Source organism: Eumetopias jubatus, unplaced genomic scaffold, assembly GCF_037043125.1.
Source record: "Eumetopias jubatus isolate StellerSeaLion01/CBP00866 unplaced genomic scaffold, mEumJub1_p1.0 scaffold_7, whole genome shotgun sequence".
Lineage (NCBI taxonomy): Eukaryota > Metazoa > Chordata > Mammalia > Carnivora > Otariidae > Eumetopias > Eumetopias jubatus.
The window spans coordinates 97361099-97614072 of record NW_028274813.1 but is presented as its reverse complement, the minus strand read 5'-3'; the positions used below and the strand labels follow the sequence as shown (position 1 = coordinate 97614072).

The window sequence follows — 252974 nt, the reverse complement described above, 5'->3', positions numbered from 1 at the left end:
CACATGTTTCTTTAAGTTCGTAATGGCCATTTGACACCCTGGGGGTGATGAATGATGTAGAATGACCACCACAAAGAAAAAGCTTCATCCACCTTTTCAGGCAGGAATGTACTAGAGAGGTTTGCTACAAAGATGCAAATCCAGGTCATTCTATAATTAAAAAAAAAAAAAATCAAACCTCAACAAATTGGGTACCAAACTGAGAAATATGGGACAAGACCCAGAAAGTGAATTGGAAAACAGAGCTTGAGTCCCTCACTGCTACGAACTCCAAGAATGAGAGATAGATAGATGTGGATAATACCACAAACTTAAGCAAAAAGGTGCTACATATACAGAAAACTGCCCCACTGAAAATTTTAGGAAAGCTTGCTACCAAAATACCACATAATGCCACCACCTTTGGCACAGTGCAGTCAACAATGATTTCTAAGACTCAGTGGTAACATGGGGCTGGAGCTGAGGATGGGTGTACTAACCTATAAATTCAGTTTCTCAACCACAGTGCGCATTATAGTCACAAGAGGAGATTAAAAAAAAAAAACAGTGGCTGAGGGGAGAGGGGGATGGGGAGTTATTGTTTAATGGGTACAAAGTTTCCGTTTGGGATGAGTTAAAGATTTATTTGTGGTCAGTGAGTATATGTACTTTAAAAGATAGTCAAGTAGCATATGGAAAGTGCTAAGGGAATTCAGAGGAAAGAATGATTACCAAAGGATGATGTATATAGTAAAACTTCAGAGCGGAGATAGCCTTTGAGCTGTGCTTTGAAGATAGTGTGGCATTTAGATAAAAGGTGAAGAAAGGAGAATACATTTTCAGTAGGAGAAATGACGTGACTGAGAGGGGAGGGAACATGTGTCATATATGGGAAATCTGAGCTTGAATAGAAGGCTCCTTTAAGGAGTAGTATTAGAAAATGTTGGACATGAGGTTGGTGAGAAGGCTGAGAGAGAATAGAATTTCAAGCTGAAAAGTTCGATCTTACTCTGAAATCAGAGCCATTAAAAAATATTGTAGAGTGCTGTTGGCAGGTATGTAAACAATGGTAGCTTTGAAAGATTTACTAGCATTGTTGGAGAATTGACTGAAAGGTGGAGGGACCCATATGGTAGAAAGAGCAATTGAAGAGCTATAACAATTGTGTGGTCATAAGGCAATGGGGCTCTTGACTAGGTGAGCAATGGCGACATTGAACATAAGAACAGATTGTAGACACATAAGACATCTGGGTAAGATGGTGTATGGTGATGGATGTGTATGGTTAAAAGGAATATATAACATATGCCTTACCAAAGGAAAGATCAAAGCAGGAAAATATCTTTAAAGACCTTATCCTCTTCATACATGCAGAAGGTTTTGGTTTTTATGACCCAGCATGCTCCTTTTAAAGGCTGTATAAAAGCAGATCTGTTAAATGCATACTGAGTCAGGAAATGGTGCTGGTGAAAGCTGGTTTTCCTTTCCCACCCCTGTACTCTCATCCTAGCCAGCTCTTTGCCCATTTGGGCAACCATGGCCAGTGGATGATTGTCATTAACTTATCTAAACCTCAGTTTCTTAACCAGTAAAATGAGTTCTGTTTCTCTTGCAAGGATATTATAAAAATGAAATTACTCTAGATTAAATTATATTCAAAAATATTTATTGATTATATAATGTGTGTAAGCACTGTGTAAGGTTCAACAGGAAGTAAAGATGAATGAGACCAAGTGCCTCTCTATGGAAGACTAAAACAAACACAAGACACAAGATGGTAAAACAAAAATATAAGATGGGATAAGGTAAGCATCTCAGAACACAAAATTCTTAAGGGTTCAATATAGGGGAGTGGATATCTGGAGGATGAACTCAAGAATGGCTTCATAAAAAAGGGATAATTTGAGGTAAGACATTAGTAGATGGAGAATGGAGGATAAGAGAGGAGTAATTCATCCATTCATTCACTCATCTATCTATCCATTCATCCATCCAACATTTTGGGGTGAATCCTCCTTTGTGGCAAATCACAGAGAAAAAGAATACTCTGTCCATATGTAGCTCATAATCTAGGAAGGAGCTTAGTCCAGAACACAGGGGTTTGAATGGAAAATAATTAATTCAGTTCTGAACCAGTTAAGACAATGGATGTAAACTGCATAAAATCTAAACTAGAAGAAGCCTAAGATGAATGCAATAGCAAAATATAGAGTGTTAAAAGGTAGGGATTGTCTAAATGACTAGAAGTTTCTTCCTGTTCAAGAGTAGGGGGGCTTCAGTTACATTTGGGGAGCAGAGACCAGATCTGGGAGAGAGAAAATATTTAAATGGTCAGTGAACAATATGAACTAAAGGAGGCTTATTTGCACATATATTCCATTGACTTTGGCTCTTCACTCTTGGTCATACCTCATACATCCTGCCCAGGGTTCTGAAGGATGGATCACCAGTGGAACTCCAGCCATAGCTATAGACTTCTAGCTTGCACAGTTCAACTTCTTTGCAGTTGTTTCCTGTCTATATTAGTGTGGCTTTGGTCTTTTATGGGGTCTTAAAATGTCTTTACTGTCTCCTTCCACTATACATCCTTGATGACTGATCCTCCTTTCATGAGGAAGATAGAGTTTATGAAAAAAATTACAGGACCAAGATCCACATTCTAGAGCATGCTTATAGGAGAGAGAGAGAGAGAGAGGCAGAGTCAGAGACAGAGAGAGAGAGAGGAAGGGAAAGAGAGGAAGAGAGGAAAAGAGGAGGAGGGGGAGAAAGGTGGAAAGGGAGAGATGGATTTGTAGAATTGATTAGTTTTTTATGTATAGGAAGGCTATGTAATGTGAACTGAGAACTATTGCTACTAATGTTCCCACAATGGACAAAGCAAAAATTATTTTTGCAAAAAAGAGGATATTTGGGATAAAAACCATGAAAATTAAACATTCTAAATCTTTAACAAGTCAGGAAAGTTGTATTATTCACCAGTATGATCAAGGAATTAAAGAAAAAATAAGAGACCTGTTCCTTCCTGATCCCGAGGATCTACTTAAGCCTCCTCTTTTCCATCCTTCCCCTGACTAAAGAACTTAGAGAAATGACACTAGTTCTTTTTTTTTTTCTTGAAATGACACCATTTCTACCTCTTCATTAAACTAATCTAATAGGTCCCCTTAGATCCGGAGGGGATTCTCCCCCATCCCAAACATCATCATATATCTAGAGGAATTAGTCATCCACTTCTATAACAACCCCCACCCCCATCCCATCCTCTCAGTATTCTTGAGTCATCTATGTGGTCTCCCCCACACAGGAACCTTAAAGTTATCTTTGACTTCTAACATGCCTACATCCCTGCTAACTCAGAATCCTTAATGATTCTCTTCCAAACTACAGGCATACATCATTTCATTGTGCTTTGCCTTATTGCATTCCCAAATACTGCATTTTTTACAAATTGAAGGTTTGTGGCAACCTTGCATTGAGCAAGTCTGTCAGCACCATTTTTCCATATGTATTTGCTCACTTGGTGTTTTTCTGTCACATTTTAGAAATTCTTGCAATATTTCAAATTTTTTCATTATTATTATATTTGTAATGGTGATCTTTAATGTTACTATTGTAATTATTTCGGAGTGCCATGAACTGCACTAAGACAGCAAACTTAACAATTGAGTGTGTTCTGACTGCTCCACAGAAATGCTGTCCATTCTCCCATCTCTCTCCCTCCCTTCAGGCCTTCCTGTTCCCTGAGACACAACAATATTGACATTATGCCACTGAATAACCCTACAATGGCCTGTAAGTATACAAGTGGGAGGAAGAGTTGCGCATCTCTCACTTTATTTCTTTTATTTTTTTAATTATTTTTTTATTATGTTATGTTAGTCACCATACAGTAACATCTCTCACTTTAAATCAAAAGCTAGAAATGAATAAACTTAGTGGGGAAGTTATAGCAAATGTGGAGATAGTCAAAAACCAGGCCTCTTACACCAAAAGTTAGCCAAATTATGAATGAAAGGAAAAGTTTTTAAAGGAAATTACAAGTGCTACTCCAGTGAATACACAAAGATAAGAAAGCGAAACAGCCTTATTGCTGATAGGAAGAGAGTTTTAATGATCTGGATAGAAGATCAAACCAGCCACAACATTCCTTTAAGTCAAAGCCTAAGCCAGAGCAAGGCCCTTACTCTCCTCAATTCTGTGAAGGCTGAGAGAGTTAAGGAGGCTGTGGAAGAAAAGCCTGAAGCCAGCAGAGACTGGTTCATGGGTTTAAGGAAAGAAGCTACCTCCACAGCGTAAAAGTGCAAGATGAAGCAGCAAGTACTGATGTAGAAGCTGCAGCAAGTTATCCAGAAGGATCTAGTAAGATAATGAAGAAAGGTGGCTAAATAAACAACAGATTTCCAATGTAGGCGAAACAGTCTCCTGTTGGAGGAAGATGCCATCTAGGACTTACATAGGTACAGAGAAGAAATCAATGCCTGACTTCAAATCTTTAAAGGACCGGCTGACTCATGTTAGGGGCTAATGCAGCTGGTGACTTTCAGTTGAAGCCAATGCCCATTTACCATTATGAAAATCCTAGGGCCCTTAAGAATCATGCTAAATCTACTCTGCCTGTGCTCTATAAATGGAACAACAAAGCCTGGATGACAGCTTATCTGTTTACAACATGGTTTACTGAATATTTTGAGCAGTTCAGACCTACTGCACAAGAAAAAAAGATTCCTTTCAAAATATTACCACTCATTGACAGTGTACCTGGTCACCCAAGAATTCTAATGGAAATGTACAATGAGAGTAATGTTTTCATGCCTGCTCACCACCACATCCATTCTGCAGCTATGGATCAAGGAATAATTTTGATTTTCACGTCTTATTATTGAAAAAATTCATTTTGTAAGGCTAGAGCTGTCGTAGATAATGATTCCTCTGATGGATCTGTGCAAAGTCAATTGAATATCTTCCACAAAGGATTCACCATTCTAGATACTATTAAGAACATGTCTAATTTACGGGAAGAGGTCAAAATATCAACACGAAGAGGGGTTTGCACTCAAATGCTCTAACACTGAGCTGTACCCCCAACATGAACAGGAGTTTGGAAGAAGTTGATTCCAACCCTCATGGATGACTCTGAGGGGTTTCAAGACTTCAGTGGAGGAAGTAACTGCAGATGTGGTGAGAATATAAGAGAACTGGAATTAGCAGTGGATCCTGCAGATGTGACTGAATTGCTGCAATCTTATGATAAAATTTTAATAGATGAGAAGTTGCTTCTAAGGGATGAACAAGGAAAGTGGTTTCTTGAGATGGAATCTACTTTTGGTGAAGATGCTGTGAAGATTGCTGAAATGACAACAAAGGAGTTAGAATATGATACAAACTTTGTGGATAAAGCAGTGGCCGGGTTTCAAAGGATTGACTCCAATTTTGAAAGGAGTCCTACTGTGGGTAAATGCTATCAAAAAGCATCACATGCTATGGAGAAATCATTAGTGAAATGAAGAGTCAATAAATGTGCAAATTTCATTGTCTTATTTTAAGAAATTGCTGCAGCCACCCCAACTTCAGCCACCACCTCTTGATCAGTCAGCAGCCATCAACGTTGAGACAAGACCCTCCACCAACAAAAATATTATGACTTGCTGAAAGCTCAGATGATGGTTTACATTTTTTAGCAATAACTTATTTTTTAGTTGAGATATGTACCTTTTTTTTTAGATACAATGATTGCACACTTAATAGATTACAGTATAGTGTAAACATAAGTTTCATGTGCACTGGAAAATGAAAAAATTCATTTGACTTGCTTTATTGTGGTATTAACTTTATTGTGGTGGTCTGGAACTGAACCTGCGGTGTCTCTGTGGTTTATCTATAAAGCCTAAGTGGGGCACTCTCTAAAAATGCCCGAAGCACTGCTCTAGGGCCTCAGGAATTCTCCCGGATGTTTTCTACCATTCCCAGCTTTGAGTATTCTTGTTCCGGTCTGAAGTATCCTAGCATCTGTCTTGCTGCCATAGACTTGAATTTTGTATTGGCTGGCTAGTAGCTTTAGAATGATATACCAGTTAGGTGGACTCCCTGGCATTCTATTTCATTTTTGTCTATCGCTTGTCTATTAAACAGCCCTGGGGTCCCTAAATATGAACTCCAATTCTCCCCTACACTGATGCTCTACCCTGGTGCCATCACCCCCTGCCCACTCTGCTTTTGATGGTCTCTGTCCAACCTCTTGTGTTTTTTCAGGAGCAGCAGTCTAATATTGAACTTGGAATCAGAAGGTAAAATTTTAACTCTAAATTCTGTTCTTTCCTAATCACCAAAACTCTGGAAATTCACTTAAGCTTTTTGGATTTTAGTTTCCTTATCTTTGTTTAAAAAGATTTATTTATTTATTTATTTTTAAAAGGTTACTTATTAAAGAGAGAGAGGGAGAATGAGCGGGGGAGGGCCAGAGCAGGGAGCCTGACTAGGGGCTCAATTCCAGGATTCTGGGATCATGACCTTAGTGGAAGGCAGATGCTTAACTGTCTGAGCCATCCAGGCACTGTAAAGATTTATTTATTTATTTTGAGAGAGAGAGAGAGTGTATGCGTGTACGTGAGTGGTGGTGAGAGGCAGGGACAGAGGGAGTCTGTGGAGCCCAGCATGGGGCTGTCTCACAACCCTGAGATAATGATCTGAGCTGAAATCAAGAGTTGGACACTTAACTGACTGAGCTGCCCAGGCCCCCCTGTTCTCTTATCTTTTATGCATATGATGCTAATGCCTACCAATTCATGTATAGTAGTGAGAATAAAATGAGATAATGTGTGTTAAAGTCCCTTATAAAGTACTTTTACCCTGGGAGATGTCTTTCAGGCTTTGAAGAGCTAGATTGACTATGGGGTGGTACAGAGGAGAAAATGCTGGAGCTGGTGGCTAACCTTTCTCTTTGTGCGCTGGATTCCATTCTCTCTGTGTTTCCTACATCATCAGTTTCTCCTTGTATATTTGGATAATTCTGATGAATATACAAACATGCTGGAATAGCTCCTATCTACACAACATCACAACAATAGCAACAAACCTAGACCTCGTGTTTCCCCACCAGGTGTAATTTTTCTGCTCCTGTGTATCATGTTTTTTTCTCCCTACTCTTTATTTAAACTATTCTGTGTTAGTTTGAGTACTCTGATAAATTGATACCCAGATGGGATGAGATGTGTAAGAGATTTATTGCAAGAAATGCTAATTAATGATAACAGGAGGGGGTGTGGAGCAGAAGCAGTTAGGAAGAGCCATTAGGCCATTATGTGGGGCTGATGCCTGTGAAAGGAGAGAGGGAAGGAAGAAGGATTAGGGATGAAGAATCTCAAACTATAGCACAATTCCGAGAAAGTTTTGGTGATGTTAATGGTAAGTCAAGCCAAAATATTGCCTATTAGAGGAGGCTTGCCTCCCACAAAGGTGGGCCTGTACTAATACCTCACAAGTTTCAATCACTGGTTGGGAGCAGTCTGGAGAAAGCTTGGTCTGAGCACAAATCCAGTGGTGGAGGTACAGGGGCTGCAGCTGGGGCTGTCAGTCAACTATGCTGCCTGTAGCAGATCTGAATCATGTATTTCCATGGCTACCAAATGCTGCAATTAGGCTTTTGTACCTACTCATCCGCTAAAACTGATCTTGTTAAAGTCACTACTTTCATCTTGCCAAATCTGTTGGCAATCTTTTTATTGTTCAACTTTTTATCAGCATTTGACACAGCTGGTTACTTTATTTTTCCTAAAATATTTTCCTCACTTAACTTCCAAAAAGCCATAAGCTCCCAGTTTTCCTCCTATTTTCACTGGTAGTAGTCTTTGCTGATTCATTCCTTGTTGAAATGCCCTAGGACTCATTTCTCATCCTGTTCTCTAGCTACACTCACTCCTTTGGTTATCTCTTCCAGCTCTATGATTTTAAGGACCAACTATATGATGATGTCTCCTAAGTTTATATCTCAAGTCAAAACCTCTCCCTGAGCTTCAGAATTGAAGACTCATCTATCTATTAGATAACTACTTCAAATCCTCTTGATCGTCTAACAGGTATTTCAAACTTGAAATGTATAGAACACAACTTTTGATTTTGCTGTAAGGATAATTATCTACAGTGGGCAAGAGTGTAACAGTGGAGGCCAGATAGAAGGCTAGTGCGGTAATCCAGGAGAGAAACAGGTGAGAGATGATGCTGGCTTGAACAAGTGGTATAGGGAATTTGCAGATATGATTAGGCTATAAACCTTGAGATAGGAACTATCCTGGATTATTAAGGTGGGCCCAATCTTATCACAAGTCCTTACAATTGGAGAACCTTTCCCAGCTGTGGTCAGAGAAAGAGATGTGATGAAGGAAAAATGGACAGTGAGATGTGATATTACTGGCTTTGAAGATGGGAGAAAGGGACCATATGCCAAGGGATGAAGATACCATCTAGAACCTGGAAAAAGCAAGGAAAGAGATTCTTCTATAGGGCATCCAGAAAGGAACATAGCCCTGCCACCCCTTGATTTTAGCCAGTTGAGACCTATGTTGGACTTCTGACCTATGGACCTGTAAGATAATAAGTTTGTGTTGTTTTAAGCCACTAAGTTGTGCTAATTTGTGATAGCAGCAACAGGAAACTAATAAACCATATGTGTAGTGGTCCTTCCATTAAAGGTAGGTATGGGCATTAAATGAAATTAAGAATTGTGATTATCTCAGAAGTGCCTGGGTGGCTCATTCAGTTAAGTGTCCGACTCTTGATTTCAGCTCAGGTCATGATCTCAGGGTTGTAAGATCAAGCTGGGCTCTGTGCTGGGTATGGAGCCTGCTTAAGATTCTCTCCTTCTTCCTCTGCCCCTCCCCTGGTCAAAAAAAAAAAAAAAAAGGAATTGTGATTATTTCTAAATATGGATATATGTGGTTGCCTCATTTTCCTCAGCTTGTCCCCTGAGTAAGGGGCTCCTTCTCCCCTCAGGATTTCCATTTTTTTTTTTGAATATAGCTGACACACAATGTTACATTAGTTCCAGTTGTACAACCTAGTGATTTAAGTTTATACATTATGTTATGTTCATCACAAGTATAGCTACCATCTGTCCCATTACATTGCTATTACAATATCATTGACTATATTCCTTATGCATAGCTTTTTAAAAAAATTTTTTATTGTTATGTTAATCACCATATATTACATCATTAGTTTTTGATGCAGTGTTCCATGATTCATTGTTTGTTCATAACACCCAGTGCTCCATGCAGAACGTGCCCTCCTCAATACCCATCACCAGGCTAACCCATCCCCCTACCCTCCTCCCCTCTAGAACCCTCAGTTTGTTTTTCAGAGTCCATCATCTCTCATGGTTCGTCTCCCCCTCTGACTTGCTCCCCTTCATCCTTCCTTTCCTGTTATCTTCTTCTTTTTCTTTTTTCTTAAAATATGTTGTGTTATTTGTTTCAGAAGTACGGATCTGTGATTCAACAGTCTTGCACAATTCACAGCGCTCACCGTATATGCATAGCTTTTTATTCCTGTGACTTACTCATTCCATATCTGAGGGCTTCCCATCTTTAAAAAAGTTTTTTAAGAGTTTATCTTAGCAAAAATCAATTGGAATTGGGCAGCACCAAACCAGAAGTGGCTAGGAGGGTTTCGCGGTCAGGAGCTCAGGGAGAGACTTTATAGACAGGAGGAAGCAAAATAAGGGAATTAATTGGCTCTAGGTAAAGCTTAGTTGGCTATTTGTGAATGATTGGCTGTCCTTTGTATTTTGATTTTGTAACTTTGAGGCATTTGCAGACTCAGACTTGGGTTTTCTTAGGTAGGCTTCATGGCATTAGAGCCACCTCAGTCTAATGGCCTCCTTGTTTAGCTTAACAATTTCCCCTATTAGTAATCCTCTCATATATGAGAGACTGACCAAAAGTATTAGTACCACTTTCTGTCACCATCAGTTAAGTTCCTCATTTCATTGTGAAACTCATAGGCTATGATGTCAGATTGTAGAAGAATTGGTTTTACTGTTCCTGTCATTGTTCATCTTGTGTCTGTTTCTCGAAGCCCAATGAGACCATGTGATGTACTGTTGATGGCTATGAACATATGTTTAAGACCCTGAGAGAACATACTGTACCAGGGAGACTACAATGCTAGCTATTAGGAAGATAATACCAAGAGACCGAAATATACTGCTTAGCCAGGGTCCCGATTACCAAACCAGTAAGTGTCAAATAAATCAAAGAATGTACCTGACAGGGTACCAATCTGTTCTAGCCAAGTGAGTTACTTGTTAATTTCTTGTATTTGCTACAATACCAGAGGCACTGATTCAGGTATAGCAGAAGGTATTTGCTATGGCACAGAGTCCTCCTTGTTCAGGCAATTAGTAATCTAAAGCAATTTTGTTATCTAAAACCACCTTAGCAAGAAAATCGAAGGACTTTTGTGGTGCAGCTATGGCCTTAGCAATAGATTCAGTGATACTTGCCAGAGTTAAGGAGCACTGTCTTCCCGTCCATTAATGGAGAAAAAGCAAGTAGTGAAAAGGCAAAAGGAATAAAGTTCATATTGGAGATGAAGATCTTGATACATGATCTTGGGAGAGCTGTCCACCTCAAGATGCTGTCCTGTTTTGAGGAAAAGCACTTATGCAGTTATTTGAGTTGTGAGCTGAAATTAGAGGGTGTTTTTTTTTTTTTTTTAATGGGACATCATTTTTACTTGAAAGAACAACTGATAAAGAGACAAATCATGATTAGTTAGACTTGCATTTTGGGTGATATTTTCTTTTTTTTCTTTTTTTTGGGGGGGTGATATTTTCTTAAAAATGAATGAAGTGTGTCTGTCATTTTAAGGAAAACAACTGAAAGTATTTGTAGCCAATAATAAAAGCTGAACTTTCAACCAAAAACTAGAAGTTTGGGAAATGTATCCACCACCATGAACTTGGCAACTTCCCAATATTTAAAGATTTTTCTAATGAGATAATGTGATGTTGGTAACTGATGTGGTTTTTTATATTATATAAAGAAAAATGTCAACATTTGGAAATCTGCATAACTCAGTGCTCTAACATTCTCCACATGATCAATGAATGATGTTTAGAATCATGAATGGGTTAAAGATACAGTGAGACTTCAAAATAAATGAATGGACTACAGTGTAACAGTATGAATGTTCATTTATATGGTTTCAAATTCCATTTTGTAACTAACATTTATGAAACTATTAAGTGTTGAGTTTTGGCATAGTATCAAAGAATATCCACAATTATTTGAAAAGGCTATTAAAATATTTCTTTTTCTAGCTTAAAAAAAGCAGGTGTGCATATTAAATGAAGTTAAGAATTGTGATTATTTATGAATATGAACATTCTAATTTCTGACCTGAGGTCACACATATATCTAAAATGACACCAATCTTTCTAGTACCTTAGAGTGGTCAGAAAAGTGATGAAGTTTTCCCAAGTGTTCATCCAGGGAAAAGATTGGGTGGGGGGATGGGGTAACTGGGTGATGGGCAGTGAAGAAGGCACTTGATGTAATGAGCCCTGGGTGTTATATGCAACTGCTGAATCACTAAATTTTACCCCTGAAACTAATAATACGGTATATGTTAACTAAATTGAATTTAAATTAAGAAAGAAAAAAAGAGGAACACCACACACTCTATCTCACCCCCACTGAATAAATTTTTGAGGCCCATAACAGGCAATAATGTTACACTTTTTCATAGGTAAATTGCAGGCATGGACATAGATGAACAAAGGCACTAAATCAAAGTGGCAAACAATATGACTCAAAGAACAGGCATTCCAATTGTAGAACATGAACACACTTCAAACTGTTTAATCACAAAACCCTCCATGGCTGCAGCAAAGTGGAATAGAGGGCACTTAATATTGTTACACAGGGTACAGCATGGATTCTGTTACTTCTTTACAGTGTTTAATCCTTTATCAAATTAAATTTGACCTGTAAGTTACTCTTTTAGCCAGAAGCTAAGATAAGAGGGGGAAAGTACCAACAGGGTAGCGGACATGGATTGTACAGAGCAGAAACTTGCTCAGAGGCAAAGAAACCATTCCACTGAAAGAGTTCGGAGTGGCATTTTAGAGAAAGGATACTGGAGAATGTTGAGAGGGAGTTATGCAAAAATCCCAATGAAATTCCTCTGGCAGCAGCCATGGAAAGGGGGATACTAATGTTATAACCATTGTTTTTAAGCATGGTAGGCCAAAGTTCACTGAGCAATGGCTGCATGTTTGCATGGAGGGAGAATGAATAATATATGCAAATTCCATGCTTAAAGTCCCCTTTTTTAGAAATCTGGCTTGCTTGATTTTGTCTCCCTAATCTACTTAGGCAGAGACCTTTCCTTTTGTTTTAATACCAAATAGGCTTTAGCATGGACAGGTCTAATGGGCCTTTGCCATTGGTGGAGGCTTAACAGGGTATCAGGAGATTTTAAGTAAATTTCATTAGAAGGCTACAATCTCTACCTCATGAAAGATTATACTTTTAAAAGTGTACAGGGTCAGGATATCCCTCCAATTTGCTAGAGCAATAACCTAGAAATATCCTGTGGGGATTACCTGTAGGCTTCTGATAACCCCCTCCGTAGTCCCCTTGCAGTCATGGGCAAGCCACGTAAACTCGGGGCTCAGGAGTGCTTGGACAATGAAAGTTTTCCCCCTTTAAGCAAACAACTGGAAAGAGTATGGCTAAATATAATTATTGTTTGGACATTGGATTTGACAGAAAATAAAAGGGTATGTTAATCACTTTTGACCAGTTTCTGGTTTTTTAAATCCTGAGTTTGTCTCATTGTTATAAAAGAAGTAAAATATGGCTTGTCCCAGTGCAGGGAAGTATTCCTAATTTGGCCGAGTCTACAACAAATAGAAAGAAACCTCTTTAAGTTCAATGGAATTAAAAATCAGGCATAGTTAGAGCTTTATAAAGACTTATGTTTAAAATACAAATTTTTGGTGTTTGCATGTGACTAAGTATGAGAATTACTTGAAATTTTTAAAGCCCTGATGCAAGGAGATACTCATCTGACTCAGACTATTATGGGAATATAAATAAAGTATGACTCAGAAGAAAGGTGGTTAATAACCCAACACTGGGTCAGTAAAGACACTTCCTTTAACCACTCCTGGCTAAGAGGATTCACAAAGTCCCCAGGAAGGGTAGACATAAACAGAATCACACATTTCCTCCCTTCTTTCCTTCATTCATTTGTTGGTTCTCCTTTCCTCTGTCCCTTCTTTCTTTCTTTGTAATGAGTTCACATTTCAAAATTCCCCAAGTACAAGAGTATGCAATAAGTTCTCTTAAACTCCTGTCCAGTCAACTAGTTCCCCCTTCTCAAAGGCAACTAATATTACCATTATCTTAAACATCCTTCAGTGCATATATGAGCAAATGTACATACAATTTTCACATAAATGATAACATTCTGTATACTTTGAAATTTTTTTTTTTTTTTCACTTTACATCTTGGAACTAATTCTGTATCGATAATAAATTTTACTCATTTTTCTTCAGCAGCATAATATTCCATTGAATGGATGCATCATCATTTATTCGACCAACTCCACTTGATGTACATTTAAGTTGTTTCCAGTCTTTTGCTGTTGCAAATGATACTGTAATGACTTATATTGTACGTAAGTCATTTTGTACATATGGAAAAAATCGATAGCATAAATTCCTAGAGGTAGAATTACTGACCCTAAGAGTATGTGTGCTTATAATTTTGATAAATGTTGCTAATTTACCCTACACAGAGGTTGTACTAATTTATGTTCCTATCAGTAATATATGAAAATGCCTCTAACATACTCTCACTAATGCAGAGTGTTACCAAGCTTTGTAATCTTTTCCAGTTTGATGGGTTACCCATGATTTGTCAGTTTAATTTTAATTTGCCTTTCTCATTATGAGACTGAATATTTTTCAGATATGTTTTAGATCCATTTATATTTCCTTTTATGTGAACTCTTCACATTCTTTGCCCGTTTATCTTCACAGTTACTGGTTTACCTATAGGTTTTTTAAATTTATTTTTTCTTATTTAATTCTCTTAACTTTAGGCCAGAATGAATCTGGAGTTGCTGTCCATGTGAGAGAATGTATTTAGTTGGCTGGTATTTGATTCGGACAAATGAGCTTCTGGCTTGTATTCCGATGAGTGGTTGAAGTTCCTTTTGAAGTTTGTTCAAGTACTTCAGTGAGGTTACTTTCTGTAATGCTGCTCCTAAAGGAAGAGATACTCACTTGTAGAAAGAGGCTTGAACTCCCTTTCTTTGTGCAGCTAGTTCAGCCACTAAACTTCATCCTGTATCCTAAAAATGATGGCTGATAATTGAGCCCGATTGGAAGTAAAGATGAGGACTGAGCTTTGAAAATATATGTAATATATACTGGAAATGGGGGAAAGTGGGATGTCTTTCCCTTTCCCAGAAACCAAAAAAAATCTAGAAGTGTAGTAGTACTTTCAACTCCCCCAAACTTTACAAATATCTCCTTTCCACTGCATTTCCTTATTTTCTATGTTGCAATTCATTTATTTCCATAAATGCCACCTGCATTTTATGCAATGAAGGAAGGTGTTCTTCCTTCTGGGCATAAGTGAGTAGTGGTTTATGATTGGTCTGACAGGGACAATCTGCCTCAAAGAACAGCCCTGGCACAGCAGCATGTGAATTGGTAAGTTGCCAGTTGTGCCTTTGAGAATAACAGCAGTTTTTGTTGATACACATATTCAAGGTATTGTTGTTAATTTTATTTTAAAAAATTTTTAAGGGGCACCTGGGTGGCTCAGTTGCTTGGAAAGCTGCCTTCGGCTCAGGTCGTGATCCTGCGGTCCTGGGATCGAGCCCCGTGTCGGGCTCCCTGCTCAGCAGGGGAGTCTGCTTCTCCCTCTCCCTCTGACCCTTCCCCAACTTGTGCTGTCTCTCACTCACTCTCTCTCTTTCAAATAAATAAATAAAATCTTAAAATAATAATAATTAAAAAATTTTAACAATTCTTATAGTTGTGTTTCTATTTACGTGTTCTCTGATAACATATTGACAGGTATTAGCCCTGACCTTTTCTCCTGACCATCAGAAAAATATATCCTTATAACTACCTGTATTACCTAACCTTATCTTTGTGGGAAGATTTTTTTTAACTTCCGATAATAATATATATTTAAGATAATAATATATATATGTGGGAAGATTTTTAACGACTGCTTCAATATATTTAAGAGTTGCAGGACTATCCAAGGTTTAGTTTCTTCTGCAGTCACATGTCTTTTGGTATATGTATGTTTTTAAGAAACATATACAATACATTGTTCATGTTGTCTAACTTTTCAAAATTGTTAGCATATGGCTGTTTTATTTATAGTTAAAAAATAAGATTCTTTATAGACAAAAAATTGGCACTTTGTGATATGAATTGCAAATATTCTTTCCAGTATTTCCACAGAGTTCATGAATGTTAAAAATTATTTGTTGCCTTTATCTTTGAATAAAAATTTGGATTATATAAACTTCTTGGGTCACACTTTCTTTCCTTAAGGCTTTTCGAGGCATTTCTCCAGTTTTCTAGAACTGTGTATTGTTGTAGAGAAGACTGATGTCAGCCTATTTTACTTTTCATCCTTCATAGATGACTCATTGTTTTTGCCTGATTGCCCAAAAGATTCAAAATTCAGCAATTGTATTAGGATATATCTGTGTTGACCATTATGTATCAGTTTTTCCTAAGACCTGAAATGCCCTTTCAAAATGAACATTTTCTTTAATCATATTTCAGATATTTGTTCTGATCCGTTGTATAGGGATTTCAGGTAACTGTATGTTAGACCTCCCTTGTCTGTCTTCCCCAGATATCATTTTACCTCTAATTATTTTAAATGCTATTTATTTTCATTTATTTTGTTTGCTTTTATCATACCTAACCTCTCTGTTCCTTTTTGCACTCTTGTCAGCATCTAGTCTCCCCTGGGCTACTTCCAGTTTTTACTCTATTTCTGTTATTTTTTAAACCACTATTCCCCCAAGAGATCTGCCAGTTTGTGTGTCACTCCTTTAGTTGTCTCTTATCTTCCTGAGCTTTATACCCCTGCCTTTTGCTCCTTGTTAACTAAAAAATATATATAGAAATAAAATATATATAATGCAAAATTTACCACTTTACTTTTAAGTGAATGTTTCTGTGGCGTTACATGCACAGGCGTTGTTGTGCTACATCAGCACCATTCAACCCCAGAACTTTTTTGTCTTTTCCAGCTATGTACCTATTAAATACTAACTCCTGATTCCTAACCTCCACCCCCAGGCCCTGGCAACCATCATTCTACTTTCTGTCTCTATGAATTTGACTACTCTAAATACCTTATATAAGTGGAATTATACAATATTTTTCTTTTGGTGACTGGCTTATTTTGCTTAGCATAATGTCTTTAAATTTCACCCATGTTGCAGCATGTGTCAGAATATCCTTTTTTTTTTAAATGATTTTTTTCTTTTTTAGATCAGTTTTAGGTTCACAGCAAAGTTAAGAGGAAGGTACAGAGCTTTCCCATAAACTCTCTGCCCCCACAGATGCATAGCCTCCCCCATTATCAACATTCTGCACCAGTGGTACATGTGTTACAATTGATACATCTACACTGACACATCATAATCACCAGTTTACATTTGGGTTCACTTTTGGTGTGGGTTTTCACTTTTCTGTGGGTTTGGACAAATCTATAATGACATGTATCTATCTTATAGTGTCATACATGGTGTTTTCGCTGCCCTAAAAATCCTCTGTGCTCCACCTGTTCATCTTCTTCCTGCCCAAACCCTTGGCAAACACTGATCTTTTTTACTGTCTCCACAGTTTTGGCTTTTTTAGAATGTCATATACTTGGAATCATATTATGTAGCCTTCTTAGATTGGTTTCTTGTACTTAGTAATATGCATTTATATTTCCTCCATGTCTTTTCATGGCTTGATAGAACATTTCTTTTTTAGCACTGAATAAAATTCCATTGTCTGGATGTACCACAATTTATTTAACCATTCACCTACTGGAAGACATCTTGGTTGCTTTCAAGTTTGGGCAATTATAAATAAAGGTGCTATAAACATCCATGTGCAGGTTTTTGTGTGGATGTAAGCTTTCAACTTGTTTGAGTAAATACCAAAGAATATGATTGCTGGATCATATGGTAAGAGTATGTTGAGTTTTGCAAGAAACTGCCAAACTGTCTTCCAAAGTAGGGGTACCATTTTGCATTCCTACTAGCAATAAATGAGATTTCCTGTTGTTCTCCTTTCTTGCTATCATTTGGTGTTGTCAGTGGTCAGGATTTTGGCCATTCTAATAGGTATGCAGTGGCATCTCATTGTTATTTTAATTTGCATTCTCTGCTGACAAGGTGTGGAGCCTCTTTTCATATGCTTATTTGCTGACTTTATATCTTTTTTTGGTGATGTGCCTGTTAAGGTCTTTAGCACATTTTAAATTCAGGTTGTTTGTTTTCTCATTGTTGAGTTTTAGGAGTCCTTTGTATATTTTGAATAGTTCTTTTTCAAATGTGTCTTTGGAAATATTTTTCTCTTAGTCTGTGGCTTGTCTTCTCATTCTCTCGACATTGTCTTTTGTGGAGCAGAAGTTTTAAATTTTAATGAAGTTCAGCTTATCAATTATTTCTTTCATATATTGTGCCTTTGGTGTTGTGTCTAAAGTCATCATCATACCCAAGGTCATCTAGGTTTTCTCGTATATTCTCTTCTACTTGTATATACATCTCATAGTTTTCCATTTTACATCTAGATATATGACCCATTTTGAGTTCATTTTTGCTAGTTTTTATGTCTAGATTCATGGCTTTGCATATGGATGTCCAGCTGTCTTAGCACCATTTGTTGAAAAGATGGTCTTTGCTCCACTTATTACCTTTGGTCCTTTATCAAAAATCAGTTGACTATATTTATGTGGGTGTACTTCTGGGCTGTCTATTGATTTTTTTTTTTTTTTTTGGTCTATTCTTTCACCAATAGCTTTATAGTAAGTACTGAAAGTCCTCCACTTTCTTCTTCTCTTTCAATATTGTGTTGACTATTCTGAGTCTGGTCTTTCCATATAAACTTAAGGATCGATTTGTCAATATCCAAAAAATAACTTGGTGGGATTTTGATTGAGATTGCATTGAATCTATAGGTCAAGTTGAGAAGAACTGACATCTTGACAACGTTGAGTTTTCCTCAGTATTGAACAGGTACTATTTCTCTATTTACTTACTTTTTCTTTGATTTTTTTTCATCAGAGTTTTATAGTTTTCCTTATATAGATCTTGTACACACTTTGTTAGATTTATACCTAAGTATTTCATTTTGGAGGTTGCTAAAGTAAATGGTACTGTGTTTTTAATTTCAAATTCCACTTATTCATTGCTGGTCTATAGGAAAGCAATTGACTTTTCTGTATTAATGTTGTATCCTGCAACTGTGCTATAATTGTTCACTAGTTCTAGGAGTTTTTGTTGATTCTTTCGGATTTTCTACATAGACAGTTATAGTCACCTGTAAACAAAGACAGTTTTATTTCTTCCTTCCCAATCTGTATGATCTTAATTTCCTTTTCTTGTCTTCAGCATTAACTAAGACTTCCAGTATAATACTGAAAAGGAGTGGTAAGAGGGGACTTCTTGCCTAGTTCCAGCTCTTAGTGGGAAAGCTTCTCATTTCTCACCATTAAGTATGATGTTATCTGTGGGTTTTTTGATAAACATTTTTTACCAAGTTGAGGAAGTTCCCCTCTATTCCTCTTTTACTGAGTTTTTATCACAAATAGGTGCTGGGTTTTGTCAAATGCTTTTTTCTGCATCTATTGATATAATCATGTGCTTTTTCTTTTTTAGCTTGTTGATGTGATGTATCACATTAATTGGCTTTCAAAATTTGAATCAACCTTGTATACCTGGAAAAAAATCCTACTTGGTTATAGTATATAATTCTTTTTATACAATGCCGGATTTTATTTGCTAATATTTTGTGGAGGATTTTTGCATCTATGTTCATCAGAGATATTGTTCTGTAGTTTTCTTGAGATGTCTGTGTCTTGTACTGCTGGCCTCATAGAATGAGTCAGGAAGTATTACTTCTGTTTTTTTTTTTAAGATTTTATTTATTTATTTGACAGAGAGAGAGAGAGAGAGAGTAAGAGAGCATGCACAAGCAGGGGGAGTGGGAGAGGGAGAAGCACACTCCCGGCTGACCAGAGAGCCCAATGTGGGACTCAATCCCAGGATGCTGGGATAATGACCTAAGCCAAAGGCAGATACTTAACCGTCTGAGCCACCCAGGCACCCTCCCTCTGTTTTTATCCCCTGAAAGAGATTGTCAAAAATTAGTATGATATCTTACTTAAACATTTGGTGGAATTCACCAGTGAACTGATTTGGGCCTCATGCTTTCTGTTTTGAAAGGTTATTAATTATTGATTCAATTTCTTTAATAGATATAGGCCTATTGAGGCAATCTAATTCTTCTTTTGTGAGTTTTTGCAGATTGTGTCTTTCAAGAAATTGGTCCATTTAATTTAGGTTAGCAAATTTGTGGGAATAGACTTGTTCTAGTCTTCCTTTATTACCTTCTTCATGTCTTTGGGATCTGTAGCAATGTTCCCTCTCTCATTTCTGATAGTAATTTTTATCAACTCTCTTTTTTTCTTAGTTAGACTGGCTAGGGATTTACACTTTTATTGATCTTTTCAAAGAACCAGTTTTTGGTTTCACTGATTTTCTCTCCTTTCTTTTTCAAGGCTTTTAAATACATTGCTTGTATGTATGCTCTTGTTTACTGATGAATTGTTTCATTAATTGTTTAAATCCATGACAAAACATTTGATCAACATTTTCATCTGTTTCATGGAAATACTGCTTTGATCAGTGTTCATCTGCATTTGTATTCTTATTCCTTTTCTCCTCTTTTCTTGTGATATTTTTATATAGATCCTGGATGATTTATTTTTGATTTTTCAAATTGACAACTGGGCTTCCTTGACCAGCTACTTGCTAATGGATCATATATTGGAGATGCTAAAGCTATGTCTAAGGCTAGCAGCATTCTCCCTAGAGTCCTTAGTTAAATGTGAGAGTCCATTTAACTGTTACCTCTCCCTGGCCAACAGAGAGAGGCAGCTTTAAGACTCATATCATTCAGAGACTTTTCAGTCCTCTACCTCACCAACAGCTGTTGCTTAAAAAAATGGCTTGTCAATCAGTTATATCCTTGTTCAGTCCTATTACCTCTTCTTCTCAGAATCAAACTAGTGTATGGATGCTTCTGTCGCCACCCCATGCTCCCTGTCCCTGTTAGGATACTTGAAGATTTTAGCTCTTTATCTTGGGCATGCTCCTCATCTTGGGGTATTGCCAGCTCTCTGAGGGATTTGCATTCACAGTTCTCCCCTCAGCTTCCTCCAACATCTTGTTTGATTGTCACTGCTTTTGGCAGCTCTTCTATCTATCTGTGGCTTAAGGTTTCACATGTATCGGGCAACCATCTCAGGTCCCCTCCCTCTTTGGGAGCTTTGTACTATTGCTTCACTATTGCTCAATAAACCTTGCTCTGCTGCCCACCAAAAACCCAAAAACAAAAACAAAAAACCAAACAAAGAACACACAAACAAAAACAAAAACATAAAGGTTTCATATGTATCATACCTTGCATTTCTCTTTCTCATTCTTCTTTTGGGTGATTTCCTAGAGGAGAAGGAGGAAAGGCCAATTTTACTCCAATACTATTGAACTGGAAATCTATATCAATTCTTCTTCCATAGTTTAGGATAAGTCATTCTCAAATAAATGTTTTATTGTTTTGCTTGTCTTTTGTTTTGTTTTGTGTTGTTTTATTGTTTTTGTAAACCTCCAAGTTAGAGAACCCTTTCAGGTAATATTGTGGCTATTTGAACCAAGGAGCCCCAACTGACAATTACAATCAAGAGCATTATGATAAGAAAGTAGAAAACAAAGGAGTATCAGTCAGAGAAGTAGGCCTGAAATGGGTCATTGATAGTTTTTTATGTTGCATGCAGTTATCTTCATGCCCTCTGATTCAATGATCAGAACCATCAGTGTCTTTCTATCACCCAACAATCCAACAATCTTCAGGTATGAATGAAAATAGCTGTTCTTGGCTGATATTGGGATTGTGATTTAAGAACTCCCCTTCCTTCAGCTAAATGCACTCATTATACAGTTCTGCAAGTCATTTTTTATATCTAGGGTATATAGCAGGGCTGCTTTACTGTGGGAAAAGAAAGTGTGGATTCAGGAAGCCCATGAAATATACCTCTCTGATATGCATGCATATGTGAAATTCCACTGGTAACAATTTATTCCTTTGTGTTGCTATGGGCTCTTTTCAAATGCCTATATTTCTTTGGAAATGATATCATCAGATGTCATCATATGTCATCATTGACATCTTTGTATAAATCACTTTTAAGAAATTGTTTCTAGAGGAAGGAACACTGAGAAAGGAAATAGAGGAAATAGAAATTAAGGAATATCCAAGATAAACACTGAACACCAAGATGAACACTGCCCATTTAACAATTTGATCTAGCTGGACTTGTGTAAAAAGAATGCAAGTCAAGGGGCACCTGGGTGGCTCAGTCAGTTGGGCGCCCAACTCTTGACTTTAGCTTGGGTCATAGTCTCAGGGTCATGGGATTGAGACCTGACTTGGCCTCCATGCTCAGCAGCAGTCTGCTTGGGATTCTCTCTCTTCCTCTGCCCCTCCCCCACTCTGCCCCTCTCAAGTAAATGAATAAATCTTTAAAAAAAAATGCAAGTCAAGTTGTTACTCACATGTTATTAATAGTTAAAATTATATAAACATACATATAGGCAAATAAAATCTAAAGTTTAGTATGTGAGCACATCTTGTGAGAAGGCAAACTCTTTTTAGATGCCTATAAGTAAATTCCTGCTTTCCTTCTCTACTCTATGGAATTTTTAAGCCTTGCATTCCACACTAAGTCCAGTTGACGTTATTGTTCTTTCTAGGGCATACCTCTCCTCTATGCAAGCTTAGCTACTGTTCTTTTTATATCCTGTGAAGCAATACTGGCCATAGCAGCTAGTTTAAGGGTAATTAAAGAGTACCACCTTGAGATTTTGCAACATCAAAGGCACTTATATTATATGAAGAGTGATGTTAGGATTAGATTTAAGCTTTCCTGTACCAGGTTGGCATGGATAGTTGTTGCTCAAAGTCAGAATTATTAGTCATTTCATTTTTGGAAATGGATTTTAAAAATTAAGTTGATGGGGAAAGGTAAACATTGAAGACCAACTTGGATTCTAATATTAAGAAAAAATTGTGAATTGGAAACTATCTCCTGATAGTAGTGCTGTTTTGACTGACACTCTCATAAGGGTATATATAATAAAATCGCCCATACATTATATATAAATTTACCATCATTTCCAAAGCCACAGAGAACACATTGTTACTCCTTCTCAAAAGTACTCTTAATCCCTTGGTTTATACAACTGGAGTTACACTGCCAAGACAGTCATTTCAATTTCTTGTCCCATAAACAGAAACACTTAGGCACAAATACTTTTAATAAGAAAATTTTTTAAAGGATATTTAATTAATAGTTATGGCTTTAGAAATGATTAGTTAATAGGAATCATGCATATACTGAATACAGTGCTCTGAGAACTCATTTATTCACTGATCATTCACCTAATTGAGAACTTTTCCAGAATTTAATATTTTTCTTCTTCTTACCTTTTAGTCATTTCACATTTTGGTACTAAGATCAAGAGAAAGACAAATGATAATATCCAAAAAGTGGAAACAGCCCAATGTCTATCAACTAGTGGAATGGATAAATAAAATGTGGTATAACCACACAATAGAATGTCATTTGGGAATAAAAATAAATGAAGCACTGGTACCTGCTATGCCGTGGGTGAACCTTGAAAGCATTATGCTAAGTGAAAGAAACCAGTCATAAGTGACCACATACAGTGTGCTTCCTTTCATATAGAATGTCAGAATAGGCAAATCCGTAGAGACAGAAGGTAGATTAATGTTTACCTAAGGCTGAGCACTGGGAAGCAGGATGGGAATGACTGCTAAAGGATATGAGATTTCCTTTTGGGGCAATGAAAATATTCTAAAATTGATTGTGGTGATGGCTGCACAACTCTGAATATGCTAAAAACAATTGAATTACATACTTAAAGTTTTGAAAAAATTTTTTATTAAGGCATAAATTGACATAACATTATATGAGTTTTGGGTGTACATTGTATATTGTAGTGATTCTGTACTTGTATGTATTGCAAAATGATCACCATGATAAATGCAGTTAATATCTGTCACCCTACATAATTACAAATTTTTTTCTTGTGATGAGAACTTTCAAGATCCACTCTCCTGGTTACTTCCAGATATGCAATACAGTATTATCAACTATAATCACCATGCTGTACATTACTTTCCCATGACTTATTCATTTTATAACTGGAAATTTGTATCTTTTTGAGCTCCTTTACCCGTTTTACCCACCCCTACTCCCTGCCTCAGACAACCGCCAATCCATTCTCTATATCCATGAGCTCAGTCTTTTGTTTGTTTTATTTTATTTTTATATTTTTTTAAAGATTTATTTATTTTATTTTAGAGAGAGAGTGTGGGGGGAGAAGGGGAGAAGAAGAGGGAGAGTCATAAGATTCGACGTTGAGTGTGGAGTTGAACTCGAGGCTCAATCTTAAGACCCTGAGATCATGACCTATGCCAAAACCAAGAGTCAGAAATTTAACTGACTGTGCCACCCAAGCACCCCTTGTTTTGTTTTTGGATTCCATATATAAGTGAGATCATACAGTATTTATATTTTTCTGTCTCACTTATCTCACTTAGCATAATGCTTTCAAGTTCCATCCATGTTATTGCAAATGGCAAGATTTGATTTTTTTAGTAGCTGAATAATATTCATATATATGAAATTTTATTTATTCATTAATGGACATTTAGATTGTTTGCATGTCTTGGCTATTATAAATAATGCTGCAATGAACTAATATCTTTTCTTTTTTTAAAATTTATTTATTTGAGAGAGAGAGAGTAAGCACAAGTGGGGTGAAGGGCAGAGGGAGAAGCAGACTCCCTGCTGAGCAGGGAGCCTGATATGGGACTTGATCCTGAGACCCCGGGATCATGACCTGAGCTGAAGGCAGATGCTTAACCAACTGAGCCACCCAGGTGCCCAACTAATATCTTTTCAAATTAGTTTTTTTATTTTTTTCTGTTTTCTTTGGATACATATCCAGAAGTGGAATTGCTGGATCATGTGGTAGTTTTTTTTGTAATTTTTTGAGGAAATTCTATATTGTTTTCCTTGGTGGTTATCCCAATTTATATTACATGAGGTTTCCCTTTTCTTCACATCCTCACCAACACTTGTTATTTCTTGTTTTTTTTTTTTTTTTTTTCCTGATCAGAGCCATTCTAACAGATGTGAGGTGAGATATTATGGTTTTGACTTGCATTTCCCTGATGATTAGTTATGTTGAGCATCTTTTCATGTGTCTGTTGGTCGTCTGTATGTCTTTGGAAAAATGTCTATTCAGATCTTCTGCCCATTTTTAAATCAGATTGTTTATTTTTTGGCTATTGAGTTGTATGAATTCTTTAATATTTTAGATATTAACCCCTTATCAGATATCAGATATTTACAAATATCCTCTCTCATTTGCTGGTTACCTTTTCATTCTGTTGGTGGTTTCCTTTGCTGTGCAGAAGATTTTTAGTTTTATGTAGTCCCACTTGTTTTGCTTTTGTTCACTTTTGCTTTTAGTGTCAAATCCAAAAAATCATCACCAAGACCAATGTCAAAGAGCTTACTGCCTATGTTATCCTTTAGTAATTTTATGGTTTCAGGTCTTATGTTTAAATCTTTAATCCATTTTGAGTTAATTTTTGTGTATGGTATAAGTCCAGCTTCATTTTTTGCATGCTGCTGTTCAGTTTTCCCAACACCATTTATTGAAGAGATTGTACTTTCCGCATTGTGTGTGGCTCTTTTGTCATAAATTAATTGACCTTATATCCATGGGTGAATTGTATACTAAATGAGTGATTTCTTTGGTAGTATATCCCAAGTAAGCCATTAGAAAGAGTAAAAGGAAAATGAGAAGATTTTCACATTAGTCCAATTTTTGAGATATAGTCCTTGTGGGGAAAAAAAATGTGTTATTTTGATATGGAATATCAAAGGCAAATTAATAATAAAATAAGAATCATTACAAGTTTTAAAAATCTTTTATCTGGTGAACATTATCTGTATCTGGAAAAATATTATCTTTTTGCTACTTTGATTCTTGGTTTAGTGTTTCCCACTCTATTAGTCAGGGTTTTCCAGAGAAACTGAACACATATATAATATATATAACATAATACAATGTAATATATACATATTGCTATCTATACAAACATACAAACACACACACACATATATATGTAGAGAGAGAGAAAGACAAAGAGAAAGAGATTGAGAGAGAGAGAGAGATTGAATTATTTTAAGGAATTATCACATATGACCATGGGGCTGGAAAGTCTGAAATCTGCAGGGCAGGACAGCAAGCTGGAGACCCAGAGAAGGAGAGATGTTGCTGCTGGAGTCTGAAAGCAGTCTGAGAAAGCATTCTGGAGGCAGAATTCCCTTCTTCTAGGGGAGCCTCAGTCTTTTTGTCGTAAGGTCTTCAGTTGGTTGGGTAAGAACTACCCATATTACAGAGGGTGGTCTGTCTTACTCCAAGTCCACTGACTTAAATGTTTATCTTATCTAAAAAAATCTCTTCAAAGTGATATCTAAACTGGAGTTTGACCAAGTATTTGAGTACTGTGGCTTGGCCAGTTTACATAAAAATTAACCATTATGCCCACTTACGTAGGGAAGTAACTCATTTTACTATTTTCATTTCATTTTAGCTATAAACAGAAAGAACTGGCCAGCTCTTGAGAGAATCCAGTAATCATACAAGCAACATGTTTGAGAAATTAATTGCTTTGTGGAAGAAAAATTAATGATTTCTTATTACTATAAATTTTTTAAATGTCAGAACATAGAATAAATAAAACAAAAGCACCCTGTCCTCATCATTTTGAGTTATCTTTTTCAATTGGTCTTTGTCTAGAATGTCTTCCTAATTTGGAGAATTAAAGTCTTTGTATAAGGAATATTTTAAAGTTAAATTTATGAAGTTTCTTAATAAAACTTATGATGCCAGTAAATGTGAGTTGTCCATAGCACACATTGCCACTTTTTTGTACAGTCCGGTAGGTCCAGAGAAATAAAACAATGGGTGTTCATGAGGGAGGAGTTTCTTATGAGACCATGGTCCTTACTTTGCAACTGCTAGTCTTGCATGTAACAGATAATAATAATGCTTACCTTTCTTCCCAAAACTTTTGCACCCTACTCCATTACCCACAGATGGTCTCTCTGAAAACAAGCTGGCAATGAATTTGGCAATGAAACATTTTATTTTATCTTAATTATGAATCAAACCATGGCATACATTTGATCTGGGGACCATATATGTAGCAGACCAATAGTCATTAACTTAGAGTATACTAAGTTACAGATAGTTATAGTTAATCTACTCTACAATGCTACCTGCGTGGGAGAAATGAAAGGGATGAGAATAAAAATGAATAAGAAGGGCTGCTATGTGCCATGTTCTAAGGCCTACCACATGATTTAATACAACAATCTTGCAGGGTAGGTAATGCTTTTCCTGTTTTTGACACATTAGCAAACTGAAGCTTAGAGAGGTTACCAACATTGTCCTAATTACACAGCTAATAAATAGAGAAGTCTTTCTCCATCCCAGAGATTGTGTTTATCCTCAGTAGTCTCAAATCAAGAGAAAATCGAGATGTTTTCTGAGCCCCAGCCCTTATAACCAGTGACTACTTTCCACTTGCCTAACATCTTCCAAGCGTGCTTTAGCTCCCGTGTTTCAGCCTATCTAAACCTGCTCTGGTCTCCCAACAGACACAGTAAAACCCTGGCTGCTGCACATCCTTACACTCCCCGAGGCTGTTCTGGCCATTGTCCAGGGGCCAGGCTGTCTAATCCAGATATAGTTTCTGGTTTATTTCTCAAAGGCTAGTCTTTGTGAAGTTCACTGGAATTTTTGAAATTAGCAATAATGTCTACATTAGGCTCTATTTCCAGTATAAGGTTTTTGATCAGGTATGATAAAATGTATATGGATACTTACAACTCCAGACAAGTCCCCACACTCCACAAAAGCTGGAGAAAAACTTTATGAAGGACTAGATGAAGAATCCAGTAAATAAAGGATGAGGCTGAGACTTTTGTTTTGAGACTGAGTAAATGATCGTGTTAGTTTTCTGAGAGTGGGAAGACTGAGAAGCAGTTTGGGGGGGAGGTTGCAGGGAAATGTTTTGTTTTGATCTTTAAACCCTTCCTTCATACCCCATATCCAATCTTTCACCAATCCTGTCATTTTTACTTAGAAATATGCCCTGATTCCAACACTTCTCAGTCACATACCACCTGTCCCTGTATCCGTCCAGGCTCACCCAGGAGAAGAGAAACCATTAAAAACAGAGAGGATTTAATGCAGGTTATACCAGTGACGTGAGAAGTGAGAAACCAAAAGAGTTGGTGAGACAACCCTGGAAGAGGCTGCCATGTCCAGGCTGGGAGGACAGAGGAGGAAGGGTCACGATCCCCCAGAAGAAGCTGGATCCATGGCGATACCATTTGGCAGAAGCCAGAGCCATTCCATCCCTGCCAGAGTTGCTGCCTGAGGTAGAGATTGAGAGAGAGAGAGAGAGAAATGACCTGTCTTCCCCCATTCCTGCCCTTCCATCTCCAGAGAGTGCCGAAAGCCAGCCAGAAGTCAGCTCCCAGGGATTCATTCTTCAGGGACCAGGCAGCAGAAGAACAGAAGAGAGAGGAGTGAGTCTGAGAGCAAATAGGCCCAACTGGCACATACCCTACTTCAAGCCATCGTCATCTCTTAACTGGCTATTACAGTAGTCTCCTGGGGCGCCTGGGTGGCTCAGTTGGTTGAGGTTGAACGTCTGCCTTCGTCTCAGGTCATGATCTCAGGGTCCTGGGATCCAGCCCTGTGTCGGGCTCTCTGCTCAGTGAGGAGTCTGCTTGTCCCTCTTCTCCCTCTGCCCTTCCCACTGCTGGTGCTCCCCTCCCCTAAAATAAATAAATAAAATCTCTAAAAACAAAATAGTAGTCTCCCAAGTTTTCCCCCTGCTTCTACTCTAACTTCTACTGTTAGGCTAAGATGAGAGGACTGTAACAGAGACCCAAAAATGCTATGGCTTATTGCTTAAAGAAAAAGTTTTTTTTTTTTTTAAGATTTTATTTATTTGACAGAGAGACACAGCAAGAGAGGGAACACAAGCAGGGGAAGTGGGAGAGGGAGAAGCAGGCTTCCTGCTGTGCAGGGAGCCTGATGTGGGGCTCGATCCCAGGACCCTGGGATCATGACCTGAGCTAAAGGCAGACGCTTAATGACCGAGCCACCCCAGCGCCCAAGAAAAACTTTTTTTTTTGGTCTCTCACAGGTTGATGGGGACCTTTGTTCTTGCAGTGATTCAGAGATCAGGGTTACTTCTAAGTCATTGCTTCTTCTCCATCTCTTTGGGTATTATCATCATTGGCATAGTCCAAACTGGGTCACTGCTATGTTTGGGTTGTGGCTTCCAGAAAGGGAAAAGGGTGGACATTTAGTAACGATTTCTTCTTTATCCAGTGGTTCAAAAATGTCACACATCATTTTACTCACATTCTATTGGCATATACTTAAGCACATACCCACCTGGAGCTGCAAGGAAGGCTGAGAAACGTAGCCTTTAGTTAAGCAGCTAATTACAGTAAAGAACAGATTGAATTTGGAGGGTACAACCATAGCCCCTCTAGTCTATACACCTATCAGCAGCCAGGATATTCCATTTAAAAAAACAAATCAGATCACATCTCTCCTTTGGTCACAACTCTTTAAAGGCTTCCCTTTGCCCTTATACTTAAATCCAAAATCCTTGTCATGGAGTACAAAACCTTTCAAGTTCTGACACCTGCCTACGTTTTTGACCTCAATGCTATCACACATAATGTATCCTTAATATGTTGCACTTGCCAGTTTCTGAGGTATAAATACTTCCACCCATGGCTATCAAGCTAATAATGGAACATCACTTAATATAAGGTTGGAAAGAGATGCACAATTTTGGCTTTTGTGAGCTAGTATAAGCTGAATTTGGCACACTATTGCCTACCATTCTCCCAATTACTCAAATTTCTCCAGCCACATTAGTTTCTTTGCTGTTCCCCTAACAGTGGTTCTTAAAGTGTGGTCCACAGGACAGCATCATCATCATCACTAGGGAACTTGCTAGATATGCAAATTCTTGGGCCCTTTCCCAGGCTTACTGAATAAGACAGTCTGTGTGTGGAGCCAGCAATCTGTTTTAATAAGATTTCCCAGTTGATTCCAGGGCATGCTTAAGTTGTAGAACCACTGCCCTGATATACTAATCTTCCTCCCAACTCAGGGCTTTTATTTCTGCATCCTCCACCTAATGCTCCTCCAGATTTTTTATGTTATCTAGATCTCTGTTCAAATATTACTTCCTTGAAGAGGCCATTCCCTCCTGCCACCCCCTCTCTATTCCCCTTACTAGAATGTAAGCTGACAGCAAGGAATTTGTCCTGTTCCCTGCATCTCCAACACCAAAAAAACAGTTGGAACTAATGTTGGAATTAGTTTCATATTCTAACCAGTGCATTGGGAAATACAAAAAGAAATACAAAAAAAAAAAAAGAAAAAAGAAAAAAGAAAAGACAATTACAATCAGACCTTTAGAGACCATCCATCCATTTTCTCTCACCTCTTTAACCTGAAATTCAACACATATAGTAGTTCAGTTCTACATTATATAAAAATATTTTAAGGTGAAAATCACCCAACATTTCAATTTATCATTTGTTTCTGGTTCTTTTTTGCAGGGGAGGGGAACAGCCTTATTAAGATATAATTCATATACCACACAATTCACCCACTTGAAGTATACAATTCAGTAGTTTTAAATATAGTCATAAAGTTGTGCATCCATCAACACAGTCAATTTTAGAATATTTTCAGTTTCCTCAACTCTCCCATTTCTAGGCAATCACTGTTCTTTCTGTTTCTATGAGTTTGCCTATTCTAGACATTTCATATAAATGAAATAATAAATTATGTGGTCTTTTGTGACTTGCTTCTTTCGCTTAGCATAATATTTTGTAGCATGCCTCAGAACTTCATTTCTTTTTATTGACAAATAATAGTTCAATATACCATATTTTATTTATCCATTGGGTTGCTTCTACTTTTTGGTTATAATAATGCTGCTAAACATTCATGGACAAGTATTTGTGCGGATATATGTTTTCATTTTTCTTGTTTTCAGTAGTGGAATCAATGAGCCGTATGGCCATATGGTAACTCTGTGTTTAAACTTTTGAAGAATGACCAGATTGTTTTCCAAAGAAGGCAAACCATTTTGCATTTCCACCAGTAGTGTATAAGGGTTCCAATGTATCCACATCCTTGCTAATACTTGCTATCATCTCTATTTTTTTATTATAACCATCCTAGTATTTTGGAGTGGTATCTCACTGTGGTTTGGATTTGCATTTCCCTGATATTGAGCACCTTTTCATGTGCTTATTGGCTATTTGTATATCTTCTTTGGAGAAATGTCTTTTTAGATATTTTGCCAATTTTTAAGATGGGTTATTTGTCTTTTTATTATTGAGTGTAATAGTTCTTTGAATATTTTAGTTAGAAATACCTCCTCAGAAATGTGATTTGCATATTTTTTCTTATTCTGTGTGTTGTCTTTTCACTTTCTTGATGATGTCCTTTTAAGCACAGAAGTTTTTTTTTTTTTTAAAGATTTTATTTATTTATTTGAGAGAGAGAGAAACAGAGAGCACAAGCAGGGGGAGGAGCAGAGGGAGCAGGCTCAGTGTGGAGCCCAACAGGAGGCTCGATCCCACGACCTGGAGATCACAACCTGAGCCGAAATCAAGAGTCTGACACTCAACCGACTGAGCCACCCAGGCACCCTAAGTGCAGAAGTTTTTAATATTGACGAAGTCCACTTTATTTTTTCTCTTTTGTTGCTTGTGCTTTCGGTGTCACATTTAAGAAACCATTGTTAAATCTAAGGTCATGCAGATTTATGCCTATGTTTTCTGCTAAGAATTTTAGTTTAGCTTTGATTAATTTGAGTTGGTCTTTGATCCATTTAGGTCTTTGATCTATTTTGAGTTAAACTTTGTATGTGGTATAAGGTAAGAGACCAACTTCATTCTTTTGCATTAAGATAACTAGTTCTCCCAGCATAATTTTTTGGAAAGACTGTTCCTTCCCCACTTGAATTGTCTTGGCACACTGGTTGAACATCAGTTGATTATAAATGTGAGGGCTTATCTCTGGACTCTCAATTCTATTCCATTTATATGTCTATCCTTCTGCCAGTGCTTCTGGTTCTTTTAATCAATGTCCATTTGTCCATACTGCACAAACATATGCTTTATTTTAAAGCAACTTTATCTGTATGTTTTTCATTCTACAATTAACAAAATGTAGTCAGTTTTGCCATCTTAGGGGAGAGGAGGACCACAAATTATAAAAGGCAATGAACTACTTCAAATGAGTGGAAACTCTTCTGAATACCCAAAGAAGGAATTGGGAATTGGATGGTTTCAAAAAGAATGGTAATATTAAAAATGTGATTGCCTCTTCTGGATCTTATATATGGTAGCCATCTCCTTCTTAGAAAAGAGAGAGGTAGTTATAGGCACAATATAAGTAAAATATTTAAAGACACTTATATTACTTGGCATTGTCAGTGAAAGGTTTTAATATCTTAATGAAAATTTAGCTGATTAGTTCTCCTTCCTTTCCAACAAAATAAATTATTCTTCTTGGGAAATTGGGATGTCACATTTCACCACATTCCTCCATTCACTGTCATCCCACTGTTCTTGTGTCTGAGGTCCTAGAATTGCTCCTCTGTGAATAATTTATGTTGATGAAAACAACTGCTTCCTCTTTTGTCCAAAAAGAAAATGATTTATTCTACCCACCATGAAAGTGGAAATACCCAGAAAGTCTCCTCCTACTTTGGACACTATCCTAAAGTAATTTTATGTCAACAAAATCAAACATGTAAGATACGCTGTGGTCAATATTTTCATTGTGGACAGAGAGTACTCTAGAATCTAAAAGGAACTGGCCTCAGTTTGGGGGGGACATTATTTTTCAAGAGCTTTAATTCAATAGTGCACAGGAATAATTTTTTCCAAGTACATTTTCAGTTTTCAAAACCATGTGTTATTTACAGAAAATAGAATTCATATGTTTTTGATTCCTTTACACTTAACTCATTAAAAAATTCTTGTTAAACCACTTGGTATTCAAGGACTTTTCAGCTTTCTACATAAGTTTCCAAAAGCCTTCTCAAAGATATGAAATGGTGTTAAATAAATATGTACATGAGTTTCCAAACCATGTTCATAATTTTTCTTTAGAATTTTGTGCCTTTAATTAGTAAAATGTGCTTTTCTACTATCCAGAAAGAGACTAATATGTGAAAATTTATCATTTGTCAATGCAAGAAAACCTAAATTCAAAAATAAGTTTTAAATATCATTAGACAATCAACAAATAATTTAATGATGCCCATATATGCTACAAATAAATGTCAGATGAACATCAGAAATTAAGGAGGAAGAAAGTGAATGAACAATTATTGAGCACTTTTTGGATGCTACATACTCAGTAATCACTCTATATACGAAGAATTTAATCCTTAGGAGATCGATATTATTATCACATTTTCAAAGATGAGAAAATTGAGGCTCAGATCAGCTAAATAATCTTCCTTAAGTCACATAGCTAATAAGACAGAGCCAGGATTCAAACAGAGGTCTGTGTAATTCCTAAGTCCATGTTATTTCTGCTCTCTATGAACCCACTAGATTTGAAGTTAAGAGATCTGGTTTCAAATTACTGTGTTTTTACTCTGTACTAGTATTGTGAGCATGAATAAACCTTAGCTTCCTTGACTTAGAATGGAAGCAGTAATACCCACCTTATAAATATGGTGCTGTTGGAGGGAATGAGATAATATACATGTGAACACACCTAGACTGAGTTGAGTTGGTTTTCTTGCTCCATTTCAATAAATTTCTCATAAAGCATAGCTTAAAACTTGAAAGTTGCAGATTTCATGTCTACTTCATCTTCCAAAATTTTTAATGATTCCCCCAAACCTTATACTATCACTAAAAGTTCATGCTGATCTTGTTCTAAATTAACATATTCAACTTCATTGCCTTTTATTCCTTCAATAAAACTTTAACTTCTGTCAGATTAATTTACTACCACACCCATAAATCAACATGTACACTATACCTTTTTAAAAATTGCAATAAAATACACATAACATAAAATTTACCATTTTATTTTTAAGTTTACAATTTAGTGGCATTAAGCAATTCACATTATTGTGCAACCATCATCACTTTCCCACACTATACTTTTCCAAGCAGCATTTCACCATACCCTTGATTGAAAGTTTCTTCCTACTTCTATTTATCCAACTCTTAGTCCTCTTTTAAGATTGGATTCAGGGGCACCTGGGTGTCTCAGTTGGTTAAACATCTGCCTTCAGCTCAGGTCATGATCTCGGGGTCCTGGGCTCGAGCTCCATCAGGCTCCCTGCTTAGTGGGGAGTCTGCTTCTCCCTCTCCCTTTCCCTCTTCCCCTCCTTCCTGCTCGTGTTCTCTCTCTCTCAAATAAATAAATAAAATCTTAAAAAAAAAGACTGGATTCAAACCCCATCATCCATGAATCTTCCCTTACTATGTTTGTCTGACTTGTATCACATGTTGAAAGGCAGTTTAAGGTAGCGGTTAAAGGTACAGACTCTGGATCAGTTTATTTGAGTTCAAATTCTAGCTGTGTTATTCCTTAACTATATGATCTTGGACAAGGGAATCAAACTCTTAGTGTCCTAGATGTTTATCCAAATGATTTCAAAATGTGTCCACACAAAAGCTGGAACATAAATGTTAATAGCAACTTTAATCATAGTTGCCAAAAACTAGAAGCAACCAAATGTCCTTAAATAGGTGAATGAATAAAAAAACTGTGGTTTATCAGGACAATGGAATATTATTCAGCAATAAAAAGAAATGAGCTATCAAGCCATTAAAAGTCATGGACAAACCTCACATGCATATTGCTACGCAAAACAGGCCAGTCTGAAAAGGCTACATACTCTATGATTCCAAATATATGACATTCTGGAAAAGGAAAATCTATAGAGACAATAACAAGATCAGTCATAGCTAATGATTTGGGGGGAGGGAGACATAGGTAGGTGGAGCACAGGGGATTTTTAGGATAATGAAGCTATTCTGTATGATACTGCAATGGTGGATACCTAACATTATGCATTTGTCAAAACTCGTAGAACAGTACAATGCAGAATGAACCCTAATGTAAACTCTAGACAGCTGCCACAAATGTACCCATTTAATGCAAGATGTTAATAATGTGGGAAATTGGGGTGGGGTGGGGCAGGAAGGAGAATGGGTAAATGGGAATTTTGTACTTCCTGCCCAATTTTTCTGAAAACCTAGAATTGTTGCAAAAATAAAGTCTATTAATGTAAAAAAAAAAAACAAAAAATTATAAATCAGTAACACAAAATATCTAGGAAGCCTTCAAATATTTGTAAATATCACGTTTCTAGATAACCTATGTGTCAAATAAGATATCAAGAGAGATTTGGATTGAAGCAAAGTATTTTGCTGAAATGAAATGAATGAAAATGAAAACACAACAAATCAAATTTGTTAGATACAGCTACATCTATACTTAGAAATTTATATATTTATAGCACTAAATGCCTATGTTACACAGTAAGAAAGGTCTCAATTCAGTGACCTCAGCTTTCACCATAAGGAACTGGAAAAAGAAGTGAAAGTCAAGCCCAAAATAAGCAGAGGAAAGGAAATACAATAGATCAGAGTAGAAAGCAATAAAACAGAAAACAGAAAAACAATAGAAGAAATCCACGAAAAGTTGGTCCTTTGGGAAAATGAAAAAAGAATTAATAAATTTCTAGCCAGATTGATTAGAAGAAGAAAAAGAGAGAGAAGACACAAATTAACAATATTTAGAATGAGACAGGAGACACATATATTCTTCAGATGTTGAAAGGTTAAAAAGAATATTGTGAGCAACTTTATGTCAATAATTCTGACAATTTAGATGACATGGATGGATTACCTGAAAGACAGACTGCCAAAGCTCATCCAAGAAGAAATAGATGACCTAAATATATGTATGTCTATTAAATAAATTGAATTTGTAATTAAAAACTTTCCTACAAAGAAAAATCCAGGCCCAGATGGCTTTCCTGGGGGATTCTACCAAACATTTAACAAAGAAAATAATACCACTCCAAAAAATTGAAGAGGAGGGATAATCACTTCCCAACTCTGGGAAGCCAGCATTACTCTAACACCAAAACCAGACACAGACATTGGAAGAAAAGAAAATCTCTCTTCTTTGTAGTTATATATTCTATTTTTAGACTCAATCTTCCTGACAAAGGAACCTAAAGATATTGGAAAAATTAAGTTTTTTTTTAAAGTGTTGTAAAGCCAAAATTATGACAAAAATCTAAGAAAACACTAGATTCTGGAGCGATAAGCAGAGCACTGCTACACTGAAGCTGCTTTTACTCTGAGGGAACTTGTTGATCTGGGCAGGTTTGGAGATTGGTTTTAGCAATCTTGCACATGGAGAAATCATAAATTGAAACCCAAGTCCTGCTCAAGGCGGGGAGCGTAGTAGACCACCCCTTCTCCACTAAAGTGGTGTCAACCTTCAGAGCAAAAGAAAACCTGAAATGTACCTACCCATACACCCAGAGGACCGAAGGGAATGTTGCCTTGACACTGAGAAAAACAGATATAAGAAGAAAAGGAGAAAAACTCCTCCCTGATAGGTTGTGGCTGTGGGCTTGCTCTTCCCAAGGAGTACAGACCTGGATTTGAATGGTCCCGGAAACAGGAAGCCATGAATTTGGATAATTTGGTCCTGAATGATAGAAGAAAATCCTTTCTGAGAGAAGGTACATTTATTCTAGACCTCAGAGAATCCTTTTGCATAATATTTTAGGGACATATAAGCAGTGCACAGTAAAACACAAACACACAGGCGCGCACGTGCGTGCACACACACACACACACAAGGAAAGCATCCCATGAGAAAAATTACAGAAATAAAATATAGCATATATCGGAATTATTAGACAGAGATTATTTTTAAAACATGACTTACTGGGGGTGCCTGGGTGGCTCAGTCCGTTAAGCATCCAGCTCTTGATTTCAGCTCAGGGTTGTGAGATCAAGCCCCACGTTGGCATCTGCACTGGATGTGCAGCCTGCTTAAGAGTCTTTCTCCCTTGCCCCTCCCCACTCCTCCTCTCTGACTTACTATACTTAAATAAAAAACAAATTGAGAATGTCTAAAAGGTTACTTATAAGATTTTTAAAAGAACTAGTGCTACTGTACATAAGTTAATGCAATATATAAAATTTAAAAATGAGCAGATAAATGTAAGAGCAAATTAGAAAATATTTTAGAAGAAATTATCCAGAATGCAGCACAGATAGACAAAAAAGATAGGAAATATAGAAGAAAAGTTAGGAGACATGGAAAGGAGATATGATATTCATTTAATTAGAGTTCCAAAAGGAGAGGAAGGAGAGAATGGAACAGAGGCAATGCTTGAAGAAATAATGACAAAGGATATTCTAAAAATTATGAAGAATCTCACTTCAAATGACTTGGCCATCTTACGATAGCTCTTAAATATTTATAACATGGGCTATTCCAATTTAAAAATACTGCTTCCTTGGGGTGCCTGATGGTTCAGTCGGTTCAGTGTCTGACTCTTGATCTCAGCTTAGGTCTTGAGTTCAAGTTCCATGCTGGGTGTAGAGCCTTCTTAAAAATACTGCTTCCAGGGGTGCCTGGGTGGCTCAGTCGGTTGAGCACCTGACTCTTGGTTTTGGCTCGGGTTGTGATCTCAGGGTCTTGAGATTGAGCCCTGTGTCAGGCTCTGACTCAGCCCAGCGTCTGCTTGAAATTCTCTCCCTCCCCATCTCCTTTTGCCCCCCACAAGTAAATAAATAAAATCTTTAAAAAGTAAACAAACTGCTTCCTTTGTGCAATGAAAATAAGAAGCTTCACTTATGTGCTGCTTACCAGATATTTAAACTGCCGCTTTCATACTTGATAAATTGCAACTTTAGCCATCTTGGACCAATATTATATTTAAAAAGCAGACAAGTTCCAGGTGGGCTATTCCATAATAACAAATTAATAGTACTTACATATTGATACTCTGTGGATATTTTAGTATAACAAATTTTAATGGCTAAGTGTGGTGGTGGTATTTAGTATTTTCCAGACCAAAATTATTGCTGCCATGCTTTATGGTATGGAACTCTATAATATCAGTTACTCATTTCTCTGTAATTTAGAGGGGACACAAATTACTTTCTCAAGACAATTTCATCCTTATTCCTAGTACTTTATTTTTTTGGCACAACTCCAAGTACCAGGTGGACTGACTTTTATACAGGCAGCTTTTTGCATGTTTTAATATTCACCAGAAAATGTCAAAGCTACCCCCCAGCTCTACTGATTATTAAAACATAAGGCTCTGTACTTAATTAGTGACAATGAATAGCTGTATTCTAGGTATTTCTCAGGTGGGTTAATTTCAAATTCAGAGCTGTTCACTATTTTTTTTAAAGCTTAGATGAAAGAAACACTAAGGAGGACTACTTACAGGATTTGTAATTCATCCATTTCTCTGGCTACACTGAAATCTAGTCCCAGATTAAGGCATACCATACATAGAATCTTGCCTATAATGACCCAATGGACAAATTATTCTCTGGTTTGAATTCAAGCATAGTTTTGCTCTCCTAAGAAATTGGTTTGCTTTCTGTATTAGGATGATATGAAACTTTCCTAACCTTTCTTCCCTTTTGACTTTCTTATTTTTAATTTATTTGATTTTCCATATTGTTTGTATCTTTTATATATTTTCTTCTTTGAAACAAAGCATTGTAAAGATATAATTAAAATAATAATTATACAAATATTTTTGCACCAAATATCAGACCACCTAAATATATAAAGCAAATACTAACAGAACTGGATGCAAATCAACAGCAATATAATAGTTGAGTTTCGTCGGCATTGGTTGTGATCTCTCCTCTTTCATTCATGATTTTATTTATTTGGGTCCTTTCTCTTTTCTTTTTGATAAGTCTGGCTAAGGGTTTATCATTCTTGTTAATTGTTTCAAAGAACCAGATCCTAGTTTCATTGATCTGTTCTACTGGGGTTTTTTTTTATTTCTATAGCATTGATTTCTGCTCTAATCTTTATTATTTCTCTTCTCCTGCTGGATTTAGGCTTTATTTGCTCTTCTTTTTCCAGCTACTTTAGGTGTAAGGTTAGTTTGTGTGTTTGAGACTTTTCCTGCTTCTTGAGGAAGGCTTGTATTGCTATATACTTCCCTCATAGGACTGCCTTAGTTGCATCCCAAAGGATTTGAACTGTTGAGTTTTCATTTTCATTTGCTTCCATCTATTTTTTTAAATTCTTCTTTAATTTCCCGGTTGACCCATTCATTATTTAGTAGGATTTTTTTTAAAGTTTTTTTTAATTTATTTGACAGAGAGAGACAAAGCGACAGAGGGAACACAAGCAGGGGGAGTGGGAAAGGGAGAAGCAGGCTTCCCGCTGGGCAGGGAGCCCGATGTGGGGCTCGATCCCAGGACCCTGGGATCATGACCTGAGCCGAAGGCAGACATTTAACAACTGAGCCACCCAGGCACTCAGTAGGATGTTCTTTAACCTCCATGTATTTGTGGTCCTTCCAAATTTTTTTCTTGTGGTTGACTTTAAGTTTCATAGCATTATGGTCTGAAAATATGCATGGTATGATCTCAATCTTCTTGTACTGGTTGAGTCCTGATTTTTGATAGAGTATGTGATCTATTCTGGAGAATGTTCCATGTACACTGGAAAAGAATGTGTATTCTGCTGCTTTAGGATGAAATGCTCTGTATATATCTGTTAAGTCCATCTGGTCCAGTGTGTCATTCAAAGTCTTTGTTTCCTTGTTGGTTTTCTGCTTAAATGATCTGTCCATTGCTGTGAGTGGGGAGTTAATGAAATACAAATCATTAGAATATTATGAGAAATTATATGCCAGCAAATTAGGCAATCTGGAAGAAATGGATAAATTCCTGGAAACATATAAACTACCAAAACTGAAAGAGGAAGAAACAGAAAACCTGATTAGACCCATAACCAGCCAAGAAATTGAATCAGTAATCAAAAATCTCCCAACAAACAAGAGTCTTGGGCCTGATGGCTTCCCAGGGGAATTCTACCAAACATTTAAAGAAGAATTACTACCTATTCTTCTGAAACTATTCCAAAAAATAGGAATGGAAGGGAAATTTCCAAACTCATTCTATGAGGCCAGCATTACCTTGATCCCAAAACCAGACAAAGACCCCATTAAATAGGAGAATTACAGACCAATATCCCTGATGAACATGGATGCAAAAACTCTCACCAAGATACTAGCTAATAGGATCGAACAGTACATTAAGAGGATTATTCACCACGACCCAGTGGGATTTATTCCTGGGCTGCAAGGTTGATTTAGCATCCACAAATCAATCAGTGTGATACACCATATTAATAAAAGAAAGGATAAGAACCATATGATCCTCTCAATAGATATGGAAAAGTATTTGACAAAATACAGCATTTTTCTTGAAAAAAACCCTCCACAATGTAGGGATAGAGGGAACATACCTCAATATCATAAAAGCCATATACAAAAGACCCACAGTGAATATCACTCTCAATGGGGAAAAACTTAGAGCTTTCCCACTAAGGTCAGGAATACGGCAGGGATGTCCATTATCACCACTGTTGTTCAACATAGTACTGGAAGTCCTAGCCTCAGCAATTAGACAACAACAAAAAAAAGAGGCATCCAAATCAGCAAAGAAGAAGTCAAACTTTCACTCTTTACAGATGATATGATGCTCTATGTAGAAAACCTGAAAGACTCCACCAAAAAATTGCTAGAACTGATACAGGAATTTAGCAAAGTGGCAGGATATAAAATCAATGTACAGAAGTCTGTTGCATTTCTATACACTAACAATGAAGCAGCAGAAAGAGAAATCAAGGAATTGATCCCATACACAATTGTACCAAAACCCATAAGACACCTAGGAATAAACCTAACCAAAGAGGTAAAAGATCTGTACTCTGAAACCTATAGAAAAAAATTGAGGAAGACACAAAGAAATGGAAAAACATTCCATGCTCATGGATTGAAAGAACAAATACTTTTAAAATATCTATACTACCCAAAACATTCTACACATTCAATGCAATCCCTATCAAAATGCCACCAGCATTTTTCACAGAGCTGGAACAAACAATTCTAAAATTTGTATGGAACTGCAAAATACCCCAAATAGCCAAGTAATGTTGAAAAAGAAAACCAAAGCTGATGGCATCACAATTCCAGACTTCAAGCTGTATTAAAAAATTGTAATCATCAAGACGGGATGGTACTGGTGGAAAAACAGACATATGGACCATTGGAACAGAATAGAGAACCCAGAAATGGACCCTCAACTCTATGGTCAACTAATCTTTGACAAAGCAGGAAAGAATACCCAATGGAAAAAAGACAGTCTCTTCAACAAATGGTGTTGGAAAAACTGGACAGCCACATGCAGAAGAATGAAACTGGACCACTTCCTTACACCATACACAAAAATAAATTCAAATTAGATGAAAGACCTAAATGTGAGGTAGGAATCCATCAAAATCCAAGAGGACAACACAGGCAGCAACCTCTTTGACCTTGTCCACAGCAACTTCTTGCTAGACACGTCTCTAAAGGCAAGGGAAACAAGAGCAAAAAATGAACTATTGGGATTTCATCAGGATAAAAAGCTTTTACACAACAATCAACAAAACTAAAAGACAACCTGCAGAATGGGAGAAGATATTCACAAATGACATATCAGATAAAGGGCTAGTATTCAAAATCTATAAAGAACTTATCAACCCCCCCCAAAAAAAACAGTTAAAAAATGGGCAAAAGACATGAACAGACATTTCTCCAAAGAAGACATACAAATGGCTAACAGACACATGAAAAAATGTTCATCACTCATCATCAGGGAAATACAAATCAAAAACAGAATGAGGCTAACACAATGGCTAATATGAACTACGCAGGAAACAATAGATGTTGGTGAGGCTGCGGAGAAAGGGAACCCTCTTAGACTGTTGGTGGGAATGTAAGCTGGTGCAGCCGCTCTTGAAAACAGTATGGAGGTTCCTCAAAAAGTTAAAAATAGAACTACCTTGGGGCGCCTGGGTGGCTCAGTCGTTAAGCGTCTGCCTTCCGCTCAGGTCATGATCCCAGGGTTCTGGGATCGAGCCCCGCATTGGGCTCCCTGCTCAGCGGGAAGCCTGCTCCTCCCTCTCCCACACCCCCTGCTTGTGTTCCCTCTCTCGCTGTGTCTCTCTCTGTCAAATAAATAAATAAAATCTTTAAAAAAAAAAAAAGAACTACCCTAAAACCAGCAATTGCACTACTAAGTATATCCAAAGGATACAAATATAGTGATTCAAAGGGGCACATGCACCCCAATGTTTATAGCAGCAATGTCCACAATAGCCAAAACATGGAAAGAGCCCACATGTCAATGGACACGGACAGGTAAATGGATATAGAAAGTGTGGTGTATATATATATGTATATATACATATATATGTATATATAAAATGGAATATTACTCAGCCATCAAAAGGAATGAAATCTTGCCATTTGCAATGATGTGGATGGAACTTAAGGGTATTATGCTGAGTGAAATAAGTCAGAGAAAGACAAATTTCATATGATTTCACTCATAGTAGAATTTAAGAAACAAACAAATGAACATAGAGGAAGAGATGGAAAAATAAGATAAAAACAGAGAGGGAGACAAACCATAAAAGACTCTTAACTACAGGAAACAAACTGAGGGTTGCTGGAGGGGAGGTGGGTGGGGGGATGGGGTAATTGGGTGATGGGCATTAAGGAGGGCACTTGATGTAATGAGCACTGGGTGTTATATGCAACTGATGAATTACTAAATTCTACCCCTAAAACTAATAATACACAATATGTTAACTAAATTGAATTTAAATAAAAATTAAAAAAAATAAAAAGGCATTAAAAAATAGTTGAGGATTTCAATACCCTACTCTCAACAATGGATAGATCAGACAGAGAATCAATAAGGAAACAGTGGATTTGAACAGTACTATAGACCAAATGGACCTAATAGACATATACAGAATATTCCATCCAATAGCAGCAGAATATACATTTTTCTCAAGTGCACACAAATCATTCTCCAGGATATATCATATGTTAGGTGACAAAAGGAGACTTACAAATTTAAGAAGATTGAAATAATACTAAGTATCCTTTATGACTACAATGGTATAAAACTAGAACAAGAGGCTATCTGGAAAATTCACAAATACATGAAAATTAAACAACACAGTCCTGAGCAACTAATGAACCAAAGAGGAAATCAAAAGAGAAATAAAAAAGTCTTGAGACAAATAAAAATGGAAATAAAAAACTTGTGGGATACAGTAAAAGCAATTCTAAGAGGAAAGAAGTTTATAGTGTTAAGTGTACTCATCAAGAATAAAGAAAAACCTCAGCGTGACTGGGTGGCTCAGTCGTTAAGCGTCTGCCTTCAGCTCAGGTCATGATCCTGGGGTCCTGGGATTGAGCCCCACATCCGGCTCCCTGCTCAGCGGGAGGCCTGCTTCTCCCTCTCCCTCTGCCTGCCACTCTGCTTACTTGTGCTCTCTCTCTATCTCTCTGTTAAATAAATAAATAAAATCTAAAAAAATAAAAAAATAAAGAAATGTTCTGTAAGTTTCCTATAATGGTACAATAGACAAAAAAAATGCAGTTTTTTAGAGTGTTTGTCATTCATTCATTTACTTGTCTATTAATTCATCAAACATTCACTGAGGCTTGGTATAGGTTTTGTGATAATCACCGAAAATGTAAAGACTAATAAGACACAGTCTCCACTTACAGTTTACAGTTTAGTAGAGAGAAATAGACAATAATTACAACACAGGCAGACTTCTAGTATAGTTATTAATACTAATTACATACTGTATTAGCTATAAATGCAATGTTACATAAGAATGTAGTCACTTAGAATAGGAGAAAATATTTGCAAATCATACATCTGATAAAGGGTTAATATCCAAAATATATAAAGAACTCATACAATTCAATAGCAAAAAACCAATCTGATTAAAAAATGGGCAGAGGATCTGAATAGACATTTTTCCAAAGAAGACATACAGATGGCCAATGTGTATATGAAAACATGTTCAACATCACTAATCATTAGGGAAATGCCAACCAAAACCACAATGAGATATCACATCACATCTTTTAGAAGGGCTATTATAAGAAAAAACAAGTGTTGGTGAAAATGTAGAGAAAAGGGAACCTTTGTGTACTGTTAGTAGGAATGCAAACTGGTGCAGCCATCGTGGAAAATAGTATGGAGATATCTAAAAAAATAAAAAATAGATGTATGTAAAAATGTATGTAATGTAATGAATGTAATTCAATCATAAAAAAGAATGAAATCTTGTCATTTTTTGACAACATGGATGGTGAGGTCAATATGCTGAGTGAAATAAGTCACGCAGAGAAAGACAAATACTGCACGATCTCACTGATATGCGAAATCTAAACAAACAGGCAAAGAATCAAATTCATAGATATAGAGAACAGATTGGTGGTGGCCAGAGGCAGAGATTGGGGGTTGAGCTAAATGGGTGAAAGGAGTCAAAATGTACAAACTTTCAGTTATAAAATAAATAAGTCATGCGGTTATAATGTATAGCATGGTGACTATAATTAACAATAATACATCATTAGTTGCTAAGAGAGTAAATTTTAAAAGTTCTCGTCACAAGAAAAAATATTTTGTGACTATGTATGATAACAGATATTAACTACAGTTATTGTGATCACTTTGCAATATATACAAGTATTGAATCATTATGTTGTATACCAGAAACTAATATAATGTTATGTCAGTTATACCTCAATTAAAAAAAATAAGAAATCAAAAAGAAAAAAAGAATGCAGTGACTTAAAACAGTAAACTTATTCTCTTGCTTATAGTCTGTGGGATGGCTAGCTAAGACTCCAGGCTTCAGGTTCTGAGCTCAACAATGCTGATAGGGTTCAGGGAGGCTCTCTGTGTACCCTATTTTTGGACCATTGGCTACTTGAGGTATGTGGTCTGTCCATGTGTCTCACTATGCAGCCCAGGCTGAATAATCACCAGCCACCTGGGACATGCTCGTCTCATCACTGGAGCACAGGAGGGAAAGCTCAAGCACATGAGTGTATTTTAAGCCCCTGTTTGAATTATAAATGCTGACATCTCCTTGGCCAAAGCAAAACATATGATCAAGCCCAACACCAACAGAGCAGGAAAGTATATCCGGAGTATACAGGAGGAAATATTTGCTGAGCAATAATTCAACTTACATATGAAGTGAAATAGGAGAGAGCAGGGAGGATATTATATAAATCAAAATTCTTGGTTTTAAGTCATACAGACAGACTCTGGCTTATTTAAGCATAAAAGGAATCTATTAAGGAGCTATTCATTAGTATATAGCCTCTTAGAAGCCTTAAAAATCAGTCTCAGAGTCCATGCAGCCAAGAACAACTTTTAAAATCCCACAGAACTAGGCTGGAGAAGACATTATTTTTCTTGCCAGTAGCGCAGACACTCCAGCTCAAGCTGCCCACACCTCTGTTGCTAGAACTACTGGCACTACGGCCTCTAGAAACTGGTTTTAGGTGCCTTCTCTCCTGCTACACATTGTCAGAGTTCTCAAGAAAACCATGCTATTAACTTCTGATTCATAATCTTGGGTAGTCATGTCTGACTGACAGATCCTAGATCATGTGCACATTCCCTAACTACAGGTGAAGTGGGAAAGCAAGGAGCTGGCATCTTCAATTTCTATAGAGATGGAAGCCTCTGCCCCATAAGAATGGGGACTGTCTCAGACATAGGTAGGGGCTCACATGCTAGGTGGCAAAGGAAAGAATGAGAAATTTATTATTACAAGCTGGCAGATGAGGGCAGAGATATCAGGGAAGGCTTCCCAGAGTAGGTAAAGTTCAAGTTGAATCTTAAAGAATCAATAGGAGTTAGAAAATTGAAGAGGAGTACCATGAACAAGGAAAACATGGTACTTTCGAGGATCAGGAGGTAGTTCAGCTCATCTACAATGGCTCAACTACAATGTGTGCGGATGAATATGTATGAAGTGGCAGCAGGAAAGAGCATTATGAGATTAGGATGGTGAGAGAAATCGGGGCTTGATCATGGAAAGGCTTGCATGTCATGTCAATTGGTCAGGTGGTGGTGCAGGAAATAGAAACCACTTTAGGTATTTCAGATAGAAAGCTATGAAATCCAGGGAACTGCCATATTAGCAAAAGGGCTAAAGGAATAGAAATCAGAGGCTGTATGGAGAATATAGTTGTTTTTTGGTCTTTTCTTTTAATTAGCTTCCTATCATCTCCAATTAGAAGGAGAGTGGAATGGAGATTGAAGTAGTTTATCCATAGTATCTAGCACACCATGTTAAGAAGCATGAGTTTTGTCTTAAGGACAATGCAAAAAATGGATATATTTGTAAAGCATAGATGTTACATACTTAGATTTGCTTTTTGGAAGGGTGTTTTATGATGTTGGAGGGAATTAATTGCAGGAGTATACAATAGAAGATTTTGTCACTCAAGTGACATAGAGAAACTAGAAATCAAGAGTAGGGTAATAAGGGTCGGAAAGTTGTGAAGAAGGTAGAACCTTCAGAAGTTGGTATAGGGTTGATGGGTTATGATGGACACTAGAGAAGGAGAAGCTGAGGGTTACTCCTAGGATTCAGGGTTGGACAGTTGGAGGGATGCCGATATGGCTGAACAAAACAAAATAGAGAAAAAGAGGGGAGCACAGTAGATTAAGTGTTAGAAATGTTGAGTTCTTAGGTCCTGTGGGATGTCCAAATGGGATTGTCAAGTATATGATGAGGTATATGGCTCTGAGGCTTTGGAGAGGGGTGTGCTTTGAAGATATAAATTCAGGAATCATGAAAATAGAGATAAAAGTCAATGTCATAGAAAAATTCAGTAACAATGTATTTGGATAACAAAATACTAGATACTCAAAAAAATAATCCCCAAATCCCAGAGACTTAACATATTAAATTTATTTTTCACCTTATAGTCTAGTGAATATGTATGTGTTTGTTGGGGGGGGTGTTTCTGTTCCATTAATCATTCAGAAACCCCAGGTTACTTCTACCTAGTACCTCCACTGTTTCCTAGAGCTTCAAGGACTCTGGTAGATCTCTGCACATGACCAACTGAAGAACAAAAAGTTCTGGGAAGAATGTAAAGAGGTGTTAGAGGCTGGGCTAGAAGTGTTGTTAGCACACATCTTCTCAAACTATCTGTAGCAAAGGACCACTTTTTAAAAACTTTCCAATCTGTTGCAGACTATTACTTTTGTAAAAGACAATAAAGATGCTGTGAGAATGTCTAATTTCTATAAAAGTTTCTAAATATTTTCATTTGCTGTACTTACCTTGTTATGGATGAGAAACAAATAAATCATGGAACAATACTGGTCTCTGAACCATACTTCGGTAGCATTGGCGTAAATTGCTTCTGATGACATTCCACTGGCCTGAACAAGTTACATGCTGCTAATTGAACGTAAAAGGGATGGGAAATGTTCAGAGGAGGAAAGTTAGTGATTATCTCCATCTTTATTTTTTTTTAAAGATTTTTTATTGATTTATTTGACAGAGAGAGAGACAGCAAGAGAGGGAACACAAGCAGGGGGAGTGGCAGAGGGAGAAGCAGGCTCTTCACTGAGCAGGGAGCCCAATGTGGGGCTCGATCCCAGGACCCTGGGATCATGACCTGAGCCGAAGGCAGCCGCTTAACTGACTGAGCCACCCAGGCGCCCTATCTCTGTCTTTAATCCACCTTTCTAGTCCCAAATATCCATTTATCTTTTCCTCCCTCACACTAACCTCTTTCCAAGGGAGATAACCCAAAGTTCCATCAAGTCATTGCATCTAGCTTAAAGTCCCAGATGGGGCACAGATTTCTTCATCAGATCTGGATGTGACTTTTCTTGGTCTCGTGACCTATGAACTAAAAAGGCAAACAATCTACTCCTCCCACCAGACTTACACCCAATATAGGATGGTAGAAGTGAAAGGATAGCTGCAAAAGACACTCTTGGTAGGAAAGTAGCAGAATGTGAGACATGGCAGTTACAGCTTCATAGCAATTCGAAATCCTGCCTACAAGACATTTTGAAGGCCCTTTACACCAGGGGTGAAGAAGTTTCCTTGGTTAGGTGTTAAACCTCTAATTCTTCTTTTGGTGAGATACTCTCTATATTAGGGTTTTCCAGAGAAACTACCAATAGGTGGTAAATAGATATAGATATGTATCTTCATTTTTTAAAAAAAATTATTTATTTATTTGGCAGAGAGAGAGAGAGCACACACAAGCAGGGGGAGTGGCAGAGGGAGAGGGAGAAGCAGACTCCCTGCTGAGCGGGAAGCACAATGTGGGGCTCAATCCCAGGACCCTGGGATCATGACCTGAGCTGAAGGCAGACACTTAACCGACTGAGCCACCCAGGCGCCCTCTTCATTTCTATATATCTGTATCTGTATCTATACCTAGCTGGAGAACCAAAAAGCCAGTGGTGTATTCGGTACAAATCTGAAGGCTGAGGATGAGGGGAGCTGATGGTGTAAGTCCTGATCTGAGTCCAAAGGCCCAAGAACCAAGAGTGCTGATATCCGAGGGTAGGAGAAGGTGGACATCCTAGCTCAAGCAGAGAGAGTAAATTCACTCTCCCTCTGTCTTTTTTGTTCCATTTAGGCCCTCAACAGGTTGTATGATGCCCACGCACATTGGTGAAGGCAATCTTCTTTACTGAGTCTACTGATTAAAATGCTTCTCTCTTTTGGAAACACTCTCATAGACAGAAATAATGTTTCACCAGCTCTCTGGACATCCCTTAGCCCAGTCAAGTCAACACGTCAAGTTAACCACGTTACTCTCTTTCTCCATTTCCTCTGGGTCTACCCTTGGGAAAGTTTTCCTTGTTTATAATCTTCTATGGCCATATCTGAATGAGACTTTACTCTCCTGGAGATTATAGAGGTTTCATACTTGGAGAGGCTGGGGCCAACCAGAGATGGTTTTACAACTTTAACAATTAAAAATGATTTTAGATTAGGTGCATGGTTACTTTGACAATACAGCTTCCTCAAAATTGTAGTAGGCTTCTGATCCATTTGTTTCCAGTCAGTTCAATATGCCATTAAGAACCCAAAGTTCTTTCTGAGACTGTTTTAGATTGAATTCCCCAGAAGCAGATCCTAAGAAGAGGATTTGTGAACAATGACTTATTAAAAAAATTGTGTGAGAGTGGGGAAAGCCAGACAAGGAAGAAGAGGAAGCCAAGTGTATCCCTCAGGATCCAGTTAGGAGACGGGAGCATACTAATTATTTTAACAAGGAGAATTGAAAATAAAGAATTGTTAATGGCAAAAAGATAACACTAAATATTATGGAGGTGGAGACTGCAGGAAGCAGCTACCACCTCTAGGGCTGAGGGAACAAAGAGGTTTGAATCACTAACAGTGTCTTAGTTCGAGCTGCTATAACAAAAATACCATAGACTGGGTGGCTTAAACAATAAACATTTCTTTCCCACAGTCTGGAGGCTGGGAAGTCCCAAGATCAAGTTGTGGCAGATTCAGTGTCTGGGGAGATTCTTGGCTTGTAGACAGGAGCCTTCTTGCTGTATCCTGGGGGAGGGGTGGGGGGTGGGAGCAGGGACAGAGGGGGAGGAAGAGGGAGAGAGAAAGAGAGAGAGAGAAGAAGAAAGAACGAGAATGAGAGAATGAATGAGAGAAAGAGATCTCAAGGTTACTTCTGAAAGGCCCTGTCTCCAGATACCATCACAATGGGGTAAAGGCTTCAACACATGAATTGGGCAGGGGTGGGGGGTGGGTTCGGGGGGGGGCACATATATGCAGTCCATAACAGACACTTAGAAGCTTGGAGGAATGGCCCCATGGAGCTGAAACTCAGACCTCTGAGAAAGGGGCACTGCTCACCTGGCGCTAGAGTCTCTGTGCTTGGAGCAGAGGTACCATAGAGCTGGGACCCAGACTACTGAGGAGTGGGTGATGGTAGCAGGTGTTGATATCTCTGTGGGGGTACAAGGAGACTAGTTCTGCAAGCGTTGGGAAAACTGTAAAGTAGATTCAGCCTTTGCTGCAGGAACCCGTTGTCACTGTTGCTGGATTCATAAAGACAGAAACATAAAGTAAAGTAAACAGGAAGGGGCAAGGCCCTTCTTCCTCCTTTAGCCTTGCAGGCTCCCTCTAGGGCCCTCTATTGGCGAAACGTAACCGGGAACAGCTGGCAAAGCCCAGAATGGCTCTGTAGAATCCTGGCCCCCAGCATCCCAAAAGATGAGGTAAGAAGGGTGGCTTTGGAGCTGGCAGAATAGCTTAACATGCACATCAGCAGGGGTACATTAGACAAAATCCTACAGAAGGTCGCTTCAGCCTGGTCCTACAGGGGAATTCTGGAGTGTAAGTCATGCCTCAAAGTTGTTCTCACCCAGGACAAGGAAGTTAGGGCTTCCACACTCCTGCATTTATCAGTCCTTGGTTAAGAGCTGGTCTTATGGGCATATAAATTCCCAGGTACTTTCAGTCTCTGTGAAGGCAGGCAAAGTGGCTCTAATAGCCTAAGGGTAGTCCCCTGAAAAAGAGCTGCAGATCCTGGCTATTGGAAGTAAAGGCATAGTGGACCTTGCGGCAAAGGGGAGCACCGAAAAAAGGTGGATAGATAACCAAAAGTAATGGTTGAAGCACCAACAATATCCGCCCCCCGCCCCGCCTGGGGGACATGGTTCTAAAAGCTGCCTTATTTCTCTACTTAATCAATTCTCTTTCTCAATTTAATAGCTGCTGCTTCAATTATAAGATATGTTCTGGGGATCTAATGTATAGCCTAATACTGTATTGTATACTTGATATTTGCTAAGAGAGTAGATTTTAAGCTGTCTCCCACACACATACAAAGTGACTGTAACTATTTGAGGGGATGGATGTGGTAATTAACCTTTGTGGTATTCATTTCACAATGGATATGTATATCAAATCATCATGTATACTTTTATACAATTTTGTCAGTTACACCTCAATAAAGCTGGGGAAAAAATAGTAGCTGCTTCTTTGAGGCTATCTGAAACAATACTATCTGAAACAACATGTGTAATCTGATTTTTTCCTAAAGGCTGAGTCATTCTGTTCAAATCCTACTGAGGCTTCCTTGCTCAAAGCCTTTTAAAATATAGCTCTTTCTCTTTGCAATCTAGAAGTCTTGTGTTTTCAAACTCTGCAAGGCCGCCCAAATGCTGGATTCTCTCTATTTTCTTTCATTTTTTTGGTAAACTGGTTAATTCTGTTCCATGCTAATCTCTTTCTGGTAGTATTTTACAAATCATATAAAAAAACCACCAACATCTACCATTAATATTTTCTGAACTCTTCCCTTAGAGCTAGAAAATATGTACTTGTACTGATCTGCCTTCTAAGGTATTGTAGACAACAGTTTAGCCACTGCCTAATATGGATCTTTGGTTATCTAGCCTACTACATGGTTCCTTAATTCCCACCTGACTGCTATGCTAAACTAATATATATTTTGGATTTTTTGTTACAGTAGGCCATTTCTATTAATCAGGGTTAATGATTTAGTGACAAACAACCCTCAAATCTCAGTCATAACTCAGTAAAGGTTTATGTTTTGCTCTAATCAGTACAATGAAGATCAGTGTAGTAGATGTGCTCTTGTGCAGTTATTAAGACCTGTGGTCCTTCCATCTGATGTTACTGCCATCCCCTGGCTCCTCAGAATTTTCCATATCCGACTGACTGAAATGTGAAAAACAGAAAGGAACTATAAATCACTGGAGGTTTTAAGGGTCAGGCTTAGATTGGGAAATCACCGCCTACCTTGCACTGGCCAAATACAGTCATATGGCCTGATATAGAAGTAAAGGAACTAGGAAATGTGGGTTTCCTGGGTCTGCAAGAGGAAAGTAAGATGGTGAGTATTTATCATTGTCTCCACCACAGTTAGGATGCTTTCACTTGTAAATAAACAGAAAACCCAACTTAAATTGGTTTTGTCAGGGAGGAGAACTTTTCTCTACCCTCTTAGATTTACTTTTGGGGGGCTTGTGAATTAAACTGACAAAAGGACAGGTTAGCAAGAGAAAAGACAGATTTTAATCATATACAAGGTAAAGGAGTTTACCAAGAAATGTGACTCAAAGGAGTGGTTAGAATTTGGGGCTTATATACCATTTTAATAGGTGAAGGGGAGGGGAGAGGGCACTTATATGAAAACAAATGACTTCTTGGAAGGGGGGGTGGGGGAAAGAGTGCACTTATGGGAAAACAATGACATTTAGGAAAGATAAATGGGACCTTTGGAGAATAGATGGGAGATATGATAGTTTTGTGACAATGACTCTTTAGGTGTGGTGACAATTCTCATTGTCTCTGGTGATAAGAGCCAATCTTCCGTGGTTGCTCCCTGGGAGAACATTTATGACAATTGAGCTCTTTTGGGAGGCTCTGCTTTTAGGTAGATAAGAGATTTCAGAAACTCAGATGCCTTCAGCCTAAAAATAATTTTTATGTCACAGAGGCTTATTCTGGACCCCTTCAGCTTAAACAGAAAAGGGAATTTATTCACTCATATAACAGAGACGTCTAGAGGTAGCACAGGGTTTAGAATGGGTTTCATTTGGAGGCTTATGATGCTCTCAGAGATTGTCTTCCTTTCCTTATGATTGATTGACCCAGCCCTTCCTCCTCCACCTGTTAGCTTTATTATCAGTTGGCTCTCCTTAGCAAAAAAAAAAAGTTGTAGCTCTTCCAGTATTCACATTCTAATGCCAGTGCCATATCATCCAGAGAAAGAACTTCTCTTTTTCCCACAAACAAAAATCCTGGGCTTCACTCTGATTGGTTTCTGAAACAAAAACTGGTTCAAAGGGAGGTATGGGTAATTCTAATGGGCAATCACCTATATTCATTACAGTCAGGGAAGGGTGTGGAGCATGATCTCACTTAAGGAGAATAAGTACTGTGAGGATACTTAAAAAGTAGGTACAGAATGTTAAGGGGCAGAAAATTGACAAGTCAGAGGAAGAGAAACTCTTAAAAAATGATAGGAAAGTGTGGATAGGAAGTCAAGAGAGCCAAGAGAGTTATATTCTACAAGCCATGGAAGGAGTTTTAAGGATGGAGTCATCAAAAAAGTCATCTAAATTACTTCATGTGTGTTGATTTCATACTCATTGGAAGTCTTTTATAATTTGGCTTCTCATGTAAATGTTTCCTTTGAGTGAAAATGTGTCAACCCGAGTTTTCTGGTCTTCGAGGCAGATGCTTTTCATGAAAGAAAGAAAAAAAAAGGAATAAATTTGAATTTCGGTTTGTACATCAGTCTCTAGTAAGTTTGGTTGGCATTAATTATCCCCTTGATTTAAATTAGCTCTACCGTCTAACGTAAGTTTCTGTCTCTACACCTGGGACCAAACTATAGAACACAGAGTGAAATCTTCAGTTCATTTTCATTACCATAACATGCTTTGCAAACCATTAGAACTATATCTTAACTATAATGACTTAAGAATACGGCAAGATTTTTGAACTTCTAGATTTCCAGTTTGTTATTTTGATTATTCTCTTTTCCTGTAAAGCTTACTTTCAGGGCCAGCAAGAAAGAGAAAGCTGGATAGACCATCTCTGGCACAGTTGGGGCGGAGCAGGTCATGGTTACTTGTAGCCATTCCAGGTCTAGGGATAATTTAAGTGGTCTTTTGGTAAGATCGACCTGGGGGTGGTAAACCAATAAGGAAGTGACTGTAATGCTAAACACCATAGAAAAGCTGGGGGCTGTCTGGATGAGAAAGAAGAAACTAATTCAAATAGGAATTAGTTCAATTCAGTGATGAGTTTGTGCAATGATTGGTGTGTGTGTTAAGGATCTAAGGAAGCAAGACTGATCTTGTGAGGACAACTGGGAGAGGAAACTTCCCTTACAGATCAGAATATAAGGTGTAGCAAGTTATTTATGCAAGCAGTATCTTGCTAAGTGTTCTCGTAAATGCATTTATTTTAACTTTTCTTTAAAGTTATTACAGGGATCCATATGTCAGAGTTAGGAATTAAAGGAGACACAAGCAACATCGAATGTTTGAAACAAATATGGGAAGATTAGCCAATTATTAAAAGAAACCGACTCTACTTGTCCTCTGGCTTATGTCTTCGCCCCTCACAGGCACAGTATTTCTTTGTAATGGCGCCTCTCTTCCTAGACCTTCTTACTCTCCAAGCCTGCGGAGAACTGTCTGTTACACACAGGGAGGACCCGGAACTCACGTTCCCACGCCTTCGGCTGAGGTGCAGCCCCGACTTCGGGATCGCTGCCCCGGACGGGCCTGGAAGCAGGTGGCCACCCACAGCCTCGCCAGGCCCGGGCCCTAGCCCTCGCCAGCAGCCTGCGCGTGGCGGGGCGCCGCGGCCTTCGAAGGCCTGTGACGCGACGCACATGCCCGCGCCCGCCTCCCGCGTCGGCGAGAAGAAAGGGAGCCCGGACGCGCGGAGGCTGACCCGGAGCCTACCCATGAGGCAGCGCGCCGGCTCCACGAAAACCACCCCCCCTTCCCACGGCTCAGCTGCTGCTCCGCAATGGGAGCCGCCGCCGTCGCCGCTGTGTAGTTTTTCGTGCTCCTCCTTTTCCTCCTCCTCTTTCTCCTCCTCCTCAGGGCCCCAGTCAGGCCGATCCGCTCCGCTCACGGTAAGCGCCCCCCGCCCCCGCCCGCCCCGCGCTGCAGCAGGCAGAGGCCCTCCCGCGCGGCCTGCGCCGCCTCACTCCGGGGGCGCTGGGCCGGGGGTGTCGAGGCCGGCGCGCTTTGCCGAGAGCGCCCAGGGCGCGGGGGAGTGGACCGGCTGCGCGGCGGCGGCCGGACCGCCATTTTGCGCCGGCCCCGGCGGGGGAGGGATCCCGGCGCGACGCGGCAGACGGCTCGGTGCGGCAGGCCGGAGCCGCGCAGGCCGCTGCCGCCTCTTCTTCCGTCTCCTCCTCCGCCGCCTCCGCCTCCTCCACCTCCTCCGCCTCCTCCACCTCCTCCGCCTCCTCCACCTCCTCCACCTCCTCCACCTTCTCCACCTTCTCCACCTTGCCTCCCAGGGCCTTGCGCCTGTTTGCCCCAGCCTGGGTTTGGCTTTTCTCTCTGCTACTCCCTTCGGTCCGCCGTACATTTTGTGCCGATATTTGGCAGGGACCCATGCTTCCAAACAACAGCGCTCCCCGGAGTGTCTTCATGGTAGCCGGAGACCGAAGGGGGTTCAGAACTTTCGGGCATCCCGGGCCCGAGGGCCCTTGTCTCCCCCTCCCACCCCCCGCCCAGGTGACGAGTCATCCCACGCTCACACCCTCATTCTTGTCAAAGGGACTTCCCTGCTCTGCCCTAGAAGTCCCGTTATTGTCTACAGAAGGGCCCTGAGGAGAAACGTGGAGTTGGATACACAATTTACTGACCGAGCTTTCAGGTTTTACTTACTGAGACGGAAAGAATGAGCTCACTCTGAGGTTTTATCCTGCTCTAGAGATGGAGGGAGTTCCTCCCAACTTAGCTCAAGTTTGAAGGCTTTTAAGGAGAAATCTGCTAGAGAGGAGAAACGTCAAAGTGAACCCGCTTCTGCAAGCACGGGAAGACCTTGGTCCAAGGGGTTTTCTTTGTTTGCAAAGATTTGTTTTTTTAAAATTCTGTGAACTTAAACTTTATTGTTTTCAGATTTGGACTGGGTCTTAAGAATTTGACGTCTTTTAGTGCCATTAGACATAAAATTGGAAACCTAGGAGGAGAGTTTTTAAAGTACAAAAGCCACCTCTTAGCATTTGTGCTAAGTCCTGCCTTGGGGGATTAGTGACAACTCAGGCTGTCTAAGAAGTGGAAACTAGCTGTGCCATTGAAGGCACTGGTTTGCTTAGAGAATTGTTAGGGCTGTATGCTCTTGACGTTTTAAAACATCAGTACAAATACCGTTATAATTGTATCTTGCCTTTGTATCTGTCATTGATATGCTTGATTTGTACCTCAAGACCCCTTTTGCGTTGGTGTGTGTTATGGAACTGTTTGAAAAGATGAGGAAAGAGCTTCAGGGAGACGTCTTTAATGAGGTTATGGCTAGGAAGTGATAGAACCATTTCTAGAAACTTAGGTCTTTTGATTCCTCATTCCGTGCTCAATTCTCTATATTTCATTTTTTTGTGTGTGTGCAAATAAGGTGACAGGAGAAGCAAGGAGGCTCACCTACAAATTTAAGAAATACTATTCAGCTGCTCCTTTTACATTTTTGTTTTTAAGAGTTTACTTTTAGCTTTTCAACTTTTTATTGCTGAAGTTTTCATGTTATTTTTTTTTCCCCGAACGTATTGAAAAGTTGAAGAATAGCCCATTTTGGACATTATATGTACCACCTAGTTTTTTAAAGTGTTGCCATTTTGCCACATTTCCTTTATCTGCCTATCTTCCATGATTTTTGGTGAACATTTTCAGAGCACATTGCAGATACGACAGTTCACATCTAAGTCCTATCGATGTGTCTATATGGATGTCATAAGAATAAGACCAATTTTCTGTATAATACTTTTACAATACTGTAATCATACTTAAGAATAATCTCTACAGTCTAATATAGGTATGTAGTATGTATTCACATTTTCCCCATTGTCCCGAAAATGTCCTTTTTAGTCACTTATTTTGGAACCAGTATCCAATCATGCATTACATTTGCTTCTGTTAGTTTCTTCTAATTTAGTGTAGTTCCCTCTCTCGCTCGCTCTCTTTTTTTGGGGGATGACATTGACCTTTTGTAGAGACCAGGCTACCAGTAGTCTTGTAGAATAACCCACATTCTGTATTTTACTAAGTTTCCTCTTCATTAGGTTTAAATTGTACCTTCTATCCCCTGTATTTTCTGTAAACTTGAAGTTAGATCTGAAGGCTTGTGTAGATCAGGCTGAATATTTTTGGCAAGAATACTTAAGTCATGCAGTGTACCTAACATTATACAGCATCAGAAGGAACATAAAGGAGGGTTATCTGTTATCCTATTAGTAATCCTAAATTTGATCTCGCCAATAAAATGGTGACAGACTATCTTTGCACGCTAAGCTTTTTCTTTTGCAATTAGCAAGTAATGTAGGGAGTGATATTTTGGCATTAGTATTGGTATGAATTTACCTGCAGTAATCTGATAATGAGATCGTTGGGAGCAGTCCTCTAGAAATGGGTGTTTGGGGGTGAAGGAAAGGAGCAGTTTTGGAGGATAGGACCAACTTAGTTTAGGGAACTTGGAGTTGCTGCTACCTGTTGGCATCAGAGCCTAGGCTGGTTAGGGGAGAGGAGGCTTAGAAGGTAGTTGTCAAAGACTGCCTTCTTTGAAAGTTTGCTTAGGGTCCTTGTAGTGGTAACGAGCTGTGATTAATAGGAAAGTTCTGAGGGAGTTAAATGTTGGAGAACTACAAATCTCAGCATCTCCACTTCAACCCATTCGTACCAGTTAAGCTGTCTATTCCAGTCTTGCTTCTTTAGTCCAGTGTTTTCCTATTCAGAATTGGCTTTTTTAGTAGGGGAGAGGAAGGCAAAGAAAAGGAATAGATAATTTTTGTACACTCCTCTCCCACACTTGCTTTATTTATTCAAGAGAACATTTAGAACCATACCAAGATTTTTTTTTGTCTGTACAAATTCAACAGGGGATGTATCTGAATGGAATCACAATTCTGGTAAATAGAAAGTAAACTATAGTTTTAGGTGACAGGAAGTTGGAGATTATTGACAACATTTCGTTACATTTCAAAAGTAACTTTTGAAAGTTGAGATATATTTATGACATGTTCACTAATTAAGTATATAATCCTGGGTAGTTTATCTTTTCCTGCTTCAAAAGACTCAAAAAATCTGATTTTTCAGTCAGGTTATTTTAAAGATATAAATAATGATTTACTTGGTAATTTGTATCAAACGTGTGTTTGGAATTTCTATTCATTTCTACAAAGCAATTTTCTTTTAAGGACTCTTAACTATCTTTATACCAGGAAAAATAGCTACTGCTATTCACCATCTGGATTTAAAGGAACTGTTTCATTTTTTTTTACATTTTAAATTATTTTATATAATTTTCATTATATAATTTATAGAAGAATAAAGGGATAATATAAAACAACTCATTAGAGCTTTTAATTAGAATTTAAACATAGTCTCTTTGTATGTATCTTGAGACATGAAAAACAAATACATATCATGCATCTAATTGCATACCACCCCTACAGTGAATATGCACACGTTTTTAGTTTTTATATGCACGCAAAGAACATCTTCCTTTAGTCTTCCCATTTTGAGAATCTGTGCAAAAAAACATTGTGGTTGAAGGGTTAGACAAAATTCTCTTCCTAGTTCCTGCAAGTTCTTTTCTTAGTTGCATGAGGAAGGTTCTTGGTAATTGAAGCTTTTCCCATACACTGAAAAGAGTTATCTGCACTATTATCAATCATAGTTCATCATTTTCAAGTCATTCCTTTGCAAGTATAGATTCTGACCCTCTTAATGAGTGTATCTACCTCTCCTGTAGTCTCATTTTATAATATGGCTCTCTTCATGTTAATTTATGCAAGGTTTTTTTTTTAAAGATTTATTTATTTTTAGAGGGAGAGTGCGTGAGTGGGGGGAGAGGGAGAGAAAGAATCCTCAAGCAGATTCCCTGCTAAGAACGGGGCTTGATCCCAGGACCCTGATCTCTTGACCTGAGCCGAAATCAAGAGCTGGTTGCTCAGCCGACTGAGCCACCCAGGTGCCCCTGCAGGGTTTTTGAAATTCATTTATGCTTGAGAATGCGTTGAGCTGAGAAGAAAAACTAGTTTTTCTTAGGACAGTAAGAATCATCAAATATGTATGAAGTCCAGATTATGTGCAATTGACTTTTCTTGCTTCCCATGTGTGAAAACCCATAGAAGTTCAACCCTATTCTTCCTGATATTGCCAAATCAAGAAAATTTCTTGCTGGGTAATACTAAGCCAGTTCTACACTTAAAAAATTTTGTCACAAGCTGTCTTTCTGACAGAAATTTTAAATTCTTTTGCCCATTCTTGTAATTTTTGTATTAATCTTGGTTCTGCTCCTATTCCTTTTCTGATGCTCTGTGTAGATTTACATCTTTCAAGCTTAGGATGTTTCACTGTCCCATGTTGCCCAGATTTTTATGTACATTTTCCAGGTTTTGAAGGTATATGTACCTGAAATGGGCAACACTGTCTGAATGCGACTACTTATCAGCTGTCATGTGAACCTGGAACCATCCATCTTGTAAATGCTGATTTGAGATTTAAAATACTTCTGATAAGTTCTAGCTTATCATTCCGGGGCTTTTTTGCATGTGCATCATTAGATGCATTACTTAAAGAATTTTTTGAAGCTTTGAGGGCTCTTAATTTTGTTGAAGGGAGGCTGGCCATCTTCTTTGCTTCATAATTGCAAGATATTTTCAGTTCTAGATTTGTAGATACCAATTAGCATAACCAATCCAATGAATTTTAAAAATTTCCACATCATCTATTTCCTTCTAGTCACCTTCGTATATTCCTGCATTCAACACTTGTCCATTTATGAACTGTATCAAGTTACTCTCCTCTGAAGATTCAGTCTGAGATTTCCCACATTTCATCATTAGAGTCTAAGGTGTTTGCTGTCTATCTTTGCATTCATTTTTAGATTCATCTGATAATTGTGAAATGTGACCTCTGCCAGTTTTCTTCTGTTCCATAATGGGCAGAAAATAAAAGTTCTGAGTTCTTAACTATATTCGGTGAAAACTGAAGACAGATGAAGTAGATCAGGATATTCTGCACTAGCATATGCCACTTTGACCTAAGGATTATTTTGAGTGGACTGCAATTTAGAATTAACAGAAACAAAAACTGTTTTCTGTCCTCCTGTTATCTGCCTGAAAGCCAGTCATAAATATCCCTTTGTGAAGATATTTTTTCCGCCTTGTGGTAGGAAAGGAAGAGTGATTCTTACTACTTGAGATGGAGAGTTAATACCAAGATGAGTTTGCATAAACAGACCTAATGAGAATAACCCTTATCTTCCATTAGTTCTCCCGTGTATTTTCTAGTTACTTCTCCATGATTTATTGTCTCTCAAAGCCCTAACCCCCTTTCCTTTGTTAAAATGGTATATAAGACCTTGAATCTGACCACTGCTTTGAGACTGACTTCTTTTTTGTGAATTCCCGTGTATATAAATATTAATAAAAATTATGTGCTTTTCCTCCTGTTAATCTGTTTTTTGTTAGTTTAATCCCCAGGTTGCCAGGTACTGCAACATAAAAGGGTAGAAGTAAAGTTTTTTCTTTTGCAGACTGCAAGGATGTCTTCAATCATATGTTTTTGAAAGTTGATGCAATATTTTGTGCAAAACAATAAGAAAACTGAAAGATAAGAAAAGTGAAAGATAATGCATAGTGATGATTTATTTCATTGTTGCATTATCCTTCTAGGCAATTAAATCATTCTTATGTTTTCTTATTATTTTGATTCTTTTTGGTAAGCATAGTTGGGAATATTTGTTTAGCAGTGGTGAAGTAATACCTAGGATGATGGAATTAGCAAAATATTTTAAGAGGTAGGAAAAACAAAATCACTGAAATCACATAATGCATCTTAGATTTATAAAAGGAATCTATAAGCTTACATAGTAATTGTAAAATACAATGAGTTTTATTCTATTTAAAAGTAATAAGATGTTTGAAGATTTCTAGGAAACAATAAAAGCCATAAAATGTCAATCTTTACAACTAGAACTACTCAAGAAAGAAAAAAACTAAAATTGTTTCTATGGATTCTGATAGTATATTGAAAGTTAATGGTTAATTTGGACCATTAGATAGAGTTCCACCCCTTTCCAACACACATATTAAGCCTCCCTGCCTCTCCATCTAGTAACATGATAGTTTTTTCAGCTGTTTCCACTCATCTCTAATGAATGTAGGTAGTACTTAGAAAGTTATCCCTTGAGGTTTCTGTTCCAAAATATTTTTGTTGTTACCATTTTTTCTTCCCTTCCCAACTTTACCTTCAGAGCTCATCTGCAGTAAAAAAATGATTAACTGAAACCCTGTAGGATCAAGGTGTAATATTTAGGCTTTTTGGTGAACTGGATTAAACAAAAAATATTTTTTATTGCAAACATTTCTGCTTTTTTGGTTTAGTACATCATGATGAGCACAGTGTGAGTTTTTGGAATGATACATGTTTTGCTTTACACTCTGCTTGATAAATGCTTTTTCTTAGAGTTGTACTAGTCACGTGAATACTCCCTGTTTAAAGTTACTATTTTAGGGCGCCTGGGTGGCTCAGTTGGTTAAGCGACTGCCTTCGGCTCAGGTCATGATCCTGGAGTCCCAGGATCGAGTCCCACATCGGGCTCCCTGCTCAGCAGGGAGTCTGTTTCTCCCTCTGACCCTCTTCCCTCTCGTGCTCTCTATCTCTCATTCTCTCTCTCTCAAATAAATAAATAAAATCTTAAAAAAAAAATAAAGTTACTATTTTACTCTTTGGATTGGTATATACAAAATTTTTGACCAGCCAGTATAGCCAGGATAGTAATTTAGCTCGCCTTTTTAAACAAAGGCTTTGAATTGATTTATGTAGTGTAGCGGTTCTCTGGCTGTGGTCTTGGGGACTTGAGGTGCTTTCAGGGGTTCTATAAGATCCTCCCTTTACTACCTACCTACCTTGTGAGGCTGGGTTTTCTTCATTTCAATAGAACAATGTAATGCAACAGATTAAATGTAGAAGCAGATAAGAGAATACAGCTGTCTTTATTAAGACAGCTATTAATGGGTTTTGCAATAATATAAAACAATGCCGCTCTAAATTTTTTGTTTTGGAAAATATTTTTCACACAACTATTTATTTTAATATATAATGGGTTTATAGTAATTTTTAAGTAAATTAATATATCTTAAATTTCTGAGGTTGGGGTTTGTGGACCTCTAAGATTTCATCATTAGACGTTAATCAAACACATAACTTTTTTTTCTTTTTTTGCTAGGTTTGGGATTTCTTCAGCATGACAACTGCTTGAATGACTTTCATTTGAGGGCTGTTAACCAAAGCAAAGATCATTAGTCTATGAAATAATCTTCTCCTTGCTTCTAGGCTCTACCCCTGTGTGTTCCTTATTTTGTGCGTAATTGTTCCTTTGGCAAGTTTGAGAAGCAAAACCTGAAGGGCTTGGGAGGGGTCTGAGTGTTTTAGATGTAGGTAATCTGTATCTCCTGCTTTGTTTACTCATTTTGCTTTTCCCAGTCAGCATTTAAGATTATCTGACTTTATACAAGGATTGCTGACTACTGATAGAAAGGCCCTAATCAACAAAATGGCTTTATTAAGGTCCATGGGTAAAAATAATAATAGACCTCTCAATTTTATTGAATAGAAAAAAAGTAAATAAGAAAATTGGCCCTACTTTTTTGACACTACATTGTTGGTATTTATGTTTGAGAAGTTGTAACACAAGAGATGTCTTTCTAATCTTTTATTCTAGTATTTGAGAGATTACAAAGTATATTCATAGATCATATTTCATCCTCAGAAAAATGCTACTTTGAGATGGGTGGTATTATCATCTGTCCTTTACAGATGAGGGAATTGAGTCTCAAAAAGTTCATTTCATTCATTGTAATACTTACTGGGTGCCAGATGCTGTATATTAATTTTGTAGGATATGATGCCTTGGTCTTCCCTCAGTCCATCCTCAGCCTTGTAATCTCAGGATTGCATGTTCTTTTCTTGGGCTAGATAGCATAGGAGTAGCCTGGCAGCACCAACCACTGGTGGAAGTGCCAGTTCCTAGAACATTTGGCCTGTTCTGTACCTCACTGCATTCTGGAAGCTTCTAGGATAACGCAGCTCTGCATGGATTGGTGGAGAGTTATAGGACATTATTAATTTGTTGGTTCTGTGTTAAATGGATGAAATCAGATCCGGATGCTCTGAGGCTGAGTATAAAGTGAATTTTACAAAGTAAATCTACTATGGGCATGAGGTTTTAAGGGCCTGAACAAATAAACAGTGAATGGAAAATGAAGGGTTGTTGTAGGAAATATTTTGAAGGAAGATGATAGGACTGGTAGGACTGGGGAATTGATTAGCTATAAGTAAAAGAGGGAAACACTGAAAAGAACTTTTAAGAGGGGGTGCTTTGGTGGCTTAGTTGGTTAAGCATCTGACTTAATCTTGGCTGAGATGTTGATCTCGGGGTTGTGAGTTCAAGCCCCATGTTGAACTCTGCACTGGGCTTGGATCCTACTTAAAAAAAAAAAAAAATTGTTAAAAAATTTTTAAGGACTCAAGATCAGAATGATGACAGTTTCATTGGTGGTAAAAGAGAAGTGCAAAGGTAGAACTAATTTTTATAAACTGAGGTAAGGTTAACGTAACATTAAGTTCACCATTTAAATTATCTTAAAGTGTACAATTCAGTGGCATTTAGTACACTCACGGTGTTAAACAAGCATCAACACTACTCTCATAATAGTAGTTTCAGCTTCTCAAAAGGAAACCCATTACCCATTATGTAGTCTCTCCCCATTCTCCCCACCCTACAGGCCTTAGCAACCACCGATGTGCTTTCTGTCTCTATGGATTTGCCTATTCTGGACACTTGACATTAATAGAGTTATACAATATGTGACTGACTTCTTTCACTTAGCATAATGTTCTTAAGGTTCATCCATTTAGCATGTATCAGTACTTCATTTTTTTACTGCTAAATAATATTCCATTGTATGGATATATCTTTTTGTTTATTCATTTATCAGTTGATGAACACTTGGCTTGTTTTCACTTCTTGGCTATTATGAATAATGCTCTAGGACTAATTTTTATGGAGAAGTTATGTTCAGTTCTGGAAATACTGAATTTGAGGTGAGTTTAAATTTCCAGATAGCAGTTTTCAACAGTTATGAGATGACAGGCTGGAACTTAGTTGAGGAGTCAGGGTTGGAGATTATTATTTGATGATTTTATAGGCTGCTATTGAGAACTGATAGCTAAGACTGTGGGATTTATTAGATATGTCATTTAGGGAACAATTTGTGTAGGGCTGAGGAGTAAACTCTATGAAAAACCTGATTTTACACTATTTAAGGAGCCAGAGAATATGGAGAATCTGTATAGAGTTAAATAGGAGGAGGTGGGTAGAGAACCAGTCTATTGTCATATAAAAAATTTTTGAGGAGGATGTTTCAAGAAATTGGGATAAAACAGATGGAAGATAAGGAAAATGTAAGTGAAGAAAGGGTAATTTGATTTGGGGGGGGTTATTGGGATCTTCAGTTGGATACCTTCAGCAGAATACTGTGCAGTAGAAAATGTAGTAGCTGCATTGCTGTGCTCAGCTTAGTTTTGACTGACAGAATGGGTGGGGATAACTAGAGCAAAAGGATTGCAGCCTGGATCAGGGTCAGCAGGGGTTTTACTTGGATGAAATGGACGTGGTGCAAAGAGAGATTCCCCATATCCTTATGAAGAAGGGTTCCTTTTACATAGAAGCTTTTAACAACTCCGCTGATTTAGATTCATTTGTAGACGTAAGCAGTCTACTGAAGTACAGGCCTTCTATTTATTGATATTACATTAAAAAATTTTGTGTTATCAAAAATGTTAAAATTTCAAAAAATGGGTTTATCATGATAATTTGAGATTTCCAATTTTGCTCTGAATCAGTGTCTGTGAGGTAGATCTTGATATTGGGAATTGACATCAAACAGGTTTATTAAAATGCAACTTAAATTGTTTAAAATTATCAACTATTCTTTTTTCTTCAGGAGTTTACTTGCTTTGAATAAACTCAAGAATTTTATCCTCAGTGTTGGACTTCAACCCAGTTGCTTCATTCATTACATTGAACTTGAAAGTTTCTAGAAAATATTTGGGTATGATAGGTTGATTACCAAAAGACTTTATTCATAATACCAAAATGGCATTTCATAATTCAACATTCTCAATTAGAACAGTTTTTTTTTTAACTGAAATAATAAATTCCGTTTGTCTCTCTGTCTAGGTAAAAATTTACAACCCCGTAACAGAAGGATATGTTTATAATATTAGGGTTGGAAGGGCCCTTGGAGATGTTGAAAGTGACCATTTTCAATTATATAATGCTTAAAATATTTCATATTTTTCTTTGGTGATATATCACATCTTGAGTTCATCTCATTTCCTGATATTTTAACTATTAATTGTTTTATTCTTATGTTGAGATGACATCTGCTTCCCTGTAGTTTTGGTCTTGTTTCTGATGGAGGCAAGTAATATATGGCTGAAATCTCCGGCCTTTTAAGTGCCTAGATTTGAATCCTTGCTCTGCTCTTAGATGTGCTACTTTGGGCAAGGTACTTAACCTCTATAAATCAGTTTCTGCAGCTGTAAAGTGAGGATGATAACAGTGTCTACATCATAGAGTTTTGGAGGATTAGACAAAGTAATATATGCATTTAATTAATGTTAGCCAATGGTAAAGTTATTATAAATAGCATAATTTGTAATTAGGATAACATAATAGTATATAATGAATTAAGTAGTTGTCTTGAAGCTCAACACGAGGAATGAAATTCTCTAGTTTACTCAAAACAAGTTAAATATTACTAATATTGTTATTGTTATTATCACTTGAACCACAAAGAATGTTATCCTCTTTTTTCTTTCTCATGACAAACTTAAAAATATTTGTAAATAGCTTTTACTTCTACCACTTCTACCCCACAGTCTCATGTTTCCTAGGTTAAATATCTTTAGTCTTTTGACCTAGACAGAGCTCTAAATCTAAGTCATTATAATAGACATCTGTTTTTGCTACACGGCATCTTCCCTCCTACTTTGGTAACAGATACTTTGATTTTCCTTTGGGAAAATCTTTATCTTACTGGGTTTTTTTGGTTGGTTGGTTGGCTGGTTGGTTGGGTCTCTATCTCTGGTACTAGGGGGAGCAAGTCCTTAGCAATAATGATTGGATTTGGGAAGCACATATGACTTAAGCCAACCCAGTCAACTCCAGTCAGAGCTTGTCCTCTTATTAGTGTCCAAAGTTGGAGCTGGCATAGTCATTCACAGTGGGGAGCCTCTTCTGAGGGTAGAAACAACATAGAGAAAGTAAAACCCAGGAATGGAGATAGAAAAACTAGATTTACATATCATAGTTTAAATTGTACCTGTATTTAGTTCTGTAAATGAGCCAAGGAGTTCTCTTTTGCTTAAGCCAGTTTGAATTGGGTTTTCTGTTACTTAACAGTTGAAAGAGTCATAGCCAATACACAGTATGCCAAGTGGGGATCGATTAAGACAGGATAGAATAAAACCACTGTCTCTTTGGTTTTAGACTCAAATTCTGTTATTTTTGACACCGTATCACAAATCTGATCATATCAGTTTTTTTATTCCTTTAAATTTTTTTATTGTTATGTTAATCACCATACATTACATCATTAGTTTTTGATGTAGTGTTCCATGATTCATTGTTTGTGCATAACACCCAGTGCTCCACGCAGAACGTGCCCTCTTTAATACCCATCACCAGGCTAACCCATCCCCCCACCCCCTCCCCTCTAGAACCCTCAGTTTGTTTTTCAGAGTCCATCGTCTCTCATGGTTCGTCTCCCCTTCCGATTTCCACTCCTTCATTCTTCCCCTCCTGCTATCTTCTTCTTTTTTTTTTCTTAACATATATTGCATTATTTGTTTCAGAGGTACAGATCTGTGATTCAGTCTTGCACAATTCACAGCGCTCACCATAGCACATACCCTCCCCAATGTCTATCACCTAGCCACCCGCTCCTTCCCCACCCCACCCCCACTCCAGCAACCCTCAGTTTGTTTCCTGAGATTAAGAATTCCTCGTATCAGTGAGGTCATATGATACATGTCTTTCTCTGATGGACTTATTTCACTCAGCATAACGCCCTCCAGTTCCATCCACGTCGTTGCAAATGGCAAGCTGATCATATCAGTTCTTGCTGAAAATCCCCTTATTGGCTTTCCATTGCTCTTAGGTTAAGGGAAAAATTCCTAACATGATCTCTGGGATGCTGTGTTGTTTGACTTCTGTCTTATCTCCTACCATATACCCCCTTGCTTTTCTTTTGCACTCACACTAGTTTTTTTTGTGTTTTTTTTTTCAGTTTCTCATATTTGCTGTGACATAGATCTTTTGCACATGCTGTTCTTTCTTCATGAAATGCTTCCTTTCTTTCCTTTCCTGTCCTGTCCTTTTCCCTTTTAACTCCAGTCAAGGCTGAGTTCCAGTCTGTTCCCTCTTTCTTTTGCCTGTTCACTGTTAAGATTCCTGCACGTATGATCTTTTTTTTAAAATGACATTTGAAATATTTGGTTTATTTAAAAAACAATACTGTATATCTATAGTCTCCTCTTTTGGGGACCTTTTCTCCTATTCTTGGGGTGACCATTTTCAGAACACAGTATTCTGCTTAAAATAAAAATTAGAATCTTTCAGAAATTGGTTAAGATTTGATGAGGTATCTTCTAAAGTTTCTATGATCCCCCAGTATTTTGCCTATAGTATTTAGCTGCTAAGTGATCAGATGTTTCTAATTGTACATTTTGTGTGGCTGAAATGTGCTGTCTTCAGGAATTAGTCTGTAGTTTTTAACAGTAACCAGTTAACTGGACTGATTCTAAAAAATAGGTACTGAGTTTTCTAACAATAAATCATTTTAAAAAATAAGAGGCATAAAAATGGGAAGTACTGATTTGAAATTTGGTTTCATCTGCTTAATGTTTGTAAATAAATTTAATAAGCTAATTTCTTTATAAAATTTCATGTTTAAACATCTGAATTTTCTGAAATAGTTGTGGGTCTTTTTCAGTTTTATGGGGTTTATTGCTTATGCTTTAAGATTTGTATTTGTGTGATTTATATGCCAGGGTGCACATCATCATTTTCTGTTTTTCTAACCCTGTTAGTTAATTTCCATGGTAGAATCAATAGGTGATGGATATTAAGGTGATATAAAAGTGGAATTTTTAAAATGACTCTCTGTCCTCAGAAGACTGTGTATGTTTTTAAGATAATGAACATTAAAATGAATTTTCTAGTATCACCTTGAGATCGTTGGAAATTCTTGAGAGATCACAGAACCAGGGTTGGAAATATTAAATTGTTACTCATAGTTAACAACCCACTTTGACTCCTTAAAGCTCTATTCATTTGGGATTAGAATTCTAAAATTGTAGACCTCCATTTTGGTATACCATTAGTCACAAAGACTGAAGAATTGTTTATAAAATGAAACAGAACATAAACCAAAGCTTTAAAGTCAGTGGAATGATTTGAATACCTGATTTCTTGTCAAATTTGTGAGAGGAAAAAAATGACAATGTTTTGATGACCCTGTGTCATCCAAATCATTCCACTGAAAAACTCTTCTAAGTATATAAGTAAAATTGTTAAAGGTTACAGCTCGCTTGTTAATCTTAGACAAAATTTATGAGTTAGTTGAACGTTATTTATGTATGCTATCCTTATTTTGAATAAAAAATTTCAGTATTTAAGTTGATTCTATTTTGGTTTTGTATTTTCCCTTTTATGTTAATCTGGTTTTTCGTGTTGCTAATTTCTTGGTTAGGAATGCAAGCCCCCAATTAAACATTTTTATGATGAGAAAAAAGCAAAGATTAACTTTTTAATAGTTTCTCAGATTATTTCATTGAATAACTTTTGGTGTCTGGGGAGATGGAGAATTTAACCATTCACCATATTCCTCAATTTTTTTTATTTTACTTGCTGCTTACTCATTTTTAAAAAGGATTTTTTTAGGGCAACCTGGGTGGCTCAGTTGGAAGTAGCTGCCTTCGGCTCAGGTTGTGATCCCAGGGTCCTGGGGTCGAGCCCCGCATCGGGCTCCCTGCTCAGCAGAGAGCCTGCTACTCCCCCTCCCTCTGCTTGCTGCTCTGCCTACTTGTGCTCTCTCTCTCTCTGTCAAATAAATAAAAACTTAAAAAAAACTTAAAAAATAAAAAGGATTTTTTTAGAAATTAAAATACACTGATGCATGTAAAATGAAAGTTTTCTTTTTTATGGAAATAGTATAAGGCACTTTATCCAAATGCTAATTTTTGTATGTTGGTATTTTTGAATTACTTGTTTTATTCTATGAGACGAGTAGTATATAATTTAACAGTATTGATAAATTGTAGGTATATGTGTTTATATGAAGGTTTAAAATTTTTTATGTGTTTTCACTAGTTTATAAATGCTTCTTAAAAAGATGAAAATATGGTAGGATAGATGTGACAGCTACATTCTGGAAGGTATACTTACAAAGCTAACATTTCATCATGTGAAATACTACTGTAATGAAGATCTTAAAAAACAAAATAATTTCTAAATGCTCAGCTGATAGCTTGTAAATTCTAGTATAGTAACAAAATTGTGAACTGTTCTTAGAGTTCTTGAAAATGGTATTAAGCACAGAGTTTAAAATTGTTAAGATTTATTGGATGATTTCTGTGTCTTAGGCACTGAGTTATGTGCTCTATGTTTGCTATCTAATTTAATCTTCACTATAACTTTATCAAATAAGTTGCATACATATAGTAAAGCAAGGCACAGAGATTAACTTTCCCAAGGTCATCCAGATAATAAATGGTTGAGTCAGAATTTGAATGTGGCATTCATTCTTCACCATGTTTTACTGTTTATTATTAATAAATGTTTAAAGTATACAGTATACAGTAAAGTATAGAGCTAAATTAAGTTGTAGAGATTATTAGTTGACCTAAGAGCTGAGACCCAGAATTGTAACTTGATTTGATTGAAAGTTGTAGCAGTGCTGGGGCTATGACTGGTTCTTCTGACTTCTAGCCTAATGCTCTTTTTTTTTATGTGCAGACTCTACAGTTGTGGTTTGTGAAATTGCTTAATCTTTATCAGAAAGTAAATAGAACTATATCTAGTACGTAGCACACCTGTGCCATACTGTGTGCTTATGTACCAGGTCAAATGCGTTACCTTTATTTAACACAATGATATTGTATCGGGTGATATCTCTCAATGGATAAAAGTAAATTTTTCAAGCAATTAAAAATTTAGACCTGCATTTCCATTGATTTTTAAAATTTCTGTAGAAAAATTATTTAAGATATTGTTTAATTTTAGATATATAAAAGCTGAAACAAAAAATAGTAAGATAGGAATTAAAATTATTTATATGAGTAGTCTCCAACAGTGAATGAATTATTTTCTAAAAAGTCTTTGATTAGTCAGTTAATTGGATTTCATGTTTTTCTTCATAGAAACAAGTGTATTAAATATTAAACATGGTCATGAAATGAGTCAGTAGCTGAAATTGAGTGTTCTCTTTTTCTGGCTATTTTGGGGCTCAGTGTGAGCTGTAGAAGCTATTAGAATGTTTTGGAACTTTGAGACCCTCACTGCATATCTTTGCTGGATATTCCACTTCGGTGGCAGCTGATTTAATCCTTCATAGAATTCCGTGCCTTACTACCAAAATTCTGAAGTGGTGACCTGAGAGGTTTTTATGGTGGTAATTTTGGCATGCTTCAGTGGCAGAGATGCCAAAGGAATCCATGAAAGTGTTTATTAACCAGAACAAAATATGGCAATGATTCTTTAGGGTAGTGTTGTCCAGTAGAAATGTTCTGTAGCTGTACTGTCCAATACAGTAGCCACCAGTCACATGTGGCTTTGAGCATTTGAAATGGGCTAGTAAAACTGAGGAACTGAATTTTAATTTTATTTAATTTTAATTAATTAAATGTAAATAGTCACATGTGGCTAATGGCTACTACATTACATAGTGCAGCTTTAGGCTGAAATTATGCTTCTAATTACATCTGAGGATTTCCAGCTTTATAGTGTGTTTGAGACTGTATCAGTTGAGGTTTCTAAGTAGCTTACTGTGGTCCTTAAGCTTTTGAAGTAGGTTATCTTAAAGTCATCTCTATCATAATAGGCAGTAGATGTCTGTTCATATAGATGAGTCATTCATTAATTGAATATTTGTAAATTGAATACTAATTTCAGAGTTTTGGTAAGAGAGATTTATATGATCACTTAGCAAAAAATATATATATGTCAACTATTTAATATTCAGTATAACCATTATTATAACCCAATAACTATTCAAATAAAAAAATATTACATATGAGTCTCTTAAGCTGTGTAATTGTGGCTCTTGAAAAATATTCTGTATTCTTGGTAACAAGTAGGTCCTTAACATGAGCAAAAATTGTCACGTATTTATCTCCTTGACATAGTCATAACACTGATACTAGTTTAGAGATAAGCTACAACTATTCAGATAATTGAGTTAATCAGACTTATTTATTTATTTATTACAGATTTATTTATTTATTTATTTATTTGACAGAGAGAGACACAGCGAGAGAGGGAACACAAGCAGAGAGGGTGGAAGAGGGAGAAGCAGGCCTCCCGCCGAGCAGGGAGCCTGATGTAGGGCTCAATCCCAGGACCCTGGGATCATGACCTGAGCGGAAGGCAGACGCTTAACAACTGAGCCACCCAGGCGCCCCGAGTTAATGAGATTTAAATAGACTTCAAAACTTGGTGAATTCAGTTAAACACAAGATTCAGTAGAGTCTTGGCGCATGGGTGGCTCAGTAGGTTAAGCATCCAACTTTTGATTTTGGCTCAGGTCCTCATCTGGGGTCATGGGATTGAGTCCCATGTGGGCCTCTGCGCTCAGCAGGGTGTCTGCTTGAGGATACTCTCTCCTTTTCTGCACTTTGCTCGTGTTCTCTCTCTCAAATAAATAAATAAATCTTTAAAAAAAAAAGATTCATTAGAGTCTCCTGTGATAGTAGTTAAAACATTTATAACAGTAAATTCTGAAGTTAAAATAATAGTTATTTTTCCCTGTGGATTAATGCAGTCCAAATAAATTGGGAACTAGAAAGCAAGAAAATTTGCTTGTGTCAGCCTGAGGATAAGGAGAAATATAAAGATTGAATTAGTGTGCATTTTAGTATTTTAGGTGTCTGCTCTCTAGTTTTTATCTTTTTTTGCTTTATAACTAAAAGTTATTTTAAAATTTGTAAATTTTATAAAATTTATGATGTTGTGTATGTGGGAATCCAGAATAATTCTTGTTTTAAATAAATGAATTAAAATTTCTTTTTGATAATTTTTATTCTAATAGCAATTGTTTTTCAATCCCAAAGAAATATACTAGATTATAAATTTCTGAAGGCAAGGACTATGACTTACTCATTTTTGTTTTTTCCCTAAAACCTCAGCACATCATCTTGCATTCAGAAGGCAATGAGTAGTTATTATTTTTATATTTTTTAGTAATCTCTACACCCAACCTGGGCCTCGAACCCACAACCCTGAGAACAAGAGTCATATGCTCTTCTGACTGAGCCAGCCAAGCACCCAAAGAGTAGTTATTTTTGAATGAATTAATCTGTGATGAAATATGTCCATTTACTTTTCTTTCCTTTTTAAGGTCTTTGATAAAAAAATCAGAAATATATAAACTAAAATTTGTTTTTATTTATTTATTTTTAAGATTTTATTTGTTTGACAGAGACAGTGAGAGAGGGGAACACAAGCAGGGGGAGTGGGAGAGGGAGAAGCAGGCTCCTCACTGAGCAGGGAGCCCAATGTGGGACTTGATCCTGGGACCCCGGGATCATGACGTGAGCCGAAGGCAGATGCTTAATGACTGAGCCACCCAGGCGCCCCTAAACTAAAATTTATTTAAAGTTATGTTTTTTTGGGATGCCTGGGTGGGTTAGCCAGGTAAGCGGCTGCCTGCGTCTCAGGTCATGATCCCGGGGTCCTGGGATCGAGTCCCACATCAGGATCCTTGCTCAGCGGGGAGCCTGCTTCTCCCTCTGCCTGCTACTCCCCCTGCTTGTGCTCACTCTCTCTCTCTGATTTAAAAATGAATGAATTGGGTGCCTGGGTGGCTTAGTCGGTTAAGCGACTGCCTTCGGCTCAGGTCATGATCCTGGAGTCCCGGGATCGAGTCCCGCATCGGGCTCCCTGCTCAGCAGGGAGTCTGCCTCTCCCTCTGACCTTCTTCCCTCTCATGCTCTCTCTCTACCATTCTCTCTCTCTCTCTCAATAAATAAATAAAAATCTTTAAAAAAATAAAAAAATGAATGAATGAAATATTTAATTAAAAAATAAAGTTATGTTTTCTTGTGGAAATAATTACATTTATATCTGAAATGTGAATAGGTTACAGTTAAAGATTAGTATATCCCTTTGTAGTTGAAAATTCAGACTTACTAAAACAATACATCATGAAATGATTACTCATTTTTATAAAAGGATACTTTAAAAAATTATTTGTAGGTTAATAATTCAGACTTCTTCAAGTAGTAAGTGCTTAATAGAATCACCATTTTATTTACTAAATTTAGGTTCATTCAGGAATGAACCAGTTATATAAAGTGAGTTGCAAGTGTATGTCAGACATATCAAACTTAAAAATTGAACTTTTCATAGGAAAAATTAAGTATGTGTACATTTAATTTAATGAGATCCACTCTAATACTAGGTATCTTTATTTTATAGGAAGGAAAACTGAGATATAAATTGCTCTCTTGTCTGGAGTCACATGGTGAGTTTCGAGATCAAAATTAGATCCAAGAATTTCCGAACCCCAAGTTTCATGTTTCAATATTTGGCATTCCTTAAAGTGACTCATAAAATTGACTGATATCATGTGTCAGTACTTAGGTGACAGTTTACAGAAAGTCAACTCTGCAACTTGATGGGCGACAACCCTTTTCAGCCAAAAAGTAAGTTTTGCTGCCACAACTGATACTGGTTTTCGTGGCTTTTGAACTGATAAATTTGCTTCAGTATAAAGGAGGAAAGGTAGGCACATTTTCTTGTAGACAAAAAATCTTAAAGTTAGAGTAACAAATGCTCACATAACAAGTAATATAAATTAAGTGAGTAAAGTAGAAATGAAGTTTTTTTTCTTCTTATGCCCAGTGATAACTTAGTTTGGTGTACATAATTACCTATGTTTCTTTTATGCATAGACAAAAAATAATTATTTCTAAAATACATAAAGCTGTTATGTGTCTTTAAATTTTTTTTTCTTAACAATTTTTCCTGGGTGTATTGACAATGGCAGTACCCTTTTAAGAAGAATGAGGAAGACCTTTGTCTTCTGTATTGTTTGCTACGGCTTCTATAACCGAGAACCGTAGACTGGATAGCTTAAACAACAGAAATTTATTTCAGAATTTCTCATGGTTCTGGGGGCTAGAAGTATGAGATCAAAGTGTTGGTCTCATAAGAATCAACTTAGGGGCACCTGGGTGGCTTAGTCGTTAAGCGTCTGCCTTCGGCTCGGGTCATGATCCCAGGGTCTTGGGATCGAGCCCCACGTCGGGCTCCCTGCTCCGCGGGAAGCCTGCTTCGCTTCTCCCTCTCCCACTCCTCCTGCTTGTGTTCCCTCTCTCACTGTGTCTCTCTCTGTCAAATAAATAAATAAAATCTTTAAAAAAAAAAAAAAAGAATCAACTCAAAGATTTGATTCCTTTTGAGGGCCATGAAGGAAGCATCTGTACCAGGCCTCTCTCCTTCGCTTATAGATAGATGCCCATATGCTTCCTATGTCTTTAGATGGTCTTAACCTCCAAGCACGTATCCATGTCCTGATCTCCTCTTTTAAGGACACCAGTCATTTTGAATTAGCGCCCACCCTAATAACTTCATTTTAACTTCATCACCTCTTTAAAGACCCTGTCTCCAAATATAGTAATATTGTGAGGTACTGATGGTGAGGACTTTAACATATGAATATTGGAAAAACACAGTTCAGCCCATAACACAAACTGATTTGAAACTTTTATTATCCATATACAATGAGTTTCGCTAATTTTTAAAAATTAGGCATTGCCTGACTGCTTAGTTTCCTAGTCCATAAATTATTATATACTGTGTGCCTACTGCCTATCTAGAGTGTAGAAGGAAATACAGTCAAAGAGCTCAGTTTGGTCTTGGGACATATATTTTTAATCATTCGACTTGAAGAATTCTATATAATTAATAAAACAGTATATAGTATAGAAAAGAAAGGGATCAGTTCATGATGTTCATGACATTTGGGAAAATGGGAAGGCCTTTTTTGTTTTGGTAGGTGGACTATTAACATTTAAATAATGTTAAGAGGAAATAATTTGTGACATACTTTTATAGAAAGGAAAAAATTTAAAAATTTATAAAAGAATGGTTCTTAATTTGATATGGTATTTCCATCCCCATACCATCCATGGTATGCCATCCCCAAAGCATTGTTTCAGTTAGTATCTTTTAAGAAGTGGTAGAACGTTGTCCTAATTTTGAGTCAAAAGTAGAAGTGGCATTACTCTAATATAATAAAAAATTACCCTTAGAAATGACTATATTTAAATGATAAATGAAGGATATTGTCAAAGCCAGAACCCTAGAGGGTTTTTTTTGTTTGTTTGTTTTTTGTTTGTTCGGGGTTTTTTTGGTAGACCACCCCCCATCTCATTCCATATATTTAGTTATATCCACTTATATCCATCTCCACTCTTACTACTTTAGTTTAGGTGCTCAGTACTGTTTCTCTTCCCCTTCTCCTTTTTCTCCATTTCTGCTTAAAGGAATATATGCACATAGTTTAAAGAGTCAGACCATCTGAAAAGACTTTAAATGGCTTAACCAGTTTCTTGAAGAATGCTTATGTGCATATGTGCATATATGTTGTGCTGTCTGTTGCATAATCAATTTTACCACTTTCTAATAATCTGACATGAGAATTTTTGCTTTCTTAGAGCTAGCCCTTCCCTCCAAGTATCTCCCAATATAATTATTATCTCAGTATTTGGTTTAATCCATAGTTGATGTTTCATTATGATGACTATAATAAATGCTCTTCACTGACGGGCATGGTAATATGCTTTTAATATGCTGTTATACATAGAATACATACATTTACCCTTCCTTCCCTCCCTCCCTCCCTCTTTCTTTCTTCCTTCCTTTTTCTTTCTTTCTTTCTTTCTTTCTTTCTTTTCTTTCTTTCTTTCTTTCTTTCTTTCTTTCTTTCTTTCTTTCTTCCTTTTTCTTTCTTTTCTTTTCTCTTTTCTTTCTTTTTCTTTCTCTCTCCCTCTTCCTCCCTCCTTCCCTCCCTCCCTTCCTTCTCTTTCTTTCTTTCTTTCTTTTTTTCTCATGTATCTAGCTATTAATGCTTTTCATGTATTTTCATTTGCTAAGTTGTATAAAAATCTATAGGCATGTCTTCCCATACTCTTCAGTAGCCTCTCAATTCAGTTTTCTACATAGTAGAACTTGTCAGGTAGTCTAAAAAGATGATTACATTTTAATCATCTTTTCTTTGGTGTCCCAGAGACATTTCCTCCTGAAGTACTGTTCCAATCTAGTCTGGACTGGTTGTTTTCTGGGTCTGCTGAAAACTATTGTCCTGGGACTTTGTATTGAACACTGTGTTTTCTACATGCTGTGTTTCTATCTTGGTTAAGTCTCATATTTTTATGGATTCTGTAGTAACTTCCTGAGAAGGGTTACGTGGGAAGTAAATCTTGTGTGGTGTTGCTCTTCTTTATTTTCACACTTGATGAAAAGTTTGGGTAAAGAATTCTAGATTGAAAAATAATTTTGGTTAGAAATTACTGAGGTATTATTTACTGTCTTCTACTAAAGTATTATAATATAGTTCTTACTCTTATTGACCTTTTGTATATGAACGGTTCTTTCCACCCCACCCCGCCCCATAGATCTTGGATATTCTCTTTATCTTTTTTGTTCTGAAATTTCATGATGATGTGTCTTGATGTAACTTTTTTCTTGATCATTGTGCTGTGTACCTGGTGGGGCCTTACAACCCAGAGATTTATGTTTTCCAATCTAGGAAATTTTCCTGTATTATTTCTCAGATAACCTACTCCCTGCTTTTTCTCTGTTCTCTTTCTGTAAATTTTATTAGGTGAATGTTGTACTTTGAAATTGATTTTCTCTGACAACCTTGTGTTCTCTTCACTATTTAGTGTGTGTGTGTGTGTGTGTGTGTGTGTGTGTGTGTGTGTGTGTGTGTATTTTTCTCTTTTTCTCTTTTTCTCTTAGCTCCCCCTCTGGGGATATTATGATTTTTTTAAAAAACTGAATTAAAAAATTTTGGCTTTCATATTTTTAATCTGATTTTTTCCTGAATATTTTTATAAAATTCTTATCTAGTATCTCTAAAGATGCTAATATATTGTCTTTAATATTTTGCTCTCTGCATTATCTCTTTTCCTTAGGATTCTTTATCTTTTTATTGATTTGGTCTAAAAGACTGGAGGTTTTCCTGAAATTTCTGGTACTTATTGATTGTCCATAAATATTTAAGAGTGAGGTACTAAAATTCTACCTAGGAGCTCTGTGCTTGGTCAGAACTTCTAGGGTGGTGTATGTTCATATTTACTCCACGTTCTTTGATCTGTTTCTTTAGGTAAGAAATGTCTAATTTGCCCTGAACAGAATAAGTCTCATTTTGTTCCCTTATTTTAGTCCAGTGCCTCATCCCTGCTTTGTGCCTGGAATTCCTGAATTTGGTTCAGTTTTTCTAGTATATCTCCTGTGAGTTACCTCTTCTTAGTTCATCTCCCCTTTGTTAATACTTTTTTCCCTGAGATAATGGTTAGGTGAAATCCTTTTTGTAGATAAAATTATACTCCAGGCATATGACTGGAACTCATTTTGACTGTTTCATGTAAATGACTACTGTCAACCATTATCTATTTATCTAAATTCATTAGTTTATGTCTTAGAGAATGAGCTCTGAGTTTCTCACTGTTGCTGCCATGAACTAACTACAAATATCAAGTCACGAATTGCTATTAGGGCTATTAAAGTAGATCTTAAATATACTGTGAATTTTAAAAAAATGTATTTCCTTTTTGAAAATAAGGTTTGCTTCTCTTCTTTTGAAAATTAGATAATTCAAAAATGGCAGAACTCTTTATGGAATGTGAAGAAGAAGAGTTAGAACCATGGCAGAAGAAAGTAAAAGAGGTTGAGGATGATGATGATGATGAACCAATCTTTGTTGGAGAGATAACAAGTTCAAAACCAGCAATTTCAAGTAAGCATTTACTTTTAGTGGAGCCAGCTTTTATGAAATACTGTTTCTAATGGAAAAACTTGTGAACTGCCTTATAAGGTACTCATGTCCTTGTTCCTCTGTAAGGAGTTAGAGATGAAAGATTTGGTGAGAGGTGAGTGAGAATTACAGAATCAGGGTGAGGACATGATTTGAGGACTTGAGGAGGGAGGTAAAAGGTTAAAATACCAGATATGAGGAAAATAATAGTCTAAGATTAGCTGGTAACATGGGAGGTCTTTTGAAATTGGAAATCATAATTTTTAGTGGAGCCAAGTAACCTGTTTATCTGTTTATTTTCCCCACTTAAACCCAGAATTAGAGAACTGGAAGAGGTTCAAATACTTTTCTTCAAATGTCATAGTATACTAAATAAGTTTTAGTCTCAGACAGGGGTCCTCACATTCAGGCAACTACAATGTCATCATACATTGCTACAAAATACATAGGCAGAGAATAATTGCAGTCTCTAACCTGTGTGCCAACAGGGGCTGCAGCTTCTGACCACATTCATCTTCTACCAGCTCTCATTTATATTTATCAGATAGAAGAACACTGTCTACAGCCATGTACTTGGATGATGTAGCAGTTAGTTAATACTTAAATCTTTTATGGCTTTCTAGCAGAATATTTTGGTACCTTTGTGGATTATTAGATTTTAGAGTAGTTGGATTTGATGTTGTTAGAATGCTAAAGCAAAGACCAATGACACTTACTAAAATGTCCACTCAAAAATATAAAAAAGTACAGAGAAATAACATACAAATGTTAGGGCAGAAAGAGAAAATAGATCATTTCCAGTTGCAGGTACATGTTTATTTGTTTGCTTGTTTAAGCCAGGTGAATTTACCAAAGAATATGACCAGCATAATAGAGTTTTCTTATCAAGGCAGTGCTTAAAGGTATGATTAAGACACTACTTTTAAGTCTTCTGAAAGCTTGATTCTTTCTTCTATTTCCTCTAAACTTGGAATGGCATTTTTATTCAGTTTTATCAGAGGGAGGATCACTTAAATTCTCAATACCATTTCCTGTGGCAGATTGGTAATCTCTTAGGTTCTAAGTGGAGTGCCACTTTGATTATAAATTGAACTAGGCATGATGGCATGCTTTTTAATGATAGTGGAACAGGATTATATATTCTCTTAATTACTATTTCTAGTCATTGTGATCATTTTATAATGGATATTACCATATTATAAAATAGTTATTCAGATTATCTTACTGAAAAAAATAACAGTTAAGATCAAATTGAATTATACCAAGTAGTAGATGTTAACAGTATTCAACTAGAACAGTGCATATTAGTTTTAAAATAATTCTATCAAAAAGGAGACTGACCCCAGTAAAAATTATTTTCTGGACTGTTATGCAGAATTTAAATGAATTTATTGTTGTTTTTGTGTAAGCCATAAAATATTTTAATGTATGGAATATGGGTTAAGTGTTTGTATAGAACTGCTAGAAAGGAGGGTAAAAACTTGTGTTTGTAGAATACAGCCACTAAAAAGTACTTTCACCAATAGTTCTTTGATGGTTTGAGTAATAATCTTGAATTTCTGAGTGAAAATGGTGTCAAGTTGTTTGAGCAGGTTTTTGTTCTGAGACATAGGTAGTGCTTAGGTATAGAGCACTGCATTGCCATTGTCAGAAAACAACCCTACTGTTGTGTGGCCCTGTACTTATAGAGTTATTTTATGGAATCTGGTTCTTTTTTACTATGAGAAAAAGGAAATTTTTATGAGGTTTTACTTGTTTTTGCTTTTACCTTTTTGTAACCAGCGATTTTTGGCAAATCCCCACTCTTCCCAATTTTAGTTTGACTAGGAAATAATCTAGAAGTTGCAGAAGTTCACGTGCATGCCAGAATCAGGAACTTTAAAGTGATCCTGAAAGTTCTATCAGGCTCAGATTGACTTCTGGTATACTGGTAGATTTGAAACCCCTTAAGTTATAAGGTACTCTGATAAACTGTTATTTTAGTTGGCAATCTCTGCTAGTTTTTCCTTTTCAGGACTCAAGATTAATGCTGCAGATAATCCAGTGAGATCCCTCATAAAGATACTTCCAAGGAAGGTGTGAATGGGATATGGAGGTTGGGTAGGGGTTTGGTTTTGAGTGATAGGAACCTGAGTGGATATAGCCCTGTCATCACTCAAAGAAAGATATATACGTTAATTATAGGTTATATATACATATATTTTTGGAAGATTTTTACTAATTATGTGAACTATTTCTTTGCCATAAAAGAAGCTTTGTAGAAAATTTGACTTATATGTAGTCACATTTATCAGTCTTTTACTTCTGACTTTTGCATTTTGAGTTACAGTTAGGTTGTTCTTATTCTATTAAAACAAGGCTAGTAATCTTGTTTCTTTAGTAGATAAAGATATGTATGTTTACAATTAACTGTATTTTAAGTGAGTGACAACTTACATACTCTTTTCAGGAATCTGTTTGATGGTTTTCAATTCATGATTTCTATTTTCTTAACATATATTTTATTCAAATAATGAATTTTAAAATAAATATAATTTTTTGTAGATATTTTGAATAGAGTAAACCCCAGCTCATATTCAAGGGGAATAAAGAATGGTGCACTCAGTCGAGGTACAGTATTACTTTACTATTTTACTTTTAAAGTGAAGTATTTTGACATCATTGGTTATATAAAAATATTTTAATGTATTATGTAATTTTAAATACAGGTATTACTGCTGCATTCAAGCCTACAAGTCAACACTACACGAACCCAACATCAAATCCAGTGGCTGCCTCGCCAGTAAATTTTCATCCTGAATCTAGATCTTCAGATAGTTCTGTTATTGTTCAGCCTTTGTCTAAACCTGTAAGTGTTTCTGAAACTACACAGCTCAGGGATACATTGGATATTACTTATCAGTGTAGACAATACCAATTAAAATTCTGGATTGTCATGGGTAGTCATCCAATAGAAGCATAATTAGCATCAGAAAATGTCACCATCTTTATGATAGCTTAGTCAGTACCCAGAGTAATAACTACAGGAACTACCCATGGAGCCGGTTCCTAAATCAGGTGACATGCTTAAATTAAATAGGTAAAGTATTGAAAATTGTGCTACAAAACATGAATAAAAGCATAATGTATATTGCATAGTGGAAAATTATTTATGATTGTAAATTGGGTCAGTTGTTCTTGGTTTTTAATTGGAAAAACTTTTGAGAGGACATTGTAGATTTTTATTCTGAAAATATATCTTCATAATTTAGTTTAAAAAACTCTAAACAAATAGTAATAGTTAATGGTAATAGTTAATATTTATTGAGTTGATATTTATGTGTAAGGCTTTGTTCTAAATGCTATACATAAATTAATCATTTAATTCTTAACCGTCCCTGTGAAGTATGCACTATTATTATTATTCCTGTTTTATAGTTGAGGAAATGGAGGCTCACAGAGGTTAAATTATTCACTCAAGGTCACACAGCTGGCAAAATGATATCTGGGATTTTGATCCAGACTAACCCCTAGTTTATATGTATTTACATACATATATACATATATGTTATATATAAATATATACTTAAAATGGAACCATTGCCTTAGTGCAGCAGTTTTCAGTGTGTAGTCTTCAGTCCCCTGGGGTTCCCCTGAGACTCTTTCATGGGTTTGGGAGTCAATACTATTGTCATAATAATACAAAGACACTATTTGCCTTTTCCGCCACGCTGACATGTGCATTGGTGATTCAAAAGTAATATTGGGTAAACTGCTGGTGCCTTAGTGTAAAATCAAGACAGTGGTACCAAGTATGAGTAGTTTTTGTATTCATTCCCACCATGCACTCCCAGTAAAATATATTCATACTTGGTTTCCTTGATGAAGTATTTACATGTTATTTTGTTAAATCTCTACCTTTGAATATGTGTCTTTTAAAAATATTTTGTGTGATGAAGTGGATAGTATGTGTCTGAAGTTTAATGGTTATCTTGAGGAAAAACACTTGTGTAATTGAAATGTGACCTAAACCACCCGCTTTTTAAAAATAGAAGACTACTTTTACTTGAAAGAATGACTGATAAACCATGGTATATTATTTTTGTGTATCAGTATTACCACAAACAGTGGTTTAAAACCACACACATTTATTATCTCATAGTTTCTATGGGTCAGGAGTCAGGTTATGGCTTAGCTGGATCCTCTGCTTCAGGGTGTCACAAGGCTACATTCAAGGTGTGGACTCTGAGGTTGCAGTCTCATCTGAAGCTTGACTGGAGAAGTATCTGCTTCCAAGTTCTCATGGTAATTGGCAACACTCAGTTTCTTAACGGTTGTCAGACTGAGAGTCTCTGGCTTTGCCAAGTGGGTCTTTCCCACATAGCTTATTTGCTCAAAGCCCACAGTAGAGAAAATCCTTAGCAGAATGGCATTATGATCTTATGTAATGAAGTCCCGTACACAAAGTCATGTATATCCTGTTACCTTTGCTGTATTCTGTTGGTTAGAAGTAAGTCACATGTCTTGCCTACACTAAAGGGAGGGAATCATGCAGGACATGAACACCAGGGAGTGGGAATCATTGAGACCACTTTAGAGTCTGTTTGCTACACATAGTGAGTGATTCAGTCTTGGTTATTTGGCAGGCATTTCTTCAAAACTGAACAAAGTGCACACTTAAAGGAAAACAGCTGATAGCATTTCTTGGGTAAAATTGAGCTTTCAAGCACAAATTAGAAATTTTGAAAACTTGTACCTGCCACTATGATCTTGACAGCTTCCCAGTACTTAAAGACTTTCCTCTCGGTGGTGCAATTAATAAATACGATTTTTTGATATTGTATAATGAATTCTGTGAACATTTGGAGGATCAGCATAATACAAAGAAACCAATATTTTTGAAATAACCAGTGCATGATGTTACAAAATGATACAGATAAAAGAGTGAGACTGACCAACAGATTTTAATGTAACAAAGTACAAAAAGTTTAATAGCTGGAAGTCAGATGCCACGTTACAGTAAACCCTTAAGAAAATACCAACTGTTGAATTTTGGTGTAGTATCAAAGAAGTATATCCATAGTTATCCTAAATTGCTATTAAAATACTCCCTTTTTCCACTATATATCTTTATGAAGCCAGCTTTTCTCTATATTTTTCAAGCAAAACAACATGTTCTAACAATTTGAAGGCAGAAGCAAATAGGAAACTATAACAGTTTTTGATTAAGCTAGATATTAAAGAGATTTTCAGAAATGTAAAACAGTACCACTCTTTTCACTTATTTTTTTGTGTTTGCAAGATAGTCACTTTTCATAAAAATGTTATTTATGTTAATCTGTAATGGATTTATTACTGTTACTTAAAATAAATAAATATTTTAAAAATTTCTCTCTTTTAATTTTTAATATGGTAAATATCAATAGGTATAACCCAAATAAATAAAAATTCTTTTGGGTCCTCCATAATTTTTAAATGTGTAAAGGGGTCCTGAAGCCAAGGAGTTAAGAGTACTCAAAGAAAAAGTTACCCCAAATGTAAAGATTCTTTGCTATTAGTTGGAATTGAATTAACTCAGTGGTTTTGTCATGCTTATTGTAAGCTATTTGGCACTGGCTTTAGAGAAATAATAAATTTTAATGAAAGTGTTTGTTCTTTTGACAGTAATTCCCTTATTATCTCCCAAAGCACCTGTAAATTTTCTTGTAAATACTCAAGTTCAAAACCAGAATTGAATCCAAATATTGTTGTAGGAATAATCCATTTTTCCTGTATTTCGTATCATATTACTATTAGGTAATCTGCACATCTGTTAGCACTAAAAACTGATATTTTGAGGTGTTATTTTTCATAGAAGAGTTATTTTAATTGTAATTTATTTAACAATGAAAAGGAAGCCTACAGATTTTTAAATCTATGGCTAAGTAAATTCAACTCCCACTTATATTTTGAAGATGTTATGTATCATAAAAGAATAGGTTTAGGCAAATGTTTCTCTCTCCCTGAGTTGTTATTACTTGAGATAATAACTATCTGAAATAATAACTAATAGTGATATAAGCCCTGGACCAGTAGTTTAAAAAACTTAGATTGAAGCAAGAGACTTGAATGCTGATTCAGCCTTGTTTAATAAGCATTGTTGAAACCTCTCTGAGCCTCATTTTCTTCATTTCTAAAATGAGATATTTTACCCAGACCACAGACTCGCAAGCTTGGATCCTAAGGTTCTGCAGGTTATTCCTAATATTTCAAAAGATGGAAAGCTACTTAAAATGTAAAGATCTTTTGCTCTTAGTTGGAATCAAATTAACTCAGTGTACTTTTCATAAGTTGTGGCTTTTGCAGGATAGAAAACTGGAAAAAGAAACTTTACTATTTAATTCAGTTTGATAAAAATCTTTCCAACATTGGACCCAGTGAGAAAAAAAAAACAAAAACAACAAAGGGAAGGTGTGTATATTTGGTGTTATAAAAGTTAGAAACTAGAACTATTTCTGAGATGTTTATTTCTCTGGGCATAGTTTTGTTTATTTATTTTTTATTATTATGTTCAGTTAGCCAATATATAGTACATCATTAGTTTTTTCTGATGTAGTGTTAAACAATTCATTAGTTGCGTATAGTTTTAAAATCAAAACACCTCAATTGGTGTTTCCCAATCTTGGTAAGTTTTTAAAAGGCGAGGTTGTGCCAGTTGGTCTGGGTGGGTCCTGGAAATGGTGTATTGTAAGAAAAAACTCTTCAAGTCATTCTAATGTGCAAAGTTAAGAATGACAGACATATTCTGGGATGAATTGAGACTCCTATTTAAGGGAATTTACTCAATTTTGGAAGCCACTGCTTTTAATAAATTATAATTACAGTTTTTCATTGTGTGTGTGTGTGTATGTATGTGTGTGTGTTTACTTTTTCATGGAATATCTCTATACTTCAACATCTATTTCAGAACTCTCACAGATAGCAGGGATATATTATTACTTACAGTAAAGTCAGTGTGATCTCGCTTAAGGGTATAGCTTTGGAATCAGTGATATATTATTATCACTTAGAGTAAAGTCAGTGTGATCTAGCTTAAGGGTATAGCTGGGTTCTCATTACAGCTCCATCAATAACAAGCAGGACTGTATTGGGAGCCTTATATAACTACACCTAACCTTAGTTTACCTGTTTATAAAATAGGGTAATATTAGTTTTTTATTAGTAATGTTGTGACAACTATTTGATTTAATACATACCTGAATCATGAAGTACAATTGCATTTAAAACACAATTGTGACTATTATTTCAGTTTGAAAGGTGAATAACTTGAAGCTCAGAAGTGACTTGCCCAAGGTATATAGTTAAATGTGCTGGTCTTCTGAATCCAAGTCTAGTGTCTATTCTACCCTTATTATTGTATTTGATATCTTTCTGAACTTTTTATATTTTCCCTGTTGGAGAATTATTTTAACCAGTTATTGTTGAACAATGTGTGCCTGCTCGCTGAAATTCTGGAGCTTAATTAACCAGAATTTCCTAATAAAGTGTTTGAGAGCATTTTTATACTTCTGTTAAAGAACTATTTTGGAAAATACGAGTGAATATTTTCCATTTTGTAAGTGCAAATATTTGGAGAAAATATTTATTATGAAATAAGATTGAGCTTGGTTATGCATTTTTTATATTACATGTTAAGGTTCAAATGCAGATTTTGGTTTGTTAGGCCTCAAATTGTAGAAGTGGTTTGAGTTGCTTTGATACCTATTTCCATAACTTCTTTTTTGTTTAAACAACTACTATTTATTTACTTATTTATTTGGTATTTTATTTATTCTGCAATTTATGCAGAGTGCGGTGAGGAAAGCTCATCTCTTTTTAAAATTTTAAAAATTTATTATTGAGGTATAATTGATATCCAACATTATGTTAATTTCAGGTGTATAACATAATGATTTGACATTTATTTATATTGCAAAATGTTCACCACAATCTAGTTAACATCTATCACCATATGTAGTTACAGAATTTTTTTTCTTGTGATGAGAAATTTCAAGATCTACACTCTTAGCAACTCTGAAGTATGCAATACGGTATTATTATCTATAGCCGTCATGCTGTACATTACATCCCCATGACTAATTTATTCCATAACTGAAAGTTTATACCTTTTGACTCCCTTCATTCATTTCCATAACTTAACAAACCGATGTCAATAGAAAAGTTAGTAGCAAACTAAAATTCTGAAAACTTAATTATCCCTTAGTTAATAAGCACAAACCAAATAAAACCTTTGTGTTTCTATCTTTAATATTTATTTTGGAGAGAAGTTTAGAAAGAAGGGTACACACTATATTTTGAATTCCCCTCCCCCCCCGCAGCATAGTATAGAGTATATAAAATCAGGACCATACTGTGTATATAAATATGTATTCCTCTTTTTTCTCTGAACATTCTACTGGGATTATGCTTTTGGATATTGCTCAAAAACATAGTATTAGTGTTTACATGATAGTCTATCCTAATTTATTTAACCATTCTTTTGTTGGACATACAGATTTTAATTTTTTGTTATTAAAAAGAATTCTCACTAAACATCTTCGTTTCCTTATCGTAAATTTTTAAAGTGGAATAATTGGACCAAATGATGTGAACTTAATAGAGCCTTTGATAGCTGCTGCCAACATATTCATGCAAAAATGTTGTACCAAAATATAACCTCTACTTTGCCAATAGTGAATGTTATCATTACTTTTTAATTTTTAAATTTTTATTTCAAGCTAATTTTAGACTTACAAGAAAAATAATAGAGTTCTCATATGTGCCTTATCTAGTTTCCCCTAATGCTAACATTTTATGTATCATGAGCAGGTAATTAACATTACACTTCAAACCTTAATTGAATTTTACCAGTTTTTCAATTAATGCCAGTTTCCATTCCCAGAATCCTATTCAGGATCACACTTTGCAGTTAGTTTTTTTTCTTAGTCTTATATTTTTCTGTACTCATTCTTTTTCTTTCATGACTTGAATACTTTTAAGAGGAGTATCCAGTTACTTTGTATTACATATTATTATCTTTAAAACAGAGCCAATTCAGTAGTTAAAAATTGCCACTGCCTTTATTTGCATTTCTTTGACTAGTAAGTTGGAAAAAAGTTTTTTTATGTATCGGTCATTTGTATTTTGCTTTTGAAGTGTCTCAGTTTATAGCCTTTGCCCATTTTTCTCTTAAGGTAAGATTTTATTTATTTATTTGACAGAGACACAGTGAGAGAGGGAACACTAGCAGGGGAATGGGAGAGGGAGAAGCAGGCTTCCTGCCTAGCAGGGACCCGGATGTGGGATCATGACCTTAGCCGAAGGCAGACGCTTAATGACTGAGCCACCCAGGCACCTCTCCCTTTTGATTTTTAAGCATTGTTAATCCTAAAACTTTTGCTTGTTGTATATTATGACATATAGAATGGTCCAGAATTCACTCTGAGCACTTACTCTACAACGATGGTCTTTTAAAAATAGAATTGGAATATATTTTGTGAGTGTGTCTGTCAGTATATTTAATATATAATAGTATTGGTGTATACATCCTTAAATTGATCACACTTTTCATAATTATACTAAACATCTATGTGTGCTAACACAAATTTATACTACCTAATTCTTGAGCACATTATCATTCATCTCATACTTTTCACTCTTCTTGAGATCATCTTTTCTGGGACTATCTTTTCTCCTGACGGAAAGGATAAAATTTCTCTTGAGCCCAAAGGCTTCCAGGAGCAGAGCAGCTGTCCCAGATTATTCCTATAAATAGCTTTCATTCTAACCCATTTGCCTGGCTTTCTTATTTGGGTTTACCCTGTTGACCAGGCAGCTTTCATATTTGCCCTTTGAGATGGGAGATTACCCCAATCTCGCATGGCTTTATGTGGAATAGCAGGAAGAGTGGTGGGGGACCCATTCTTTCTTTTCCTGACCCTTGCCTTATAAATTTTTCCAATAAATATGATTCTAAAACTCAAATCAGGTGCTATATTCATCCCTAATCCTGATGCACAATATTGCAGGTTGATTCCTAATTTGTTTGCCCTGATACTTTGTCTGGGGGGCTTACAGAGATACAGAAGCTTTTAAATTTGTACTTATGTCAGTATGTTTTCCTGTTTTTTTCCTTTTACACATAGATTTTGCGAAGTTTTACTGTTTGCTCTTTGATGGGAATACTGCATTTTTAGTAGCTCTCTAGAGTGTATCAATCCTGCTGATTTAAAATGGGTATATATGTTTCCTTTCTCTTGAAAAAAAAACAGACTAGAATTTGCCCTGTTTTAATTGGCTAGTTAGGAACAAACCAGCTATAAGTAAGAGCTTGCTTTCAGTTTTAGTAGATGATGATTTTGACAGATAGTAATAATTACCTCTGTGTTTTATAACTTACTAATTACTGAGTCATCAAAGTTATTCTTATTGACATACACTTAAATTTACCTTTATAAAAGCTTATGAAACAAAATAATTCTAACTATGGTAAGTGAATGTAACATTCTTCCTTTGAAATATTTTAACAGGGTTATATAACAAACTCATCACGAGTTGTGTCTAATAATTCTTCAGAGTTACTGTTTGACTTGACCCAGGATACAGGATCATCACATTACCAGGGGGGACCAACACTTTCTATACCAGGTTGGTTTTAGCGCTTTTAAAAAAAATTATAAGAAGAAAGTTGATGAATATGTATATGGAATTGACTTTCTGTTTTCAAGTTCATGCCTTCATGTTAAGTTTTTCATATATTGTTAAGTGGAGTGGTGCTAACAATTCTTGAATGACTTTCTTGGTGACTTTTTTTTTTCCCCCTTGGGTGATTTTAAATAAAATCTTATTTAGTAATAAGATGCACAGTAAGAAGGGCACATGATGTAATAAGCACTGGGTGTTACATAAGACTGATGAATCACTGAACTCTACCTCTGAAACTAATAATATTCTATATGTTAATTGAACTTAAATAAAAATATATTTTAAAAATAATAAGATGTTTTATTTTTTCCTGTTAATTAAGTAGGCTAACCAGCTTTGAATTTGTTCTCACTTGGCACTAAAAATGGGCTGAAAAATGAAAATAACTTCTGTAAGTTATAGAAGTCTTTGATATCCTAAATACTCTGTTAAAATAAGTATTAGTTTTTATGGTTATAGTGTGTAAAAGTATATGGTTACAAATAATTTCCTAATTAGATTAGTATCTTTCTATTCAGTAGAGGCTTTAGATAGTACAGTTACATATGATTATAGAGTGCTGTTACAAAGTGGCACAATAAATTTGTATATAGCCATTACTCAGTAAGTGCCCATTGGAGGAATATGAAATTTCCCTGTTAAGGTGGAATTAAAGTTCTTTGTATACTGAAACATAGTTCTTCATTAACCTAAAATAAATTAGTGTGCTATGAAAGAATTTCATCTAATTGAAAATTCCCTGTAATCAAGGCAATTACTCTTTGTATATTAGCAGTTTTGGTATATTTCCAATATTTGACAAAATAGAGATAAACAAGATTTGGGGGGAATTTTTAGATTATTTACTAACAAATCAGTGTGGAGAATCTACCAAACCCTCCCCCAATTTTTTTATTGTAATATTAGTGCCTAAAATGTTTTTCCATTTAAATAATATTTAGTTGATATTCACTCCTTTGGGTGTCACTTAAATACTTACAATATCTAGTTAGGAAAATAGGTAAGAACCAAAAGAAACAAGGAGAAAAATTGCTGTCTTAAGTTTGGTTTTACAAAACACAAGGACTTTATTAATAGAAAAAGTCTGAATTCTTAAAACTTCTTGGGAGTAAAGGCAATGACTCCTGCTCTACCTCTAAGTTTTCTGCTGTGGAGAGAGACATTAGCCTGAGCAGTAAGTAGGATGATGAAGAAGATGTAGATTTGAACTACTATTCTTAAGATTTTTGTAGTCTTCATTAAGTCTTTACAGTTCAGTCTTCTCATATTGTTAAAATGGAGATTTTATTTTTCTTATTTAATGCATTCATTCTCCAGGCCTGGAGTCAGCCATTGGGAGATAAAATTTTAATTCTCATTCTACTTTAGTCACGGCTTTTTGAGGCACAAATAAGATAAATAAAATGTGAAATGTATTATGAACTTTAAAGGACTTGACAACAGTTGGTGTGAATGATAATATGTGCTTCATGTTCAGTAGCATGATTAACTGACCACTGTCCAGTGATCACAGATATTTGCAGAAGACTGGATTTGAGCTTGTTTTTGAAAGGATTTTTACTGGCAGAGAGAGAGCCCTGTTTGGTGTAGAAAACAACACAAACCAAAGACGACAGGGATGATTAAGGGTCAGAATTTAAAACCCTTAAATGGAGGCACCTGAGTAGGCACCTGAGTGGCTAAGTCGGTTAAAAGGCTGCCTTGGCTCAGGTTGAGACCCCAGGGTCCTGGGATCCAGCCCAGCCAGGGCTGCCTGTGCTCAGCCAGGAGTCTGCTTCTCCTTCTGCCCCTCCACCCCCAAAACTCATGTGCTCTCTCTCTCTCTCTCTGCTTTCTCTCAAATAAATAAATAAGATCTTTATAAATAAATAAAATTCTTAAATGCAGAGTGATTTTATTTCTTATGTTAAAAAGTTCTTATAGTATAAAACTATATACTCTACTGTCTACTATCTACTGTCCAGCCTGTTATATAAGCAGATGCTTAATCAAAATATCAACATTCATTGGCTTTTCACGTAACCTAAGCATCTCACAAGACTGCTACTGTGAGGGGCACCTGGGTGGCCCAGTCAGTTAAGTGCCTTTGGCTCAGGTCATGATCCTGGGGTCCTGTGATCGAGTCCCCAGTTGGGCTCCCTGCTCAGCAGGGAGCCTGCTTCTCCCTCTCCCTCTCCCTCTCCCTGCTGCTCCCCCTGCTTGTGTTCTCTCTCTCTCTCTGTCAAATAAATGAATAAAATCTTTTAAAAAAAAAAGAATGCTATTATGATTACACAGATCTTTTCCAAGTACCCATATTATAGCTATCAATAATCACGTGCCTTGAAGATGGGAAAAAAATATATTTTTATGTTCACAGAATGAAACAGAGGAACCAACTAGTATAATACTCTTTTTTCTGGCATGTTTCCTCGTATTAAAAAGCTGACAGGTGAATCTATTAGAATTTTTTTCCTCTAAAGTAAGTTAAAATATAAAGTATTTCGTTAGTAATGATAATAGCTGTCATTTATTGTTGAATGCTTTCTATGTGCCAGATGTGTGGGTGCTTTTTAAAAGTAAGATACAAAATATTTTTTTAGTAACGATAATGTCATTTATTACTGAATTCTTTGTGTCAAATGTTGTGTTGAGTGCTTCAAATACATTATCTTATTTGATCTTAAAACAGTTCTGTAAAATAAGGCATTAAAACTTGTTTTACAAAAGAGGAAACTGAGGCTCAGAGAAGTTAAATAAACCAAGAATACATAGCTAGTCAGTGACAGAGCTTGAATTTCAACTTATACTGTGTATTTTAAAGGCCTGAAATATTTCTAATATGTTTACTGCTTCTAATTTTAGTGTACAGTTGAGAACATTAAAATATAGTGTGCAGTTTTAGAATCCTTATTACCAAGTAGTTGTGTGTTTTTTTCAAAAAAAATTTGCCTGACCTGGTTATAGCCTGAATATCCCTATTTCTCTTGCTAAGGCTTGAATAGGTCTAAAATCCTTTAGCCTTAAGGTGATGGTTTTCAAACTGAAAACTTTTTACGAATAAAATTCCTGTGCAAACAAAATTGTACTCAGAAGTCTAATAAAATATAAAAGAGTTCTTCTGTCAGACATAACCAATATATTCCCTAAAATGAGCCCTTTAGGCTCCAGGAACATAATTTGAAAACCATTGTATTAACTCCTTCCATTATGAGCCCTTTCATATGAGTGAATGAGGTATTATCATTCAAGATTAGTTTTTCCACTTTGTACTTTCCACTTTTGTAGTTTTTCCACTTTGAATAAATGGATAGTATAACCTAAAGCCATGAGTAGACCCCCTCTTTGTTAGGTGGAAAAAGAACTAACATTCCATTAGACATTTTAAATAAATAAAGTGGGTCTTTCTAGATTTTTAGAATAAAATTTTTCTTTTGTAAACTACAGTGTACTTAAAACATTGAAAAGTGATTCATTTGTAGAAACTTAGTTTGGAGTATTCTCTGCTTTAATTTTTTCTTTTCTTTTTGCTTGGGGTATTTTGGTCTGGCTTCTTTCATAATTGCTGTTTATATATTCCTTTATTTGAAGCCGTATTTAGTATTTTCTTGCATAGAGAGATTATTTCATGAATTATTTGAATATATATAGTCCATAATAGATGTTTGTATAATTTTTTATACCTCTGACTTTTAAAAAAATTATTTCTTAAAAATTAAATTAATTAAACCCCTGACTTTTAAAAAATTATTTCTTAAAAAATTAATTAAAAAATTAAATATTTCTTAAAAATTAAATTAAATCTTTAAAAATTAAATCAAGTTTTTATTTATTTATTTTTAAAAGATTTTATTTATTTATTTGACAGAAAGAGACACAGAGAGAGAGGGAACACAGGCAGGGGGGAGTGGGAGAGGAAGAAGCAGGCTTCCCGCTGAGCAGGGAGCCCGATACGGGGCTCGATCCTACGACCCTGGGATCATGACCTGAGCTGAAGGCAGATGCTTAACCGACTGAGCCACCCAGGTGCCTCTCAAGTTTTTGTTTAAATTCCAGTTAACGTACAGTGTAATATTAGTTTCAGGTGTAGAAATCAGTGATTCAGCACTTACATACAACACCTGGTGCTCATCACAACAACTGTCCTCCTTAATGCCCATCACCTAACCCATCCCTTCACCTACCTCCCCTCTAGTAATCATCAGTTTGTTCTCTTCCTTAAGAATCTGTTTCTTGGTTTGCCTCACTTTCTTTTTCTTTTTTCCTCTATGTTCATTTGTTTTGTTTCTTAAATTCCACATATGAGTGAAATCATGTGCTATTTGTCTTTGTCTGACAGACTTATTTCACTTAGCATAATACTCTTTAGCTCTATCCTTGTCATTGCAAACGGCAAGATTTCATTCTTTTTTATGTCCGAGTAAGATTCCATTGTGTGTGTGTGTGTGTGTGTGTGTGTGTGTGTATCACATCTTTATCCACTCATCAGTCGATGGACATTTGGGCTCTTTCCATAATTTGGCTATTGATAATGTTGCTATAAATATTGGGGTGCATGTATCCCTTCTAATTAGTATTTTTATATCCTTTGGGTAAATACCTAGTAGTGCAATTGCTGGATGGTGGATGGTAGGATAGTTCTAGTTTTAATTTTTGAGGAACCTCCATACTGTTTTCCAGAGTGGCTGCCCCATTTTGCATTCCCACCAACTGTGTAAGAGGGTTCCCCTTTCTCTGTATCCTTGCCAACATCTGTTGTTTCCTGTGTTGTTAATTTTAGCCATTCTGACTGGTATGAGGTGATATCTCATTGTAGTTTTGATTTGTATTTCCCTGATGATGAGTGATGTTGAGCATCTTCCATGTGTTTGTTGGTGATCTGTATGTCTTCTTTGGAAAATGTCTGTACATGTCTTCTTACCATTTTTGAAATGGATTATTTGTTCTTTGGGTGTTAAGTTTGATAAGTTCTTTATAAATTTGGGGTACTACCCCTTTAATAGATAGGTCATTTACAAATATCTTCTCCCATTCCGAAGATTGCCTTTTAGTTTTATGGATTGTTTCATTTGCTGTGCAGAAGAAGCCTTTTATTTTGATGGAGTCTTTTTTTTTTTAAGATTTTATTTATTTATTTGACAGAAAGAGATACAGCGAGAGAGGGAACACAAGCAGGGGGAGTGGAGAGGGAGAAGCAGGCCTCCCGCCGAACAGGGAGCCCGATGCAGGGCTCGATCCCAGGACCCTGGGATCATGACCTGAGCGGAAGGCAGACGCTTAACGACTGAGCCACCCAGGCGCTGCTTGATGGAGTGTTAATAGTTTGCTTTTGTTTTCCTTTCACAGGAGGCATATCTAGGAAGAAGTTGCTATGGCCAATGTCAGAGAGGTTACTGCCTGTATTCTCCTCTAGGATTTTGATGGTTTCCTGTATCACATTTAGGTCTTTCATCCAGTTTGAATTTATTTTTGTGTATGATGTAACAAAGTGGTCTAGTTTCATTCTTTGGATATAGCTGTCCAGTTTTCCCAACACCATTTGTTGAAGAGACTGTCTTTTTTTTTTATTTTTTAAAAATAATTTATTCATTTGACAGAGAGCGAGCACAAGCAGGGGGAGTGGCAGGCAGAAGGAGAGGGAGAAGCAGGCTCCTTGTTGGGTGGGGAGCCTGATGTGGGACTCGATCCCAGGACACTGGGATCATGACCTCAGCTGAAGGCAGACGCTTAACTGACTGAGCCACCCAGGCACCTCAGACTGTCTTTTTTCCATTGGGTATTCTTTCCTGCTTTGTTGGAGATGAATTGACGATATAACTGTGGGTTCGTTTCTGGGTTTTCTATTCTGTTCCATTGATCTATGTGTCTGTTTTTGTGCCAGTACCAGTCTTGATGACTACAGCTTTGTAATGTAGATTGAAATTCGAATTGTGATGCCTCCAGCTTTGATTTTCTTTTTCAAGACTGGTTTGGCTATTCAGGGTCTTTGTGGTTCCATACAAATTTTAGGATTGTTTGTTCTAGCTCTCTGAAAAATCCTGGTGGTGTTTGATAGGAATTGCATTAAATGTGTAGATTGCTTTGGGTAATATAGACATCTTAATAATATTTGTTCTTCCAATCCATGAGCATGGAACATTTTTCCATTTCTTTGTGTCCTCTTCAATTTCTTTCATCAGTGTTTTATAGTTTTCAGAGTACAGATCTTTTATTTCTTTGGTTAGGTTTATTCCTAAAGTATCTTATGGTTTTGGGTACAATTGTAAATGGGACTGATTCCTTGATTTCTCTTTCTGCTGCTTTATTATTGGTGTATAGAAATGCAACATATTTCTGTATGTTGATTTTGTATCCTGCAACTTTACTGAATTCATGTGTCAGCTCTAGCAATGTTTTGGTGGAGTCTTTTGGGTTTTCTGTATAAAGTATCTTGTCATCTGCAAATAATGAAAGTTTGGCTTCTTTAGGATGGCTCCTGTTTTTTTTTGTTGTCTGATTGCTGTGGCTAGGAGTTCCAATACTATGTCAAATAACAGTGGTAAGAGTGGACATCCTTGTCTTGTTCCTAACTGTAAAGGAAAGGCTTTCAGTTTTCCCCCATTGAGGATGATAATTAGCTGTGGGTTTTTCGTATATGGCCTTTATGATGTTGAGGTATGTTCCCTCTATCCCTACTTTGTTGAGAGTTTTTGTTATGATTGGGTGTTGTACTTTGTCAAATGCTTTTTTTGCATCTATTGAGAGAATCATATGGTTCTTACCCTTTCTTTTATTAATGTGGTGCATCACATTGATTTGTGAATATTGAATCACCCTTGCAGCCCAGGCATAAATCCCACTTGGTTGTGGTGTGTGATACTTTTAATTTACTGTGGGATTTGATTTGCTAGTATTTTATAGAGAATTTTTGCATCCATGTTCTTGAGGGATCTTGGCATATAGTTCTTCAGTAGTGGAGTCTATTTTTTGGAATAGTTTGAGAAGAATAAGTATTAACTCTTCTTTAAATGTTTGGTAGAATTCTTCTGTGAAGCCATCTGGCTCTGGACTTCTGTTTGTTGGGAATTTTTTTGATTACTGATTCAGTTTCTTTACTGGGTTATCGGTCTGTTCAAGTTTTCTATTTCTTCCTATTTCAGTCTTGGTAGTTTATATATTGTAGGAATTTATCCATTTCTTCCAGGTTGTCTGATTTGTTGGCATATAGTTTTTCATAATATTCTCTTATAATTGTTTGTATTTTTGAGGTGCTGATTGTAATTTCTCTTCTCTTGTTTGTGATTTTCTTTATTTGGGTCCTTTGTTTCTTTGATAAGTCTGGCTAGGAGCTTATCAATTTTACTGATTTTTTTTCAAAGAGCCAGCTCCTGGTTTCATTGATCTATTGTTGTTGTTGGTTTTTTTTTTAAGTAGTTTCTATATCATTTATTTCTGCTTTAATCTTTATTCTTTCCCTTCTTCTGCTGACTGTAAGCTTCATTTATTGTTCTTTTTCTAGCTTTTTTAGGTGTAACGTTAGGTTGTTTATTTGAGATTTTTCTTGCTTCTTAAGGTAGGCCTGTATTGTTATATACGTTCCTCTTATGACCGCTTTTGCTGCATCTCAAAGCTTTTTGACCACTGTGTTTTCATTTTCATTTGTTTCCATGTATTTTTTAATTTCTTCTTTGATTTCCTGGTTGACCATTCATTTTTTAGTAGCATTTTGTTTAATCTCCATGTGTTGTCTTTCCAAGTTTTTTCTTGTAGTTGACTTCAAGTTTCATAGCATTGTGATCAGAAAATTTGCATGGTGTGATCTCAGTCTTTTTGTGCTTGTTGAGGCCTGATTTGTGACCTAGTATGAGATCTATTCTGGAGAATGTCCCTAGCACATTTGAAAAGACTGTGTATTCTGCTGCTTGAGGGTGGAATGTTCTGAATATATCTGTTAAGTCCTATCTGTTCCAGTGTGTCATTCAGAGCCATGTTTCCTTGTTGGTTTTCTGGTGAGATGATCATTGTAGTGAGTGGGGTGTTAAAGTTCCCTATTATATTATTGTCCACGAGTTTCTTTAATTTTGTTATTAATTGCTTTATATATTTGGGTGCTCCCATGTTGGGGGCATAAATATTTACAGTTGTTAGATCTTGTTGTATAGACCCCTTTATTATGATATTGTGACCTTTTTCATCTCTTATTACAGTCTTTGGTTTGAAATCTAGTTTGTCTGATACAAGTATTGCTACTCCGACTTCCTTTTGATGTCCATTTGCACGATAAATGTTTTTCCATCCCCTCAACTTTCAATCTTCAGGTATCTTTGGGTCTAAAAAGAGTCTCTGGTAGGCAACATATAGTAGGGTCTTTTTTTTTTTTAATCCATTCTGACACCCATTGTCTTTTGATTGGAGCATTTAGTCCATGTACATTCAGAGTAATTATTGATAGACATGTCTTTAGGGCCATTTTATTACTTGTTTTGTTGTTGTTTGTGGAGATTTTCTCTGTTCCTTTCTTCTCTTTGTCACTTTTTGTCTTTCCATTCAAGAGTCCCTTTTAATATTTCTTGCAGGGCTGGTTTAGTGGTCATGAACTCCTTTAGTTTTTGTTTGTCAGGGAAACTCTTTATCTCTCCTTCTTTTCTGAATGATAGCCTTGCTGGATAGAAATTTTTGGCTACAGATTTTCCCCATTCAGCACTTCGAATATCTCATGCCACTCTCTTCTGGCTTGCCAGATTTCTGTGGTGAGATCTGCAGCTAGCTTTATGGGTCTTCCCTTGTAAGTTAGGGACTTTTTTGTTTTGCTGCTTTTAGAATATTTTTTATGACTGTATTTTGCAAATTTAATTACAATATGTCTTGGTGTTGGCCTGCTTTTGTTGATTTTGATAGGAATTCTCCATGCTTCCTGGATGTGGATGTCTGTTTCCTTCCCTGGATTAGGGAAGTTTTCAGCTGTTAGTTCCTTAAATAAGTTTTCTGCCCCCTTTTCTCTCTCCTTCTTGTGGGATTCCTATAATGTGAATGTTATTACATTTAATGGAGTCACTGAGTTCTCTATGTCTATTCTCATTATGCATAATTCTTCTTTTCTTTTGTTCAGCTTCATTATTTTCTATAGTTCTATCTTCTATATCACTTACTCATTCCTTTGCTTCTTCCATCCTTGTGTTTTCTGCATCCAGTCTGTTTCAGATCTCAGTTATTGCATTTTTCATTTCTGACTGATCATTTTTTAACTGTTTTATCTCTGTGGTAAGGGCCTCCCTGAAGTCTTCCAATTTTTTTCTCAAGCCCAGCGAGTATTCTACGATTGTTGCTTTAAATTCTCAATCAGGCATATTACTTGTGTCTATTTTGATTAGATCTCTGACTGGGACTTTTCTTGTTGTTTGATTTGGGATGAATTCTTCCATCATGGCATTTTGTCTAAGTCTCTATCTTCTGTGAGTTAGAAAAGCCTGTTAATTTCCTGCTCCTGAGACTAATGGCTTTATGAAGAAGAGGCCATATAGTGTCCAGAGCCTGGTGCTTCAGGGAGTATCTCTGGTGTGTGCTGCATGTACTCTGGTCCTGTGTGTTGGCTGCTCTATCATTCAGTCCAGTTGTATGTAGAGACTCTACTTGCCTGCAGTAGGCAGTGTTTGGGCCTTGGCCAGAGTGGGTGAGTTTTAACTAGGTGCACTCTGGTCTGCTTATTAAATGAGATCTGATGCTACTTCTACTAGAACTGAAGCCTTGCAGAACTTTCTGGTTGGGAGATGTGTGTGCAGGAGTTTCTGCACACCTACTCCTTTGTCCCCAGAGAGGGGGCTTCGTGCTTGTTGCTCTTAGGGAAGGACTCCAAGAAGAGCAAATGAATAATTTTCCTTTGTGTATCCCAGGCATTTTTCAGACTGCTGCTTTCATGCTGTCTGTCTTTGGGTTGCTTGCCTGCCAGGAGCGTTGCAGTACACTTTGGGCTCTATCCCAGTCAACCCTGCTGACTTTTAAAACTCCAAACTTTAGAGATGTGGTGTGGGTAGGGGCCTACATTGGTCTTCTCGTGGAAGGTCTTGCTGCATTGGGACTAATGCAGGTTTGACGGAGAAGGACAGTTGAGCCAGAAAGGGTTGTGGGACTTGGAGCAAGCAGGCTAGGCAGCCAGTATCCAGCTGAGCTTCCCTTAGCAGGTGGCTCTGTGCCTCTGTTGAGGGGCAGGGGAGGGAAATGGCACCCACTGGCTCTTTTGTCCCTGGAGAGGCATTTCTGCCAACATGGCCAACACGGCCTCTCACAGATGTGCTCCGAGAAGAGTAAACAATCTCCCTGCTGTGCGCCTTAGGCATTCCTCAGATAGTGCCATCTGCCCCTGGGGTTGTTTGCCAGCTTTCTCTCCAGGAGTAGGGCAATGCCCTCAGGGGTCTATCCCAGCCAAGCCCACCAACCTTTAAAATTCCAATCTTCAAGTCCTGCTGTTTGCCAAAATGCATGGAAATCAGCCTTCGTGTTTTTCCAGCCAATAGCTTTGGGGAGTTGTTCTCCTTGTGCCTCTCTCAGCCACCAGGGCTCCCTCCCCTCTGTAGCACCTGTGATCCTGTGATCCATTTCTCTCCCAAACCATGTCTCCATACTTCCTACCTTCGTAGATGTGGCCTCTTTTCCCTCTTCTTCCTCTAATTGTGGAGTTTGTTCTGTCAGTCCTGAGGTTGATTTCTTGGGTAGTCAGAATGATTTGATAGTTATCTAGTTGTGTTCAAGGGACAAGAGGAGCCTAGGGTCCTCCTACTATGCCACCATGTTAGCTCTCTCCCCCCCAAATTAAATTAATTAAAAAATTCAAGTATAGGGGCGCCTAGGTGGCTCAGTTGGTTAAGTGTCCAATTCTTGATTTCGGCTCAGGTCATGATCTCAGCTCAGGTCAAGCCCCCCATCAGGTTCCATTCTGGGTGTGAAGCCTGCTTAAGATTCTCTCTCTCCTTCTCCTTCTGCCCCTCTCCTTCTCTAAAAAAAAGAAGAAATTAAAAAAAATTCAAGTATAATTAAATAGTGTTATATTGGTTTCAGGTGTACAGTATAATGATTCAGCAATTCCATACATTACTTGGTGCTCATCACAATAAATTTATTTTTAATCCCCATTACCTGTTTCACCCATCCTCTTACCCATCATCCCTCTGGCAACCAGCAGTTTGTTCTCTGTATTTAAGTGTTTGGGTTTTTTTCTTTCTGTCCTTTTTTTCCTTGTTCATTTGTTTTGTTTCTTAAATTCCACATGGGAATGAAATCATATGGTATTTGTCTTTCTCTAATTTCACTTTAGCATTATATTCATTATATCCTCTAGATCCATCCATGTTATTGTAAATGGCAAGATTTCATTTTTTTTATTCCATTTATTTATGTACAAAATCTTTATCCATCTATTGGTGAACACTTGGTTACTTACATATCTTGGCTATTGTAAATAATGCTGCAATAAACTTATCTTTTAGTGTTTTTGTATTCTTTGAGTAAATACCTACTAGTGGAATTACTGGACCATATGGTAATTCTATTTTTAATTTTTTGAGGAACCTCTGTACTGTTTTCCACAGTGGATGCACTGGCTTGCATTCCTGCCAACAATGCATAAGGGTTCCTTTTTTTCCACATCCTCATCAACATTTTTTATTTCTTGTCTTTCTGATTTTAGCCATTCTGACAGGTGTGAAGCGGTATCTTACTGTGCTTTTGATTTGCATTTTACTGATGATGAGTGATGTTGAGCATCTTTTCACGTGTTTTTTGGCCATCTGTATATCTTTGAAGAAATGTCTGTTCATGTCTTCTGCCCATTTTTAATTGCATTATTTGGGGTTTTTTTGGTGTTGAGTTGTATAACTTACTTTTATATTTTGGATATTAACTCCCTTTCAGATATATCATTTGGAAATATCTTTTCCCATTCTGTAGATGGCCTTTTTGTTTTGTTGATGGTCTCCTTTGCTAAGTAAAAGTCTTTAATTTTGGTGTAGTCCCAATAGTTTCATTTTGCTTTTGTTTCCTTTGCCAAAGGAGACATATCTCGAAAAATGTTTCTGTGGCTAATTTCAAAGAGATTACTGCCTATGTTTTCTTCCAGAAATTTTATGGTTTCAGATCTCACATTTAGGTCTTTAATCCATTTTGAGTTTATTTTTGTGGATGGTATAAGAAAATGGTCCAATTTCATTTGTTTGCATGTAGCTGTCCAGTTTTGCCAACATCATAGCTGAAGAGACTTCTTCCTATTTTATATTCTTGCCTCCTTTGTTGTAGATTAATTGACCATCTAATCGTGGGTGTATTTCTGGGCTCTCTGTTGTATTGCATTGATCTGTGTGTCTGCTTTTGTCCAGTACCATACTCTTTTGATTACTACAGCTTTGTAGTATATCTTGAAATCTGAGATTGCGATACTCCGGTTTTGTTCTTCTTTTTCAAGATTGATATTTGGTACACCCCCTGACTTTTGATCACATCAATTTTTATCATTATTTATTGTCATTTGAATGATAGGATAATTCAGTTGTATTACATTTAGTTTAGCTCCAAAGTAATTTTACCTTGTTATAAGTAATATGCTAAAGTATTTAAAAATATATTTCCCGCTATTTAATTCATTGTAGGTATGCATGAAAGTTCCTTTTTATCAAAACGTCCTTCTACTTCTGAAGTAAACAGCGTTAATCCAAAAAAGCCAAAGCCCAGTGATGGTATTTCTGGATTAAATTCTTCAGCTGTATTTCCTTCAGTTAAATCTCTTTCAGTGACATCTCCCCAGGCTACGTCATCAAAAGGTAAATGTGAAATGTGGCATATAAAAAAGAAATTATAGGGGCTCCTGGGTGTCTCAGTTAAGCATCTGACTTAATTTCAGCTCAGGTCAGTGAGATTGAGCCACACTGGACTTCGTGTTGGGCAAGGAGCCTGCTTAAGATTCTCGGTCTTTCTCCCTTTGTCCCTCCCCCCCTTAAAAAAAATAAATTACAGTATTTATACATAAGTTTTAGAAGTTGTAGTAAATTTACAAACTGTTATTAGTGGTTACTTAAGGTTATAAAGTGATGAATTTTGTATTATATATGTTTTGAATTTATTTTAGGTACAAATACCTCATCAAATCAATCTAAAAATGGAACACCTTATCCAAGAGCTTGTCCAAAGTGCAATATTCATTTTAATCTTTTGGATCCTTTGAAAAATCACATGAAGGTAAAACTTTTTCAAAATTTAATTTTAAGAAGGTTTGCAATCCCTGAAAATACTGATTGATTTATAGTAAATGTTTTGTGGAGATAGGTAAAAAATCTTCTCCTAGTGGTGTTTCCATATAATTTAGGCAAAGATTTATATTCATAATGATTATTTACATAAAATATTTTAAAATTTCCTCTGAATCATCAAATTTTAAGATTAAATTTATATGCATTATAATATATGCTTTTTATATTCTAATTTTAAATGAAAATAAAGTATTAATCAGAATATTTTATAGTTTGGTATACTTCAAACTTTTTTTTAAACAAAGATATATAGTTTCTTCAGTTATCTTATTTTTGTGTCCATGGTAATATGTGCATGTCACATTACACAATGAAAATCTGAATTTTACATTTAATTTTCAACACTCAGACTTAAGCCCCAAATGATGGATGATGGAGCATTTCATATGAAGTAATTATTTTAACTCCATTCAGAATATAGTTTGTGTAATTGTCATTAATTAATTCAGATTTTTTGCTGGAATAGGAAGCTCTTGAAATTAAATTTTAAGAAATTTTCAGGGGTACCTGGGGTGGTTAAGCATCTGACTCTTGATTTCGGGCTCAGGTCATGATCTCAGGGTCATGAGATCCAGCCTGGCGTCAAGCCCGTGGTTGGGCTCCAAGTTGGGTTAGGAACCTGCTTAAGAGTCTCTCTCCCTCTTCCTCTGACCCCTTCCCTCTTAAAAAAGGAAAAAAAAGAAATTTTCAAAGTAAAAATGAAATATGAGTTGTGGGTAACATTTCACTTGAAATATTTTAGTACATATTACAGTATCCTACTGTGGTCTGAGGATAGCCTGTATTCTCTTTGCATGCCCAGTATAAATGGCAGGAAGAGGGAAAGAGGAAGAAAAAAGTCCATGTAGATTATATGAAGAAAGAAAGGAAGGTGGGGTGCCTTTGTGGTTCAGAATAGCACGGAGTCTGCTTGGACTTGCTCTCCCTCTTCCTCTGCTCCCCTACGTTCACACACACTCTCACTTTCTGTCTCTCTCTCTCTCTCTCTCTAAAATGAAATAAATCTTTTAAAAAATATAACATTTGATAGAAAAGTAAAATAAGGGAACTTTTTTAGAATTTCAAATACAATCTCTTTATTCATATACAAAGCTGTATTTGGTCTGTCACTACTTTTGGCTCTCAGAATGTAGTCCCTGATAATTGCTCTTTGTGCTTTCTTCTTACATGAGAATTAACCTGTACAAGTGCTTTCACTTTTTTAATCTGTGTCATGTTTTGATGAGAAACCTGAATTTTTTTTTAATGTTTTGAATTTGGAAAAAAGGGCTAAATTCTTTAATTTAATTATTTGAGTAAGTAATACAGTGATACTATTCAAAATAAAAAAGTTTACAAAGGTGTACAAGTAAAAAATCATAATTGTGTCTCTTATTTACCTGGTTCCCAGAATGACTGAAAGAAAATTATTTTTATTAGTTGGTTTTTGTATTTTCCCCAATTTTCTTTCTGCATATACAGGTGAACAGAAATGTTATTTTCTTTCTATTTTGTATATAATTTATAGCTTATTATTATACTTCTGTACTAGAGAAACTGGCAGCCATTTTCCAGAATGTAGCTTCACTTCCAAAATGTATTGTAGCATTGTTTGGGATTACTCATATTAGAAACAACCAAAATTTCATACAACATTCATATAATAGAACACTACACAACCTTTTAAAAGAATGGAATCTCTATAATAGGTAATGATATGGAGAGATCTCTTAAGACATATTTTTTAACTAAGTTAAATATAATATGAATAACTTATGTGTGTTTATATCTCAAAGAGATATGATGGAATAGGGCAAGGAAGTTTAAGACTGTGTAAACTCTTTGCATTCTAGTTTATGCATTTTATATATCAGTTGAACTTTTAGTATTACGACAATGACTTCCATTTTGGAAAAATGTGATTTTTAGATTCTTTATAAATGAATTTTTGCTGTTACTCTAGATAAGAAGATGACTATACCACAGAAATAATGTTTCCTTTCAATAAACAATATCTAAAACATAAAGCAAAATCCTACAATAATAAGAATAATTTATCTGAGACCATGTGCCAGACTACTAAGCTTTAAATACATTATTTCATTTAATCCTTAGAAAACCCTTTGAGATTGACATATTTCTCATTGTTTTATAGCCAGTTTATTTAAAGACATAACTGGCATTCACACATTTAATGGTAAAAACCCACGTTCTAACAAATTTTTCCTTTTTTAGTGTATAGGTTATTTGATGTTACATGGAAACTTGAAAATAGGTAAATAATTTGTTTTGGAATTTGATATTTATCAACCAGATCTAGCATATTAATTACATTATTTAGATATTTGTATTTTTATTTATTTTGTTGTCTGCTTTATGTTACATGGATTGAGCAACACCATGTCTCAATCTACATCTTTCATTACTAATATTTTCTTGGATATATTACGGTTTTGTTTTAAGATTGTTGCTGTTGTTTGTGATATAGATGAATCTCTTATAATTGTATTGCAAATACATCCTTTAGCATTTTTATAAAGTATTCTTTTTGTCTTAATGTTTAATGACTTTTAGGTTCACAACCTGTGGTTTCTTATGGTTTCCATGTACCTAGTATATTATTTGTGTATCCTTTTCTCTTTAACCCTTTTGAATCACGTTATGCCCCTTGGTTTCAGAAGAGTTGATTTTTTCCTTTGTGATCTTATATGAAAATCTCTTTTGTTTTGCACTTGAATTAAACTTATTTATATTCATTGATATGATATATTTACTTGGTCTTGGTTCTGTCACATTTATTTATTTATTTTTTCTATATATTTTTAAAGATTTTATTTATTTATTTGACACACAGAGAGAGCACAAGCAGGAGGAGCGGCAGGCAGAGGGAGAGGGAGAAGCAGGTTTCCCACTGAGCAAGGAGCCTGATGCAGGGCTCAATCCCAGGACCCTGGGATCATGACCTGAGCTGAAGGCAGACACTTAACCGACTGAACCACCCAGGCACCCCGTCACAATTTTTTATTATCTTTTTTTTTTTTTAAGTCTTTCACTATGTGGTTGCTTTGTATGTGTGTAGCTTAGGTTTTTAGGGAAGCTGTATTTTTGTTCTCCTATTTATCCTTGTAATTTTAATGCTGATATAATTCTAGTAGTCTTCTATTCCTTTGGCCATTCTCTAATATTAAAATTAGTTAAGGTAGTATTAAATTTTCTATTCTTAACCCACCCATCCTTAACCGTCTCCTCTCCTACCTGATTTTAGTCAATGGTATCTTTCTGAGTGTTTACCTTTGTACCATTAAGATTGCTCATACCTATACTACTTCATTTGGTAGCTCTAAATGATATTCTTTGATGTACTGCTGGTATATTTGAGGCAATCGTGAGTCTTCTCAACCTTATGTTCATTGTCCTTTTACCCCCTCGCAGTTTTTATTTGTTGGTTGTATCATTTTTTCATTGTCAGGGCATATAACATTTGCATTTGATTTTCTTAACATTATTTCTGTATTTGTTTTAATCTTTTTTCACAGTAAATACATTCAGTGTTGATTACCAGTCTGTTTCTCATGGTTTCTTTAGTTATCTCTTGTTTGGCTGTTCATCCTATCTAGTAATTTCCATAAGAAGGGCCTGGGAACAGCATTTTCTGAATTCTTTCATGTTCAAAAAAGTTTGACTATATTCCATTCTTGAAAAATGGTTTGGCCATATATAAAGTAAGTTGGATCCATTTCTCGGTTTTCTGTTCTGTTCCATTGACCTTTGTGTCTGTTTTTGTGCCAGTACCCTACTGTCTTGATGATTACAGCTTTGTAATAGAGCTTGAAGTGTGGAATTGTGATGCTATCAGCTTTGGTTTTCTTTTTCAACATACCTTGAGCTATTCAGGATCTTTTCTGGTTCCATACAACTTTTAGGATTATTTGGTCCAGCTCTATGAAAAAAAGTTGATGGTATTTTGATAGGGATTGCATTGAATGTATAGATTGCTCTAGGTAGTATAGACATTTTAACAATATTTGTTCTTCCAATCCATGAGCATGGAACATTTTTCCATTTCTTTGTATCTTCCTCAGTTTCTTTCATGAGTGTTCTATAATTTTCTGAATACAGATTCTTTGCCTCTTTCTTTAGGTTTATTCCTAGGTATCTTATGGTTTTTGGTGCAGTCGTAAATGGGATCAACTCCTTAATTTCTCTTTCTTCTGTCTCATTGTTAGTGTATAGAAATGCAACTGATTCCTGTGTATTGATTTTATATCCTGCCATATTGCTAAATTCCTATATGAGTTCTAGCAATTTTGGGGTGGAGTCTTTTGGGTTTTCCACATAGAGTATCATGTCATCTGTAAAGAGTGAGAGTTTGACTTCTTCTTTGCTGATTTGGATGCTTTTTATTTCTTTCTGTTGTCTGATTGCTGAGGTTAGGACTTCTAGTACTATGTTGAACAACAGTGGTGATAGTGGACATCCCTGCCATGTTCCTGATCTTAGTGGGAAAGCTCCCAGTTTTCCCCACTGGGAATGGTACTCACTGTGGACTTTTCATATATGGCTTTTATGATATTGAGGTATGTTCCCTCTATCCCTACACTGTGAAGAGTTTTAATCAAGAAAGGATCCTGTACTTTGTCAAAAGCTTTTTCTGCATCTATTGAGAAGATCCTATGGTTCTTGCCCTTTTATTTATGTAGTATATCACATTGATTGATTTGTGGATGTTCAACCAACCTTGCGGCCCAGGAATAAATCCCACTTGGTCATGGTGAATAATCCTTTTAGTGTCCTGTTGGATCCTATTGGCTAATATTTTTGTGAGAATTTTTGCATCCATGTTCATCAGGGATATTGGTCTGTAATTCTTTTTGGTGGAGTCTTTGGTTTTGGGATCAAGATAATGCTGGCCTCATAGAAAGAGTTTGGAAGTTTTCCTTCCATTTCTGTTATTTTGAAACAGCTTCAGAAGAATAAGTATTAGTTCTTTAAATGTTTAGTAGAATTCCCCCGGGAAGCCATCAGGCCTTGGGCTCTTGTTTCTTGGGAGATTTTTTATTATTGCTTCAATTTCCTTGCTGGTTATGGGTCTGTTCAGGTTTTCTGTTTCTTCCTGTTTCAATTTTGGCAGTTTATATATCTCTAGGAATGCATCCATTTCTTCTAGATTGCCTAATTTGTTGGCATATAGTTGCTCATAATGTGTTCTTATAATAGTTTGTATTTCTTTGGTGTTGGTTGTGGTCTCTCCTCTTTCATTCATGATTTTATTTATTTGGGTCCTTTCTCTTTTCTTTTGGTAAGTCTGGCCAGAGGTTTATCAATTTTATTAATTCTTTCAAAGAACCAGCTCCTGGTTTCATTGATCTGTTCTACAGTTCTTTGGTTTCTGTTTCACTGATTTCTGTTCTAATCCTTATTATTTCTCTTCTCCTGCTGGGTTTAGGCTTTATTTGCTGTTCTTTCTCCAGCTCCTTTAGGTGTAAGGTTAGGTTGTGTATTTGAGACCTTTCTTGTTTCTTGAGAAAGGCTTGTAGTGCTATATACTTCCCTCTTAGGACTGCCTTTGCTGCATCCCAAAGGTTTTGAACAGTTGTGTTTTCATTTCCATATATTTCCATGAATTTTTTAAATTCTTTAATTTCCTGGCTGACCCATTCATTCTTTAGTAGGATGCTCTTTAGCCTCCATGTATTTGAGTTCTTTTCACATTTCCTCTTGTGATTGAGTTCAAGTTTCAAAAGCATTGTGGTCTGTAAATATGCAGGGAATGATCCCAGTCTTTTGGTACCAGTTGAGACCTGATTTATGACCCAGCATGTGATCTATTCTGGAGAATGTTCCATGTGCACTTGAGAAGAATGTGTATTCTATTGCTTTAAGATGCAGTCTTCTGAATATATCTATGAAGTCCATCTGGCCAAGTGTGTCATTCAAAGCCCTTATTTCCTTTGTTGATGTTCTGCTTAGATGATCTGTCCATTGCAGTGTGGGGGGTGTTCAAGTCCCCTACTATTATGGTGTTATTATCAATGTGTTTCTTTAATTTTGTTATTCTTTGTCTTATATAATTGGCTGCTCCCATATTAGGGACATAAATATTTACAAATATTAGATCTTCTTGTTGGATAGACCCTTTAATTATGATATATGGGAAAATTGGACAGCCACATGCAGAAGAATGAAACTGGACCATTTCCTTACACTGTACACAAAAATAGACTTGTTGATGAAAGACCTAAATGTGAGACGGGAATCCATCAAAATCCTAGAGAAGAACACAGGCAGTAACCTCTGTGACCTCGGCCACAGCAACTTCTTGGTGACACGTCTCCAAAGGCAAGGGAGACAAAGGCAAAAATGGTCTTTTGGGACTTCATCAAGATAAAAAGCTTTTGCACAGCAAAGGAAACAGTTAACAAAACTAAAAGGCAACCTACAGAATGGGAGCAGATATTTGCAAATGACATATCATATGAAGGGCTAGTATCCAAAATCTATAAAGAACTTAAACTCAACATCCAAAGAGCAAATAGTGCAATCAAGAAATGGACAGAAGACATGAACAGACTTTTCTCCAAAGAAGACATCTAAATGGCCAACAGACAGATGGGAAAGTGCTCCACATCACTCAGTATCAGGGAAATACAAATCAAAACCACAATGAGATACCACCTCACACCAGTCAGAATGGCTAAAATTAACAAGTCAGGAAACGACAGATGTTGGCAAGGTTGTGGAGAAAGGGGAACCCTTCTACACTGTTGATGGGAATGCAAGGTGGTGCAGCCACTCTGGAAGACAATATGGAGGTTCCTCAGAAAGTTGAAAATAGAGCTATCCCACAACCCAGCAATTGCACTACTAGGGAGTTACTCGAGAGATACAAATGTAGTGATCCTAAGGGGTACCTGCACCCCAGTGTTTATAGCAGCAATGTCCACAACAGCCAAACTATGGATAGAGCCCAGATGTCCATTGACAGATGAATGGATAAAGAAGATGTGGTATATATATATATACGATGGAATACTACCCAGCTGTTAAAAAAATGAAATCTTGCCATTTGCAAGGACATGGATGGAACTAGAGGGTGTTCTGCTAAGTGAAATAAGTCAATCAGAAAAAGACAATTATTATATGATCTCAATTATATGTGGAATTTAAGAAACAAAACAGAGGATCCTAGGGGATGAGAGGAAAAAGTAAAGACTAAATCAGAGAGGGAGACAAATCATAAGAGACTCTTAATCATAGGAAACAAACTGAGGGTTGCTGGAGGGGAGGGAGGTGGGGGGGGATGGGGTAACTGGGCAGTGGACATTAAGGAGGGCCTGTGATGTCATGAGCACTGGGTATTATATAAGACTGATGAGTCACTGACCTCTACCTCAGAAACCAATAACACATTATATGTTAATTAATTGAATTTAAATTAAAAAAAAGAAAAAAACAGAGTAAGTTGGATCCTACTTTGAGGATCTTGTTTGTGGTGCTTCTCTTTTACAGTATTGAATATTGCCTGTTGAGAAATCTGGGATGAGCCTGAATTATTTTGCTCTTTATAAGTGATTTGATCTTTTTGCCTGGCTGCCCATAGGATTCTTTATTTTGGAAGACAGATATAATGACTGACTTGGTGTTGGGGTTTGGGTCAGCCTTCTCTGATGTATAACATGTTCTTTCTGCTTGTATGTTTTTGTCTTCCTTTATTTTAGTTCAGTTTTCTTGATTCATATTTTAAAATATTTATTCCATATAATTGTTTTGTCTTTTTGGGGAGAGGGGAGAATATTGTCCAGTATGCATTCATTTGATGTCCTTTGTCTGGCATATCTGTCATTTTCTTTCTAATCCTTTTAACACTTAAATTTTTTTTATTTGCTTTTCTCAGTATCAGCCTTTGTGTCCTTCATTTTATCTTCCAGTGCCTGTTCACCACTGTTCTTCTTTCTGTCTTTATCTCTCTGATTTCTCTACTTTTCCCTCGATTTTGCCACTCCTTTTTTATGTCTTATTTGTCTTGCCATTTCTTGTTGCTTTATGGTTTTCCAAATAGACACAATTACTTCATTAAGTTTTTAAAATTCAGAGCAGAAATTTTGGTCACTTTTCATCTGCAACTGCTCCATGGTGTTTTTGTCAGAATTTTACATTTTGCTCCTTTTATCTTATTTTTGTTTAGATGTAAATTTCAATCATAGTGAAGAACAAGTTGGATTTTCTTGGGCTAACTCTTTTGTCCAAAGCTCCTTTTGGGAAGTGTAGGTTGCTGGGATAATCTCACATCCCGCTAACTGGTTTATACACCTCTTGGCTGGGAGAAGTCTTTCTGCAAATGTGACTTGTGTGTCTGATTTTATGTGTAGCATTGCCTAATTTGCTTCTCTGTTCCAAATGAAGTCTGGGGGACTTCTTCCATCCTTCTTGCCCCAGCTTCTGTACCTGTTTTTGTAAACAAAGTATGTAGCTTTGCACTTCAGGATGTGTCTTTCACCTTTAGAATGCCAGTTTTTGCTGACGCTTTCTAAGATCTGTTACTATTGGGTCCTTTTGATTTCTCTGATCTGCTTCCAACTACATATCTTCTGTCTGAGCTTGGCTGATTTGGGTAGTGCTGTCATATGTTGTAGAGTCTGTGGATTTTATCTGGCTCTTAGTTTCAATGAAAATAAATTTTTAGAATTTGGTTGTTGTGGCTTTGGATGAGTCCCAGCAGGAGAAGGGGAAAATGTTGACTTATGTAGGATGATCATATGGGAACTTCTATTTTACTATTTAAAAATAGCATCCCACTTTCTTTGTTCTGAAAATCTAACCTAAATTTTTAGGCACTAACAAAGCAATAGAACATGGTCTCTCTACTGGGAGGAGTGAAGATGAGAATGGTATTTTGGTGGTATCTGCTGTTTGTCAAATTACAGAATATGTCATTAAAGTATTTAATATTTTATCCCCAGGAAAATAAGGGACAACCCAGGGCTACAGTGAAAGGCTAGAACCAAAAGGGTTTTAGGACTGAATAAAAGATGACCAGTTTGTCTTGGACCATAGCTAAATGTGCCATCCATAGCTTTTTCTATCCTCCTATAAAACCTTCAGTATAAGCTTAGTTCTCATTTCTTAAGTTACGTGCTTGCCTTTTGAATATTTTCTTTGGAGTTCTTTGCTTTTCTCTCAATTACTAAATTTCCTGAACTAGGTTGTCCATTCTTGGTTTATCATCCATCTGTCTTACAGGGATCTGAAACATTGCTTAAAGATACTGTGAATAAAAGTAATGTAGCATTGTGTGTCAACTATACTCAAAAAAAAAAAGGGATACATTGAGATTTGTATATTTATTTTTAAAACCTGTTCCTATATTTTTTATTTAAAAAAAAGAAAATGAAAAAACAGCTAGCAATTGATCATCTGTTATGTGTATTATAATATATGAGCATTTAAGGTAACTTTAACTTTTATAGATGTACCAAATTAGATGTTTCTGAAAAATATAACCTTGTAGCACATTCTACTATAGACTACATAGGTTATTTTATAGATTTCAGAAAAGAATCAAGTCTCAAATATGACTCAATAACTTCTACAGTCTGAAAACCAAATTTAATGTTTGAATATATATGATTGTCCACATTTCTAATTAGGGACACTATTCTATATTATATCATTTTTGTGCATTATAATGTTTCCCATTGTTTGAGATCACTTCTATGGTAAAATTGCAGATAAGATCAGGGATTTTGTTTATCAAAATGATACTATGGGTATACATCATTTATAGTAAGACATGTATTTTGAGTTATTTTTCTGATAGTGCTAATAGATTTACTCTGAACCATCCTTTTCTCCACTTATCCTTAAATTCAAAACCAGCGTTTTTTAGAAGGAACTTAACCTTATAATAGTCCTTAGAAATAGTCTGACTTTCCTAAACTCTTAAATATTACATGTGTCCCAAGAAGTATCTAGAAACTTCTCATTTCCCTCTTTTCATTGTGGTTTCATTTCAACTGTATTTATTCTGAGTGGTTGACCTCAAAGGATCATGTAGTATTAGGGACCTAATGTATTTATCCTTATTTAGCTTATGGATGCAACCTTAACTCCTAAACACAAATTGTGTCACTGTATGTGGGCTCATTTTATTCAGTATTTTTCCCCTTTCTTTTAGATCTATTTGAGATTTTTTTCTTGGTATTTTTTCCTCCAAAGGTTTCAGAATTGACAAGTGAACAAAGTAAATGCAATTGAAATGTTATAGGTCTGTCTTGGATCAAAGACCCAGCTTACCATGTGATACAGACATTTTACCAATGATCTAACATTTCAGTGTGGCAGGAGATGAAATGGATGTTATCTTAGAAATTGAGGGAGACAAACCATATGAGACTCTTGACTTGGGGAAACAAACTGACGTTTGGGGAAAGGGAGGTGGGTGGGGGGATGGGGTAACTAGGTGATGGAAATTAAAGAGGGCACATGATATGATGAGCACTGGGTGTTATATATTCAATGATTTAATGAATCATTGAACATTATATCAAAAACTAATGATGTAGTATACCTTGACTAATTGAGTTTTTTAAAAAAAAGGAATAGAATTCTGTTAGAGTTTCAAACTTTTTAATATTGTAATTAATTTACTAAATAACACATTTAGGAAGAGTTTAAGTCAGCTGGTGTATGTTGTAAAAGAATTACCTGGGTGGCTTGTTGAAAAATAAAGATTTCTGGGCCCTGTATCTAGATACATTGTGATTTATGGGTCTGAAGTGGGCCCAGGAATTAGCATTTTGACAAGTACTTCTGGTTTTTCTAATGCAGGTCTTCTTTGGACTGGCCTTTGAGAAAAACTGACATAGAGAAATTCTACAACTAAAAATGATGTGTACAATAAATGAATTAATTATATCTTGTTGAAAAAAAAGCTCACATGAAATTATTCCACATTAGAACCAGTTTATGTGACAACTTGATTTTATTCATGAGGAACTAAATTTCCCCTTCAAATATTTAAGCATTCTAGATTTCAAGGTGTAACTGTAGAATTTTTCAAGATGTTACTAATTTTTAAAGACTTGTTCAAGATCTTTTTTTTTTTCTTACACATTTTCTAGCACCTTGAGTCTGGGCAATGGCAAGTTAGTTGTGTTCAATTTTTAGTTCTAACTAGATATTATGAAATTTCATATATCACTTGATAATTAAACATATGCATTATGGCATGTGAAACTACATTTCCTTTCTGTGCTCTATCTTGACATGGATATGAAATGAATAAGTTTTAGTTTAGTTAAACATTTAAGTTATTATTCAGTATTTATATCTGAAAAGATAAATTGCAAGGAAAAAAACTATTAGATCAATAGCCAAGTTCTAGTTTTAGGGTTATTCTTTTAAAAAATTTTGTTGTTGCTTATTATGATAATAGGTGTTTATTGTTATTTAGAGTGTGCGTATGTACCACATACTTGTAGATTAATATTTTTCCAGGCATATTATCAAGCATAGTTTTACATGGTCTGACTTTAGTTGTAAACATAGAATTGCTTTTTGATATCTAATTTTTTTAAGGGATAAATAAGACTTCTATTTTTTCTCTTTCAGTACTGTTGTCCAGACATGATAAATAACTTTTTAGGACTGGCTAAAACAGAATTTTCAAGTACAGCAAATAAAAATAAGACTGTTGATTCAGAGAAAGGAAAATTGATCATGTTAGTTAATGACTTTTATTATGGAAAACATGAAGGAGATGTCCAGGAAGAACAGAAGACTCACACAACTTTTAAATGCTTCAGTTGCTTGAAAATTCTTAAAAATAATATTAGGTATGTAAATACTTATTTTCATTTCTTTTTGAAAATTGGAATGCTGCAGATATAAATGTTGTATCTTTATCTTGTATTTTTCTGTGCCATTCTAGATAAGCAATTTTAATACTTTCTACTAAGGACAAAGGCAGATTGTCCTGTTGAAAACTTTTGTTCTTTCTTGTAATTTAGAGTTGACTCCTGGATCCACTTAGTTGTATTTCTTTAAAATAACTTAAGAAAGGACAAACTTTATTTCAAAAATTAACTTTTCCCCCTATATTATAACTGTTTTAGGAATTTTCATGAGATCATTTTCATTTTTAGCTGCATTTGAATTTTATTTCTCTTTGCAAGAAGAACCACTTTAGTATGTCCAGTTTGACCTCCTCCATACTAATCTTATTTAATGCTCAAGTCTTTTAACTCAGATTTATAATTTTTAGAACGTTTACCTTGCAGGAAAAGTGATCTTCTTTAGAGAAGTACCAGTTCTAGGAAACATGTCTGCTTTGATTTTAAAATTAATCCCTTTAAAAATTAGAAATTTAATTTCCAGTGAAATTTTTAATTTTATACATGCATGCTTTAAATTTTAGGAACTTTACTTTGTGATCTTTGAGTTACATGGCATATTAGTAGCTGTCATCCTGTAAATGAGTACGTAACAAGAACAAAGTAACAAGACATACTGATTGATATTTTTCAGTGGTTATATAGCTTGACATTTATATTAGGTAAGGTTGTTTTTATACCATTTTATTATAAAAATGTTCAGACATGTAGCAAAGTTTAAAAAATTTTACAGCAGATACTGTATGCTTATCACCTTGATTCTACCATTAACATTTTACTGTGCTTGCTGCATCATGTATCTGTTCATTCTTCCTTCAAACTATTTTTTTCTTATGCATTTCAAAGTAAGTTGCAGACATCAGTATACTTAGATGTGTATGTGTGTGTGTGTGTGTGTGTACACAAACACGTATGTATGCCTTTTTATGTTTACCTTTGATAACTTTGTAAATAGCATTCTTAGGTACCTCTAGGTTACTTCTGGACCCAGTATTCATTTCATTTTCCTGTGAGTTCTTAAGTCCAAAAAGAAGCATATAGAAAAACCCTAAAATACATTGTGATATACTCCTATAACAATTATTAAAGCTTTGTTCATGGTGGTGCTTTATAGTTTCCAAATTGTTTCACATATGTTACTTCATATGAGTCCTCACATTTCTTTATCTCCTTTAATTAAACTTTAACAGCCATCAATAGTTAATGGTTTAACAGAAGGGATATTGTACTTCATGATATAACACTGAAGCAATATTACAGTAGAACTCTGTCACCTATTTCCATATTCTTAACATATTAATAATAAAAAACTCCAGAAAAATCATGTTAATAAATATGGTGAAAGCATAGAAATATGTTTCACTGACTTAGTTCCTTGTTATACTTAAATATGTATATATTAGAAGTTATTTCAGCAATAGCTTTTGGCTTTTCCTTTGAGATTAGCCCACTTAATATTAAACATATGAAAGTTAAATTCCTTTTCTTGTTAGTATTTCAGAAGACTAGCTACATATTTCTAGAGTACCTGGATATTTCAGAATTTAAAGCAAACAGCATTTATAACATCCTGGAATTGAGCATTTTTTGAAATACTGATTGTTTAGGAAACATAACCTTAATGGTAAATACTTTGTAACCAAAGAAGTTATATATGTTAAATAATATTTATCTTAACAGTAAAACTGGGAAGACAAATTGATGTTTATGTAGAGAATGGTACAAATGGTAGCTATAGATTTTTACTCTCTGCCTTGTCAACATATTGTGGTATGATTTTTTTTTTTCTCCTACACTGAGTGTCACCAAAAGCAGTTAGGTTTATTTTATTCTGTGAACATCCTTGTAAGAAGTTTGCTTTTATGTTTTCCTCATTTCCATCTGTTAGTTTAAGTAGCTTGCATTCCCAATGGGGGCTCATATAATGATTGCGTGAAAGCTTGCTAGTTAAGAGATTATTTTATATAGATACACTTTAATTGCTTAAAGTTGTGAGCGGAAAGTTTAATGGCTCATGACCTTTTCTCTATGTATAAATATTTAGCCAAGACTAAGATTTTCTATAGGTGTTTGTAGAGCTGGTGTTAAAACCAAGGGAGGACAGAAAGATATTTCAAAGTGTGCCATAACCTGTTCAAGAGAAGTACTATTGTGAAGGTGTGAACAAGAGATAAATGTTATAGCCTTCATGGTGACTGCTATCCAGATTAATGACATTATCACTTACTTTCAAGATTCTTTCCTTTATGGGCTCAAAGTGAATAATTGTTAATAGTTGACCTAGACTAAAAATTGTTATAACTTTACTTTCAAATTCAGCAAAAAGCTTCAGTAAGCTCTTTTAAATAGGTATTCCCATTTATATTGCACTCTTTGCTGTTGAAGGTCATAGTTCCTGCTCATAAGAAGCCTTTTAGGGAAGCTGAAATAGCAGAATGTAAAACTGAAAAATGGACGTTGCCTACAAAGGGCACAGTCTGCAAGTTAAAATGAACAGTCTGTGCTAACAGTAAACCAGTGTCATTAAATAAAACAAAAGGTTCTTGTAATTGTAGGCATTAAAATTGCTATTACATGCATTTAGAAACCAAGACACAAGTAAAAATACCAGTAATTTGTCTTTTAAACAGCTGGAATCTATTGTATATCTTCACAGCCTTAAAAGATTTCTCTCATGACTGTAGCTGCTTTTGGTGGTAGGGTTTCCTTCCTTTGAAGTATTTTATTTAAAAATGTAAATAGTATTCACGTATGGAAAAAAGCCTGCTTTTTTTAATCTTTAAAAAACATTTTAATACTCTGAAATGATTAAGAATTTGAGCAAATTAGTAATATTTCAGATTAATTACATTGATGAATTCTTTTGAAGCAAAGATGTTTATTTGGCCACGTAATGAAAGTGATTATTTAAAACACACAGTTTTCTAGAGGACTTTTAAGGCTTTTGAGATTTTATTTTGAATAATATATCTATATTTTTAAGATTTAGACTCAGATACTTATTTGTTAGATTTTTGTTTTTAAATCTGAATTTTTGCACCTGTTGACAATCATTTATAGGTTTATGAACCACATGAAACACCATTTGGAACTTGAGAAGCAGAGCAGTGAGAGCTGGGAAAACCACACCACCTGCCAGCACTGCTATCGTCAGTTTCCCACACCATTTCAACTGCAGTGTCACATTGAAAGCACACATACACCCCATGAATTTTCTAGTAAGTTACAGTTCTGCTTAAGTATGGGATAGTATTAATTTTGATGATGCAAACTCTGAGAAGCTTGTTAAAAAAATAAGATTAAGAAAAAGACTTTGGAATTTGGGGGCAAAATTGGAAAAGTTTTAACTTACCTAAATTGTTAAAACTAGTTATTAAAATTAAAGCCCCTCTTATAAATAATTCATTAAAGTAAATAACCTGTGCATTATATGTGGGGAACTAAATTAAAAACCTCAGATCATAGTTTTCAAATATGAAATTAATGCCCTTAATTTAAACTTGAATAAGAAAAATAACTACAGTCATAGTTAAAATCACAGATTTTAGAGTTAGATAGCTTGAGTTCAAATCCCAGGTCTGCCTCTTAATACAGCTATGTGATCTTAGGCAAGTTACTTAATATTTGAATAATGGGGAATAATAGAAATACCTGCTTCATAATGCTGTTGTGGGAATTAAATGAGCTAATGTAAGTAAAGTACTTAGAACTGTTAGGCACGCCAATACTATTGTTATTTTTGTTGATATAGATATATAAAATGAATTTTACCTATATATATCTGTTTTGTTTGCCTGGTGAAGATAGATTTTTTTTTATTGAGGTATAAGTGACATATAGTTTCAGTTATACAACATAATGATTTGATATTTGTGTGTGTGTAATATGTATATCTATATCTTAAAATGCTGTAATGTCTTTTTCTCCCCCCACGCTTAGCCATTTGCAAAATCTGTGAATTATCATTTGAAACAGAGCATATTCTTTTACAACATATGAAGGACAATCATAAGCCTGGGGAAATGCCATATATTTGCCAGGTATACTACACATATTTTATTGTATACTTAGTGTTTGTTTGGTTTGTTTGTTTTCTGTTGTTTTGATGATAAGATTTAAACCTACTGGGCCAAGGGTCAGCAAATTTTTTCTGTAAAGCACCAGATATAAAGCACCCCAGGCTTTGAGGGTCATACCATCTGTGTTGCAACTAATCAACTCTGCCATTGCAGCACAAAGGCAGCCACAGACAACAAGTAAATGGACTTGATCTGGCTCTGTTTCATTTAAACTTTATCTATGGACACTGGAATCTGAATTTCACATAATTTTCATGAGCCATGAAATATATTCTTTTATTTTCCCAACCATTTAGATAAAATTGGTTACTAAAATTAAAATTCCTCTTGTAAACGATTTATTAATAAAAAAACTTTGGCATAACTCATGCGTTGTATGTGGGGTCAGCAGAGAGTTGAAATTGGCCCATAGGCCATTTTATACCTACTCCCGATTGGACAAAGAAAAGCCCTGTGGCAGAAAGACAAGCATAGGGACTTATTTTACCATATAAGGAAGAACGTAGGCATACAAGGGAAGTATGAAATGCTTTTAGTTACAGAGAACCCTACCAAATGCTTTGGGATTAGCATTTTTTCAGAATTTGAAGAAGAGATAGAAAAAGAAGATAAAAATATATTGCCAATGCCATAGCCTGGAGGCCATTTATAATCTAAAGGAAGGTGCTGTTTTATGTAGCAGAAAAAAAATTTTATAGTATGAAATTTCAAGTCAAGATGGAGGTGGTAAATAAAAAGATCTGATAAAAAGAAGGGAACCTACTTACGTTTTGGGAAGTATCCTTAAACTTTGATAGGTAACTTTTCTGTCTCAAAGATTATCTTTCGGTGCTTGCATTAATGGGATTCTTGGTTATATAGGTGTGAGAGCTGAATGAGTTGTAGCTGATGTTCTTCTAAACAAATGACCTATCATTGTTACTTTGTAATTGTATATCATTATACATTTTCAAGTTAAACTAAACCTTCTTTATTTGTAGGTTTGCAATTACAGATCGTCGTCATTTTCTGATGTAGAAACTCATTTTAGAACATCCCATGAAAACACTAAGAACTTGCTATGTCCATTTTGCCTCAAAGTTATTAAAATTGCAACACCCTACATGCATCATTATATGAAGCATCAGGTGAGATTTACCAGTTCTTATTTGTTCATGTTGTTTTAGCAAAAAGATTATTACTTAGAACATTGGTTAGATTGTTCTGCAAGGGAAGCAAGATTTTCCAAATGACACCAATTTGCAATTTATGTTGAATTACTTGTAAAACTTCCACTTCTTTTCCTTGCTTTCTGGTGATGTTGTGGCTCATAAGTGAAAATTCTGAAAGAAAGCTAGAAATCGGAAACCCAGGATTGAAGGAAAAAAGGAAAGATGAGTGGAATATCCATAAGATTGGATATTTCAGGGTCCGAGAGGAAGTATGGGAATGATTTTGAAGGTAGTTATCAGGGTAAAGGTGAGCGTGAACTAAGAAAAGATTGAGGACTCATAATCTTGTTTTCCTTTTTTTCTTCCAACCTTATTTCCACTTTTTAACCCCCTTATGATGAGAATACATGTTGTTATCATTGACCAGAAGTGGTGTTTTATAGCTGCCAGTGATAAAGGAAACATTAATGACACTTACTGCTTGGTATATGAATTCATCACTTGTTTTGTGGATGGATTCTGCTAGTTCTGCTATATAAATTTTTGGGATCCGGTATTAGCACTTAATACCCTTCTCTTGAATTCTGATGTTAATGCCTACTGGTTTTTTTCCTGAAGCAATTAAACCATCCTTTGTTTGGGGTGAAAACTTTTATGTAACACTGATCCTGTTCTTAAGTGCTTGAAAGAGCAAAAACAGTGTCTTTGCCAAAATCAGAAGTCACTGGATTTACTGAATCTGATCATGTAATCAAGTTTTGCCACCTCCCTAATCAGCGCATTATATATATATTTTTTTATTATTGATGAAATTGGCATGCTGATTGGTGCTCACTTTGCTTTCAGTTCGTCATTCGATAATCATGAAATCAAGTTGTGGTTTTTAACTGGGAAAGATCATAAAAGTAGAATTTCCAAGTGAATTTTTTTTATATTTTTATTTAAATTCCAGTTGATTAACATACAGTGTAATACTAGTTTTCAGTGTAGAATTTAGTGATTCAGCACTTACATACAACACCCAGTGCTTGTCACAAGTGCCCTCCTTTATCCCCATTACCTTTCTAACCCATCTTCCTGGGCACCTCCTCTCCTGTAACCATCAGTTTGTTCTCTACAGTTAGGAGTCTGTTTCTTGGTTTGCCTCTCTTTTTTTTTTTTACCCCCTACGTTTGCTTGTTTTGTTTCTTAATTCTGCATATGAGTGAAATCATATAGTATTTGTCTTTCTCTGACTTATTTCACTTAGCATAATACTCTATAATTCTTTCCATGTCACTGCAAATGGCAGGATTTCATTCTTTTTTATGACTAATATTCCATTGTGTGTGTGTAAAATATATACATATTATATATATATAATATATACATATTATATATATATAGCCCCTTCTTTATCCAAGTGAATTTAGTATCTCCTGTGTTGTGACTGGGATGATACTCATCTTTGAGAAGTTCTGACAAAATCTTTCTATTCTAGGTTTCCCCAACAGTGTTCCATCAGGTGTTAATAGATGTTTCCCCCTAAATTGTTACTAGTAAAGAAATTTGGTAAATGCCTAGATTTACAATATCAAACAGTTTTGCTTATCTGTTTTTTAAAACAGGATTTCTCAGAGCTTTTAATATGCTAATGAATATTGTAAATCTCCAAGCAAAGGGTATAGGGCTTATTGGTTCCCAGACATTTTTGGCCATTGAGCCCTTTATTTGCACAATACATGTTAACATTTTTTGAGGAATAGAATTTTTTTTCATCTTTGGGCTTAAATTTGAATGGGAGAATGAGATATAAAATGGTAGTGCTATTTCATTATGGGCCTTTTAACATAATTTTTCCCACATGCTTTCCTAAAGCTCCAGAGTGAGATGTAGATATGGGAAGAATGATAATCATGAAAGAGATGTGTGGGCCCACTATGTGGGCTATGTGGTTTATAAGGTTTTTATACACTGAGTTTTATGTCTTGTCTTGCCATTGTTGCCAATTTTCTTTTGTTTATGTGGAATATTCAGGAGATAGGAAGTCAGCAGTAAAGAGGGGGAAATCTATTAATAAGGATCATCAGCATCCTTCAAGATATTTACAGTTTGCATAATTATTTACAAAGACTGGAACACCATAGCTGAGTAGGACTATAAACTTGTAATTGAGATATCATTAGTGTGCTATTAGACAATAAGAATTGTTGATTCTATGGCACATTTTATTGTCTTCAAAGACTTTGGTTGTAACTTTTTTTTAAGAAGATGTCTTAAGTCTCTGGTGATTTTAGAGTTAGCAATCCAGTTTGTATGACTTTTAAGAAATAATAAAAGTGATTTCAGATGTGTCAAATATGTTCATTAGATCTTTAATAAAAATGTTAACCAGTTAACATATGAAGTCACTTACCTTATGGCAGCAGCAGGTGCTTTACAAGCATTATCATCTTTACAATCACCATATGTGTATTATTATTTCTAACTTTTAGATGAGGAAACAAAGTTTTAGAGAATGTAACTTGCTCAGTGTCCTACTACCTAATAAAAAGCAGAATTAAAATTTGACTTCAGAGCCCAGGCTTTTACTGCTTTACCACAGACCCAGATTTTACATTGAAATTAGGTCTAAGGCAGAAATTACATAAAGTCGTAATTACTCTTAAATCCCTCAAATCTCCCAAACAGTGGAGTATGCATATCAAAAAAGTTCAAAACAGATCATTATTTCTCTACCTTTGGAATAGATCACTGTTTCATTGATTGAACATGATGTTATTTAAAAAATGTACTGTTTCTTTATCATTCTTATCACTTTGAAATGCATTCATACACAGGAGACATGTGCAAGACTTGTGTCCAGCTAAGAGAATAGTAGATTAGTATATTCTATCTCATGAGTCTGGACAAATGTTCATTAAATGGAATGGCAGACATTTTGAACTAGTTAAATTGTACCTGCTTCTCATATGCACTTTCTCCATCAGTGTCTTGCTTTCTGCCTCACAGTCCAATTATTTAACAAATACTTATTGAGTGCCTTACTATGTGTCAGAGGCTATTTTGGGTATTATATAGCAGTGAACAAAACAAAGTTTGTGCCCTCTGGAATTTGAATCATAGTAGAGAAAGATAAATATATGTGTGTTTATATTGTGAATGTATATGCTTGCTAGCTGGTCATAGTACTGTGGAAGGAAAATGTGGAGGATAGAGACTACCAGGGAGGTATTGGGAGTGGAGGAACGGTTGCTGTTATGTATGTAGTGTGGTAAAACATGAGCCTCTCTGAAGGAAATAAAGGCATAAGCCATGTGGAAATCTGGAAAAGGAAATATTCTGTAAACATTGAAGTGAATGTACATATGGGGTACTCAGAGAACAGCAAAGAGACCAGTTGTGACTAGAGCAGAGTAAACTAAATAAGAGGAAAACTAATAGGAGATTAGCTTGTTCAATAGAATGCAGGCCAGTTCATGCAGAGCCTTGTAAACCAGAAACAGGACTTTGGAAAACCATCAGAGTATTTAAGTGGGTGAACAATCTGCCGTGTTTTAAGATCATTGGCAGCTATGGGGAGAATAAACCACCAGGGAGGAAAGAACATGACAGGAAGAAGATAGGAGTCCAGGTGAGTGTCTTGGACCAGTATGGCAGCAGTAGTTTGAGGTAATGAGGAGTGGAAAGATTATGAAAGTTTTTGAAGGTAGAGCTGACAGATTTTATTAATACGTTGGATATGGGGTGTGTGAGTGAGTTACCAAGTTTTTGTCTGAAGCAGCTGCAAGAATGGAATTTTCATATACTGTCACAGGGGGAAGACTGAGAAAACAGATTTGGGGGGACAGGGAGGTAGGGAGAAAATCCAGAATTCAATTTTGTCCATGTTGATTTGAGATGCATATTAGCGCTCAGTTAGTGATGTCAAGTAGACAGTTGGATAGATAGTATTTAAAGCCAGGAAACTGGATGAGGTAACCTGGGGAGTGATTATAGATAGAAAAAAGATTTCTGGGAATCGGATTCTGGAGAACTTCTTTCTGTCCTGTTGTCTTAGTATCTATTTCTTGGCCAAGTTTTCATTTTCTGCCTCTTCCTTCAACACATATAAGTGAGTTTTTAAAAATTGCCTGTATCTACGATATAATCCAATGCACCACACTTCCAAAATAATCTTAAGATGCAGCTAGAATAGTAATACAAACGCATTATATTTATACATTGCTTTGAATTTTGTAAAGAGCTTTGATTTATGAAATGCCTGCTGTATGCTAGTAACTGTGCCAGGTGTACTTCTCAGTATATTACCTTGTTTGAATTTTATAAATGATTAAGCGTATTTAAATGGAAATAGTGATGTATCTGGCAGACTGTAATTTTTGAGGAAACATTCTTTTGTATTTATGTATTGTTTAAGTTTATATATATGTACATATATATATCATTTCTTAATGAGAGCATGTAAACTGTAGTTATTATATGTAGAAAGAATACTGGATCAGGAGTCTGGCAGTGCCAGTAAGTAGTTAAGGGGGAGTGATTTAGATTTCTCTTGGGTCTTGCTTTCCAGCTGTAGAATAATAACAGGATTGGGTTTAAAGAGGGACTCACTCAAGGGATCTCAGTCAGTAAATAGATTGGCAGTAGTTGTTCTGATTTATGTCTCCATATCAGCTCTGTTCAATGTTCATGTGGCTATTGAAGTTAAAATCAATTAAAGTTAAATAAAATTAAAAAATCAGTTCTTCTGTTGCACTTAGCACATTTCAGTTGCTCAGTAACTGTATGTGACTAGTGGCTACCATATTGGACAGTGCAGCTGTAGAACATTTTCATCATTGCAGAAAGTTACATTAGACAGCACTACTTTATACAACCATTTCTATAACAACCTTCTTTGAAATATCTGGTTAATTAAATTTATTTTACCAACTTGTCAACCAACTGGAAATAGCAAAAATTAAAAAGAATTTACTTTTGTCTAGGATAAAAACATAGTATAGCTTTTTTAAACTATATCATGTGTCTAAACACTTTAAAATTATAATTTGATGGGCTTTCACACCACTGTTGAGAGAACTTTCATTAGAACCTACAGATAGAATTTTTATGTTCAATTTTTGTATAGGAATAGACATTTTTGAAACCCAAATACTAATGCAGAGTGTTTTAAAAAATGAGATAAAATTTGCTGTTATTTTTATGGGTGATATAAAATACTAGTTTTAAAATTATTTAGGTATCATTAAAATTAGAGCAGTTTAAGGATACAACATTTGTGGTTGTAGAAATTATTTTTCCTCCCTTTTTCTGTTAAAATAGAAAAAAGGAATACATCGTTGTACAAAATGCAGACTGCAATTTTTGACATGCAAAGAGAAAATGGATCATAAGACTCAACATCATAGAACATTTATAAAACCTAAACAACTGGAAGGATTGCCTCCTGGAACAAAAGTGAGTTTAAATGTGTTGTATTTTAACATTTTGTATGATAATAGAAATTAACTCCTGCCTTCTTTTATCTATTGAATTTAATACTTTAAAAAATGATGTCTGATTTTTATTAAGCCTTTAATTTTAGGTTTTATCATTCCTATATCTAGGAAAAAAACCTTCTGACCATTGTTTTATGGTCAGTGGTGTGTGCTGTGCTAAAGTGATATTCCTTTGTAAAAAGTGCAATTAGATTAACTATTCCCTGGGTCAGTGGGTTGTGTCAATTTTATATAGGCTGTGTTTGAGTTATTCCAGTTGGTAGTGTATATGTTGGTTTTATCTGCTAAACTATAAGATGCTTGAGATCAGGACTCATGTTTTATCTTTGTGTCCTCAGCATCTGGTATAGTGCCTTGAGTGCCATAGGTTCTCAGATGTTTATTGACGTTGTTATTACTGAGTCTCCTGTCAGAGAAGCAAGTTCTGCTGCTGGATAGCATTATGTTTTAAGTGAGCAAACAACATGTCTGACTGTATACTGATGATTGTAATTTACTTTTCCCTTTTTGCCTTATATACCTCTGTTTTCTCTGACTTCTTTATATACAGTCAGCTCTTGAATATTTGCTCCAGTGGAGGGAAACAGAGGCATGGATAATCCAAAGTGAAATAATCCCCAAAACATTTATATTTGGCTTTGGGTACTTACCTTTGAATGTGGGTATGTCTGTTATTTGAATTAACTAAAACAATATAAAGCCATGCTCTGAAGACCTAGAGCAAGAGAAGCTATCCAGCATCCTTCCCTGCAGTCCATTCATTCCATGCTGGGACTAGACATGCAGAACACTAATGTAAGCAGTGCAGTCCTCTCTCATATTTTCCCTTATTAATAATAGTAATAATATTAATAATGATACTAAATGTTTTTATAACACCTTAGAATAAGGCTTTCGGTATGCTTTTTCATACATTCTATTATTTAATCCATACAGCAATCCAATGAGAAAGATAAGGCAGTTATTGCCCCATATTATAGATAAAGAAGAGGATAAGTTACTTACTCAAGGTCACATGGCTAGGAAGGCATGGTATGAGATTTAACCTCAGGTCTTTTGATTCCTAGTCCAGTGCTTTTGTGTGAAACCAAAACACATGTATTTCATAGGACTTCCTCATAGTCTGTTCCTCAAATACATGGGAGAAGTATAGTTAAATGATTAATGAGAATGTTGGTAGGCAATTGTTTTTCATTGCCAACCAACAAATATAATTTCTGGATACTAAATGATAAGCTTTATATTAGTTCTCTTTAAGGAAATTCTAAATATTACTAAATTCTCCATCAGTATAATGAATTAATGTAACCGCTCCCATAACCTTTGTATACATAAATCCTGCCTAATGAGCCCCTGGAAAGAGGAGGTCATGTTTACTCTAGATCTTTTTGTTTTATAGTTTTTGAGGGGTAATGCAGGCCTTTCTAGAATTATTTTTTGGGCTCTGAGATTTAAATTTTGATCTCTGTGTTTGTGAATTATTTAAGTTATATCAGAGCATAAAAATAGCTATGGAATGTGCTCTTTCAATAATCATATAATTTGCATTAACTCCTAATTATACATTAATAACTGTTAACATGACTGATATCAATACAGAAAATGTACTATTACAAGTGAATAAATATCAAGTTTAATATAATTTAATTGGTATGAACATTTAGAATAAATGGAAGACTTATCCAGTTATAGTTTATACTTGCCCTTTCCAAATACTTGATGTTTAACTTTTTGTTATACAGTGATATTTTAATACTAATGCCATGATTAATTTTCTAAAGCAAACATTATCCATTTTTGTAGGTTACTATTCGAGCTTCAGTTGGACCGCTTCAGTCAGGATCTTCAACTACACCTTCCATTAGTGCAAGCACTTCTACCCTTCAGCTCTCACCTCCAAGGACTAAAAATATAACTGCTAAAAATCCCACAAAATCTAACACAAGCAAACCTAATCCAACTAAATCCAATACAAGTAAACCTAATGCAAGTAAGCCTAATGGAAGTAAATCTAAATATAAATCAAAAATCTCTAATATGCAAAAGAAACAAAGCACATTGGCTAGTAGCAATAAAAAAAGTAAAGTCAATACAGCATTGAGGAACTTAAGGTAATCTTTTATTCCTCATATATAACACTAATTTAATCTTAAGTATAAAAACTTTATTTAATATAGATTTACTTTACTACACAGCTCTCTTGTACATTTATATGCTATCACTATGACATAAAGGCCAAGCAAATAATAAAAAGGTATTTTTTTACAACTATTGAACAGTACTTGAATTATTTTTTATAATATTCATTTATTATATTGGTATTATTATATGTTGTGCTTATATCTTGTGATGTTTGTATTGCTTAATTTAATCCCTTTTATGCCAATGAAAAACACTGACTTATGTTAGATTGTTTACACTTACTCTAGTTGTTGTTCCATAACAGATTTTTCAAATTATAACTCTTATGTTCATTTAAACACCTTGGCCTTAATTAACAGAATATTAATAAGGCCCTTCCTTATTATTTTTGTTTTAAAATATATTTTTATCATTTTCTTTATATCTCCATAAGGTATCGTCGGGGAGTTCACAAGTGCATTGAGTGTTGTTCCGAAATAAAAGATTTTGCAAATCACTTTCCTACGTATGTCCATTGTAGTTTTTGCAGATACAACACTAGCTGTAGCAAAGCCTATGTAAATCATATGATGAGGTAAGATGAGTTAAACATCGGTAATTACCAATTAAAATTATAGTTCAGAAAGTTTGTTTTAAAACAGTTATCCTTTTAGAAGCCAATTTTTCTCTTTAAGGAGCTAAATGTCTCGTAATAGGGAACTTTTAGGATAATGCCTGGAACTATTTTCCCAGCATCGTAACTCATAAAATTACTGGAACTAAAATTGTGAGAACAGTTAGACTAAGAAATTAGGATAGGTTTGTTAGGGAAATGGTTTCTCTATGGGCTTTTTTTTTCCTATAGAATTTTTTAAATGGTCATTTTCAAATATAGAAAGTCAAATGTTTTAAATATATTTACCAAACAAATACATGTAATCTCATGAATATTATTCTTTCAGAGCAGTTACTTTGAGGGACTCTAGGATTTTTAATGATCTTAGGAACTTTATTCAGTCTGTTTCTCTCTCTCTCTCTCTCTCTCTCTAATCCATTGTCTCTGTCCATCTATCCATCAAACCATCTATCCTTGCATTAATTCAGTGGAATGAGAGACTATTCCAGTCATGAGGGCACTGTTGTTGGAATTCTTTTTTATTAATTCATTCAACTTGGGTTATTTGAGTACCTAATATTTGCTCTATGCAGAGAAAGCCTTCACAGCCCACATTGCTTTCATTTGTATCTCATTAATAGAGGCATCCCTTAGGATGGATTTTTATTTTTTTTTTTAAAATAGTCAAAAATTGTTTAGATATAGAGCAGTTAGATTGATTTTTCAAAGTGAGGTGGTTTTTTTTTTTTAAGTTAGAACTGAAGTATGATAGTGATTTTCTTACAGCTCATAAAATGACCTCTATGTTATTTTCTGGTCACTTCTTAGCTACTCTTTTCAAGGATTTGCCCACCTTTCTTGATGGCTTAACACCTCTCTCATACATTCTTTCCCCCTTATTAGCCTGACATCAGGTATCTGGACTTCTTCAGTGCCAGTGCTTCACATCAACTGTTAAGTTATTGTACCCCCTTTCTTATACCACAGTACCATTTTAATCTCATCATACCCACTGTTCATTTCTTTCCAACTCCTGTTACCCTGTAGGGGTAACTCCTTTTGAGTTTTTAGGACTTTGACTCCTTTTTCCAGTCCAGCAGCACCTATTTAATTTTATAGTCAACCTCACCCTCACGGTCATCTGTTTTGATTGCTGCTTTGTTTTTGTTCTGGAATCCTTTACATTTTTAGTCGTGCTCACTTGGCATAAAACCCAACATGAAACTAGAACATCTTCCTCTCCTGAAGTTTATGCTCAGTTCTAGACTACTCAACCGGTGTTTGATTCAGTCAACTCTGACTTTGTAGTCTTTAACTTTGACTGGGTCCTATCTTTTTATTTTAAAATACTTCTTTATTTTTTAATACTTCTTTTTTAGTTTTTTTTATTATATTCAGTTAGCCAACATATAGTACATCATTAGTTTTTGATGTTGTGTTTTATCTACAGTGTTTATTTAAACTTTTTCCAGTACTCTGGAGATTTTATTTTAGTCTCGTAGCTGTTAACCTGGTCTACTAGTAGGTACTCAGTCGGAAGTCATCCTTATTTTAAATAATCTAAAACGTCAAATGTTTTTCTTTGTTACTTTTATTCTAGACATTGATCTCAGAAATCACATATGTTCTATTTCTCCAAAGCTAACCCTGTCCCTTGTCTCCTCTAGTTCTTACACAGTCTTCTTGTTCAGTTAACTTACAACTTCATTTCTTCTTTCTCCCAGGTTCCTTCTACTTAAAAACATTTTCAGGTAATTTTTTTAAGATGAAGGGAATTTGTCCCTACTGCCTACTATCCTTATTTTTTGTCTTCCTCTTACCATGAATATTTGTAATGGGGCACCTGGGTGGCTCAGTTGGTTAAGTGTCTGATTCTTGATGTCAGCTCAGGTCTCAGTCTCAGGACCTCAGGGTCGTGAGTTCAGCCCTGTGTTGGGCTCCACGCTAGGCATGGAGCCTACTTTAAAGGGCTCCAAAAAAAAAAGTGTTTACTAGCTTATTTGTGATTCATTTCTTTACTTTTTGAGTATCATCCCCATCTACCAACTAACATTGCTCCTTTAAAGATCATTTATCACCATGTTTATTCACTTTTTTCACTCTTACTACTTCATGACCTCTTTAGAGTATTTGAAGTTGTCATCACTCACTTTTGAAAGTATTCTCTTTAGCTTCTGTTAAACTGTTACCACTATCTTTTTTCTTCCTTTTTGGCTACTTTATTTCATTGCCTTTTCTTCCTTTAACTCATCATGCTTCTTTACATTTCCTTTTTTGGTAACTTAACCACTGTCACTTTTACCCTTCAACTTTAAATCTTCCAATTTTAATCCTTAGTTTTCCTGAGATCCAACTCTGTATTTCCAATTATTTTATATATTTTTTTTACCTTTGACTCATTAGCATCTAAAAAGAATGAACCAAACATTATCATCTGTCCAGAATTCACACAACTACCCAAATACTCTTTCAGGGCATCATTTCTGTGCATGTGGAACACCAGCTGGAAACAGTTCACTATCCCAAGTTTCTTAAGCTCGTGAAGTTCTCTCAGTCAGCCACTGTGCATCATGGCTTTCTGAGACTCCCCTTTTTGCATTCTGCTACTCTGCTTCCCAACTACTGCGGTGGTCTACACCTATATTCCATTTCCTCTAAACCAGGCCCCAGGCATCCTTTCCCCCAGTATACTGCTGTGTGGACAAATACATGGTTGCCCGAATGGGGCTTTAATTCTAGCCTTAATTTGTAGGGGGTCAAATTGGAAAATGTTTTCTGTTTTGTTAAACCAAGGATCGTTTCACCTTTCCCTCTCCCATTTATCATAGGCTTCCCACCTGTCCTATAGAACCTTCAAATCCATTCTATTCCAACATTGCCGATTAGCCCACCTCCCTCCATACCCTTTTTCCAGTTCCCCAGTGAGCCCCAACCCTGCACTTCATGGTCTTCACACACTGAGCTCCTACTCATTGTTAGCTTTTTTCTTTTCCTTTTTATCTACTGGTACACTTGCCTCCTTCCCTGTCTTAGATATCTCCCATTGAATGGCCACCATTACCTCTGCCCAGTGTGGATCATATTATAGGTTGAATTCTGTATGTGTAGGAGCTTCATTTTCTCCAGTGGATGAGTACCTTTAATCTCTATCCTATACCACCTCTGTACTCTCAATTGGTCTTTTTCCCTCTGGTCTCATATTTGCCCCATTCCCATAAACTGACTACTCTTCCCCAGAGTAAAGTTTATTGCATAACTCATTTTTTTAAAAGATTTTGTTTATTCATTTGTGGCACAGAGAGAGAAAGAGAGAGCATGAGCAGGGGAAGAGGAAGAGGGAGAAGCAGGCTCCCCACTGAGCCAGGAGCGCAATGTGGGGCTCGATCCCAGGACCTTGGGATCATGACCCAAGGCAAAGGCAGACGCTTAACCATCTGAGCCACCCAGGCACCCCTGCATAACTCATTTTTGTCAGTGGTGATTCCTTATTCTTTTTAAGTCTCTAGAATGTCCCTATTCTTCCTCTCCATTTACCTTTTTTTGGGAGTGTCTGATCACCACAACCACTCACAAGGATCATTCCTCACTTTGAGCTGTGTATCATTCATTTATTTTGCCTTTTATTATATTTGTGTCTGTATTATTTCCTTGAGAAGGGGCTCTTTGTATTCGCCATGTCATCTAGCACATTACAAATAGCAAGTCATTGTTTGTTGTAATTATAAAAAGCTCTAAATAAAATCTCAAGAGGATATTAAAAAATCTTGATGCATTTGGAAACTTTTTGGAATAAGACTCTTGAAGAAGAGCATCATTAAACATGTAATTTTAAGTGATTTTTTTAAACAAATAGTATTATTTGGGTTTGGTTGTTTAAATTACTACACCTTATTTGCTTGTAGCCTTCAGGTAGCACTATAAGTCACCTGAAAAAAATGGAAAGAAATTACCATATAATATTGTTATTCCTCAACATGATGTATAAGAAAGGTTTTTCTCTACATGTAATAGAATTAAGTTATGGACATAAGTATTTAATATCTCTTTTTCTAGCAGAGTTTACTATTTGCTAAGAAGTATGGCAAGCTGGTGGTGAAGAATCAGACAAATCTGGATTTGAATCCAAGCTTCACCACTTATTTATTACCTGTGACTTTGGGCAAGTTACTTAACCTGACTCCCAGTTTCCTTTTCTCAAAAAGAAAGTCATTGTGATAATTACAGAAAATGTACTTAAAGTGCTTAATAAAATGATTTTTACTTAGGAGATATTCAAGTAATTATAGCTGTTATCATTTATAAGTTGTCATTATTAGGTATTGTGGATAAAGTCCTTGCCTCTAATTTTAACAGTTTTAGTAGGAGAGATAATATTTACCTAACTTAAGGTGGTAAACAGATGACTATGAGAGCACAAGAAGGTAAGAATGAGTTCTTTCAACAGGAAATAAGGGGAGGTATTCTCTAAATGACATTTCACGTAGGCTTAGAAGGATGATCTAAAATTTTTCCAAGGAAAAAGAAAGCTGCTATAACAGTTTGTTCCTATACAATGGATAAGACAGAGCACTGAATTAATTTTTATAAGATATGCTTGAGTTCATTATATATTTTTGTATAGATTTATTGGCATTAAGTAATAGTCATTAGAAGAACAATTGGAATATTGTGATAGCATCATAACTGATGTCCTGTCTACAGTCTGCCCCCTACCCCTCCAGTTCTTCCTTTCTTCTGTTACTACAGTAGGCATGTCTGATCAGGTCATTTTTGGCCTAAAATCCTTTGCCTTCCTAACATTAATAGTCATGAAGTTCAAATATTCTGGAGAGTATAAGACTTTTCAATATTTAATTTCTAACCACTTTTCCAGCTCCTTTAGTGCTTTTTTCCTGAAAATCCTGCTGTATCTTGCTCTTTGCTTTGTCTGGAGCAAGGCAGTAGTGACCTTCTTAACTGAAATGAAGTCCTGATTGTTAGTTGGCTTCTATTCCATTTACTTGCAGTTTTCCTTCATGCAGCCACAAAACTTTGTATGTATCACTATTAACGTTTATCTTATAATTATTTATGAAGATGTAGTCATTTAAAAGCACTTATTAGGCGTTTATTCTGTGCTAGATGTTGTTTGACTTTTTCCCCTCCCCCCACTCACCCCTGGACTTTGACAGCTTGCCCTCTTTTTTTTTTTTGTATCTTCAACCTCTAGTGTAATGTCTTAAGTAGTAGGCATACCATCAATATTGTTGATGTTCCTTTTGTGTTTCATCAGAAAAAGTTGTTAATGGTACTGAATTAAGATTATTAAGAAAATACGGTCAAAGGGAGTTTTTTCACCTCTAGTCTTATTGAGGTATAATTTATAAACAATGAAATTAACTTATGTTTAGAGAATAGCCTAATGAGTTTTGATAATTATGTACAGTCATATAACCAGTTGGTGAATTTTTAAAACCTAGACTTTAACATATGTTTTTACTTTGTTGTTTTTAAAATTATAACCTTTTTTCTCTTTTCTTAAGATTTATTTCTATATTGTTATTAACTTTATGCAGATCTAATAGGAAAAAGAATTTTTTTCCTCCTTATTTGTGAGCTATAGACTATAATACAAGAATAATAATAAAAGGATGGAATTTGTGTAACAAATATAAATAAAGAGGCACTATAAGTTTTTTTGTAGATTGGAAACTAAATTAAAACTGGATTCGGACAACTAGAATTTTAAAATTACCAACATTTTAATAAGTTACAAGTTGTAGACAGAATGGAAGCCATCAAAGACCCTAAAATGTAATTTTTTTTTCTTCTCAAACCAAAATTGAGGAAAAAGAAAAAATAACTTTTAAAAAGTAACTTTTAAATCTCATTTAAAAAATAACTTACTTTGGTTCACATTCTTTGAGCATCAGATAAAATCTTGGATTTATTCTTCTGAAGAAACAGTTATGTGCACAAATTTTTGCATATAATTTCAGTGTTTCCTAACCCCCAATGTTCTCTTCTAAAAAAAAACCGACTTAATATTTTTGTGTTGTCTTATATTTATAAGATATTCATATAAATGTCTTATATTTAATAGTCGTTATCCCCAAATTGAAGAAATGACTTAGAAGTCTTCTGAGGACATTTTCTGGGGATTCTGGCAAGTCACAGTATTTCTTTCCCCATACAGTACATGCTGTACTGGTGATGGTTACTTTGTATCCGAGAGTTACCATTGACCTGGTGTGTTGGCTGCTTTGAGTCTTTCAGTGCAAACTAGGGCTACCATTTCTCAATCTTTAGGTTGCATAAGAATTACTGGAGAAACTTGTTAAAACAGGTTCTGGTAAACCCCACTGCCAGAGATTAATTCAGTTAGGTTTGTGGGGGGCACAAGAATTTGCATTTCTAAATAAGCTCCTAGGCGATGCTGATGTTTCTAGTCTATGACTCCACTTTGAGTAGTACTGTGCTAAAGCTAATCCTGGATGTCTAATACAGGAAAGCTTTCTTTACTAGATTTAAAAGGGTATATGAAAGCTATTATCATTGGCTACAAAGTTTGGTTAGAGGTTCTCTGTTTTGTGTTTAGGGGGAGCATTATTTTAGCTCAAGAGTTCTGCTTTAGTTTGTTTTTTATAGAACTTCTACTAGTAATTGCAAAGAACTCTCTAAATATTTGATTTTACAAATGGTAAACAGTGGCAATTAGCTGAAGTACTATTTACTTCACAGATCATTTGGATTTTACTCCCCCTCCCCTGATACAGGCATGTTAAGATTGGAAAATGATTTTAAAAAAATGATGATTGATAATGATTCATGTTATTTGCAGAAATTTAATTGTCTTCAACTCTTCCTTAACAGATGAAAAAAATTAGCTTGAGCTACTTTTTAAAAAGAATTTTAAGTATTTCCTTTTTTTATGTAATGGTGAGGTACTGATCTTATAAGAATATACTTAGAGAAATATGTGTCATTAGAAAATAAAAGGATAAAGTGGAATTTAGGACAAAACTTTGAGTTAAACAGGGATGGCAAGCATTATTTTATTATATCATGATCTTTTATGTAAAACTAGAAACTTTAAGTACAAACTTAATAAAGCTATAAATTAATAAGACTTACTATATAATTAAATTAATAATATCTGTTTTGTCTCTCCAGTTTTCATAGTAACCGTCCAAGTAAAAGGTTTTGTATTTTTAAGAAGCATTCAGAAGATCTCAGGTAACTAGTTGATCTTTTTAAAATCTTTATATTGAAAAATTATTTAACTTAAATTGTGTATGTATGACATCTTTATTGAGATATAGTTCATATACTATTTAATTCATGGCTTTAAATTGTACAATTCTTAGTTTTCAGTGTATTTACAGAATTGTGCAGCCGTCACCACAGTTAATTTTAGTACCTTGTCATCACTCCAAAAAGAAACTCTTATACACATTAACGGTCATCCCCATTTCCTCCCAACTCCTCCCATCCCTAAGCAACCACTAATCTAATTTTTGTTTGTATAGATTTATGTATTGTGGACATTTCGTATAAACAGAATGATGCAATATGTGATCCTTTGTGACTGGCTTCTTCCACTTAGCATATTTTCAAGATTCATCCATGTTGTAGCATGTCAGTACTTCATTTTTTATTGCTGAATAATATCCCATTGTATAGATCTACCATAGTTTGTTTATCTGTTAAGGTTATTTTAATTTTGAAGCCATTATGAATATTGCTGCTATAAACATTTGTATACAAGTTTTTGTCTGGACTTGTCTTTTCATTTCTCTTTTGTACGTGTGTAAGGATTAGAATTTCTGTGTTATATGGTAACTCTATGTTGAGCTTTTGAGGACCTGCCAAACTGTTTTACAAAGTACCTCCACTACATTCCGACAAGCAGAGTATGAGGGTTTCAGTTTCTTTACATCTTTGCCAACACTTGTTATTATCTGTTTTTTTTTTTTAAAGGTTTTATTTATTGATTTGAGAGAAAGAGATAGCCAGAGTGGGGTTGGGTGCAGAGGGAGCGAGAGAGACACAGACTCTTCACTGAGCAGGGAGACTGATGCGGGGCTCAATCCCAGGACCCTGGGATCATGACCTGAGCTGAAGGCAGATGCTTAATTGACTGAGCCACCCAAGCACCCCTATCTATTTTTGATCACAGCCATCTAATGGGTATGAAGTAGTATCTTATTGTGGTTTGTTCTCATTTTTTAAAAACCTGATGTTAGGAAGACCAATCTAAATGATTGCTACTGGATGTTAGAGAGTTCTATTCATTATATCCTTAGACTAGAGGTATGATTAACCTATATTTTCTTGCTAAATTTGTTTCAGTGGTGACAAGTGGTATCAAGATGATATCTTTATGCATTTATATTGTAAAGTGAGAACAAAAATAAGGCCTCCAACAATATTTGAATATTAAAAAGATACCTAAGATACCTAGTAAAATGACTAACACTTTTTTTAGTTTTGAAGTACATTTCTCAAACCACTGGAATTCTTGAAATTATTAGGTAGCTTAATAATTCTTATTTTTCCTTTATCAAATAGAGAAGTATACAACTTGCTTACTGTGCAGAAAGAAGTATTGATGAATATTTCTAAAGACATTGATAATTAACTTTGGTTGTTCCACATGCTTAACTCAGAATCAACTGAGCACCATTTTTTTTTAATATTCTTCTGAATTTTTTGGATTCTGTTCTTTATTTTGTTCACATTGCCATTGCTACTTGAAATAATCAGTGTCTTTGCTGTACTAAGCTAATATATAGAGATAAGGTTAGCCAGTACTTGTTTTGGTGCTTTGAGTTAGTGGAAAAGGTGAAAAAAGGGATGATATTATGTTTCAGGGCCTTTGTACGTATTAGTCCCTGTGACTAGTCTTGTTCCCCAGATTTCTGTATGTATTCCTTTATCTACTTTGGGCCGCTACTCTGATCAGAGTGAGCCTTTCCTTGACCACTTGATTTTACCTTGTATCTTCTCCCCTGTGCTTCACTCCAGCACTTCCTATCTCCTTTTTATTCTACATTTTTATCCAGATCATCTTTCATCATCTGACATACTGTGTACTTTTTAAATTTTTCTGTGTCCTCTCACTAGAATATGTGTAGTTTAGATTTTTGTCTCTGCCAGGCATTGACTAGTGCCTGACACATGGTAGGCACTCAGTAAGTATTTGTTGAATAAGTTAATGTATATGTTGAAAATTATTTATATGAACAGCAGGTCCCACCTATGCTATAGCTCATAGGGATCAGTAGCTTATAGGGAGAGAAAATTTTGATTTAGTTTTAGAAATATAGTAGTATAAATTCTAAAACATTTACTGATTTCAGGGAAATGGTTTAAGATTATATTAGATGTTGCCTTTACTGAAAATTTTTATAAGAATAAAAAGGGTTTTTTTCAAAAGATGAGATTTTGGTTTGATTTTTTACCTTACTGTTATCAAGCTCAGTTATGTGTGTGTGTTTTTAAATGAACTGTATGATTTTAAAGATCTGGAATACTTTTCTTTCAACTGGAATAGGTCTGAAATAAAAAACTGGTCAATTTCTGTGAATGGACATAGCATACTTAGGATTGTAGAACAATAATTTTTGTGATTACTCTTTTGTCTGAATGGAATATGCATTCTTTGGCTATTTATTATACATCTGTCAGGTACATAATATAGCAGGTCTTATGAAGATGATACTGATGAATAAATCTTGGAATCAACCATCAGGGAATGTATAGTTTATTGGGTGGGAGATAAGGGGTGAATGTATAAAACTATAATAAAGCAAAAAGGACCTTTAGTAAGTGCAATAGGGTCTTTTTTCCAAAGGGGAGGGTGATAACTTGGAATGATCTGCATAGGTGTTAGATATACTTGGCTTTAAAGAATGAGTATTATTTATACTGATAGAAGATGCACAGAGGCATTTGAGTTAAAAGAAATAGCGTGAATAAAGGTGCAGAAATGAAAGTGTACTAGGCATACAGAGGGAATGGCTAGTAGTAAATGGATGGAGCATAAAGTTTAGATAATAGTAATAAGATTGAAGTCTGGAGTAGTAGTTTTAAGCTTAGAGCTAAATTGTGAAAGTGCTGAAAATAAGGTTAAGGATTTTGGACTTAATTTGGAGAACGTTAGAGAAACTTTGATATTTTATATAGAATCAAGTGATACTGAACGAAGTTTCAATAGTAAGGTAAGTTATAGATGCATGAATCCTATAGATTAGGACTATTGTAGTTATGAACAATTTAGTAGGGCCTAAGTTAAAATGATGAGGCAGTATTACATCATGTTTAAGAATATGGGCTCTGTCTGGAATCAGAGTGCTCAGTTTCAAATCTAGTCCTGACCTTTATCAGCTATGTGTCCTTGGTAGTTTACTAAGCAAACTTTTTTTTTTTAAGATTTTATTTACTTATTTGACAGACAGGTAGAGAGCACAGGTAGGCAGAGAGGCAGGCAGAGGGAGAGGGAGAAGCAGGCTCTCTGCTGAGCAGGGAGCCTGATGCAGGGCTCAATCCCAGGACCCCGGGTTCATGACCTGAGCAGAAGGCAGCCGCTTAACCAACTGAGCCACCCAGGCGCCCCTTACTAAGCAAACTTTATAAAAAGGTGATAAATTATAGCAACTACCTTTTTAGGTCATTAAAATATTTATGTGTTTATTTATTAAAGATTTATCTATTTGAGAGAGAGAATACGAATGGGAGGAGGGGCAGAAGGAGAAAATCCCCAAGCAGACTCCCCGCTGAGCACAGACCACCCCCCCAACGCAGGGCTCCATCCCACAACCCATGATATCATGACCCCAGCCAAAACCAAGAGCTAGACACTCAATCAACTGAGCTACCCAGTTGCCCCAAGTTGTTAAAATATTTAGATAAAATGATATGTCTAAAATTGTTAGATTGGCACAGTATAGGTACTCAATAAATATTATAATATTCTTGCCATACTGAATATTTTAAGGAAGAGACAGATAACTGTAGTTTGAGCTCTACTGTTGGAGGAAACATCATAAGAAAGATCAGTCAGGAGAAGTTGATTTGGGGAAGAAGTACATGATTTTAGTTTAATGAAGGTCAGTTTTAATGTGCTAATGTGACATCTAGGTGTAGATATAGAGCACACTGTTAGACTAGAGCTTTAGGGGATAAGTTAGTCTAAAGTATGTTACTTGTTTGTATTTTGTATATTGGCAAAACTTAAAATTTTAAAGTATGTGATGAACTTCAAAACCGTATTTATGCTTTGTTAATAAGTTGACAGTAACGATGATCACATTACATGATCTATTTTTTTTCACCTAAGCAAAAATCACTTATAAGCAGGATTTCAAAGAATCTCATGGAGGAAGAGGTGCAACCAGAACAAATAAGCGAAACAAAGCCATCAGTTACTACCATGGCTTCTCTCTAGTCTGACCTGCTGAGGCAGGATGATCTTGACTTTATTATTTTCTCTGGACCTGGGTTCTATTTTCCTTCCTTAGTGCAGACCAGCTTTCTCTATTGGTGACTTGAACATACTAGTCCCAGTCTCCTACATCTTCCCAGATCAAGAAATTTGATTATAAATCCCAATTTTACAAATCCTTGTTTAGTGAAGGCATGATGAGTTAGGCATTCCATCCCTGGTGCAAGTAACTATGACTAGTGGAATAGTAATTTACCTACTACTTACCATTGAGACTACTTTTGGTTTCTGCAAGGGCAGTTTGTTAATAGAGAAGACTGTATAATTAGTTATTAAAGTTAAGCTTTTAAGTTTAACTTAAAAATATTCCATTTAGAAATCTAGTACATTTTAGTAATCACTTTCAAGAGGACTTTTAATTAATGTTTGATAAAGTTCATTTAAGTTGAATAAATTTTTTAAACAGTTACATTTACAATTCAAGTTCCTTAAACACCTTAACATCATTTACACATTTAATATATTTGATTTTCTTTTAAACAGCATTTCATATGCTTGACTCATAAGATCCAAAGTGCTTAATCTAGTAAATATAATAAATTAAACATATAATGGTTTTTTAAGTTCTTTGAAACATTTCCATATTTTTGCAGGGTTAATAATATTTTTAAATACCTTTCAACAAAAAATCAAAAGTTTAAACACAATTTGAATTAGAATCTGAAGGCCAGTGTTACATCCTGTATGCCAATTGTGTTTAAATATTTCAAGTAGCAAATGCTACACGGTCTGATCCAATGAGTATAAAAACTATTCCTGAATTCAACAAAGAGTATTGACGGCTTTGGGAATTGTTTCCAAACATTTTTTTAAATTTATGATCATTACAGATTTCGTTTAGGAACTGCAGCACTCAGTGGAGTTTTGTTAAGGAACAAGTAATTTAGGCCCCAGCTAGTGGACCAGGTCACCGTGCTGATATGCTAAGGCCCAAGCTTTGGACATCGGTAGTGAATTAACTACTTTAGTTAATTCAGTGTTAAATGAGAATAATGCCAACCTTGGATGGTTTTGGTGAGAATTAAACTAAAAATATATGGGAAAACCTTTAGCACATGGTACACAATTGATGGCAGCTACAACATCATCTCTTTTAAAGCCTTAACGTTTCTCTCCTAATTTTTTCATCACCTAAATAAAACACTAGATTGTAAGCTCCTTTAGAGCACAGACTATATTTTTTGGTCATCATTATAATCACAATGCAGTATAATAGTACAGAATGTATAAAGACAGCCTCAGTAAACATATATTGAGTGAATTAATACTATATCCTTGCTTTGCAGATGAACAGAGGCACAGATAGATTGTGACTTGTTAAAATGACACAAGTTGGGGTGCCTGGGTGGCTCAGTCGTTAAGCTTCTGCCTTCGGCTCAGGTCATGATCCCAGGGTCCTGGGATCGAGCCCCGCATCGGGCTCCCTGCTCGGCGGGAAGCCTGCTTCTCCCTCTCCCACTCCCCCTGCTTGTGTTCCCGCTCTCGCTGTGTCTGTCTCTGTCAAATAAATAAATAAAATCTTTAAAAAAATAAAATGACACAAGTTGTTAGTGAGGCCAAGGCTGGGCTGTAGGTCTCCTGTCACCTAGTTTTTAGCATGAGCAGTAAAAGTTTATAAAACAAAAATACTTTCTGTAAATAAATGGTAGCATAATTTGAATATGGCTATTCCATTTTCCAGAGAATCATTTCAGTTATATCAAGTTTTATAACAAAAACGGGAGTGACAGTTATGACATAAAAAACAAATTATAGAAAAATAATCATTGAACTTGTGTATGGATTTTTATAAAAGATAAAAACCTTTTCTTTTATACTATTTCCTTTTTTTTATTTTTATAGGGGCATTACTCTAGTGTGCCTTAATTGTGATTTCATAGCTGATGTTTCTGGCTTAGATAATATGGCCACACACTTAAGTCAACATGAAACTCATACTTGTCAAGTTGTAATAGAGAAAGGTACGTATATATAATTGTATTACTTTGGATTTTTGATATTTATTCCAGTATTTTTGGTCAGCCACATATGGGCTCTTTACTAAATCGTTATTCTCACTCATCATATTTCATGTGCTGTTTTAAATATAAAACTTTTCTTCTAATTTCAGTTTCTGTTTGTATCCCAACTTCTGAACATCTTTCTGAGTAAGTTTAATTTTTACTTCAGTGCATTTTACTTTGATGGATTTTAGCACTATTGCATTTTAAAATGTATCATTAAAAGAAATGAAAAATATTAAAGTATTTTTTTTTTTTTTTTAAAGCTGCTTGTTGAAATAGGTTCCTGCTCTTTGGAGCTCGTGACCTGGTGCAAGACAAGTTGGAATTTCCTAAGTTCAAAGTTCTGAGATGTTTTCTTACACAAAGGCAGTTAAGCAGCCAAGTTCATGACACTAGCTCTCATTATTCAGCAATTTTCAGCTTCAAATGGGACTAGATTCTTATTCCACCTTATCTTTGTGTCAGGTTGACATATCTTAACATATGTTTTGGGTTTTTTTTTTTTTTTTTTCCAGTTGGCTCTCTCCAAAAATAACTTTTGTTGCTATGGTCATTTCTTACTTTGCTTAAAATAATTTGTGTTTTTCTCTGCTGTACTTGCCTTCAGAATAATACATTCCAAATGATAATGGCTGTTTGTCTTTTTGTGTTTTGTCTGCTTTCGTAATTTCTTATAAGTCTTAAGTTTTTAGGCCAGATGATTGTCTTTTTCCTCATCCGTTGTCTGTCATTGTGCTATTTTTCTTATTTTTCAGATGCAGAGGCAGCCCAGAGATTTCAAAAAATGTCCAGGGTACACCTGGACAGTGTCCCCCTTCGATGGACACAACTGATGCCTGTTCTCTCTTTTCAAGGAATGTGAATAATTTGACTGTGGGACCTGCTGTAGGTTGTGGTCTCAAGAAATCAGATTTTGGGGAGACTCCCTTCCTTCATGGCTGGCCTCCCATCAGGCTGATGATGATTTAGCCAGGGATGGTCTCAGGGCCCACCAAATTGAGCACACCTTCCCACTGGGGGCTTTGGCTCTTGATCTTAAGCTTGTGGGTCGCTTGTGGCCAAGAAAACCCCATCAGATCAGTGCTTCAACATCCAAGTTGAAGTATAGTCATTTTGGCTCCTGCCTTTTAATCTTCATCTAGCATGAATGCAGTCCAAGGAATACAAAAGCTCTCTGGTTGTTAGGAAACCATGGTTATTTTCATGTCCTTGGAACAACAGGTCTCTAAAATTATGTTCCAAATTGCAGTTATTTTTCTATCATTTAAAATATATTACCCAGTACTAACTTTCTAGTTTTTTAGGAATACCAATTCTCAGATTTTTGAATTTTAAAAAATTTAATTTTGGTAACTTGGTTTTATGTTCTCCAAATTTACTGATGTCTATTTTATGATGTCTATTTTTATATTCTTTTCTTTAAAACTGTTGTTTAGTGTTTGCTTTGTTTTGTTAAGAACTCCAAGAGATTCTCTGGAATTCTCTATGGATTCCTTTATAGCTGCCTATTTATAGCTTTTTATTTTGGCTGTTGTTCAAACCATTCGACATTATTATATCCTCTGTCTTACTTTGGGATTATTATGATCAATATTATCTTAATAATTGTGGGTTTTAAAGTGTAAAGAATTGGTAAAACCTCTTCTTGCAGACCTTTAAACAAGTTTTAAAGTCACATATTTGTACATCTAATATATAATATCTACTTAACCATTAACATAGTCTCTTTGGGTAAAGGTAACATTAAAAATTATGGGGACCAATAATGTAGTTGTTTATATTTTTTATATATATATATATATATATACACATACATATATATCTCCTCATACATATGTATATTTTAAGAATTTGACATTTGTTTATTTTAGTTACATTAAATATAGACCTACTAAACAGTTTTGATGCTATTAATTTCTTTTAATAAAAAATTGTATTGTTTAAGTGCCTCAGGAATTATTTACTAATAAAGAATTCATATGAAAGCTCTAGATTTATCATATAAATAGGAGGATTGCTTTAATTGTTTTATGGAGGCCTTATTATCATTTGGCCTACAAACTGAAAGCTATATCTACTTAATGCACCTTACATTGTTTTCCTCCAGGACAATTGAAAGGTCACTATACTATACCAATTTCTTGAATCTTAAAGACAAGCAAAATGCCTTTTGTGATCTTACCTGCTGTGAGGACAGGCAGGCTCTAAAAGTATGACTCAATTATGTTTTTTACTGTAAAATCAGAACTTCTTTAATTTTACTTAGAAAAGAAATTTAAAGCTAATTTAGATGACTGCATGTGCTCCTTGCAAATAATAATCAAAAAAAGTTCAATCCACTAGTGTCAAATTTCCCAACTAATTAGTACTGTAAATGAATGATTTTCCAAAAGCTCCCAAAGTGGCTTGTTTCTTAGCAAGTGGACCTGGTGATATGCTAGTCTTTATTTCCTTATTTCTAGGATGTTTTGTCATTCATCCTTCTTCTACCCAATTTTAAAAATATTTTAAAATTTTGCCCAGAAGCAACAACTTCTTTCCATTTGTAACAGAAGTTTCTTTTTTGTTTATAAATCCTTGCTCTACCTTGGTTAAAGCTCAAAAATATGGTAAACTACATTCTTGATATCACTGTAGGAGTACTGCTTTGTGTTCTTTCCTAGGACTCTATCTTATAGTATTATCAAGTTCATTTTCTTAAATTTTAAACTCTTAAAGTTCTATCACATATAACTTCCTTTTTAAAAAGTTGGTATAAATAAAACACTTAAGGCAGTTGGTACAAAATTTGCTTATTATACACAGTTGGTTGAATTTTAATTTGGTGCTGATGAGTTACCATCAAGTTTATTCACCTGATCAGAAATTGTCATTTCATGCACGTGTGTTTTTGGTTACCACCAAATAAAAAGTGAAGTTTAGTTTGAATCCATCGCCATTCTTAGAAAAAATGGTTCCTAAACTATAGAGACTTAGGATTCTTGCCACATTTTTGTCACATTTTGGCAAAACACCTTGCTGCTTTGGGCCTCATTTATTTATTCAGTGATTTCTCGAACATCTACTTTGTGCCGATCTCTGCCCTTCTCGAACTCATGTTTTATTTAGTGCTGAAAGGCAATAAAAAGTAAATAAAACATGCAGTATGTTAGACTGTGGTCAATACTGTAGAGGAAAATAAAGTAGGGAAGGGGGATAAAGAGTACATGGTGGGAGTTGGTGGTCAGAGAAGGCCTCACTGAGACATGACATCTGAGTAAAGACCTGAAGGAAGGACTGCAAGGAGAATGGGTTGGCCACAAATGAGTGAGCAAGAGAGAATAGTAGGAGATGGGGCCTGCAAGGTAATGTGGGCCATGTATGAATTTGGTTTTTACTCTGAGATAAGAAGCCATTCATTAGAGGATTTTGAATAGTGGAGTCCTGTATAACTGAGTAAAAACTACAATCAACAAAAAACCTTAAATAGAGAAGAGTGTTTATATTACTCTAGTCCCTGTCTTGAGAATAAACTACAGAAGACCAAGGGCAAAATCAGGGAGACTAGTTGGAGGGCTCTTGTAATAATCTAGTGGGAAATGGCAGGGGATCAGGCTAAGCAACTAGCAGTGTGGGTGATAGAGGTTTGATTTTGGATATATTTTGAATTTATTGATAGTTTGAATGTGGAATAGAGAAAATGTTGAGGGTGACATCATAGTTATTTAAGCAAATGGGAAGATGGCATTGATGCTAATTGATATGGGGAAGACTAGGAAGAATAAATTCGGAAGGGAAGATGAAGACTTTGGCTTGGGGCATGTTTTAGTTTGAGATGCCTGCTAGACATCCAAATAGAGATGTCATAGTCATTCACTTATGTGAAGTGAGGGGAGTGTTCTAGGCTGTAAATATCACTGAACATTTTTAAATGTCATGGGAATGAATACAAGTAACACCGGAGAAAGGTGAATAAAATTGGTATATCACTGTCGATATCTTGGTTATGATTTTGTACTATAATTTTGTAAGATGTTATCATTGGGAGAAACCAGACAAAAGGTGCATGGAGTCTCTATATTATTTCTTACAACTACATGTGAATATAAAATTGTCTCACAACAAAAGTTAAATTAAAAAAAGTCGTGGAACTGTATAAGATTACCAAGGGACACAGTAGAGATAGAAGGTAAGGTCCACAGATTGAGCCCTGGGGAATCTGACAATAGAGGCTTAGGGAGATGAAAAGGTATTGGCAGAGGAAACTAAGAGGGAGTGGCCGATATAAAAGGAAAACTGGGGGAGTGGTGGTTTCCTTTTTGTAAAATATGAGTGCAGACATATTGTAGAGTTCTGGGATTCTTTATTCAATATTGGTCATACATACCTGTTAAAATTTGTTCTTAGTAGATGAGTACAGAGTGCCACATATCTTTATCTCTGGTAGCAGAAACTTTTGACCTTGAGAAAACTAAATGTCAGCATTACTCCTCAGCACCTTAACTTCCCTACATGTACTCTCATAAAAGTAACTCTCTTATATTTTTACAAAAGAAAGTAACTAGGTCATTGTTTCCCAAACTGAATTGTGGAACTAGTGTGTCCGTAATTCATAAACTGGGGGGAAAGTTTCCATGGTCAAATAAGTTTAGGAAATGCAAGTTAAAATTAAATAGATTCTTTAATATAGGATTTTTCCTATATTAAAAATATAATTTTTCCACATCCTGCTAGATGTGGGCTGTATCAACAAGTATATTTATTTGACCCGGGAGTTTTTTTCCTTCAATACTTATTAACTTTCTGACATTAATTTTCATACAATAAGTATGTAGAATGCTGATCTAGAGGGATCATTCTTTGGATTCTCTGAACTGGGGAATAAAAAGTAGTTGTGTAAGGTGTTAACTAAGATGGACTCCTACTAGACATTTCATTCATGTTTATGAATCTTTGTAAGGTAGAGTTTATAACTGGATGCTAGCAATGTACATATATTTTTAGAAATTACAGAAATAAAATGATACCCTCTATTTATAAAATCTAAGAAATATATAAGGACAGACCAGTTATTAGCTTATTCTGCCTCTGAATATAGCAGCAAGGGGCTTTTTTTGTTTGTTTGTTCTTTTTGGAGGGTATGGTTACCTTTCATGATTTCACACTAAGATATTTAAGAATCTCTCATTTATTTGTAGCTTCTCTTTGTTACTCCTTATGCTTAGTTCATCAGTATACCCACTTATTTACTTTTCTTGAGACTATTACTTTTTCCAGTCTTTTGTTATCTGTTAAGGAGTTTCTTACATTGTAAAGTTTTCCTTCTTGCTTAAACAGTGTCAGGAGGTCTTCCTTGATACTAAGATTAGGAGTTTTTATACCCAGCTCTACACTAAACCCTCTCAGAGTGCTAAAGGTACAGTGGTTGAATAGCACAGGCCCTACAGTTGATTGCTTAGTGTGGAGTTCCTACCCTGCTGTTTACTAGGGTGTATGTGACCTTAGGTAGGTTACCAGATGTCTGTGCCCCATTCCTCATTTGTAAAACACAGTTAACAACAATACTTGCTCATAAAGTGTTAGGGAATTAAATGAGTTAGTATATGCCTATAGTACTTAGAAAGTAGTTGGCACATAGGAAGTGCTATACACATGTAAAGTTATCATTGTTACTACTGTTATGTTACTATTCATTATTTTATTTCTGCCCGTATTTTATTCATCTTCATTAGAATAACTTCAATTTTCAATCTGAGCTTCCGATACCATTTCACAGATCACTTGTGTTAACTTTCTTTTTCTAACCCAGTGTGTGTGTGTGTGTGTGTGTGTGTGTGTGTGTTTTGGAATTACTGTTGAAGCAAACATTAGTAATACCATTAGATTTTTGGTATCTAAAGCTCACCAAACTTCTACTGTTAGAGAATATCTGTGAATGCTCCTAGGTTCACTTTAGTCATAGCTGTCTTTTCCCCCTAATTATACTGCCTTATACTGACTACACTATGGCTCTTCTCATATTTTCTGTCCAGCTCTCTGATTTTGAGATCCTTCTGCAGCCTCACTCTAGTCATTTTGGTATTTGACTACCTTTTACTCTCTGCAGACTTGGAGAAGCTACTGTGACATCTTTTCTGTGTCACTTCTGCTGCTATAAACATCAGGTTGCATGTGCCCTTCAGATCTGTATTTCTGTATCCTCTGGGTAAATACCTAGTAGTGCAGTTGCAGGATGGTAGGGTAGTTCTATTTTTAACTTTTTGGGGAACCTCCATACTGTTCTCCAGAGTGGCTGTACCAGCTTGCATAGGAACCTACTGTTTTTAATCCTCCACACTGAAAACTGTCTCCCTACCACTCTGAAGTGTGGTGTCGTTAAAGGAGTGCAGCTTTGAAATAGGCAGTCCTAGGTTTAAATCCTAGCTGGGTGTCTCACCAGCTTGTTGAGCCTCAGCTTCCTCATCAGTGAAAGGTCTCTAATAAGTCTTTGCAGGGTGGTTATAAGAAATGGAGACTGGGGATGGTTAAATCATTAGCAAAAAATTGAAGTTACTTAGTTAAATATTTAATTAAAATTCCTTAGCACTGGCCTGCCAAAAAGTACTTAATAAACGCAGGTTGTTGCCATGGCTGCTGCAGCTATTGCGCCAGTATGACTCCTGCTGTAACAGCTCTTCCGGTTACTGCTCCCGCTGTTGCTGCTGCTGCTGCTGTTCCTACTGCAGTTCCTGCTCCCGCTCAGAAGACCCTGGCAATGGCCTGTCCGTGGCAGCTTCTCGACAGTGAGAGGTTTAGTGCAACCCAGCTGCACCGTAGCTGTTGGTAATTTGGATTTACAGTTCCCAGGTGGCGCAGTCCATTCTCGCAGACTGCCGCGCCGTGGGCTCTTCACTGCAGTTGCATCAGTCGCATGCGTCGGGTATAATTCTCCAGCGTCAGATCGAGTGTAGTTCTGACTGTTCTGGTCTAGGGACTATGAAACAGCACCCTTGTTGGAAACTAGTGCAAAATGCTCTCTGCTGAGGAGGAAAACATTCCTCTGAGCTTATAGAATCCCCTTTTTAAAAAGGAGGAAAACATTCCTTTGAGCTTATAGAATTCCCTTTTTAAAGAAAACTTTTAAAATTATTGCCAGGCATTCATTTCCTGGCTACTTAGTCAATATTACGAGGCTTATGTAAATGTGTAATTGTGCCAGTTAGCAGTAGTAAAGTGGCTGTTCCTTTTGTAGACCTTTGAAATTTAAAAATTTGCTTTTCTCAGATGTTAGATCATAATTCAGTCATGGAATTGTACTTTCCTATTTGTTTCACCCTTATTTCTATTTTTCTTCTTCCTCTATCTTCTCCAGTACATCTATCTGGGTATATTACTTGTAACATAGAATAGAAGTAAAATTTTAGGTTTTGCAAGGTTAATTTTCAAAAAATTTATTTAAATTTTAGTTCACATACAGTGCAATATTGGTTTCAGGAGTAGAATTGTGTGATTCATCACTTAATGCGACACCCAGTGCTCATCACAAGTGCCCTCTTTAATATCCATCACCCATCTAGCCCATCCCCCCCACCTCCCTTCATTAACCCTCTGTTCTCTACTGTTAACAGTCTCTTATGGTTTGTTTCCCTCTCTGTTTTCCCCCTTCCCATTTGTTCACTTGATTTCTTTCTTACATTCCACATATGAGTGAAATCATACGGTATTTGTCTTTGCCTGACTCATTCACTTAGCATAATACACTCTAGCTCCGTCCACATCATTGTAAATGGTAAGATTATATTCTTATATTGCTGAGCAATATTCCATTGTATATGTGTCCATCTTCTTTATCCATTCATCAGCTGATGGACATTTGGGCCCTCTTCATAATTTGACTATTATTGATAATGCTGCTATAAACATCAGGGTGCATGTGCCCTTCAAATCTGTATTTTTGTATCCTCTGGGTAAATACCTAGTAGTGCAATTGCCGGATGGTAGGGTAGTTCTGTTTTTAACTTTTTGGGGAACCTCCATACTGTTCTCCAGAGTGGCTGTACCAGCTTGCATTCCCACCAACAGTGTAAAAGTGTTCCCCTTTCTCTGCATCCTCACCAAACACCTATTGTTTCTTGTGTTGTTAACTTTAGCCATCCTGACAGATGTGAGGTGATAGCTCATCTTGGTTTTGATTTATACTTCCCTGATGATGAATGATGTTGAACATCTTTTCGTGTGTCTTTTGGCCATCTGGATGTTTTCTTTGGAAAATGTCTGTTCATGCCTTCTGCTCATTTCTTAATTGGATTATTTGCTTTTATGGGTGTTGAGTTTGATAAGTTCCTTATAGATTTTGGATACTAACCTTTTATCAGATATGTCATTTACAAATATCTTTGCCCATTTTATGGGCTGCCTTTTGTTTCCTTCACTGTGCAGAAAGTTTTTTATTTTGGGGAAGTCCCAATAGTTCATTTTTGCTTGCCTCTGACGACATGTCTAGTAAGTACAGCCAGGGTCAAAGAGTTTGCTGCCTGTGTTCTCTAGGATTTTTATGGTTTTCTGTCTCACATGTAGGTCTTCCACCCATTTTGAATTTATTTTTGTGTATGGTGTAAAAAGTGGTCCAGTTTCATTCTTCTGCATGTTGCTGCCAGTTTTCCCAACACCATTTGTTGAAGAAACTTTTTTCCAGTGGATATTCTTCCCTGCTTTGTTGGAGATGAATTGACCATATAGTTGTGGGTCCATTTCTGAGTTTTCTCTTCTGTTCCATTGATCTGTGTGTCTGTTTTTGTGCCAGTACCATACTGTCCTGATGACTACGGCTTTCTCTGTAATATAGCTTGAAATCTGGAACTGTGATACCGCCAGCTTTGGTTTTCTTTTTCAAGATTGGTTTGGCTGTTCGGGGTCTTTTGTGGTTCCACACAAATTTTAGGATTGTTTGTTCTAGCCCTCTGAAAATTGCTATCAGTATTTTGATAAGAATTGCATTAAAGGTGTAGATTGCTTTGGGTAGTATAGACATTGTAACAATGTTTGTTTATCCAATCCATGAGCATGGAATGTTTTTCCATTTCTTTGTGTCCTCTTCAACTTCTTTCATCAGTGGTTTATAGTTCTCTGAGTACAGATCTTTTACCTCTTTAGTTAGGTTTATTCCTAGGTATCTTATTGTTTTTGGTGCATTTGCAAATGGGACCAATTTCTTTTTCTGCTTTGTTATTGGTGTATAGAAATGCAGCATTTTTGTACAGTGATTTTATATCCTGAGACTTTGCTGAATTCATGTATTGAATCAAGTTCTAGCAGTTTTTTGGTGGAGTCTTTCAGGTTTTCTATATTGAGTATCATGTTGTCTACAAATAGTGAAATTTTGATTTCTTTCTTGCCAATTTGGATGCCTTCTATTTCTTTTTGCCTGATTGTTGAGGCTGAGACTTCTAGTACTATGTTAAATAGTAATGGTGAAAGTGGACATCCTTGTCTTGTTCCTGTCTGTAAGGGAAAGGCTTTCAGTTTTTCCCCATTGAGGATGATATTAGCTGTGGGTCTTTCATAGGTGGCCTTTATGATGTTGTGGTATGTTCCATCTATCCCTATGCAAGGTTAATTTTCTTGACAGAAAGTTCAGGTTAGAAAGATATTTCCCTCTAACATATCTTGAAAGTGTGAGTCCATAGTAAATCCATAAAGTCTCAAACTTGGAAAACTGGGCTACTAAACCAGTTGTCTCTTTTATTGATTGAATCAAATGTCCCAAAAGCCACAATTTGAAGAGATTTTAAAAGTTGATCTAGTTCTCTCACTTAGCTCCAAGTTTGCTCTAAGGAAAGTACAATGGAAGGGCACTGCCTGAAGTCAAAATATCAGTTCCAGACTCATCTCTCTTACTAACTTTATGTTCAAATTACTTCAGTTTCTTCATTCGTGAAATGAAATTAAAAATAATCTTGGGACACCTGGGTGGCTGTCAGTTAAGCTTCTGACTCTTGATTTCGGCTCAGGTGATGGTCTCAAGGTCGTGAGATCGAGCTCCATGTCAGGCTCCGCACTGGGCATGGAGCCTGCTTAAGATTCCTTCTCTCCCTCTGCCTCTCCCCCACCTACTTGCATGCATGCGTGCACTCTCTAATAATCTTTACACTATTGTTTAGAAGATTTTAAAAAATGTAGAAAATATTTTACAAATAAAAATTTTTGTTATATTTTGTTAAATACCCTTAATTTAAAGAGTACTAGGAAGAAATGGAAACAAAACTGACTTTCCTTGAAACTGAGTTCCTCTGTCTTATTTCAGAATGGCTACTGAGTTTTATACTTAGCACCAGTTTTATGCTTAGCATGGCTCTTTAATAGTGTAATATAAATAACCCTTCCATATATCCCATGACCAAGAACATTGATTCCTTGCCTTTTGTGTGCAAGACTCTGTATCAAGTGCTGGAAATGGAAATATGAATAAGACATGGTTCATGTCATCAGAGTAATTACAGAATAAGGCAGTCAGAATTGTAGACACTGAATCCACATCTTCACAGGGCCACACAGTACACTGCTTTCACAATAAGTTAAACCACTAATACCATGTATATACTACATTATGTGATTTTTTGTGAAATGCTATACCAGTAGAGAATCTGGACTTGTTCCCTAAGAGAAATATCACTGTTATACCGCTCTAAACTATACCAGTAAGTCATTAATTATCTTTCATAAATGCAAACAGTAAGTAACCTCTTTTAGAAGTAGAATGGCAACCTTTTTAATAAGTTTTATGTTTAAGAATACTATTTCTCTTTAAAAATGTTTACTTCCGGGGCGCCTGGGTGGCTCAGTCATTAAGTGTCTGCCTTCGGCTCAGGTCATGATCCCAGGGTCCTGGGATTGAGCCCCACATCGGGCTCCCTGCTCGGCAGGAAGCCTGCTTCTCCTTCTCCCACTCCCCCTGCTTGTGTTCCCTCTCTCGCTGTGTCAGAGAGAGCTCTGTCAAATAAATAAAAAAATAAATAATAAAAAATAAAAATGTTTACTTCCATTGAATCCTATGATCATTGAAGAATATGTAGGAAGTCATTCCATTATTTCCCTGTGAAATTCTGAAATTATTTGAAGGAATTATTCATTCTGGACATAATCTAAGTTGGAGAGTCTTAAGTATTCAAAATGGTCAATGTCTTCATTTCATATATTTAACAGAAAAAAAGAAAACATCTCATCTGTGAGATACACAGAATTTATTTGGGGCTTGTTTCCTTTTCTAAACTAAAAAAAAAATCTTACTTGGGTGTAGTTGACACACAATGTTGCATTAGTTTCAGGTGTAAAACATGTCATGATTCAACTTCTCTGTATGTTATGCTGTGCTCACCACAACTGCAGCTACCGTCTATCACCAGACAACACTATTGCAATATCATTGGCTGTATTCTCCATGCTGTGCCTTTTATTTCTATGACTTACTCCTTCCATAACTGGAAGCCTGGATCTCTCACTCCCCGTCACCCATTTTGCCCATTCCCCATCCCATTCCCCTCTGGCAACCGTTAGTTTGTTCTCTGTATAGGTCTGATTCTGCTTTTTGCTTGTTTGTTCATTTGTTTTTTAGATTCCACATATGGGTGAAATCATACAATATTTGTCTTTCTCTGACTTATTTCACTTAGCATAATGCCCTTTAGGTCCATCCATGTCACAGATGGCAAAATTTCATCCTTCTTTATGGCTGTGTAGTATTCTATTGTTTTTATATATATGTATATGTGTATAAGTTTTATATATATATATGTAAAACTTATTCATTATCCATTCTATATTGGTGGATACTTGGTTTGCTTTCATATCTTGGCTGTTGTAGATTATGCCCAATGAACATAGGGACACATATACCTTTTCAAATAATGTTTTTGTTTGGGTAAAAGCCAGTCGTGAAATTATTGGATCATGTGGTAATTCTCTTTTTAATATTTTGAGGAACCTCCATACTCTTTTCCACAGTGACTGTACCAATTTACATTCCCACCAGCAGTGCACAAGGGTCCCTTTTTTTCTGCACATCAATACTTATTCTTTCTTCTCTTTTTGGTTTTAGCCATTATGACAGGTGTTAAGGTGATATCTCATTGTGGTTTTGGTTTGCATTGCCCTGATGAGGAGTGATATTGAGCATCTTTTAATGTGACTGTTTGCCATCTGTATGTTGGCTTTGGAAAAATGTTCAGGTCCTCTGCCCATTTTTTATTTGGATTATTTTGTTTGTGTTGAGTTGTGTAAGTTATTTATATATTTTGAATATTAACCTTTTGCCAGATATATCATTTGTAAATATTTTCTCCAATTCAGTAGGTTGCCTTTTTTTTTGTTATTGTTGGTAGTTTCCTTCACTTCGCTTTTTATTTTGATAGAGTCCCAATTGTTTATTTTTGCTTTTGTTTCCCTTGCCAAAGGAGACCTATCCAGAAAAATATTGCAACAGCCAATGTCAGAGAAATTATTGCCTGTGTTCTTTTAAGGGTTTTATATGGTTTGGGGTCTCACAGGTCTTTTTTTTTATTTATTTAATAGGGAGAATTTAGTGATTCATTGGTTGCATATAATACCCAAGGCTCGTTACATCAAGTGCCCTTCTTAATGCCCATCACCCAATTGTCCCTCCCCCCCCACCCAGCACCCCCATGCAACCCTGTTTGTTTCCTTGAGTTTCAGCGTCTCTTGTGGTTTGCCTCCCTCTCACCTTTCATCTTATTTTTCCTTCACAGTTAGGTCTTTAATCCATTTTTAATTTTTTTTTCTGTATAGTGTAAGAAAGTGGTCCAGTTTCATTCTTTTGCATGTAGCTGTCCAGTTTTCCCAGCACTATTTATTGAAGAGACTGTCTTTTCCCCATTGTATATTTTTGTCTCCTCTGTCATAGATTAATTGTCCTTATAAGCATGGGTTTATTTCTAGGCTGAATTTTCTGATCCATTGACTTATGTGTCTGTTTTTGTGCCAATACCATAGCATTTTGGTTACTAGAGCTTTGTAATATATCTTGCAGTCTGGAATTGTGATTACCTCCAGCTTTGTTCTTTCTCAGGATAGCTTTGGCTCTTCGTTCAGCGTCTTTTGTGGTTCCCTTTTCTAAACTTTTGAAATGTAACTGGGATTGGAGATAATGAGAGATCATGCCCTTAGATTTCTCTCGTCCTACCACAGACATTAATCAAACCAGATCTTGAGCAATTCTAAAATAGTTTTTCCTTTTCAAAGAGGATACAACATATTTGCCCCTGGTATATATTGCAAGACAGGTAGGAGCTGTGTGTCAAAATATGGTGGTTTCTGGCAGTTTGGACTTCTGTCTTTGATGTCTGTTAAGCAGAGAATGATGGGAGACCCAGTGAAATGGAAAGACAAATGAAACTTCAGTGTAGTCCTTTGTTTAGGTCACACCGTAGCAACTTCTGCCAGGGATTCTAAGGTTACTACCATTTTTTCAGTCTTCTGGTCCTGATAGTAATTGCTTGTATGTTATAAATTAAATATCCAGGGCTAATTCACCATTGCCAATAAAATAACAAAATAGAGCCCTAGTCTGGCATCAAAATCTTCTGCCTCCACTGATGGTCTTATTTTTTTCTGCTTCACATTTTCACACACAAATATTTTGTTTCTCTTGATTTCTTGTCTCTAATTAGTTCTTCTATCTAGAATGATTTTTTTACTCTGTCTTGCTTAACTTTAGATCATACCTAGGCGTTCAGAAATGGGTAATTTTGTATGAGAGCAAATAGGGCTGGTCCTAACAGGAGTGGACCAGCAATCAAAATTAATGTCTAATGGATTGTGTTTGAGAGTTGGGGGAAGTATTGCAGGAAGATCTCAAAATATGGAAGATATCTAAGTGGTAATAAGCTGTATGAGCCTGTGTGGTACACTCTCAAGTATTCTGGACAGTGACATTGATTCCCAACTCTACCCATGTCATTAATAATAGCTAACATTTATTGAGCACATGTAATTTGCCAGACACTCTTCTGTTTTGTATTTATTCATTCATTTAATTCTCACAAACTAATGAGATACACACTGTTATTGTCCCAAATTATGAATATTAAGTCAACTGAGGTACAGATAAGTAATTTGCTCATGATCACATAGCTTTCAGGTAGAGAGCCTCAATTTCAATTATAGCCATCTGTTGTCAGAGAGTAAACTAACACATACTGTACTATATTGTTTCCTGGTTGTACTTGTGGTTACAAATGTACTTCCTGCCTTGTTATGATTGGCTGAGGAACTAGATGGGACTGAGCTTCAGTGTGTTTTCACAGGAAGGTAGGCAGCAACTGACACACCTGTAGCATTGGGACCAGAATCTAGCTTCCCAAACTTGGAGCAATAGCTCTATGATGTATGGGCAATAGGACATTTTCAGCAAACAATGGCATGGATTGGTCTACTAGTAAGGTTAATTTGGCAATGATACTCAGCATGTTTGAGAGTGGAAAACATCCAGAGGCAGAGAGATCAGTTAAGCTTTTTCACTTTTGCTGGCATGATTATGAGGGAGCCTGATTCACAGGAAAGGAATTGGCTGTGAAGCAGTGCAGTGGAAATTTGAAGTAGAGCCATCACTTTTAATCCTGGTTCTGTTGCTTAATAGATGTATTACTTTAGCATTTTTTGGCCTCAGATTTTTCTTGTCTACAAGATGGGGCAGTTGGACAATCTCTTAGGACTTGAGTCTAATTCTAATATACTGTGATATTTCTGAATTGAATTGCTGACTGATTGAAATCAGTAGTAATAAAAATGGAGGGGTAAAGCTCCAGATGATGGCTCTGGGGTTATTTGTTCAGAAGTAATGGTTGGAATTTTTCCTTAAGGATGAGAATAACAAGACTGAGTGGTAAATATTTCTATTGAATGTTCTTTGTCCAGTTGGTACTTATATTCTGTTGGTTTACCTTGTTTATCATCTCCCTAAACCTTCCTCTTCCCCATTGACCCTGCTTCTGCTTTACTTGAGATAGTCATTAACTATCTCTTCTCTGGGCTTCCTGCGTGGAGCTTATCCCCTTCTAATACTCCCCTTTCTCTTTCAGATGCACATAATCATACTTTCCTGTTAGCCTTAGAATAAAGTTCTTAGCATAAACACTATATCCTGGCAATCAGTATCTTTCCTGAAGTTGCCCTTGCTATCTCTTCAATTGCATTTTTGACTACTCTCCTTTGTTCCCTACATTACAGTCATATTAGACCACTCAGGTTCTCATTTGTTGTCTTGTTTCATAATTCTTTGCTTTTGCTCTGCCTTGACTCTCCTTCCCCTGCTTTGCCAACTCCTGTTCTTTCTGCAAAACCGTTGACTATAGTATCTTCACTGCTTCCTTGTGTCTTTCCCTTTTGTAGTGGTTCAGTCCTTTGTACAGCCATTCCATCAGGTAGATGTCTGTCTTTTTTTTTTTTTTAACACTTTTCACAATTCCATAAGCATTTGCTTCAGTATGTTTCCTTAATGATGAACTCCTTGATAGGAGGGACTGTGTCTTAACTTTGGACTAGAACTCTTAGCACAGTACCTGATGTATGTGCAACCCAGTAAATGTTTAGCTCAGTTACCCTTTCCACGTATCTATTAACGCCTCTCAGAACAGATAATCAGAAATGGAACATTAGATGTTTTACTGTAATTTATTAGTCTCATGATTACTATCAAATTTAATCTTGAATATCTAAGTGGAAGATGTTTAAGAACTGATTGGCTTTCCTACTGGCTTATCCAACTTCTTTTCGTCTTTTTAAGTATGCTTACAAATGAATTGAAGACTACAAAAAAAATCAACATTGAAATTTTGGGCTTTTAAATTGTTGTTAAAAGAAAAGAATATGGCCTGGCTAAAATAATCTGAATGATTTTCCCTTTATAGCTTTTCCCTTTACCCCATGGTATGTATATAATATGAATGAAACCTCAAAAAAACACACTAATGTAATTAACCCAGAATATTTACTTTACATGTAGCTTTGGATTAGTTATGTGACCTGCAGAAAAATGCAAGAAGGGACATTTATTTTATTTTAAACTTTAGAAGGAAAGGATTATCCTTTATCAGAAAGATGTTTCAGCAGGTTCATATACAGAAGAAAAGTAATTTATTTGCAATCTTGATCTGTAGTCATTTTGAAATTGATCACCAAGCTTTCTGTTCTCTTTACACTGAAACTTTAGTGTTTGTTTTAAATGTTGTACTACATTTTTCTATTAAAAATTATTGCAACATTTACAGGTGAAAAGTGTAATTATCTAATAGCAGGTCTTTAGCTCAGAACTTTGAGCTTAGCAAATTTCACTGTCTTCTACCAAGCAATTGAATATCTCAAATGATGACTATTTCAGCAGGTATCTTTAATGAATAAGAATTACAGGTAAGAACACTTTTTTTTCCTAATAGTGTTAATGATGTGTTGGTAGTTGTGTTAAAATTTGTTCATCTTTTTGTTTTAATTTGTTAATCTTAAATTATGCTTTTGTAGTTACAAAAATGTAGTGTACATTTTAATGATGAATTAACTCTGAATTTTTTTCTCAGTGGAATTTTCTGTAGTGTACTTTTTGAATTTTTAAAATATTTGTTTCCTTAAATATTTCACTGGTTATTATAATTCTTTTCCATAAACAGAATACTAGTATGGTTAAAGCCCCAAAATAAGATTGGGATCATAGGCCTCTTAGTGCTAATTATTTCAATAACTTATTTTGTTCTCATCTACCAGTTTCTTAGATGAAGAGTAATAAAAAACTCTGTCACTAACCTCTCTTGCAGAGATAGTAAGAGGGCATAGTTTCTCCAGTTGAAATATCAGCAGTAATAGTAGCACATGCTTAATAGCTTTCATTTTAATTGTTGCATAAAACCAGTTTATTAGAACAGCCATATGTGAAAATGATTAGCATGGTAATGTTTCTTTTTTAAGAATGTAAGGTTGATCTTTGATTTTCAACAGTAAACTGAGAGGGAAATTCTTTTACAAAATGTTTTTAAACTTCTTTTTGTTCAGTTTGTTTCACAGTTTTTCAAATTGAGTTTAAAATTATTAACTGCTTAGAAATAAAAATCAGTTGTAATATACAAATTTATTTCAAAACTTCATTAATCCAATATCTACTTTTTGTTTCTTCACACTAATTTTTCATGTTTTCATACAACTTTATACATGTTATTCTTAAGACTGTCATTTTCCTGTATAAATTATTAAAGACTAACATGAAATTTCATCTTTATGAATATTGTTCACAATTAAACATTTAAAAGAATTACAAAATCTTTAACCTCCAAAATGATTGAGATTTATGCATTTTGTCAATATTTCTGCAAGTTTTATTCATTTGAATTTGTTTAGTAAGTTAGTTGTAAATTATTGTAATACACTACCAATATAATAAAAGAACAAAAAAATGACACTATCTTAAATATTTTGCAATTTCATGTAATAACTAAAATATAGATAAGTAATTTTACACAAATTATTATTAATATCTAGTAAAGCATTAGCATTTATAGACCTATTTTTTTCAGTGTTCCCTCAGAGAATGGTTAAAGAAGATTGCCAACTCTGTATTTCGACTAACCATGAAAGTAGCTTTTAGGATAACTGACGTTTCTATCCTATATTGTCTTCATTTTTGTGCGTGAAATTTAAGTCAGTATAGTTGCTTATATTAACTAAATTAATCTTTAAGTATAGCTCTAAGCCTTCATAAAGTAATGAATCACTTAACTATTAATGGCATTTCAAATCAGGTAGGTACTTATGTAGTTTAAAATTGAGTTTAATATAGAATATCAGTAAATAATATTTAGTTATCAGCAGTTTCTAAAAGATCTTTTGGGAAAGCTAGCTTTTATATGAAATTATTTTAAAGATGGCATATGGCTTTCTTAATGTAATAAGTTACAATTTTTCTATTTTCAGAAAAACCAAGGTTAAAAAAATTGTAGTTAGTATTTGAGCTAGGCTTATGGTAGCTATGCTATTAAGAGACTATATCCTTCAGAATTACAAATTATTTCTGTGATTTTGCTACCTTAATTGTAATAAATATTGAAATAGCATTATATTGAATTTCACAATAGATCAAATGTCTCTTCTTTCACTTTTTAAGCCCTGTAATAGTAAATACTTAGCATCTTGTATACATCAAGCATATAACCTGCTTTTATTTTTTAAAGAGTAATTCTTTTTTTGAAACGGTTTTACTAGTGTATGTCTTTTATTTATAATTGTATTTAACATAGAGAAAAATTTTTAAGTGCTCTTGTTTTCAGAAAAGAAGGAAATACATGCCTGTATTGATTTCTTTAGCACATTTGTTGAATCTACTGTTTATTTTCGTGCATTCTATTTTTCCCTAAAATATTTTAAAGGTCATTTACAAATCTACATTAGTTTAAATTTACATTTTTATTATTTTAAGCATGCAGAAAAGAACTTTCATATTTTTCCATTGTAAATATAAAATAAAGTATTCAATAATTATTTTGTTTTCAAGATTAAAAAATGAAGCTCCCACTAAGGAACAAGAACCTGTGTCTGAGGTAAATTTTGTTTTACTTGTACCTTAAAGGCTTATATATTTGAAAGTATTACTGTTTAATTTTTTAAACATCTCAGTTCATTGTGTATAATAACAATTATTGGCATATTACCAGGAAAAAAATGGGATTTGTTTGTTGTCATTAGATATAAAAATATCTAACCCTAAGCAAAATTCTAAGGTGTTTTTGTTTTTACAAAAGCATCATATATTTCACTTGCCTGTTATTTAGTTCAGCTAGTGAGTTAATGGAGATAAATTTATGATTTAAAAATCCTGAGATCAATAAATGTCAAACAGTTGACACATTGGAAAATTAATCTTTCCAGATGATTTTATTTTCTGGGACTGTCAGAAAGGTTTAACTAATACTTAAAATAGAAATATTCTGGGGTCGCCAGGTGGCTCCATTGGTTAAGCATCTGATGCTTGATTTCTGTTCAGGTCATGATCTCATTGATCATGAGATTGAGCCCCTTGTAGAGCTCCTCACTCAACAGGGAGTCTGCCTGAGAGTCTCTCCCTGTGCCCCTCCCCCCACTTGCATGCTTTCTCTAAGATAAATAAATAAATGAATCGTTTTTAAAAGAATATTTTGAATATATATTAAATGTGTTTTAGCTGTCTTAAACAGGCACTCTGAATAAAATACTTGGGGTTATCCTATAAATGTTATTTACTGGGCGGTCTAATGGATGTATGTAGAAATAGTTTTGTTCAAGTACATGTTTTCTTGATGTCAGTTTTTTTAATATTACAAAATATGCCATATCTCTTTCTGAGTATACTGAAGTGAAGCAGGTTCAGATTTATCTTTTGATAAATATTGAACAATGAATAAGTGAAACCTAGGCAGAACTTAGCCCACCTTCTTCCAAGCAGCTTTCTTTTACACCACAGAAAGTTTTCTTTTGTTTGAAAGGTTTTTAATGACAAATAAATTTAATAGAGATGGGATACTTTTGTTATATGATTTTTTTTAAGATTTTATTTATTTATTTGAGAGAGAGCAAGAGTGAGAGCACGAGCAGGGGGAGGGGAAGGGGTAGAAGGAGAGGCAAAGCAGACTCCCTGCTGAGCAGGGAGCCCTACCTGGGACTTGATGTGCAGCTCAATCCCAGGATCCTGGGATCATGACCCCAGCTGAAGGCAGACACTTAACTGACTGAGCCACCCAGGCACCCCAGTTATGTGATTATTCTTGAATAAGTTTTGGTAGTTTGTGGTTTTTAACATTGAATTTATCTGTATAGACTTGTTTGTACTATTCCCTTAATCTTTTAATGTCTTAGGGTTTGGTGATAGTTCTCTCATTCATTCCTGATGTTAATAGTTTGTGGGTTCTTTTTTCCTATTGTTGTCATATGTTTTACTTTTACATAGGTTGTAAAGACAGAATACAGAGTTGCTGTTTTTGCTTTAGATAGTTATTTTTTAAAGCAGTTAAAAACTTTAAAAAATAATTTTATATTCAACTTTGTTTTTATCATGTCCAGTGCTCTTCATTTCCTTGTTTGCTCTCCATTTCTGTCTAGTATCACATTCCTTATGCCTAAACAACTTCCTTTGATATATTTTATGTTGCAGATCTACTGGTAATTAATTCTTCTGTGCCTTTTTCATTTAAAAATATCTTTATTTTTCATTTTTGAAAGGTATTTTTGGTGAGTGTAGAATTCTGGGTTGACAGTTTTATTTTCTTTCAGCAGTTTAAAGAAGTCATTTTATTGTCTCTTGGTTTTCATATTTTCTGACAAAATGTCTTACTGTAATTTTGATCTTTGTCATATATATATATATATAATGTGTCGAATTTTTTGGTTGCCCTCAAGATTTTATCTTTTTTTATTATATCTATAGTTCTCATCAGTTTGAGCAAGATGTAGCTAAGTCTGGTTTGTTCATATGTTTACTTATATGTTTATCTATTTGTTTATTTATTTATTTGGGGTATTTATCCTGATTGGTGTTCTCTGAGCTGTCCTGTATCTTCTACTTCTAGGATTCCAATTTCCTAAATACCACACCATTTGATGTTAGCCCCTGTTCTTAGATGCCCTGTTTTAATCTCCACCCTACCCCACACACACTTTTTTTGTGTTTCATTTTGGGTAATTTCTCTCTATTGACCTATCTTCAATTTTACTGATTCATTGTTTTCATTTGTGTCAGGTCTGCTAATGAGCCCATCAAAGGGCTCATTTTTCATCCCTGTCCTTGTGGTTGTTGGTTTTTTGTTTGTTTGTTTTTTTCCTAGCATTTGCGTTGATTCTTACAGTTTCTGACCCTCTGCTAAAATTACCATTTTGGTCATGCATGTTGTCCTCCTTTTTTCACCAAAGCATTTAACATATTAATAATAGTAATTTAAAATTTTCTGTCTGGTAGTTTCCAGTAGTAGGGTTATATCTGAGTCTGATTCTGCTGATTGCTTTGTCTCCTGACAGTCCATTTTCCCCCTTGCTTTTTTGTTATATAATGTTTGGTTGAAAGCAAGAAATTTTAAGTAGGACTGAGATAAATAGTATTTATATCTAAAAATGGGCATACCGTTTGTTATGTTAGGTCATTACTATGGGATTTTTGTTTCACCTACTAGTGAGTTGATCTGAGTTTTGGTTTTGTTGTTGCTATGGTTACCCTCAATGTACTACCAGGTACAATTCCTGTAGTATTTCTTTGTGCTGAGGGTGGGAGTGATGTTGCTGGGGGATTTTTCCCTCAGTGTTCTTGTTTCATCCTCAGCTTTATTTCTCCCTGTGAGACTGAGCTTTAGAAGGTGTGTCTTTCTCTCTATATATACTCTTGTCTTTCTTCCATTAGTACTGTTGTTGCTTGTTATTTAGTGTTTGCTAGCCTGGAAGTGGGTGGTGGGGAGTGGTGATGTTCTCTGTTCTGGTTTAGCCTCACTCTTAAGCTGGCTCTGTGTTTTGGATCTTGAGAGTAGGATTTTTTCTTCCATCCCCTAGTCACGGTTAGTCCCTGTGCCCTAGGGGCGTGCCTCTCTTCTTTCCAAATATGTAAAGGCACGAACATTAAGAAAATTTATGAATTCATAATTTCATCACATCATCTACTGATTCTTTTCTGATACATTCATACTTGAATAAATCATCAAACTCTTACTTTCCTTTGAATGCCCTATTTCATCTGTGTCAAATGAAGCCACCTTTCTTACAAAAACCATTCTTAAGTTTAGTTTTTGTTAAAAGAAAAAAACCTTACACTAAAAATTTAGCAAGCCATAAGTAGAGTTAAAGGAAGACATATGGAATGGGAGGCCACATAGAACAATCTTGGTCCAGGTGTTTCTTTCAAGAATATATGTGATGTGGATAGTTCTTTGAAGAGATGCAGGTATTTATTTTAGGCACACCTCTGATAGGATGGATAGCTTGATCAGATGCATTGTATTGGAATCAGTATTTTCATGCCCAGATAATGTTTTCCTGGTATCACTCTTTTTCATTTCTATAGTTTTACATTTTCTCTTTGAAAATTAATTCCTTTCATATACTAGATTATAGTTGAAATCCATATGATTTAGTGGCTTCTAACATAGCCTCTGTTCTGCTACTATGTGTATTCTATACACTGTAACAATCTATTGCTGTTGTTCCCTAACTAAATATATACCATGAATCTTCCCCTCCAGTTTCAGGGATAGTAGAATTTCATTATAACATAGGTAGGGACTAAGAAAGAGGAGTCAGGTATAGATGCCTTTTTTTTTTTAGGTTTTAATTTAAATTCCAGTTAGTTAACATACAATGTAATAGTTTCAGGTGTACAAGACAGTGATTCAACACATCCAAATAACACCTGGTGCTCATCACAGCAAGTGCACTCCCTAATCCCCATCACCCACCTCCACTCTGTTAACCATCAATTTGTTCTCTCTCATTAAGAATCTATTTCTTGGTTTGCTTCTCTCTTTTTTTACCCCCCTTTGGTCATTTCTTTTGTTGACTAAATTCTACATATGACTGAAATGATATGGTATTTGTCTTTCTTGGACTGATAATTTTACTTAGAAAAATACTCTCTAGCTCCACTGGGGCTGTTTCCATTATTTGGCTACTATAGATAATGCTGCTATAAACAACAGGGTACATGTATCCCTTTGAATTAGCATTTTATATTCTTTGGGTAGATACCTCATAGTGCAGTTGCTGGATCATAGAGTAGTTCTACTTTTACCTTTTCGAGGAACCTCCATACTGTTCTCCAGAGTGGCTGTATGAGTCTGCATTCCCACCAACAATGCAAGAGGATTCCCCTTTTTCCATATCCTTGCGACAGCTGTTGTTTCTTGTGTTGTTGATTTTAGCCATTCTGATAGGCATACGTGACATCTCAGTGGTTTTGATTTGTATTTCCCTGATGATAAGTGATGTTGAGCATCTTTTCATGTGTCTGCTGGCCATCTGTATGTCTTCTCTGGAGAAATGTCTATTCATGTCTTCTGCCCCTTTCTGAATTGGATTATTCATTTTTTGAGTGTTGAGTTTGATAAATTCTTTATAGATTTTGGATACTAACCCTTTATCTGATATGTCATTTACAAATATCTTCTTCCATTCCATAGGTTGCCTTTTAGTTTTGTTGATTGTTTCCTTTGCTGTGCAGAAGCTCTTTATTTTGATGAAGTCCCAATAGTTTATTTTTGCTTTTGTTTCCCTTGCCTCTAGAGAGAAGTTGCTATGGCCAATGTCAAAGGGGTTGCTGCCTGTGTTCTCCTCTAGGATTTTAACGGTTTCCTATCTCACATTTAGGTCTTTTATCTATTTTGAATTTATTTTTGTGTATGATGTAAAGTGGTCCAATTTCGTTCTTCTGCATCTTGCTCTCCAGAGCAAAGAAGTTGCTATGGCCAATGTCAAAGGGGTTGCTGCCTGTGTTCTCCTCTAGGATTTTAACGGTTTCCTATCTCACATTTAGGTCTTTTATCTATTTTGAATTTATTTTTGTGTATGATGTAAAGTGGTCCAATTTCGTTCTTCTGCATCTTGCTCTCCAGCTTTCCCAACACCATTTGTTGAAGAGACTTTTTTCCAGTGGATGTTCTTTCCTGCTTTCTTGAAGATTAATTGACCATATAGTTGTGGGTTCATTTCTTGGTTTTCTATTCTCTTCCATTGATCTATGGCGCTCATCTCTCCATACTGTTTTTGTGCCAGTACCATACTGTTTTGAAAACTGCAGCTTTGTAATATAGCTTGAAGTTCAGAACTGTGATGTCTTCTGTTTTGCTTCTTTTTTTCAAGATAGCTTTGACTCTTCGGGGTCTTTTGTGGTTCCATACAAATTTTAGGATTGTTTGTTCTAGCTCTCTGAAAAATGCTATCAGTATTTTGATAGGGATTACATTAAATGCATAGATTGCTTTGGGTAGTATAGACTTTTTAAAAATATTTGTTTTTCTAATCCATGAGCATGGCATGTCTTTCCATTTCTTTGTGTCATCTTCAATTTCTTTCATTGCAGTTTTATAGTTTTCGGAGTACCGATTTTTTTACTTCTTTGGTTAGGTTTATCCCTAGATATGTTACTATTTTTGGTGCAATTATAAGTGGGATTGATTCCTTGTTTTGTCACTGTTTCTGGAGATTTTCTCTGATCCTTTGTTGCCTTTGTTACTTTTGGTCTTTCCACTCAAAGAGTCACCTTTAGTATGTCTTGCAGGGCTGGATTAGTGGTCACGATCTCCTTTAGTTTTTATTTGTCTTGGAATCTCTTTATCTGTCTTTCTATTTTGAATGATAGCCTTGCTGGATAGAGTATTCTTGGCTGCAGAGTTTTTGCATTCAGCGCTTTGAGTATATCATGTCACTCCCTTCTGTCTTGCCAAGTTTTTGTTGAGAAATCTCCAGCTAGCCTTGTGGGTCTTCCCGTGTAAGTTAAAAACTCCTTTTGTCTTGCTGCTTTTAAGATTTTTTCTTTATCACCATAATTTTCAAATTTAATTACCATATGTCTTGGTACTGGCCTGCTTTTGTTGATTTTGATACGAGTTCTCTATGCTTCCTAGATGTGGATGTCTGTTTCCTTCCCTGGATTAGGGAAGTTTTCAGCTATTATTTCCTCAAATAAATTGTCTGCCCCTTTTTCTCTCTCTCCTTCTTTTGGGACTCCTATAATACGAATGTTATTATGATTGATGGAGTCATTGAGTTCCCTGAGTCCATTCTCATGTCCTGTAATTCTTTCTCTCTCTTGTTCAGCTTCATTATTTTCCATTATTTTGTCTTCTTTGTCACTAATTCATTCCTCTGCTTCTTCTAGCCTGCTGTTCCTTGCATCAAGCCTGTTTCCAATCTCATTTATTGTATTCTTCATCTCTGATTGATTCTTTTTTAACTCTTTTATCTGTGTGGTAAGAGTCTCCCTGATATCTTCTATTCTTTTCTCAGGCCTAGTAAGTATCCTAATGATTGTTGCTTTAAAATCTCCATCAGGCATGTTATTTATATCTGTTACACTTAGATCTTTGGCTGTGGCCTTATCTTGTTCTTTGATTTGGGACAAATTCCTCTGTCTTAACATTTATCTAATTCTCCTGGTATGTAATTTTCTGTTGTTTGTAATCATTGATGTTTTATATTTTTCATACAAATGTTTATGTATACCTATTTGATTGTAAAATGTTTATTATGTTTAACTGTGTGTATTAATTAAAAATAAATACACTGAAAATGTATACCAAAATTTTTTTTTTAAATATGGCATCTAAAAAGTCAAGTGGTGCATTGTTCAGAAGATGAAAAACACATTCAAAAACTGATCAGAATTATAGGGCACTGTAATAAGTTAGGCTGGAAAAACAAAATTTTCCAGCTACTGAAAATTATAAAGTCCTTAACGTTGACACTATTAGAATAGAATTATTATGAAATTCAGAGTTAAAGACTTCTCTCTGAATTGTGGGGAAAAGATAAAGAAAATGAAATGTTAGAAGTCTCAGAGGCTAGTGAGCATAAGCATGAGCAAAAAATAAGATGTCTTTTGAAATAAATTTAATTCTTAATTGTGGCCATCTATTTAAATATAATAAAAATGCTTTTAATAGAGCATGGGCCTATCCAAGGACAAGATGCAGATTTTAGGTATTTATTTTACATGATGGGCCAATTTTAAAAGATGGGTCTTAAGAAAAAAAAGGTCTAGTTTGAGTTGATTCGTTGTGACTGGCTCATTTATACCAGAGAATCCTTATTTTTGTTTCTCATGCATACTTTTTAGCAATAATACAAAATAATTAAATTTTTGTAACTCAAAAAGTGCTTTCAAAGATTGGAAAAATTTGAAAAGAATTTGTGATCACAAAAATTCCATATTTCATTTTGATGCTTTTTAAAAATGGAAGTATTTTTAAACATATATTCAAACTGATAGTTTAATAGATGATGCTTTACAGAGTGTGATAAAATAAGTATCAGTGATTTTGAATGTGTGTCTTATATGAAAATTATTTATCTCTCAGAGGATCATAGGAAACTATTGGGAGTCCAAATGTTGGAATGTTTCTGAATTCACTTGAACTTATAGGAACTAATAATCATATAACTAATCATTAAAAGGATTCTGTGTTTTATTTGTCTAGTAAAATTTTTTAAAAATATATATTCTATTAGCAAATCATGTTGAATCTGAAATACTGTGGAGAATAAAAGAAGCAAAATACATTTCCTTACTCTTTGTAAACCAGATATAATCTATTATGAGTGAATGTGTCTGATTCTTAGTTATATTTACATTAAGAATAATATTGTAAGGGGAGAGTTTTATTTGACTTGATTGAAACAAAAGAAAAAACTGGACAATTATATCTCAATAAAGCTGTTTTTGTTTTAAAGAAAAAGTAGATATGGTCTAGCTTATGAATTTATTAATAAGTTAGAAAGAGATTACACTTAAATAAAAATTGTCTTGCCTAGGGGTATGATAATGGGACAGATATGGCAGATGTATACAAGGGTGTACAAGCCGATATTTTTCCCAAAAAATAATTATGCCAAATTTGTGCCTTGCTCAGTTCATAATCATAATTTAATATAAAAAATGCCTTATCTGTGAATTCAAATATGATTATCTCTTTTAGTATTGTAGAAAGGATATATATTTTGGGAGTGGGGTAATTCAACAAGCAGATGGAATATTCCTGTCTATTTTAAAAACAAATTAAAATCACATACAGGTATAGGCATCAAGATTAAATGCACTTGAGACACTTTACATACAAATTGAAAAGATGTTTATCAAATATGAAAAGGTATAATATCAAATGTCAAAATTATGTTGAACTCGAAAGCACTGTGGTACAAACATACTAGATTTTTACACAGATTATCTGTATGGGATGATATTTTGAACAAAATGGCAAAAGTTAATAAACTCTACAATCAGAAAAATGACCATAAATAAAGCTGTATGCTTAATAAAAGGCCTGTCCCTTTGTTTACAACAAATGAAAGAAAGCAATTTTTAAAATATGTTCAGTGAATATAAAACTTGAGCAAGAGATGTAAATATTCACATGAATTTCAAAATTAGACAAAATAAAATTAGAGGGCGCCTGGGTGGCTCGGTCGTTAGGCGTCTGCCTTCGGCTCGGGTCGTGATCCCGGGGTCCTGGGATCGGGTCCTGCATCGGGCTCCCTGCTCGGCGGGGAGCCTGCTTCTCCCTCTTCCACTCCCCCTACTTGTGTTCCTGCTCTCGCTGTCTCTCTCTGTCAAATAAATAAATAAAAATATTAAAAATAAATAAATAAAATAAAAAAAATAAAATTAGAAATGCATGAATCAATGAATGAGAGTATTGATAATTATAGGGAAAGTGCTTATTGAATAGACATTAAGATTATAAATGTGCTAACTTCATATTTGAAATATACATATGAAAAATTAAATGAAGTGTCTTCAAATTTTGAATTTTTAGGCCAGAAAAAAGTTATTTTCTATAAATGACATTGATTTACAAAAAGCAGCCACCGACTCCATTCTTAAATATCCTAACAAGTTAAGTTCTGTAGAAATTTCATGTAAAATAGGTTATCACAGTATCAACAAATTGTAATGTTAAACTAAGAATTGTATTTGGGTCCTCTAAAACTGATAAGCAAAATGTTAATCAAAATATTAAAACAATACTAGCTACAGTAGCATCCTGTAAAAGATGTTTCAATAGCTGAAGTTAATTTTAAATTGTTTAAAATCATCACTTGGTCAAGAGAAATTGGTAAACATGACAATTTGCTTATTTGAAAACAAGATAGGGAAAGAACTAGATTTGAAAATATTGATGTGTATGTTTCCCTTAAAGCCAGTAATGGAATAATAAATTCTGGTTTTGGTAAAAATGTTTAAACTTAAATTACTTTTGTGAGTTCAATACACCTACTTTTCACTTTTTCAACTGATGCTTTGGGGGAAAAAAAAATTCTGGGATTCTAGGGAAATGACAGAGTAGAAAGCACCAGGAATCTATCTTCCACCTAGACAACAGTTGTACTGGCAGAATCTGTCTGATGTAACTACAGCCATACCTCACAGGTATTGCAGGTTTGGTTCCAGACCACTGCAACAAAGCAAATATTGCAATAAAGCAAGTCAAATGAATTTTTTGGTTTCCCAGTGCATATAAAAGTTATGTTTACACTATATTATAGTCTATTAAGTATGCAATAACATGGAATCTAAAAGAACAATGTACATAACCTTTATTAAAATTACTCTGTTACCAAAAAATGCTAAACATCATCAGAGCTTTTAGCAAGTAATAATATTTTTGCTGGTAAAGGATCTTGCTTCCATGTTGATGGATACTGGCTGATCAGTAGAACTTTTTTCAAAATTGGAGTTAGTCCTCTTAAACGCTGCCACTGCTTTATCAATGAGGTTTATGTAATATTCTGAATCTTTTGTTGTCATTTCAACAGTCTTTACAGCATCTTCACCAGGAATAGATTCCATCTCAAGAAACCACTTTTTTGTTCATCCATAAGAAGCAACTCCTCCAGCATTAGTTTTATCATGAGATTGCAACAATTCAGTCACATCTTCAGGCTCTACTTCTAATTCTAGTTCTCTTGCTATTTCCACCACACCTGCAGTTACTTCCTCCACTGAAGTCTTGAACCCCTCAGTCATCCATCAGGCTTGGAATCAACTTCTTCCAAACTCCCATTCATGTTGATATTTTGAACTCTTCCCATGAATCATGGATGTTTTAATGGCATCTAGAATGATGAATCCTTTCCAGAAGGTTTTCAGTTGACTTTGCACAGATCCATCAGAAGAATCACTATGTATAAGCAGCCGTAATCTTACGAAATGTATTTCTTAAATAATAAGACTTCAAAGTTGAAATTACTCCTTGGTCCAGGGCTGTAGGATGGATAATGTGTTAGCAGGCATGAAAACATCATTAACCTTATTGTACATCTCCATTAGAGCTCTTCGGTGACCAGGTACATTGTCAATGAGCAGTAATATTTTGAAAGGAATCTTTTTTTTTTCTGAGCAGTAGGTCACAACAGTGGGCTCAAAACATTTGGTAAACTATGTAGTAAACAGATATGCTGTCATCCATGCTTGGATGGCACCAAGGTTGCCATAAATCTTCAACTTGTAAAATAAAATGCAGTATCTGTGATGTACAATAAAATGGAATATTCCTGTATTTTGGAATTCTATAGTCTGTTGAATGCCTGCAACTTCCACAGGGGAAGACTTGGGCAGTATGTTGCAATTAATATCGGTAAATTTAAGCATTCAGCACAGTAGCAGCTACCCATCCCCTACCCTCAGCCACATGGCAGACAGCTGTGCACATGTTCCTGGAGCAGCTTGAACACAGCTTATGGTACCAGAGTGGCCAAAAAGGGTACTGGCCTCCAAATATTGAAGATCTGTGCTGTTGTCACTAATTGATGCTTCTCACCACAACATTCCACAGAAGTGGGCACATTGAGGTTACACCTCTCCTCATTGTTGCAAGCCCCTCTCTTTATAACTGAAGTGACTTCCAGGGGATTTAAAGGTAGAGTGCCCTTTGATTCCCCTTAATTTTTTTGCTTTTTCCCCTTTCAGGAGCCTGACATTAAAGATTAGGATATTCAGAGACAATCACATATATGGGTTAAATTAGAAAGTGGTTGTACTTACCCAGAGAAAAGCTCAGAACAGACCTGAGAAGACCTTAGGTTTACATCTCATGTTGGTCCCAGGAACAGAGACAGCCTAAAACAATCAAAAGAAACAAAAACAATAACAAAAACAGCAGACACTGGGAAGGGGGATAATCTGATTTCCAAAGTTACTACATTATTAGTTTAAAATGTCCAGTGTTCGACAACAACAAAAAAAAATCACAAGACATACAAAGAAACAGGCAAGTATGACCCATTCAAAGGAAAAAACGCAATAGAAACTGGGTCCTGAAAAAGACCTAATGGCAGATATACTAGACAAAGACTTAAAAAAAAAAACTATCATAAAGATGCCCAATGAACAAAAGGAATATGTGGGGAAAGTCGAGAAAACAGTATGTTAACAAAGTGGAAATATTAAAGAGAGAGAAAACCTGAAAAACCAAAAAGACATCCTGAGAAGTATATTAACTGAAAATGAAAAATTCATTAGGGGGACTCAAAGGCAGATCTGAGCAGACAGAAGAAAGAATCAGCAAACTTGGAAGACACAACAGTGGAAAGTATTGAGTCTGAGGAACAGAAAAGAAGCAGGTTGAGGAAAAGTGAACAGAGCCCAAGGCAGTTGGGGCCCATCATTAAGCAGACCAATATACATATTAGGGCATCCCGGAGAATATTTGACAGAGACAAAGACGAAGACATAAAGAAATAATGACTGAAAACTTCCCTAAGTTGATGAAATACATGAATGTAAACATCAAGAAGCACAGTGAATTCCAAGTAAGATGATCAAAGAGACCCACTCTGAGACACATTATAATCAAATTCTCAAAGGACAGAGAATATTGAGAGCAGCAAGAGGGAAGCAAATCATCACATGCAGGGGATTCTCAATAAGATTATCAACATGTTTCTCATTAGAAACTTTGGAAGCCAAAAGGCTGTAGATCAATATATTGAAAGTGCTAAAAGAAAAAACTAAATAATTTTATATCTGTTAAAACTATCCTTCAAGGGGCGCCTAGGTGGCTCAGTCGGTTAAGCGTCTGCCTTCAGCTCAGGTCATGATCCCAGGGTCCTGGGATCAAGTCCCGCATCAGGCTCCTTATTCAGCAGGGAGTGCTTCTCCCTCTGCCTGCAGCTCCCCCTGCTTGTGCCCACTCTCTCTGACAAATCTTTAAAAAATTAAAAAACAAACTATCCTTCAAAAGTGAGATATTCTTACATAAAATCTAAGAGAGTTTGTGACCACTAGATCGGCCCTGCAAGAAATGCTCAAGGAAGTCCTGTATAGTGAAATGAAAGGACAGTACACAGTGACTCAAAGATATATGGAAAAATAAATATCTCAATAAAGGTAAGTACATGGACAATTATAAAAGCTAGTATTATTGTAACAATGTAACTATTTTTTTGTTTTCTACATGAATTAAGAGATAATTAAAAGAAAAAAATATTAGTGTAAAAGCTAGCATTACTATAACTTTGATTTCTAACTCCAAATCTTGTTTTCCACATGATTTAGGAAACTAATGCCTTTAAAATAATTATTAGTTTATTTCTGGGTACACAGTTTATAAAGATGTAATTTTGTAACAACAGTCAGAAGGGGTGGGGATGGAGCTGTAAAGGAGCAGAGTTTTTGTTATTGAATTTAAACTGGTATAAAATCAAATTAGAGGGTGACAACCTTAGAATGTTAAATGTAATTCACATGGTAACCACACACACAAAAATAACTATACACAAAGGAAACGAAAAAAGAATTTAAACATTTCATCACAATCAACTAAACAAAAAGTCAGTAGTGGAAGAAATGAGTACCAAAAATGTTATAAGGATATAAAAACACAATGACAGATATAAGTCCCTCCTTTTCAGTAATTTAAATGTAAATGGATTAAACTCTCCAGTTGTAAGACATGTTGGCAAAAATGGATAAAAACACAGGATCCTACTGCATGCAGTCTATGGGAGACTCACTTGAGATCTAAAGACACAAGTTAGGGATTCTGGGTGGCTCAGTCGGTTAAGTGTCTGCCTTCGGCTCAGGTCATGATTCCAAAGTCCTGGGATCAAGTCCCGCATTGGGCTCCTTGCTCAGAGGGGAGTTTGTTTCTCCCTCTCCTTGCCGCTCCCCATGTTTGTGCTGTCTCTTTCTCTCTCTGACAAGTAAGTAAATAAAATCTTTAAAAAAAATTTTTAAAAAGACACAAGTTAAAATGAAAGGATAAAATAGATATTCCATGTAAATAATAATCAAAAGAGAACATGGGTGTCTTTACTAATATCAGACAAAATAGACTAAATGAAAAAAGGTTACAAGAAAAAAAGGACATTATATATTAATAAAAGGTTCAATACAGCAAGAAGATATAGCAATTATAAATATGTAACTAATGACAAATCACCAAAATATATGAAGCAAAAACTGACAGAATTGAAGAATTGACTTTCTATAATAACAGTTGGAGTCTTTAACAACCCACTTAAAATGTATAGAACCATCAGATGTAAGTAAGGAACTAGAGGACTTAGTAAGCCAACTAGATTTGGCAGACATTTAGAGCTAGATTTAACTCCACCTGGAAACAGCAATTAGTCAAGAAAAAGAAACAAAAGGCAACCAAATTGGAAAAAAGTTTTTGTAGAAAACTGTTTATGTAGAAACCCAGAAGAGTCCACCAAAAAAAAAAAAACCACCCTGTTAGAACCAATAAATGAATTCAGCAAAGTAGTAGAATACAAAGTCAACACACAAAAATCAGTTGCATTTCTATACACAAGGAACAGTCTGTGAAAAGGAAATTACAAAAATAATTCCATTTAACAATAACATCAAAAAGAATGAAATAAGAATTAACCAAGGGGATGAAAGACTTGTAAAATAGGATTATAGAACCTTACTGAAAGAAATGAAAGAAAACATAAATAAATGGAAACACAACTTATGTTCACAGATTAGAGGACTTAATATTGTTAAAATGTCCATACCACCAAAAGCAATCTACAGATTTATTGCAATCTGTACAAAAATCCCAAAGGCATTTTTAAAAACTTTTATAGACATAGAAAATCACATCCTAAAATTTATATAGAATCTCAAGGAACCTCAAATAGCTAAAACAATTTTGAAAAAGAAGAGCAAAACTGGAGGACTCACACTGATTTCAGAACTTACTGCAAAGCTACAGAAATCAAAACAGTGTGGTATTGGCATAAAGACAGACATCTAGACCAGTGGAATAGAATAAAGAGCCCAGAAATAAAGCCTCAAATATAGGCTGAAATTATTTTTGACAAGGTAGCTAAGACCAATGGGGAAAGGACAATCTTTTTCAATAAACGGTGCTGGGAAACTGGATATCCACATGCAAAAGAATGAAGTTGGAACCTTACCTAACACTATATACAAACATTAACTCAAACTGGATCAAGGACCTTAATGTAAGACTGAAAACAATAACATTCTTAGAAGAAAATAGGATAGAAGCTTCATGACATTGGATTTGGCAATGATTTCTTGGTTATCACACCAAAGGCACAGGTAAGGAAATAAAAGACTAATTGGATTCATGAAAATTTTTAAATTTTGTACATCAGATACACTATCCACAGAATAAAAAGGTAACCCACAAAAGGAAGAAAATACTTGTAAATCATATATCTGATAAGGGGTTAATATCCAGAATATTTAGAGAATTCCTAAAACTCAATGACCAAAAACAACCCAATTAAAAAATCGGTAAAGGACTTGAACAGACTTTCTCCAAAGAAGATGTATAAATAGCCACGAGGATGAGAAGATATGCAACAACACTAATTATTAGAGAAATGCAAATAAAAACTAATATGATATATCACCTCAAACCTGTTAGGATGCTACTATTAAAAAAAAAAAAAGGGCGCCTGGGTGGCTCAGTCGTTAAGAGTCTGCCTTCAGCTCATGAAGGCAGGGGTCATGGGATCAAGCCCCACATCGGGCTCCCTGCTCTGGGGAGCCTGCTTCTCCCTCTCCCTCTCCCTCTGCTTGTGTTCTATCCCTCGCTATATAACTCTCTCTCTGTCCAAAAAAAAAAAAAAAAAAGTGTTGATGAGTATGTAGAGAAATAGGAACCCTTGTGTGCTGTTGATGGGAATGTAAAATGATATAGCCACTGTGGAAAACAGTATGGCAGTTCCTCAAAAGAAAAAATACATATGATCCAGCAATTCCACTTCTGAGTATACCCAAAAGAACTGAAAGCAGAGACTAAAGGAGGTATTTGTACACTCATTTTCCTAGCAACATAATTCACAATAGCTGAGACATGGAAGTAAACCAAGTATCCATCTATAGATGAATGAATAGGCAAAATGTGGTATACACATACAAAGGAATATTATTCAGCTGTGAAAAGGAAGGAAATTCCGCAGTATGCTACAATGTGGATAAGCCTTGAATGCATTATGCTAAATGAGATGAATCAGTCCCAAAAGACATACTGTATGCTTCCCCTTATATGAGGTGCTTAGAACAGTCAAAATCATAAAGAATGGAGAGTAGAGTGGCAGTTGTCAGGGGCTAAGGGGAAGAGGAGAATATGGAGTTAATTGTTTAATTAGAGTATAGAGTTTAATTTTACAAGATGAAAAAAGTTATGGAGATGGATGGTGTTGATGGGCACACAACAATGTGAATGTATTTAATACCACTGACTGTACACTTAAAAGTGGTTATGATGGTAAATTTTATGTGTATTTTACCACAATAAAAAAAAGAATAATATGTATATAGGCGTATGTGTTTTTCCTTTTACCTCAAGTTCCAATATGGCTTGGCATAGCACTGATTTCAGCACAGTTACATCACAGTTTTTGAGACCTTTATGTGTGCTGAGCCAGGAAGTACTACTATGATTTCTTTTCCTTTACTATATTTTATTTTATTTTTATGAAGTTAAACAGTATATATTTTGACTCATTTGTTTAGTTCTCTATACACTAAAGCTGTTTTTAAAAAAGTGTTGTGATTTATTTGTCTAATGTTTGCAAGTATTTTTTCCAAATGTTCACACACACCAAAAGAAATTGTTGGAGAGTTTGGATCTCTCCTCTCAGATCTCCTTCAGTTTAAACTAGTTGCTCTCTAAGCCTGATGCATAGTTTATTGTATCAGGATTTTCCTTTGCTACTTTCTTGTGTTGGATATCCTATTTTCTGAACTAGGAGTTCCCTTTTTCTTGGTTTACTTCCTATTTTTATGAAACTTGTTCTCTAACAACTCTCTCAGAAGGGGCTCATCTTTTCTCCTTGCATATTTTAAACTATATTTACTTAAAGATTGGCTAAAGTATGTAGAAATCATTTTTCCCATGCAATTTTGAAAGTATTATTTTTGATAAGTCTGATGCCATTCTGGCTCCAGTTTCTTTGCATTTTGGTTATTTTGTTCTTTCTGGCAACTTTAATGATTATCTCTATCTCTGGTATTTTAAAATTTCATGATGATATGTTCACCAATCCTTTTTCCGTTCATTATGGTAGGCATTTAATAACCCTTTGTAATTTGGATACATATGTTTGGGGCGAATTTTCTTGTATTATTTCTTTGGTAAATTTTCACTTTTCTTTGCTCATTTTCTCTCTCTCTCTCTCCTCCTATTGATGTGACACTGTATTTCCTGCATTAACTCCTCTAATTGTATGATTCTTTCTTTCTTGCCTTCCCTCTTTTTGTCTTTTTCATTCAATCTTTTTAAAATTTTTTTCTAAACTTTATTTTAGTTGTCATATATTTAATTTTGAAGAGCTCTTTAATACTTTTATTCTTCAATTTTTCTCTTCATAATTTTTGTTCTTGTTTAATGGATGTAATAACATCTTACTTCTTTGGGGATATTAAATGTTTATTGTATTTTTTTCCTTTTGTTCCCAGCAATGTCTCTGATGTCTCCTAGCTCCTTTCTTTATTCCTATTTATTTTGTTATTTCTGATGTTAAAGGATGTCTTCAAGGGGCGCCTGGGTGGCTCAGTTGGTTAAGCATCTGACTCTTGGTTTCAGCTCAGGTCATGATCTCGTGGTCATAAGATCAAGCCCCGCGTCTGGCTCTGCACTCAGCATAGAGTCTGCTTCAGATTCTCTCTCCCTCTCCCTCCAGCTCATGCTCTCTCTCTCTTACTCTCAAATAAATAATAAATGAAACCTTTAAAAAAATAAAAAATAAAGCATGTCTTCAATGGTGTGGTGATCCTTGGCTGCCCATACACTAGAGTAAGGCACTACAGAGTTCATTGAAAACTTGTTGTTGAGTATGGAGACAGGGCTGCCTTATATAGTCATACAGGTTGTGCACTGCATAACTCCAAAGGGTACTATTTATATATACTCTCAAAAAGTATTAGATTTACTATGTTAGAAATTAAAAATCTGAGATCTAAAAAACTATTGTAACTTAAAAATCAAACTAATAAACCTACTATATAGTTACATAAATAACACATTTTTTTCTGAAAAATAACTTTTCTAAAACACAAGAAACTTAGAACACTGGTATTGTTTTATACTTTTGCATATCTTTGTACTGTCTAGTTAAGTAGGAGAAAACTGGATTCTCATGTTTCTGCATTCAGTCTGTTGTGATAGTTATTGTGGTTGAAATATATGAAGACTATCCAGCCTTACCTAGTACTTCAATAATCTTTTCAAATAATTGTGATTTTTTTTTATACTACATCAAAAATAGACAAGTGGAAGTTTTCTTAAAGGTTTTTTGCTATGTGGAATCTCATTCCATATTACTGAACTTTTTATGCTTTGATACATTAAAATCTATTGGTCTGTCTGGATCTTTTATTCATGCATGATTTTATAACATTGATTAGTCATTTGGAAAAAATATTGGTTCACTGAGTTACATAAATTTTGCACGTGTTGACATGTTTTATGTATAATACCAAGTCATTCTTTAATATTAGCATAAACTTAATCAATGGTGAATACAAGTTTTCCTAAAATTTAATATTTGTTTGAATTTTATTACTGGCAATAAACACTGTCAGTTGTTTTCTTTGATGTGATAGGCGTACTTTGTCAATTTTCAAGAAAATATCTCCTAAATAACCAAGTCTAAATAGTCATAGTTTGGACGGTCATCCTTTAAAATAAAACTGATGTTCTGTGAAAAAATTGTGCCGAAGTTCAGCTTGCAACTCAATCATAGACCCAAGTGTTTCAGTATACAATAGCAATGATTTATGCATACTTCCTTTTTTGTCACACAGAATATTAGAAAGACATGAACTCAAAGATTGATATTTAATGAAGTGAATTTTACTGCTGGTGTTTGCCAGTGAAGAATACAGTGATTACTAGTGTAGTTTTGGTTTGATGCCACTGCCTTGATTTCATGTTAAGATGCCAGCATGCCAGCATGTTTACTCACTGTGGTTTTTGTACCAAGAGTTTTAACTTCACCTGCCTCCTGAAAGTGTCCTGGAGGCCCGAGGTGTTTGTGAAACACACTACTGCCATGGATTATAATGTGAAGCTTAGTTAACCCTCCTGGATTAATGCTCTACACAATCTGCACGGTCTGTATGGGAATTGTTTAGACTTCACCATAGGAAAATCAGATGCTGAGCTGACTGATTCTTTGGTGAGGAAGATGCTTTCAAAGTCATTATGGGAAACCTTGTTTGCCTTGAGGCTGATAATTTTCTCCAAAAAAGAATCTTCTAGATTCTAGCTGTTGGTGGTGAAGAGTGATTCCTCCAGCTGCTGGCATTCTGGGAGCCAGGCAGGGAGAACTGTGGGGACCTTTATTCAGTTTATAGACTTGGACTAAATTTTTCTGTTTTCTCTCACTTCCTCAAGGCTTCCCTTTGCCATTCCTGGTGTTCACAAGTCTAAATTGTCTCTAGTTCAGAAAGTTACTTTGGCCTCTGTGGTAGAGGAAAGGATAGGTATCTGTTGTGTGAATTAGGGAAAGAGCATTTAGATTTCTCAGCAGTCCTTGTGCTTCATTTTTATTTTTTATGTACTGGCTCTTGTACTGAATTCCTTCAAATACCAGATTGCTTCAGTTCTCTGAGCAAATTGATTGTCTTCTTCTTGCACTCCCCTACTCAGATATTTAGTTGTAAATTCCTCCATCATGCAAAGTCAACTTCTACTTCTCCAGCCACTTTCCATCTAAAAATTTGTTGACATCTCATTGACAGTTACTATGCTTTGGTGTTTTCATGGTCTTTATGAATGAAAATGTTTTATGTCTTTGCCTCATTTTAGCAGAGTTTTAGGAGAGTAAAAAAATAAATAAACGTATGTGATTAATACACCATTATCAATTTCACAGGCCTCAGTCAATCACTGTACTAGTTAAGAGCTAGACCTAGATTTGGATCTTCGCCATTTATTGTGGTTATTCCCTGGGGTTTTCTACTTAACCTATATAGCTATATTTCCTATTATAAAAATGGAATTGAGAATGTCTAATATGAAGATTAAATGAGATAGTGTAAAGCTCTTAACATAGTACCTCACGCATCATATGTATTTAATAATTGGTAATTGTTATGAACTGTTAGCCTGGCCTGTGGCTCACTGAAGTTTTACTGTATTCTTTTCTCCCTATAAAACATTTCAAGTAAGCAAAATATTTAATTTGTCTATCTCATATTACTTGGTTTGACAATAGCAGGGTTAATATTACTCCACATATGAAACCATAATTTCAGATATGTTTCATATAAGTGTTTGTATTTAATATGTTTGTATAAAATACTTTGGATACAACTTGTTATTCAAATTCACATTGTGTTTTACTAGTTTTCTATTCAATTAATTGTAATTATCGTGCACATTTTACATAGAGTCTAAGAAAAGCAGGTATTGTTATAACTGGATAACTGCTTCATGACCTCAATTCAGAAACTTCTAGTACACTGAAATTCTTATAGGTATTTTTTAAAAGATTTTTAAAAATTCTGCTTTTAATTTTGAGAATTATTATATAATACATACTTTAGTTTAATAAACTGTTTTTCTATTTCTTTGCTATATTAGGTTGCACACTTAAGTTCCTTTAATCCAGAAAGTTTAGTATAATTAAAGTAGTTTAAGTTTAACCATGAATATAAAAGAAACATATTCTTAATCATTTCAGGAAATTGCAAGACCTAATATGGCTGAAGGAGAAACAGAAACATCAAATTCTGAAAGGTAAATATAAGGAAAAACTGAATCTCTTGAAATTAAAGTATATAAAAAGCTGATACTTGGCCTGTGTTATTTTAGTTAATTGACATTTTATTTTATATGTTATTTTAGTTTTAACAAATAAAAATTTGAAATTTTAATACAACAAAAACATACTGCAGATCCTTAATTTTGAAATCTTTTCAACATCCTTTAAACATCTTATAGTTGTTAAATTTTTAACTAGTAAAAAATTTTTACTAGTAAATGTTAACAGATTTTAATTGCCCCTATTAAGTGAAAACAATTACAGGATCCTACAAGTTACAAAATGGGGACAAGTTTTGCAAACAGGTAATATTAAAATATTTTCTCGCTAAAGTATTTTCACAAGCTTTATAAAGCTACTTCTGTGGTGGGACCTTAACATAAAAGTTTCAGACTTCAGGGATTGGCTTTAAAAAATTTAATGCTCTGATCAACACTAAAGACCACAAGACATTCTTTTTTAACTTTCAAGACTTTATTTAAATTCAAATTAGTTAACATATAGCATAGTATTCGTTTTAGGGGTAGAATTTAGTAATTCATCACTAGCATATAACACCCAGTGCTATTCATAACAAGTACTCCCCTTGGTGCCCCTCACCTATTTCTACCTCCTTCCATCAACCCTGTTTTTTCCCTATTGTTAGGAGTCTCTTGGTTTGCCTCCCTCTCTGTTTTTATCTTATTTTAGAAGCTTTCTTAGCAAAAGAGAATCTAACATTCTAATTAGAACTTAATTCCAGGTAAAGATAATTTTTTATTTTATCTTTTAAATTAAGAAATTCCCCATGTCTGTCTTTATGCTGTGTATCTTATACATAGCTGTACAGCACCAGGCGTAGGGTGCTTGTTAACTGAATGAGATTAATCTATTGCTCCTGAAAAGAAAATTATGGAATAAGGCCTTACCAAGGTGTCTCTTAGACTTTACTAGAAAAATGTTCTATCCCTTTCTTCACCTGGAATTTGGGGACACAGGCATTGGTTAACAAAAATTCAATGAAGGAGTTTGAAAAAGCAGACTAGTCACCTCTCTATAATTTAACATTTCTGTAAATTGTAGCTAATCCAATAAGATCTGAACAAAAATAATAATTATATAAATTTAAATGAAAATACTTTAATTGTTTGTAGATGGTATAATTGATGTATAAGATCCAAGAAAATGAGCTAAGAATGAAATTAATGAGAGTATTAATTAAGGTAGCTTAGTATAAAAATCTGAATGTTTTAGTATGCCAATAACATGTGATTACAAAGTACAATGGACAAAAAGTTAATTCACAACAAAAATGAGAAATGTACAGGATCTAAATGAAGAAAAAAGAAAACTTACTCTGATAGAAAATAACTAATTAATAAGTAATGCATGATAGGTCATTTTCCAAATTATTTTATAGGTTTAATAATATTTAGTTAAAAAATGCTAATGGGATTTGATTTAGAAACCAATGATATTTAAAGGAAGATTCATATTTTTCTATTTACTACCATAATTTATTAAATCATTGCTCTCTTGTTAGATGTTAGGTTGTTTCTGTATTTGCTATTTATTTATTTTTTTTAAGATTTTATTTCTTGAGAGAGCAAGCAAGAGAGCGAGCATAAGCTGGGGGGAGTGGCAGGCAAAGGGAGAAGCAGACTCACTGCTAAGCAGGGAGCCTGACATGGGACTCGATCCCAGAACCCAGGGATCATGACCTGAGCCCAAGGCAGACGCTTAATTAACTGAGCCACTCAGGTGCCCCTCTGTATTTGCATTTTAAACATTGTTTTTATGAGCATCCTTGTACAAATGTCTTTTACATTTTTAAACTATTAAACTTAGAGAGAAAAGTAGTGGATAGTAGGTGATTTGCTCTATTAAATAATAAAATATATTGTTAACTATAATTGGTAAGACTAGGTGGTATTGGCCCAAGAATAAAGACAGATCAGAACAAAATAAATAGCAGACTTATTTAACTTATATAAATATAATTTAGTAAATAATAAATGACCATTTGATAATATTGCTTTGATATTTTGTCAATTCATTCAGAAAAAGTCCAAATTCCAGGTGGATTAAGAGAAGAGATAAGATATCTGTAATCATTAAATTTATTTTTGGTAAAATAAGTATTGTAACATCTAGATAAGGAGCTGGAGATCCTCTTTAAAGTGTTCTGTTTCTAATGTTTTATGATTCACTATATAGTTTCTGTTAATATTCCAGGTTAATAGGGAACACACAGACACCCTCATATACACATAAACATTTATGTATACACATATATTTATGTCTATAATACGCATGTTGTATATTTACATATATTTTTTTCAGGCATGTGTTTATTTTTTTTAAGTTAAACTGTTAAAAATTAGAGAAATGTTTATGAATGCTTATTTGATTTTGTATAGGGTAAGACATTCCAAGAGGGTATATAAATCATTAAAAAATTTTTTTTCCAAATATATTCACTTCTTCTTTAAAGTACTCATACAAATTAATAAGACTGCTTAAATTTCCACTAAAGACAGGGTGTGAACAGATAAAAGTAATGATTACCAGGACTAAAACCAGTTTTGATAGATTTCCCAGGTCTCCTTTTAACATGTGACTCTGGAGTTTCTCACTCTTTTGCCTAAGAAAATGGCCACTCCTAAATTGTAACATGGCAAGGACTTGGGACCTGGATTATTTTTTTCCTTTTTGGCAAATGTACCTTGACCTTTTCTTTTTTTAAGAGCATGTTTTTATTTCGATAGTTTTTAAATATATCGTGTTCTGAAGAAACAGATAATAAATGGCTTTATTTTTTCAGTAAACAAGATAAAGCTTCTTCAGAGGAAGAAAAAAATGGATGTGATACAAATTCATTTGAAGGCTCATTAGCAACAAAAAGTGAAGAAAGCATAACAGTTTCAAATAAGGAAAATGATACCTGTCTCGAAGACCAGAAAACGGGGTTAAAGAATATCTTCAGTCATGATTCAAATATTGATGCCATTAAAGTAGAAAAGGAGAAACAAATAGAACACATTTGTCAGAAAACAGAGTTGAAGATGTGTCAAAGTTCAGGAAACTTAATTTCATGTGATCAGATTGAAGATTCCAACTCCAGTGAAGCTAGGTTTTCTTCAAAGAATATTAAGGATTTGCAGTTAACATCTGGTGATGTTAGCATTGATCAGTTTTTGAGAAAAAGAGATGAACCTGAATCTGTTAGTTCTGATGTTAGTGAGCAAGGCAGTGTTCATTTAGAACCTTTGACTCCATCAGAGGTACTTGAGTATGAAGCCACAGAGATTCTTCAGAAAGGTAGTGGTGATCCTTCAGCCAAGACTGATGACTTAGTGTCTGATCAAATTGACAGTGTTCCTGGAGAAAATAGCCGTAGTGCAACAGAGACAACAGTAGACCTGGCAGATGAAAAAGAAAGAAGTTGAAATTTATTAGTCATTCTAAGTTTAGTGTACCAACGGTAAGAACATTTGGAACAGTGCTATCAGGTGAGCTCAGAGGTGCTGTTATGTAGAGTTCAGAAAGAGAAAAATGTGAAGGAAGTCATTCATATACACTTTACCTGTGTTCAACCTAGTTTCTTAAAGAAATCAATTCACTGATAATAGCATGATTTCTGTGGATTTCCAAGAAGCCTTTAAAACATAACAGGATGTTAGTGGAAGTTAAGTTTGCAATGGAAAAGTCTCATTTAATGGTTTGTGAGGAGAACTTGGTGGCCAGTACAAATTGATTATTAGAATATCAATTATAATAATAAAGCTTTTGAAACTTCCATCAGTCCTAAACTAAAAGATTTTATTACCTATGTATTCTTTTCAGTTAACTTAAAGGAAGAGATTTGGAAACCCCACACCTTTTGGGAATAATTGATTAAAAATAATGGCTGATAGGCATTGTTAATGAAGGCTTCATTTTGAGTATGATGCTGGTAAATGGAGCATGCTTAGAGTGCTAAATTAATTGATCTAATGAGAATTTAGATGAACGTAAAATTAATTTTGGATTTAATATAACATTCCAGACTGTCAGAAGCATGTAAACAGAATATTTGAATCTGTGTACCTCCATACAAGTGTTAGCCTGCCAGGCTGTAAACTTACCTTAATTAAACTTTCAGTGAAAGTGAAATTATTAAGATAATAAATTTATATTTGTGCTTTTTGTCAGTGTGTAAGCTGTGCAGAAATCCTTGGTGTGCTAGTTGTATAAAATAGAAACCCATTGTTGAAACTCCTGTAGCTATTATGCTTTTAATTGTTTTAATGATCTTTAGAAATAGACCCATAAAAATGGTCTGGAAGCCAAACCAAAGTATGGTATAATGTAGATATTGTAAAGCAGTAAACTGAAAACATGTCCTGGCTCATGCCATGTTTAAGTGACTTTTTCTTTAATTGTAAAATAGAAACTTCAGATGGGACCTAAAGCAGTGATGTAAAAAATTGGTTTGGGATATCTAGCCTAATTTATCCATATCCTATTTTATCCATAAAATGGCTGCTAAATTGACTTTTCAGTTGTTTTTTTTATCATCTAGAAAATAATAGAGATAGAAATAAATAATATGAATAACAGTAGTTTGCTTTAAAGTACTAAAAAATTTATTTAAAATGCTACATTTTTACTTCTTAAAATGTGCTTTGAATTCTTAAGTTTTGTTTCACTGAATGTTAAACGTTTTAAACAGCTATTAAAATTCTGCTGTATATAGTAGTTTTTGAGTAAATATTTGCAATAAAAATCTGTCCCTGAATAATTTTATTTTTCAGAAAACTGCTTGAGTCGGATTACCTTTGGCGCCTTTAGAAATTGTATACTTGTTCAAGGAAATTTCATGTTAAAGTTAGCGGTAGGATTTCATTCTGTATTTTTTAATTGATGCATGATTTATTTTTAAAATAGGACTTAAAGTACTGGGGAAAATAATGGTAATGTTTGCAGAGAATAGATTTACTCTAAAAATTCTTTTAATTCAAGAGAAATATAATTTACTATTATAGTTTTCTATCTGTTCAGCAAATAGGCTAAATAGGCAAAATATATTATTGACTTACTTTCTTGAAAAGTTGTTTTTGGAGGGTCAAGTATTTTCATCTTTCCTACTACCAAGAAAAGATAGGGAGAGAGGGACTTCAGCTGTTACACTTCACCTTGTTGAAACATAAATCTATAGCTGACAAGATTTTTGGAGTAATTTAAATCTTAGGAAGAGCAAAGAGTGGAGGAAAATCTGTTAAGACCATTTTCTGAATGCTATTTAATTAGTTACCAAACCTATCACCTAATGCTACAAAACCCTTGATCACTGTGCCAAGATAAGTCTCTAAGTGACACTGTTACCTCTGAGCTTTGGGTAGTTCCTTCTGCTGTGGCTCTATACCTTTAGAGTAGTGGTATTCAAAGTAGCTAATCAATGAGCTGTTTATACCTACCCACTATTAGAAAAGGAACCTGTACCAGACTGTGAGTCCTTCATTGAGAAAGCCTGGCAATGAAAACAAAAGTGTCGTTGAAATAACCACTGTTCTTGGTTAACATAATTGGTTTATGTTCTCACACCATCTCATTTCATTTCCATTCAGGAACAAACAGTTCAGGTGTGCAAACCAAACCTTTGAGTAGCCGTGCTTTAGAACAGTGGTCAGCAAACTTTCTGTGTGGGGCCAGATAGTAAATAATTGTGGGCCGTGTGGTCACAATTATTCAACTCTTCCTTGTAGTTCGAAAGCAGCTGTAGATGCAATGTAAATGATAGCCTGTTTGTGTTCCAATAAAACTTTATTTACAAAACAAGAATGTTTGGCCCATGGATTGTGGTTCGCCTGTGCCTGCTTTAGAGTGCTAAGAAATCCTTAATATGACAGTGAGGGCCAGTGATGCACTCTAGTGACTGCCTAAGAACTACCTACCAAGGTGCCTTAGTGTATTATTGTTACCTGACAATAAAATTACGATTGATTCTAAGTGCAGTTCCATGACACTAAGAAGCATTATATTTGTTTTGTGGGATATACTTTTTATTTACATTGAAAATCTGAATGCCATCTTTGTGTTATTTCTTCCCCTTTGCATCTCTCCAAAGTTTGAGGGAGGAAATTGGAATTTTTTTCATCCCATAAAAATTTTTAAGACCTAAACATTTTAAAAAGGAACTGACAAGATACAAATCACCTTGTTTTAGCTATAAGTAAAAAAATGAGGAAACCAAATATCTAAGCAATTATTTGCTTAAGGTTACAAAGCTAAGATTTGAATGAAATTGGATCTGATTCTGAAATTAGTGTTTTTCTACCACGTCTGTAGTTCCAAGCATTTATACTGAATGTCTGTTTTTAAAATAAATTATCTTTTTGCAAATAACCCTCCTATTGATGGTACTAATTATAGTTTTATTTATTCATACACTGATTATATGCATTTGGAATGAAGGACTTCTTAATCTAAGGAAAAGGCCCTAGTGATCTCTTTTATTAATAGGATTTGAGGAATTTTACCTCAGGAGGAGTAGTTAGTGAATATATTATTAATAGGAAAGGTAGCAAGTAATTTAAAGATATACTTTATATAATAATTATAGAAGTTTTAACATCATTAAATATTTGTAGGCTTCTATAATGTCATTTTTTTGCTTCATGGTTGACATGATCATTTTTGTTCCATTGAAATTATTATTCCAAAAGCACTCGTGCTGACTTCAACGAAGGAGGACTTTTGTAGGTGTGTAGGCACTAAAGAAGGATTGCAAATATTTCATTTTTACTAGATTACTTTAACACTAAGACTTGTTTTTTCAGCTAAGACACGAATCATTTGACTTACCTATTCAAGATACTATTAAAAGTATGTATTAAAAGAGAGAAACAACTATTTTTTTAAAGTATTTTTTTAAGTGAGGCATATCTGCAGGTCCATGTAGACAAAGTGAATAGTCAAGTAGATCTTTAAAAGTTATGACAATGTTTAATTATCAGCTCAGAAGCTATAAATTAAAAGATACTTCACTAGGGTCATCTTGTAAAGAATTAAACACATCTGTAGCAACACATGGAACATCATAGAGGGATAAGGTATCCTGAGAAATTACTTTTACAGTTAGGTAAAGTTAACTTTTAATTGCTTGTTAAAAGTATCATTAAATCACTTTCATTATTTAAAAGAATATACTAAGAATAAGTTAGTCTTCTTCGATGACACACTGTGTGATGAATGATGACCTACTTCATCATTAAGAAGATTATTGAACTAAGCTATAAATGAAGCCATAGCTATGATGTTAATGTCCTGGATAATTGCAGATCACAGAAGTTACCATGGATTTTGGTTTCCAGAAAATACGCCAGACACATCTGGAGTCATTTGGCTTTTCCAAAAACAGAACAGAAAAACTGACTGCATTACTCACCCAATCCAACCACTTTTTAAAAATGAATCCCTCCCACCCCCCAAATATTAGAGTAAAACTTGCCATATGTGGAGAATTTGGGAGAATTTAAACTATAATTTTAAATTTTTAAAATATTTTAAGTCTTCACCCCCTGCCTTAAAAACATGACTTTAATTGTTCTGTATCAGAGGCTAGCAAACTCTGACCCATAGTTGGCCACCTGCTTTTATAAACACAGTTGTATTAGAAAGCAGCCATATCATTTGTTTGCCTATTGTCTGCTGTAGCTTGTGCACTGCAACAGCAGAGTTGTACGGGACAGAGACCATATAGCTCACAAGCCTAAATCTTAAATCTGGCACTTTAAGAAAAAGTTTGCCAGCACCTGCTCTATATTTTTATATAGATATATCATAATTTTAGAACCATTCTTGTATTTTTGCTATTACAAACACAACAGGGAAGCTCTCAGTTCATAAATTTTGGTCTACATTTGTTATTACCTGTACTAGAATTTTAAGTGCAATATTATATTGAAGGGTATTCAGTTTTTACGTTGAAAAACACTGATACTTAATTTTAATTATCTTCCCAAAATGGTTGTGGGCAGCCTCTTGTTCCAGCATGAACTCCTGAGTTAAGAGTTTATTTATCTAGATTTTTTTCTTTGACTCTTCAAAGTCAACTTTTTTTCTTTTTCTTTTCTTTCTTTCTTTCTTTCTTTCTTTCTTTTTTTTTTTTTTTACCTAATGTGATTTTCATTCATGCTATTCACCATATATTTCTAGTGTGTGGTCATATGACTATTTCCTGGCCAACGAATTGTAAGTCAAAAGTAACTTCTGACTTAGATCATTTAAATGTTGACGTGACACCTTAGAACCTTCTTTTCTCTCTGACATGGTGATGATGATTGCTACATCGGGCAGGGCTCCTGAGAGACTGTGAACAGAGCCTCCCTGTTTATTTAGATGGACATGCAGCGTAAGGAAGAAATAAACATTTTTATTTTAAGTTAATGCAGTTAGGGAATATCCCATCTGATACAGGATTAATCATGAAGGTGCCACAAAAAGAAACAAAACTGTACTAAATTAAACTCTCTTGCATTGGTTTAGGTGACAGATGGTTAAGTTACATGAGGTGATCCACATTCTGCTATGGCAAAAGATTTGGTAAACTTGCCTGTGATACTTGGAAGAAAAATAATATAGTGAAGTTGTATCTCTGTTGGAAGGGTTTGGATAACAATTTTGTTTACTATATTAGTTGCATTTGACAAGATATTTTAAGAAAGAAGTGAACCCAGATGAGAAATGGTAAGATTGCCAGTGGAAACAAAAGAGAATAGGGAAAGTCCAGAAATTTAGATACTTGAAGGGTTGGAAGAGGCAAAACTTCTCATCCCCAATCAGTAAAAGGAGAAAGCCCTTAAGCAACAAAGTAATTAAATCAAGAATATAGACATCATACTAATTGTTTAAAAGACTAATTAGGTTAAGGAGAGGCCGCCTCATAGTGTTTCTACGCAGGAATTCTTCCACAGCATTTCTTGGGAAATTTATGTATTTTTCTGAATCTCATGACAGATCAGTCAGGAAATTGGTGAAACAGGAAAAAGTATTGCAACTAAGCAAGAATTAAAGCTTAGTAATGAATTTAGAGTCATTACTGGATTGAAGGAATCCACTGAAGTCAAGCCCAAAAGCAAGAGTCCAAGAGTAAGGTCAGCATTTCCAGAAATCAGGAGTGTAGAAGAGGAGTGGTCACGATCTGATCACACAGTCTTATTTGTAGCTATTGCCATGTTATAAATGTATGTTTATGTTCCTGTCGGCTACTAACGGTGAGTCATTCTTGTAAGTAAAATAAGTGTTAATAGGATTATATATAGTATAATTTATGCAAATCTCATGAATGGTGTTCCAAGAATAACACGTGGAAGCAAATTAATTCTGTAAATTGGCAATTTTGACTTGTGATTCTGTGTGGTGCTATTACTCTTGATGGGATATCCAAATGTAACATTCAGATATACCAAATAAGTTTGTTGGCATTTCCCAGTTTGTATGATTATTTGCCAAAGGCTGCTGTTCTTTGCAAATACTCTTAACTAGAAATGCTAAGAAAAGAAGTAAATGTTTTTTGGAACATTTTGAAATGAGATCAGAAACTGATCTAAACTCTAAATTAGCAAAGGCAGTATCAATTTCAATAGCAAGACCAAAATCAGGGAATGCAGACAAAATATTTTCATCATCAAAAAGGGAAAAAAGCTTTTATAAATCAACATGTAACCTAAACCGACTTGTAGAGGTTTTTGGATAATCCTTAGCAACTCAACTAATACCAATTCAAAAATGAAAGATAAGTTTCTGTGTCTGAAGTGTTTGTTACAAAATAAAGATAAAAACTATCAGATAGGGCAGTTAATGTATTGTGTGCTTTTAAGTTTCATTTTAAGATAAATTTTTACTAAGTATTTATAGTACTTTCAATTTTTAAAATGATTTTTATTTGGCACTTATGCTAATGTTTCCTTCATTTAATATTTTCTGTTATCAAATATCTTTGTCAGGCAGAGACAGTGGTATTAAAATATATAATCTTATCATAATACATTGGTTCATATTAATAAACCATATATTTATTATTATGTCTTTTTAACAGAAAATATATGAAACATTTAGCATAATTATCACAGAAAAATGATTCAGTATTATGGTCACTGATAACTGTTTTAAAACATATTAAGTATAGTGTTATGAGAAATACAGAATGATGATTCTGTATAATTTTGGGATTCCTGAGAACTCCCAGGTATTTTGGTTCCTTATTCCCATATCCTAAATATTAATATATGTCAGGAATTGGAAATACTAACGCCTGCAAATCTGTTCAGATAGGCAAAATGGCTTAGGAAATGGGTACTAAAGTGTCAGTCTTCTACCAATGCCTGATGGGCTCAAGGTACTTCAGCTAAATTTGGGGAAAATTTAGGGGGGACCATGTCTTTAAAATTGTGGGTGTGACTATTGGCTCATTTCTAACTGGAATTATATAAATAAGAAGCAAATATTTTGAAAAAAAAAAAAAAAAAGCAAATATTTTGAGAGAGTTATACTGTCAAAGAAACCAGGAACCTGGATTAAAAGTTTATAATTGTTCGAGAATTAAGATGAATACTTAGGCCCCCAATTTTCCTTTTTTTCTTTCCAAGTTTTTATTTAAATTCCAATTAGTTAACATACAGTGTAATGCTAGTTTCAGGTGTAGAATCTAGTGACCCAAATCTTCCATTAACACCTGGTGCTCATCACAACAAATGGCTTAATCTGCCTAGTCCCCAGCACCTATAAACCCTTAATCCCCTTAATCCCATCAGCTATTTAACCCATCCCCCTGCCCACCTCCCCTCTGGTAACCATAAGTGTGTTCTCTATAGTTGAGTCTGTTACTTAGTTTTCCTCCTTTTTTTTTACCCCCCTTTTTAAACTTTTTTTAATGTTCGTTTGTTCCGTTTCTTAAATTCCATATGAGTGAAATCATATGGTATTTGTCTTTGTCTGACTCACTAATTTTGCTTAGCTTAATACACTCTAGTTCCATCCATGTCATTGCAAGTAACAAGGTTTCATTCTTTTTTTTTTTTAAGATTTTATTTATTCGTTCGTCAGAGAGAGAGAGCGCGCAAATGCACAAGCAGGGGGAGTGGCAGGCAGAAGGAGAAGCAGGCTCCCTGAGGAGCAAGGAGTCCAATGGGGGACTCCATCCCAGGATCCTGGGATCACAACTTTAGTCGAAGGCAGGTGCTTAACTGACTGAGCCACCCAGGCATCCCGCAAGGTTTCATTCTTTTTGATGGCTAATATTCCATTGTGTGTATATATATATATATATATATATATAGTATATATATATATATTACCACATCTTTATCCATTCATCAGTTGATGGACATTTGGGCTCTTTGTACAATCAGGGCTGTTGTTGATAATGTTGCTATAAACAGGGTGCATGTATCCCTTTCAATTAGTATTTTTTTTTATCCTTTGGGCCCTCAACTTTCTTCATGAGGTAGCAGATGGAAAAAGTTTCTTAGTCCCCAAATAGAACCTATTTTCCAGTATCCACCTCAGATATGGTCAAAAGGATAAAGAAAAAAGGAGGGACCTCCTAGATGGTGGAATCAATGGACAACAATGGATTAGGGACCCCCTCAAAGGAATTTTTGTGGCAGAGAATTGTTCTGGGCCAGTGACTTTGCGTATCTCCCATCTTTCCCTTTCTTAATAGGAGTGTTTATTATGGTTTTTCTAATTCTATTTCAACCTTGTATGTGTAGGAGACAGATAAGCTTTTTAGTTCAGAGGTCAATAGTTCAAGAGGAGACAGTGCATACCATCCCCCGACTTAGAGACTGGCAGAAGATACTGAACTTAGAGCTTGCTGCCATTGATTTAATGGGACTTTTGAGTTACCTCTCCTCAGAAGAGAAAATGTGTTTGGGCTGTAAGAAGGAAGGTGCACTGAATAACTATTGACCGGAAGGATGGCCCGTGATAGTCCTTAGGGTTATTCACTATATAGTTAGGTTCTCCCTAGAGAACCAGACACAGCAGGAATACACTTCCCTTGTGGGTGGGTGGGGCCATCTGTCTGAATCTGGACTGTGAATTGTGAGCAAATATGATGTGTAACTTCTTAACTCAAGCACTGAATTGCCAATTTGAGACCTTCTAGACTCTTGTCTTTCCTCTGACTTGTTTACTGGAAACATTTGAGATGGTGGTTGCTCTGTCATCTGAGTAACTAATGAACAGAAAAATCACCCTTCCAATTTGCAATGGACTTTTAAAATAAGTGAGAAATAAATTTCTGTTGCTTTTAGTAATTGACATTTTGGGGGTGGTTACTACAATGTAAGTCTAACCCTATCCTGACTGGTAATATCGTGAAAATCTTTTCATGCCAGTACCTAAGTACCTATGTCAGAATTTCCTAACCTTTTTAGATCTACCTCAGCATTTCCTATCTTTTACTACTATTGTCTTGCATACTAGTTTTATATTAGACCCCTTGGGATTTTTTTTTTAAGATTTTATTTATTTGACAAAGAGAGACACAGCGAGAGAGGGAACACAAGCAGGGGGAGTGGGAGAGGGAGAAGCAGGTTTCCCACTGAGCAGGGAGCCTGTTGAGGGGCTCGATCCCAGGACCCTGGGATCATGACCTGAACCAAAGGCAGATGCTTAACGACTGAAGCCACCCAGGCGCCCCGGGATTTTTAAGAATCATTTTATTGTGTAATTTAAAAAATAGTTTTAGAACTTCTACTTCTGGCCAGTTTGGAGTAATAAGGATTGGATTTACCTTCCCCCATGAAATAAACAAAAAAACATGAAACAATGGTTTTCAAGACAGTGACCTCAAGAATGAAAGAGTGATCCATGAGACAAAACGAATGAGGTGAGCCCTATGGTTGCCTGAGTTTACTGATTTGAGAGCTCACAAGAGAAAGGAAAGTGAAGCATAAACAGAGATTCCCTAAGGAGACAGAGCTGAGAGTCTGGAAAGGCCCAGGGAAGATAAGTTTATAGGACTAAGTCCCAGAGAGGAGAGAGCTGCAAGAGATTTGCGGTATTCAGCAGAGTACTATGTTGTATGTGAGGAAACTAACCAGGGCTAAGGGAAAGAAAAATCTGAAAGGATTAGGGGGAATAATGCTGGCATTTTAAACAGGGCTACAAACAGTGCATATACCTATAAGAATTTAAAAATGTAAAATTCAGGGAGCATTGGGTAGAAAACTCAGGAAATTCTTGCTTCATTAGTGTGAGAATAATTAACACTTATAATAATTAGCAGACTGAGCACTGCTCTGGACCCAACTAACAAATCATAAAAGCAAGACCTGAAAGGGTCAAGTAATTTCCATATATGTGTATTATATCCCAGAACAAAACTCAAGAAGATATAAAGGAATACAAAAATAATGAGTACCCACAAAAGTAAAATTCACCATGTCTGGCATCCAATTAAAGATTACCAAGCATACAAAGAGGCAGGAAAACATGGTCATAATGAGGAAAATAGCTGGTCAAAATTGGCCCAGAACTGATACAGATGTCAGAATTAGGACAAGACATTAAAAGTTAATAGAATTATCTTCAAAAAATTGAGAAGATATTTAAAAATCCAAATTGAATGTTAGAGATAAAAACTACATCTGGGATAAAAATTATGCTGATGGGATTAATGGCAGATCAGACACAGCAGAAGAAAAGTTCAGAGAGTTTTAGGACAGCAAGAGAAACAATCCAGTGAGCTACAGGACATTAAGGTCTAATATTTTCCAAACATGAAAACTATCCATGAAAAACAGATCCAAGAAGCTCGGCAAATCCCAAGTATGTGATGTGTGAAGAAAACCCACAAAGGTAGCATAATAAAATTGCTCAAAACCAGTAATAAAGAGAACATTTTAAGCAGCCCGATAAAATTTTAATTAAGTAGCCAGATAAAAAAGACATGACATAACAGGAACAAAGATGAGGATGACATCAGATTTTCTTAAAAGCACTGAAAGAAAAAAAAACTGTCATCCTAGAATTACATTCCTAGCAAAAATGCTTTTCTTTTTTTTTTTTTAAAGATTCTATCTTATTTATTTGAAACAGAGAGAGAGAGAGAGAGCACAAGAAGGGGGTAGGGTGAGAGGGAGAAGCAGGCTCCCTGCTCAGCAGGGAGCCTGACACGGGACTCGATCCCAGGACTCCGGGACCATGACCCGAGCCGAAGGCAGTCGCCCAACCAACTGAGCCACCCAGGCGCCCCAAAAATGCTTTTCAAAAACAAAGGCAAAGACTTTTTCTGAATTTATCATTAGGAAACCTGCAGTATAAGAAACGCTAAAAGAAGTCCTGTGGGCAGAAGGTATACACTTGAGACCAAATTACTTCACTATAGTAATTTTCTAAAGCCTTACTGATTTTTTATTACCCTTGATCCGTTACTAAAGGGCATGTTTTAAAATCTCTGACTCTGATGATGGATTTATCTCTTTAAAGCTGTAATTTTATCATCTTTTGCTTTAAGATTATATAATGTACATACAAGCTTAGTTTATTTTCCTGGTGAATTGAGCTTTATTTTATAGTGACCCGCGTTATCAAATCGAGTAATGCTTAGCATTTTTGTTATTTTGTTATTTTGTTTGAAATAGCTATACAAATTTTCTTATATAGTTTATAAATACAAATTCTCAGGGGAACCTCCCTACTCCCGACATGTCACAGTTTGAGACGGATAATTTTTTTGCTGTACCAGTGGTTGAGGGAGTAAGCGAGCAAGTGTTTCTAATTCACCCTCACACTAAGATATAGACCTTTGTGGTCTCAGCTTTGTAGGCCAGTTTCCTATTAGACATGAGCTTTGTTTTCCTTCTCCAGGGTTAGGCTGTAAAACTGATGCCGGTTTTCAGTTCAGCAAGTACTCTCAAAGCAGAAGTCAACTTCAGTGCTCAAACTCTCTGGATTACTGCCTGCAATAAGTTTCTCCTCCTGAATTTTCTTCTTCCTTCCTTCCTTCCTTTCCTTCTTTCCTTCATCCCTTCCTTTCTTGATTACAACCTATTTAAGAAGATTTTTTAAAATATTTGTCCACGCTTTCTGGTTATTTCATGTTCTGTTCTTGGTTTTCTTTCTTAGTGTTAATTTCCATCAGATGGTGTGGTATTTTTTTATCTGCAGATTCAATGTTCAGTGGGAGATTTTTCCCCGCCTCGCCTCTCTCTGTGCTCACCCCTCCCTGTTTGGCAGTTTTGTGGTTTCCTCCCTCTAGTCATCCAGGACCCTAGTCCAAAACTGGGTTTCCATGCCTAGGAACTCCTGCCCCAAAGTGGCTGGAGGCTGTGCCTGGCCCGGTATCTTGGGCAGGACGCAGCTTTGCTCAGGTCTCCGTGCAGTTTTCTCTGTTGATCCTACTAATAATGAAGTTATACAGGTTTACATAAGCAGTAACATCAGATAGTGATCACATCCGCTTTCTCAGAGCCCAGCTAGACCATGGTTCCATGCCACATATGGAGTGCTTTCGTCACTTCAGACGATTAAAAAAATCCCACTGGCTTCTAGTTGTTTTGTGGACCCAGAAATCTGCAGGGCTGTGGCTCTAGCCACATCTCACTATTGCCTTCTGTTTCTGACCCAGAGAAATGTTCATTTCATGTTTGAACATGAGTTGGTCTTTTTCTTGTTGTTAACTGAATCTCTAATCCACATATGTAAAGCAGGAGGAGAGTTTAAAGTGTGAGTTTATAACACTCTTGACCTGAAGTGTCCCCTTCACATTTCTTTAAGTGTATTTTGTTGTTCTCTTTCTAGCTTCTTTATTTGGATGGTTAGTCCTTTTTGAATCATTTTGTTTTCTAAAAATGAGTTTAAGGTTGTTATTTTTTATAGCTAACATTTACTAGCCATTTTCTATATGCCAGGCACTAGGCTAAAATCCTGTGTATCAGTTATTTGCTATAGTTTGCCCCCAGATGATCTTAAGAGGTAGAAACTATCAGTACCTCCATTTGTAAATTAGGATATTGAGGCCTAAAGAATAAGAAATTTGCCAAAGGTAATCAGATAGGTAGTCTGCTTCTTAAAATCCTGTGCTCCTGACTAGAATTAGATCAACCAGTTAAATGAGGCCAATATGTATTTAAAAAGTTAATAGATTTTCTTCGTTTCTTAGTTCCTTTTCCCTTACTCCACACACCCAAGTAAGCAATGTTAATAACCCTGGTGCATATCATTCCACTCTTGGTTCTTGTACAAATGTATCACATGTGTATATATACATATACAGATTGGCTTTTCTATGCACAAAACAGCTCTTTAGGAGCTCTTTAAACAAGGATTACATGAGTAAGGAAAGGAAGTAGATGCCTGAGAGACAGGAGTGATGAAGACTTTTCACTTCATACCCTTATATACCTTTGGCATTTTGAACTATTAGTGAATTGCCTATTCAAAAATAAATTTAAAAAAAATACCAATTTTAAACCACTAAATTTGTAGTAAGTTGGTACACAGCACAGAAAACCAGTACAGTACAGGTTCTTTCCAGTTTTTTGTTGTTGTTTTTTTTTTAGATTTTATTTATTTATTGGACAGAGAGAGACACAGCGAGAGAGGGAACACAAGCAGGGGGAGTGGGAGAGGGAGAAGCAGGCTTCCCGCTAAGCCGGGAGCCCCATGCGGGGCTTGATCCCAGGACCCTGGGACCATGACCTGAGCTGAAGGCAGACGCTTAATGACTGAGCCACCCAGGTGCCCTAGTTCTTTCCAGTTTTAGCTGGTTTAAGCTGCTATGAACATTGTATACAAGTCTTTAAATCGACAGATGTTTTCATTTACCTTTTGTAAATACTGAGGAGTGGGATTACTAGGTAACATGGCAAGTGTATGTTTAATTGTTTAGAAAACTGTTGCACGGTTTTCCAAAGGGGCTACATTGTTTTATATTGTCATCAGCATTATGCAAGAGTTCCAGTTGTTCCAAATTGTCACCAACACCTGGTATGATCAATCTCTTTAATTTTATCCGTTCCATTGGGTATGTATGGTATCTGTATTGTAGTGGTATATCAGAGAATATACTCTGCATGATTTCAAACTTTCAAGTGTGTTGAGATTGTCTTTATGGCTGCGTAAATGTCAATTTTGGTTAATGTTTCAAGTGTACTTAAAAGGTATATATACTCTGTAGTTGTTGCCTATATGTCCACTGGGTCAATTTTCTTAATTTTATAATTCAAATCTCTTATATCCCACTGATTTTGTTTGTCTACTTGTTCTATCGCTTACTGGGAATAATGTGAGGTAAAATCTCACTCTGATTCATCTGTTACTCCTTTCAGTTCTTCAGTTTTTCCATATTGCAATCCCTGATATTATGGTCTCTGTTACTATAGTTTTGTCTTTTTGAGAATGTCCTATAAATAGAATATTACCTTATGTAACCTTTGAGACTGGCTTCTTTCACTCAGTGTAATGCCTATGAAATTCATACAAGCTGTTGCATATATTAATAGTTGATTCCTTTTTATTGCTGAGTAGTAATTCATTATATTTATAAACCAAGTTTCTTTATCCATTAACCCACTAAAGGGTATATGACTTGTTTCCTATTTGGTGATTATAAATAGATTAAAAATAGAGTTTGGTGATTATAAATAGAGTTTGGAGATTATAAATATCTAAAATAAATAGATATAAACATTCATATACATATTTTTGTGTAACCATAAGTTTTTGTTTCTGTGGAGTAAATACCTAGGCTAGGTCACATTGTAAGTGTATATTTAACTTGATATGATGCTAACTGTTTTCCAGAGTAGCTGCACAATTTGCATACTTAAGCTTTAACATTTTACTTAGAATAAATATTTTACCTCTTAAAGTGGAATGTAGAATACTTACCATCATCTGTCCCTTTATCCTCCTTGTTTTATGTTTTATTTGTCATATATATATATTTTACACCTATATTCATTGAACACTCCATTAGATAATGTTATAATTTTTGCTTTCAGCCATCAAATATTTTTTAAAGAACTCAAGAGAGAATGATCTATTATATTTACTCAGAAACTTACCATTTCTTTTGCTCATCCTTTATTAATGATATGCCAAGTTTCCTTCTGGTATCATTTTCTTTTTGTCTGAAGAACTTTCTTTAGTAATTTTTTTCGAGTAGGTCTTATGACAATTCTCTTAGCTTTCTTTCATCTGAGACTGTCTTTATTTCACCTTGATTCCTAAATAATATTTTAACTGGATATAGAATTTTAGGTAGACACTTTTTTTTCTTGCATTTTAAAAAGTTTTGCGCCACTTCATTTGGGTCTCCATGATTTCTGGTAACAATCAGCAGTTATTTGAATAATTGTTCCTTTATAATAAGGTGTTTTTCTTTGCTTTCAAATTGTTTTCTTTGTCTTTGGTTTTCAGCAGTTTGATTATGGTGTGTTTAGGTCTGAATTTCTTTGGGATTGTCCTATTTGGGATTTGCTGAACTCCTTGAATCTGTACATTTCTGTCTTTTGCCAAATTTGGGAAGTTTTCAGCCAGAGGAAACCCGTTTTTTATTGTGGTAAAATATACACAATATAAAATTTACTATTTTAACATTTTTTAAAGTGTTTATTTTAATTCTAGTTAACATACAGTGTAATATTAGTTTCAGAGGTACAATATGGTAATTCAACACTTAATAATTCAATAATATAGGATGGTGTACTATTTTAATGTTTTTAAGTATACAATTCAGTGGTATTCATTACATTCACAATGTTGTATAACCATCACTGCTATCTATTTCCAGAACTTTTTCATCATCCCAAACAGAAACTCTGTATCCATTAAGTATAATTCCCCTTTCCGCCACCACCTAGTCCCTGATAACTTCTCTTCTACCTTCTGTCTCTGTGAATATGTGTATTCTGGATACCTTCCAAAAGCGAAATCATGCCATATTTGTCTGTATTATTTTATATCTGCATTTTTTCACTTAGTGTAATGTTTTCAAGGTTCATCCATGTTGCAGCATGTATCAGAACTTCATTCTTGTTTATGACTGAATAATATTCCCTTGCATGTATATGCTACATTTTGTTTGTCCATTCATCTGTTGATGGATATTTGGCTTGTTTTGACTTTTTAGCCATTGTGAATAATTCTGCTATAAATATTTGTGTACAGTCCTGTGTGTTTGAATCCTGTTTTCTGTTCTTTTGAGTATACACCTCAGAGTGGAATTGCTGAGTCATATTGTAATTCCTATATTTAACATTTTGTGAAACTGCCAAACTTTTCTACAGTGGTTGCACCATTTTACATTCCCAATAGCAATGAAGGAGGGTTCCTATCTCTCCACACCCTCACCAACACATGTTAATTTCAGGGTTTGTTAATAATAACCATTTAGTGAATAGTATCAGCGATAATTGATTTCTCTCTTTGGGACTTGGATAACATAAACATTAGACCTTTTGGTATTGTGTCACAGGTTCTGTAGGCTCTGTACTTTTTAAGAAATATTTTTCTGTTTTCAGACCAAATATTTCTATTATCTATCTGCTGATTAACTTACTTGTTTTGCTTTCTCAATTTTGCTATTGAATCCATTACTTCCAGTCAGATTTTTAAAATATTGCATTTTTTGTAAAATTTTCATTTGATTCTTTGTTTTATCTTCCATTTCTTTAGTAAGACTTTATATCTTCAGATTCATGTTAAGAATGTTTGTCTTTATTCTGGGAATAATTTTATAATAGCTTCTCCAGTGCTTTGACAGATAATTCAAACATCTGTGTCAAATCAGCATTGGTATGTGTTAATTGTCTCTTTCGCATGTAAGTTTAGATCTGTCTGGTTCTTCATAGGCTTCGTATTCTCGACTGTATCCTGGATGTTTTGAATATTATAAGACTCTGTGTTTTGTTTAAATCATATGGAGAATGTTGATATTTTTGTTTTAGCAGGCATTTAACCTGGTTGGGTTCAGGTTGCAAGTTCCAGCCAGCCATTTGTGGGTTGTGGTTTCAATGTCAGTTCCATTTTCAAAGCCTTCACAGCTTTATGCAAATCTGTCTCACACATAGGCGGTTCGGTGTCCAGAGTCCTGAGCGGTAGTCCCTCTCTTGTTGGAGTTCTCAGTCTTTAGTATGTTTTTTATGATCAGAATCACACATGCACTCCTCAGAAGTGATATGCCAGGAGTTCATCAACAGTTTTACCAGGTACTTGTCAAAACTTCTCCCTCTTACTCTCCTCAGTACTTACTAACTCCGTGGGACTCCCTTTTGATCCTCCACTTAGAATGCTGGGGCTTTATTTATTTCATTTCTGCCATCACCATAACTGCCCCCATGTCCAGGGCTAAGTGGAGAAGGGAAGTCAGAGAGAATTAAAAAAGCAATGGGGATCCCCTCACCGTTTTGAGACTATAACTCCCCTGATTGGAAAGTTCGCCTCCCTCAGTTTTTGGCGCTTGTGGGGTCCAGTAGCTATAGAGGTTCTGTGAGCCTGAGCTGGAAGCCTTCTCTGACACCTCCCTCTTACCACACCAATGCCCATTTCCTCATTTCAGGCTGCCAAAACCAGGCTGAGGGCTACCAGAGGGAGAAAAATAGTTCACTCACCATTGATTAAGTGATACTTTGAATTCTGTCTTTTTCTCCACTCTACCTACTTCTATCTACTTTTTATTATTTGTTTATTAACATATAATGTATTATTTGTTTCAGGGGTACAGGTCTGTGATTCTTCAGTCTTACACAATCACAGCGCTCACCATAGCACATACCCTCCCCAATGTCTATCACCCAGCCACCCCATCCCTCCTAACCCCCTCCAATTCAGCAACCCTCAGTTTCTTTCCTGAGATTAAGAGTCTCTTATGGTTTGTCTCCCTTTCTGGTTTCATCTTGTTTCATTTTTCTCTCCCTTCCCCTATGATCCTCTGTCTTTTTCTCAAATTCTTCATATCAGTGAGATCATATGTCTTATCTACTTTTTAGAGTTCTCAAAAGGTGTTACACTCATTCTGTCCAAGTTTTATAGCTGCATTCAATAGGAAAATCAGAATGGAGTGTGCTTACTCTATCTTACCTCCAAATTGGAATCCTTATAATTTTGTAATTAAAAACAGAAATAGGAAGAGAGACTGTTTATTCATTTTTAAAAAATCAAACAAATTTGATGTGTAAGCATTTGCAAGACCAGGCCAAAGTTTCCCTAAAAGTTTCCATACAATTTTTTTTAAAGTTTTTATTTAAATTCCAATTAGTTAACATACAGTGTTAATTAGCTTCAGGTGTAAAATTTAGTGATTCACCTCTTCCATACAATACCCAGTGCTCATCACAAGTGCACTCCTTAATCCCCATCACTTATGTCACCCATCCCCCCCCCAGGTCCTTTCTGGTAACCCTCAGTTTGTTCTCTATATTTAAGAATCTGTTTCTTGGTTTACCTTTCTCTTTTTTTTCTTATGCTTGTTTATTTTGTTTCTTAAATTTCACATATGAGTAAAATCATATAGTATTTGTCTTTCTCTGACTGACTCATAGAATTTTAATCTAAGCAAAATTTTAGGTAGAAGCCAATTTTAAAATTTCACTAAATCAAGAACAAGTCAGGGATGTCTGACGTGTTACTCAGGCTTCTTAGTTACAGATCACAGAAAAGCTACTCTGACTGATTTAAGATGAAAAACAGCTTACAAAATAAATATTATAAGAAGATTAAAAAAAAACCCACATCAGAAACAAAAATGGGGACATTACTACTGACCTTAGGGAAATAAAAAGGATTATAAGAGAATACTATAAACCGTTGTATACCAAAAAATTAAATAACCTAAATAACATAGAGAAATTCCTAGAAACATACAAATTATAAAAACTGAATCAAGAAGAAATAGAAAACCTAAACAGTGTTATCACAAGAGATTTAATCAGTAATTAAAGAACCTCTCAACAAAGAAAGATCCAGGGCCAAATGCCTTCCCTGGTGAATTCTACCATAGAATTTTAAAGAATTGACACTGATCCTTTTCAAACTCTTCCAAAAAATAAAATAGAAGGGAAGACTTTGTAACTCATTCTTTGAGACTAACATTACCCTGATACCAAAGTCATATAAAGACATCACAAGAAAACTAGAGATCAATATCTTTTATGTATATAGATGCAAAAATTCTCAACTAAATATTAGCAAGCCAAATCCAGCAGCATATCAATAGATTAAACACTTTGACCAAATGGAATTTATCCCAGGAGGGCAAGATTAGTTCAACATAGAAAATAAATCAATATACCATATTACATTAATAGAATGAAGACAAAATACCACATGATCATTGCAACTGATGTAGAAGAAAACATTTGACAAATCCAACACCTTTTCATGATAAAAACTCAAAACTAAGAATATAAGGGAACTTCCACAACATGATAACATTTTTGATGCTTGTGGAGTCCTGTAGCTACAAGAAGACACTCTTCCTCTTTGAGTCTGAGCTAGAAGGCTTCTCTGGAACCAATCCCTCACCGCACCAATGACTATTTCCTCATTTCAGGCTGCCTAAATCCAGGCTGAGGGATACCAAAGGGAGAAATAATCATTTCCTCACCAGTTACTAGTTGATAACTTCGATACTAGACCTAGTAAACAAATTCAGCAAAGTTGCAGGGTACAAGATCAACACTCAGAAATTAATTGTATTTCTATACACTACTAGTGAATAATCCAAAAAGGAAGCTAAAAAAACAATTTCACTTTTAATAGCATCCAAAAAAGTAAAATACCTAGGAATAAATTAAACCAAGAAGGTGAAAGCCTTGTATACTGAAAACTACAAAACATTGTTGAAAGAAATTAAAGAGGACCTAAATATATGGCAAGACATCCTATGCTTCTGGACTAGAAAGTTTAATATTGCTAAATTGGCAATACTACCCAAAGTGATCTACAGATTCAATGCAATCCCTAGCAAGACTCCAATGGTCTTTCTTTGCAGAACTGGAAAAGCCAATCCTCAAATTCATATGGATTTGCAAGGGTCCAAATAGCTGAAACAATCTTGAAAAAGAAAAAATTGGAGGACCCCCACTTCCTGATTTCAAAATTTGCTATAATACTCCATAATTATGACAAGTAAGATTGGCAGAAGAATGGACATATTGATCAAGGAAATAGAATTGTGAGTCCAGAAGTAAACCATTTATCTATGACCAATGAATTTTTTTCAATTCTTTCATTGTGGTAAAATACACATAACAAAATTTACCACCTTAACTATCTTTAAGTGTAGAGTTCAGTGGTATTAAGTACATTCATGTTGCTGTGTAGCCATCACCACCATCCATCTCCAGAACTTTTTATCTTGCAAAATTGAAATGAGTACATTTAACAATAATTCCTTATTCTCCCTTCCCTTTAGGCCTAGTAACCACTGTTCTACTTTCTGTCTCTTGATTTTGACTACTCATAAGTGACATCATATACTATTTATGTTTTGTAATTAGCGTATTTCACTTAGCATAATCTCCTCAAGGTTGATCCATGTTGTAGTATTTGTAAGAATTTCATTCCTTTTTAAGGCTGAATAATATTCAGTTACATATATATACATGACATTTTATTTATCTATTCATATGTAGACGTACACTTGAATTGCTTCCATGTTTTAGCTATCATGAATAATGCTACTATGAACACAGGTGTACAAATATCTCTTTAAGACCCTGGGTTTCAATTGTTATAGGTGAAAACCAGTCTAGCTTTATAAAAAACTTACTACTCAGGCTACACACTAGACAAAGAAATTTCTGTGAATAGGACCTCATCATGATTTTAAATCCTTATAGTTGGTTTATATGTGGTCAAAGTTGAGAACTACTGACCTAGAGCATCATAGCACATAATAGGCATTCAATAAAGAGCTGAATGATTGACTAACTTGTAACTTGAGAAAGGCACTAAGAACATGCTTCCAGTATCAAGTTGGTGATGAAAGGTTTGCCTTCAGAAGCATAGTTACTGATGCAACATTGTCATTGATAGATTTAGGTGGGTTTAAAACTTGATTCTGGAGTTTACTTGATGCTATGGGCAGAGAACAATGAGTACTTTCCTAGAGCAGAGGATGGGAACATTTTTATTCTCAGCAGTTAAGCAACCAACCAAAATTTTATTGCCAGAATAATAGCTAGGCTTTAAAAGCTCCTTTCAGATTTAAAGAGCCAATAGATAAAAAATAAAGACCTATGAATCTCTAGATTCAGCCCTGAGATTAAACTTTTGTAGCCAAATGTGCTGTCTCTGGAACTTGTTTTTACTCCAAATACCTAAAATACCTTCAGAGTGAAGAAGATGTGATCCCTCCTCAAAATACCCATATTATAGCACAGCTACCACGTTTCAAGAGTACACAGTTTACTCTCAGCTAGACTTCCTTAGATTTTGAACAAAATTTTCATGTGGAAGTATAGTAGAAACCCCTAGATTCTAATGGAAAATTGTTTCAAACTAATGAATTTATTTACACCTTTCCCCAGGAACCTGATCTCAATATTTTTTTCATTATGTCTAAACTTGAAGACTTGTAAGAAGTGTTTAGGGGTTGGTTAACCTTTATCTGTTTTTGTATAGTTACTTAAATGAGACTATTGCTGACTGGCTACTTTCAGAAGCATGTGTACTAGAGTAAGGCTGTTGTTGATTGGCTGACTTGTGGAAGGGGTGATCATTGACTACTGATGTGAAGTTATTGAAAGATTGGGATGGGTTTTAAACTGGTTCTGGTTGTTACTACTAGTAGAGCCAATAAATGCTCAGATGATTTCTAGAAAAATAACATTTTTATTCTCAGCACTTTGTTACTTCATTTTACTCATTTGTAAAATAAGTAGACCATACCAACATTTCTCAGAGTATATATGATATCTTGGTTCTAAGGCATGTAAATAGGTGTGTTGTGTAACTAAAGAGTACTTGGGCAAACATATAAGGTTCTTGACAGCTGGATTAGACAAAGATAGACAAGTTTCTTTATTGCGAAGTGTTCAGAATGTTTAATATGCACAGCATGAATCTACAACTGGGATGTATAGAATATGGCTTTTTAAAAATTCTTTTTAAAATTTTAATTCCAATATAGTTAACATACAGTGTTATATTAGTTTCAGATGTACAATATAGTGATTCAGGAATTCTACACATTACTCAGTGCTCATGATAAGTGTACTTTTAATCCCCTTCACCTATTTTACCCATCGCCCCATCCACCTCCCCTCTGATAGCCATCAGCTTCTTCTCTATAGTGAAGAGTCTTGTTTTTGTCTCTTTTTTCTTTGTTCGTTTGTTTTGTTTCTTAAATTCCACATATGAGTGAAATCATATGGTATTTGTCTTCCTCGGACTGACTTATCTCACTTAGCTTTATATTCTCTAGATCCATCCATGTTGTTTCAGGTGGCAAGATTTCATTCTTTTTTATGGCTGAATAATATGCCTGTGTGTGTGTGTGTGTGTGTGTGTGTGTGTGTACCACTTCTTTATCCATTCATCTATTGATAGACACTTGGGTTGCTTCCACAGTTTGGCTATTGTAAATAATGCTGTTATAAAATAGGGGTACATGTGTCCCTTTGATTTGTATTTTTGTATTTTTTGAGTAAATACCCAGTAGAGTGATTACTAGTGTAGTTCTATTTGTAAATTTTTGAGGAACCTCTATACTGTTTTCCAGAGTGTCTGCACAAGTTTGCATTTCCACCAACAGTGCAAGAGGATTCCCCTTTCTCTGCATCCTCACCAACACCTGTTGTTTCCTGTGATTTTTAGTTTAGCCATTCTGAAAGGTGATATCTCATTGTAGTTTTGATTTGTATTTCCCTGATGATGAGTGACATTGAATGTCTTTTCATGGATCTGTTGGCCATCTGTATGTCTTCTTTGGAGAAATGTCTGTGTCTTCTCCCCATTTTTTATTGGATTATTTGTTTTTTGGGTGTTGAATTGTACACGTTCTTTATATATTTTGGATACTAACCCTTTAGAGGATATGTCATTTGCAAATATCTTCTCCTATTCCATAAGTGGCCTTTTAGTTTTGTTGATTGTTTCCTTCACTGTGCAGAGCTTTTTATTTTGATGTGGTCCCAATAGTTTATTTTTGTTTTTGTTTCTTTTGCCTCAGAAGACATATCTAGAAAAATGTTTCTATGGCTGATGTCACTGAAATTATTGTCTGTGCTCTCTTCTAGGATTTTTATTGTTTCAGGTCTCACATGTAGGTCCTTAAGCCATTTTGAGTTTATTTTTGTGTACAGTGTAAGAAAGTGGTCCAGTTCCATTCTTTTGCATGTAGCTGTTCAGTTTTCCCAACACTATTTGTTGAGGAATCTGTCATTTTTTTCATTGCAAATCCTTCCTTCTTGGTCAAAGATTAATTGACCATATAATCATGGGTTTATTTCTGGGCTCTCTATTTTGACCATCTTGTCATCTCTCTATTTGGACCATCGATCTACTTGTCTCTTTTTGTGCCAGTACTACACTGTTTTGATTACCACAGCTTTGTAGTATATCTTGAAATCTGGAATTGTGATACCTCCAGTTTTGTTTTTTCAAGACTGCTTTGGTTATTTGGGTCTTTTATGGTTACATACAAATTTTAAGATTTGTTCTAGTTCTCTGAAAAATGCTGTTGGTATTTTGATAGGAATTGCATTGCATCCCTAGATTGCTTTGGGTAGTGTGGACATTTTAACAATATTTGATCTTTCAATCCGGGAGCACTGAATGTCTTTCTATTTCTTTGTGTCATCTTCAATTTATTTCATCAATGTTTTATAGCTTTGTACAGATCTTTCACTTTTCACTTTTCACTTCTTTGGTTAAGTTTATTTCTAGGTGTTTTATTCTTTTCGGTGCAATTGTAAATGGGATTGTTTTCTTAATTTCTCTTTCTGCTGCTTCATTATTAGTGTATAGAAATGCAATCAATTTCTGTAAATTGATTTTATAATATAAAGCAGCTAATAACAAACATAAAGGAAGTAACTGATAGTAATACAATAATAGTAGGAGATCATCCAAACAGAAAATCAATAAGGAAGCAGTGAGTGGAGCGTGCTGTTAGCAAGTTAGGTATCATCAGCGCTGCACTGGTACCTGCAGGTGGCCAAGTGTCTAGGCTGGGCAGCAGGGTAGGAAAATGGTGCCTACCATCTCCTTTGTTCCTGGAGAAGTCTCACAATAGTCCCTGCCCCTCAGGCACATGGTCAAAGATTAGTAAACAAAACTCCCTCCTGTATACCCCAGGTATATTTTTAAACTGCTGCTTCTATGCTGTATCTCTGGAGGCTGTCTCTTTAAGGGTGAGAACTCAGTCTCCTCTCATCCTCCAGGCTCTCCTATGAGCCTGCTGATTTTTAAAGTTCCAGGGTTATTAAGCCCCACTAATTGTAAGAACTCTCAAAATTTGGCCTCTCTAGTTTTCAAAGCCAAATGTTATGGGGATTCATATTCCGAATTCAAGCTCCCAGGTGTGAGAGTCTGTTTCTTTTCCCTCTACACACCGATATTGTCCCCCACCCCCCCGACAGTCCTGTGGGTCCCTTTAGCTCCAGAACACATCTCTGCCCTACCTATTCTCTTCAGTGCGGCCTCCTCTCTACATTTCACTGTGAAGAATCTGTTCTGCCAGTCTTTGGGTCATTTTCTGGATTATTTTTACTGATGTGGCTGTTATCTAGTTGTATCCATGGGATGAACTGAGCTTAGGCTCCTCCTATTCTGCCATCTTTCCCAGAAGTCTTACATATGGCTTTTATAAAGCTATTTGACTTTTTATACTTGAGAAAGATTTCCTAGGATTAGAGTTCCTCAAAACTCATTTTGATAAATACTATTCTGGATGACCATCTAAGTTAGGAGTTGGAAAACTATGGTCCAACGTCCCAAACTGTCTTGCTGCTTGTTTTTTTGTATAGCCTCTAAGCTAAGAGTGATTTTTATATATTTTAATGGTTGGAAATAATCAAAAGGATAGTGTCTTGTGATACTTGAAAATTATATGAAATTTACATTTCACTGACCTTGAACAACATTTTTTGGCACACTACCACAGTCATTGGCTTACATATTGTCAATGGCTGCTTTTACACTACAATGGCAGAGTTGAATACAGTTGACCCTTGAACAATAAGGGTTTGAACTGTGCAGGTGCACTTATATGCAGATTTTTTTCAATAAATATATTGGAAATTTTTTTGGAGATCTGTGACAATTTAAAAAAACTCTCAGACAAACCGCATAGTCCAGAAATATTTAAAAAAAGAAAAAGTTAGATATGTCATAAATGCACAAAATATATATACATACTAGTCTATTTTATTATTTACTACTCTAAATATACATTAACCTATTATAAAAGGTTAAAATTCATCAAAATTTGTGCACAAAAACACAGAAAATACATGGCACCGTTCATAGTTGAGAGAAATGTAAACAAACATAAAGAGGCAGCATTAATCATAACCACATAAAATTAACTGCAGTACATACTGTACTCTAATAATTTTGCAGCCACCTCCTGTTGCTATTGTGGTGAGCTCAAATGTTGGGAGTATCTGCTTAAAATGCTATGTGATGCTAATCATCTCATGAGCAGTCTGTCTCTCCAGTAAATTGTGTATCACAGTAAAAAGTGATCTCTTGCAGTTCTTGTCTACTTTTCATCATTTTTAGTGGAATATCATAAACCTTGAATAAAGAACACATGGGACCTATTCAAAGTGCCACTAGTGGAGCTGGAAGTCCTCAGAAACCAGAGAAAAGTCATGACATTGCAAGAAAAAGTTGAGCTGCTTGATATGTACCATAAATTGAGATCTGCAGCCATGGTTGCCCACAATATCAAAATGAATTCATCCACTGTTAGGGACCACTGTAAAAAAGAAAAGGAAATTTATGAAGCCATCCCTGTCAGCAAACACGAAAACCTTGCACTCTTGTGCAATACCTTTTTATCTCATTTTGAAAATGCGGCTTCTATATAAGTGCAGCATTGCTATAAAAAAGGCATACCTATAGACTCTATTATGATTCAAGAAAAAGCAAAGTCATTATATGACAACTTAAACCAAAAGAAAGGTGAAGGACCTAAAACTGGAGAATTTAATGCCAGCAAAGATTGGTTTGATAATTTTAGAAATAGATTTGGCTTTAAAAATGTCAAGATAACAGGAGAAGCAGCTTCTGCCAACCAAGAGGCAGCAGATGAGTTCCCAGACACCATTAAGAAAGTTATTGAGAAGAAAGGATATCTGCCTGAACAGATTTTTAATGCAGACAAAAGTGTCCTATTCTGGGGGGAAGAAAATGCCACAAAGAACATTTATGTAAGGAAGAGAAGTGAGCACTGGGATTTATGGCAGGAAGGGATAGGCTAATTTGACTGTTCTGTGCAAATGCAGTCAGATTTATGACCAGGACTGCCCTCATCTATAAAACTGCTAACCCCTGAGCCTTGAAAGAAAAAGATAAATGCTAGCTGCCAGTCTTTTGGTTGTATAACAAGAAAGCCTGAACAGTGAGAACTTTTTTCTGAATTGGTTCCTTTGATGCTTTGTCCCTGACATCAGGAAGTATCTTGCCAGTAGGGGACTGCCTTTTAAAGTTCTCTTGATATTGAACAACACCCCTGGCCACCCAGAGTTCAACACTGAAAGTATCAAAGTGGTCTACTTGCCTCCAAACACAATGTCTCTAATTTGGCCTCTAGATTAAGGAGTCATAAGGACTTTTAAGGCTCATTACACATGGTACTCTACAGAAAGGATTGTCAGTGCTATGGAAGAGAACCCCGATACAGAGAACATCATGAAAGTCTAGAAGGATCACACCATTGAAGATGCCATCATTGTTCTAGGAAAAGCCATGAAAGCATCAAGTCTTTCGTCCTGGAGAAAACTGCCCAGATGTTGTGCATGACTTCACAGGATTTATGACAAAACCAATCAAGGAAATCATGAAGGAGATTGTGGATATGGCATTAAAGGTGAGAGTTTCAAGGTGTGGATCTTGGAGAAATTTAAGAGCTAAACACATCACATCAGAGGAATGAACGGAAGATGACTTGATGGAGATGAGTGCTTCAGAACCAGTGCCAGATGTTGAGGAAGGAGACATAGAAGTGCTAGGAAACAAGTTGATGTTAGACAATCTGGCAGAAGCATTCTGATGATTCAAGACTGCTTTGACTTCTACACCATGGACCCTTCCACGATTTAGGCACTGAAACTAAAGCAAATGGTGGAAGAAGAATTGGTACCTTATAGAAACAGTTTTAGAGAAATGAAAAAGTCAGACAGAAATTATGATGTATTTGCATAAAGTCACACCAAGTGTGCTTGCCTCCCTTCCTGCCTTCTCTACCTCTTCCCCCGCTGCCACGCCTGAGACAGCAAGACCAACCCTTCCTCTTCCTCCTCCTCCCCAACCCACTCAGTGTGAAGATGATGAAGGTGAAGACCTTCATGATGATTCACTTCCACTTAATGAACAGTGCAAATTATCATGGCATACAGTCAATAAACTCATCTGTTGTGTTTGTGTCTCCATATGAAAACCTACTAACTGCAGGACAAGAACTGTGTGAGACATTTCTGTGTCACCATTACCAGCATCACGCAAGGGTTCATCACATAGAACATCGTGTATGAGACTGATATGGAAGTGGAGAGCCCATCCTCACATAGGCATAAGGTGAGCGATAATTAATATAAAATTAACAATGTGTTAGTTTTCTGTTTTAGAACTTTGCTTTCAAGAATTACAGTATGCCTCTCATAATTAGAGAAACTGCATGTCAACCTATCAACACAGGTCTTCTTTTCTTTTTAAAAAATGTAACAATGTTTCCAATACTGTATTATGAATATGACTGTTATACTCTATGCCACAAAAATTTTATAACAACTCATCCATTAGTATATAGGCTAGGCTACCATGAAGCAATAGGGTTGATTACACTAGGCTACCATAAAGCAATTATATCACTGCTTCTTTGTTATCAGTGTATGAATCGTTATACCTATAAATAAATATAAATTTCTTTTTCACATTATCTTTTCATTTTTAATGTCAAATGTTAGTAATGTATGTAACACCTACAGTGCTTTATATCATATCAGATGGTATTGATGTAGATACTAACAATTTATCTTATAAACAGACGGTGTTAACTTACATTATCTATAAATACAGTACTGTAAACATATTTTCTCTTATGAATTTCTTAATAACATTTTCTTGTCTCTAGCTTACTTTATGTGAGACTATAGTATAATATATACACATATATACAGTATATACACACATACAAAATATGTGTTAATTGACATGTTATCAGTAAGGCTTTCCATTTAATAGTAGGCTATTCGTAGTTAAGTCTTGAGGGAGCCAAAATTTATATGTGGATTCTCAGCTGTGGTCGATCATCACCTCCAACCACCACATTGTTCAAGGGTCAACTGTAGTTGCAACAGAGATCTTATGTAGCTCTGTTATCACTTCACACTGTTGTGGGGTGGCACTATAAATTGCAATGATGCAGTTATAACTGACCTGTGTTTCAAGTGTCGTGTGTACCACCATGTGCAACATTTTGTTTTAGTTTTTATTACCAGTGCATCCCCACTATGTCAAAAAAAGTAAGGCAAGTAAAAGTGGGCTCCAAATGCCATGTTTTCTTAAGGTGCAGTGGAGTAGGAAATATTTTGTTGTTAAATTAGATGACATATAATTATATTTAGTATGCAATGACATTACAGCTCTGCTGTAATGGATTGTTGATTTATGACAAAATGCTATTGCAGGTCAGAAGGGAGAGAAAGCCCCATCTAACTGAGAAAAATGTGGACCTGACCTTTTCTCACATCATACATGGAAACATTCAAGGTGGATTAGAAATCTAAGTGTGAAAAATCAAATAATAAAATTTTGATATATAACATAGAAGAATGACTTCACAACTTTGATATAGAAAGTTTTCTATAGAAACAGAAAACAAAACAAAAAGAAAAAAACAGAAAGTACTGACCATAATGGAATATTGATAAATTTGAATACATTATAAATAAGATCTTCTATTTATCAAAAGATACCAAAATGATAAGGTAGGCCAGAATTTAACTGGCCAATTCCATGACAACCAAGAGCTCAATTAAGTGACCCCTCTAGGTAAGTTCCATTTCAAATGGATAGCAGTCACAGAGCTCAAAGTTTGCAGAAAAGAGAGCTAACAATCTTACCTTTCCTAGTCACAAAAATGTATAATAAATTTATAATACTCATTCTCAAATATAAAAGTTAATTTTTCAAATGAGAAATAAATGATTTGTTATTTATCAATATTACTAAAATGTACTTTGGAAAAAACACAGTAGATAGTATTAGAACTAATATGTTCAAATATTTTACAAACAAATTATTTGTTTTTCATTCATATTATACCAATCACAGCATTTGAAAAGCACTAGTTGTGTTAGGTATGAAATTAACCTGACTATATTTAAAAGAAAACACATTACGATGCAATTATCCATGTGGCTGTCATTTAGAGTCCTGGCTTTACTGAAATAATCATTAGGCTAGTAAATAAACCTCAACAAAACCAGTGCACTCTTTTATGTTAGTAGATGCATTAGCTTTATTGTAGCTAGTGGGCAAAGACAATTTGATGAAACTCCTGGAGGATGACACATTTCACAGTGAAATGTTTTTCCATCCTTTGCTTAATCTGGTAAATGTATAAACCATTAGCAGTTTAAATGTGGCCAGTTTAGGTCAATAAAAACTATGAATACAAATTATAAAGTTATTATTTCAAACTCAGTAATATAATCAAACAGACAAATGTTAATGTGGCTCAATCAAATGATCCTCTGGCTTTCATATATAACTACTAAAAAGAATAATCTCGGTAGAGTATTAGTCATCAAAATTTCCCTTATATAATCTAACCATTCATGCTAAAAATAGCTTTTGAAAAAGCTCTTCAGCAAGAAGTATATTGGAAATCTCTATACCTTCTCCTAAATTTTGCTGTGAACTTAAAACTGCCCCCAAAAAATAAATTTAAAGAAAAGGCCAGGTGAGGAAAGACACTCCCCTTTTAGGGACAGTCACTCCTTTTGGCCCATTGCCCACAACTTGACCATATGGCCATACATAGCTGCATCAGGGGCCAGGAAATGTAATTTTTAATCTCAGCTGCCATGTGCCTACCAGAAAGTGAAGAGGTGTTGCTGGGCATAACTGATAGTTTCTGTTATGCCGGTCAACAAGCTTGTTCAAGTAAATTTATCTCTGTATCCCCCATACACAAGATGGTGTCTGGATGTAACAGAGGCACAAAGATGCGTTGTTGGAACCTATCCCACTGTTTTTACCTCCTCCCATCTATTTCTATTTTGTACCTAATACTTAACTCATTTGTCATTCTCTAAACAGATTATTGTTTGGGAGAATTCCAGAGAAAAATATTTTTGTCAGATACTGGAAAACAGAAGACCCTTATAATATTCACAACCAATTTACTAAGTGCCAAGCACTATATGAAGTATTTTATGTCCATTGCCTTTCACAATTTTATTTGGAAGTGCAGCTCTTATAATCATTCAGAGATGGGGAAAGTAAGACTTACATAGGTTGACTAACTTAGAACAGTTGAAGCTGAAATCCAAAATGAATGTTCTTTCATAAGGAGTTGAAACCAGTCTAAATAGAAACATTTGGTGACCTGTTAGGGAAGATATGTCATATTATTAAGACTTCAGTGACAGATAAAACGGTGGCTAAAAATATGATACATTGCTTGTGCCAAGGAATCTAAAACCAATGGAGTGCCTGAAATTAGTTAAAATTGTTAAATACTGAAATGAATGAGCCTAAAATTGTATACTCACCCCATAAAAAGGTTATATTGCAGACATACCAATGAGGCCCCAGAGTTCCTAAAGTCTTTATTAAAGAACCAACATTCAGAATGTAGACATTAAAAAAATAAATTAGGCCCATTGTGCACATTTCAACAAAGAGTAGTGGAAGTAATTCAATGCTTGTTGCTCAATATGTTGTGGATCCTATCAAACGGTGCCTTTGTTCTCTTTGTAAACAAAAGCAAACAAACCCAAACAACCTAAACTAACCATAGAGAAGCATGTCAAATAATAAGAAAGCTCCTCCCTCCCCTTTCTCCCTATTCCCTTTTAAATTCTAATTCCTAGAATTAATCACTGTTAAAATTTGACATGAATGTTCCCAGGCTTTGTGTGTGTGTGAGACACAGTAAGAGAGTAATAATATATTAATAATAAAATAGAACAATTAAAACAATATGCTTTAATAAAAGTTGTATCGCTGTGGTCTCTCTCTCTCTCAAAATATCTTATTGAACTGTATTCACCCTTGTGATGTTGTGAGATAAAATGCCTACGTGATGAGATGAAGTGAAGTGAATGGCTAGCCATCACAATGTAGCATTAGGCAACTCCTGGCCCTCTGACAGTTGTCAGGAGGATCATCTGCTTCAGGACCACAGTTGAACATCGGCAACTGAAACTGCAGAAAGCAAAACTGTGGGTAGGTGGGGGGCGGACTACTGTACAGAATTTTTCATCACATTTTTTTTTAAGCATTTACTATTTTTGATGTTATGATAATGGGAACATTTTCAATTTCCATTTCTAATGGGTTAGAAAAGCTATTGGTATTTGTATATTCATCTTGTATCCGGCCATCTTAACAAATTTTCTAGGTAGTTTTTAGAGTTTTTCACTAGCATGTCCAGTTTTTCACTGGGACGTCATCTGCAAATAGAGATATTTTTCTCCTTTCCTCATATTTTCTTCTTGCATGACCTAGAACTCCAAATTAAGGTTAAATATGCAGTAAACATTTACCATTTGGAGGAAAAAGGCTACTAAACACCTGAACTTTTTTTTGGGGGGGGGGTAAGGAATATTGTGCTCAGTGAATCGGGTAAGGCCTGCCTCTTACTATACGAACAGAAAAAGTCAAATACTTTTCTCCACCCCCTCAAGCGAGGATGTGGGGATTTGAATTTAGACTCAGCTAGTCAGATGTGCCCCATTAGGACTCTGAGATAATGAAGCAAAGATGGAGGACCAAAGAAGAATTCATATTTTGACAATGGCACAACATTCTTCTTCCAGGGGTAACATTGCCCATGGCACCATCCATAACTGAATAGAGGAAAATTCTATGCAAGCTGTGGAATATAGCCTCAATCTCAGAGCACCAGTTGTCCTCCAGGCTGATTCTTTGGTGTGAATGTCATGTAATTCTGACTGCCTGGCCTCCTTTTGTTTTTTGTGGTCAATTTCAAAGCCTGCTTCAGCTTTCCTGGCAATTCTGTGAATATAATATTCTTCTTTTAAAAAATTATTTTAAAAATGGATTTTTTTAAATTTTTTATTGTTATGTTAATCACCATATATTACATCATTAGTTTTTGGTGCAGTGTTCCATGATTCATTGTTTGTTCATAACACCCAGTGCTCCATGCAGAACATGCCCTCCTCAATACCCATCACCAGGCTAACCCATCCCCCTACCCCCTCCCCTCTAGAACCCTCAGTTTGTTTTTCAGAGTCCATCATCTCTCATGGTTCGTCTCCCCCTCTGACATACTCCCCTTTTCTTCCTCTCCTGTTATCTTCTTCTTTATCTTTTTTCTTAAAATATGTTGCGTTATTTGTTTCAGAAGTACAGAACTGTGATTCAACAGTCTTGCACAATTCACAGTGCTCACCGTAGCACATACCCTCCCCAATGTCTATCACCCAGCCACCCCATCCCTCCCACCCCCAACCACTCCAGTAACACTCAGTTTCTTTCCTGAGATTAAGAATTCCTCATATCAGTGAGGTCATGTGATACATGTCTTTCTCTGATTGACTTATTTCACTCAGCATAACACCCTCCAGTTCCATCCACGTCGTTGCAAATGGCAAGATCTCATTCCTTTTGATGGCTGCATAATATTCCATTGTGTATATATACCACCTCTTCTTTATCCATTCATCTGTCGATGGGCATCTTGGCTCTTTCCACAGTTTGGCTATGGTGGACATTGCTGCTATAAACATTGGGGTACACGTACCCCTTCGGGTCCCTACATTTGTATCTTTGTGGTAAATACCCAGTAGTGCAATTGCTGGATCGAACGGTAGCTCTAATTTCAACTGTTTGAGGAACCTCCATACTGTTTTCCAGAGGGGTTGCACCAGCTTGCATTCCCACCAACAGTGTAGGAGGGTTCCCCTTTCTCCACATCCCCGCCAACATCTGTCGTTCCCTGACTTGTTAATTTTAGCCATTCTGACGGGTGTGAGGTGGTATCTCATTGAGGTTTTGATTTGGATTTCCCTGATGCCGAGCGATGTTGAGCACTTTTTCATGTGCCTGTTGGCCATTTGGATGTCTTCTTTGGAGAAATGTCTGTTCATGTCTTCTGCCCATTTCTTGATTGGATTATTTGTTCTTTGGGTGTTGAGTTTGATAAGTTCTTTATAGATTTTGGATACTAGCCCTTTATCTGATATGTCATTTGCAAATATCTTCTCCCATTCTGTCGGTTGTCTTTTGGTTTTGTGGACTGTTTCTTTTGCTGTGCAAAAGCTTTTTATCTTGATGAAATCCCAATAGTTCATTTTTGCCCTGGCTTCCCGTGCCTTTGGCGATGTTTCTAGGAAGAAGTTGCTGCGGCTAAGGTCGAAAAGGTTGCTACCTGTGTTCTCCTTTAGGATTTGGATGGACTCCTGTCTCACGTTTAGGTCTTTCAACCATTTGGAGTCTATTTTGTGTGTGGTGTAAGGAAATGGTCCAGTTTCATTCTTCTGCATGTGGCTGTCCAATTTTCCCAACACCATTTGTTGAAGAGACTGTCTCTTTTCCATTGGACATTCTTTCCTGCTTTGTCAAAGATAAGTTGACCATAGAGTTGAGGGTCCATTTCTGGGCTCTCGATTCTGTTCCATTGATCGATGTGTCTGTTTTTGTGCCAGTACCATACTGTCTTGATGATGACAGCTTTGTAATAGAGCTGGAAGTCCGGAATTGGGATGCCGCCAGCTTTGCTTTTCTTTTTCAGTATTCCTCTGGCTATTCTGGGTCTCTTCTGGTTCCATACAAATTTTAGGATTATTTGTTCCATTTCTTTGAAAAAAGTGGATGGTATTTTGATGGGGATTGCATTGAATGTGTAGATTGCTCTAGGTAGCATTGACATCTTCACAATGTTGATTCTCCCAATCCATGAGCATGGAACGTTTTTCCATTTCTTTGTGTCTTCTTCAATTTCTTTCATGAGTATTTTATAGTTTTCTGAGTTAAAAATGGATTTTTTAAAAAATCATATAAAATAACCATTTTAAAGTGGCATTTCAATGGCATATAGTATATTCACAATGTTGTGCAGTCACCACCTTTATCTAATTACAAAACATTCCATCACTCCAAGGTAAAAGCCGCCTTGCCCAGTAAGCAGTTTCTCCCTATTCTCCCCTCCCCACCAGCTCCCAGCAACCACCAATTTGTATTCTATCTTTATGGATTTATCTATTCTGGATAGTTCATGTATACAGAATTATATAAAATGTGACCTTTTGTATCTGGCTCCTTAATTTACCGTAATTTTCTTTAAAGATTTATTTATTTATTTAAGTAATCCCTACACCCAACATGGGGCTTGAACCCACAACCCTGAGATCAAGAATCGCATGTTCCACAGACCGAGCCAACCCAGCACCCCTGCTATAATATGTTTGAGGTTCATCCATGTAGGTAGCACATGTCAGTCTTTCATTCCTTTTTATTGCCGAATAATATTCCAGTATGTGTACATACCATAATTTGTTTATCCATTCAACCATTGATGGGTTATTTTCACCTTTTGGCTTTTGTGAATGGTGCTCCTGAGAACATGTGTGTACATGTACTTGAAGTATGTGTTTTCAGTTCTTCTGGGTATACACCTAGGAATGGAATTATGAGGTCATGGTAATTTTATTTTTAACATTTTTCAGGAACACCCAAATTATTTTCCACAGTGACTACACCATTTTACTTTACTACCAGCAATGTGCAAGATTTTCAATTTCTCCACATTCACACCAGAATTTGTTATATTCTGTTGTTCTTGTTTTGTTGTTGTTATTGTTTGTTATTGTTGTTGCTGCTGCCATCTTAGTGAGTGTGAAGTGGTACCTCATGTAGTTTTGATTTGCATTTCATTAATGATTAAGGATAGTGAGCATCTTTTCATGTGCTCCTTGACTATTTGCATATCTTCTTTGAAGAGATGTCTATACAAGTCCTTTACCATTTTTTAAAAAAGATTTATTTATTTATTTTAGAGAAAGAAAGAGCACAAGCAGAAGGGGCAGAGGGAGAAAAAGAGAGAATCTCAAGCAGACTCCGCATTCAGTGAGGATCCTGACGTGGGGCTCCATCGCACGACCCTGAGAACACAACCTAAGCCAAAACCAAGAGTTGGATGCTTAACCAACTGTGCCACCCAAGTGTCCCAGTCCTTTACCAATTTTAAAAATTGGGTTGTTGGTCTTTTTGTTGTTTTGAGTTGTAAAAGTTTTAACATATCATAGATTGTAGTCACTTATCAGATATATCATTTGCAAATATTCTTCCTAATCCTGTACATTGTCTTTTCACTTTTTGATTATGTCCTTTGGTGTACAAAATTTTAAATTTTGATGATGTCTACTTTATCTGTTTTTTTCTTTTGTTGCTTGTGCTTTGGTGTAATATCTAAGAATCCACTGCCAAATCCAAGGTTATGAAGATTTACCACTATATTTTCTTCCAAGAGTTTCTGGTTTCAGCTCCTATATTTAGATCATTGATCCATTTTGAGTTAATTTTTGTGTATGGTGCAAGGTAGGGGTACAATTTCATTCTTTTGCATGTAATATCAAGCTGTCCTAATTTGTTGAAGGGACTTTTCTTTTGCCATTAAATGGTCCTGGCACACATGTCAAAAATCAATCAGTCAATGACCTCAAAGGCACAGGCAGCAAAAGAAAATATAGACAAATAGAATTACCTCAAAATTTTAAAATTTTGTTCATCAAAAGACACTATAAACATAGTAAAAAGGCAACTGGAGGAAAATATCTGCAAATCATGTATCTGATAAAGGATAAATATCAAAAATATATATGTATAAAACTTCCACAACTCAGCAACAAAAAACAAACAACCCCCGATTCAAAAAGGGGCAAAAGATTTGAGTAGGCATTTCTCCAAAGAAGATAAAAAATGGCCAATAAGTACATGAAAGATGTTCAACATCACTAATCATTAGGTAAATGCAACCCCAAACCACAATGAGATACCACCTTTTAGGATACCTACTATCAAATAAACAGAAAATAACAATCGTTGGGAAGGATATGGAGAAATTGGAATCCTTGCACATTGTTAGAGGGAAGATAAAATGGTGCAGCCACTGTGGAAAAAAGTTTGATGCTTCCTTAAAAAATTAATAGAATTACCACATGATCCAGCAATTCCACACCTAGACATATACCCCAAATAATTAAAAACAAGGTTTTGAAGAGAGATCTGTACACCCAAGTTCATAGCAGCATTATTTACAGTAGTCAAAAGGTGGAGGCCACCCAAGTGTCCAACAATTGATGAATGGATAAGCAAAATATGGTATGTACATACAATGTAGTATTATTTGCCCTTAAAAAGGAATGAAACTCTGACACATGCTAACACATGGATGAACCTTAAGGACATTATGCTAAGTGAAATATGGTAGTTACAAAAATACAAATACTATATGATTCTACTTATGTGATGTTCATAGAATAATCAAAATCATAGAGAGAGAAAAATAGAAAGGTGGTTGCCAAGGACAACGGAGAGGGAATGGAGGAGCTAATGTTTAATGGGTATAGAATTTCAGTTTTACCAGATGAAAGATTCTGGAGATTGGTTACATAATATGAATGTGCTTAATAACACTGAACTGTACACTTAAATTGGTATATATGGTAAATTTTGTTATGGGTACCTTACCATAATTTTTAAAAGTCAGTATAGTAGTTACCTTTGGAGAGGTAGGATAGGGCTTTGATGAGGAAAAAGCATGCATTTTTACTGTCATTGTACCCCTCTCCTATAATTTTAGTGGAATTTTTGTGAGTTAGTGAGGTCAAATCTTAAATATTGAATCATTGTGCAGATTTTTGTTTTTCTGATTTTTTAAGGTGATAATACCAAGTAACAATGTGCAAAGCATAGGCTGAAATCAGAGGGGAAGAGAGGAAAAAAGTAAAAGATGAAACCAGAGAGGGAGACAAACCATAAGAAACTCTTAAACACAGGAAACAAACTGAGGGTTGCTGGAGGGGAGAGAGGTGGAAGGATGGAGTAACTGGGTGATGGACATTAAGGAGGGCATTATATGAGCACTGGGTATTATATAAGACTGATGAATCACAGACCTGTACCTCTGAAACCAATAATATATGTTAATTAATTGAATTAAAATAAAAAAAGTAAAATCTGATGGCAGTAGAATTTTATATGGAGCAGTTCTAATAGTCAAATTTGAACATCCTCATGTAGTTCATGAGAGTGAGCTCATCCAGCTACAGGGGGTGGGAAGTTGGATGGATAGGAATTCACTGATGGGGTCATACAGCCTCTTAAGTATTTGAAAATTAGCTTCAATTATTTATCAAGGAAATCTCTTTCCCTTTTCTTCCAGTACTTCTAAGGCTGATATAATACACCAGCAATCCAATTCAAACAACAGCCATCTTAGTGTGCTCACAATTCTGTGATTCTCAAGAGTTTCCAATTTATCTGGGCTCACTGTACTTCTCCGCTTCATTTCCATCAAATATTGGGATCTGGCAAAGATTATTTTCTTCTGTTCATTTTAGATCAACCTCAGCCTCAGATTATTACATGGTGTTACCCAAAGTATAGGTTTAGACAGACAATAAGTGAAGACCAGGTGCATTCTACCCAGGGAAGAGGAAAGGTGGTAGAAAACTATAAGGGAGGGATGGAGGGAATAAACAGCTACTGAGTACATCTCTAAAGCTGCGCTATCGTTTTTAAATAGGTTATGTCATTTAATATTTATGACAACCCTATGAGATACAAATTATCATTTCCTTTTGTATCAATGAATAAAAGAGAACTTTTTGATAACATTCCCAAAGTTAGCTACAACACACAGAATATGAAAATAGAGTTCAGAATTCAGGTGGTTTAAATCTGTTTTGAGGTTGTTTTCTGTTCCCCCAGAGGTGGTTAGCTCTGAGTTTAGCTTGATTATAACCAGAAAGAAGTCAGAAATCAGCTTTTGATCAAGATAAGAATGCATCATTGGCCTTTCTAATTTCTTCATGCACTTTTTACCAATTACTGTGACAAAGACACTTTGCTAAGTGGAGGAAGGGTCCATATTTGACCAAGAGGAAACAGGATTCACACTCAAAAGTTTGTCTTTTATTCCTAAATATGCTACCAGAGGATAAACAGATTCAAATTCTGTATTTTAGAATTTGGAGCTGTAGACTAAAACATCACAAACAGTGCTGATTATGTTTAGATGTTAAGTCTATTCTTGCTGCCAAATGACAAAAAAAAAAAAAAAAATAGTGGTGATCATTGAATTTGCACCAATGCAGCCTTTGTGCTTACTTATTCATGAATGTGACACTAATTTTCCCCAACTCATAAAAGGTTTATAAGAACACAAGAGGGAACATACTGAAAAGTTTTAAAATATTTAGTAATTGAATGGCAAGTTTTCAAATTATGCTGGAAAATTAAAGTCATTTTTCTTGTTCAATGCAATAAACCTGCATTAGTAGTTCATTGCTTAAAAGAGATCAAAATCCCTGTTTACATGTTTAGAATCTGCTTCTCTTGTATGGAGATAATGGAAAAAAGTGAGTATGTTTCTAGATGTACATAAAGCAAACTTTTGTTAGGATATCATTTCCTCAAATTTCTGCATCCCAAACCAACCTATTTAGCCATTCTCTTAACTTGTATTTCTACTTATTATGAGGAGCACCTGACCATTAAGACGACTGTTAACTCCTTGGAGACAGTTCCAGGCTTTAGATTTCATTCTTTCTAGTATCTAGAGCAATGGTTCTCAACTTTGGCTGCAGGTAAGAACCAGTTGTGATGATTAATTTTATTTGTCATCTTGCCTGGGCCATGGTGCCTAGATTATCTGGTTAAACATTATTTCTGGTATGTCTTTGAGGATGTTTCTAGACAAGATTAACATTTGATAGGTAGATCGAGTAAAGCAAATTGGCATTCCCAATGTGGGTGGGCTTCATCCAATCCACTGAAGTCCTGAGTTGAAGAAAAGTCTCAGTAAAAAAGAAATCTTCCTTTCTGCCTGTCTCAGAACTGGTACACTGATATTCTCCTTCCCTCAGACTTGGACTCAGAAGGGAATTTACACCATTGGCTCTCCTGGTTTTCAGTTGTTCAGACTCAAATTGGAACAATACCACCAGCTTCCTTAGGTCTCCATATTGCCAAGTGCAGATCTTGAACTTCTCAGCCTCCATAATTGCATGAGCCAATTCCTTATAGTAAATCTACCTCTCTCTCTCTTTTCCCTCCTCTCTCTCCTAACCTATTTGTTATCTATCTGGAGAACAGAAACTAATACAGAGATCCTATATAATTGGAATGACACCCTGTGTTTATGGATTGAAAGGCATAATATTGTTAAGATGGCAACACTGCCTGAGATGCTCTACAGATTCACTGCAATCCCTAGCAAATCTCTAACGGCCTTTTTTTTTTTAATTGCAGAATTGGAAAAGCCAATCTTCAAATTCGTATGGAATTGTAAGGGCCCCAAATAGACAAAACAATCTTGAAAAAGAAGAACAAAGTCGGAGGACTCACACTTTCTGATTTCAAAACTTACTACAAAGCTACATAATCACAACAATGTGCTACTGGCATAAGGACAGACATACAGATCAATAGAACTGTGAGTACAAAATAACCCATAAACCATGACCAATGAATTATTTTCAATTTTCTATTGTGGTAAAATACACAAAACATAAAATTTACCATCTTAGTTATCTTTCAGTGTAAAGTTCAGTAATATTAAGTACATTATTATTGTTGTGTAACCATCACCACTATTCATCTCCAGAACTCTTTTCATCTTGCAAAATTGAAACTATACCCATTAAACATTAACTCCATAATCTCCCTTCCCTCCAGCCCCTGGCAACTACAATTCCATTTTATGTCTCTTAATTTTGACTATTCTAAGTACCTCATATAGGTAGAATTGTGTAGTTATCTATTTGTAACTAGCTTATTTCACTTAGCATAATGTCCTCAAGGTTCATCGTTGTTGTACCATGTGTCAGAGTTGCATTCTTTTTAAAAGGTAAATAATGTTACATTGTATGTATATACCTTATTTTGCTTATCCATTCATCCATTGATGAGCACTTGTGTTGCTTCCACCTTTTGACTATTGTGAATAATGCTGTTATGAACTTGAGTGCACAGGTATCTCTTCAAAATCTTGCTTTTAATTACTTTGGGTATATACTCAGACATGGAATTGCTGGATCATATGGTAGTTCTATTTTTTTAATTTATTTTTGTTATATTAGTATCAGGTGTACAATATAGTGATTCAACAATTCTATACATTACTCAGTGCCCATCACAATGAGTGTACTCTTAATCTCCTTAATCCCCACTATTTCCTTCATCCCCCACCCACCTCCCCTCTGGTAATCATCAATTTGTTTTCTATATTTAAGTGTTTGCTTTTTTGTTTATCTCCTTTTTTTTCTTTATTCATTTGTTTTGTTTCTTAAGTTCCATGTATGAGTGAAATCATGTGGTATTTGTCTTTCTCTGACTTATTTCACTTAGCATTATAGCCTCTAGATCCATCCATGTTATTGCAAATGGCAAGATTTTCTTTTTTATGCTGAGTAATATTCCATTGTGTATAGATATAGCACATCTTCTTTATCATTCATCTGGGGATGGACACCTGGGTTGCTTCCATAATTTGGCTATTGTAAATAATGCTGCATTAAACATAAGAGTGCATATATCTTTTAAAATTAGTGTTTTGGGGGGGTGCCTGGGTAGCTTAGTTGGTTGTGTCCAACTCTTCATCTAGGCTCAGGTCTTGATCTCAGGGTCTTGAATTCAAACCCTATGTTGAGCTCCACACTGGATGTGGAGCCTACTTAAAAAATAAAGAAATAAATAAAATTAGTGTGTGTGTATTCTTTGGGTAAATACCCACTGGTGGAATTACTAGATCATATGATAATTCTATTTTTAAATTTTTGAGGACCCTCCACAGTGCCACAGTGGCTATACCAGTTTGCATTTGCACCAACAGTGCACAAGAGTTCCTTTTTCTCCACATCCTCACCAACAACTGTCATTTATTCTTAATTCATTTTTTATTTTTTCAGTTAGCATATAGAAATGCAACTGATTTTTGTTGGGCATTGATTTTATATCCTAAAACTTTGCTGAATTCATTCATTAATTCTACGTGTCTGTGTGTGTGTGTGTGTGTGTGTGTAATCTTTAGGGCCTTCTGTACTATACTATGGTAATCATGTCCTTGTTTTTCTTTATACTTGACCACATAAAACATGCATGTCTAAGCAGTATAATTTACTTTTACCTGGTTTTGTACTTCATATGCATTGAATCATATAAAATGTATTATTTTGTGTCTGGCTTCCTTTATTCAACATTATGTTAGCTTATCCATGTTTCTGCATCTGAATTGTATTCATAGTTTGTGTCTTTTCATTACTGTTATTATTTCATTGTGTAATAAAAGCGTTTTTCTATAACTAAGGGACACAATTTCTACAGTTTTTGGTGATGAATATTTTAATATTTTCCAGTTTTTTGCTACTATAAATAATAATACTATGTATAGCAGTTCATTGGCTGCAAAGAACACCCTTGCATGTGTCTCTTCATACACACAGGCAATTCTATAGAATATGAACACATGTAGCAGTAAAACTGTTGGATCAGGAGGTATGCCTATCTTAAAATTTAGTGAATAATACCAAACTATTTTCTGAAGTGGTTGTACCAATTATACTCCACTTAGAAGTACATGACAGTTTCTGTTCTTCCACATTCTTGACAACTCTTGGTTATATCAGTCTTAAATTTTAGCCATTCTAGTAGGTGATCAAGGCATCTATTGCAGTTTTAGTTTGCATTTTCCTGAAGATTACTGAGTTAAAAACCTATCCAAGTCTTTGTCCATTTTTCTACTGGGTTATTGTTCTTTTTCCTTATTGATTTGTAGGAGTTCTCCAAAGTGGATTGTGTTGCTGCTGTCAAGTGTTTGAATGAATGCTCCAGTCATCTCAAATAACTATATTCCAATCTTAGGACTTGAGATTTTCTGGGCCACAGATGACCTTTAGTTAAGCCCTAGACTCTAAGTTTTCTACACTAACTTTTGAAAACTATGAAAAGCTCTACTTCACAGAAAACCCAACCTGCAACAAAAATGTTTTTGATAATTTTGAAGAGCTAGATGGAGTTTAGTGTTTAAGGTGTTTATTTGGGGGTCTTGTTGAGATCAACAACTGTGAAAAGGTGGTAAAGGAAGCAGAAATTGTGTAGAAGGAAAAGTCAGGCTATGATACAGACCCAGTAACAGGTGACTTGAAATGACCCATTAGTGTTGTCCTAAGTAGGAACAAAATGGCCAAACTTTTATACCTCCTTATCGATTATTGGATGTGGGCCATTCTAGGAATGGCATGATCTTGGTCAGGTGGCTCCCTACAGCTGAGAGAATTCCTGAACAGGGCAATAACTGAAGGCTCTTTGCTGACAGCATTCTTAGCAGCTGAGGCATCAATTATTTCCTTGAAGACCAATTTGGGCTATACAACTCTGTGTCCTCTCAGCTACTTGTTCTGAGTCAGCAAACACCCCCTGAGCAAAAGCAAACCCTGAATTGTTTTTCTCTACTCTGGATTTAGCTCCAGTATTTATTTCCTTCATATGATTTACACTTTTTGATGCTTTTAAGAATATGGTTGTTCTATTCTAACCTTTTTTAGTTTTCTCCAATAGGAGTATTGGTCTAAATTACCTATCCACCATCACCAGAAGGGGAAGTCCTGATCAGGTCTAATAGCTAGGGATGGGAGTTTTAATGTCTTTATAGAGATTTGGCTAACTTTGGGATAGAACCTTGAACCTAAATAAGGAACTGGAACTGAGCCCCTGAATAAAGCTAGGGTCTCCCCAAGGATGCTATTTCTATGAAAAGGAGACTAAATGAACTTCACCCATGAAGTTTTTGGAAAATACAAGGTATCTGGTCATCTGCCTGATTTGGGGAAGGTCAGAGGAGCAGAGCTGGGGGTCTCCTCTAAGAAAATTAACCATGAGACCACTCCAACAGTACTGTGTGTGGTGTACAGTGTCTGAATTTATATTATCCCATGCTCTAATTCATTAATTTAAAAATTATCCATGACTATTGAAAAAATTTGAGGGAACACAGCAGGAAAAAAAACCCTACAAAATTGGAGGGTTTCATGGGGATTTTCTACACCCACAAGATGCATTAATTCACACATATAAAGCAAATCCCCATTTAAGTTAAGCTGGAAATAAAAATTTATAAACAACATGAGGTGATATAGCATGAGGAAGAGTCACCAGACATAACAAACTGGAGAACTGACAGGCTAAGAACTTGAGGTGACAGAATAATCTCAGTCTACAAAAAAATGTGTTAAAATGGTCATAGATGAAAGAAGTAATAGCAATCACAATGATAAGTAAATCACTGTGAGAAAAAAGAGGCAAATTTAAAAAGAACGAAGCATATTTTTATAAATGAATATAGTCATTATAGGCAGTGAAATTTAAAACTCAGTAAATGTTTAAATAGTGAAAAAGAGAATTAGTGCCCTGGAAGATAGATCACTGAATATTACACAGAATGCACATTAGAGATATGGAAAACACGAAAGAGAGGTTATAAGATATAAAGGGTATAATTAGCAGGTCTAACATATATCTCAAAACAATTCTACAAGGAAAAAAATAGAGGAGCATCTATGTTTGTAGAGAAAATGGCTGCACATTTTCTAGAATTAAAGAAAGGACATGAATCTTCAGACTGAATATATACCAAGTCCCCTGCTGGATAAATCAAATGAAATGCAGAAGTAGACACATTATCACCAAAGTACAGAATACCAAAGACAGAAAGAAAATTTAAGACACCAAAGAAGAAAAGACAGTGTATTTATAATGGGAAGAAAATTCAACTGACTGACTATAGACTTATTATGTTGACAGTCATAAGATGAAAAAATAATAATTTCAAAATATTGAAGGAAAATGACTCCAACTCTATAAACCTATGCCCAGTGAATTGTCTTCAAGAGTAAGGAAAAATAAAATCCCTTCTAAACAAGCAAAGGATAAATTTATTGCACTCAGACCCCTGAAGAAAGATAAAAATATATACTTTAGGAAATTTAACCCAGAGTGAGATATGGATTGTAAGAATAACATGAGCAAAACAATGTGGATAAATCAAATTAATAGATGATGATATAAAAAAGAAAATGAAGAATCACATTTTAAGAAGAAAGAGATATTGACTAATTTCAGATTTTCAGTCAAGTACAATCAGTAACTCCCAAATCAGTAAAGGGAGAAAAGGTGAGTAAAGAAAACTCAATCCAAACTTTTTCTGCCCATGGGTCTTGTCCCCATGCTTTAATAAAAACACCTTTTTACACTGGGGAAAAAAAAAGAAAATGAAAACTCAATCGAATGAATGAATGAATGAATGAATACGTACATACATACATACACACACACATACATACATACATACATACATACATAAGCAAGCAAGCAAGTAAAGATGAGGGGCAACAAATAAAAAGCCTAGAAAGTAGACAATAAAATATGGTAGGAATGAATCCAAATATATGAGTGGTCATGATAAATGAGATGGATTGAACTGGTCAAGATTGTCAAATAGGATTTCAAAATACAATCTAGCTATATGTTTTATACCTAGAATTCATCTAAAATACTATGACACAGAAAAGATGAGGACTTGAGACTGTTGTTGTGACCATGACCCCATTTATACCCAAGCTGGGGAGGCCTTGGAAAACTCAGTCTACTCTTATAATCTGCTGGATCTGTATACAAATGGTGATTCATGTTTACTGACCCTGTTATTTAAAAAGATTTTTTCTTCAGTCTTCCAATTTTAACACATTCATTTTGAACAGAAGCATTATTAATTCTCCAGTATTTGAAGAAATGACTATGGACAAAGGATGCCTTTTGGGTTTTCACATGCCAATCTGGAAATGGTGCCAAGGTTTATTGACTACTTGCACCCTTCTGCAGTCTAATTCAAAATGTGCAAGCTCATTCTAGCTCAGTCTTAATGAACTAGAGCTGCAGTGCAATCAGAAACTCACTGTTTGCTGCACTAAACATAATTACCAATCATTCCTTGGAGGAGACCATAAAACTACAAAAAGATTTTATTATGTTGGAGGTCTTAAATAGGGTAACTAAATATAGTACTGTAAGTTTGTTCACTGATGTTAAAACATTAAAATTTTCCTAGTGTCTTAAATTATTACATTTTGCTTTTAAACTTGTTATTATTTTGCTTTAATTTAAATATAACAGTAATAGGTATTAAATAATGTAGTTTCATTGGGTTTATTAAAATACTAAGTCAAACAATTATTTATTATCTTTCTTATGATAAGATGTAGATAGAGGACAGATGCACAGTTACTTCTTAAGGCAAGATTGTGAATATTATCAACACTTAAAGTAATATCATATATGACTAGAAAGATTAATGGAACAAAATATAATTCATACATGAAAAATTTGATTGTAGTGATGTTTATATAACTGTATGTGTTTGTCAAACTCATCAAATTATACATTTTAAAAGAATATATTTTACTACATGTAAATGATACCTCAATAAATCTGACAAATTATTTATGTAGCTAAATTTTGCTATAGCAGTTACAACTAATTTAAATTTGCATCCTCAGGTTTTGAAAGCATTGTACCTCTACATTGTGCCCATGAGTAATATTAAACAAATGTTTTGATCTTTGTTAAATTATAGGTAAAATTATACTACTTATAGGTAAAAAGTAGTACACCATTGCTTTTATTTTTACTTGCAACTTTTTTTTTTAAAGATTTTATTTATTTATTTGACATAGAGAGAGAACAAGCGGGCAGAGAGGCAGGCAGAGGGAGAGAGAGAAGCAGGCTCCCCACTGAGCAGGGAGCCTGATGTGGGACTTGATCGCAAGACCCTCGGATCATGACCTGAGCAAAGGGCGGCTGCTTAACCGGTTGAGCCACCCAGGCGCCCCTTTACTTGCAACTTTTCAAGTATGCACTGGATGAGCATTTGTTTTTATTCTTTTTTTTTTTTTTTAAGATTTTATTTATTTATTTGATAGAGAGACAGCGAGAGAGGGAACACAAGCAGGGGGAGTGGGAGAGGGAGAAGCAGGCTTCCTGCTGAGCAGGAAGCCCGATGTGGGACTCGATCCCAGGACCCTGGGATCATGACCTGAGCTGAAGGCAGACACTTAATGACTGAGCCGCCCAGGCACCCCATTTGTTTTTATTCTTAGCACATTTTGTTGCGAAATGACTTCTCATTTCATTTCCCACATTCCTATTAGTGGTGTTTATCTTTTCCAACTGAGTTGTAAATACCCATTGTGGATTTTTAAGTGGCACTTCATAATTAATATTCAAATGTTCTTGCCAATATGTTGTTTTTAACTTTAATATATACGGCTTTCGTTGGCAATGTTATTAATTGTTATGTAGTCAAATTTACTTATTATTTTCCTTAATGTAATCCTGGTTTTACGTCATTTATCCCTACTCTAAGATTGTATATAGTAATCTAAGTTTTCTTCTAGTAACTTATGGAGTCATTTTTGTTATCAAATTTTGCTTTGGGAAGAATTTATTTGGATATAAGTTGTATAAGCATGACTTATTTGAAGAATCTGGCTTTTTCCCACTAATGCCCCCCTTTGTCATCTACTAAACTCCCATATCTCTTATAAAGCAAGCAGAATCAAACCTATAAAAACAGAATAAACTGATGGCTGCCAGAGGGGAGAGAAGTGGGGGGCTTGGGCAAAATGGGGGAAGGGGAGATATAGACTTCCAAGTTATGGAATGAACAAGTAATGGGAATAAAAGGTACAACAGAAGGAATACAGTAAATGATATTGTAATAGTAATGTAACAGAACAGATGGTAGCTACACTTGTGACGAACATAGTATACTGTATAAACTTGCCAATCACTAAGCTGTACACCTGAAACTAATGTAATATAATGTGTCAACTAAAATCAAATACAAAAAATCCTAGGGGAAAAAATAATGATATAAATAAACAAATTTAGTTACAAAAAGATGTATATATAGACAGTGGAATATTACACAGCCATAAAAGAGAATTAAATCTTGCTATTTGCAACAACATGGATGGTTCTAGAGGGTCTAATGCTAAGTGAAATAAGTCAGTCAGAGGAAGATAAATATCATATGGTTTCACTCATGTGTAAAATTTAAGAAACAAATGAACAAAGAAAAAAGAGAAAAACAAAAAACACAGACTCTTAAATGTAGAGAACAAATTAGTAGTTGCCAGAGGGGAGGTAGGTGGGGGGATGGGTGAAATACGTGAAGGGGAGTAAGAGTAATCTTGTCATGTTGAGCAATGAATAGAATTCTTGAATTGTTATATTGTATACCTGAAATTAATATAACATGTATGTTAATTGTACTTGAATAAAAAAATCAAGGATCTCAGTAGAGAGTCATACCATGTTTATGGATTGGAAGAAAGAACGTAGTTAATTCTTCCCAAATTAATATTCTGATTTAACACAATTCCCACCAAAACCTCAACAAGAATTTTTGTAGATATAGAGAAGATTCTTCTAAAATTTCTTTTTTTTAATTTTTTATTGTTATGTTAATCACCATACATTACATCATTAGTTCTTGATGTAGTGTTCCATGATTCATTGTTTGTGCATAACACCCAGTGCTCCACGCAGAATTTGCCCTCTTTAATACCCATCACCAGGCTAACCCATCCCCCCACCCTCCTCCCCTCTAGAACCCTCAGTTTGTTTTTCAGAGTCCATCATCTTTCATGGTTCGTCTCCCCCTCTGACATACTCCCCTTTTCTTCCTCTCCTGTTATCTTCTTCTTTTTCTTTTTTCTTAACATATGTTGCATTATTTGTTTCAGAAGTACAGATCTGTGATTCAACAGTCTTGCACAATTCACAGCGCTCACCGTAGCACATACCCTCCCCAATGTCTATCACCCAGCCACCCCATCCCTCCCACCCCCAACCACTCCAGTAACACTCAGTTTGTTTCCTGAGATTAAGAATTCCTCATATCAGTGAGGTCATATGATACATGTCTTTCTCTGATTGACTTATTTCACTCAGCATAACACCCTCCAGTTCCATCCACGTCGTTGCAAATGGCAAGATCTCATTCCTTTTGATGGCTGCATAATATTCCATCGTGTATATATACCACCTCTTCTTTATCCATTCATCTGTCGATGGACATGTTGGCTCTTTCCACAGTTTGGCTATTGTGGACATTGCTGCTATAAACATCGGGGTGCACATACCCCTTCGGATCCCTACATTTGTATCTTTGGGGTAAATACCCAGTAGTGCAATTGCTGGATCGTATGGTAGCTCTATTTTCAACTGTTTGAGGAACCTCCATACTGTTTTCCAGAGTGGTTGCACCAGCTTGCATTCTCACCAACAATGTAGGAGGGTTCCCCTTTCTCCGCATCCCCGCCAACATCTGTCATTTCCTGACTTGTTAATTTTAGCCATTCTGACGGATGTGAGGTGGTATCTCATTGAGGTTTTGATTTGGATTTCCCTGATGCCGAGCGATGTTGAACACTTTTTCATGTGTCTGTTGGCCATTCGGATGTCTTCTTTGGAAAAATGTCTGTTCATGTCTTCTGCCCATTTCTTGATGGGATTATTTGTTCTTTGGGTGTTGAGTTTGATAAGTGCTTTATAGATTTTGGATACTAGCCCTTCATCTGATATGTCATTTGCAAATATTTTCTCCCATTCTGTCGGTTGTCTTTTGGTTTTGTGGACTGTTTCTTTTGCTGTGCAAAAGCTTTTTATCTTGATGAAATCCCAAGAGTTCATTTTTGCCCTTGCTTCCCTTGCCTTTGGCAATGTTTCTAGGAAGAAGTTGCTGCGGCCGAGGTCGAAGAGGTTGCTGCCTGTGTTCTCCTTTAGGATTTTGATGGACTCCTGTCTCATGTTTAGGTCTTTCAACCATTTGGAGTCTATTTCTGTGTGTGCTGTAAGGAAATGGTCCAGTTTCATTCTTCTGCATGTGGCTGTCCAATTTTCCCAACACCATTTGTTGAAGAGACTGTCTTTTTTCCATTGGACATTCTTTCCTGCTTTGTCAAAATGAGTTGACCATAGAGTTGAGGGTCCATTTCTGGGCTCTCGATTCTGTTCCATTGATCTATGTGTCTGTTTTTGTGCCAGTACCATACTGTCTTGATGATGACAGCTTTGTAATAGAGCTGGAAGTCCGGAATTGGGATGCCGCCAGCTTTGCTTTTCTTTTTCAATATTCCTCTGGCTATTCGGGGTCTCTTCTGGTTCCATACAAATTTTAGGATTATTTGTTCCATTTCTTTGAAAAAAATGGATGGTATTTTGATGGGGATTGCATTGAATGTGTAGATTGCTCTAGGTAGCATTGACATCTTCACAATGTTTGTTCTTCCAATCCATGAGCATGGAACGTTTTTCCATTTCTTTGTGTCTTCTTCAATTTCTTTCATGAGTATTTTATAGTTTTCTGAGTACAGATCCTTTGCCTCTTTGGTTAAATTTATTCCTAGGTATCTTATGGTTTTGGGTGCAATTGTAAATGGGATCAACTCCTTGATTTCTCTCTCTTCTGTCTTGTTGTTGGTGTATAGGAATGCCACTGATTTCTGTGCATTGATCTTATATCCTTCTACTTGACTGAATTCCTGTATGAGTTCTAGCAGTTTTGGGGTGGAGTCTTTTGGGTTTTCCACATACAGTATCATATCATCTGCAAAGAGTGAGAGTTTGACTTCCTCTTTGCCGATTTGGATGCCTTTGATTTCTTTTTGTTGTCTGATTGCTGTGGCTAGGACTTCTAATACTATGTTGAATAGCAGTGGTGATAGTGGACATCCCTGCCCCGTTCCTGACGTTAGGGGAGAAGCTCTCAGCTTTTCCCCATTGAGAATATTTGCTGTAGGTTTTTCATAGATGGCTTTTATTATGTTGAAGTATGTATCCTCTATCCCTATACTCTGAAGAGTTTTGATCAAGAAAGGATGCTGTACTTTGTCAAATGCTTTTTCTGCATCTATGGAGAGGATCATATGATTCTTGTTCTTTCTTTTGTTAATGTATTGTATCACGTTGATTGATTTGCGGATGTTGAACCAGCCTTGCAGCCCAGGGATAAATCCCACTTGGTCATGGTGAATAATCCTTTTAATGTACTGTTGGATCCTATTGGCTAGTATTTTGGTGAGAATTTTTGCATCCATGTTCATCAAGGATATTGGTCTGTAATTCTCCTTTTTGATGGGGTCTTTGTCTGGTTTTGGGATCAAGGTAATGGTGGCCTCATAAAATGAGTTTGGAAGTTTTCCTTCCATTTCTATTTTTTGGAACAGTTTCAGGAGAATAGGTATTAATTCTTCTTTAAATGTCTGATAGAATTCCCCTGGGAAGCCATCTGGCCCTGGGCTTTTGTTTGTTGGGAGATTTTTGATGACTGCTTCAATTTCCTTAGTGGTTATAGGTCTGTTCAGGTTTTCTATTTCTTCCTGGTTCAGTTTTGGTAGTTGATACATCTCTAGGAATGCACCCATTTCTTCCAGGTTATCTAATTTGCTGGCATAGAGTTGCTCATAATATGTTCTTATAATTGTTTGTATTTCTTTGGTGTTGGTTGTGATCTCTCCTCTTTCATTCATGATTTTGTTGATTTGGGTCATTTCTCTTTTCTTTTTGATAAGTCGGGGCAGGGGTTTATCAATCTTGTTAATTCTTTCAAAGAACCAGCTCCTAGTTTTGTCGATCTGTTCTACTGTTCTTTTGGTTTCTATTTCATTGATTTTTTGCTCTGATCTTTATTATTTCTCTTCTCCTGCTGGGTTTAGGCTTTATTTGCTGTTCTTTCTCCAGCTCCTTTAGGTGTAGGGTTAGGTTGTGTATTTGAGACCTTTCTTGTTTCTTGAGAAAGGCTTGTATTGCTATATACTTTCCTCTCAGGACTGCCTTTGCTGTATCCCAAAGATTTTGAACAGTTGTGTTTTCATTTTCATTGGTTTCCATGAATTTTTTAAATTCTTTAATTTCCTGGGTGATGCATTCATTCTTTATTAGGATGCTCTTTAGCCTCCATGTATTTGAGTTCTTTCCGACTTTCCTCTTGTGATTGAGTTCTAGTTTCAAAGCACTGTGGTCTGAAAATATGCAGGGAATAATCCCAATCTTTTGGTACCGGTTGAGACCTGATTTGTGACCTAGGATGTGATCAATTCTGGAGAATGTTCCATGGGTACTAGAGAAAAATGTGTATTCCGTTGCTTGGGATGGAATGTTCTGAATATATCTGTGAAGTCCATTTGGTCCAGTGTTTCATTTAAAGTCTTTATTTCCTTGTTGATCTTTTGCTTAGATGATCTGTCCGTTTCAGTCAGGGGGATGTTAAAGTCCCCCACTATTATTGTATTGTTGTCAATGTGTTTCTTTGCTTTTGTTATTAATTGCCTTATATAATTGGCTGCTCCCGTGTTAGGGGCATAGATATTTACAATTGTTAGATCTTCTTGTTGGATAGACCCTTTAAGTAGGATATAGTGTCCTTCCTCATCTCTTATTACAGTCTTTGTTTTAAAATCTAATTTGTCTGATATAAGGATTGCCACCCCAGCTTTCTTTTGGTGTCCATTAGCATGGTAAATGGTTTTCCACCCCCTCACTTTCAATCTGGGGGTGTCTTTGGGTCTAAAATGAGTCTCTTGCAGACAGCATATTGATGGGTCTTGTTTTTTAATCCAATCTGATAGCCTGTGTCTTTTGATTGGGGCATTGAGCCCATTTACATTCAGGGTAACTATTGAAAGGTATGAATTTAGTGCCATTGTATTGCCTGTAAGGTGACTGTTACTGTATATTGTCTGTGTTCCTTTCTGATCTATGCTGCTTTTAGGCTCTCTCTTTGCTTAGAGGACCCCTTTCAATATTTCTTGGAGGGCTGGTTTCGTGTTTGCAAATTCCTTTAGTTTTTGTTTGTTCTGGAAGCTTTTTATCTCTCCTTCAATTTTCAATGAGAGCCTAGCTGGATATAGTATTCTTGGCTGCATATTTTTCTCATTTAGTGCTCTGAAGATATCATGCCAGTCCTTTCTGGCCTGCCAGGTCTCTGTGGATAGGTCTGTTGCCAATCTAATATTTCTACCATTGTAGGTTACATATCTCTTCTCCCGAGCTGCTTTCAGGATTTTCTCTTTGTCTCTGAGACTCATAAGTTTTACTATTAGATGTCAGGGTGTTGACCTATTTTTATTGATTTTGAGAGGGGTTCTCTGTGCCTCCTGGATTTTGATGCCTGTTTCCTTCCCCACATTAGGGAAGTTCTCTGCTATTATTTGCTCCAATATAACTTCTGCCCCTCTCTTTCTTTCTTCTTCTTCTGGATCCCAATTATTCTAATGTTGTTTCATCTTATCGTATTGCTTATCTCTCGAATTCTGCCCTCGTGATCCTGTAGTTGTTTCTCTTTTTCTCAGCCTCTTTATTTTCCATCATTTGGTCTTCTATATCGCTGATTCTCTCTTCTGCCTCATTTATCCTAGCAGTCAGTGCCCCCATTTTTTATTGCACCTCATTAATAGCCTTTTTGATTTCAACTTGGTTAGATTTTAGTTCTTTTATTTCTCCAGAAAGGGTTTCTCTAATAACTTCCACGCTTTTTTCAAACCCAGCTAGTATCTTTAAAGTCATGATTCTGAACTCTAGGTCCGACATCGCACTAATGTCCGTATTGAGTAGATCCCTGGCTGACGGTACTACCTCTTGTTCTTTTTGCTGAGGTGATTTTTTTCATCTTGTCATTTTGTCCAGAAGAGAATAGATGAATGAGAGAACAAAATGCTAAGAGGTTAAAAATGTCCCCAGAAAATATACTCTATAGAAATCAGAAAAGACCTGAAACCAGGGGAAAAGAAAGGGAAAGAAAGAAAAAAGAAAGAGGAAAAAAACCAAAAAGATAAAAACAAAAACAGAACAATACAAAAAAAAAACAGAATATGATCAAATATGATCAGGCTAGTGCATAGATCAGTGCCACACACAAGATTTTGGGCGTATTTTGGTCTGTTAGAAAAAAGTGCCTCCTAAAATTTTAAAGGGAGAAAGACATATATGTACAAAATAAGGGTTGATACAATGAAGGGATGGAAGATGACTGTAAAGATGAAAATTATAAAAGATTTAATAAAAGGAATTGATACGATAAGAAGTTGTTTGAAAAAAGAAAGAATAATATTTTTAAAAAAGGAGAAAAAAAAAGGGAGAGAATGTGATCAGGCAGGAGACTAGAACAAAGCCATACACTAGTGATTTAGGGTATATTTTGGTCTGTTAGAAGAAACTGTATCTCAAAGTTTTAAAGAGAGAACAACTTACATATATATGCCAAAAATAAGGGTAACTACTATGAAGGGATAAAATATGACTCTAAAAATGAAAAATAAAAAATGTTTTTTTTTAAAAAAGGGATTGATAAAATGTTGGTTGAAAAAGGGAAAAAGAAAAATTAAAAAAACCGTTTAAAAAATTAACTTTGAAAAACTAATGAATCATGGTAAAAAAAAGCCATGAATTCTATGTGCAATATTCCCCTAGTGCTGGAGTTCTCCCATTCTCCTTGACCGGTAAACTTGGTCTTGGCTTGCTGGCTGTTTGTGCTGATCTTCTGGGGGAGGGGCTTGTTGCCGTGGTTCCCAAATGTCTTTGCCAGAGGCAGAATTGCCCCTCCTTGTCCGTCCGGGCTAAGCAAGCTGCTCGGGTTTGCTCTCAGGGGCTTTTGTTCCCTGCAAGCTCTGGTACAGCTTTGGAGGACCAAGGTGAAAATGGTGGCCTCCCAATCTCCACTCGAAGGAGCTGAGAACTCGGGGCCCCGCTCCTCAGTGCACCCCCAGAGAAAAGCAGTCACTCCCATCTCCCCGGTCTCCGGCCGCACTCCGTGCTCATCCAGCCTGTGACCGAGCGTTTCTATCTCTGGCACCCAACCCCCTGTGGAGTCTCCAAACCCAGTAGATCCCTGCTGTGCACTCCCGCGCCGCTCCTCCTGGGGGAGGGAGGGGAGTCTCCCCGAATCTGCCGCTTGTTGGGTCCCTGCGGATCACAGTTTATGGCAACCCGGTGCTAAGAGCCCACGCCTCGGCTCCGTCTCTGCAGCTGGCTTCCCCACTCCAATACCTGGGAGCTCTGCTGCACTCAGGCACCCCCGGTGTTTCTGTGACCCCCAGGGTCCTGAGACCACACTGTCCCGTGAAGGTTCCACCCCCCACTTAGCCACTGGAGCAACGTCCCTCTGCGGAGCCAGCTTCTAAACGTTCCAATTTTGTGCTCCGCGGCTCTATCACTTGCCAGAAGCGGCTAACGGAGGCCCCCCTCCCCCGCCATCTATCCTCCCGAATATCACCTGGGATTCACTTCTCCGCACGTCCTACCTTCCAGAAAGTGGTCGCTTCTCTGTTCAGAGAGTTGTTGCTACTCTCTTCTTCAGTCTCTTGTTGAGTTCGTAGGTGTTCAGAGTGGTTTGATCCCTATTCAGCTGAATTCCTGAGACCAGACGAAATCCAGGTCTCCTACTCCTCTGCCATCTTGCTCCACCCCCCACTTCTAAAATTTCTATGGAAGACAAACTAGAATAGTTAAAAAAATCAAGAGAGATTGGTATTATTGAGGAATAGACACATTGATTAATGGAACAGAAAAGAGACCCCCTCCCGCAATTCCTACACAAATATGCCTGAATTTTGGCAAATGCAGATGCAATTCAATGTAGGAAAGTTAGCCTTTAAACAAATGGTGATGGAGAAATGGACACCCATAGGTTAAAAAACAGACCTTGACCTACATTTTATACTTTACATATAAGTTAACTCATAGTGGATTTCATACATAAATTTAAATTTAAAGCTATAACACTTTTAAGGGGGAAGAAAAAGAAAAAAATCTTCAACATCTAGGACCAGGCCAAGAGTTCTTAGACTTGTCACCAAAGCACAGTCCATAAAGGAAAACTGATGAACCGAGCTTCCTCAAAATTAAAACTCTAAGAACACATTAAGAAGATAACGTAACAAGCAATGAATGTGAAAAATTATTTGTCAGCCACATATCTAACAATGCACTATCTAAAATACATAAGGAACTCTCAAATGTCAACAATAAAATAATCCAATTAGAAAATGGGAAAAAAAGCACGGAGATATTTCACTGAAGAGGATATACAGATGGCAGAAAAGCACATGAAAAGATGTTTATCCATTAACCATTAGAGAAATGCAAATTAAAACCACAATGAGATATTACTACATATCTATCAGAATGGTTAAAATAAAACATAGTGATAATACCAAATGTTGGCAACATGAATAAACTGGATCACTCATATGTTTCCAGTAGGATGGTAACATGGCATAGCCACTCTGAAAAGCAGTTTGGCCATGTTTAAATAAACTGAACATGCAAATACCATATTACCATGCAATTGCACTCCTGGGCATTTATTCTGGAAAAAATGAAGAATTACATTTATATCAATACCTGCACGTGAATGTTTATAGGAGCTTCTTTGTAATAGCCAAAAACTGGAAACAACATAAATGTACTTCAGTGAGTGAATGATTAAACAAATGTGATAAATCCATACCATGGAATGCTGCTCAGCAATAAAAGGAATGAACAAACTGATACACACAACACCCTGAGTGAATCTCCAGAGAATTATTTGAGTGAAAAAAGCTAATCCCCACAAGAACAACAAGTGTTGGCGAGGATGTGGAGAGAAGGGAACGCTCTTGCACTGTTGGTGGGAATGCAAACTGGTGCTGCCACTGTGGAAAACAGTATGGAAGGTCCTCAAAAAGTTAAGAGAACTGCAATATGATCCAGTAATTCCACTACTAGGTATTTACCAAAAAAAAAAAAAAAATAAGAAAACACTAATTCAAAGGGATACATGCACCCCTATGTTTATTGCAGCATTATTTACAATAACCAAATTATGGAAGCAGCCCAAATATGCATCTGATAGCTGAATGGATAAAGATGTGGTGTATACATACAATGAAATAGTATTTGGCCATAAAAAAAGAATGAAATCTTGCCATCTGTAACAACATGGATGGAACTGAAGTTATAGTGTTAAGCAAAATAAATCAGAGAAAGACAAAGGCCATATGATTTCACTCATGTTGAATTTAAAAAACAAAACAAATGAACAAAGGAAAAAAAGAGAGAAGAAAACCAAGAAACAGACTCTTTTTTTTTTTTTAAAGATTTTATTTATTTGACAGAGAGAGACACAGTGAGAGAGGGAACACAAGCAGGGGGAGTGGGAGAGGGAGAAACAGGCCTCACGCTAAGCAAGGAGCCCGATGCAGGGCTCGATCCCAGGACCCTGAGATCATGACCTGAGCCGAAGGCAGACCCTTAACGACTGAGCCACCCAGGCGCTCCCAGACTCTTAACTATAGAAAACAAACTGATGGTTACCAGAGGTGGGGGTGGGGGTAGGAGAGTAGGTGAAATAAATGAAGGGTGTTAAGAGTACACTTATGATGAGCACTGAGTAATGTATAGAATTGTTGAATCACTATGTTGTATACCTGAAACTAATGTAACACTGTGTGTTAACTATACTGGAATTAAATTTTAAAAAACTTAAAAATAAGATAACCCCTAAAGATTACCTACTAAATGATTCCATTTATATAATATTCTTTAAATGAATTTTAGAAATGGAGAACTAATTAGTATTTGGTTCTTGGTGGGGAGGCATAGGAAGGAAGTAGATGTGGCTATAGAAGAGGAACATGAGGAATCCTTATGGTGATAGAAATATTCTGTATTTTCACTTTATTAGTGTCAATATCCCAGTTTTGATATTATTAGTAATGCAAGATGTTACTATTGGAGAAAAAATGGGTAAAGGGCACACAGGCTCTCTGTATTATTTTTTGCAACTGCATTTGAATCTTCAATTATCTCAAAATAAAAATTCTTAATTAAAAAAAAGTTAAATATATACTTATCATATGATTCAGCCTTTCCATTCCTAGTTATTTACCCAAGAGAAATGAAAACACTGACTATACAAAGACTTGTACATGACTATTCATAACAGCCTTATTTGTAATAGTCTAAAACTGGGAACAACTCAGATGTCCTTCAACAGGTGAATGGGTAAACATATTGTGGTATATTCAAACAGTGGAATATTACTCAGCAAAAAAAAAAGAACTGAACTTTTGATACATGCAACAATATGGATGAGTCTCAATATAATTAGGCTGAGTCAAACAAATATAAAATTCTAGAAATGCATATTAATCTATAGTCACAGAAAAGAGATCAGATGGCTTCACAGTTGCATCTCAATGTTTATTAAATTGTATACCTTAAATGTGTGCAACTTATTGCATGTCAAATTATAACTCAATGTAAAAAAATAACCATTCTCTCTGTGATCCTACAGACTTTTGTTTTAAACGCCTACTACAATGTCAGTTTTGGAGTTAGAAGGCCTTGGATGAAGTCTCATTGTTCAGAGGATTGAATGTAATAATGCAGTACTTGACATACTGCCTATCAACTAGTAAGTGCTCAAAAATGCCCATTACCATTATCACTAACACCACATAGTGACCACTTAAGGGGAGGAAGGGATCATCATGCCTTATTCATCCTTATATTCCCACTAACTGTTAAAGTACATACATTCTCAATCTTTAATAAATTGAATTGGATAAGATGGCTTATTATTATAATATGCTGAAGTACCTTTACCATTCCTCAGCATTTGAGCATTTGGGCCATTGCCAGGTTAGGTTTGGTTTTGTTTTTCTTTTCCTGTTAAAATGGACATAGCTATGATATGTTGGCACAGTAATTGCACAAACCCTCCCCCATCACCATTTCAATTTACTTCTTGGAATATATTTTCAGGAATAATATCACAGCAATGGGCATGATTAGAATATTGGATGTGGTGACAGTTATTTTATCTAGGATATTTTCCTATCCTCTGTTGTCTCGTACATTCACCCCCTTTCCTTTGGAGAATGTATGAGCAGGAAAGCAGTGACTGGGCAGTGACTGGTTTGTTGGTGGGAAGACATATGACCCAAGTCTGTTCAATGAGTGTTCAAACTGGAAAGTAAAAGATAGTCCACTCTTTCTTGCACATCTTGAGATGTAGGATCTACATCTTGGATGGTCAACAGCTCAATCTTCAAGAAGGTTAGCAACTCTAGTCCTTCAAAGTTATGGAAGAATGCATTTTCTTAAATAAGGAAGTCTTGACCAGTATGATTAGTTTTATGATTCTTTTCCCCTTAAATCTCATTCAATTTACTGTCCCGAAAGTCTACTCTTACAGTAGCACCAGCAATGTATGAGTCAGCCTACATCCCCATTGCCCACCCACACATGGTTTTGGAATTTTTAAAAATTACCTTTACTAATTTAATGGGTACAAGGTTTGTTTAATTTAAGGGTTTTTGACCTGTAGCCCATCTTGTCAGAGATGGCTTTTCTCAGACTCCTTAAGAAATATAACACAAAAGACTCTCCAGTCCAGTGCATAGTCTATAATCCTAAGTAAAGACTCCACCCTTTAAAAAGGATTTGTTTATTTATTTTAGAAAAAGAGAGCATGAGCAGGGGGGAAGGGCAGAGGGAGAGGTAGAGAGAGAGAGGGAAAGAAGCAGACTCCCCGTTGAGAGCGGAGCCCCACACTGGGCTTGATCTCACAACCCTGAGATCATGACCCAAGCTGAAACCAAGAGTCTGTCCCTTAACCAACTGAGCCACCCAGGCGCCCCCTGACTCCATCTTTGTCTGCTTGACAACCCTAGTGAGCTGGCCTGGATAGTAAACTCAATGAATTGCTTTATTTTTTTCACTGAAATCCTGGACCAACACTGAGGTAGGTCTGGAGCTGGGCTGCAGCTTTCCTCAACATTGTAGAGCCTCCTTCACCGCTTACTACTACTTATTGCAGTGGAGAAATACAGAAGACAGAGGGCAAGCAGGAAATAGAACAGAAGATGCTTTTCATCATTTCTTCACTTTTCCCACCAAAAGTTTTACTCCCTGATCCTGAGATAGTGATGAACAAAACATTGTTACTACATATCTACCATTTATTTAGTGCCTATTAGGAGCCATGTCTTTGTTTATATACAACCATGTTAATTCTCATAACAATCCCATAAAGTTGGTGTTGTGGAACTAATGAAAAACTAAGTTTAGGGGAAATTGAATTAAGTGCCCAGTTTCACATGTTTATAAGGAGCAGAGCCAGGATTTGAGCCCCAGTCCCAGACATCTGACCTCCCTGATACACGATATAGATATAGAGCTGGCCCTAGTATGAATGTGTAATGCTTGGCAGTGATCTTCTCCCATGGCAGGCACTGAAAGATAGTAGATACTTTTTAAAAATGCTTATTAATGGGTGCCTGGGTGGCTCAGTTGGTTGGCCAACTGCCTTCGGCTCAGGTCATGATCCCGGAGTCCCAGGATCGAGTCCCACATCAGGTTCCCTGCTCAGCAGGGAGTCTGCTTCTCCCTCTGACCCTCCCCGCCTCATGTGCTCTCTCTCTCACTCTCACTCTCTCTCTCAAATAAATAAATAAAATCTTTAATAAATAAATAAATAAATAATAAAAATGCTTATTAATAAGAAGATCACCACTGGCATAAAATAAATTTTGAACATAGCTTTAGAGTCAAGGGAAGCATCTTGTATACTTTTTCTTGTTGTAGGGAAGTTGATCAAAAGAAAAAGAAGGCATCAGTGCACATGATCTTGACAGATTTTAAATGAGCTCTGGTCTACCAAAATGCTACCAAAATGCTTCTAAGTTCTAAAATAACTGGTAAAATTATTTTTTGAAATCAATTTAAAATATGTTAGTTATAAAAAGATAAAATATGTTAGTTGTGTGTATATTCCTCATGTGTTACGTTTGTAATTCATGATTCTCTATATGAGCAATATGTTTATAAAAATATATTTGGATCTTAGAGCTAAGTTTTCCATTTTAAGATCTAATGGAGGGTTATAGTTGTACCTGTTATCACACACAAATCTCCAATCGTAAAGCTGTTTCTAAGTGAAAATATTCATGCTGTATTAAAATTTCTAGTATCTCCTCCTAGTATCTCTAGTATAGCAATGACCCAATTTCTCATTTTCAACAGCTCCCTGATACCTTCCTGATATCATAACAACAACAAAAAAGGTAGATTTAAACACAGCAACCTTTATCTTATACTTTAACAAGTAGCTCTTCTGTTCCGTTCTTACCCAACTGAAGACCCTTAATGTCTACAATATATAAGCATAGTTAAGTAAATGACAAAAACTAAATGGCTTCTAATTACTGTGTAACAGTTATGATTAGTTTTTCTACCACGGTTAAGTGCAGAGTTTTCAAATATTTAAAAAATATATATGTATATATATTATTCTCTTTTCTTGTTTCCATCATTTTACTTGGGCTTTTCAGAGTATTTTTGCCATGCTATTTTTTAAAATAAGACTGTTCACTACCTGGTATCTTGTGTCAAAAAGTCTCTGGGTATAACTCCTACTTCTATTAATAATTGAAAGTCCTGGTGGCTTTTCTTTCTCTGCTTGTTAATATTCAGTTCTCACTAATTTCTCTCTGTCAAAAAGAGTTAATAACAAGTTGGCTATTATACATTTTAAGTGAGCTCTGCATATGAAAAGGATTATTAAAATGTTACATGAGATATAAATTCAAAAGTAGAAACAATTATCCATGAAAAGCAAGAATATTACTAAAATACCACTACACCCTCTATGAATAAACAGGAAAGACATGACAGATTCACTGGCTTTGCTGACACTAACAGCAGTGAAGTCAGGAAAGGCCAATACTTCAGTAATAATATCCTTGGGGGCCTCCCATACGCAGGTTTGCAAATAATTAACACTCGAGTTACAGAGCCACTTGGCCTAACCTGCACAATATAAGTCCATATGACATTTAATAACGGTGTAATTATGCATCCTTTTAACCTTTTCAAATGCAGCTTCAATTTGAGATTAGAAAAATGACAAATCTACGTATTTTTTCTATGAAATTTACATAAAGCCGAAGAGTTGTATCCACTGTGAATTAATATTTATAATGAGAGAATAAAATGTATCATTAAGAACAAGACTAGCTGCAATTTTACTGATTCACTTACTTCTTTTGTATGTCCATGTCATACCTTATTTTGCCTTTGTAATATTTCATTTAATTTTAAACTGTGTATCAAATTACTCAGTGATTCTGAGATCAGTTTCCTCATCTGCACAATGACAGTAAACTAGATTATTTGTATTCAAATGATATTTTAAAGCTGAACATCAACATATCAATAAGATAGAACTAGGGCTGTTATGGCAGACATTGGAATAGGGAGGGACTTTTCTACCAGGGAGAACCCTGAGTCTCCTTCCCTCCCACCCTGCAAGAACTCTAGGGAATCTAGTAAAAACTAAACAAAGCAAAACAAAAAACTAGAATTGAGAAGTGAGGCCACAAGATGCAGGATCAGTACAGCAATCCAGTAATGAAATTAAGAAAACATTTCTATTCACCATAGCGTACAAGATAATAAAATTCTTAGGAATAAAGTCATTGGAAGGGCAAGACCTATGCACTAAAACTATAAAACATTGTTGACATAGAAATTGACAAATTGATCCTAATATTTATATAAAAATGAAAAGCACCCAGAATAGCCAAACAAATGTTGAAAAGAAGAGCAAAACTCGAGGGTTTATACTGATGATCTCAAAACTTACTACAAAATTTCAGAAATTAACATAGTGTAGTGTTGGCATAAAGATAGACATTAAAAGCAATGTAAAAGTGCAGCAGGTCCAGAAATAAATGCACACATTTACAGTCTGTCAATTTTTGACAAAGATTCCAAAACAATTCAATAGGAGAAGAATATTCTTTTTAAAATATTTTATTTATTTATTTTTATTTTAAAGAGAGTGGCAGAGGGTATGAGTTGGGGGAGGGGCAGAAAGAGAGGGTGAGAATCTCAAGCAGCCTCCATGGTGAACCCAGAGCCCGACATGGGGCTCAATCCCATGATCCCGAGGTGACAACCTGATCCAAAACCAAGAGTCAGACCTTCAACAAACTGAGCCACCCAGGCTCACCGAAGAATATTTTTTTTTAGAAAAATGGAGCTAGAATAATTGTATATCCATTAAAACAAATAAACAAATATAGATCCTTATCTCACACCATGCACAAAAATTAACTCAAAATGGATCATAGATATAAGGGTAAAACCTAAAATTATAAAATTTCTAAAAGAAAACATCAGCAAGAATTTTTGTGACTATGGGTTAGACAAAGATTTTTTTTAAATATGACATCAAAAACATAATGCATTTTTAAAAATGGTGTATTGGAAGCACCTGGGTGGCACAATTGGTTAAGCCTCCAACTCTTGGTTTTGGCTCAGGTATTGATCTTGGGGTCCTGAGATCAAGCCCCTCATTGGGCTCTGTGCTCAGCATAGTCTGCTTGAGATTTTCTGTCTCTCTCTGCCCCTCCTGCTTATGCTTTCACTCTCTCTCTAAAATAAATAAGTAAATCTTTAAAAACAAATGGTATATTGGCCTTTGCCAAAATTAAAATCTTTTTCTCTTCAAAACACACCATTTTAAAATGAAAAGACAAACCACAGGGTGGGAAAAATATTTGCAAATCATGTATCTAAAAATGGACATATGTACACCATACACAAAAGTCAACTCAAAATGGATTAAAGACTTGAATGTAAGATGTGAAGCCATAAAACTCCTAGAAAAAAACATAGAGCCTAAGCTCCTTGACACTGATCTTCACAATGATTTTTTTGGATTTGGCACCAAAGCAAAGGCAACAAAAGCAAAAATAAACAAGTGGGACTACATCAAACTAAAAAGCCTCTGTACTGGGGCGCCTAGGTGGCTCAGTTCTTGGCCATCTGCTTTTGGCTTGGGTCATGATCCTGGGGTCCTGGGATCAAGCCCTGCATTCGGGCTCCCTGCTCCACGGGAGGCCTGCTTCTCCCTCTCCCTCTCCCCCTGCTTGTGTTCCCTCTCTCACTGTGTCTCTCTCTGTTGGATGAATAAATAAAATCTTTAAAAAAAAAAAAGCTTCCGTACAGCAAAGGAAACCAAAAACAAAATGAAAAGTCCACCTACAGAATGGGAGAAAATACTTGCAAATCATATATCTGATAAGGGGTTAATATCCAATATATATAAAGAACTCATACAACTCAATAGAAAAGGAACAGTTTGATTAATAGTAGCCAAACCTCTGTCCTAGCAAATACAGGAGCCCGATGTCAGTAGAGCAATGTGGGAGGAATCCAGAGTGTCCAGCATTATGGGGGAATTAGTAAGGAAGTTAAGGCAGCCCATGTGGACAATCTTTATTGATATTTGTCCATACAAAAGACCACAAGAGAAGAATAGGGTGCTTGAAGAGACAATATAGGACACGGACAGAAACTTCCTTGGGGAAGCTCTTTTTCTTATTTTTTAAAAAGGCTGAGTATATTCATAACCTCAAGCTTGAAATAGTTAAACTAACACAATTTGCTGCTATGTTAATTTCTGATGAATATGAGCCAGTTTAGAGATAAATGCTATGAAAACAAACACTATGAGTGGAAAGAGTGAAATCTTTTGTTAAGTGTTTCTAAATAGTAGGATTTCTGCATTAATTAAGAGGATTCTGCATTAATTAAGAGGATCATATGGTTCTTGTCCTTTCTTTTATTAATGTGATGTATCACGTTGATTGATTTGCAAATGTTGAACCACCTTGCATCCCAGGAATGACTCCCACTTGGTCGTGGTGAATCATCCTCTTAATGTACTGTTGGATCCTATTAGCTATTATCTTGGTGAGAACTTTTGCAACCATGTTCATCAGGGATGTTGGTCTGTAATTCTTTTTGGTGAGATCTTTGGTTTGGGGATCAAGGTGATGCTGACCTCATAGAATGAGTTTGGAAGTTTTCCTTCCATTTCTATTTTTTTAACAGCTTCAGAAGAATAGGTATTAGTTCTTCTTTAAGTGGTAGAATTCCCCTGGAAAGCCATCTGGCATTGGACTCTTGTGGAATATCAGAAATAGCACAGAGGATCATAGAGGGAGGGAGGGAAAATGGAATGGAAAGAAAACAGAGAGGGAGACAAACCATGAGAGACTCTTAACTCTAGGAAACAAACTGACAGTTGCTGGAGGGGAGGTGGGTGGGGGGATGGGGTAACTGGGTGACGGGCATTAAGGAGGGCACGTGATGTGATGAGCACTGTGTGTTATATGCAACGGATGAATTTTTGAACTCTACATCTGAAACTAATGATGTACTATATGTTGGCTAATTTAATTTAATTTTTTTAAAAAGTAAAAAAAAAAAAAGTAGAATTTACATTTCTCCAAACCTATTGCATTGATGTTGCACCTTTAACACAATCGAAATTATATGAAGTCATATAATCCAATCTAGTTTATGAATATGAGATTATATTTATTAAGCAACTACTATACGTACATTAGCACATTATTTAAAGAAATCTCTTGAAATCATGGTGACAAGTGGTGATCATGTGATAAACTTAGTGGAACTTAAGGCAGCACATTTTCAGTATCTTAAAGATTTTTAACAACAAATTTGTACAGAGATTTTGTAGTTCAGATATAGATACATACATATATATGAAAGACACACAAAACAAAAAAGTTGGCAGTGGTAAGTCTGGTTTATGGGATTATGTAGTATCTTATATTTTCTTTTTGTTTATTTAAATGTTTTGCATTTTTAATTTTTTTATTTTTAACGATTTTATTTATTTATTTGCTTTAGAGAAAGAGAGAGAGCATGAGCAGGGGGAAGAGCAGAATGGGAGGGAGAAGAAGGGGGAAAGAATCTCAGGCAGACTCTGTGCTGAGCATGGAGCCTGACGTGGGGCCTGATCCATGACCCTGAGATCATGACCTGAGCTGAAACCAAGAGCTGGATGTTCAACTGACTGAAACACCCAGATGCCCTGTTTTGCATTTTTGACCTAAAAAAATTTTAAAGAGGAGAAAAATTCACATTTTATTTTATTTTTTAAAAAAATTTTTTATTAACATATAATGTACTATCTCTTTCAGGGGTACAGGTCTGTGATTCATCAGTCTTACACAACTCACAGCGCTCACCATAGCACATACCCTACCCAATGTCCATCACGCAGCTACCCCATCCCTCCCACCCCCCACCACTCCAGCAACCCTCAGTTTGTTTCCAGAGATTAAGAGTCTCTTATGGTTTGTCTCCCACTCTGGTTTCATCTTGTTCCATTTTTCCCTCCCTTCCCCTATGATCCTCTGCCTTGTTTCTCAAATTCCTCATATCAGTGAGATCATATGATACTTGTCTTTCTCTGACTTATTTCGCTTAGCATAATACCCTCTAGTTCCATCCACATCATTGCAAATGGCAAGATTTCATTTTTTTGATGGCTGCATAATATTCCATTATATATATATATATACACCCCACATCTTCTTTATCCATTCATCTGTTAATGGACATCTAGGCTCTTTCCATAGTTTGGCTATTGTGGACATTGTTGCTATAAACATTGGGGTGCACATGTCCCTTCGGATCACTACATTTATATCTTTGGGGTAAATACCTAGTATTGCAATTGCTGGGTCGTAGGGTAGCTCTATTTTCAGCTTTTTGAGGAACCTCCATACTGTTTTCCAGAGCGGCTGCACTAGCTTGCATTCCCACCAACAGCGTAGGAGGGTTCTCCTTTCTCTGCATCCTCGTGAACATCTGTCAGAAAAACTCACATTTTAAATTTAAAAATCTTGCTTCTCTTAAACTGATTGTTAGTTGAAAGGAAACTAGTTAGTTGAAGGTGGGAGTAGTAGATATAGCAAAACATAAGTATGCATTCTGAACTTGTTTTACTTTTGTTTTAAAGAAAGATGAAACATTCTTTAGCTGTAAATGTGCCTTTGACTGTGGTCATCGCTATAACCCCTGTGACAGGGGTTTTCAGGAATTTTCCAGGACAGGACAGGAATTTTCCACATGAGTCTGAGAAGATTAAAATGGTGAATGGGAGTGACTATGATGAGCTAAGATGTATTTTTAGGATCACTGAGGGTCTGACAATGAATGAAACAAAATGATCCAGTGGCAGAGTTGAAGGAATACCCTGTCAAGAGAAACCTTAACATCTGAAGGCAAGAGTGTTTGCTTGGGTTGCACTGATGGGAATGGCATCATCGGTGTGAAGGCCCCAGGTCAGAGAAGTGAGCTTAGACCAGGAACGCTGGAGCATTTTCCTGTGAGGAGAACCGACAGAGGACTCTGGCTAACCTGATAACAAAGGTAACTGCCAACACGGCTGGTGGAGAGAACTTGCTCCTTAGATTTGGAGGATTAGGAGGGTGAAGTGGGAAAATCGGTAATCGCAAAGGCCGAGGCCTATAAGAGGAATTTCTGGGTTGAAAAAAAAAAGTCACTATCACTAGGGAAGAGGCAAAATGTCTCAGGATGCTTTATATCAAAACATTGTAAAATTATTCTTACCATTTGCCCCAACTGTCTAACTCTATGAAGCACACCACCCCCCGTGTCCCTCCACCACAGGAAGTTGTGTCTGTATATTGACACCACAGTGTACCCTGGATTGTCTGAAGGGGGAGGGTACTAATATAATAGAGGAAATTCTGCTTCACAGAATTTGGCTAAAAGCATTATGCATGCCATATTTTCTTTTAATTTTCACAAGAGCCTCGTGTAGTCAACATTATGATCCCCGTTTCACAGACATAAAGAGGGACGAATGGCCAAGCTGGTCGGTTAGCTTCAGTCAGCTCTGAGCCCAGGCCCTCGTTTTGCACTTCACCACACCCAGAAGTGCCCTCTGACTTGGAAATGGAAATTGAATTTAGGTGAGTCAAGACAGATACGTCAAGTGGGAGGAATCATCTGTTTGGCGTCATTATTACTGAAAGGTGTGATAAAGCTTCAAGATATTGCCTAATTTCCCAAAGATTCCAAAGAGACCCTTATCTCTTAAGACCCAAAAAATCAGAAACATTCAATTCTTTAAATGAAAAAATTACGAGTTGTATTGTTAAAATGCAGAGTCATTATGTCTCTGGTGCTCATGGAATTAGATACACTTAGCTCCCTAAGCAGGGCACACCATGTCCAACTGGCCCGAGAGGAAATCAAATATTACTAAATGTGATTTAGAGATGTATAAAGATAGCTCTGAGAGGAAGCCATTAGCAGGTTTATATCATGTCTAGATTTTTCTTTTCTACTTTGGTATTACAGCATAGCTGTTGATAATCAAGAAAGATTACCCACTTCTGGGGTGAAGGAAAAAAAAACAATCACACTAAATCACAAGTATAATTTTGGGGGAAATAATAACTGATAGGAGTGAGGAGTGACTTAATTGAAGTTGCAGCAAAGAATTTTAATGAGAACATTTTCATTCATTCATTCATTTATTCATTTATTCATTCATTCTTCGCTCTTACCTTCCATTGCCAGGCTCTGGTAAGTATGAGAGAAACAATAATGAGTAGGACATAGTCCTTCCCTCACAGAACTTGCAGTCCAGTGAGAGTGAGAGACACCCGTACACTAATGACACTGAAGCAATGGGCTTTACAAGGGCAGGATGAGCAAGGGGCTGTGAGGGCCAGAAGGGAGAGAGAGAGAGAGGCATCTATTACACCAAGAACCTGTGTGACTGTTAAAGCACCCCGGGGGCCAGAGGCCAGCCCCGGTCCCTAGAATGGCTGCCAATGTAGCAGCTGCAGAGCTGTGGTTACAACGTCGTAGTAACAGTCGGAGAGCAAGATGAAGCCAGGACTGGCAGCCTCAGTGTTGTGGTTAACAGGTGTTGAAGCAAGTATGAAGAAAATGTGAGATCAAGCCGCAGCCAGGTTTTGAGAGGTAAATGCTCTATTAAATGCATAAAGAAATAACACAAGCTGGCAATGTTGGTACCTCACTAAAGTTTGAATCCATCTTCAAATTAGCAGGATCCCATGACTTTTCCTATGGTTTTTCTAAGCCTTAATACTTGCATTGGTTGTTGCTCTAATTTGGAAAGGATAGCAGTGTTGAGAGTCCAACGTTTGGAGGTGAAAGATAACCTTTGTGAGAAAGTGGCTGGAGTTTTGATTAGCACCTCTTTTGGAACTTTCTCACCTGCTAATTCCTCATACTCTTTTCTTCTTCCCTTAAAAAGTGCAATGCCCCATCCATCCATCCATCCGTCCATCCATCCATCTATCCATCCATCCACCCATTCATTAATCATATATTGAGCACTTACCATAGGCTAAACATTAAGGACACACAGATAATCAAATGCCATCACTGCTCTCTGGGCATTGAATCTTGATAGGAGGGCAGCACTCAAACAATCCCATAGGAGGCAATAGATGTAAAATGTACACTGGAAACACAGTGGAGGAACTGACTGATCTGCCCAAGAAAGCTGTCACAGTATTCGACACCTCTGAGCTAGGTTCTAAAAAATGGGCAGGAGTTTTCAAAAGGAGAAGGGTGGCAAAAACTTTTCCAAAGAGAGCAAATAGTCTGAACTAAGATATGAAGGCACAGAGCTGCATGAAATATTCAAGAAAGGTGACCAGCTTTAGGTAAAGATTATAGTGGCAGGAGATGAGCTGGGAAGATAGACTGGGACAGCTATATAGAAAAGAAAAGAGGAAACAACTAATTGCATTAAAGCTTTAGCCCCTCTGAACTTGTGAGTTGAGAGATAATGGAGCTGGCTCTAGTTGACCTTTGCTTGGCTTCTGCCTGTTGTATATTAGCCCGGTCATTTCGAACACAGTTTTGAAGCAGGAAAAGTGCATATGCAATGTCTCTCTGTCTCCCTTTCTCTTCCCCTCCATCCTTCCAAAGAGTACCCTCTGCCTCCCGACTTCTTTCTAGCTTCTTTGATTCTGGTGATTTAACAGAGACTGCCAGCCGGAGGCTCCCTTCCTTGTGGCTTTGCTCAGGGCTCCAATGAACCTGACAAACACATTAAAAAGTAGCTTCCCTGTGCTACTTCTTAACACAATACACCTGACTCTTAGCAGAAGTGATCAGGGTTTTACACAAATTAATTTTTGGATCTGGCAAGCACATGCATGTGCTTTTGTCTATGTGCTTATGAAGATTTGGGGGGAGCAGGGAAGCAGATGTGTTTGGGCTGCTGAAGTCATCACCTGGATTCACATTTCCCTGAGAGTGAGGAGCTGGCCATATCTAACCACTTTCATCTCATTGGTTGTTGTGGTTGTGGTTCTATCACCCATAGTCGGTGGTGGGTGGCTATGCTTGATTGGAGTTTCAGTGTACAAGCTTCATATGTTTAAAATATTTATAATCATTACCTGTGAGAGATGTAATAATTTATTTACACTAGCAAATCCACCCCCACAAGCGACCTTATTCATAAAGTCCCACCATACCTTGATGAGTCCATAGGCTTCCTGCCATAAGAATAATCGGTGTTTAATGGGATGCTTTGAACAAATTAAAGAGAGAAAACATAAATAGACAAGACTACAAATTATATGATGGTTTTGTTTCCGGAACTGATCAATGACTTACGAACAGTGATCGTCTATGAAACCACAGATGCTTCCTGCAGCCTACTATTCTGTCTTTCACACACAGCCCATTACAGGAGATATTGATTTCTAATAGAGTCCTCATGTTCCAAGTGGGGGTTCTAGAAGATACTGGGATGAAGAGAGTGTTTCATATCATCAGTATGGCCAGGGGATTATAAGTCTTTCAGTGCAAGCAAGAACCTGCCTTGTGGTAGTTAAGAAACAGCCATTCGCCCTGCAGTGTGTATGGTCCAAGCCTTTTATGGTCTCTGGTGGCAGTGTTGGGAGGCACGAGTAAG

General features: G+C 35.7%; 1 protein-coding gene across 5 annotated transcripts; it reads left to right on the top strand.

Moving 5' to 3' along the window:
• The first annotated feature begins 54166 nt into the window (after nucleotides 1–54166).
• Nucleotides 54167–184033, top strand: ZNF280D (zinc finger protein 280D). Of its 5 annotated transcripts, none has more exons than XM_028100202.2 (22): nucleotides 54270–54314; nucleotides 73175–73220; nucleotides 73333–73401; nucleotides 77577–77723; nucleotides 80286–80351; nucleotides 80450–80589; nucleotides 88268–88385; nucleotides 101036–101206; nucleotides 101512–101621; nucleotides 113282–113505; nucleotides 116623–116780; nucleotides 117502–117602; nucleotides 118622–118768; nucleotides 124097–124231; nucleotides 126076–126383; nucleotides 126848–126988; nucleotides 134162–134224; nucleotides 140337–140455; nucleotides 140605–140641; nucleotides 159000–159045; nucleotides 179345–179400; nucleotides 182229–184032. In XM_028100202.2, the coding sequence occupies exons 3-22, from the start codon at nucleotides 73374–73376 to the stop codon at nucleotides 182851–182853; spliced, it is 2940 nt and encodes a 979-aa protein (XP_027956003.1). In that variant the 5' UTR covers nucleotides 54270–54314; nucleotides 73175–73220; nucleotides 73333–73373; the 3' UTR covers nucleotides 182854–184032. The 5 variants fall into 5 exon arrangements, with proteins under 5 accessions (XP_027956002.1, XP_027956005.1, XP_027956003.1 ...); XM_028100203.2 differs by having other exon boundaries at nucleotides 54286–54314; nucleotides 73340–73401; XM_028100201.2 differs by lacking the exon at nucleotides 73333–73401 and having other exon boundaries at nucleotides 54167–54314; nucleotides 182229–184033.
• Nucleotides 184034–252974: the final 68941 nt, after the last annotated feature.

Bases quoted from the DNA above. Each gene is read 5' to 3' on its own strand.
- ZNF280D (XM_028100202.2), top strand. From the start codon at position 73,374: ATGGGCGACAACCCTTTTCAGCCAAAAA. The intron at 101,207-101,511 runs GTAAATGTGAAA...AATTTATTTTAG, and splicing joins CCAGGCTACGTCATCAAAAG to GTACAAATACCTCATCAAAT. The intron at 117,603-118,621 runs GTATACTACACA...CTTTATTTGTAG, and splicing joins AAATGCCATATATTTGCCAG to GTTTGCAATTACAGATCGTC.